General features: G+C 42.4%; 6 protein-coding genes across 14 annotated transcripts; 3 read left to right on the top strand and 3 right to left on the bottom strand.

Moving 5' to 3' along the window:
- Nucleotides 1–480: 480 nt before the first annotated feature.
- On the bottom strand, nt 481–34881 carry PNISR (PNN interacting serine and arginine rich protein). 6 transcript variants are annotated; one of them, XM_061623413.1, is made up of 13 exons: nt 34635–34881; nt 21232–21338; nt 19167–19349; nt 17578–17804; nt 14889–15075; nt 14344–14534; nt 13466–13603; nt 11688–11787; nt 10967–11020; nt 9640–9810; nt 9427–9501; nt 2326–3439; nt 481–2077 (listed from the first exon to the last, which is right to left on the bottom strand). In XM_061623413.1, exons 1-13 carry the CDS (start codon nt 34697–34699, stop codon nt 2047–2049), a joined length of 2643 nt encoding a protein of 880 aa, XP_061479397.1. In that variant the 5' UTR covers nt 34700–34881; the 3' UTR covers nt 481–2046. The 6 variants fall into 6 exon arrangements, with proteins under 6 accessions (XP_061479397.1, XP_061479401.1, XP_061479402.1 ...); XM_061623417.1 differs by lacking the exon at nt 34635–34881 and adding an exon at nt 34564–34630; XM_061623418.1 differs by lacking the exon at nt 34635–34881 and adding an exon at nt 34006–34059.
- Nucleotides 34882–49325: 14444 nt separating this feature from the next.
- Nucleotides 49326–50320, top strand: LOC133383199 (uncharacterized). The gene is made up of 2 exons (XM_061623426.1): nt 49326–49568; nt 49899–50320. The coding sequence occupies exons 1-2, from the start codon at nt 49330–49332 to the stop codon at nt 50302–50304; spliced, it is 645 nt and encodes a 214-aa protein (XP_061479410.1). The 5' UTR covers nt 49326–49329; the 3' UTR covers nt 50305–50320.
- Nucleotides 49359–126056, bottom strand: USP45 (ubiquitin specific peptidase 45). The gene is given in 19 exon segments (XM_061623420.1): nt 49359–54668; nt 56140–56293; nt 56687–56773; nt 57793–57887; nt 61634–61786; nt 61789–62320; nt 68705–68842; nt 70206–70262; nt 75945–76036; nt 77320–77401; nt 80558–80645; nt 88369–88499; nt 89612–89707; nt 94061–94212; nt 113242–113342; nt 116015–116118; nt 120862–121031; nt 122745–122854; nt 125976–126056. Coding segments are annotated over 18 exon segments (2463 nt in total). The 5' UTR covers nt 122845–122854; nt 125976–126056; the 3' UTR covers nt 49359–54537.
- Nucleotides 126057–131078: 5022 nt separating this feature from the next.
- TSTD3 (thiosulfate sulfurtransferase like domain containing 3) lies at nt 131079–140945 on the top strand. The gene is made up of 4 exons (XM_061623427.1): nt 131079–131285; nt 137089–137265; nt 137485–137644; nt 139144–140945. Exons 1-4 carry the CDS (start codon nt 131111–131113, stop codon nt 139205–139207), a joined length of 576 nt encoding a protein of 191 aa, XP_061479411.1. The 5' UTR covers nt 131079–131110; the 3' UTR covers nt 139208–140945.
- A 74-nt stretch (nt 140946–141019) lies between these two features.
- On the bottom strand, nt 141020–165431 carry CCNC (cyclin C). Of its 4 annotated transcripts, none has more exons than XM_061623422.1 (12): nt 165181–165431; nt 161148–161254; nt 156683–156767; nt 156173–156242; nt 155389–155440; nt 153502–153557; nt 152082–152117; nt 149801–149892; nt 144837–144904; nt 144384–144463; nt 143215–143333; nt 141020–141986 (listed from the first exon to the last, which is right to left on the bottom strand). In XM_061623422.1, exons 1-12 carry the CDS (start codon nt 165210–165212, stop codon nt 141899–141901), a joined length of 885 nt encoding a protein of 294 aa, XP_061479406.1. In that variant the 5' UTR covers nt 165213–165431; the 3' UTR covers nt 141020–141898. The 4 variants fall into 4 exon arrangements, with proteins under 4 accessions (XP_061479406.1, XP_061479405.1, XP_061479408.1 ...); XM_061623421.1 differs by lacking the exon at nt 165181–165431 and adding an exon at nt 164844–165080; XM_061623424.1 differs by having other exon boundaries at nt 141893–142145; nt 165181–165429.
- Nucleotides 165432–224210: 58779 nt separating this feature from the next.
- PRDM13 (PR/SET domain 13) lies at nt 224211–260456 on the top strand. The gene is made up of 6 exons (XM_061626076.1): nt 224211–224346; nt 241697–241896; nt 244593–244724; nt 244833–244953; nt 256910–258811; nt 259822–260456. The coding sequence occupies exons 1-5, from the start codon at nt 224211–224213 to the stop codon at nt 258565–258567; spliced, it is 2247 nt and encodes a 748-aa protein (XP_061482060.1). The 3' UTR covers nt 258568–258811; nt 259822–260456.
- Nucleotides 260457–288358: the final 27902 nt, after the last annotated feature.

The following is a 288358-nucleotide window of genomic DNA, read 5'->3' on the forward strand; positions in this document are numbered from 1 at the left end:
CAAGATGCCTCTTGATTTCTGTCAGTTCCTCCCTCATGCTGAAGTCCCTTCATACAATATCTCATGTAATTCAAATGTCTCCCACCTTAAGGGGCAGCTTTGTGGGGAGGAGCAGTACAGACAGCTGCAATGTAGAAGAGCAGGAAAAGCTCACTGCACAAGCAGAATTCTCACGCCTCTTTGGATCCAAGTCAATACCTTGCCATATTCTGGAGTAAAAATTAAGATTCCAAACGAGCCTTTTACAGCTCCAGTAAAGCAAACTGTGTGTTTATTTAAGGGCTCATTGTGTCAACACTTTAGTTCCAATGTTCTGTTTCTAATATGAGTGTTATAAAGACCATTAAGTAAAACCTATGAACCTGTTAAATACAGAAGAGTATGCTCTCTTTATTGGCATACAGTCATTACTGAAATTGGTGCACTTGTGTAAAAGTGAATGCAATTTCCATAGTTACAGGAAGTGACAAATCCAGCTGGTGGAATATATAAGCTTCATGCACAGTCTCATTTATTTAACAGATAATAGAAGTCTAGGTTTAAAAAACAAATGCAGAAGATCATGGAAAGCTGTATTCCTCAGTATTTTATGTTAAAACAAATGGGAGAAGCTGTAAATACCTTAGCCCCCACTGTGTTTTAATTTCTGAAGCCAATTTCTATGATTCTTACTTTAAAAACAACAACAGTTTTTCAAATAGTCAGGTTTATATTCCTCAGAACTGGCTTTTCTTCTCTTTTAAAACTAGATTGAATTTATGTAAAGGGGTGGGGGATCTGGACAACAGAATTCTTTTGTGCAGTTCTTTCTGTGCATGTTTACCTAGAAGGCAAATCCCATGGAATGTAATAGGACTTACTCCCAAGTGCATATATGACTGTAACCTTAGCTAGCATTCTTTAGCCAAACTTTTTAAAAAAACTTGTAAATTTAGTCAGCACAATTATATTTAAAAACAAATACCAAGAGGCCTCCATCATAATGGCTTATTTGATGTTTTGAAATTCACAAGAAGTCACAATGCTTGTTGACAGCTCTTTGGGAAGAATAGGTTATAATAATCAGTTTGCAAATACCTGTTTTTATGAGTTCAGTTCTATCAGCCAAAAGATCATCTCTCTAGGCAGGTTAGTATGTTGCAAAAAAAAGTTTAAGGGCAAGCTTATTTTTTAAAGTGCAAACATAATTCTAGTAATAAGTTATAAGACCAGACCTAGTTATTTTATTAACCTTATGTATCGCCAAGTTATTTAATGTTTTCTGATGCAGAAGTTATAAAGTAATTAATTCAAAATAGATTCTAGCTTCTCTAACCATATGAACCATCTATCTAGAGTGTGCTTTTGAACACAGAAGTAGGATATTGAGGAATAGAGTTCCAAAGCTACAAACTCACATCATACATGTTTGTTTACTTGCACTTCATTGTTATTTGTGCTTGGATAGTCTTGGTATGTTGTACAATAAAATTATCCACATTTTACTTACATACAGTAGGATAATTCAAGAGGTGTTTTTAAAAAACAAAAACAAAACCCTACAGTTATTTTCAACAATTCCTATACTCAGGGATTGACCTTGACTTATCCAAGGATGTAACTTAAAACACTGAGAAAAGCTAAAACTAACAAACTGTTCAGAATTTTACAAAAGTGCCTTGTAAAAAAAATTCTGTAATTTAAAATAAATTAAAATACAAGAATTTAAACAAAAAATGAACTAAAGAACTTTATTGACATCACAGTACATTCAATAGCAATTTTAAGAACATTACAGCTGAAAGAGAATGGCATATTTTATAGTCTTAGTAAGCACTACTATTTTGAAAAAAAATGTAAATACAAAGAAATCCTAGCAAGTACTTAACTCCGAGCACTGTTTCAAAAAAATACAGCTATTTACAGATTATTAATTTTTTAAAAAAGGGGGTTCAGCTTTCACCTACACAGCCACAATTGTAGCCTCTATAATGAGCCTCTATAATGAGACAAGCCGTTAAAAACTCATGGAATTTTTAAATCGTATGACTAGTGCCATATCATTCCTCAGCGTTTACGACGAGGAGGAGTCATTGATCTGAAAAATAAAGAGAAAGGGAGGGAAATTAAATAGGAAAAGAACCATCAAAACCACACACACTTTAGGCTTTAAAACGTGCACTTTCTTAATTGAAAATAAATGCTAACAAAGTTGCTCCCTCCACCCCACCAAGAGAATAATGTAAAGAAGTTAGCTTAATTTGTAAATAAGTATACGTTGCAGGCATGATGAACAGAAACAGAAATAAATATATAAATCAAACAAGATACTTAAAAGAATACTACCTTGATCGTGATTTAGACTTGTGTTTGCGGCTTGCCTTCTTACCAGACCTTTGAGATTTCTCCACAGATCGCGACCGACTATGCTTTGATTTCTTAGACTTCTTTTCTTTGCTGCTGCCTGGTGACTCAGAACTGCTTCTTGTGCTAGATTCCGAACCTGAATGCTTTTTGCTCTCTTTGGTAGAACTTCTCTTGCTTTCCTGCCTAGAATCATGCCTTAATGTTTTTGATGAAATTGAATCACTGCGAGAGAGAGTTCTTTCACTATCTCTTTTCCTCTTTAATCTCTCATCATGATTACCAGCTTTACTGTCTTTTTCTTCTTTTCTCTGTTTCTCTTTGCGCTTCTCCTGGTCTCTCTCCCTCTCTCTGTTCTTTTTCTTATCTTTTTCTAGGCTCTTGCTGCGTTCCTTTTTCCTTTCCTGAACTTTACTATCATGACTGTGTTTGTGCCTGTTTCCACTTACACTTCTACGCTGGTCCTCACTTTTACGTCTATCTCGACTCCCACTGCGTGTGGAATGGCTAGCAGGTCTATCCCTCGAGTGACTATCACTTCTACGCCTCTCCCAGTTTCGGTCATGGGAAGGACTACGATTTCGTCTCCTCTCCCCTCTATCTACACTCCTGTGTCTACTAGATCTCCGCCTTTCTCTTACCTTGCCCCTACTCCTGCTCCTCTCTCTCCTGTTCCTATGAGAATAGCTCCTGCTTCTGCTGCGCCTAACCTTATGTGAAGGTGACCTGCTGTGGCTACGTCTCTTTTTCCTTTTAGGGGAGGAAGAATGTGAAGAACTGCGACTGCTGCCAGAGCTACTGCTATAGGATGAACTAGAGGCTGTGCTGCTACTGCTGCTACTGCTGCTTCTGCTGTTGCCACTTGAGCTACCACTACTTGTACTTTTTGACCTACTCCTTCCTGTTCTCTCTTTTTCTTTAACCTCTTTTTTTGGTTCAATATCTGGCGTCATTTCCTTTGGAGATTTTTTCTTTTCACTGAACACCTCCTCCACCACCACTTCTTTTGGATCCTCTGGTGGTGAATTGCTGTTTTGCTCTTTACTGGCAAGTTCACTCATCTCTTTAGCAATTTTCTCATTCTGAAGCTTTTCTTCTGCAAAAATAAGTGCATAAATAGAAAAATCATACCAAGTGAGATGGCACAGATACAAGAAAACCCTCACTATCTTGTGGCTCTACTAGGGGGCATGTATCAGAAAGGTAACACAGTATAACATTACTTCTTTTGCAATTCTTTCCATGGCCAACTGAAAGTCAATGGGACTTATTTGCATGTGGAACATTCATTAAATTGGGCTGTTATTCATCAACAAGTTCTATTTTCAAAAGGGTTTTGAAGCAAGTGTACCAATGGAGCCTAAGTAATAATGATAAATATTTATGAAAGTTAAAATAAATCAACGTTTTCGAAATTATGGAACGTAACTAGAGTACCCAAAATCAGATCCAGCAACACTTAAAAGCAAACATCACACACACTGCTGCATACATTTGTATTCTAAGCCAGAGATCTTGAATTGGTGGGCCTTGCCCCCCCAAAAGCAGGTAGCCACACACTCTCAGTAAGGTCATTGAGATGCCACCTTTTCTTTTTTTAAAAAGGCTGCTGAACTGCAACTGTAAGTTTGTGTGTTTCATACAGAAAGAGACATTACAGCTCTCATTTCCTGTCCGTCTGAATGTCTCTATATGCAGCGCAGAGGCACATTGTCCTGTTTCTTTACAATGGAGTGGGAGCCCTATACATAGCCATATCCAGGTGAGAACCAAAAGCGTTAACTTGCCACTCCTTAGAAAAAATCCAAGATACAAACAAAGCTGGAAGCCTATCTGCCCATGTAGTTTGAATCTGCCTCCTAACACCTCTGCCACCTCCCCAGGGCAGGGTTCCTAGAAATGACAGCTGTTGATGTTATGTGCCTTCAAGTCGATTACGACTTATGGCGACCCTATAATAATAATAATAATAACAATAATAAAATTTTGTTAGTTGCCTATCTGGCCGAATTAACGGCCACTCTAGGCGACGTACATTTCCAATAAAATACAATATAAAGCCAATAAAAACATACTCAACCATTAAAAACACAACTCTTTCAAGTGGTCAGCAACATAAAAAACCTAACCCTCCCCAGAAGTGCCATAGGCCTGTCTGAACAGCCAGGTTTTTAAGGCTCGGCGAAAGCCTATCAAGGAGGGGGCATGGCGGAGATCGAAAGGAAGGGAGTTCCAGAGGATAGGGGCCACAATTGAAAATGCCCTCTCTCTGGTTCGCACCAGCCTAGCTTTTTCAGCTGGGGGAATCGAGAGAAGGTCTTGTGTGGCTGATCTAGTTAGGCGGCCTAATTGGTGATGCTGGAGGCGCTCCTTAAGATAAACTGGGACGAAACCGTATAGGGCTTTAAAGGTCAGTACCAGCACCTTGAATTGGGCCCGGTAAACAACTGGTAACCAGTGTAGATCTATTAACACTGGTGTGATGTGATCACGGCGATGACAGTTCCCAATTAAACGAGCCGCCGCATTCTGTATCAGCTGTAATTTCCGGATCGTCTTCAAGGGCAGCCCCACGTAGAGTGCATTACAATAGTCTAAGCGAGAGGAGACCAGGGCATGTACCACTCGTGGGAGCAGGTGGACAGGAAGGTAGGGGCGCAGCTTCCGTATCAGATGAAGTTGATACCAAGCTGCCTGGCTCACTGCCAAAACCTGGGCCTCCATGGACAGTTGGGAGTCGAGAATGACCCCGAGGCTGCGGACCTGGTCTTTCAGGGGTAATTTTACCAGGTCTATATCTCCCAACTTATTCTTATCTCTGACGAGCAATACATCGGTCTTATCAGGGTTTAGTTTCAGCCTATTCCTTCCCATCCATTCACTAATGGATTCCAGGCACTTGGACATGGTATCTACAGCCAACCTTGGTGAGGACTTAAACGAGAGATAGAGCTGAGTGTCATCCACATATTGGTGACACTGCAGCCCAAATCTCCTGATGATGGCCCCCAGCGGTTTTACATAGATGTTGAATAGCATGGGGGAGAGGATAGAACCCTGTGGCACTCCACAATTGAGAGGCCAAGGGTCTGAGACCTCATCCCCCAAAGCCACCCGTTGGTGCCTGTCAGAAAGATAGGAATGAAGCCACCGTAAAACGGTGCCCCCTATTCCTAATCCTTCCAGGCGATCTAAAAGGATACTGTGGTCAACAGTATCGAAGGCCGCTGAGAGGTCCAGGAGGACGAGGAGGGTATGTTCTCCCCTATCCAACGCCCTCCTCATATCATCCACCAGGGCGACCAAGGCTGTTTCAGTTCCATGTCCAGTCCTGAAACCCGACTGGAATGATCCAAATAATTTGTTTCATCCAAGTGTGCCTGCAACTGTTTGGCCACCACTCGCTCAATCACCTTGCCCAAGAATGGTAAGTTAGAGACTGGGCGGAAGTTGTTTAACTCTTGAGGATCCAAGGAGGACTTTTTCAAGATGGGATTGATTATTGCCTCCTTGAGGGCTGATGGGATTGCACCCTCTTCCAAGGATGCATTTCCCACTGCCTTGATCCTTTCGCTCAGCCTCTCTTTACAGCTCATAATGAGCCATGATGGGCAAGGATCTAGTAGACACGTGGTTGGCTTCACAGTCGAGAGCACCTTGTCCACTTCCTCGGAAGGAAGAGGCTGAAAACGATCCCATCGGACCGGAATGCAACTATGAATCAGTGACCTCCAATAGTATTAGTCATGAACCACCCTGTTCAGATCTTGTAAGTTCCTTTATGGAATCAATCCATCTCTTGTTTGGCCTTCCTCTTTTTTTACTCCCTTCTGTTTTTCCCAGCATTATTGTCCTTTCTAGTGAATCATGTCTTCTCATTATGTGTCCCAAGTATGATAACCTCAGTTTCATCATTTTAACTTCTAGTGAGAGTTCTGGTTTAATTTGTTCTAACACCCAATTATTTGTCTTTTTCGCAGTCCATGGTATGCACAAAGCTCTCCTCCAACACCACATTTCAAATGAGTTGATTTTTCTTTATCCACTTTTTTCACTGTCAAACTTTCACATCCATGCATAGAAATCGGGAATACCATGGTCTGAATGATCCTGAGTTTGGTGTTCAGTGATACATCTTTGCATTTGAGGACCTTTTTTCTAGTTCTCTCATAGCTGTCCTCCCCAGTCCTAGCCTGATTTCTTCACTATTGTCTCCCTTTTGGTTAATGACTGTGCCGAGGTATTGATAATCCTTGACAAGTTCAATGTTCTCATTGTCAACTTTAAAGTTACATAAATCTTCTGTTGTCATTACTTTAGTCTTTTTGACATTGAGCTGTAGTCTTGCTTTTCATTTATTTCATTTCATTTCATTTATTATACTTGTATACGGCCCCATAGCCGAAGCTCTCTGGGCGGTTTACAGTAACTAAAAACAAATACAATTTAAAATACTTCATTTAAAAAACAATTTAAAACACAATTTAAAAATTCAAAACAATATAAAACACATGCTAAAATGCCTGGGAGAAGAGGAAAGTCTTGACCTGGCGCCGAAAAGATAACAGTGTTGGCGCCAGGCACACTTCGTCAGGTGCTTTCCTCTTTAACTTTCATCAGCATTCGTTTCAAATCATTACTGGTTTCTGCTACTAGTATGGTATCGTCCACACATCTTAAATTATTGATATTTCTCCCTCCAATTTTCACACCTCCTTCATCTTGGTCCAATCCCACTTTCCGTATGATATGTTCTGCATACAGATTAAACAAATAGGGTGATAAAATACACCCCTGTCTCACACCCTTTTCTATTGGGAACCAATCGGTTTCTCCATATTTTGTCCTTAAAGTAGCCTCTTGTCCAGAGTATAGGTTGCGCATCAGGACAATTAGATGCTGTGGCACCACCATTTCTTTTAAAGCATTCCATAGTTTTTCATGATCTACACAGCCAAAGGCTTTGCTGTAATCTATAAAGCACAGGGTGATTTTCTTCTGAAATTCCTTGCTCTGTTCCATTATCCAACGTATGTTTGCAATGTGATCTCTGGTGCCTCTTCGCTTTCTAAATCCAGCTTGGACGTCTGGCATTTCTTGCTCCATATACGGTAAGCGCCTTTGTTGTAGAATCGTGAGCATTACTTTACTTGCATGGGCTATTAAGGCAATAGTTCAATAATTACTGCATTCCCCGGGATCCCCTTTCTTTGGAATTGGGATATATATTGAATGCTTCCAGTTTTGGGCCATTGTTTAGTTTTCCATATTTGACTAATTTTATCCTGACGGCATTGCTCTCAGCTTCTTCAACACTCTCAAACCCCCTCACCACGTTAAAGTGTGCATCGTAAAGGGGGAGAAATGACAGAGTTCTGCCTAAAAGCTGCCTCCAATTGCACAAATCCCTTCTGGGAGGCAAGCCAGGAGGTTTTGTTCCAGACTTGTTTTCCAGTGGCAAGTGAGAACAGCAGAGGCTGCTGCAACCAGTGGAAAGTGTGCACAGCCATGTGGCAGGCAGCAGAGGCATGTCTGGGGGAGCTTTACATCAATCATTACTACATGGAAGAAATCTTTTAGCAGATTTTTTTTTACACACTTGTAGCAATACAGTTCACCAACCAACCACATAATAAGTTGGTCTGTATTACCCTTTGTTGTATACCCTTGCATAGTTATTGTGAGGCACCAAAGTATTTCACAGACCAGAGCTGGAAATGTTTCAAAAGTCATCTACTCCAATCCTCTGCCAAGCAAGAAATCCACTAACTACAGCATGACAACATTAGTAGGGAAAGAAAATATGAATAGTATTTTTCTTTGCTGTGTTTTCATCTTGTCTTGTGATAAAATAGGGTGGTTGTACGTGTCCAGTTGTAATGGTGAGGGAAATTCAAGATGGACTGAAATCACAAATTGCTAGATCTCTATGAGAAAGGTTTTTCCCTTCACCATCTCAGTTCCCTCGCTGCTGATACAAGCTTGGTAATCTCACTGCCGCTATCAGAAGTCAAAACAGGGAAATCTGTATCAAAAACTTTATGATCATTAAACTCCCTATTAGGAGACCACGGTACACCGTAGTGTTTGTGGGCATGCCCCTTGGGATATTTTCCCAACCTGGGAGTCCCCCTGAGCTAAAAGGGTTACATCACAGGAAGACCTCTATTTATGCTCCAATCCCTTTTCTCTTCATAAGTACCATAATAATTAGGCATGGCAAAATATTAATAATTAATAATAGACACCCAACTTGTGTGATTTATTATACATTAAAGATAAAAATTTAACAAATACATGTTTTTACTAGAACTGGTTGCAAATGCAATTCAGCTGGCTTTGAGGAGACTGGAATTTAATGCAGAAAATGCAGTTATTTGTACCACGGATAAAGCCACCATTCAGAGCTATTATGTGTATTGTTATTTACTTTTGCAGATTGTATTTTGTATTGTTTTATTGATGCATTTTTATACTGTATTTTATATTTGTGTTTTTTGTAAGCCGCCTTGAGGGCCTTTGGCCAAAAGGCGGGGTATAAATAAACTAATAATAATAATAATAATAATAACAACAACAACAACTAGAAATTAAGTAAGCAAAATAGCTTCGCAAGCTCATAAGCACAGATAGAAAAACAAACTCATTAAATATTCTTCTCTCCTGGTATCTCACATATTCTTAGTTACTGAGAATACACTTCTTTAGGACCTGCACAAAGATCTGGAGTTTGGATGCCTTAGGCAGTACTAGTGTAACCTGGCAATCTCATTGCATTCAGAGGAATCTTTATAACGTGGGTGTTCCTGGAATCTGTACTGGAAAGACTGGGTTTCTCCACGGTATAGCTCCATTATATTAATTCTACTTTTCTTCTGCCTGAAGATTCTGTCAGATTCTTTTCTTGGTAGATTATGGATGGGAGCCAATCCTTGTTTATCAAACTCTTTATCAGGTACCTCTTGGGAATCACAATGTCCAAGGACTTTCTGTCTGTGCTCTTGGTAGAGGGCAAGGTCACCCGAAGCTAAACTATTTGGAATTGTGAACCAGTAACAGAGCATAGAGAAATTCCCCAATTACCTGAAGAATAAATGCATACATCCTGTAGCTCAGGCAAGTGTACAGCATATATTATTATAGGTAAGTTTACTTGTCCTAGATTTAAAAAATAAAACATGTTATTTCCATAAAGGTTGGCTCCCATGTTGCAAGTCAGGGTACAAGATGACTCATAAGTCTTTGGTTCAAAACCACCACTGTTCTAGTCAATTCTGAACCAAACACACATCCTACCTTCCAGCTGTTTCTCTAGCAATAGTTGCTGTTCTCTCTCCTTTCTCCAAAATGCTTCTTGTTTTTGCCTGATTCTGTATCGCAGTTCCTCCTCATCAGTATCGGATGACTCAGAGGCTCTGTCACTCCTCTCATCGTCACTGTCTCCTGATCCATAACCACCCAGTCCACCTGCGTGCATAAAGCCTAGTCTATCACGAGGGAAGATTAATCCTGGTTCTTAATATTTCTGCAGGGCAAAGAGGAGAGTATATTGCCCATCTTTCACTTCTTCACTGAAGAAGCCACTTATTCTGGAGGAAGTGCCAATGGTGGTTGACTGGATGTTCAAGGCCCACACTTTGACCTGTTGTTCAGTATCTGGTTTTACTTCTTCCGGAATAGCTTGCCATGTTTTCCAGCAAGCAATCGCTATGATTACATACTTTCCTGCTAAGTATATGGGTAAAAAAGCTCTTTACAGAGCCAGTACCAAATGCTTAGTGTACATCAGCAAGAGCATATACACAGGAGTGCAGTGCCTAAGACTTGTCCCTGAAGACATCTTTGCAATGATTTCAGCCAGCTTCAATATCCAGAGCTTTAAAAAGTCCCAAATGCCAATCAATTTTCTACTGTTCAGAAAAGACTGTACATTAAAGAGGTACAGATATGTAATAGGAATGGACTTCTCTTCCCCCAAAAGATAGATCTGGAAAAACTAACAAAACTAGCAGAATATAGAAGCATTTTTACTTCTCCAAGGTCTCTTAAATCTTAATATTAGTTTACAAATACATTTAAGCTAATGTGAAGGAATTCATCACTAGTGGTCAAAATATGTAATGTTACATATTAAAATTGTATTATTAATGTTCAACTGACATTGCAAACATTTTCTGAATTTCATATCCAGCATATCCCAATATTATGTAAACACTGGCTATGAGAACTCAAAATATACATTTGTTGTATGGATTTTTGGCAGGACAAAATAGTATATTTTTATCAGTTGTCTCATTTGTTTTATTTAAACACACACTAACACAACTGAACTAAAAACAGGAGGAAAAAAACCTTCAAATTCACTGTATATATCATATGAGCTATCTGATCCAAAAGTCTTTCATTTACAGGACTTATACTTACAATGGAAAGAATGCTACAGTAGTTTTACAGATTTCAATAGGTTTGTGAGATTTATTTGTGAAATAAACCCTTTCTAAGAAACACAAAAGTTATCAGATGCTTGCCTAATGCATGTTGGATAGTTTCAATACTTATTTAGAAAAGCAAGCCAAAGCAATCTCCCCATTAACTCCCTCTCAAAAATCAGGAACATACTTACCAAGTCCAGTAAGGGAAGCCAATGCACTGGACTGTGCCAGCTGTTTTGCAGGAGCTTTGTATCACATCAACAACAGGAACAACATGTTAACACAAATAGCCACGATTTCATAGTCATGAGAGTCTATGGTATTGTTAAATCTACTACTATTGCTGTTTTGTGGAGGAGAGAAAAAACATTAAAAACGTAATCCATTGAAAACCCAGTTATTTCCTGGTCATGAATGTTTAGAAATTTAAACTGTGAATTAATAGTGAATATATTAATTTCCTATAATTATACATTTCCAAGTTAATAAATTGCATCTGCAGGCAGAACAGTATTTTCTCACAACTATATGGAATAAAGTTACCTATTTTTGTAAAACGCGCACACACACATACTAATTCATTCATTATTCAAGTTTGCTTTAGGTTTTGCTCAACTAAATCTGGACTAGAATTATCTAAAAATATTTAAACACAAAAATGTTACAGTAATTTAAAATAAATAAATACGATTCTATAGGAAAGAAATGGAATAACAAGGAATAACAAGTTAACTCACAATACACTGCACAGAACAATAAACTGCACAGGACAACAGTATACGATATTACAACTGAATTTTTGCAGCTTTTCTCCCTTACATATAGATTGCTTTTAGGTAAATATATGGATTTAAACTGTTCTAGGACATGCAAAAGGATATTTAATGAAGCTACTACAACGCCTAAGCATACCTTTTATTGCTTTACGATGGACATCCTTAGCCACATAATAAATTTCTTCATTTGTGACATCTAGGAGAATTTCTGTCAGCAGCATTTTTGTCAGCAGCATCTAAACAATTAAAAATAAAAAGCTACTAGTTCAAACACTATTCTCAGCATACCCTTGAAATTCTGTTTGGTTCTTTAGGTTAAAGAGGCATTATTACTCCCTTTTATCCACCATTTTATTGAACTATTGATGAAAGAATTGACCCCATAATTTGCAACTGCTGACTTGGCCTTATGTTCAACCACAAGCAGCATACTTTATATATTGATTTAAAAATGTACCTATTTGTTGAGTATGCATAGCAGTGCACCTTTGCATTCATTCATGTGAAGTTAAGTAACAACAGGGGAAACAGGTTTTGGAAGGGGAGAGACAAACAAGCACTTTTTAAAAAAACTAAGTGCGCAATCCAACTTGTAGGAGGCTGGCAGCGGCGGCAGCGGAGCTGGCGAAAGGGGCCACCACATCCAACCTCCATTCAGGTGCTGCTGGGAGGCGAGCATGCTGGTTGCACTGGCAGGGCACGGCGGAAGGAAACAAAATGCATGTTTCCTTCTCCCACCCCTTTACTGGGTGTATTGGCTGCTGGGACGAAGGGCTGCAGGATCGAGCCAAATGGGCTCAGGATGCAGCAGAAGTCCTCCTCTCCCTGGTTCTGCCCCTGACCTCCCTGAACACCCCATATTTGGGCCTTCTGCCAGCTCCAGTTGCACCAATTTTGGCTGGGACCAAGTGGTGGCGGAGTCCCCTGGCTGCGCTATGGCTGCACCTAGGTGGAGGATGTCTGCCAGCAGAGTGTGGCAGTACCAATACCCTTCCTCGTCCTCTGCAGCTCCTCCGCATCCTGAAGTCCCTCAGACTGGCATATCTACCAGGTGGATTGTGCCCTTTGGAAATTAAGATCCTAAGATCCCATGCCAGGAATCAAAAGCTTGAACAGTCAGAAGTTTGATCACTCATACATTTTGGGGTATGCTCAGTGTGCCTGTCTTGACATTAGCCATTCCCTCCCTCCCTCTCCTCCCCAGTCATCTTATATCAGCACTGTACTGATGATATCTAGTGCTATTCCAGCCCACAACTTTACAAAATGCTATTATCTGTCTAATCTCATGCCTACATTTGGTTCCAGGTTCTTTCCCACATTGGTCAAATGTGTACTGCTTAAGAGCTGGGACTATCATCACATCAGGCTGTGCATACAGGCTTTTCCTTTTTGCCTTAATGGCTACCAGCAGAAGCACAGTTTATCCAGTCTAGCATGATCGCTAGCTATCTCCACCACTAACTCAAAGGGACCAGCTTTTACTAATAACTAAGGGTGCAAATTTTAATTGTTTAATTGATAGATTAATTAACAGAGTGATTAAAGATGTTTTTATTCAACTAAAAAGGCTTCATTGACTTTTAAAAATAATAATTTTTTTTAATATAAGTAAGTATAAACACAACAGATGGCAGGCAGGATTTTCAAATGCACTCTCTCTTCAGTTTCATACAGGAGGGAATGCCTCTTCTAAGATGGTACTTGCTGCAACATATAGGCACACTATGTAAAAACGGAGTATGCTTTCTTCTTCAAACTACAATTTTAGTCATATGCATTTTAATCAAATCAATTAAATCTGCATTATTCAATAACTGACTATGATTTCTTTAAACAAAATGAACAGAATTAGTCCTAATATGCAGACACATATAGGCAAGGCCAATAGAACAATCCCATATTTATCCATACCATCTGATACTCTTTTTCTTCCTCTGTCATTTCTGGTTCACTTTGCTCCTCTTGAGGAGCTGGAGAGGGACTCCTACTGACTTTTCCAATACTTGTAGCCTCTACATTATCAAGATCTTCCTCTTCATCATCACTATCCTATAAGGAAAGGTAAATTAAATAGATAAAATATATTTATATTTAATGATTAACAACACATTCATATTGAAAATTTCAGCAATTCATGTTGATAGCAAAACCAGGAATAGAAAACACATTTCTTTATATCAGGGATGGGGAACCATCCAGCCTACAGGCCAATCTTGGCCCTCCAAGATGTCTAATTTGGCCCATCAGGCTATTTCCCCAAAACCACGCCCATCTGCCCATCAGCTGACATCACTGGTGACATCAGCTGATGGGCAGGAAGACAGGGTTTAATCCTGCACTCACTGTGTACCCTTACACCCCTTTGCAAAAGCCACCACCCTTCACCTTTAAAAACTGGAGCATGCAGGTGAGTAGTGGTGGGTGAGGGACTACTCAACCCTCTGCTCACAAAAAGGAAAAGCGGAGTTGCTTCAAAGGGTGCTTTTGCAAGTAGCCACTCCTGCCTTCTCTTTTAAACATTGGAATGAGGCCAATCCTGATAAGGATCTGGCCCATGGAGCCAAAAAGGTTCCCCACCCCTGCTCATTATTTATTACTATGTTTGATATCCTTTAGATTTAGTGGACTGACAATACACTATGGAAGATTTGGTTAGCCTGCTACCTTTACTTCTGTCACTGGACCAAAATAGTTTTCAACTTTCTAAAGTATATAACTACTATTAAACTGAAATGCATATTTCATGTACATCACATCACCAGCAACAACACGGAACATTTTCCACTTACAAATTTACTTTTCTGAGGTAACCGAGGTCCATCTTCTTCTCCTGGTTGAACATTTTCCTTTTTTTCTTTCTTAGACAATTGAGAACGCTGCTGCTCCATCCTCTCTTTCTCTAGCTTCTTTTGCTTTTCTCGTTCCATCTTTTCTAGGCCCTCACGAATCCAAGCAGGTAGAGTCCGGCGTTTAACAGCATCTAAAGATTCATAAAGAATGGCAGTTTCTTAAACAGGAACCCATTCATTTTCTTTCTGAGCTCATCAGATAACTGATGTGTTTGAGGTGCATAGAAAGCTACAGGGGCTGTCCCCCTCCCTCCCTAAATCCTAATTCTCTAGGCCAATAGACATTGTGGTGGCAAACACATAGAGTTGGGATGCAGCTAAGCTGCTAAAGGGCATGTGTCATTGAAGTGCAGCACATGCATTCTTCCAACATTTTCTCTCCTTGGGCTCAGGGACCAGCTTGCCAAGCTGTGCTACAACTGATAATAGGAGCTGGTTCAGCCCAAGTCACTATATACATTAAAGTGAATAGGCTGAGGACATACCAATTTGAGGCGGCTCCTGTTTCACAGGCAATGTAATAGGTGAACGCTGACGATCTCTGAAAGCTGGCCTTTCCCTTCGATTCTGAGGTGTCGCAGGAGGTGCTGGAGGGCCTGGAGGACCTGGTGGTCCGGGCTGCCAGTAAGGTGGATGAAACCCACCTTGAGGTGGACCAAAAGAAGCCCCATGCTGAAAGAGTAATGAAGCTCATTTTCCTTCAAATCAATGCTATGCTTTTCCTAACTTTAACATTTGGTTTGTCTGCAGAATGCACCGTAGGAATAACAAGCACCCAAACACACATAAAAAGCCTCAACGTCTGCAGTGTTTTATGTTTTCTACTGTGGATTCCAAAACCTCTACATTTTGATTTGGAAGCATTGGCTGGGACCTAAAGAGCTACTCTAGTTCTGTCCAAAAGGATTTCTCCTTTTTAAATTTTTCTATTCCATGTTGTATTAAAGTGATATTTGAAAGTCTAGTTTTAGAAGCATTTCAGAAGCACAAGCGCAAAGAAACCTTGGAAGTGTGAACTAGTTACGCGTTTCTTTGGATTTGAGCCATCGGTTTTAATCATTTCATATCATCAAGATACTCCTAATGTTTTTAGCCTTTCCATTGCAATAGTCTGGAGACACAATAGGGAGTGTGAAAACTGGGTCTTTTAACAAACATGGTATATAGTCTTCTTTAATATACAAGAATTGTTACTCTTCTGTAATGATGCCAGTTTTGAGCACCTGAAAGAATGGATTAGTCTTCCCCAATGTAGTGCTCATCAGGTGTTTTGGACTACAACATCCATTAGCACTAGCCAGCAGAGCCAATGATCAGGATGAGAGAAGCTGTAGTTCCAAATAAGTAGAGGGTATCAGGTTGGCAGCAAAGGGAGGGGAGAAGGCTGTTGTATATGAATGAAGCACAAAGTATTATCTTTTTTATTTTTAATACTCTCAAAAAATTAGGAATGTCAACCAATTTATCATCTGGATTGTAATATATCTGCACCTTACTAAAAGTTCAATATAAGCCCTTTTCAATATTTTTAAGGGATAGCATGTATTCTCCAAAATGTGAAATTGACAATTTCAGAAAGAATGTTGATTAATAATAATGAGAAATAAAAGACCACCTAATTTTAATATTCTGTTCTCTATCCATTTCAGAATTTAGAATAGAGGGATTTCACATTACTATAACACACCAGAAACAAACTGGAAAAAGTCAACTCCATTCAGTATTTTTTTTTGAGGGGGGGGAAGAGTTTCAGGGGGGTTATAAACCACTTTTGAGGTTTTATGCATCAAGTGGTAAATAAATTTTGTTGAATAAATAAAGTAGATATATTGCTTTGAGCTGAATATTGTCAGCCTGCCTTATTGTTCAAAGGAAAGCCACTGCAGCTGCAGAAAGCCAGCTTAGCAGGACAAGGCATCTAAGTTTCTTTCTTCTTTAAAAATCATACTTTGCACATGGTCCTGTGAGCTGAAAATTGGTTTATGCTATCTATGTTTTAAGCAAAACATTTTTTGCCTCTTATTGTTTATTGTAATTTTTAATCATTATATATTGTATTTTTAATATTGTTTTGTTGTAAGCTGCCCAGGGAATATTTGTTGGTGGGCAGCTATGTAAATGTTATTATTTATAAATGAGTGCAGCCTGAATAGTAATGTCCCTTTCAGTCTTAGCTCCAACATTTCAAGATGAACATTTTTATCTGTCTTTTGAGCTTCAGTTGACATTAACATTCGCAGCATTAAAAAAATTAGATAAGGACAGGAAAAAGATAACGTGAAATGTCTATGTTTAACAAATGTGTGTGGATTTAAAATATAAGTTGAAATGGAAATATAAAGTTCAAAAGCCGGTATCACAACATATTTGACTGCCAAATATTACACTTTATAACTCTGTATAACACTATAACACTGACACGTTCATAATGGCAATTTGGAAAACTGTAGGCATGCTTAAGTGCCACTAAAATGAATGGAACCTGGCACACTTAACTTTCTCTGGATTGCACTGAAACGCCCCAACACTCAAAAATGTAAGTGTGCATAGCAGTCCTTGCAGGCTCCCTTCAGTCTGCACATCTAAAGAAATATGCACACCAATGTTGCTTTCTCCACTAAAATGAACAGAGATGATTTTTCTGGTAGAGGTGCTCCTTCCACATTTTGGAACCAGGAAAAACAGCTGAATCGGAGTTATTGGCTACAATTTTGCCTAGTTCTACACTTCTAAATTATAGTATTTAAGAGAGGCATAAGGAGGCTTAGTTGTGTGCAAGATGACAAACTTCATTTCCGAAAATGATATAGGTATGAAGTCAACTTTATGAATCAAGTCAAACTGGTGAGAGATGTAAAAGATTTGCTAGATCATCTGAACTATCTTTCTTAAAAAACAGTTCCTTCTTAAAATACATTCGCTCATGTATTTAAACATTTTGTTCTCTTTAATATTTTTGTCTTTTACACAAAACTTATTGCATTGGAAAACAAGAAGCTATTTTAACAACCAATTTATAAAGGGATGTTTACAATGCAGGTGGTTTGCAGAATGACAAACTGTATCTGAGTAAACAATAGGCTCTATTGTAGACTGTTGAAAATCAGTGCTAGAGGCACAACTCCATGGAATGGACTCTGCATGGTTACAACATTTAAGCAACAAATGTTTCACCTGATAGTCAAACTGGTTCACTGGGCCCATTGCAAAGTTATCTGGTGGTGGTCCCCCAAAATTGTGATTATTTTGATTAAATATATGCCTGTTGTCAGGGACAAATTCCCCACTGTCCTGACTGTTGCTGTCTTCAGATGGAGGAACAATATCCATTGGGCCTGGAGCTGGAGGAATCCATGGCTGCTCTGGAGGCGGATGAGGGGGTTGGTGGGGCATGCTCCATTCTGTTTGGATTTAAAACCATAATGTTAACAACTCACTTTGCTCAATTTCCTCTCTTGAGACTATCAAAATAGTCTTTGATGTGAAATAAACACAAGAATATATAATATAATATAATATAATATAATATAATATAATATAATATAATATAATATAATATAATATAATATAATATAATATAATATAATATAATATAATAGGCATTCATTTTTGGGTCCAGACTATCTATGGCAATCTTTCTTGATTTTTGTACATTAGATAAATGTGTCACAACATCTGTCATGATCAGGGAGGTTTTGTGTTGCTTCATCTAAGACATGTTAAGAGGACTTGGAAAAGGATCATGAAACAAACCAGTGGGGAAGAACAATGCTCTTGGTTAGAGCATCTGAGGCCCATTTCTTTCCTCAGGCACATACTAGGCACACAGGCAGAACGCAGTATGAAAAATCCTTCAACTAAACATCCCTATACTGTACCATTAAGAAGACATACAAGGGTGTAGGAACCTAAAAAATCCTTCAGGGTCTCCACATTGCCTGAAAGCATTTACTGTGATCTCGCCATGCACGCATGGGGTTAAATGCAAAAAAGCTTTCAAAGATTAGCTTTGGATTTCCTTACAAAAGGGATGAGACAACTGTAAAACCTGGCTAAAAGTTGACCCCTCTTGACAGAAAAGGCTATTGGCCTACCATCTAGGAAAGAACAATGATTTATGCAGATCCTGGACTGCAAAGGAGGTCTAAAAAGAGTTACAATTTATATTGCAATAAATTATAGAGGATTAATAGCTTAATGTTTTAGGAGAACTATTTTGGAAACACCTTCACAATATTTAATATCAATTTTTCTACTCCAAAGGAGTGCTTTGAAAAACCTGAACTGGGGAAAAGCCAGCTCGGAATAGCCCTGGCTAAGGCCACATGAAGATGCCAGCAGACCCGTATCAATCCCCGAAGCAGTTTTGAAGTTTATTCTTTTTCTTTAAAAAAAAAAGTACATATGCCACTTTAACAAATAAAGGTCACTGCCTGAAGCATAGGGAAAGAGCAAGAACAAAGATAGTGTGCACGTCTGCAATGCTAAAGGCTTCAAAATGCTCATAAGAGGGCAGGGGAAACACTTTACTATCAGACCGGGGCCTGAATCCAAGTACTGTTGGCTGATTAAGGCAGCATCCAGGAACACATCACAGAACACAAATGGCAGAGCTACATGCTCCAATTTACATTCTGGACATTAATAGAGGGAATCACTCAAAACCAATGAAATTTAAATCTTGCAGTCACCCCACCTTTCAAAGATGTGGGCATAAAAGTGATAGAATTCAAAAGCAGAGAGGAAAGTATCTACAAACAAACCTGGCTGCCACATTCTGTTGAAGTTTGGATCACCCTGAAAGTTACCATGGTTGTTTGGACCAGGCTCCATTCCCATCTCCTGACCATTTGGCATCATCCCTTGCTGTTCCACTGCACTCTGCTGCCCTGATGCTTCTCGCTGAGCAATCCATGCTTGAGCTAATGCAGCCCAGTCAATTTGACCTAGACATAAAAACAGATTTTCAACAGACAAGATACTGTTTTCCATGGCAGAATAAGGAAGACATATTTGTTAAGCCCATCAAAATAACACCTTATTCACATGTATCTTATTCACCATGTTACAAAAAAAGTTTTTTTTAAAAAAATGTGTTCACATCATTTAAAATGCATTCAAAGAAGGTATTATTTCACATATAATCATTAGATTTAGGCTACAATCCTATACATGCGTGGGGATGAGCTGCACTGAACATAGCGGACCTTACTTCTGAATATACATGTACAGGATTGCACCATAATACCGCTTAACAGTTCATTTTTCCATCACACTTTCTTCCAATCCTCCATTCATTTTTAGTAATTTAATAAACTGAATCTGTCAGCTGTTTTCTGGGAGAATGAAACATATGTTGGTACTAATACTCTAGGTTGTTACTACATGCATACTTAAGCCTCACTGAATTTAGTGAAACTTATTCCTGAATAAAGCTACGTAGTATTGACGTCTGCCACTGCAATCCTGAACAAATTTAAATGGGAGTTAAAGATTTTAGCAGCCTACACAAAAACATATAACCCAAAAGGTACAAATGTGCATCCCACTGAAGTCAATGGGAAAATTCTCCAGCGATTTAAATGCATGTGGATTGCATCCCAGTTTTTAATTGCAGCCTCTTATTTCTCTCCTATTCCCAAAATGCTATTTTTGAAAGAAATACTTTTCAGTAGGACAATCCAAATTTACTAGGGTTTTCCAGAATTGACTGTTATAATATTGTTTCTGTGTGTCTCTCTGTTTACTATGCAAGATTCCTTGCAACAAAGTATTTTATTAGAGTCCTGGTCTTTAGTTAGAGAGCATCCTGATCTGATTAAGGTGGTCCTGGTGTTGACTACCAACATTTTTTCTTTTCTCCCCCAGAAAGACAATGGAAAAGACATACAAGACAGAATACCATAAAAAAAACACAGGGCCTACGTAGCAGAGTAGAAATAGGTTTCAGATCTAAAAGTGTCAGCAGCCTCCCCATTTTAATCTATTGCATATTGTTGTGCAAACCTTATCCTGATTAAGCTTCAATGTATATGAGAACTTGTAAAGGACTATGAAAAGCCTTACAACAAGGGGGACTTTGGAACAGTCAGTTTCAAAACATTTCAAATTTTGTCATGTTATACACTATTCTGGTTTATTTGTTCTCCAGATCTACTAGATTTTCCATTAAGACTACATGTGGTATGTTCCCTAAAAGACCTCTGAATTCAAACAGCCCCTCTGCACTCCTGACCCTTCTTACATATGCAGGGAAAAGGCAACAGGCACCACTGCTTGGGCATGCTCTAAGTCACAGAGATATTTGCAATTAAAAATCTACTATCCAGGACACAAATTGTCAATAACATCGATACACATTTTAGTGGAATGGAGCACTCACCAATCTATCAATGACTACCTACTACCTAGGGATAACTTCCCTTTTCCATTCTTCCCCATGCATTCAGTATAGATGCATCATCATAATCCAGCACACATTACAGTTTGCTCTGAATTTTAGAATTTCTTCTATTTTTTTCACAGTCTAAGGGGCCACCTGAAAGCATACTACAACAATCAGTGCTCTTGAAATAACTGTTTTAAAAGACTTCAACAGATTGCTAACACACCTACTTGAAGGCAACATGCAAGAAAATCAAAAGATGGCAAATAAAATACTAAGAAACAGATTAGCTTGACTTTTTAATATGATGGTATTTATGTTTAATTCATGACTGACAGCCTTTTCCATAGTAAGTGAAAGATCAATGCCCTAGTCCAATTCCTAAAATTCAGATCGCTATGTTAGTTTTCATCTTGAAAGTACCTTTACAGCTATTTACTTACTTGGATCTTGCTGGTGCTGAAATGACTGCATCCACTGCTGCTGATTCAAAGGCCACTGTTGCCAAGGCTGCCCACTTTGATCCCACATCTTTAGTTCTTTATATATTCTATATTTAATCAAAAATAACATTTCATATTTCAATTGAGACTTCATTTGTTTTGAGTCATTCAGCTATAAAGAGTGATATTTAACCCTTTCAAAGTCACAAGATATATTTTAATGAAAATAAAATTAACTATCCTAACTATTTCAAACAGATTAAGTAGTGTTTCTATTTTGTCCCAATTCCTGGTAGAGTCCAGCACCATTTATATACCAGACAATTTCTAACTACAGAATTGCTAACATATGAGATACAAGTAAAAACCTTGCCTCCAGAACTGTACACTTTCAGTAACCCAATCAATTTAGAGACCAAAAGACCTTAATAGGGTTGCCAGGTTCTTGGCCTGAGACTGATCCTGTATCTTTAGGAGAAGAGAAACTCAGCCAAGTGCAGGTGTTCTTGCAACCCTGTAATGGGAAAAACCACAAGGTGGAATTCTCCCTCCCTCCTCCACAACTTTTAAAGGTACAGAAGACCTCTTGGAGGCCGGGCCTGGCAAGCAAGAGGTCTTCTGTATCTTTAAAAGTTGTGGAGGGGAGAGGGAGAATTCCACCTTGTGGTTTTTCCCATTACAGAGTTGCAAGAACACCTGCACTTGGCTGAGTTTCTCTTCTCCTAAAGATACAGGATCAGTCTCAGGCCAAGAACCTGGCAACCCTAGACCTTAACTGTATAAAATATCCATACCCTATCTGAATCCCTGACAAAATTGTGAAGGAGGGGAAAAACAAGGATAAATACTTGGGGGAATAAATATATTGTGGCAAGATGTCTGGAAGAGTTGCCAAACACAGACAGCAGCCCTAAAGCACCTTCAAGGCCAAAGACCTCCCCCCCCCCCAAAGAAAGACAGAGAGGGAATGCACACTATGACTTTGAAGGGGGGACAGAAGCTAACTCATTATTGAGATACAATAAATAAATAAATATCTGTTGAGGGAACAAGATTAACTTCTACCAGCCACGCTCACATTTATAAGCCACACAAATATAAATTATACAATTAAAATCCCCCTCCCCCAATTATCTTTGGATCATAAATTACACGGCCTTGAATTGCTTCCCAAAGATGCTCAAGCGTTAATAAACCTTGAGAGGAAAGCAGCTCTAGATCTGGGAATGCTATCACTTGTTATTGATGGACAGTAAGCACCATCAACAGGCCATTGCCCTATGACAGTAGAGGGGATAGCACATGAAAGCTGGTAGTCCAGAAACATGCAGGACCTTACTCATATGGGAAACAATGGTCTTCTACTGAAAGTTCATTAAAGATTAGCTTATTCAGCAAATGCTAATACTTTAAGAACACTAAAATACAACTATAAACCCCAAAATTAAGCCCTGTCTTGAAATGCCCAAGAGCAACAGCTGATCTCTCTCTCACACATATATCTAGTTCAGTGAACATAGTACATATTCACTAACAAGCAAAAAACTTTGCGGTTTAAGAATGTACCTATAGCCCACAGATATTTCTATCAAACTTTAAAAAGCAGGAAAATTGGGCAGCTATAGTGAATGCACCAGGGGAGCAGGAGACCTGACCTCGTCTCCGAAATATTGGACTGCCCTACAAATTTGTCAAAATGCAAACACAATTTGGGTTGGTCTTTCACAGTCCAACCCACTTGCTGTGTAGCTTGGAAGCATTTGGTAATATAATTTAGTAAATTAATTAAATCAGCCAGGCATTTTTTAAACTTTTAAACTGCAGTAGATGAAGGTCAGAGTATGGGGCAAGGTCAGTAATAGGATTACAGGTCCTCTGTGAACATGGCTGATTTTTAATGAATTTCAACAGATTATGAGAACTCCAAGGAGTCCAAAAGGGGTCTGGTTTTTTCTCTCTCTCTTTAAACTCTCGATTCTTTCTGACTGTTTTGTGTATCGTCATGAAAATTGAAAGGATTGTTAAGCAAGCGTTTCTGAGTTCAGGAGTATATGTTTTGTAAGGTTTTGTTTTGAAATGAGCTTATGGGAAGCATCAGAATGGCATGGGGAGGTATTTTCAATTTAACATTGCGGAATGTGAAAAATCCACACTGGCTATAGTATACAGCCACTCTTGTGGCTGTATAATTACAGAATTTGAGGCAGCCCAAGCAGCACATGAATACTCTGAAACAGCTCTGTCCTTCTACTGTGGCAAAATGGGCACAACTTGAAAAGCCCAATTCACCATAACAAGCTTTGAAGGGTTTTTAAAAATATATTTTATTTGTTATAAATAAATATGAAAGAGAAGAGAGAGAGAGAGAGAGAGAGAGAGAGAGAGAGAGAGAGAGACCACTGGGTTGATCAGGTATAACCCCCTTCCTTACCATTTTATAAATACTACCCTAAAGCAGTATAAACTATTGAAGGGAATACACATTTCCTTCTTTGGGAGATAAAACAAACCTTGCTGGACTGTTTTCTCCCATGCCAATCTGCTTGTTCATTGAGATAATCCTCCATTTATTTCCACTCCCTATGGTAAGGCATGTAAGCACCAAGTAGAATAGACTCCCCTGTTCAATGCTGGTGTGGCCACCTGCCTGTAGAACGCGCTCTCCAGGAAGGCTTACCTGGCATCCACTTTGATGTCAGTATTTCATACCCTCTCTCAATTTTTCAAAGTCTTTACATCCTATGAATCGCTGACAACTAACATGTTTATTATGCTCCACTGAGTTTTTATTTACTATTATTGTATTTCCTTATTCTATTACAGAGAAATATTAGTATTTTTTTTATTTTCTAAGCTGCTCTAGGAATGCTGGCTGGCATTGAAGATACTTGTTATACATCTTAGAAATGACTGACTGTATACTGGATACAAAGAACCATGAGCAGAAAATTTAAAAAATGTCTAGTGCTGTTCCACAAATGCTTGCACAAGAGTTCACATGCTATTATAATAGGCAAGGTCTATAGCAGTTCAGATGATTCTACAATAGCCTGCAGAAGCTCTTGCACAAGCAGAAGAACATCTCTGGGTTTCCTTTTTGCTTCTTTGCACAACACTCTAGCACAAGATGGAGGACAATCTTTCCATGAGCGGGAAGGCATCTTCAGATCCAACCCTATGTTTTTGCCATCAGTGTTTCACAGAAGTCTTACAGTATTAAGTATCAGTGTATTGTTTTACATACTGATTTAGTATAGTTGGATTGGTGCCAGTCACTTAGAAATACTTTACTATCCCAGATCTGTATGTACTGCCCCTCATGAACTATGACCTTTTCCTTCTGTCTTTTCTTTCATATCTTAATGCCCTACTCTTCTGATAAGCCAAGATATAATATTCCAGGCTTGTAATTTATGGAGAAAAGTCCCAGTTCTTTCTGATGCTGTTGGATTTAGAAGCCAGGAATGAGCTAATCTTCTAAACATTAATATAAATTTAGACATATGCTATCAGCCCTGGGTTTTTAAAACCTTTTGAAGAAACAGAAGACACAGCAAATAATCCTATAGGCACCTAGTACATAGGAAAAATTAACTCTATAGTGCATTTACATATAAAATGGTCCAAAAATTTATAAAATAGTGCCCATCTTCAGGCCTTTTCTTCACTAGTACTGCTGAATTCCAAATGTTTGGATTTTGAGATATTAGCAACTCCCCCAATCCCACTTACTTCTAAAAAAAGGTTGTAACTGATGCCATCATCTAATCATAATTAATTCTTTTTTATCTTTTAATCCTCTTATGTATATTGAGAACAGCTGGTATAGCACAGTTGGGAGGACAGCCTGGCTGGGAGTCCAGAGTCTGTGAGTTCAAATCCTCACTCATGTCTCCTGGGTGTCAAGGGCCAGCTAAAGATCACCCCCACAGTGAGTGGCTCAGGGGTTATGTGCCCTGCCACCTGTGCAGCCGTAGGCAAGCTGCATAGTCCCAAGGAGCCCAGTTGCCCCCCAGCTGGCATTTGCGGACAAGGAAGAGGCTGGCTTGTGCAGCTGTGGCAAGCTGAGCAGGCCCTGGCCAGCTGGAGAGGACTAGCCTCAGAGGAAGGCAAGGGTAAACCCCCTCTGAATACCGCTTACCATGAAAACCCTATTCATAGGGTAGCCATAAGTCGGGATCGACTTGAAGGCAGTCCATTTCCATGTATATTAAGAAGAAAATTTGCCTCTAATGGAACAAATTTCCTAATAATCTGGGGGAATATTTTACCACTTTTTTTGTATCAGGACATTCCAAACATAAATGAAAAAGGTTATCTTTTGAATTCTGGCATCTCCTCTATTTACTTTTTCTCATAGTTGTATATAATTGCCAGGGTGAAAAGCTTCAGTACAGAATCAGTGTTTAGCAATGCTCTTTCAGTTTTGCACGTGGACCCAATTCATACATTCAGCTGAGGTGGCATTGCAATAGCATGGTGATGAAAGAGAGGCACAAGACTCCTCTCTTCCATGTACAGCCTCCAGTGTGAACTGGTCCGTCTGCATGAGAAGCTTGCATGGAGGCCTGAGTTATATGGCTCTTCCCCTTCAAAAAGCATGGGAAGTATCACAAACATCAAGCTGGCATATGTGGAGAGCTCAGTTTACACTGGAGGCTGTGTATGTATAGGTGAGGAGCAGCTGACATTGGTCCTCCACTATTAAACTATTTTAGCATAAGCTAAAGTATGTTTTCATCTATAAATGCTCCCAAACTATCAAAGGGAATCTTCTTATTTTTCTTTGTTATTATTTCTTTTCAGTGTTTTCAAATCTCTCTCTCTTAGATAGACAGACAGACAGACAGACACACACACACACAGAGAGAGATATTTTTGGAAGCTGTCACATGACGGCATTATATGGGGATGTGGTGTAATGTGGCGGGTGTGAGACAAGTGAGGTGAGGGCTTGAGGGAAGCAAGGATGAGTGAGGCAGGCAGCTGTGGGGACAGCAAAGCAAGCAGGTGCGGGGCAGGCAAGGCGAGCAGGTGGGGGACAGGTGTGGGCAAGATGAATGGGTGTGGAGTGGGAGTGGAAGAGGCGGGTGTGGAGTGGGCAAGGCAAGAGCGAGCGAGCAAGCAAGCAAACAAGGTGGGTGGGCGCAGCGAATGGGAGGCTGGTATGCGGCCCAGGCATGCATGGCAGCAGTGTTTGTTGAAGATGATGCAGAGCAGCAGAAGAATGGATGAGGCAAGCGAGTTGGTGAGAGGAGTTACCTGAAAGGGTGGGGGTTGCAAAGGGGAGTGGAGTTGCCTGGGGTGGTGGGGGTGGTCGGGTTAGGGTGCGGCAGGGGATTGGGAGGTTGACAGGGGTTGGACAAGTAATTTGTATTTTTTTTATTTCACATACTTTACTTTTATTAGTAAATGTTTCAGAATTATCTTTTGTGCCTTAGAATTTGCATCCCTGAGCTAGTTGCCTACTCTTGGCAGTAGGGACTATGTGTGTAGTTGCAATACTGGACTGGAAATATTTGGCCAGTACATCACAGTTTTAAGGAAATCAGATCCTAAAAGTAAACTGCAATTGATAAATATGAAGCCAAAGAATACTGGCTTAAGTCAATGTAGGATGCTGGCCATGGATGCAACGTTTCATGTGTTAGGCGTGTGAAGTTACCATAGAAGTTGCCGTCCTGGGCTCCTGCTGGGAGGAAGGGCGGGATATAAATCAAATAATAAATAAATAAAGTTCAAGCTTTAATTATTTCATTTAAGTACAGCAAAACCTCCTATTGGGAGATTATTTTGACAGCCAAGGTCAAGCAACCATATGACAATTTTAGTTTCAAAATATTTTAACTGGATAGTCCATTTTTACTGCATTTTCTTAAACTGTTATTATTCATCCTGAACCTTTGAAAACATATTATTATTTTTATTACTTTATATATTATTACTATTATTAATTGATTAGCCACCCTTCACCCAAAGGTCCCAGGGTGGGTTAAAACAATTTTAAAATATGACATTAAAACAATTTAAAAACAACTTACAATCATAAAATAGGACGGGCAGAAGTTGAAATAAGTACTCAGACAATGGTTGGTACAAAGAGGTCTCTGTGTTATTAACATAGATAATTAAACTGAGGGTTTGGCTATCACTGGAATACTTTCAAGGTTTTCAGCATATCTTGAAAAGTTTTTGAAGTAGAAAAGAATGTTTTAGTATGGGGTTGCCACCATGGTGCCTATGAACACCTTCAATGTGCCCCCAGCAGCCCTCCTAGAAAGAGTTATAGGGCAAAATGTGCACACACCATTCTAAGCAATTCTGTGAAATGAGCAACCCTGGTTGCTCCTGCTTGTCAGTGTTATTAGCCAAATAGTGAAGTCAGAGCTATGAATGATAACTGAGGAGTTTGGACGCTAGGCCATATGAATACCTGCGGTTCTAAAGAGCTGCTGTTTTACCCTCCCTTTTAGTGCACTTTTCCTGCTTCTGTCTTTTCCCCCCAGTCCTTGAAATCTCCATTGTTCGTCCTTCCTTTTTCCCTAGCAACCAGGATTCATCTTTCCTGTGCTGGATTCACCTGACATCAGGTAGCACCTAGAAATTTTCTGCAAATACAATTACACAGTAAGTGTGGGTGAATGTTAAAAAATCCCCCTCTCCCAAAAGGCAAATGCAAAAACTTTGTAAAGAGGCTTAGCCTGTGGTTTACAGTTGGCATTGGGGAAAAACAGGGTTCTTGTGCCTTTAACAACTGTATAGCAGGCAGAAATTCAATAGCCCAAGCCTTTTTTTTAGTATGGAATTACAATTATGGAAAAAGCTTCACCATGACTACTTTCTAATTTCATGGTTTGCCATGCCCCCCAAGGCAGCAATTTTGCGACTGGTGTCCCCAGCACTCTCTCAAAATTTGAAATGTGCCTTCTGGTCCAAAAAGGTTAGTGACTCATTTTATTACCTCAGGTTGCAATTGCAACTCCACTTACCTGGTAATACGCCTATTGAAATTAATAAGACTTACTTCTGAGTAGACATGGTTAGCACTGAACAGCTAGTTATCAAAATAACCATGCACTGTTAATAGCATAATTTAGCATGAAATATGATATTAAGAATGGAACAACCTAATATTTTGGGATTCAAGTCCTTTTGTATATGCCCCCAAATGGTGTATTCTTCATGCATTCCCATTAAAAGCATATCTGATCTGGTACATTCTGAAGCTTCTTCCATGAGATATTTACACTCAGCACATCCAGAGTTGGCATAAGATTTGTCAACTGTGAATTCCCTGGTTCAAATATCACAGCCCTGAACTCAGTCAGTAGCATTAAACAAAATCACTACTCTTTTTTCCGTCCTCCCCCTCCCATCTACAATGTCAGAATATGATCCTACATTACAGGGATCTTGATAAGAATTACTGAGATAGCATATGTAAACTAACTGAATAACTGAAATAATCTAGATAAAAGTTTAGGTTCCCCCCCGGCACACTTTTTGCACATAATCATAGATTTTACTGCTTTGAAGCAAAATGAACTAGAGTGCTTCACTTGGCACACATGTTTTCATTGCAAAGGTGTGAAAGTTTGCAAATTCATCCTGGCCATAATGACCTTTTATTTATTTCATTTATAGCCCAGCTTTCTTCTATCATGGAACTATCAAGGCAGCATACATAAGCGACAGTCTCCCATCCAGGCACTGATCAGACGCAGACATGCTTACCTTCAGCTAAGCAGCTACATCATGTGCCTTCAATCCATGTCTGACATACAGTTGGAGGTGACTTGCTAAGCATCACTATGCTTGTTATTTTAGCAACAAATTCTTGTTATCCATCAGAACATAAAAAGAGTCTCCTGGATCAGGCCAATGGCCATCTAGTTCAGCATTCTATTCTCACAGTGGCTAACCAGCTGCCCATGGGAAACCCACAAGCAGGACCTGAGTGCAAAGAGCACTCTCCCCTCCTGTGGTTTCTAGCAACTGATATTTGGAAGCATACTGCCTCTGCCTATGGAGGTAGAACATAGACATCCTGGCTAGTAACCACTGATAAGTCTTTTCCTCCATGAATTTGTCTATTCCTCTTTTAAAGCCATCCAAGCTGGTGGCCATTACTGCCTTTTGTGGGAGCGAATTCCATAGTTTAACTATGTGCTGTGTGAAAAAGTACTTTCTTTTGTCCGTCCTGAATATTCCCCTCCTTCAGCTTCATTGGATGTCCATGAGTTCTAGTGTTATGAGGAAGAAAAACTTTATCCACTTTCTCCATCCCATGCAGTCTTATCATGTCACTTCTTACTTGTATTTTCTCAAAACTAAAAGCCCCAAACGCTGCAACCTTTCCTCACAGGGCAGTCACTCCATCCTCTTGAATGTTTTGGTTATCCTTTTCTGAATCTTTTCAAGCTCTGCAATATCCTTTTTGAGGTGAGGCAACCAGAACTGTACACAGTATTCCAAATACAACCAGACCATAGATTTATACAAAGCCTTTTTAATACCAGCAGTTTTACTTTCAGTACCTTTCCCAATGATCCCTAGCATGGAATTTGCCTTTTTCACAGCTGCTGCACACTGTGTCAACATCTTCAACATTCCTGTCAGCACCACCAATTCAGAACCCATGAGGATATATGTGAAATTGAGATATTTTGCTCCAATGTGCATAACTTTACATTTCTTTCCACTGAATTTGCCATTTTACCACCCATTCACTCAGTTTGGAGACATCCTTTTGGAGCTCTGTGCAATCCCTTTTTGTTTTAACAATCCTGAACAATTTAGTATAATCAGCAAATCTGGCCACCTCACTGCTTGCCCCTAACTCTAGCTTATTTATACACGTTAAAAAGCACAGGTCCCAATACCAATCATTGGGCACTCAACCTTCTACAGCCCTCCACTGGCAGAGCTGTTTGTTTATTCCTACTCTCTGCTTTCTGTTTCCTAGTCCGTTTCTGATCCACAGAAGGACCTCTCCTCTTATCCACTACGTTGGTTTAATGGTCTTCATCCACCCATGAAAAATGCCCCTTATCAAAAATTAGGAAATTACCACTAGTTCCAATAGCAATCTAGAACATTGACATTGTAACTATGTATCAAAATGCTTTGTGACTTTCTCCCTAATGGATGGTAAACATTCTTTCTGTGCATTTGGGCAGCAAATCTCAGGATTGGGTTAAAAGATACCAAACAACTTTTATTTAAATTTTTTAAGTGATACCATTTAAATTATTTAAATATCATACATAATTTTCATGGTCACTTACATCAAACATAATTGATATTGGTGTCAGTTTTAAATATAAAGCCTACTTCCAGATAGAATATTCATCTTCTGAACTTCCAAAGTTACTGCTTCTAGTTTCCACTTCTCATAGTAGACTAACCTTAAAATAATTCAATTGGTGTTAACTCTCTCTCACAAAAAAAGATGTGTTTGTTATTTCTTCATAAAAAACAAAACACCACTATCAGATGATGATGATCAAATTTCTAACTGCCAATCCTGAACAGGAAAAACCTTATGCCCAAATACTCAACTAAAGTTTTAAGAAGTGCAAAATGACATATTGCTGCACTGCAATACATATTGCATATAGAATATGACATATTGCCCTAGCCATGGGAACGACCAAGAGCTGGAGTGCTAGCTTTCATAATAGGAAACCCTTCCAATGCAGAGCTGACTTTCAAACATGCAAGCAGAAAGCAGCATAAACTCCTAGTAGAAGAGCTATGAAATACCACGGATCTTCTTTCCTAAGAATACATTATTTTCCTCCAAGGTGTTTTTATAGTGTTCCTTGGTTTGGCGAATGCTACCTACTTAGTTCAGATATTATAGAGGATTATGTCCTAGGACTGCATACTTAGACAACAGAACTCAACCAGAATAGTACCGATAAGCTATTATACAGTCACTGGGTTGGTCAACGAAATATTCTACAGATATAACTGGAGAGCCAGTGTTGTACTGTAGACAGAGTGAATGAGCAGGGGCACTTTGGTCCATCTTGTCACTAAGCCATAAACCTTGGGATACCTACTCTTTAGCCTAATCCACCAGAGTTGTTGTGAGGATGACACAAGAAAAATTCTATGCGTACTGCTTGGGCTCCTTGAAAGAGTTCAAGGCACGTTTACAAATGTGGCAAATAAAACTCAAAATATGTGATACCTTAAGCAATCTCTAATACTATACACTGACAAAGTACTCTTATGAATCAGGCCTGGTTTTGGCATGGAAACAGCCTTGGTCGCCCTGTATGATGACCTCTGTCGGGAGAGAGACAGGGGGAGTGTGACTCTGTTGATTCTCCTTGATCTCTCAGCAGCTTTCAATACCATCAACCATGGTATCCTTCTGGGAAGACTGACTGAGTTGGGAGTGGGAGGGACTGCATGGCGGTGGTTCCGCTCCTACTTGGCAGGTTGACTCCAGAAGGTGGTGCTTGGGGAACATTGCTTGGCACCCTGGACTCTCCAGTATGGGGTTCCGCAGGGGTCAGTTCTGTCCCCATGCTGTTCAACATCTACATAAAACCATTGGGTGCGGTCATCCGGAGCTTTGGAGTGCGTTGCCATCAGTATGCTGATGACACGCAGCTCTATTGCTTCTTTTCATCTTCTTCAGGTGAGGCTGTCAATGTGCTGAACCAGTGCCTGGCTGCGACCATGGACTGGATGAGGGCTAATAAACTGAGGCTCAATCCAGACAAGACTGAGATGCTACCAGTGGGTGGTTCTTCTGACCGGATGGTGGATGTCCAACCTGTCCTGGATGGGGTTGCACTCCCCCTGAAGGCGCAGGTTCGCAGCTTGGGGGTTCTCCTAGCACCATCTCTGTCACTTGAGGCTCAGATAGGCTCGGTGGCAAAGAGTGCCTTCTACCAACTTCAGTTGGTGGCCCAGCTACGCCCCTATCTGGACAGGGATAACCTGGTTTCAGTTGTCCATGCTCTGGTAACCTCCAAGCTAGATTACTGCAATGCTCTCTATGTGGGGCTGCCTTTGAAGATGGTTCAGAAACTGCAGCTTGTGCAAAATGCAGCGGCCAGATTGGTAACAGGGACCAGACGGTTCGAGCACATAAAACCAATTCTGGCCAACTTGCACTGGCTGCCTGTATGTTTCCGAGCTCAATTCAAGGTGCTGGTTTTAACCTATAAAGCCTTAGACGGCTTAGGACCACAATACCTGATGGACTGCCTCTCCCGACATGAACCCACCCATACACTAGGCTCCACATCCAAGGCCCTCCTCCAGGAGGTGCCTACTCGGAGGGAAGCTGAGAGTCTGGCAACAAGGGAGAGGGCCTTCTCAGTGGTGGCCCCAAAATTATGGAATGATCTCCCTGATGAGGTGCACCTGGCACCAATACTGTTATCTTTTGGGTGCCAGGTCAAGACTTTCCTCTTCTCCCAGGCATTTTAGCATGTGTTTTTAAATTGCTTTTTAAAAATGTGTTTTTAAATTTGTATATTTGTTTTTATTGTTTTTAATTGTTGTAAACCACCCAGAGAGCTTCAGCTATGGGGCAGTATACAAATGCAATAAATAAATCCAATCAAGGCATCTTTGAATCCATTTAGGAACAAGGAGTTACAGAAATGGTAGTCCTCACCAAGAGAACCAGAGGGTAAGTATTCCAATATAGGGCTATCTTTCATTTTTTTGTCAAGTATTTACCTGAGAAAAGAATGCTCCATGAAAATGACAATTACAGGACAAATAATCATGAACATGCCTTGAGTGCCTTTAGATTAAAAAAGGCCTAATTATATCACTTTTTAAAAAATGGAATAATATCCTTGCAAATAAATCCACAAATGTTGCCAGACCACAAACATCATTATCGGCATACCTGTCCACGGATACAATTGTGGCTTGTTAGGGGAAAAAAATCACCACAGCTGAGCAGTTACTTACAATGTTGAAAATATAAATTATAGTAAATCCAGTGTAACTGGTTCATTACAGTTATCATTTACTCAACAGAAAGAAAAGTTTTACTGAGATTGTGTATGTTGCACAGGGATAGGCCTCCAGCAGGTCACTACTGTGCACTACTAACAGGCAGAATACCAATTATTTTTAAAAATTAAGATCCTTTTACCCACAGAAGCCAGATACATCTGGGTCCACAACCAGAACATTAATACAAATGGTCCCTCATACTATTTGTCCCAGTGACTGCTAGTGGTGCTCGCTGTTTGGTTCAAGTTGCCTTCCTGTGCATGTATACTTGGGAATAGGCCCCATTAAATTGAACAGGGCTTATATCCAAGTAAACATTATTATTTATTTATTACATTTATATCCCACCTTTCTTCCAATGAGCTCAAGGTGCCGCATATGGTTCTCCTCCCTCTCCATTTTATCCTCACAACAGCCCTCTGAGGTAGGTTAGGCTGAGAGGCTGTGACTGGCCCAAGGTCACCCAGCAAGCTTCGTGATGGAGTGGGGATTTGAATCCTGTATCCCAGGTCTTAGTCCAGCACTCTGACCACTATAACATGCTGGCTCTCCCTGCATGCCTTGGATGAGGTTGAAAAGTAGTATCAGAGTTCATACAAGTTATTGCAATAACATGACAGAAACCTTTTTGGGCCAGACGAACATGTAGCAAAATAAGAATTGTTTTATTATGTGTGAACTACACAAGACAACAAAAAACACATTTGGGTGAAAGAGCTTTTTACATCCAACCACATTAAGGCAACTATCAGTAATCGTATAGAAAAGCACCCATACATCCTCAAAGCCAATAGGCGTGTCTGACTCCATCTCTTCTCCCCAGGCAACGCTAGCAATACAACCAACAGCAGTCCCAAATGACGACCCCGATATATCTGATTCTGCCCAACCTGAAGGGCACCAGCGCATGCGCACTACGGATTCGTAACGGGCTCAATCTCAACCCGTCCCTTCAGTACCACAGGTAGAACGGCGCATGCGCAAAACAGGATGGGGGGGGAGGAATCTAGGAAGAAAGGATTTGTCTCCCTCAGTTACGTGTAGTAAATACACGCCCGTTGCAAAAGCCCACAAATGGGAGAAGGGAAGGGAACGAGAGGCAAGAGTTGACCCTCCACGTTTCTTTCTCTGGACGCAGAGAACAGGCCTTTTCCCTCCCCCCACACCTTCCTAGCGCCGGCTACTTGGGACAACAGCGCCGAACCGTAACGGGCCCGTATCGCGAAGAGAAAGGCCAAGACTTAGCCGATGTCTAACTCTTCTCGACGGTAGCCGCCGCGTGAGCCTTTACTCACCCCCTCCCACTCCTTCCCCGCTGACTGGCGGCACTAGCACCTCTTCAGCTGCCTCCTTCTCTCCGGTAGACTTTTTCCGAACCACACAAAATGGCGCTTGCTAGGACTCACCCGGAACAGCAACTAACGTCACTGAAACCCGGTGGAAAAAGCAGCTGTGTGTGCCCGTCAGCCATCTTTGGTGAGGGCGGACGCTTTGACTAAGTGGTTCCTTTAGAGAGGGATTGGCTATTTGGGGACATAAAGGAACCCTTGTTTGTCGTTGTAGCGTAGCAAAATCCACTGTTGAGATAGCAAACAAGTCCTTATCCTAGATAGTGGAATGAGCCTTTCGTGGCTCTTGGTTTTATCTCAATCCGTTATTGTTGTTTTTTCCTCCACGCAGACAGGCGTGCAGAATTCAAATTTGCATTTATTCTGCGGACGCCATTTTTAGGAAGGGGAGCAACTCCTTCCTCTCTTGGCGTAGTCGCCTTAAAGCGACGCTTGCGGATCTTGGCGCGGGCGCGTGACTGCCCGGTGCTGGCAAGGAAGCTATACTACAGAATGAAATCTTAGTAAGATCGTTTCGCAGTTTGACTCTAGTGTGAATAGTAATAAGCCCAATTAGCGGCGGTCAGGCTTTGCTAAGAATGTCATGCAACACGCTGCAATAGATGTTTACTCAGACATAAATTCTGCACTGAAAGCTTATTCCCATATAAGTGTGCGTAGGACTGCAGGTACCTTATGTTCTTCTAACAAGTTTACTAGTTGGACCTATATTTAATGGCGTTTGCACCGTAAACAGCTATCCTAAACATTTATTTAGAAAGAAAATCCACAGCAATGAATGCAACGTGCCGCCCAATTCTATGCAAGTTTACTTAACATGCTGTCCCATTACATTTGAGGACAATTTAAGGCAGCATCTCACCCTTTTGTCCAAGTAAATATACTCCGAATTTAGGTGCAACCACATCCTGTTTATCTAGAGCATAACTGCCTACAGAACTCTAGAGGTGCAATCCTGTGTATCTTTATCTATGAGTAGATTTATAACTCAGTGGGCTGTACTTTTTATTTTTTACATTTGTATTGCACCTTTCCTCCAAGGATCTCGAGGAGGGGGCCATACATGGTTCTTCCCGTCCCCATTTTATCTTGCTACCATGGGGTCCTACTGGGAGAAAGGGCAGGATATAAATCAAATTAATAAGTAAAATCTTACAACAACCTGTAAGGTAGGTTAAGCTGAGAGATGGTGCCTCGCCCAAGGTTACCCAGAAAGCTTCACCACTGAGTGGAGATTTGAAGCCTGGTCTCCCAGTCCTTGTGCAGTATTCTAACCACACACACAGAAAGCACCACACATGCTGCTTTTCCATGAAGTGCAGGCAAACGCTGGATCAAATAGAAATATATAAAGACCCTCCAGAGTTTGCATCATTTTTACATGGGGTCTTCTCCTTATGGATCTTGATTTTTACATGGGATGCCAGTGAACCCACCAACAAATCGCAGAATACATCTTTCCGCTCAGAGGTCACTTGTGATTTTATGGTAGTTTGCAGAAATCATTAGGATCCATGCCTTGAATCCATGTTTTCAGCTTATGACAGGAAGTGCCAGATCTGTGATTTTTAGTGTGCAGTCTACAGCCAGACACCAATGCAAGCTAAATTTGGTAATGGGAGAACCATTGTTAAAGTCATGCAAATTCAAGAGAATGTTTCCATTCTAGTGGATCTGAATTTTACGCAGACTATGAAAAGCAAGCGTGTGAGAAAGTTATTTTCTCTCTGCACAAGAAGGTGCTGTTTCTCTTTGTGTGTTTTTCTCCCTGCTTTCTCCCCAGCCTACTATCCCTCTGATAGCTCTATCCTTTTCCTCCAGAGGGGTGTCTGTCTGTGAGCGCAATATTGGAAAAGGCAGCTGTAATCATTCATAGAGCAAAAACAGTTGATGAAACCCTCAGAAGATAATTAGGTAGAAAGGTACTTTCCTGCTTTTGAGAACTTCCATCATCTGTTTCTGAACATTCCAAAATGTTACTCTGTGTAGGTGTCAATCCATGTGTGTGTGTGACTGCACAGAGTCTGCTACAACCACATATATATTTGTGTTTGCAAATCTTAGCTATTCCAGAGGAAGGAATAATTATGCCACTTAAAAACACCATTACAAATTATAAGTATAGAACAGATTGTTAATTCCCCATATTTTAATTGCCTTGAGACTGAGCTTGAAATTGAAAAGTAGTATGACTTCACAAAAATCTTAAATTGGTTATACTGCCACAAGAGCAGCTGTACACTATAACCAGCATGGATTTTTCACATTGCGCCATGTTAAATCGAAAATGCCTCCCATTCCATTCTGCTGTTTCTCATAAGCTCATTTCAAAACAAAATTTTACAGAACTTATAGTTCTGAACTCAGAAAAGCTTGCTTAACAACCCTCTAAGTTTTCATGGCATTGAAGTCAGTAATCATGCAAATGATGAAATCTGCCCTGCTTCCCTGCCCCATTGTCTCCCCAGGCCAGTTTCACTTATCCTAAGCTTGATTGAACAGGAGTAAATCCCACCGAACTCAGTAAACATGCAAATGCTCAATCCATTCTCTGCAAACCTGCACAGAATCCAATTTCTTACCTCACAGATTAAAAAGCAGAGAAATGCACTAATAGGCAAAAAACCTTGCGGTTTAAGAACACATTGGTCTGTAGTCAAAAGATATTTTGATCAAACTTTAAGAAGCAAGGAAATTGGGCAGCTATAGTGAATGCACCAGGGGAGCAACTGCAAAGAAGAGGGCTGATGTGCAACCATGGATTCTAGTCCATCCTTAGTTCCCTATATGTAGAATGTATTGAGAAATGTAAGCAGATGTAGAAAAATTACCCTGTGGGCTTCATTCCTTTGGAGAAAACACTGGTTGTGGATGGGACCAAAACTGGCCAAGAACTCCTTTCTTTCTGCCACTTGATTACCCATTCTGTTTCTTTCTCTCACACGCTCCACGCACCTGAACACACCCTGTTCATTCATCATTGCTGTGTGGTTCAATATGCTATCTGCCCCTTCTTTCACTTCAACGGAAGAAAGCTCACTCAGCTCTCTCACAAGAGGCAGTGAGTAGGTTTTCCCCAACTCTGCCCCTCTACCCATTGTGTCAGGTGCTTTATGCTTGGTTCGTTTCCCAACACTCTTCTTCAGGCAAAGAAGCAGGAGACCCTTGACCTCAACTCAGTACATGCCACTGCAAAAGATACCAGAAAGCAGTTTACAAGAACACAGTTTAAGCCTGTCAGAAACCAGATTAAAAATAAGTAAAACTTGCTTTATTAGCAGTTAAGTTTCAAATCAACCCAAACTTTGGCATGGAAAAAAAAAAGGACAGGAAGGTGTGGAAAAGGACCTTGACACCATCTACCCCACCCACTTTATTTGTTTCCACCTGAGAGTTGGTTAAAAACTCTTCAAATCTTAGGACAGGCAGGCAATAACAAACAGAGTTCAAAAAGACTGATGCACAATTCTAGCCGTTGCATTCTGTAGTTGGGTCTCTCCACTTTTGCATGTGCCACACTGCCAGTGTCTCTTCTTCTATCCATTGCAGTGGCAGCACGTGATAAAAGCAAAGGTAAGGATTATGATGGAGCATTTGGGGCCACATCAATTAAGGCTGAGAGCCACATGTAACCCTCTGCTCTTTAGTAAAAGAATCATTGTAGCAAATTATGGAAGGCAGATTTTTTTTCCTTTAATAAAATCATACACACAGTATTCCATTTAAAGTCTGATAAATTCATTTTTGGAAATTTCCCAGTATTATTTTTCAGCATATTAAATATGCAGCACATTACAGAAAATAAATGTAGGGGAATTATAAATAGGTTCTGGGTAACCTGTGGGCTCAAAGTAAACCCTTTCCTATCCTAAACTTTAATACACCTGTGTACATAATTGTTGAGCCCGGGGTGATGGACCCAGCGTCCTTCCCAAGGAAGGAGGGGGAAGGCATGAGTTTCAGAAGCCTCGGCCGTTAGGGAGCATGGACGATCCAGCTGTTGTTGAGTCTAACCCTGACCTTGGGGAAGAGAGTGAGTCGCCCGCCCCACCAGTTCCCATGGCTGGTCCTGCCCCTCATTGAGACAGCGCTCAGATCCCCAGCACTCCCACGGGACTGTTGGGGGATGCTCCTGAGAGCAGACACTCCTCCTTCACCAAGCAGTATTTTAGAAACGGCCGACGCTTCCCCGCCCTCCGTTCTCCTGCCTGCCGATCAGGAACCTGTGCTTTCCGATGAGCCTTCGGAGGCTCGCCCCCCCTCTCACCACGCTCACGACATCAGGAGAAGCGGACCGGGCAGAAGGGGGTGTGTGTGCAACGGAGTGAGAGGTTACGCCCCAAGACCTCTCCTATTTGAGGCTACCCCGCCCGGAAGTGGGCTCTGAGTCAACTTTCTTCACAAGTTGCAGAGCATGTCTAGAGTGCAGTTAGGGATTGTAGTGAGTTAGCATAGGGGTTTCTATGAGGCACACAGCCTTTGATGTATCCATTACTTTAATAAAACAAGAACTGATTGCACCCTTGTCTCCAACTGGTGGTTCTCTCTCTGAACTGGACAGTTTGACTCAGCCTCAATCCCTCGTCACCTCCCTTCCCATGACGGATACCATGGATACGAATGGGGCAGCCGGGGGAATCCCAGTCACCGTGGAAACCTTGTATGCCGACCTCCAGAACCTCAGGATGGCCACTCAGGCTCTGCAAGTTGATAACCAGAATCTCGGAGCCACCACTCAAGCCCTGCAGACCGATAACCAGAACCTTCGAGCCCTGATTGCCCAGATCCAAGCTGCGCCGCCTGGGGTGGCAGTGGTGGTCCCGGTCAAGCCTCCAGTGGGGCTGCCTGCCCGCTACGGGGGCCAGAGCAACCAGTTTGCTACATTTCTGGCCCAGTGTGAACTGTATATTCATGTGCACCAAGCTGAGTTCCCAACAGATGATGCCAAGGTGGCATTCCTCATTAGCCTCCTGGAAGGAGAGGCCGTGAAGTGGGCCACCCCGTTCTTGATTCATAATGACCTGGTACTGGGACAGTTTGATGCCTTTAAGAATGTGATGTCCGAGATGTTCCGTCACCCGCAGAGAAAGGAGACAGTGGCCCGCCAACTGGGAACCGTGAAGCAGGGAAGGGGCACAGTGGGGGCGTACACCAACGCCTTTCGTGACTTGTCCCAGGAAGCGGATTACAATGACCCGGCCTTGATGTATTTCTACAGGAACAGCCTTAGTTCAGACATTTTGGACGAACTGGCACGCTCCACGCCCCCAGACACCCTGAAGGGACTGATCCAGCTGTGTATGCAAATTGATAGCCGTCTCGAAGGGAGGAAGTTAGAGCAGCGGATGGAGACTGTGATGTTCCTGCTTATAATGTAAATATGGTAAGTGCTGTTTATATAGAAGACATTAAGCTTTTATTAATTATTAAGCTTATATACTGCCCGACTGAAAGAGAAGGGGGTGTACATGAGCAGTAGAATACTGGATGATTGGCTGAGTGTTTTAATGGCTGGGAGTATAAATGGAAGAATGACAGTTGAATCTGGGTGGTGTTTAGATGGTAAAGTGAGGTGGTGTTGAGAGGTAAATTGGGTGGTGAATTGAGGAGGTGGATGGTGTTTGGTGTTGTTGAGAGTGAGTCGGAGTTCTGAGGCAATTAGTAAGAAGTCAAGTACAGAACAGAATATAGATGAAACCATACGCTTGTGAAACATTCCTTAAGTAATCTTGTTATTTCTAATTCTTAATAAATATATTTCTTGGTTAAACATAAGCCTGATTCCTTCAGCTGGGAAACACATACCAGGGGGGATAGCAAGTAACCAAGGCTGAACAGTTGTATCGAATGGTGGCAGCAGCGGATCGGAGGAAAGTATCCAGTCCCACAGAGAAACCCAGGGTGTATGCTTCAGTGCAAGAGGCTGCAGGGGGGTTTGGAAATTACCTATACCCATAGACACAAGGTATCGAGATAGCCAGGCAGAGACTAGGTACAGTCTAAAGGTTATAAGAGATACAGAGTGTGGGGTAGTAAGGCCTAGCAGGGAGATTTGTTGAAATCTGTGCTAGAGCTGTAAAGGGTAAGAAGAAAACCTGACGTTCCTGTCTGCTGGTAGCCACAAGTGAGAGCTTCACTGGTGGTGCTGGGGAAGGACGTCACAGAGACCCCTCGCGCTCAGGCACCTACTCCCCTTTCAAGTGTGTGCCCTCCGCCCAGTGTGGGAGCCCCGGTACCCTCGGGGGAAGAGCCCATGCAGATTGGGGGGGCTAGGCTGCGCTTAACCGGAGGGAGAAGCGCAGGAGAGAAGGAGCCTGTCTGTACTGCGGAAAATTAGGCCACTGGCCCGAGGGTGCCCAGCCAAGGCCGGGAAGACCCAGCCGCTGGGAAACTACACATCCCAGCTCTCGTAGAGGCCGTAGAGTTGGGGGACAGAGAAGACCATAGGCCTCAACAACAATGCCTCCCATCCCAGGGAACTGTACTGTTGCCTATCCAAGTCACCCTGCCCTCAGGGCAGAGTTTCCAGGCCAAGGCGATGATTGACAGTGGAGCATCCTCCTGTTTCATGGAGCTTGATTTGGTGCGAAAGCATGCCATCCCTACCCAAGGACTGGAGCAGCCACTGGCAGTGGAGACCATAGATGACCGGCCCCTGAAGGCCGGCAGGGTGACCAAGGCAACAGAGGGGTTGGAGGTGGAAGTCCCAGGGCATCGGGAAGGACTGTCGTTCTACGTGGCGTCCTTACCTTGTTTTCTGGTGGTCCTGGGAATGCCATGGCTGGTTCAACACAACCCCACAATTTTCTGGGATGAAGCAGTGGTGGTCTTTACCTCCAAATACTGCCATCAACATTGCCAGCCCTTGGAAGATCCAGAGTTGCTGGCGGAAGTGCCTACCCTGCCCTCAGAGGAACCAGAGTTGCTGGCAGGAGTGCCTGCCCAAGCGGGAATACCCTTACCCGCTAAGTATGAGGAGTTCCGGGATGTATTAGACAAGGAAGCAGAGCATCTACCCCCTCACTGGCCTTATGACTGTGCCATCAACCTGTTGCCGGGGGCGTGCATCCCCGCTGGTAGGATTTACTCCCTGTCAGAGCAGGAGTTGGTGAGGGAGTTCCTAGACACTAATCTGAGGAAAGACTTCATCCATCCCTCACAGTCCCCGGCTGGGGCGCCGCTGTTGTTCGTCAAGAAGAAAGGGGGTGAGTTACATCCGTGTAATGATTATAGAGCCCTCAATCAAATCATGATCCCTAATAGTTATCCCTTGCCTCTCATCAGGATGCTGCTGGAGCGGTTGCAATCTGCCAGTCTTTACAAAATTGGACTTGAGGGGGGCTTATAATTTGGTGCGGATAAAGGAAGGGGATGAGTGGAAGACCGCATTCAAGACCCGCTATGGTCAGTATGAGCACCTAGTGATGCCCTGCGGATTGTCGGGGGGGGCTGGAGTCTTCCAGAATTTTATGAATGACATTTTTAGGGACTTTGTGGACCAGTTCATGGTGGTTTATCTGGATGATATCCTGATACACTTGGACTCTCAGGAGGAACACGAAGTCCATGTGCGTGCAGTGCTGCAGAAGCTGCGATTGCACCACCTTTATGCAAAGTTGGAGAAACGTGGGTTCGATCTAACCAACATAGACTTCCTAGGGTATCGCATTTCCCCAGAGGGGGTGGAGATGGACCCCAAGAAGGTCCATTGTGTTCTCACTTGGCAACCCCCTAAGACAAAAAAGGACTTGCAACGCTTTTTGGGGTTTGCAAATTATTACCAGTTTCATAGCCAAATACTCGAAGGAGACGGCGCCTCTCACTGACTGCCTAAAAGGCGCAGGACCTTTCCAGTGGACGGAAGATGCTCAGGAATCCTTTGAAAGACTTAAGCAGAGGTTTGCGTCGGAGCCCATCCTGCAACATGTGGACCCCACGCTCCCTTTTGTGCTGGAGTTGGATGTGTCGGACGTAGCCATCAGGGGAGTCCTTTTACAACCAGCGCCAAGAGGCGGAGGGCTGAGACCCTGTGGTTATTTCTCACGGAAGTTAACCGATGCTGAGCAAAATTACACTGTGTGGGAAAAGGAGCTGTTGGCCATCAGAGATGCCTTTGAGGCCTGGTGACACCATCTGGACGGGGCGCAGCACGAGACTGAGGTGCACACAGACCATTGCAACCTGGAAAGCCTTCACACCGCACGGAAACTCAACCAGAGGCAAGTACGATGGGCCCAGTTCTTCGCATCGCTTCCATTTAAAAATCCACTATGTTCCTCAAGCTCAGAATAAGAGGGCCGACGCCCTCTCTCGCAAACCGGAGTACCTGGGAAACCCCACCCCGAGGCCACTGCAGTGCATTATCCCCCCCAAGAAGGTCATAATGGGGGCATGCCAAAACTCGTGGGAGAGGGACTTGCGCAAGGCTCAAAAGCAAGACCCGTTCGTCAAGGCGAGATTAACTGCCTTAGCTACACAGCCTGAAGTAGTACCAGATGAGTATACTTGGGAGACATGCTGTACCATAAAGAAGCCATCTACGTGCCTCCAGGGGACTTGAGAGCCCAAGTACTGCATCAGTGCTATGACTCCCCCGTGGCAGGACATTTTGGAGTATTTAAGACTATGCAATCTGCAACCAGGGAATTCTGGTGGCCTAAGGTGAAGAAAGACGTGGAGCACTATGTGAGATCCTGTCCCATTTGCATGAGAGCTAAACATGCCACTGGACGACCGCCGGGGCTGTTGGAACCCCTCCCTACTCCACAGGGACCCTGGCGAATGGTCACGATGGATTTTATTACAGATCTCCCTTCCTCTCAAGGGAAAACCACCATTCTTGTAGTGGTGGATACCTTCACGAAAATGGCACACTTCATTCCATGTTCCAGGCTCCCGAATGCTCAAGACACCGCCAAATTGTATGAACAACAGATATACTGGTTGCATGGCCTGCCAGACAGCTTGGTCTCGGACCAAGGAACCCAATTTACAGCCCGTTTCTGGCAAGCTTTGTGGCATTTGTTACAAAGTGAACTAAGACCGTCGTCCGCGCATCACCCCCAAAGAGATGGGCAGTCGGAAAGGGTGAACACTGTTTTGGAGCAGTATTTACGGTGCTACATGGGGTAACAGCAAGATAATTGGATGTCCTATTTGCCTCTAGCTGAATTTGCCTATAATAATGCAGTGCATTCGCACACGCAACAGACCCCTTTCTTTGCTAACCTAGGATATCATCCTAGAGCTTTTCCGAACCCCCAACACAGTCTCTCTGTCCCAGCAGCTGAGGAATTTATGCAGGAACTTCAAGCCATGCAGCAGTTGCTAAAAGAGCAGTTGGAGAGTGCCAAGGCAGCTTATAAGCAAGCTGCAGACCAGCATTGGCAAGAGGGTCCCACCATCGAGGTGGGAGACAAGGTGTGGTTGTCCACGCGCTACTTGCCCATGGCCTGCTGTTGTCGGAAGTTACAAGACCGGAGAGTGGGTCCGTTCGAGGTGGAAGCACCAATCAACCCAGTGGCTTATAGACTCAAGTTACCCCCACTTTCAAGATGCATCCAGTGTTCCATGGGTGCTGTTGACGCTGGACGTTTCCCCCGACCCTCACTGGCCAGTCGGAGCCGGCCCCTCCTCTCATAGTCAATGGAGAGGAGGAATACGAGGTAGAACAGATACTGGACTCACAGAAGCGCAGACGGAGCCTCCAATATCTGATTCATTGGAAAGGGTATGATCAGACTGAACGTTCATGGGAGTCAGTGGAGGACGTGCATGTACCAGAGTTGATGAGAGACTTCCATGAGGCTTATCCAGAGAAGCCCCGACCGAGGGGTTGGGGGGAGGGGATACCTGGAGGGGGGGATGATGTTGAGCCCAGGGTGCCGTTAAGGAGCATGGACGATCCAGCTGTTGTTGAGTCTAACCCCGACCATAGGGAAGAGAGTGAGTCGCCCGCCCCACCAGTTCCCATGGCTGGTCCTGCCCCTCAATGGCACAGCGCTCAGCTCCCCAGCACTCCCACGGGACTGTTGGGGGATGCTCCTGAAAGAGCAGACACTCCTTCACCGAGCAGTATCTTAGAAATGGCCGACGCTTCCCTGCCCTCTGTTCTCCCACCTGCCAATCAGGAACCTGCGCTTTCCGATGAGCCTTTGGAGGTTCGCTCCCCCTCACCATACTCACATCGGGAGAAGTGGACCGGGCAGAAGGGGGAGGGTGCGATGGAGTGAGAGGTTACGCCCCAAGACCTCCTATTTGAGGCTACCGCGCCCGGAAGTGGGCGCTGAGTCAACTTTCTTCACAAGTTGCAGAGAATGTCTAGAGTGCAGTTAGGGACTGCAGTGAGTTAGCATAGGGGTTTCTATGAGGCGCACAGCCTTTGATGTATCCATTACTTTAATAAAACAAGAATTGATTGCACCCTCGTCTCCGACTGGTGGTTTTCGCTCTGAACTGGACAATAATGAAGCTAGGCTGGAGAAGGAACAATTCAGAAATTAGATTTTAACACTGGATTTCAATTAAATGTTTATCACTCCCTCAAATAAATATAAACTAAACATTTTCCTGAACACTTGCCCTGACTTGACATTTTATTTTGAAAATCAAAATATCCCAATAGAATACATTTAGCAGACATTTTCACATTTTGTCTCAATTAAATACACATTCCTGTTGAACATTCTCTACATTTTATACATAGTACACAGTAATAGTTCATTTATTGCACATACAAATTCAGTTTGCGTTACTCTGCTTGTCATTACATAAAGAGCAATTATCTTCTGCAATCTTTTATAAATTATCTGCCTACATATTATTTTAATATAATCAAATTTATGAGTCCTGAAATGGAATAGGAAATCTGTTCTTAAGTGCGTTCTAAATATTTTAAGTATCATGTGCCTCACAAAGTTCCATAGTTTGTCTTTCATGTGTCAATAGAATATAAAATATGTACTTATTTTTACCTCCCTATCCTTCCCAATAGGAAAACCAAGTTTTCAGAGTACTTATACATAACACATTCTGGGCAACAATTGCTATGCTAATACTCCTATTTTATGAAGTACTGCCCGAATACTTTTGTAGTTTCAGTTCCAATAAAATGAGGTTTTAAGGTGTGCAGTTTCAAGATTAAGCCAGAAGATGGTGCTGCTTGTACTGTTCAGTTTCCATACCGGTTTCCCTCCCAAGGTTCCTGCTTAACTTAGAAGGTGTTTTACAGTCACAGAGGAAGGCCTTTAGTTTGAACCACACTAACCAGAGCTTGGAAGTAACTCGTTATTTTTAACGAGTTACTTGTAATTCGTTACAATTTTAAATAACGAGTGGGTAATTCCATTACATTTGGCAAGTAACGGAATGACTAGTAATTTCCCTACTTTTCAGCTGCAACTTTAACATTTCCACGTTAGGTTGCACGTTACTTGGGGGCGGAAACAAGGGGAAGACAGCTCCTGGCTGAGATTGGTTAACACAAGACATGTGCCTCACACTGATTGGACCTCTGCACACTCTCTCTCTTCCCTTCTGATCTGTGTTACGATGCACGAGGGAAGAGGTGAATAGGCAGGGCCTGCTAGCGTCTGAGAGGAAAAAATGGATGCCGGAGGAAAAAGCCAGGGCAAGGACAACGGAGAAGGCAGCAGCAGAATGGCGAAGAGCTGTGGAGGTGAGTGACGATGATTTGTGTGTGTGTGTGTGCCCCCCCGCGGCACCGTTCTGCCCCCCCGCAGCACCGCTCTGCCCCCCCACTGCCTCTCCTTGCCTCTGCCGCCCCCTCCATCAATCACAAGGCACTTCCGAAACTTCGGCCTACTTCTCTTCCTTCCCCCCCTTTTTGAACTCTCCCCCTTGTTCCCATGCATACTTGTGTGCTGTATTTATCCAGACAGAGCACTCCTGCCTTTTAAAATGCCGGCTAGCTTTTTATTGTATATTTATTTGAACTCCATCTTTCTTTTTATTTGTATTTTTGTCCTGTTTAATCAGAAGACTGAATTGTATGTGGGACAAAAACTGTCTCAGTAATAATAATAATAAAAATAAAAAATCATTAGGCGTATAATAAATGGCTTAAGGCTGATTTTTTTGTTCTTGGCAGAGATGAGGTGAGAAGTAGGGTCCTTGCAGCTCCTCCTCTCAGTCCCCCAGCTCTCAAACTCATGTTCTGTGAGAAAGAGAGAGATTCCCAGTCCCAGAGAGAGACTGTTGACAATCTCCGCTAATATCTATACAAATGTACATAACATGCATCACCTGAACTCACATGATCTAGAGTTACCTTAGATCTTGCAAGATTTGCAAATGAGAAGCAATAGGGTTTTATATTAGTTCTGATTGTCTATTGGGCTATCATAGGTTATATGTTTTTTTCATTTTCTATGGCAAAAACTCCAACTTCAGTGGAATTTATGTGATGTGTTCTAATCATTTGAATTTGGCTAATGAATGCTTTATTCTTTCATCAGAACTTTAGCAGTAGTACTAAAATATTAATAAAAAAGAAAAGGGAAAGAAAAAATACTTTACATACATCATTCAGCTGTATTGCTAATTATAGATATAGATATAGATATAGATATAAAAGATAAACGGCATTTTGTCAAAAGTATTTTTGTCTACATTTTATACCTCATCCTTGGTTTTCCAAGCTTGGCATGGAATGCTTCTCATACAGAATTAATTTGAAATGCTGCATATTTATTATCATAATCATCATATTCAAAATAAAAAATATATGTACCGCCTTCAAGTTGATTCCAACTTATGGTGACCCTATGAATAGGATTTTCATGAGGCTGAGAGGCAGTGACTGGCCCAAGGTCACCCAGTGAGCTTCATGGCTATGTGGGGATTTGAACCCTAGTCTCATTTTGTTCTCACAACAACCCTGTGAGATAGTAGGTTAGACTGGCCCAGGCAGGGTTATTCAGTGAGCAAAAATGATGCAAATAGGATCTCTTTTAATTGTGCTATCGACCTGCTTACTTCCACTCTGACTGGGGCATCTTGCAGCATGGGGAAGAGATGGGGGCACATCACAGCTGAAGTTCACCCATATAGGAGCATTATCTCTTGTTTATTACAGAGACGCCTGTTGCAGGTTTTGCTGCTGAGAGCAGCAGTCAGTTAGTGCGGCCACTTGAGTCACAGCTTGTTGATCCTGAGGAGGCAAAACTAGAAAGTGAGGTTCAGAAAGGAGGCCCTGTGCATGAGGAGGAGGAGGGCATGAATCAGTGTCAGTTGCCCACAGCCACATCTGCAGAACAGCAAGTACCATGGTTTGGCTTTGAGAAAGCTTGTACATTTGTGAGCCAGAGTGGGAAAAATGTTGTTGTACGATGCAATTACTGCCTTCCAAGGATCAAAAATCTGAGATCAGCTGTTTCCTCCTCATCCAATGTGAAGAAACATTTTGAGGTAAGCCTTTGTCATGCTGGTCCTCAAAGAGTGTCCATTGTCTATTTATGTTTAAATTGTGAAGTTCCTCTTCCATTTTTTATTGGATTCATGCTTTGTTCTTCTTCCTCAGAGGGCACACCCTGAGAAGCTGAGAGCAATTGAAGAAGCAATAAAGGCAAGGAGACGTGGCCTTCCTGAACCAATGCATGACACCCCTCCTCCCAAAATGCTGAAGCAGCAGCAGACAACCCTTGAGAGGTGGGGATCTGGCAGGGAGCCTGTCACCCAGAGCAATCTCGACAGGAGAATCATTGATTTCATTGTAGAGGAGACATTACCACTTCAGACTGTGGACAAACCATCATTCATTAATCTGGTTCGCATTGGACTCCCCAAAGATCTCACCATCATATGTGCCAAGACTCTGAGAGACAGAATTGAGAAGAGAGCATGCCACATGAGAGAAACTCTTGCAAACCGAATGGGTGCTGTGGCATATATAGCAACCACTGCAGATTGTTGGACCAATGGCAAGAAGAGTTACTTTGGGGTAACAGCCCACTGGATCAACCCAACTACCCTGAAACGTGAGGTCGGGGCCTTGGCTTGTAAGCGTCTGAAGGGGCGCCATACATACGATGTCCTTTCAAAAGCACTGCATGATGTACATGTGCAGTACAGGATCCACAACAAAGTTATGTGCACTACTACAGACAATGGCTCCAACTTTGTGAAAGCGTTCAGAGTTTTCATGGCCAAAGAACCAGTGGAAGCTGCAGGCACCAGTGACGATGATGGTGATAACCAGGAGGAGGAGGAGGAGGCTGAGGTGGAGTTTGTGCCTATCTGTGAGATCCTGGACACAGGACCTGAGGCAGAGGAAGAAGCTGCAGACTCAGGAGAGGATTTTGTTTTACCACCACACCAGAGATGTGCTAGCCACACCCTCAACCTTGTGGCAACACAAGACATAGAGGCCATGCTTTCTGACTCCTCCAAAAGTAGTCTTCTTGGTCCTTTCAAGAAACAGTTTCGTTCCTTGATGGGAAAGTGCAGCAAGTTGTGGTCCAAGCAGAACCAGTCAGCCCAGATTGCTGAGTATATCTGTGCGCAATGTGGTGTGTATCTGAAGGTACCGAATAAGACCAGGTGGAATTCCACCTTTGATGCGTTGAAGCAACTACATGAGCTCCTGTCAACTGTGCCACTAAAAATGCATGCCATAATGGACCGCTGCTCCTTGTCCAGGATCACAGCTGCTGAGATTGAAGTGGTACAGGAATACACAGAGATTATGGAGCCACTAGCCCAGTCCCTAGATATCCTGCAATGGGAGAACGGCATGTTCATGGGGTATTTGCTACCAACGCTCTGCAATCTGGACCGCAAGTTAGAAGGACTGGAAAACAAACCTGAGAGGTACACATACTGTTTTCAGCTGCTGAGAGGTGTGCGCGAAGCCCTAAGAAAGCGGTTTGCAGCAATCTGGGAGGACAAGAGGCTTCTTCTGGCAGCCTGCCTACACCCTCGCTTCAAACTAGATTGGCTGGAATCGTGTCAGGCCACCACCCATACCAACAAGTAAGAACATTAGGGAAGCCCTTTGGGTGGATTACTCCAAGGGAAATGCTGTCTCAAGGGAGGGATCAGAGGGCTTAAGGTGGTAAGCAGGGGCTGGGCCTTTTCTTCCTGGGGCTCCTCATCACAACCTTGGGTTGCTGCAGGTAATCCTTAAGGGTCTGCTGTGCTGCCCCATGAGTGTGGTGACTTGGTCACCTTCCTACCTTCCATGTCATCATCCACAGGCTCAGGCTGGACCCTGAACCAGGGGACATGACAAGCATCAGGAAATGAAGAGCAGATGATGGTTTCCTAACATATATGTGTTAACATATCCTCTCTCTTTCTTAGATACACAATGGAAGCCTTGTTGAAAGCTGAAATAAAGATGGCTGTACTTAATGAGGACAGTGATCAGTCTTCAGATAAAGACCAGGAAGGAGATGACTTAGAAGATGTCTTCTTTAACTTTCTGCCCCAGGGCAAGAAGTCAGCAGTGGACACTGCTGAGGAGGAACTGGTGAGGTATCTGAGGTCTCCCAGCAGGGAAGTGTCATCACTCCATGGCTTTCCACGTGTGCTGTGGTGTTTTTTGCAGCACAACACAGGCATGCCTTCAAGCGCCGCAGTAGAACGCCTGTTCAGTACTGGTGGCAACGTAATGACTGTACAAAGACATTCCTTGTCTGACATGCTCTTTGAGCATCTTGTTCTTTTGAGACATAACAAACATATTATAAAAGTATTTCAAGTGTAAAATTTGATTTCAAGAGTTGGGATATCTTCATTGCTTGGGGGGATGTGAGATTCTGTTACGCCATTATGTTAATCTTATGGATAAATTTTTGTATTCTACTACCCCGTGTGTGTGTGTTTATTTTTAATATTGTTTTAGGCTTCTTAGATGTGCAGCAGCCAAGGCCAGCACCTTGTAGGAGTTTTTTAAAAAACGCAACTGAAATGTAATTGTAGTGATTACTTTTGAGAAAAAGTAAAGTAATCAGTTACTTTCAGAGCAATTGTAATTGTAACGGTAATTACTACTTTTTTGGGCCAAGTAATTGTAACTGTAATTTATTACTTTTTAAAAGTAATCTTCCAAGCTCTGACACTAACGTGGGCACGTTACAAAGAAAAGAGGTCGGGAGTCATCTAAAAATACTGAAAAGGTAGAATCTGAAAAAAGTAAGGAGGATGAGACTGAAAAAAGATGACCCTTTCATGAAAAGAATGATGGTTATAGTATGTATGGTGTTGGTGGACTGAATTCTAATACCAGGGATGAACATAAAGGAGAGAGGTGGGAAACCTGTAGTACAAGGAGACTGGCAATAAAGATACTTTTTCAAAAATTACAGGAAAATGCACAACTATGATAGCTCAAGGAGTAATAGTAAGCTCACTAGGCTTTTGTAGTACAAGTAGAGAAACGAAATATATAGTGTCCTTTTGCTATCATGATGCAGCCAAAGTGAAGCATATTTAAAACCCACATAGGATTCAATGCAGGAATTTTAAATAGTTAACTCTCTCTTTAAAATTGACAGGATTTAATTTTGTTTGGATTGTGTGAATTTTTTACTCTATAATTTGGGGAAAATAATTTGTGTGTGTATTTGGAATGGATAAGAAATCTGGCTATGCACAGGAATCTTGGTGTCCTATCCCTAAAGTGCTGGCATGGGACATCCTAAATAAATTAGTACTATCACTGTACATGAAATGTACAATTGAGTAAGTTACATTGCTCTAATGTACATTTGTGACGAATGGACCTGCTGAAATACATATGTAATGTGCAAATGACCAGTTACTGAAACTGATTACTTTGATTTACTTCAGATTCTCAGATTAAATGTGGAACAGGATGGATTACTGCAGGTCATAACAGCTCTTGATAGTTCTCTCTCCAGTGCTGGGATTATGATGCATCATCAGTTATGGGGCTAGCAGGAAGAAGTTCCAAATGTGTTGTGCCAAAATCTACCCATGGATTCATTTGTGCATGGCATGCTCACCATACTCCTTTTATACAGATTATTGGATATAAACCATGGCACACTCCTTTGTTGCTGTTTACAAACAGTGTTGTTCTGCTAAAGGCAAGACTTCCATCATTAGAACAGGGAGGAAAGTCATTTTCAGTGATTGCTTCTCCCTTCTGTAGCCCATTACCCTCTTTGAATCTGCTCTGGAAGATCCCACAACCCAATAATGCTTCCCTCTCCATTCCACTGATGGAAGCCTTACTGTCAATATGAGTGACACCAATGGATGCAACCCAATGGCTATAATTTAAAGAGTATTTTTGAATATAAGGGCTTCAGTGCAAAGAGGAGCCTTTATTTATTTATTAAACTTGTATACCGCCCCATAGCCGAAGCTCTCTGGGCGGTTTACAATAACTAAAACCAAATGCAATTTAAAATACATCTTTTAAAAAACAATTTAAAACACAATTTAAAAATTTAAAACAATATAGAACACATGCTAAAATGCCTGGGAGAAGAGGAAAGTCTTGACCTGGCGCCGAAAAGATAACAGTGTTGACGCCAGGCGCACCTCATCAAAAAGATCATTCCATAATTTGGGGGCCACCACTGAGAAGGCCCTCTCGCTTGCTACCATTCTCCGAGCTTCCCTCGGAGTAGGCACCTGGAGGAGGGCCTTTGATCCTGAACCTCAATAACAGCATCTCATACAGAAAATAATGTTTCTCAGAAATCCTCCAAGTCTTAAAAGCAGTTTAATCACAGAGGTAAAAAAAGGAAGAAGTCAAAAGCCACATTGTACACAGGGAGCACAATGTTCTATGTACTGTTCTATGTACTATATTCACTGTTCTATGTACTACAGAAAGTATGCATAAATGCATATATTGAGAATAGCAATGAAAACAGACCTGATCCTTTGTAAGAGGCAGCAATTATAATTCACCAGCTCCTATTTTTAATATAAAAGCAGTCAGCTACAGTAGGTAACATATATTGTGTAAATCAGAGAAACTAGGAAATGTGTAACTATTAGAAGTATCTAGTCATTGCCCTAAAATATTGGATGCAAAGTAAACTAGCATACTTGCATATCTGATATTTGCATGGTGCATATCTCAATACATTCCGATGCCAAGCACTCCCTAAATGTGGGAAGAGTACATAAGATAGCAGGTTCTATTCTACTTTACTCCCTCGCTCAACTTTCCACATAGAAAACCCCATGTACGTTTGGACATGAATCAGTTTTGGAAGAACTGTGCCTTTTTGAACATACAAACTGGCTCATTTGTGAGCTTGCAACTTAATCTACAGCAATATTTTTCAAGAAAATTCAAGTGCCAATATTCAACTATGATTATGAGGCAGTGAACAGTACAGGTGAATCAAATGGTTGGATAAGCAGAAGGGAGGTGCAACAACTACAGACGAGGGAGCTCTATCATTGACGGCTTTTATGGGGTAATTTTCTACATTTTTTCCCCTTGCCAGAGGCTACAACATATTGGAAATACGGGGCAGCCTCCCCCCTCTTTATGCCGTCTCCCTCGTACCTGACTGGGACACCAGCTGTCGGTATGGCCCGGGACTCAGCTTGGTGCTTACATCTCTGCCAGGCCGCCACTGCCGCTCCTGCTGCCTTCGCGAATGGGGGCATTGAGCCAGGCAGCAGCTGGGCTGGGGCTGCAGCCTTTCATCGGGCCTGGCGCCGCGGCCTGTCCCTGGGAGATGCTGTGCTGTTGCGATGATTTTTCAGTGACTGCTGAGGGCGGGGGAGTGCACCTGCAGCCGCCACTATTTTATCATCCGACTTCTCTCTGCTTCGCCTTGATATCGGCCATGCTTACATCCTAGTGCCTTCATTTTTGGCTTCTCTGAAGAAAACCTCCCTGTTAGTTGTGACTTCAAGGGATCTGTTTGCCGCGTCCCACTCTCTGCTGAAAGTACTGGACGCTGGATGCTGAGATCAAGAGGGGGTGTCATTTTTCGGTCTTGCAAATGGACTATCACCCACACCGGTCTTGTGCTGGGGTGGGAAGACTTACATCAGGAGTTTCCATCTGAAGGCGCACTTTTTGGACTATACAGACGAGAAGCCTTATTGTAACTGAGTTGTTTCTGTTATTGTTTAATTTTATTGCTGAGTTTTTGATGTTCTTGATGTTTTATATGTTTTTGCTTTGTATGTCGCTCAGAGTGGCTGGGTACCAACCAGATGAGCGACTAATAAATCAAATAAATAAATAAGGCGGCTTGTGCAGCTTCTCTCTCTCCCACTTCCTCCTGTACCCCAAAAAACCTTGTCCAGAGGAGGGAGCTTTACTAGTGGTGGCTGTGTTAGGTCAGGCTGCAGTGGGAGGAGGAAAACCCAAAAGCAAGGTGATGGGATAACAAACCCCTGCTGTACATTCCATCCTCTGTAGAGGTTTTTCAGAGAGTTGCAGCCATTGAATGCAACCATACTTCTGTATCAAGGAAAATCCAGGTATTACTCAGTCGTACAAAAATCATTTCTGCAATTAATATTTTTGTAAAAAGAGTTGATTTTGCTGATCCACATTGAAATTTCAGTATTCAGTTTGAGTGCATTATTTCAAATGAATTTCTGGGACTTGTATAATGAAAATGTGGGCTTAGATTCAGAGAAACATGAAGTTGTTTCCACTTAAAAATGAAGGAATTTTCATTTCCTTCATTCTGGTGGCAACTCCACATGCCCCTCACAAAAGCACCCAAAGGTCAGGGCCCTTCTGAAGCAACATCCTCTGTGGTATGATGGGAGGCTGCCAAACAGCGAAGTTCGCCACCTTGCCTGTGTGTGCATCAAGGTGCTCTGTGCAGACTTCTCTGAATACAAGACGTGGTTTTTAGAGTAAAAAATCATGGTAAAATGTTATACTAGAGAACAGATAAAGGCACAACATTTACATGTTCAGTAATCTGCTGCATCCGAAAACATGAAAATAAGTTATTTAGGCTTTCAATATAGATTGTAACTACAGTATTCTTTCATAGAAAAGCAAGTAAGCTTGTGAATTTAATACTCTTGATTCTTGTACTGCTTGTACATGAGTATCACTTACATATACCCACTGTCCTACAGTTGTTCCTACAGATTCTTTTAAACCTGCAATGCAAAAAAAACCCCACAGTTATTAATTACAATCATAGCGCAATGGGTTGTAGTCCAACATAGCACTGAGCAGATAGTTCTATCAGAGCAAGGATTTCTCCTGCAAAAGAACAATCTGCCCTCTTCCCACGTCCGTTCTAGGAGTTCTCTCAAACTACCAGAGCAGATTTGAGGATAGTGTGGGGTCCATGCGGGAGAAGGAGGGGGGAACTCCCTTGCGCTAGTACAACTTTTTAGTTGACTACCACTCAGTATGTACAAGCCAACAACGATTAGGATTCAGAAGCAGATATACTATTGTATAAAAGTCATTTACACTTTCTTTTAAGGTTCTTTGTCCTGACAAACTAGGAAAATTGCACACTGCAAATCAGGAAAGCTGCATACGGCAGTGATTCCAACTTGCATATTAAAGGAAACTAGTGTGCTGTAAAAAGAACTGAAGGGTGCCTTGAAAAACAAACCCATTTTGTTGGATACATTTGCTGCTCTATGCTTGGGATGGAACACAATAGCCAGGAGGGAGAGAACAGATGGACAAAAGTATACCAAATACCCCACTACATGAGCTGTGAATTTCTCCCCCTCTCTAACCTCTGAGATTTCACCAAAAACTTGTCCAGGTTACAGGCACTTCTCTGCCACTATACAGGGTACACCTTTAGTTTTTTAAAAAACAAAACTTTGCCTCTTACGATGCTCGTATCTACAGTTTATGGGATTGATTTTGCAAATGCAGAATCTGATTTAGAGTCTACACCAGATTCTGCATTTACAAAACAATCTATTAGTCATGCATAATACACAGAGTCCTGAACAATGTTTAATGGCATATCACATGCAATGTGAAAGACATACGTTTTCAGCAGTGACTAACATAAGAACATAATATAAGAAGAGCCCTGCTGGATCAGGCCAAAGGCCCATGTAGTCCAGCACTCTTTTCTCACAGTGGCCAACCAGGTGACTGTGGGAAGCCTGCAAGCAAGACTTGAATGCAACAAGATTCTCCCCACCTATGATTCTTAGCAACTGGTATTCAGAGGCATAGCACCTTCAACAGTGGAGGTGGTACATAGTCTTATCCTCCATGAATTTGTCTAATCATCTTTTTAAAGCCATCAAAGTTGATGGCCATCACTACCTCTTGTGGGAATGAATTCATATTTTAATTACGTGCTATGTGAAGAAATACTTTATTTTCTCTTGAATCTTCAACATTCAGCTTCGTAGTTACCATTTGTAACTATGGTTTGGACATCTTGAATTTGGAAATTATTGCAAGCATAAGAAAGGTATTGTCTTAATAGTCCTTTGGTTGGAAAAAGGTGGGCTGGAAATATTAAAAAATAGTTCTTAATTGTAGGCTGCTCACGAACTAAACTGGTAAAACCAACTGTGGGATATAGCAAAGAAGACTAATATTTACGGTACTAGATGTCTTTGATTTTTCTTAGGTACATACTTTGAACATTTCTGTTGCTAGAAGTGTGGTCCAAAATCTTTTTGGATGGTGCTCTGACTTTCACATATGCGGCATAGTGACCTCCTCGCATTGACCCTCTATGTTCCACTATTCCATAAAGAGAATAAAGAACTTTCCCACCATCTGTGACATTCTTTTTTGCAAACCAAGAAAAACGGAGGGGGGGGAGGGAAGAGGGGAGAAATGTGATTTCTTCACAGTGATTTTTGTGAGTGTATTCAAAATGTAGCAATTAGCAAAACCAGTGATACGATTTCACTAACTAGATGCAGTTTGCATATTATAAAAGGAAGTAACATATAGTCCAGCAGATTATATTTTAGGTTAGCAGGAGAGATTTTTAGCTATTGCTAAATCAATACAAGGACCATCTTGACTTAGCAGAGTGATGAGGCTTTATGTGATGCGAAAGTTTGGCTCAAAAAGCCTGGATTTAAGGGCTTCACTTGAAAACAGTGACAGCTATACAAAAATTAAAGATAATTATCTGTAAAATATAAATTGAAATGTTTCTAATATGTCATACCTTGCAGGAAGCAGAACAAAATGGAGCCAAGTCCAAAACTAGAGGGAAATCTACATGACGGTTTACTTTCCTTAGACTCACACCTGCCTTAAAAGAAATGAAAGATTTAGTATTTCTAAATAGGTGCTATTTGAATCCAACTGTATTGCAAAACTACGGTACTCAGCACTTGAAATACAAACAATTTAACATTTACTATGGCAACAGTAACAGTATACATACACTAACAAATTAATATTATCTTTTGATACTCTGGTAAGAAAATTGCTAAAATCAGTTATACAAAAAGGTAACATTATAGAAGGATAAATTGCAGCACTTTGAACAGAAAAAGCTGCACCTGCTAAAATTATGGTCTTGCATAGAACTAAAGTGCAGGGAAAATTTTGGGGTACATTTTTAAAAACCCTATGACTGATGTTTAAAGATCCACTATAAAAAGGTTATTAATTTCTGTTATCTTTTAAAAATATTTATAAAGCAGTTTCATAGAAAACAAGCACCTCATAAAAATACAACTTGTTTCGTCTATGTGTATAAAAGGATCAAGTTTTATCCATGTCTTAGACTTAGAGAATTCTCCTTTCACAATTTAAATGTGACAGGGATTGGGATAACTGGCAGACTGTCAACTACACCCCCTCCCTCATTGTCCTCGAAAGCCTCATCTACCTCTGATTCCTCCCCCTGCTCTATCTGGGAAGCTGGGGCTCAACCAACTCCCCTCCCTGATCCTCCTGGGAGAGCTGGGGTTCAACACCAATGGGAGAAATTCATTTGTCCACAATGATGATGTCACATAGCCAAATCCTATTAGCTCTGTTGTAATGAATGTAACATCACAGCACATGATTCCTGACTGGCTTGAATCATGCAGTGGAGAAGCCTTTTCAAGTGTGTTTGGGGACAAAACAGCACACAAGCACACACAGACTTGGGGGAAAAAATAGCTGGGAACAGATGTGAAAAATATGCAGAATTATGTAAGGAATTTATTGAATGGGGGGCATTCTCACGGTGAGAATAGAATCTTACAGAAATTCAGCACAGTTCTAATTATAACGTTCAATAAACCTTTTTAAAACCACCTTATTTCAGGGCTTCACCTGGTGAAATCTTTTCAGATGGAGAACAAGAACAGCAGGAACTGAAGAAATCAACAGCTGCTTCCTAGCATTTGTATACACACCTATTTTCTTTTCTGTACAAAGAAAATTATACCAATTAAAAACACATTAATTATATCATTTCTGTAGTACTTTTAGTATGTGTAGAATCCCCAAAAATCCGGGAAGATTGATGATCAGTAATATTTTAATTTTGCAGATTGCAGCTGAGGTTAAATCAGCAATGATTTGCCTAAAGCCAACCACCTAGCTAAACATCTGAGCCAAAAGTCTACGAGAACCAGTTCCATTAGGTTTTCTATGGAGAACAGTGGAAGCTTTCCATTGGCTCAGTGAACATACTGAATGAGCATACAATAATGGTCAGACACAATTAAAAAGACAACTGGAAAAGCAGCCCTGTTCCCCACCAATCTGCTCCTGAGGGCTGGGCGAATCTCTGTAACAGATTTTTCAGGGTGCACAGGGAGGGACATAAAGTCCTGTTGCACAGGTGGAAACCCTTATACAAATAGGACAACTTTGTTAGATACAACCCAAGTTATCAGAAACTGCAGGTGGCTGATGGTTAACTGCCACGTTACTTTAACAGGGTTCTGTTTATTTATTTATTAAATTTATATCCCATGCTTCCTCCCAGAAGGAGCCCACGGCAGCAAACAAAAACACTAAAAGCACTCTAAAACATCTTAAAAACAAAATACTTTAAAGCATGTTAGAACAAAACATCTTTAAAAACATCTTTTTTCAAAACAATCTTTGAAAACATCTTTTTAAAAAAAATTAAGAACATCTTAAAAAGCAATTCCAACACAGATGCAGATCGTGATAAGATCTCTACTTAAAGAGTCCTCTTGTTGAAAGAGGAAGGTCTTGGGTAGGCACCAAAAAGATGACGGAGCCTATCTATTATTTAAGGGGAGGGAATTCCAAAGTGTCGGTGCCACAACACTAAAGGTTGTGCCACAACGCTGAAGGTTTGTTGTGCAGAACAAACCCCCGTTAAGATGTTATCTGCAAGAAGCCCTCACCTGCAGAGCACAGTGATCAACTGGGTATATAAGGGGTAAGACAATCTTTTTGTTTATATAGTTTGATTAGTCCAGGGAGTAGACATTCTGCCTCATCCCACTGGACCAGAGTAGTAGCTTGATGAGAATTTCACCCACATTTGAGAGGTTCACGGGAGAGACTCCCTAACTGGAATTTAAGGGCAGTCTCAAGCCAGAGTCTCGGTTAGTCTTCGTGGTAAGACATTGTGAATTAGAAGACAGGCAGTATGGGAAGGAGAGGAAAAAAGAAGCTGAAAGCTGAAGAAAGGCTGAGGAGGGAGGGAGAGTGACTATCCTAAGAGGCAGCCTTCAAAAGAACTTTGAAGGCAAGAGTCAGCAGGGTTGTTGAGTGCCTGAGGCAGCAAAAGTTGTTGCACCAAGATGGAAACTTTGGCTGAAGGCCTGAGACTCCAGAGGCAAATGGTCAAGGACCAGATTGGAGACAGTATAGTCCTCAGAGCCCAGTTGACAGTTGAGTGTGAACTGGATTAGAATGGAGAGAGGAAAAATGACAACAGGTTTAAATACGGGGAGGGGTTCAACCTCTCAAAGCTGTTTTCTTAGTTACAGTAATCTTACAGTATAACCATTTTGAATTAAAGAAACAGTATCCAACTTAAGTTCAACATATAGTAACCATACAAACTTGCATCACCATCTGTTTATATTATGTGTTCTTTCAAATAAAATATATTTATATTGTTTTTTACTATAGAGTCTGTGCTGTTTTCTACCACACTTATTCATAACTACTGCTGGGTAAACAGGGATAGATAATTGACTTGGTATCTAGATAACTGGTGGCAGCAGAATGAGAGATAGAGTGATAAGAGAATTAGTAGTAGCATAACCTTTACATTTGGTGGCAGTGGCTTGAGGTAACAGAGGTCGTTGACAGAAGCACTGGGAAATAAGTCCAATACTGTGAATAAACCAGCAAATAAAAAGGAGCTATGGACACACGGGTATTCAATGCAGTAGGTCCACTGAAGTTGATGTACATGACTAACTTAGATTCATTAATTCCAATGCATTTACTCTGAGTAGGCTTAGTTGAATACAACCCATTACGTTTATTATTATATACTGGTGTAAGAAGCTGTAGCTATGGGATATGTAAATAGTCAAGTAGCAGAGTATTTAATTAGAGAATATACTAGAGTCCCAGTAGACTTCACTCTTTGGCTAGTAACACTGACAGGAGGGAGCAGTCAAGATGGTTTATTTCACAGAAATTGCCTAGAAGGTTACCTATAAATTTTGCTTCATTATTTTGTTTTCCAGGATGGCTAGAGACTTGCTTTTTAAAGTCTGGAGTTCCTTCCTGAGGGAGCCAGTGAAGCCCTTCGTGGATGCCAGGTTGCCAGCCCCCATGGATGAACATGGTTGATAGTCAGTTTACTAGTCATATGGATTTATGATACTACTTTTGGATGTTATGACTTATATATCATATGGAAAAATTTGTATAAAAATTACAGTAAACCCATTTAAAAAACAGATTAGACCCAATCATGGAAGAAAGGTCTATCAATGATTTAGTTAGCCATGAGATACAAATTATGTCTCCATGTACTGAAGCAACATATCTCTGACTATCAGCTGTATTCCTATGTTCCTGTTATGTCCTGAATGGAGTATTTTTTTGCCATAGAAAATTCAGCTAGAGGCAAATATTACCACATAGTCACCACCTGACTGCACTATTTCCCATGTTTACAAATCACAAAACAGTCTCAATACCTTTCATTTTGGACTGATTTTGTTAAAAGGAAATAGAACACATCAATAGAAAAAGTTGAAATTTTAAATATATTTTGGCCACAAGAGGGCATTAATAAAATGAAAAATAATGATAGTGACACATGTATTTAACTCAGAGCCCCGGAAAGCTAAATCAAATTATGTAACTTGGGAATCTGCATAAATTTAATCAATCTACAAGCTTTGTACTATCTGCCTATGATTTAAGGAGATTTTCTTTTAGAATTTGAAGTGCTTTGAATGTATCACTCCAATACATAATCGAGTGCATGTATAGCCAAAGTGACATTATCGATGCAGAAGAGAGAGGTATCAGCATGCTCTGGCAAACCCCAAGCTCTTCAGAAACACAATTTGTTTTACAAAAAAAAATGAAGGGACAAAATGTGCCAATGAGGACTGAGCATTCTGAGTGGGGAAGGGGAACGCCAGAAAACCAAAGGGGAGAGGAAATAAAATGGAGTACCTTGAAAAAGGGATTGGATGAATAGAATCCTGAACAAGGAGCATTCCACACTGCGACCTTATGTTGCAGGCCCCATTTGCGCTTAAATAATATAAACGTAATGGCTAGAAAGATTTAGGATCATGGAAAAACTACATATAGTAAGGGCAAAAAGATCTGTAAAGACTTGGTGGGATCAAGAAGGACCTCTCAAAAATGGCCAATAGTTCAGCCTGTTGGATATCATGTTACATGTCTGAGTCAGTGATGTGTGACACAACCATGCAAATTTTCAGAATCTCTTCATTATATAAGCCAGGATATCCAAGGACTATTTTAGGCTGATCAAAGTCTCGGGCATGCCTAAAAGTTATGAACAGCTCACTCTCACACCAAGTCACAAAAGGTCTTTGAAATGTCTTCCAGTTTCAAAAGCAGTTTGGGAGGGAGCACCCTCCCATTGAGTATGCCAGAATCATAAACTTCTTTGGACTCTGGCCACTGTGTTGAAATTTTTTTTACATGAAACGAACAATATACTCAACTACCAATACATTACCTGTTGAATTTGCTTTTTTCTGGTGTTTCTGTTTCCATTCCATACAGTTCTCACACAAAAGCTTGTTGTTTCCCATTAAGAGTTCCACGTATGTAAACTGGTAGAGGCATGACTGAACTGAGCATTCTTTAGAACTAGTTATGTAACTCTGAGAGTCTGGAAAGCATTTTGAGGATTTTGTAGCAATGGGGGGTTCTCTGCTGAAACAGCTAAGTTGTTAGACAGACTTGATAGCTGATCTCTACTGAAGGTCCCTTCAGTTGCACTCACTGCACTGTTGAAATGGAGTTTTGATAAGGCAGTGGTAAGTGCCTCTGTATTGGTATTGCTTGATTTGTTATATTGTAATTTAATGCTTGCAGATACGTGTTTATGCCCATCAGTGCACAAGGCAGGTGCATTACAAGCTCTGCTGGAAGCAGTTTGCTTAGAAGGACTTTCGCTTTCAGAGGCCTCACTGTCTGCATCAATGCTACTTTCAGAATGACTAGCTTCTTTTTCACTGCCTTCAGTCTGACCTCCATTTGCTGCAGATTCCATTATTGTATTGCTGTCTCTTGAATAAGGAACACTAGACCTGCCTTCACCTTTAGTGTTCTTGATTTTTTCATGCATGATACAAGGACTTGTTTCTTCTTCAATGGAGGAGGATGTTTTGGCAAGTTTTCTTACATGATTTACTTTGTTCTGTCAATTGCCACATCAATTACCAAAGAGAGAGAAAAGAAATACAAATCTGATGAAAATCCATAAAAGCATTGCAATAACTTTCTTACATATACACAAAAAGAGACATAATTTTTAAAAGTGTTTACACATTTGCTTTAAATGGCTTTTATGATGTTCTCCAACCCAAAACGTCCTACCTTCTTGAGACAATCCCCTCACTCATCTTACCAAATCACCTCTGATTCTGCTTAGTTTTAATACATAAAGGATGTTCCCTTAGAATCAGAGATGTTGGATGATGGGGCTCTATTTAGTCATGTTGTGAAGGACACTTTTCAGGTTGTTTGTCCCGTCCAGAGTCGAACCCAAGAGGCTGGAACGTTGGTGCAAGTAAATCTTGTTTTATTAGAGTAATGGAAACATCAAAAGCAGTGCGCTTCATAGGATTCCTACAATAACTCACTGTAATTCCCTAACAACACTTTAGACCTGCTCTGCAACGTAAAGGAGAGTTGATGCAACACCCCCCTCCCAACTCAGCAAGCTTATATAGGGGAAGTTTTGGAGCGCAATCTCTCAGTCCTTCGTACCCCCGCCCTCTGACCAGTGCGCTTTTCCCGCCGTCGAGAGCGGGGTGAAGGGGAGCGAACTTCCAAGGCCTCGTCTGACAAAACAGGGTCCTTATCAACAGACAGGGAAGTAGAAGGCGGGGAAGCCTCAGACATCTCTAAGTTACGGGTGGACAAAGGGGGAGTTACGACTCTTTCACCGCTTGGCAAAGGAGGAGTTACTGCTCTTTCGGAATCCTCCCCTAATGGCTCCGAGAGGGCGTTTGGTGGCTGAGCACTATCCTGAAAGGGGGAGGGTTCACCCGTGGGAATTGACAGAACATCTAACACACTCCCTTCCCCCAAGGCTGGAAAAGACACAACAACAGCTGGACCTTCCGCGCCTTCTGGCCGTGGAGGCGCTTGCAATTCATGCCTTACCCCAACCTGCTCGTCGAGAGAGAGCGGAGGCTCGACATTGTTCATCCTAAAGATGTAGACTAGTCTTCCCTATCCAATCCCTCCAGATGTTGGACTACAACTCCATCATCCCTGACCATTGGCCATACTGGCTGGGGTTGATGTGAATTGTAGTCCAAAACATATGGAAGGCACCAGCTATGGCAAAGCTGATGTAGACAACTTGGAGAATTGATACCACTGATAGGCAAAGTTGACACTTGCCCATCCTACATCCTAGCTAGTTACAGCTGTCAGACCAGGAATTTCTGTTTGCGTTTCTGAGGCTGTTAAAGCCTCATTAGCCACTCACTAAGGGTGTAGTGCCAACAGTTCTGAAAGAGGTGGTGTACTGACCTCTCCTGAAAAAGGCAAATTGGGACCTTAACATGCTTAGTAATTATTGCTCAATATCCAGCCTGCCTTTTGGGGGCAAGTAGCTCAAATGAGTGATGACATTTCAGCTCCAGATATTCCTGGATGAAACTGATTAATCAGAATCTTTCAAGTCTAGATTTAGGCCCTATGATTTAGGCCCTATTAGGCCATATGTCCCTATTGATTCTCATGGAGATTCTCAGCGACTTTCAGTACCATTGACTATGGTTTCCTTCTGGGAAGCCTCACAGGAACTGGATTAGGCAGCACTGTTTTATAGTGGTTCTGCTTATTCCTAGAGGGTCAGTTCCGTAAGGTGATGCTCAGACGCTAATGTTATACTCCCTGGCCTTTGGAGTTTCACAAAAGTTCATCTTGTCTTCTACGCTTTTGATATCTACATGAAATTTCTGAGAGAGGTCTGAGTAGAGGTGCTATCAGTATGCTGATGATATGCAGCTCTCGTTCTCCTTTCCAACTTCTGATCCCCAGGAAAGGCAGCAGAAGTGACAAACTGGTGTTTGAACTCAGTTCAGGAAGAGATGGGGTAAACAAACTGAAGGTTAAGCCATATTAGGACAGGAGTACTGTTGGCAATGTGTTCTGTTGATCTGGGAGTGAACATTCAACCTGTTTTGCACAGGCTTGCAATTTCCCTGAAAAAACAGGTATACAGCTTAGGAAATGCATCTTTGGATGCCCAGTGGCAACTCTGGAAAGAGATGCATTTTACCAGCTTTGTTACTTTGCTAGCTGCGGTTCTTCATAGAGAAGACAGATCTGGCATCAATTATCCATACCACAGTTCAAGGGCTGCCAACATTTGGGGGTCTCTGGGCACATCTGGAATGTTTAGAGATCGCCATGAGCACCCTCTGGCTGCTTCTTTCCCCACTCTCCCAGATCGGTACCTGCCCAACCCCATTCCAACACAGACAGAGGGAAAGCACACTTTGCTTTTCTAAGGGATCTAGATTAAATCCAGATACAATACAATTAAAACAGATCATCTTGAATTTGCATGATTTTACATAGGGTCCCTTAAAAATCACCATCAAATTAAAGTTTCCAGTAATAGACTTCAGAGTTAAAACACCATATCCATAAAAACATTGATCCAAGGAACAGATCCTCATAGATTTTCTTGATTTTTATATAGGATGACAACAAAACTGTCAACAGAAGGCACTGAGGTGACCTATGATTTGATGGTGGTTTTGAGGGTATCCCTTGCAAAAATTACGATGATCCATCCATGCCGTGTATCCATGTTTTTTCATGGCAGTGCTGGAAAGCACCAGATCCATGATCTTTATGGTTAGTTTAGTCAATGGAGACAGAGGTGATCTGTAATTAGTAATAGTTGGGGGATATTCCATTTTCCTCCTCCCAGATTCCTCCCCTTTGCCTCTTATCCTCTCAGTTGCTCCACTTTCTGTTAAACTCTTCAGGTACAAATCTAAGGTTTGAAAAGTACTGAAAGAAGAAATGCCTAGGGCATCTTAATTAAATACACTAATTTAGGATTTGAAAATATTGAGTATAAATTTTAGATTACTAACAACACTAAAAGCTTAGATTTCAATTTAGATTCCATTCTGAAGTCTATATTTTCAAAATTCATTTATCACAAGGGCTTGTAAAACTTCCACAATTAAAGCAAACACCAAAAAACAGTGGCAGCTGCTTCTTCTTATCACTCCAATTCTACAATCTTTCACAGATGGATTATTCTTAAAGTAAAGCAATTGTAGCTGGTTTGGGCAGTAAGCAGAATTTGAAACCAGAATTAAAATTCACATGTATAACATATGTAAAACTAAAAGTGTAATACATTCCTGTTGAGAACTCTATAAACAGTACTATTCATTTATTACAACCATAAAGTTAAACTTTGATTAACAAATGTAACCATAGGCTTGGCAACAGCAATTTAAAGGCCTGTCTTCCAACTCAGTGTGGATTTTTTCCAAATGTCCTTGGATATTTAGATATAGCTAGGCTTTCTGGCATCCTTGGCTAGAAACACAGGACCCCAACAAATGCCGTTTGGAAATGGCAGTCCCCTCTTTCAAAAGAATTTTTCTATAAAATATAAAGATGGTAAACATCCCTTAGGTGACAATCCTAAATTACCTCAACTGAAACTAAAGTCCACTGAAATCAATAGGGCACACATACAAGTTTATGTATTTATGACCGGGGGACCAAGAAGCTTTCCACTTACAAGTGACTTTCTAAATGAAAAGTGAATCATGTAACTACAGGTTGGTAAAAACCTCTTTAGTTCACTTACATCTCTCTCCTCAGAAAAGAAAATTTCCTATTATTTTAATCTGTCACTGAATACTAATTTTAAATTAATCAGCCTCTAGACCTTACTAGAATATTTTCAATTTAGCTATCTATATTACATAAAAGCAAAACTCTTACCTCACTGAAACTGGGAAAAGCTTCCACTGATTTAAATGGCTCAGAGCTTGCACTCTTAAAGCCTTTCTAAACAATCAGTCCATATAGAAAAATAAATAAATAAATAAAAATAATCAATTGCTGCTCATTTGATGCATGGGATCCAACATTTCCTTCCTCAAGAAAGCACTTCTCTTTTGGCTGTATCACATTTTCCTAGTTTTGTCCTTTGTATTGTGCTCAAATCACAACATATTGCTCAGAAAATGTTCTTTCCCTAGCAAGCAAGGTTTTTGGATTTAAAATGCTGTCTGGAATGTGGCTGAACAAGTTTCAAGGGCCATGATCAGGAACTGGCATAGCAAAGGTGCATTCCCCAAGTAGGGAGACCACTATGAATTCCAGAAACCCCGATCTCTTCCTTTTTGCTGCTGTTTCTTGTTTACCTGCCCTCTCAGAGGGAGGAAACAAGAAGAGAAGCAAAAACCCAACATGCCTTGTTATGGTTGATTAGGCCCAGAGGGACAGGCAAACAAATGGGGAGCAGCAGTAACAGCAAGGAGGAAGGGGAACCACAGAGTATCTTGCCCCAAAGCACCAACGTCCACCGCTTGGTGCCATCACTGACTTACTGATAGAACTGATGACATTCCTGATCATTCCATCCCATGTTTGAGCTACACAAAAGAATTTACATGGAAGATGAAACTGACAGTACTCCAGTAAATTATGAAGAAACCCATCATTTTCATGCTTGTCTGAACATTTCCTGGACTCATTCCCCTCTTGAAGGATTTCCCAATTAGCCCCTGAAATTCTGCTGCCTAAACAGCTGCTTGCATTGTTTGTTGTGTTCAACTAGTTCTGGATTCTCCTCCATGCAGGCTTATCACTCTTGTATGTCTTGCCTTTTAAAATAGTGAAAGGCAGGAGGGAACACAGCACAACTACTACTCCGCATGATTGTACAAGGATTCTATTTCACACTGCTACCAAGTATCAGGATGGAGATTTTTCCAAAGATTAAAACATAGTAGTGACTATTAAAAGATAGTCTTTTAATAAACTTTTCCACCACACAGGGGGCAGAAAGTTTGAAGGAGGCCTTATGGTCTGGATACTGAGATTGGAATTAGGAGATCCTCTCTTATTTTTTCAGACTCCATTAAGCGTTCAGCAGACTTACATAAAAGCATATAAAGAGATGCCAAGTAAAAGATTTTGTGCTAAGAGCATGTGTGTCAAATTATGAACAGAAACACATAAAAATCATAATGTATGTTCCTGATGAGAGTTGGCATGGAACAGAAGGAACAATAGCGGAAGGGATAGAAAAATAAAACAACATACATAACAATGGAAATCTTAACAATTAATGCCATCCAAATATAAATAGATGCTTTTTAGATTTCAAGAAATTGTATTTTTGAAGTCAGTAGATTCATTAAAAAAAGAAGTTGAACAGGAGATAGGAAATTCTGCCAGACTGCCCTAGAGGCAATATGCTCACTACTAATAAAAGCTAGCAGGGATGGAACAGCCGGTTGGGCCAGGGAAGTGATTAATGCCCCTCTGCGAGAGGGGGTGGTGCCTGGCTGCCTGAAAGAGGCGGTAGTGAGACCACTCCTGAAGAGACCCTCCCTGGACCCAGAAAATCTTAATAACTATAGGCCTGTAGCAAATGTTCTATTCCTGGGCAAGGTCCTTGAATGAGTGGGGCAGGCCAGCTCCAGACACTCTTGGATGAGACCGATTATCTGGATCCATTTCAGTGGGGTTTCAGGCTTAACAAGACACAGTTTCATCTGTTAGATGCTGAAGGACATAGGTTATGGCTTTGAATAATTTAAAAATGGCTTAAAGTATTACATTTTCTCAATAAAGATCTAAACATAAAAAGGGTTTCTTATAAAATAATTTACAGCAGAATATTTGTAGCAGGAATATCAGCATCTCACATGGTATTAGCGTGGCATATCTGCAGCATGCTGTGCCACCATCAGGAAGGACCATGTTAGAAGGTTGAACTATATAGTTCACAGGCCCTTGGGCCACTGGAGGCTGAGCATGTCATGGAAGCCATGTTCCAAGTCTCCTGGGAGACCATGTTGGCTGTACTTCTCATGTAGCACACCCTGCCAAACGATCCACCAAATGGCACTAAGTCTGACTTGTCTGCTCTCTTGGCAAGCTCTGCATTGCCTGCAATTGCAGCCAGAAGCAAATCTGGACAACAGTGGAAGAAATGGGGGAAGGAGGGCAGAGCGTGTGGATAAGTGAAACCATTTGTAAACCTATTATTTTTAAAATTCTCCCCTCTATACACACACACATATATTGGGTGTGTGTACCTGTGCATATATCACACTCACTCACCCTTTTTGTTTCAATAAATACTTTAAAACCTTATAATTTATCAGCACCACATTATGAGTCCTGGAAGAGACAAGAACATATATCCAAAAATGTGTAACACACAGCTGTAGAATAAAAGGATCCTATTCAAACCAAGTCCCCCAGCTACTTCAAATTTCCCCAAACAATGTGATTTGTCTTAAAACTATCTGAATTAATGCACAAACCAGCCATATTGTTACATTCTTACCTTGTCCTTGTGCTTCCTAGACAGTTTGGATTGTTGATTATTCAGAGCAATAACAGGAGAACAGCTGTACTGATCAACATCTGCTTCTTGTATTTGTTTACCTTTACCTGACCTTCCAAAAGGAACAGGTTTTGAGATCTGGAAAATAAATTATTCAAGGTAAAACATTCGACTTCCTATACAGTACCTTGAAAAAGTAAGCAGACCCCTGACCAATGCTCTCATATTACTGAATTACAAATAGTACACTGTAATTTCGTTCTGTATGATATTTTATTTTGAAACACTGAAACTCAGAATCAATTATTGTAAGATGACATTGGTTTTATGTTGGGAAATGTTTGTAATTCAGTAATATGAGAGCACTGGTCAGGGGTCTGATTACTTTTGCAAGGCACTGTATAAAGGGATCCTTCCCTACTACCTATTCCAAACCAGACTTGTTATATTAATATGCACAAGGTAAATTAGACTTTTGACACTATCTGGATAGTTGACTGGTCATTATCCTGACAAATAATATTCACATATTTTAAAAATTAATTATAATTATTATAACTAAGGCACACTATCCTCTGGAAACCTTCAGAGAACAGTGCCTCCCAGAAACATCAGAGAACAGCATCTGAGATAATGTCAAGACTCTTCTTTCCAAAATCAAAAGCAATGGGCTAAATCAACTTTTCCCAACCTTGGGACCCTAGAAGTTGTTGGAATGCAGCCCCCATCATCCCCAACTATCAGCCACATTGGCAGGGGATCATAGGAGTTGCAACTCAAAATCTGAGGACTCAAGGTTACAAAAGATTGGGCTACGTGGTAATGCTGACTCTTGGGCCCTTGCAACCTACATGGAATTATTCTCTCAAACGTTCTGACACTTGGAGTTCAGTGCCTTTGAACATGAGCAGAGTTTCCAAACAAAAATCAGGTCTTTAAAACAGGACCTAAAGGCAAAGTGTCCTTGAGCATGTGCAATGTGCCTTCCTTTAATTGTTTATTCATTCAGGGATATTATACCCCAATTTTAAAATTAAAAATTCTCAAAGCCCTGTTAACTGCTTGCTTCACCAGAAACTAGTGTCTGTCTTGTTCTTAGCTTGAACATCTTGGATTGCTCCAGGTCCACTAAAGTGCATGAGATGTAGATCAAGGGTGAGTTAGGAGGCTGTCCAACACAGGGGAAGAAACTCAACATAGGTGTACTTGTACATTGTCTCTGTATTTTATGTACCCTGACTTCTCCCTCCCTTACTTCTTACGTTGCTGATTTTTAAAAAATCTAATACTCAAGGCTGGTCACCCTGTGGTCAGTGCAGATGGTCAAGTGCAGGCAGTTTGACAATGCCAGTATCTATTTAAGGTAGGGTATGAAAACACCCTAGGGCCCACTGGCAATCTCTTGTTTGGCTACTCCCAAAATTTGTTCAATGATCCTCAATACAGCAACATGATGTTAAAGTAGCAATTGCAGCTATCTATTAAATAAGTTGTTTCTTACCCTCTCTTCTATTATAGGAAGTGAAAGATCAATGAAAGGTTCCTTTACTATGGAAATCTTAGAAGAGAATAAAAAAAAGAAAATAACTAAGTGGAGTATGCAGCTTTTTTGGTTTCCATTGTACATCAGAATCTATAAATAGTATCTAGTTAATTCAAAACTATAACACATTCTAAGGTTTCTTTACGTAGTGAAGAACTTCATAATATGGTTTGAGAAACTGAGTGACTGATTTCATTTTGTTTTTTAAAAAATAACAAAAATATGAACACTATGCCAAAACCCAGAGGTAGGCATGAATTTTCCTAGCTAGAGAACAAACTGGCAGGCATTTGGAATTTTCCCAATAGTATTAGAATTACTATATACTTTAGAAATATAAATATATAGTATTTCTTTATTTATGTATTTGCTGTTTTGCATCAAGTTTAACACGCTCCCCCTTCTCCAACCACTACCATCCCTTTAGGCCTCACCAACACAAACATTCTGGCTACGGGCCTATGCTAACAAGCCCAGACAAGAGAATTAAATGCCACACTTAGAGACTCTGCTAGTAATATACAGATTAAAGTTTAAAGGTGGGTCATGCTTTTTTCAAAGTGAGTTGAGTTTGGAGACACTGATGAAGTATTTCCATATACTAGAAGGGAGGGGGAATAAAGGTTTAAAAAATCCACCTACAGCTGAGCAAATGTGGTGCCTGCCAGCACAAGTCTACCATTGTTTCTTACAGACAGGGACTCTGCATGTCCAAAATGCAAGCCAAATGTTGAGTTCAGGGCACTGATTTCCAGTAACTAGTCCCTGCCAATGCTGACAAAGGAATGTGAGCTGGAAACCTGATTACCAAGACTGTAGCTAGCAGATGCCTGACACCAGCATGAACAGGATTGCAAGAATGAGGCCATGACACAGAACAAACTGCTTATCTTTCTGGCACCCCAATCCTAGCCATACGTATGGATCTAACCACATGCAAGGCTTTGGCTCAAAGCCATGCTCTGTGACATTTTGCTAATGAAGTATGCATAACATATTCACAGCAATTTCCTAATACAGCAAGTCTTACATGTATTTATCACAATTGTTTTCCCCACAAGAAATCTTACGAACAAATGATACAGCAGTTTGCTCAGTTATTGCAGGAATGTAAATCCAAATTTAAGTGCAATTCACTTTTCAGTGATGACCCATACAATCTGCACTGTCAAGGAAACACATCTGGCTCCAGTACTGCAATTTATGTGGCAGACTAGCATCTTCCCTATGCCAATAGACATACTCATGAGTACACATCTCAGTATGTCACTCCAATGTTACAGACTGTAGTGCTTATTCATAAATAATTCTTATAGCGCTTTTTGATAGTGCAGCATAAGAATACTCTAGAACAGGGATGGCTAACATTTTTTGACTCAAGGACTACATTCACTCTGGACCAACCCTCCAGGGCCAAATGCCAGTGGTGGGTGTGGCCATCTGACACTCTCATTCACACAGAGAGACATACAGCTCCCCCTTCTTAGCTGATATATGTAGATCACCTGATTGGGGGGTATCGCCCCCTCGCCTCTCAAATGCTTAAACCAATGTCCAAGAAGATACCATTGGTACTCCAGAACACCACCATTATCCACCAATAGCTTGTAGAAGCAGAAAAAATGTCAGAGCTCCAGGTTGTTTTGGGGAAACTCCTCCCCCCAGAAGCTCAGTTCACCATGATTTAAATTTTAAAGCCACACCCATAACTTCCCCCATTTACACATTCACATTTCTATACAGGTTAGTATGTATTTACAGTATCCACATATGACCCTCTCCATAAATCCATAAATGAATAACAGTTTTTTAACATTTTGTAGACTCTTTCGTGATATTGATCAGCCAGCTAAGGGTGTGCCTTGGTGGTGTCCTAGTGCCCTTCAGAAACACCTTGGGTGAGTACCCATGGTGCCTTCTCGAGTGCGACTACTATACCTCCAAGTGGGATGTTCTAAAGCTGACCCTTGAGTTCCCAGGTTGGGCTGGCTGATTATTTGTCAGGCAGAACACGTTGAAGGACCTGTCAGCTGAAGCAAACACATCTATTTTGTAGTGTTTTAGGAATGAGCATGGATTAACCCTTGTTCCCACTCTGCATACCTCTGGCACTGGGGCATTTGTAGCCAGTGCAGCTGATGTCGCAACTGATCTGGTTGAGTTGGCCACTATCCCTGTAGGGGTGTTAACCCTTGATATGTGTATGGCAAGGCAATTCCAGTCCTGAAACACCTGGAATGGACAGATGAGGATATTTTCTGTCCCAAGGATAATGGGTAGAAAAAAACAGATACTCTGATTTCTGAATTGGTCGTGTCCTAGAGATCTGCACTTTTAGCGCTCTACAGATGTCTAGAGAGTGCCATGTGCATTCAGAAGGGTGCTTAGCATCTGGGCAAAAGGTGGGCAAGAATACTTCCTGTTGTCTATGAAAGGCAGAATTCACTTTTAGCACAAATGCTGGATGTGTGCGGAGTACTACTATGTCCTTGTGAAATATGCACAGGGTTTTAAAAATTATCTATAGAACTTGCAGTTCGGAGACTCTTGTTGCTAACATGATGGCCACTAAGAAAAGGACTTTGTACAACAACAAGCATATCTGTGCCTTCTGCTTGTGGTGATTGGAACCTGGTGTAAAACCTCTTCAGTTAATTATCTTGTCTGGTGCAGAAAGATCCACCTTCATCTTCCCAAAATGTACTTTTCTGAAAATATGTCTGTTAAGATGCCATTCCCCAGGCATCAATTTCCTGCGATTCAACAAATCTGCTTGCACATTTTCTGTGCCCTGTACGTGTTCTGCAACCAACAATTCCAAATTTCTCTCTGCCATGTCAGTAGGAGAGTTGCTGCTGAGTGGATAGAGTGCCTCCCTGCCAATTTCATGCCTTCCTGCCAATTTATAAGTGCTTTGTTTTAGTATTGTCCATTGGAATTAGCATTCTTTAACCTCAAGTGTGGAGCAAAGTGACATAATCCTAATCTTGCTGCTCTCACTTCCAGCCATTTTATGCTTTAGCTGGCCTCCATTTGGGTCCAGGAGCCCTGACTACCTGGCCTCTGCAGTTTGCTCCCCAGCCTGTAAGATTGGTATCTGTTGTTATAGTTTTCCACATGGGTTCCTTTAGAGAAACACCACTGCTTACATTGCTCGTCTTTAGCAATCACTTGATTGCTGAACAGAGTTGTTTTGACAGTCATATTTGCCTGTTTATTGCAATGGTCTGGTGTGGAAACTTGCCCATGGTGTTACTTGTAACATCAATAGTAACATTCCTAATAACTTGGCTAGATTTATTCGGTTCGAGGATTTCTTTGATATGGTGGACATGACTGCTATTTTCTTTTCTCTTCACTCCTGGGACAACAAATGAGTTTCTTTCTTGATGTCTTGATGCCTTAGCTGTTGCAGGTTCTGTGAAGGGTGCAAATGACTCTTCTTAGCCTTTATCAATAATCCATGGTCTTTCAAAATTACCAATGTGTTGTTAAGATGTTGGTATGCTTCCTGAAGGGATAGTGCTTGGTTTAGAATGCCATAGAGGTATGGATATGGATGAATTCCTCCATCATAAAGATGGGTCACCAGTGTCACCATTATTTTCATGAACACTCTCAGTGCTGAGGCCAATCCAAAAGGCATTGTCTTGTATTGGAAGTTTTGGTCTACATAGGCAAAGTGCAGAAACTGATAGTGCTCTGGAGGTATGGGACATGAAGTTATGCTTCTGTTTGGTGTATGGAAGCGAGGTAGTGTTGTGGTTGGAGCACTTCCCACATGGAGTTCAACATTTCCATTCTGAATTGTGATACATTACAAGCCTGTTTAGATATTTCAAGTCGAATACCAACCTCCAAGTGCCTTTTTTCTGGGGGGGGGCAATAATAAAGAGCAGAGAGTAGAATCCTGAGAATCTCTGTTCTGGTGGTGCATATTTTGACACCTGAGACATGTATTTTTAGGACCTACCCTATTTGGGTATTTTAAATTGTTTTTAAATTGTTTTAAAATTGTTTTTAAAATGTTAAAATTGTTGTAATAATTATTTTTCATGTTTTAAAATTGTTGGAACTTGCCCTGGGACCTTTGGGTGAAGGGCAGGTAATAAATTGACAATAACAACAATATTCTATTGCTACTGTCTTCAACCAGTGTTCTTTTGCTGTTGACATGAACTTCTGTTTCTCCTGATTCTTGTGGAACAGGTATGAGATGAATCTGCTTGGAGGCTGGAATTGAAACTCTTATGTTGTATCCATAAAATATTGCTTCTTTCATCCATTTTTCTGAAACTGTGGATTCCCATCTGTGGTAGAAGTTCATCAAACTTCCCCTCGCCTCATGGCTCAAGTCAGAAGTTCTTTTGACTCTTTCTGTCTCTTGTGGTGGAGCTACTGGGAAATCTATTGTTTGAATTCTGTGATCCACTGTTTTGCTGGAACCTTGGCTGTCCCCAGGTAGCTCTATAGGGGCAATAGTCTCAAGTTCTGGTCTCAAATCTTGGGGAATGAAAGGACTGGTATGGTTGAAAACAACCTGCTCAAGGAAAGTAGAAAAAACAAATTGAGGCTCCAGTGGTAGAAGTTTCCCAGAAGCAACCTGGAGCTCTGATGTTTTTTCTGCTTCTTCAAGCTATTGGTGAATGATAACCTACTTGGTGGTGCCCTAGTGCCACTCGAGAATATGGTGATTTACATCCTTATTAGGATGCTAGGCTCTGCTCACCCCAGAGCTGTCTCTACGTTCAAGTGTTTTTTTTCTTTTATTTTTGCCAGAGCTGCCCATTTGTGCAGTCTTGAAGGGGTAGAAACATTAGTTGGGGGGCTGGATCAGGTGCCCATACTAGGGGTTAGTTTGCTCTAGGAAAAGGAAGAATGTCAGAATTATAAAAATTGTTCCTCATGCTGGAAAGAAACTGGAAAGTGTGAACAAGTTTGTAGGAAAGGACCAAACGCTACAGAAAAATTTAAGTTCTTCACTGATGTACTTAAAATTGATACTATACATAAAACAAGACATCTATTCAAATTATATTATATAACAGAATATCTCACATTACTAAAATATGAAAACCACAGATACATTGTCAGCTGGCTGTCATAACCCAGAGCTGGCCTCAGGGGTCAGCACAGCTGGGCAACAGCTGAGGCCCATGGCCTACCAGGAGTCCCACTAACAATCCCTAGAGTCTCCAGACTCTGCTGCTACTTCTCTTTGATGTTTCTGTCTGTTTGACTGCCCTCTTCAAAGCAAGAGAAAACAGAAGGGAGCAAGAAGAAGGGCCAATAACCTCCACATACCTCCCACCTCCCCAACTCACTCTCTCTCTCTGAAGTTGTGGAAATAGTCTGGAAGGAGAAGTGAATGGGTAGCAGCATCAACAATAGAAAAGAGTTAGGCCCACTTAGGGAAAAGAGCCCACTGAAACCATTGCCGTTTTTAATCTTATTTTCATTACTGTTTTAGAATTCGTATCTCCAGCCTAAAATTATCCAGGTAGTCAAGATTGTTTATTCAATTCCCTTCTCGACATGAAAATGAAATATAAAGGGTTGGACTTTTGAAACAATCAGTTTTCTTATATACCACTGTAAGACATTAATGAAACAGTATAGATTTCAACTGAAAAACACAGAATATTCACAGCATTAAGTGATCTTTTACTTTAACAAATCAAATTCCATAATACCTACATTTTCACATTCCTCACACATGATAGTGCTAGTCAATTCACCAACAAAGATCCTATCTATGAAGTTCATCTTCACACCCTCTCTTCCATATGCTGCAAAAACATTACTCTTTTTTAAACGTGGAAACACATATATCCATTCTAAATACAATTCATTCTAGGATTTTCCCCCTAAAAACATTTAGTGCATTGCAGATAAATATCTTTTATTTTAAATAGAATATATATATAAATAGGTGAAATAATAATGGTCTGTTGACTGTAAAAAATTTTTTGATTTGCTAGTTAGATAAAGGCATTTCTTTCAAAATGAAGTATTAAAATGCATAGTATGAATATATCCATTTACTCTCACACAGTGGACTTTTTATTATGCTATACAAAGCATCAGCCGCACTTTAGAGTGCTTCCATTATTTTCCGCCCCTAGAGAATAATACTCTCTTGTATTATAAAACGTATATTTAAGAGAGACTGTACTCCAGGTAAAGAAAAGTTCTGGATTTTAATATCTGAAACAAGATTCCTTGGTCATTTGTAATAAGATATCCAACACAAATGCTTTAGCTTAAATTATAGTTAGTGTTTTAAATTCATAGATAAAAAGATATTCCAACTCATGTCTTAGTATGTACACTTAGAACAGTCCTTCTGGTTTTGTCTGAACTTGCTTCTTAAGCAAATGTGTTTAAGGTTACAGCTTTATAGCTCTATCTTACAGGGAAATTTACGTACAGCTTAATACTGCAATTAAGCAATGACTTGCCCAAAAAAGGCTTCATGGAAGATCCACCAAGGGCCTGAGAAAAAGGGGAGGTTGTTTACTATAGACTGCAGCTATAGTAAACTCCATTCTACTCCCATAACCCTTCCCCATTTTCCCTGAAAAAAAACACCTATTTTTTCAGCTCTTAAAAGTAGAAAGATGTTATTCATTGCTTACTCCCCTAGCCTTCCCCAGTTTTGGTCTGGAACTTCAATACCCAACTTAATTAGAATATGTATACACGAGTATACTGCAGTGAGCAAGCCCCCCTTGCTCCCTGCCCTATATAAAGGTCTAGCATCTCAATTTTTATAGAAGGCTAGAGTCAGGAGAAAATCTAGCTAGTCTAGATATGAGAATCAGGTTACTACATGTATAACGCAGTACCATCAAAGGAGTGTTTTGCATGTGAATTAGACAGCATCAGAATAACAGGCACAAGCTCTGTAAAAGCTACACAGAGTACTGTAGCACTTTAGAACTTCAATTGTGATTCAATTCAGTTAAAAATACATGAATACACAATTTCATAGTCAATTCATTTGCAACAGCAAATTTAAATCAAACTCTGGAAATTAACATAATGAAGCTTTTGCTAAATAACAGTATACCTTTGACTTTTCTTTTTATCTCCTCATCTGCAGTTTTAGTGGTTGGATTATTGAATGCTTTTAAGATTGCAGCTTGTATGCGCTGTAAAAAACATTTAGCATATATTTTATTTGACAGAAGTTCACAGCTATAAGTACTGTTAATATTAGAGTAATAGATGATGACAAATAAGGAAAATCTTGAGAGTACTGTCAAAAACATGTAGCTTCATACAATTTGCTGATAGTGTATAAAATGTAACTTAAATCATTAACGTTAACTGTCTCTTTCAGCTCTTCTCACTTCATTAAGACCTAAGTTTCTTTAGGCAAGTAGCAAACCCATCACAAGATTGTAGACTGATGATCTTTTTCCTTTCTTAAAAAAAGATGGGAGAAACCTTTAAATGTTAATAGAACCTGTGAGGAACCTATGGCCCAGCAGATGTTGCTGACCTATAACTTCCACCATTCTTAACCACTGGCCATACTGGATGGGGGCAATGGGAGCTGTAATCCAACAAAAGCTAGAGAGCCACTAATTACCTATTCCTAACTTAGAATTTATGAAGAGCTGGTATGGCATAGTGGCTAAGAGTGTGAACTGGAAAGTGCCCAGTCCAAAACTCACTTTAGCCAAAGGCCAAAGGAGACATGATATTAAATCAATGAATGTATTTAACATGTGTCAGCTCTCACTATACATAAACAGCAGTGGTAGAGTAACAAGGCATGGGACTAACTCTTCTCCCCACTGCGGTCCAGAATAAAATCACACACACAGTGAAGCACTTGGAAGCCCTGCCAGGGAAGATTCCACTGGAGTCAATGGAAGCTTCACGGCAATGCCAGGTCTAAAAACTACTTCAGTAGGAGACAATTTCCTTTGGAACAGCTAGAGTGTGTGTGTGTTAACTTCATCTCCTCATCCATCATAGTTTCAATCCACCCATGGCTACTTTGGGGGGGGGACATGTTAAACACATTCACACATTTATCATAATCTTTAGTTTGGTCCTTACTAGGTGGACTTAGGGAAGCCACTAGCCCTCGCCCTTTAGCACAACTAACAATTGTTTAAAGGAGAGAGAGGTCACACACTCAACTGAAGTCCTGAAAATATCAATTTTGAGTTTTAACTTTGCATCTGGAGCTAAAAATTAGGGCTCTAATATAAATGCATGTGTATGGGGGGATATGACTAGAACTAGGTCTGAATACAATCAGTCTCAACATATGTGAACATAGCTTTCAATGAAATAGTCCACATGTAGCCAAAAAGTACCTTAACATGGTGAGGGGGTTTGAGAGTGTTGAAGAAGCTAAGAGCAATGCTGTCAGGAGTCTAGACCAAGAGGCTAGACTCCTACCAGGGGCACCCAAGGCGGAATGGTCAAAGCTGAAACACCAGACTAAGATGCATCCAAACCCAGAGGAAGGCAATGGTAAACCACCTCTGAATATCTCTTACCATGAAAACCCTATGAACAGAGTATCCAAAATGCAACACGAGATAGTGCTGGAAGATGAGACCCCCAGGTCAGAAGGCACTCACCGAGCTAACAGATGCTCTTGGAGGTCACTGATTCATAGGGTCACCATAAGTCATAATTGACTTGGAGGCACATAACAACAACAACGTCTCTTCCAACCAAGTAATGTTTTACTATGCAACTACATTCTATAAATGGGCCTTTATAAACTCATTCTTCACATATGCTAGTAAGATTTCTCAATATCACCACCAGAAAAAGACAAGGAAAAACCCCAATAGTATTTATAATTTAGAAATGTTTATTATGTACTTATTTCATTTATACATCAGGAACATAGAGGCACTGATAAATGTTTATTGAAATATTAACATCACAACTAATGCACCAAGGAATAGTTTCTACATAGTGAGTTGCTGACCTGGCTAGTGTATTAACTCCTAGTGCCTCAAGCCCCTCTTTGTTCATCTTAAATCCAAAAATATACTAAAGAGGCCTAATCAATAAATAACTCAGCAAGTTGGATACCATAAAAGGGTTTAAGGCCACAAGCTACTGCCTTTTCATTGGGATGAGTGCGTTTAACCATTTATTTAGGTCAAAGAAAGACATAGTCTTTGAAGGGTTAGGGTGCGGCTAACAATGGCATCAGACATTAATCAATTAGCAGCAGGGTTCAAATACTTCAAACCCTGGTATGAAGCATCTCCAGTGCACAATGCTGGAAAAAGCAGACACTGCAATTTTAACTGTAGCACTGACTACTTCTGGTTGTTGTTGTTTTAAAAAAAGTTCACTTACATCCATTAGTGTATGGAAATACAAAGAACACCAAGTGTTTGGAAACAGGGAAACATTCTAATTTCACAAATGAGATCTCAGTACGTGTGAAAATTTGAAGGAAACAAAATGAATGAAGCAATAGATTGGATTAAAAATATATTTCATATATTTTAATTTAAAATATTCCTTATACTATTTCTATTTTAAAGAATCAATGAGGTTTTAAAAAGTTAAAAATCAGGATTTTAAATATATATATTTCAATTTACACAGAAGATCGGATGGTTTAGATAGAAAATTTCTTATGGGAGAAAGTGAAAAACATGGCTATTTGCCATTTTAGCAGATCTGATCTGAATGTTTACACTCAGATTTAAGAGCAGCGTGAATAGCAGGAAGTTTTAAAAGATTCTGGTGGCAGACAGATTGCTGTAGGCTTCCCTTCAAATAAAAAGCAAAACACATGGTAGTGACACTCTCTAGCAAAAACACGATTAACAGCTGTGGTGTTCCCATGACAGACAATGTTGCTCATGTTTGTTTCAGTGACTAACACAACTGTCACTGCTCACAAGATTGACCAGATCCACAAATCTGACATTTTCAGTTTGTCACACTTCTATAGAATCTAAAAAGTGGAGGGGGCGCAATCCCAACAGCTTTTACTAATAATGTCCCTTGCTGTAATGCCTGAGGTGATAAAGTCTTAGTTCATACTATTGCACCATTATGGCAAAACATGGGTTCAATTGTTGTCAAGAGTGGGATCAAGCTTTGTTTCTTCACAGATGGAAATGGGACTGGGGAATAATAGAAGTTTTTCTTTTTCTAGTTTAAGTAAGGGTAGAATGCAGAATTAATGGCTTGTAGTGAAGTAAGCAAATATTAAAATAAATCTTCAGCAAAGTGTGTGTTAATTTTGATTTATTCTTTCTAACACAGTATTTAAGTCTACTAGGTTCTTATCTATACAAACGAGTCACCTTTGTCTCTTCTATTCTCATTGCATCCAGCAAATAGTGGAGAACTTCCTGGCTGTCTTGCTGTTGAAATCCCCTAAACCGAGGAGCCCTGGAAAGGGCAAGAGGGGAAAGGAATAAGTATTTAGCAGAAGAATTTTCAGTTTTAATAATAAAATAATGATTTCTGAAAACAAGATAGCAAGCATATATTTGTATGTAAGTTAAGAAATCTTAACAAAACCACGGGTAAAAAGAAAAAAATAACACCAAGAAACTGGTATGTATGTATGGCATATGTATAACTAAGGCTGGCTTACTTTTCAAAGAGACTGCAATATGGAACACAGTTGAGAGGCAGCAAAACCACCAATAGCTTGAGACAGGAAGCAGGTTTAGTCCCATTTTGTCATGGGATTGAATGGCTGCCATTTACTCCTATGACAAAAAATAAAATGCTGCACTTGTGGCCAAAACCAACCTACACACCACCTCTTGAGTTTGCATCTTAAACTTACAAAAATCTCATGTGAATAGAATACCCACAGTCGATGTACACACACAAACAAATATATACCAGAGTCCCTCAGGTATACAGATCCACACTCTCTACCCACAATGACACCCTTCCCTTTAGTTCCAATAAAAAATCTTTTAAAAGTACTTGAATTTTGGTATCTTGAGGGGAACAAGTTCAAGTTATGTGTAACAACAGGTTGGTTGCTTCTTTATTCAAAAGAGTGACAGTCTTGTCATATTAGTGCAGCAAACAGATAACATTTCATTAGCAAAGAAAGAGCGTATTCTCCAACTCTCTTAAATGCATAGTATCAGATGCTTAATGAAAATTATAAATCAGTTTTAGGTCACTATTACTAGCTAAGTTCCTACTAAAATATTCCCCTTTCCATAGAAAGACAGTAGCCTTGTTTGCAAGTCTTGGTAAAATAGGAGCAGGTTTGTAGTTGAGGGTTCTCCTAGAACCATCCCTGTCACCTAAGGCTCAATCCAGACAAGACTGAGATGCTGCCAATGGGTGGTTCTTCTGACCGGATGGTGGACGTCCAACCTGTCCTGGATGGGGTTGCACTCCCCCTGAAGGAGCAGATTCATAGCTTAGGGGTTCTCCTAGAACCATCTCTGTCACTTGAAGCTCAGGTAAGCCTCAGTGGCACAGAGTGCCTTCTACCAACTTTGGTTGGTGGCCCAGCTATGCCCCTATCTGGACAGGGATAACCTGGTTTCAGTTGTCCATGCTCTGGTAACCTCCAAGCTAGATTACTACAATGCACTCTATGTGGGGCTGCCTTTGAAGATGGTTCAGAAGCTGCTGCTTGTGCAAAATGCAGCGGCCAGATTGGTAACAGGGACCACACGGTTTGAACACATAAAACCGATTCTGGCCCGCTTGCATTGGCTGCCTGTATGTTTCCGAGCTGGATCAAGGTGCTGATCTTAACCTATAAAGCCCTAGATGGCTTAGGACCACAATACCTGATGGACCGCCTCTCCCGACACGAACCCACCCGTACACTACGCTCAACATCTAAGGCACTCCTCTTGGTGCCTACTCGGAGGGAAGCTGGGAGTCTGGCAACAAGGGAGAGGTCCTTCTCAGTGGTGGCCCCCAAATTATGGAATGGTTTTTGTGACGAGGTTCGCCTGGCGCCAATATTGTTACCTCTTTGGTGCCAGGTCAAGACTTTCCTCTTCTCCCAGGCATTTTAGCATGTGTTTTTAAATTGCTTTTAATTTTTTTAAAATTGTGTTTTTAAATTGTTTTTTGTGTTTTAAAATTTGTATATTTGTTTTTATTGTTTTTAATTGCTGTAAACCACCCAGACAGCTTCAGCTATGGGGCGGTATATAAATGTAATAAATAAATAAAATAAATAATAAAATATAGTTAATCATGATCGCATGTAAGAGGGCTCTTTCACTCCTCCCTACTTGTGCAACAATGCAAAGTCAGAGATCATGGTATATTTTGTTCCAAGAAACCATGATATGTAGCCTAGCTTTGTTCTTGACTTACTGATCGTAGCTTGTTAAAACAAAACAAGCCACAATCCCTGATTTAAACATAACACAAAGCAAGGGACCAAGGTTCATTCCCCCGCCCCAGCACAAGAAAGAGTGAAGGGGCCCTCCTAGCCACATTCATGTTAAAGAATTAAATATGGTTTACCATGGTGTGCAAATAGTGCCAATGAGATGAATGATCATATGCTTCAGTGGAGCTTCTAAAGTACCAGTATATAGGAATTTTTTTAAAAAAACACCTGCCTGGTCATCGGGTCTAATATGCTTTAATACAAGCATGTCTGGTGCTGCTCTTGGCCTTCCACAGACCTTTGAGTTTATCCTCTCCCTTAGTGATGCCTGTTAGCAGCAGCAGTGTGAACTCAGCCTGCTTGCCAGTCATTATAAAGATATGGAGGAGACACTTGTTGATATTTTTCAACTATAATAAATTGGAGAGGCAAGGAAATTCTAAACCTAACTGTGAAACATTTTTTTCAAGGAAGGAAGTATGGAGAAAGGTATCTTCTTTGGGGCTAGAAAGGCAGATTCCAAGGTTAAATGAAGAGGAGAGAAAACGCTTCTTTGCCTTTGGTGCAAAAACAACCACCACCACCACATACTGGTGCAACTAAGTCCAAGCTATGAACAATGTTAATAGGAAACCAAAATCAGGAGTACAGATGGGAGAGAAATTAATTTGGCCTATCTAATCTGCACTTCCAGAACGAATAAGAGTGCAAAACACAGCTATCCTTTGAAATGTGCACTTCTCTGAATTTTGTGATACAGTTCTCCAGTCCAGAAGTACACACAAAAATACTTATTTGCATTAATGTATTAAATTACATGATTTTAGGAGAAATTGCAAAATGTTTATATTAGGCAAAATTGTATTCATTAAGAGAAATGTGTGTGGAAATGGATATGAATTTTCATGATGAATTCAAGACAAGTCCGCAAACAGATGCAGAAAAGGGGAAAATAAAGTTAAGTTGGAAAAATGAGAAACTGAGGGAAAATGAAATTGAGCATCTTTTCTTTTCTTGGAAGGTAAAAACTTGGAGAAGCAGAGAATCATAGAATCATAGAGTTGGAAGGGGCCTTGTAGGCCATCGAGTCCAACCCCCTGCTCACAGCAGGAAATCCACAGCTAGAGCATCTCCCGCAGATAGCTGTCCAGCCTCTGCTTGAAGACATCCAGCAAAGGGAATCCCACCACCTCCCTAGGCAGTCAGTTCCATTGCCAAACCGCCCTTACTGTCAAGAAGTTCCTTCTAATATCCAATCTGAATCTACGCTCCTGCAACTTAAAACCATTAGACCTAGTCCTACCCTCTGGGGCAGCAGAGAACAAATCTGTACCCTCCTCTATGTGACAGCCCTTCAGGTACTTAAAGAGTGCAATCATGTCACTCCTCAGCCTTCTCTTCACCAGACTGAATATGCCACGTTCCTTCAACCTTTCCTCATAAGACTTGTTCTCCATACCGGCTATCATCCTCGTCGCCCTCTTCTGAACCCGCTCTAACTTGTCTATATCTTTCTGAAAATGAGGCGCCCAGTATTCCAGATGAGGCCTGACTAATGCAGAATATAGTGGGACTATTACTTCCCTCGACCTGGAAACTATAGCTCTGTTTATGCAGCCCAAAACCGCATTTGCCTTTTTTGCCGCAGCATCACACTGCTGGGTCATGTTCAACTTGCGATCCACTACAATTCCAAGGTCCTTCTCTCACTCACTACTGCTAAGCCGCATATTTCCCATCCTGTACCCGTGCATTTTGTTTTTGTGGCCTAAATGCAGAATCTTGCATTTGTCTTTATTGAATTTCATTTTATTAATTTCAGCCCAATTTCCTAGTCTATCCAGGTCCCTTTGGATTTTATTCCTGTCTTCCATTGTGTTAGCTATCCCTCCCAGTTTCGTATCATCCGCAAACTTCATAAGGCTTCCCTCCACCCCGTCATCTAAGTCATTGATAAAAATGTTGAAGAGTATCGGCCCCAGGACAGAGCCCTGTGGCACTCCACTCGAAACCTCCTTCAAGTCCGAAGCAGAGCCACCGACGACCACTCTTTGAGTACGGTTTTCCAACCAGTTGTGAATCCACCTGACAGTATTTCCATGTAGTCCGCATTTGACCAGTTTGCTAATCAAAAGGTCATGGGGGACTTTGTCAAACGCTTTGCTGAAATCTAGATAGATGACATCTACAGCATTTCCACCATCTACTAAGCTAGTGACCCGATCAAAAAAAGAGATGAGATTAGTTTGACAGGGTTTTTTCTTGACAAACCCATGCTGGCTCCTACTAATCACAGCATTGTCATCTAGATAGTTGCCAATGGACTCTTTTATTATCTGTTCTAATATCTTTCCCGGTATTGAAGTCAGACTGACCGGCCTGTAATTCCCCAGATCTTCTTTTTTACCCGTTTTAAAGAACGGGACAATGTTTGCCCGTCTCCAATCCTCCGGCACCTGTCCCGTAGGCAGCCTCCTATGGAAACAGCTTTTCCTAGAAGTAGACATGTGGTAGGAGTGACCCCAGTTAGGACAGGGCTTGCTGCCTTACTCCCCTGAAAACAATATAATTTTCTCCCTCAAGGGGAAGAGAGTGAACATAGGATGTTATAAAACTGTCCACTCCTGGGAGGGCAACCTTCTATTGACAACACTACCATAGTTTCATGTAACCTACAACTGCAATACCTGTTGGAAAGGTCTTTATTTAGACACATTTATTTATTTATTTATTTATTTATTATTAAATACATAGGTACTGTACAGAGACTTAAAAGCACAGTTTTTGCCCATAGGCTTACAATCTAATACAAAGGGAAAGAGAAGGGAACAGGAAAACAAGCAAATTCAGGAACTATTCTTCCTAGTTACATAGTTACATATCTTGAGCAAATATACAGTAGGGCCCCGCTTTACAGCGATTCGCTTTACAGCAATTCGCTAATACAGCGGTCTCAATTAGGCGCAATTAGACTAAAGCCCCACTCATGTGGCACTTGTTCCGCTTTATGGCGGTTTTCAGGCATCGCACACCATTCTATTCAATGAGTTCCGCTTTACAGCGGTTTTCGCTTTACAGCGGGGGTCCAAAACAAAACCCACCGTATGAGTGGGGCCCTACTGTCTCGAGAAACAAGGTATACCTCACAAACCCAAGTGAGATTGAGTCTTAATTTTTTTTAAAAAAAATTAAAAAATTAACAGTAGGTATGACTCATATTATAATCACCTTTTTGCCTTTTATGCAAGTGGTTCATCTGCAAAATGTACCTTTTGTTTTAATACAGAATTTGCTTTAGTCAATTTTAGGCTAATGTTGAAGGGTATTCATTGTGCACAGTTGCAGGTTACTAACCACTCCAGTAAAACATGCCCAGGATGCAAATGTGATACCCACACACAACAGGCTTGTAAAAACATTTATTCACCAGGTCATCTGTGGTAAGTAAGAATTGCCTCAAGGTGATCAAGCATGAAAACTTTACAGAAGTTTGATTTTTATTTATTTTAGGCCTCAATATTGGTGGGCTAGTAACTTTGGTGGACTTATTTGGACTGAAGGGAGAAGAAATTCTCCATCACGCTCAGAGTTGTGGCTCACCATTAGCAGTGGCAGTAGCACAGCTTCTGAAGTTTTTTTTTTGCTGTTGATTCCAGTGAGCAGTATATCGTTAAGAGTGTTGTAATAGGACCTGAGAGATTGTTGTTGAAAACCTTACTCAGCCATGAAGCTAAGTGCATAGTCTTGGGCCTACCTCAAATACTCGTTGTGAGAATAAAATTGGGGAAGGGGGAGAACTATGTTGGGATATAAAAATGTAATTGGTACCAGTAGCAATGGTTTTGGAGCTTGGCCACCATTTTGCATTCTGCACAGTCTCCTGGACAAAGCATAGTTCCAGGGCATGGGGGGGGGAGGAGGGAGGAGAATACTGACTGCCACAAAAATGGTGGAGAATATTCAGAAGAAAAATTCTGCAAAGTGGCTTTTTTCAGGGGTGGGTATGAAAAGGTCATACTTTCCTTTTACTTACAATACACAACAGACCCAAAATAGCCTAAAGAGAAAGGGAAGCATGACCATAACTCATAGCCTTGGCTATTAAAACTTTCATCCCACCGGTTAAAAAAATGGGCACCTATCAATCAACCAAAGATTAAGGCGGTAATCCCAACCATATTTAGTTAGAAGTCTACTGAATTCAATGGAGCTTATTCCAGGTAAGCAGCGTTAGGAGCAACGTAAGCAAACAAAAACACTAAAAACACTTTAAAACATCATAAAAACAAACTTTAAAATACATTAAAACAAAACAACTATAAAAATATTTTTTAAAGAAGTTTTGAAGACATCTTAAAAAAAAGGTTTAAAAACATATTAAAAAGCAATTCCAACACAGAATCAGTCTGTTTGCAAAATTAGCCTTCTATGCCCCATAAGGGCACCTTAAATGCACAGTTCAGATATGATTTTCAATCATGATTAAAGTTTACTGCAGAGGTGGGGAACAGGATGTGGCCAGTGAGCCAAACTGTTATCTCTCTAACCCCTTACAGGCCACGTTTGAGATAAAGACACAATGATGTCAGGTGACATTTTTGCTCCACAAGATAGCACTTTGAAAGGGGTGTAACAAGACCCAACAATCAGCCCCTTTCAAAGCTCTTTGCATAGGGCAAGGGTTGGAAATCTCCAACCTTTAGACCTAATTAGGTCCACCAGGCCTTCCCATTTGGCCCGTGAGACCATTTCAGTCAAGTCACACACGCACACACAAACATGCACACCTTTGTTGCTCTGCCAACATATGTTGTCACATATGTTGTTCTACCCACTTGGCCTCTGGTGCCATCCACCTTAGGCATACACCCCCTGGAAGGTTCTCAATGAGGGAATGTGGCCTTTGGTATGAAAAGTATAGGATATATAGATGTATAGGATTGTGTAGTTAATGCCTTAAAAGGTGTCTAGAGCAAAAAGATGACGTATACTAAGTGGTGGTGTTTATCCATATGAACACTCTGTGATTATCTAGAAGAGGAGCCAAGACCATTGAACTTCCTCTTTTGCTCACTCCATAACCTATTATCCTCTTAGAAACTACTGTTTTTTCTAAGCTCGAAACTCCAAGAAATATGTCACAGTTATTACTGCATTACTGCCTATTAAAGAAAATGTTACAAGGTTTAAAAATAACACATCACTAACAGCATTTTGTAAGCACACTAAGCAGTAGATTAGCTACACTTTCCAAATCATCTGAAAATCTACTCAGTAACAAGGAGTACTGCCATAATACCTGGTTTCACAATTTCTTCCACTGATAAAATTACTCAGCCATAACAAATAAAAGAATTATTTATGTCCTCTTAGTACATAAATGTTGTATGAGCCACTAAGTCTCTAGATAAGTCAAACGTCTGCATCCCTAATATTCAGAATAGTGGAAAACAAACAGAAGGGCCCTGTAGCTATGCACACAATCTGTTTTAGCAAAAACTCTGACAGCTGCAACACTAACAAAATTAACAGTGGATGAATTAGTACCAGACACAGAACGGTTGCTATGGAAAGAATCAATTTCTTTCTTTTTCCTAAATAACCTAACCGGGGGGGGGTCACAAAAAAATTCTTAACTCTTGCTATTTTGTTTCAACACAATATGCCGCAATGCATTTCTATTGATCTAAATGAAATGGATTGTATTATAAAAAACATTTCAAATTTAATGTACAAATGTCATCCATGTAAAATATGCTACCGATATGAAGTTACTCTTACTTTTGACAGAGCTGGCCAAACAGAACTTTGGGAGAAAGAGGTCCTTTTCCAGTTTCTTTCATGCTGTGAAGGAACAGGAACATAGCTGAAGTCAGAGACCCAGGGCTTGAAAGGTTCACTACCAAAGGCTCCTTTGGGATGAAAATAAATATCAGACTTTAATGCACAATACTTGCTCTCAGTTTATACATGTAAACTAAACAGTTGATGGAACATCTAATCAAAATTAGGAAGGAAAAAACTCTAAACCTCTCAGGGTTTGAGCTTCACATGCAAAAAACCCCAAAAACAATGTGTAGAATGCTATCTCCAAAAGATAGCATTTTCCCTGAGGACAGCCAACTCAGTTTTGAAAGTTTTGAAAAAGTGCACAAAAGAACAAAGGAAAATTTATCATGCCTTGCAATGTATAAGGAAGAGTAATATACATAATAAAATACATTTTGGAAGAAGAAAAGAAATGTGGTTTTTAATTTGTTTTTCATATGAGCATTGAAAAGACATACATAGATTGAAACTTCATATACAGAAAGACAAATATGGACATCAATTTCTCTTTAAGAAATAGAACATAAGAAGATCCATGTTGAAATTAGGCTACAGGCCTGTTTAGTCTTACATCCTATTCTCACAGTGGCCAACTAAGGTGCCTGTGGGAAGCCTACAAGCAGGACTCAAGTCACACTTCTGTTTTAAATCATCAGAGCATTAAGCAGCAACCACACCCTTCATCACTGATTTTGTAGAACACCATGCTTACAAACTGAACTATACTTAGATTCAGTGAACACTGAACAAAATTAAATAGTGCAAGAATATTTATTATTTATTTATTAATTAAATTTATATCCCACCCTTCCTTCCAGAAGGAGCCCAAGGCAGCAAACAAAAACACTAAAAGCACTCTAAAATATCTTTTAAAAACTTTAAAAACATCTTAAGCAATTCCAACACAGACGCAGACTGAAACAAGGTCTCTACTTAAAAGGCTTGTTGAAAGAGGAAGGTCTTCAGTAGGCGCTGAAAAGATAACAAAGATGATGCCTGTCTAATATTTATGGGGAGGGAATTCCAAAGTGTCGGTGCCATAACACTAAAGTTCCACTTCCTATGTTGTGTGGAATGTACTTCCTGATGAGATGGTACGTTCATCATTACCATTTCTCAGCGTCCAGTCAATGCCAACCAAAGATGGGTTCTCTGAATATTTCACCCAAAGGTTACTCTCTCACTAAATGCTTACCAGTTGAGATGCTAGAGTTGGACCAATTTTAAGCTTTGTTCCCTTTTCTTTAATTTCACACGTAAGTTCATTCAACATGTGTGTCTGTGCCAAGTTCTAAAGAAAGAAAGGAAAAGGCTATTGATGACATGTTTATTGGTTAACTGGACTATGATAATAAATTATTATTGAAAGTGTATTTATCCTGTAGAATGACCACAATCAAAAGTGCTCCTTTGGGTGTCCAAAAGCCTTGTGTTTGTCCAGCAAGGGTTTTGACCTTTTTGTTAATATTCAGCTGCCTATGCCACATCGCAAACTGCTTTTGAAATTCCCTTAAGTTTCATAAATCCCAAGAGAATTCCCTTTTTTTAAAAAAAAGTTCACATTTCATCTGAGCTTATAAGAGTTAGCTGCCATACTCTCTGGACTGAAAGAAAGGCTGCTTCTACACTAGCTGTTTAGTCCAGAATTATCAAAGTTTCTTCACTCACTTAACATAGATCAGATAGACGACATCTTCAAATTGTTGGTGTGTCACTTCTTCCCCATTTTTCTCCCATTACATTTAGGAGTTCATTTATATTGACTTTTTTTTTTGAAAAAACAGAACAGCAGCACAACCCCAGCAATCGTAAGTCACCTTAGTGCTATAGTTGCATTACAACTAGTCCTTGATCCCTACACTTCTTTGCTCTTATATTTTCTTTGTTACTCTCCCTAGTGGGGGAGGGGGCTTCACAGAGCTAGAGAAGCATTTCACTGTGTTTTGAAAAACTCTGGAAGCCTCAATGCAAGTAAGGAGAATTTCACCCTCCCTTTTTTCAACCTTTCCCTAATTTGTGTGGAACTGCAGAACTTACAAAGCCCTGTAATACCTTGGCAACAGTAAGGAGTCTAGCATGGAAGTTTCAAAGAGTGATAGTTCTTGTTTCACTTTTAAATAGTAAAAAGGGGATTGAATGTTAACACTGACCTCTACTGTACCATCCATTTGTATGTGATGTACATTGCACATATTTATTTTCTTTTATCATTCACAACTCTATGTATATATATCTATAAATAAAAATGTAAGCCCTGAATATGTCACATTGCAGTTTGCAGCCCAAGAGACAGGTGGCATTGCAAATTATATTGCAGCAGTGGAGGATGGAGGGGGCAGCAGGGAGCAGTTCAGGCAAGCAGTGGAGGAACATTTCTGAAAGACCTGTCTAAAGAGCAGCGGGGGTCCTTAGCCAGCTCTAAGAGGGAAGGGGGGAAAGCCAGGGGGAGGCTTAGCCAGATCTAAAACCCACACACTAACTCATTAGACCAGCGGTGGAGAATCTTCTTTGCTCCACACTGGGAGCCAACTTTGACAGGTGTCAATCATGTGACATTACCATTATTTCATGTGAGTGACAATGGGATTGCCCCACCCACCTGTTAAAGTTGGCCCACAGGATTTATTTATTTATTTATTTATTTTATTTTATTTATATACCGCCCTAAGCCCGAAGGCTCTCTGGGCGGTGTACATAAAAGGTAAAAGCAGGCACAATATATAAATACAATAAATATAATAACTCAAAAAACCAAAAACACACAAACAATACGAGAACCAAACAACATCCAGAATACAACATAGTAATAAAATACTGTAAAAATACACTTTAAAATGCCTGGGAGTATAAAAAGGTTTTCACCTGGCACCGAAAAGATAGCAGCGTCGGCGCCAGGCGCACCTCATCAGGCAAACCATTCCACAGTTCGGGAGCCACAACTGAAAAGGCCCTATTTCTAGTCACCATCCTCCGAGCTTCTTGATGGGATGGTACTCGGAGGAGGGCCTTAGATGCTGAGCGCAGTGTACGGGTAGTTTCATATTGGGAGAGGCGCTCCACCAGGTATTGCGGTCCCATGCCATGTAAGGCTTTATAGGTCAAAACCAGCACTTTGAATTTAGCCCGGAAACAAACAGGAAGCCAGTGCAGACGGGCCAAAACAGGTGTTATATGAGCGGACCTTCTGGTCCGCGTCAACAATCTGGCCGCTGCATTCTGGACTAACTGTAGTTTCCGAACTATCTTCAAGGGCAGCCCAACGTAGAGCGCATTGCAGTAGTCCAATCTAGAAGTTACCAGAGCATGAACGACTGAGGCGAGGTCGTCACTGTCCAGATAGGGACGTAGCTGGGCTACCAATCAGAGATGGTAGAAAGCATTCCGTGCCACTGAGGCTACCTGAGCCTCAAGAGACAGGGAAGGGTGGAAAAGAACTCCCAAGCTACGAACCTGTTCTTTGAAGGGGAGTGTAACCCCATCCAGAACAGGGTGAACATCCACCATCTGGGCAGAGAAGGCACTCACTAACAGCGTCAGTTTTATATGTTTGGACCGTCTGGTCCCTGTTACCAATCTGGCTGCTGCATTTTGCACAAGCTGCAGTTTCCGCACCGTCTTCAAAGGCAGCCCCACGTAGAGTGCATTGCAGTAATCTAATTTAGATTCCATGGAAACCAAAAGGATTGTCTACATAAAAAACTGATCACTTTGCTTCTGGTTGCTGCCAGACAAGTTATTGTGCAGCACTTTGTTGGACAATACAAATATACATACCTGGAGACCAAGTACCTTAACATCTGTACCAGAAAACTGATAGCAAGTATTGTTAAAGATAAAAAAAGCAAGCATATAAAAGAACAAGTCTTGCTGAAGCAGAACCAATGTGCCTTCCGCAAGGGTAAGTCTTGTCTCACCAGCCTATCGGAATTCTATGTTCTTGCTGACACTCTCAAAGATACAGGTGATCTGGCTGAGACAGTGTACTTGGACTTTCAAAAAGCTTTCTACAAAGTACCTTACTGAAGACTCCTGAGTAAGCTTAGCAGTCCTGGAATAAGAGGAGAGGCTCTCTTAGAGATCATTAGTTTAGAAATAGGAAGCAGAGAGGAGGAATAAATGGGCAATTCTCCCAGTGAAGGAATGTAGACACTGGATGATCTGTATTGGGACCTGTGCTTTTAAACTTGTTCATAAATGATCTGGAGTTGAGCAGTGAGGAAGCCAAGCTTGCTAATTATACCAAATTGGTGGTTAAAACAAAAAGGTATTGCAAGGAGCTCCAAAAGGATTTCTCCTAACTGGGTGAATGGACAGCGAAATGGCAAATGCAATTCAATTCACTAATGGGCAAAAAACCTACCTGCCCCCTGGTCAGTTTTACCTATCCTAACCATGATTGCATGGGAGTAAATCCCACTGAACTCAATAAACATGCAAATGATCAAGACTGTCCTTCTCTCCTCCCCCTCCTTACTGCTCCCATCCCCCTCCTCCCCTCTGCTCTTCCTCTGCTCCCTCCTCCTCCTCCCCTCCCCATCCCCTGTGGTCAGTTTCACCTACCCTAAGCATGATTGCAGGGGAGTATATCCCACTGAACTCAATAAGCATGCAAATGATCAATCTATTCTCAGCAAACTTGCACAGGATCCCATTTCTTACCTCCCGGGTTAAAAAGCAGAGAAATTCACTAATAGGCAAAAAAAACCCTTGCGGGTTAAGAATGTACCTACAGCCCACAGATATTTCTATCAAAGTTTAAAAAGCAGGGAAATTGGGCAGCTATTGTGAATGCACCAGGGGAGCAGGAGACCTGACCTCCTCTCTGAGATATTGTACTGCCCTACAAATTTGTCAAAATGCAAAAAAGGTTCCCCACCCATCATGGTTTAATGAGCTCATGGGGGGAGGGATGCATGGCAAGATCTAAGGATATAGGGATTGGTGAGGGGTTGGGGTTGGCAAGCAACACGAGCACGGGCTGAGCCCCTAGTTGCCCAATAAAAGCAAACACATTCTAACAGAAAAATAAGACAAGTCAACATGTAACAAGTATCACAAGTAATCATTCCAAAGCCACTCATTTGTATTCATTTACAAACTGTATGATAACCCAAAAGCAACCTCCAGAGGTTGCTAGAGTAAAACTCCAGTTATCCCTAACCACTGCCCATGCTGGCTGGGTCAGATGGGAACTGGGAGTCTAATAACATCTAAAGAGCCACAAATTAGCCACCCCCATTTTACAGATATCCAATGATAACTTGAGGACTGCTGTACGGCACCCAGCCTGTAATACCCATTAACACACAAGGGTGCTTCACCTGTTTCAGGTGAAATTACTTTCTCATAAAAAATACTTTGAAGCAACTGCTGACTCAGTCTTCAAAGAGTTCTTGTGCAACAGAGAATAAATATCTTGACATACTGTTAATTAGCAAAAAATGCTTGAAAATGTAGCCCACCATTGGGTGAAATCTCAGAAAACAGGATGGAAGGTTAACCAGGAAGAAACTATACCTAGTCCTACCAAATTGTTATTCACTTGTTTTTGAACCTGATAAAGGAATGAGTGCAACCCGCAGCCTTAAATCTTTGTTTTGCCATAGTTATATATCAGGGCAGGGAAATACATCTTAATCCTTACCTGCATAACAGCATTAAAGAAGCATATGTTCCCTAAGTTATTAATGCCTTTAACTGGAACTGATGCCCAACTGAAGCCAATGCCTTTCCCCTTTAATATATCACTTGCTTCATTGTTTTCTTCATGTAGCCATAAAATTTTTGATGATGGACCTTTAATGACAAAAAAAGGTATCAACTATTTATTTATTTAATTTATATTCTGCCCTTCCTCCCAGAGTAAGTAAAAGAAAGGATAAAAGGTCACTGTATGCTTATGAACTCAGTATAAAAGGCAAAACAATGAAAACTATCTACAGATAATCAAGAAAACCTAGTTAGAATGACACCAAGTTCCTTAAGGTCTGTGGACATGCTCTTTTATGAGTTTGTGTATAGCCAATATGACAGGACAATAAGATTCTGACTAGCAAACCTTCCTATGTTGAGAATACAAACACTCTATTCATCACATGTGATGGGGCATACACAGTGTTCAACCCCTATCTTATGTGAAAAGTATGGCCAGGATTCAAAGAAGAAGTTTGAGCACCTCCTCCAATACTAGGCAACTCAATCCTTAAAATGGTGGAAGGGGCCTTTCTCATGCTCCCCACTAGGATTCATAATGAGTGGACACACAGAATAGACTTCTTGTGGTAGGGCCTCAGTTATGGAACAATCTCTCCCTGGAGTTGTGTCTGTCTCATTCACTGCTAGGAATGAGACATTAGTTAAAGACATTTCTGTTTACCCAGTCCTTTTCAGTTTCACATGATAATGTTGCCCTGAGTAGCAGTAGATTTAAGAACATAAGAAGAGCCTGCAGGATCAGGCCAGTGGCCCATCTAGTCCAGCATCCTGTTCTCAGAGTGGCCAACCAGGTGCTTGGGGGAAGCCCGCAAGCAGGACCTGAGTGCTTTGTGATTTGTGTTTGTATTGCCTGTTACATTATGATTATTTTACTTTTGCAGTTGCTTTAGTCATTGATGTAATTTTGCTGTTATTCTTTGTTCATCCCCCGGCAGCAATAATATGTGTGGAGTGGCTCTGAGTCTTTACCTCACATCAGCCACACATTTAAGTTCTCTCTCCTATGAGGGTTATAATATATCTAGATGTTGGCAGATCTTATACTGAAAATCTAAAGGCACATATATGCACCAATTTCTGGCTCTTGTGGTATTTAACATTCTTCTCAAGTACACAATATCATGCACTGTGGACACAGCTTCAGCTTTCAAGATGTGTATGGCAGGTGGCAGTTGTGGCCCAAAGAACTATAAAGAGCAGATTACCTTCCTCGTCCTCCTGGATCTCTCAGCGGCTTTCGATACCATCGACCACGGTATCCTTTTAAATCACCTAGAGGGATTAGGAATGGGGGGGCACTGTTTTACGGTGGTTCCGTTCCTATCTCTCAGATAGGCACCAACGGGTGGCATTGGGGGATGAGGTTTCAGGCCCTTGGCCTCTCAATTGTGGAGTGCCACAGGGTTCTATCCTCTCCCCCATGCTATTCAACATCTATGTGAAACCGCTGGGGGCCATCATCAGGAGTTTTGGGCTGCAGTGTCACCAATATGCGGATGACACTCAGCTCTACCTCTCATTTAAGTCCTCACCAGAGTTGGCTGTGAATACCATGTCCAAGTGCCTGGAGTCCGTAAGTGAATGGATGGGTGAGAATGGACGATTGGTCTCACCTGAAGGGTGATTTTCATAGGAGGAATCCCATCATGCTGGATTATAGCTCGTCCTATCGTCCGAAGGCAAGAATGTTTCTGAAGTCAAGACCAGGGCGTCAGGCCCCTCCCACTCTCCAGTTCATTCGCAGCGAGTCAAAAGAGATACATCTAAACATGCAGGAAAAAAGGCCAACAGGCCAACCAGCAAGAACATAACATAATAGTAACACTCATAATATCTGACTCTAACCTAGCGAGAACAGTAATAGAAGTCTTGACTTCACTAGAAAATTAAAATGTAATATAATATAATATAATGACGAAATTGAAATATATAAACCATCCCAAAAATTATGTAGTTATCTTCCAACTGGGAGGGTCATGATGGGATTCCTCCTATGAAAATCACCCTTCAGGTGAGACCAATGGTCCATTTTCCATAGGAGGAATGCCATCATGCTGGATGTACCAAAGCAGCCCATAACAGGGAGGGACCACCCACATACTAATCGTCATTAAGAACCTGTTGCAAAACTCGTCTGCCAAATGAGGCATCGGCAGAGGCATAACGATCTATTTTATAATGCCTTATGAACGAGTGTGGAGTAGACCAAACAGCAGCTCTACAAATATCGGCAACAGGAGCGTTAGTAGCAAAAGCAGCCGAAGTGGCTTCTGATCTAGTGGAATGAGCTGTTATACTAGGTAGAACAGGAAGCTTAAGGGACTCATAAGCTAAGGTAATACATGCTCTCAACCAACGGGATAAGGTAGAATTAGCAACTTTTTGCCCCATAGAACGTGGATTAAAGGATACAAACAAAGACTCGGTCTGTCGTATATCCTGGGTCCTGGAGAGGTAGGTCTTGAGAACCCTCCGAACATCCAACGAATGCCAAGCCTTCTTGAGAGAATGAGTAGGATTCGGACAAAATGAAGGTAGAACAATGTCCTGGTTGCAGTGGAAAACTGAATTGACCTTGGGACGGAAGGAAGGATCAGTTTTCAGCACAACAGAATCCTTGTGAAAGACACAGAAGTGGCGAGCAGAAGACAATGCGCCCAGTTTTGAGACTCTTCTCGCCGATGTAATTGCAATCAGGAACAGGACCTTGAAAGACAACAGACATAAAGGCACAGTCCTGATTGGCTCAAACGGAGGATGTAGTAAGGCCTGCAGAACCTTTGACAAACTCCATGATGGAAAACGGTGAGCCACAGCCGGCGAGCGTAGAGCAGTGCCTCTAAGGAAGCGTTTGATAAACGGATGTGAGGCAATAGGGGCATCAGTGGAAGATACTGAAAGAATGGACGACAGATTGCATGTCGACGCAATGTGTTGGGTCTAAGTCCCAGCATGAGGCCCCTATGAAGATATTGCAGCACTTGTTGTACTTTAGCCTTGGAAGGATCGATGTGTTGGGACTGACACCACCTGGAGAACGTTACCCAGGTATGTTGGTATATACGAGTGGTGGATGGTCTTCTTGAGGCCAAAATAATGTCAATAACAGCGTCTGACAGGCCAGCCGATCTCAAATGTCCCCGTTCAAATGCCACGCTGTTAGGTTGAGCCACTTGGGGTCCTGATGTCATACTGGACCTTGTGATAAGAGATCTGGCCTGACTGGAAGTGGCCAGGGATCCGTCACCGACAGTGCAAGGAGATCCGAGAACCACGATCGACGGAGCCAAAATGGTGCAAACAGAACCAGCTGCGCCTTCTCATGACGTGCCTTCCGCAAGGTTTTGGCTAATAGTGGTATTGGAGGGAAGGCGTATAATAGTCCCTCCGGCCACGGTAGTGACAGAGCATCCACCGCTTCCGCTGTCATGTCCAGGTATCGAGCGAAGTACCTGGGTAGCTGGCAATTGCGACTGGAAGCAAACATGTCGACTGAGAAGGGGCCGAATCGACGCTGGAGAAGATGGAACACAGTCGGATGAAGTTTCCATTCTCCCGGCAAGACTTGTTGTCTGCTGAGCCAATCTGCTGTGACATTCGAAATTCCTCTGAGATGTTCTGCTTTGAGGGATTGCAGATGTTGTTCTGCCCAGTCAAATATGAGGGAAGCTAGGTTCTGTAGAGGCCTGGACCTGGTGCCTCCCTGTCTGTTTAAATGAGATTTGGTACACGTGTTGTCCGAATGAGGACATGGTCCAAGTGGAAGAGAGACTGAAAATGAAGTACAGCTAAGTGGAAAGCCTTTAGTTCCAGCCAATTGATGCTTCGAGTTTGCTCTGCTGTGTTTCAAACTCCCTGAACTAACTGGGAGTTGCAGTGGGCTCCCCAGCCAAGGAGACTGGCATCTGTGGTAATGACAGTCCTGTGGGGTTCTCTGAATGGAGTGCCCTGGGTGAGATGTTGTACCCTTGTCCACCAGCGGAATGACAAGCACCATGTGGGAGTCAAGGGGATTGCTCGATGATTTGAGCTGGCAACGCCGTGTTGGAACGGTAGTAAGGCCCACTGTAGCTGGCGAGTATGAGCTCGAGAGCATGGCACAATATGGATGGTGGACACCAACATTCCGAGAGCCCTGGCGAGAAGTATGACGTCTGAAGTTTTGTGCAACAGAGATCTTGTGATGTCTGTGATAGCCATTATGCGATCTGGTGACAGGAGCACAGTCGCTTGCAGGGTGTCCAACATTGCACCTAGATGCTGTAGACGTTGGGTTGGTTTGAGATGGCTTTTGTCGAAGTTAACTAGCCAACCGTGGGCCTCTACCCTGGAAATGTCTATTCCAGCCTCCTCTGGAGGAGCAGAAATCATATGTTGGGAACTCGCGGTCTCGTCCCCTGGGCCGCGTTCCTCGAAGGGGCTGAGACGTGCGGTACGAAGCGAAACGTCTAAAAGGTCTGCGCTCGATGTTTCTGACGGTGGCCAAGACAGGCTTTCGAGTGTCCTTAGGGTCAACAAGCACTGCCTTTAGTGCCTCCTCGCCGAAAAGTAATGACCCGGCATAAGGTGCCCGTGATAGTTTAATTCTGGCGGTAGAGTCAGCGTGCCAGTGACGAAGCCAGGGGGTCCATCGGGCAACAACTTGAGCCGCCATGGCGCGTTCTCCTAGCTGATTCGCGTCCAAGGTGGTGTCGGCCACGAAAGCAGCTGTTTTGCACAATTTTATAAGCGATCTGCACAGAAAAACAGGATCTGGATTGGGATCCTCGATGAGGTCATCCAACCACATCATCGCTGCCCTGGCGAAAATAGAGGCTGATGTAGATGCACGTATAGGAAAGGCGGTGGCCTATGAGTCTTGCGTAAGGCAAAGTCCAGTCTCCGCTCAGTGGCATCCTTTAAATGAGATTCTCCTTCCCTTGGCAAGAGGGATCTGGAAACTAAGCTGGAAATTGGCTCGTCTATGCCAGGGACGGCCCGTTTGGTAGTAAAGTCCGGGGCCAAAGGATAAAGTCTGTCCGCAATGTTATTAAATCGGCGTGCTTGTAGAGGGTGAGACCATTCGTCCTTGGCCAGTTTAGCGATGGGATCTGGCACGGGAATGTAGTTTTCTGCTGGAGTGGATTTCAAGACCCTGGACCCCTTTAAAGTGGGAATGGCAGCTGCAGTTGGAGTGGATCAAAGGCAGAGGGTGTTCAGCACTCTGCGCGCAAGAGGTTGGTAATCTGAGGCATCAAAGAGGCGATAGGATGTATCCTGCTCATGTTCCAAATGGTCACTCCAGTTGTCTCCTTCGTCTTGCAGCGCAAATGCGGACTCCTCCGCACAAGAGACGTCATCAACAAACCTGCCCCTGGCAATGTCAAATGAATTTGGAGAACATGAAGGATTCGTCTCACTGTGTACAAATTGGTCCCCACTGTGTTGAGGGATAGCGGGAACTTGTGATGGAGACTGTCTCTGAGCGAGAAACGATAGCATGCCCTAGAAGGTGTGAAATGAACTCATGGGACAGCTGCAGTCCCGGAGATGTAGACAGTTGCTCTTGGACAGGCGGAAGTGCGGACGGCCCTACAGGTAGTGAAGAAGAGTAAGCCCCGGGTTGGGTGACTGTTGGCTGTTCAGGAAAACCCGGAAAGTCCTCCTCATCAAAGGAAGCGGCAGGAGAATGAAAGAGGGTAGTTAGCTGTGCACGGGTTGACCCCTCTGGAACTGGAACAGAGACATAGCGAGGCTGCTTGGTTGTGCTGTGGCTGGAAAGATGTTTAGTTTTGGCAACCGCTTTAGCATGCTTATGTTTGACCGCCTTAGGTGGTTTAGGCTTGGTCGTCTGGTTTGTCTCTGGCTGTTGTTTCAGCATGGTTGCCTGGGTTGTCTCTGGCTGTTCTGCCATCATATATATATTAAGGGTAGCAGTACACTGCCACGATGGGGCAGAATGCACTGTTCCGCCATCTTATATTTTCTATGGGTATCAGTACACTGCCACGATGGGGCAGAATGTACAGACCCAAACAGGCTCAGTACACGGCACACGACTGGGGCAGAATGCACTGGCTGATGGCTAAGTACACTGCCACGATGGGGCAGAATGTACACTATGAACAGTCTTAGTACACGACCAGAATGCACGTCCAGATATCTTGGCACAGTATCCGCAGGTGTGGTACGGTATGGAGCAGAATGTAATATTTGCACAGCTTTGCACAGTATCAACAGCTCTGGTACATGGCCACAGAAGGGGCAGAATGTACAGTTCAAACAGCTTTGCGTGGTATCAATAGCCTTGGTACACGGCCATGGGTGGGGCAGAACGTACAGTTCAAACAGCTTTATATAGTATCAACAGCCTGGTACACGGCCACGGATGGGGCAGAATGTACAGTTCAAATGGCTTTGTATATTATCAACAGCCTTGGTACACGGCCACGGATGGGGCAGAATGTACAGTTCAAACAGCCTGGTATAGTATCAACAGCCTTGGTACATGGCCACGGATGGGGCAGAATGTACAGTTCAAACAGCTTTGCATAATATCAACAGCCTTGGTACACGGCCATGGATGGGGCAGAATGTACAGATCAAACAGCCTGGTATAGTATCAACCTTACAGATATTAAGGGTAGCTGTACACGGCACACGACTGGGGCAGAATGTACTGGCAGATGGCAAAGTACACTACCACGATAGGGCAGAATGTACACTATGAACAGTCTTAGAACAGGCGCAGTACACGGCACACGACTGGGGCAGAATGCACTGGCTGATGGTAGGTACACTGTCACGATGGGGCAGAATGTACACTTGGCGTAAAAGGTAATATTGCACAGGATTGCACAGTATCAAAAGCTTTGGAGGATATATAGCCAAATAGCTTTGTATGGAGTCAACAGTCTGACACACTATCAGTTGACCTGGTGTACAGTCAGTGAAGTATCAGCAGCGTTGCAGCAAAAAGAGTCTTTATACTGGCGCAGATAAGCGCAGTAACTCAATAGTTGCCAGGGTCAGTCGCAGAGATTGGGTTAGTGAAGTACTTCCTATCTGCAGCACATACACAGGGAGCTGATTACACACAGGGAGCTTGACAAAAAACTGGATCCTGCTAATCCCAGCCCGTGAGAGAGAAAAACCCCTCTCTTTTGCAATGCTAATGGGCTCTCAGAGAGGACGGGAAGAAACGGCCATTAAAATGGCGCCCGTAGAAAAAGCGAGAAAATCAAACAAGTATGACGTTTATTTTGCCTAGCAACAACTGTGAGCAATGGCGGGCAGAAAAGAATGGCGTCTGAAATTTTAAGTGTAAAAATAGAGAGAGCCGCCACGGTAGAATACGGCCGCAGGACTGAACAACGTAATCGCGGCTGGTGGAAAAATGCTAGAAAAAACTCCGTAAAGGAGGCAGTACAGCCTGTGAACTCCCGTAACCGAAAAAAATCGACCAACAGGCAAAGCGCAACCGCGGGCTGAGAGGGCTGTCTAGGACAGAAACAAAGCGCCGCGGACGAGGAGCAAGGCAGCCCAAGCAAGAGGAGCCACCAAAAGGGGAAGGCAAAGAGCCGCAGACACAGGCTCCAGACGGGGAACTAAAGCGCCGCCCGTAAAAAACAAAGACGAAGGGAGCCGCAGCTGCAGGCTCCCGATCGTCAGGACACAAAGGGAAAAAACGGCAAAAAAGGGCTGGAGAAAATCAAAGACGAAAGGAGCCGCAACCGCAGGCTCCCAATTGTCGGGGCACAAAGGGAGGATTGGTAGAGAAAAAAGGGGGGTCGGAGGCTGCAGCCGCAGCTCCTGGCCAAGCCGCATCCGCCGCTGAGGCGAGAGACCGCAGCCGCGGTCTCTGTTGCTGGGGATAAAACACACACACCCAGCAAGGAGGAGAAATTAACAAGGAAATTGACACACAAACAGTGATAAGGACAGGACAGAGGGAAGGAACGAGATGGCAAACACACACAAAACTCCACCCTCTATCACACGAAACGAAAGACTTATCTAGCTATAGATCTTGCACGGACGAAGGCAAGAATGAACTGGAGAGTGGGAGGGGCCTGACGCCCTGGTCTTGACTTCAGAAACATTCTTGCCTTCGGACGATAGGACGAGCTATAATCCAGCATGATGGCATTCCTCCTATACAAAATAGGCTGAAACTAAACCCCGACAAGACCGAGGTGTTACTCGTGGGAGATAAAGGAAGGTTGGGAATTATAGATCTGATGCTGAATGGGGTGAGATTACCCCTGAAAGACCAAGTTCGCAGCCTCGGGGTCATTCTTGACTCCCAACTGTCCTTGGAGGCTCAGATTTTGGCAGTGAGCCGGGCAGCTTGGTATCAATTACATCTGATACAGAGACTGCGACTCTACCTTCCTGTTCATCTACTCCCTCGCGTGATACATGCCCTGGTCTCCTCTCACTTAGACTACTGTAATGCACTCTACGTGGGGTTACCCTTGAAAACGGTGCGGAAGTTACAGCTGGTACAGAATGCGGCAGCACGCTTGATTAAGCATAGCCGTCGCCATGATCATATCACTCCAGTGTTAATAGATCTTCACTGGCTACTGGTTGTATACCGGGCCCAATTCAAGGTGTTGGTGTTGACCTTTAAAACCCTATACGGTTTCAGCCCAGTTTATCTGAAGGAGCGCCTCCAGAATCACCAAGTATGCCGCCTGACAAGATCTGCCTCACAAGACCTTCTCTCGGTCCCACCGGTTAAAATAGCTAGGCTGGTGCGGACCAGAGAGAGGGCATTCTCGATTGTGGCCCCCACCCTCTGGAATTCCCTTCCTTTTGACCTTCGGCATGTCCCCTCCCTGATGGGGTTGCGCCGAGCCTTAAAGACCTGGCTATTCAGGCAGGCCTATGGGATTGGGGTGGATTAGTTTTATGATGTTAAACTGAAGGTTGGTTTTAGTTTGTTCTGATTGCTGTTTTGATATGTATATTGTGTTTTTATATTGTTTGTATGTCACCTAGAGTGTCCGTTAACTCGGACAGATAGGCGACACAGAAATAAAATATATTATATTATTATATTATCTAGCCACTGATCCAAAGGCAAAAAGAAGACTACACACTGTTCTATTACCAGGCAGAAAAACTTATTATCTAGCAAGATGCTCTCAACTTCAGGTAAGTTATCACCACGGGGGGGGGGGGAGAGAACAGGACTATTTTTTACGTGTCAGTTTTCCATCATGCAAATTGGAAGGACTAGAATATACTGAAACCACTGTCAAGTATAACCTTAATTTTTGACCCCTTTAAATATGTGAACCATTTTGTCATCTGTATGAAATGAATGCAGAGTTCAGGGAAGAGCATTACTTTCTGAAATAATCCTGAATATTCTGGGATGGATTCACACAGTTAAACGCAGTTAGTTATTAATGGGCCAAGTTAGTCATGACCTAAGTCCTGAAGGCCTTTTATGGAACTTGTGAATTGCGGAGTATATCCCAGGTTCTAGATTTATAAAAATAATATTCCAGTGGTGATAGAAGTGGGAATCATGCTGCACAAACCTATTCATGTCTGCTCAAAAGTCAGTCCTATTAAGTTCAATTTGACTTTCTTTCAAGTAAGTATGTATAGGATTGCAGCCTTAGCATTCTGCTGATCAAGAGCTCGAATTAGTTTGTAATATATCTTCGGCAAGTGGATGGGTATCATATTTTCCCTTATTACATATTTATACTTCTCTGCCTACTCCATCTAGTTTGACATTTGCAGTGGACTTGTTAATCAGGTGCAAGATAAAATTTGCCTTAAACCTTAACAATCCAATATAAGTAAACAAACCGTAACATAATGTAATATAATGTACTACCAATACAGTGTCCTTGTATTTTCCTATTTGTCTTAATGCTTAAATAGATACAGGACAGTGAAGTTAGACAGCCACTAACTTGTAATCTAGAAGCAATGAGAAGACTTGAGATACACTATTTAGCCTAGATTTCTACTAGCAACTTTCATATTGTCATGGCTACTGTACTAAATATGAACTTTACTGACATCCGCAGCATTTCCAGCATTGATTAACAATGCATGTCAATGTGAACAAATTCTGGACTTAATGGATGCCAAGAGCTGCAGTGCTGCAATCTACATTTTGACATACGAATTCATATATTTGTCCTAATGAGTTACCTACTGAAGATTCATTAAGTGTTCTTGAGAAATAAGTAAACAGACCTATTTACATTAACAGAACTCTCATACCAAAAACTTCCTGTATGCATTATCCTTAGATACTTACATACTCTGTTGAAAAATGGGAAGGTGATTGGAGGGGGGGGGAGCTATAATTAAATACTGAAAGAAATAAAATATGATTAAATATACCTATTATAGCTGACGTAACATGCCTCACATAATTTGCCTGAATTCCAGTCAAGACACATTTTTTGAAATTATGCCTGGGTTTATAAAAGATGCAATTTCATTTCTGACACATTTAGACACTCCCTAATACTCATGATGCAGTTCATAAAGAACATATCCAAGTCCACTACTGTGAACCAGTGAAAAACTAACAAGACACGCCAGGAGATTCAGGATCTGCATCATCTATCATGTTTTTCACATATTGAGCTCTCTCTCTCCCCCTCCCTCTCTCTCTCCCTCTCTCTCTCTGTATATCAACTGCACAATCCATATGCTTGTGGCAATACACTTATGCTGCACTTCATACATGTGTTGAGCCTTAGCACTCTCAGAAGGGACAGGAAGAGGGGAGGGTTGAGTTTCAGGCGCCTCCGCTGCCAGGAGACACAGACGACTTGGGAGTTGTTGAGTCTGAGCAAGACCTTGGGGAGGGAAGCGAGCCTGAATTCCAGCCAGTTCCCACGGATGGCGCCATCTCCGAGGAGGAGAGCGCGCCACCCCCAGTTGCTGCCGAGGACCTGTTGGGGGAAGCTCCAGCAATAGTGCCAACTCCTCCCTTACCAAGCAGTTCCCAGGATGCCACCAGCGTGATGCAGCCCCCTGACCTCGAATCCGTTACTCAGGAGCAGGTGTCTTCCGATGAGCCATTAGAGACACGCCCTCCGTCATCTCACTCCCACCGCCGCGAGAAACGGACAGGGCAGAGACAGGACTTGTGAACGATCAAAAATGTTCCCTACTTAAGCTTGCCGCTCACAGTGGGGAGCTGCTGAGTCAACTTCCTTCATACGCCGCAGAGCATGTCTAGAGTGTAGTTAGGGATTTTAGTGAGTTAGTGCAGGTTTTTCTATGAAGCGCAATGCCTTTGATGTATCCATTACTTTAATAAAACGAGATTTAATTGCACCCGCATCTCAGCCTCGTAGTTTCAGCTCTGGATGGAACAACATGAACAGTATGTGCTTTTTCCTAGCTGCTTTGTGCAGGAAATTTGTTTGTGCAGCCAATCCAACATCTGACATCACATATGACATCAGGTGTGGAACAGGTGATTGTGCTTTCGAGAAAATGGCGCTAAAAATTGGGACTTCCACTGGGCCAAATTTGGTCTGTGGGCTGGAGATTCACCAATGCTATTCTAAGAGAAATAACATTCACCACATGAAGCATCTCTAACAATAAAGTATACAATGTACTGCTGCTGCATTACCATTATTTTCAAGAGGGTTCACAAGGGAGCTGAAAGCAGCTTCTTTGAAATGAAGTTGAAACAGCAGCAGTGTGTGCCTAATGAACTGCACCCTATGTTTTCTTTCCAGCAGAGAAGAATTCAATAAATAGCAAGATCAGAAGCCCAAGGTATGCGTTCTCCAAATGGCATGCCCATAAAAAAAAACCCTTATTCAGAATGGAAGTCTACAAAATCTCCAGTGGTATACTGCCTTGGACAATACCCAGAACGTTAAGGAACGGAGAAAGGTACTTTCGTTGTATCTTGCCTAAATGAGAGCTCAGTGCGGCACACATGACTTGGGTCCCCACCCCTCTTTTCATTTTATCCTCCCCACAACTCTGTGGGATAACATTAAGCTGAAAGATAAACTCACTGAGCATTATGGTTAAGCAGAGACTTGAACCATGGCTGTGTCTGTCTAAATCCATCATCTATTCACCGCCTTCTACTGGCTCTTTTCTTTTAAAAGTGAATTAAAGTAGAGGGCATTTTCACTAAAAAATAAATGTGTATATTTGTTACTCTTTATTTTTAAAAAAGCAAAATTATGTCCATAATTTGCATATTGGACTACCACAGTTGTTAATTTATCCATCGGCATTCAACAACATCTGGGACATCTTAAGGTAAACAATGCTCACAAGGCCATCTGGACAAAACTGCAGGCAAAAATTAGATCAGAAGCATATGGAAAGGCAGATTTTTCTCTCCCCTTCAGCAGTGCAGGATGACAAATGTCAAGCCTAGATCTGTCCACGCTTCACTGTGCTATGCTTTGCAGCACCACCTGGCTCTCCTTGCACAGCCACCAAATATGGACAGCACTGCCACAGTGGACCATATCTACAGGACAAACTCAATAAAAGCACTTCATTTCATGGTTAAATGACAGCTTCACACAAGTAGCAAGGTTCTGTTTACTGAATCTCAAATGTGAATCATTCATGAGGGGGAATAAAACAAAGCCCACCACAGAAGAACAACAATGAACAGGAAGTAACAAAGGTTTTCATATGAATGCTCATATAATTATAAAATGCAAGAAGCCATAATTATACATCTGAATAACACATCAGCTTAGCAGTTATCAATAGATGGAAAATTAACGAAACCATGCATTGCCACTTCTTAAACTCCAATCCATAACCCAGGCTGCAATCCTAAACATACTTTTCTGGAATAAGGTCTCACTGAATACAGTGCAACTTACTTCAGAGTAAACATGCAGAGGATTCCACTATCATTTAAATTGAAGTGTGTGGAGATTAGCTCATTAAAACTATAATCTTATGCATACTTACTTAGAAATAAACCCCACTGAGTTCAGTGCGACTGACTTTGGAGTAAACACGAGTAAGATCAGATTGTTAGTTCAACAGGCTAAGAAATGAGATCTACATATTGTGTTCTTCACATAAAAAGTTTTGCTTTTAATAGACTATTTACGTGTTCATTAGTAATTTGACCTCTGGTGAATTCTTAAAAGCTGATTGGGCCAACCTTCTGACCAAAGTATTCTCTTCCTTCACTCATTTTATATTATCCATTTAAAGTTCACATTGGTTTATATCAACACATATCTACATTCATACAAAGATCCACATGTATAGAGAGTTGCCCATCCTCTCCTCCCCACTGCAGACCCTGACGTAACCCTTAATGAACCCTCAGGAAAGGCTTGGGAAGTGAGGTAGGGGACTGTGGGGAAACTGGGGAAAGTTGAGTGGAGGCAGCTTACTTTGCAGAATGTCCCACTGAGTTCTATGGGATGTACCCAGTCCCAAGAAAGCTTGCATAGGATTACATCCTTTATTTAAATTTCTCATGTCTCATTCTTCTACTTGCCTGATGAACAGTGATCTGCCATAACAATCTATGTTCACTTCACAGACATGCAAGACTGAAGGGACCTCTGCATCAATTCGCTTTAAACATGTTTCTAAGCTGTGTTTCTTGTATACATGTTTCCTGTATTTTTCCTGAAACAGAAATTTAACTGGAAGAAGAAAACAAATGTTCACTGTTTTTTTTTCCATCTAGGAGTATTTTGTTTTGTTTTCATCTTCTCCTTTTAAGTAAATAAAATAAAATAAAATAAAATGGGAGACCAGGGAATATGTTTCAAGGTCAATGCTTCTCTATTGAATATTCCTCAGTACTTCAGCTGCAGGCCTACATGATAAAAAAGCAAGGTTAAGAGCTTTCTTTCCTTTTAGCAAATTCACACAATGCTGTATTATAAACATACAGCTGATCCATTTCAGAAAATTAAGAAAAACTGAACTAGCATTTTAAATATTGTGGAAAAGTTGCAAATTTAAAAGAGAATCAAGTGAATATTCTATTCTTAAACGGCTGATAAGTCATCTTGCATGCCAAATTTTCCATTCACTTCTGTAATACCACTACATCAAAGAATTAGAACTGCCATTTACTTATAGGGCTCTTACAGAAAAAATGGGCATTGCTCAAATCCATGAAACATGCACAAGCTCCATCAGAATGCAGATACCACTACCAGCACTACCAGTCGTACTCTAAAAAAAATCAATGGGAGTTAGTCATGACATAATTCAACCCCGTGTTCTGTAGGCTGGACCTCAAAAAATATGACAGAACAATCTCCAGTCTTTTTTCTTTTGTTGTGAAATTTGTTACTCCACTATAGTGAAAAGCTCTCTGACTAGCTTAAAATAGAGTATACAAACTCCCACTGATTTTTTTTAGAGTACGACTAAATCTGGATTCAACCTAATGTTATCACCCACAGCTCATCACATTCGCATAACATAAAAAAATCAATTTTGTCCAGGATTCTATTTCCAACTCTGGCAAGTTCAGAAACAGGGCATGATGGAAAAGATAATTTATTTGTCCAGGCACCTGGTATTTGGAGATATTAGCATGTAAAACCAATCCTGAAAGAGCTGCACTGGTTGCCAATATGCTATCGGATCAAATTCAAGGTGCTAGCAATAATAGGTATACAACTTAGGACCTGATACCGGCAAGGCCAGCCCCCTTGCCAGTGAAGGCACAAGGTCAAGGGTTCTTGCTTTCTCTCTTCCTCCATATCTACAGAGTCCTTGTATGTTGAACGTTAGTTCACCTAAACTCATAGATTATCAACAGCAGTCATCCAGTGCAGGCAGACGACAAAGGTGTTACTAGCACTCAGGCTAAACTCCACTTTGGTTCTTTTGGAGTCGAAAGGGTGGCAAGACCTTGGAGTACTACATTTCCCACCCCATATCCCCTGTTTTCTGACTTCTTGTGTCTTCCTAAGTACTGTGAAATGAGGACAAGAAGCAAGGGCCATCTTTTGGCACTTCTGGAGGAAAGTGAAGATCCTGAATTAAACATTATTTCATGTTTTGGAAATTACCCTAATGCCCAGCAGAACAATCTCATTGTTCAAAGGCAACATTAGAAAGCAGAACTAGTTTTTCTGACTGTCAGCAAGAAATACACAAACATGAGATCACCTCACACCCAGACCCCTTCTTTTTCATGTTGATTTGTAAGAGGGAAAGTGTATTTAAGAGCAGTTTTTGAGACCTAAGATGGCGATTTTGAGCTCCAACATGAAACTACACTCTCAATGAATGCTATAAAACCTGGCCTTTTATACGCTTTCTTATCAAAGAGGAGGCATGTTCCCATGGCCCATTATCAGTTATGCTGCTTGCTAGAAGCAGCACTAGCTGCCTCTCTATGGCTTCTCCTAGAGACGGCAAATATGACTAGTGTCGATAAAGACCTTCCTCTTACTTTATGTTGGCATTTGCCAGACTACATTGGCTGTCTGCCCAGACGTCCTTATCTTATACTGTATGTACATCAACATTCGCATGCAACATACTACTTTGTTCAGAAGGGAGGGCAAAGCCCATTTTCAAAAGAGAACATTTTCCCTCTATGCCACTTATGCAGTACTAAGCTATAAACTAAGCCATTATAAGCAAATGTAAGTGATTTCAGCACATTTTATGCATATTTCAAGCCAATAACTGGGTTGGTCAATTACAGACCTATACACTTGAAGTGTTTCTCTCTTCATCAACCTGCCCATGGGTTAAGATAATCAGAAGAGGACCTTCCTGTTGCCCCATCACCAAGCAATATCTATTATGCAGCAACACAGGAGAGATCTTCTCTGCAGTGCTATACTGTTTGTAGAATGCTCTCACCTCTGAGATAGAGCTGACACTATCACCTTTTGAGGTAAAAACACATTTGCAGGGTATCAGTGCTTAGACCAGGTTTTTGAGATTTAGGGTAGAAACGTTCGCACAGTTCTGCTGGCTCCAGTGCATCTCTGCCTCTCTTTTCTGAAAACGGGAGCACACAATGCTAGTCAAAAGCCACTCTTTTTTATTGTGAAACCTGGTGAGATCAGCTTGAGTGCTTTTTTTTTTTAATTTGCTTCAAAGAGATTTTGCAAGTGATTGGCGGATCAATGCATTCTTCCTCCGGGTGTGGCCAATGGAAACACTTTGCTGTAGGCAACTAGTGTGTTCACAGCCATAGTACAGTATCTTTGAATTGACTGCTTTTTATTGATTTTCATCTGCTCGTTTTATATTATAAGCAAATATAAGGAAATGTAAATGGTATTTCTGTTGATTGGGGTTATTGTTTTTTTAAAATTGTTTTAGTGTACCCCACCGTGGGATTGCTTGCAATGTCTAACAATCCTTTTTTTTTTATTTGTTTTTATTGGATTTACTGCCTCAGCCTCAGGGGAAGGCAATGGAAAACCCCTTCTGAATACCGCTTACCATGAAAACCCTATTCATAGGGTCGCCATAAGTCGGAATTGACTTGAAGGCAGTCCATTTCCATTTCAAAAGGCTTAAATCACATCCTCAATAAAAAATAAAATAAAACGGAGCCTCCAGAGTGCATAGCATCATCAATAATATTATTGTTTTAACCAATATTGTGTTCTGATTTTGTTGAATATAATCAGGCCCAGTCTCAAAAGAGATTTTTAGAACAGTCATATGTTTCTGGATCACTTAAGGAAAAAAATGTATGTATTGCCCATCAATTTAATTAAGAGCCAGTTCAGATATTATACCAGCTTGAGAACTCTCCCTGGAGTGATTTATGTTCATTTTCTGTTAACCTCCTCCTTCTGCTTCTTACCACAAAGGCTAAAGTAACAAATAGTTAGATATACCATGTTTCTTTGAACACTGAACTACAAAAAAAAGTAGTCAGCCAGATTAATTAGCATAATCTACTTCAGCTGGGATATAACTGTCAAAAAAAAGTTCAAGAGCTTATATAAATCTGAATACAAAGATAGAGGTAAAATAATCCTACAAAGCTTAACTATACAGTTTGCAAAAAATGTTATTTATAAAAATGTTATACCACTTAATAAAAACTTTTAAGTGGTTTATATAAAAACAATAAAAATATAACAACCAATTACAGAACTATTCAATATATTAGTAAACAAGCCAGCCCTTCCTTCCAAGAAAAGACAGACAAACTGCAGAAGCTCAGCATGGTTCCTGTGTACTACATGTGCACTGGGTTCATCTTAAACTCACAAGTTTGCCATCATGACAATAATGCACCTGCTTTACTGGCAAATGCAACATAATCGCCTGCTAACCTTTTCTAACAGAACTAGTTTCTGCTGGGTGGTTATTCCTTACATAGCCTTTTCTTTATTATTCCATGTTGTGCCAAACATGGCCTCTTAACCAAATAGATTCCTTTTAAAAGAGGGGGGATGGGAGAAGAGAGCAAAGAGACAAAACAACACATTGCTGTGGACATGGTAAACCACAAGATCATATTTGAAATCCACACAGCTGCAAGTATTCCTTTGGGAAACCCACACTTAGGTTCATCTTAATCACTTACTGTAATTCCCTAGGTCAGTCCTGTAGAAGTAATGCAATTTGCACATTTTTGCAGCTGAAGTTTAATCTAAGTGAAATAGCAGGGATCCTGCTGCCATGCCAGTCTTTTACATTCATTCCAATATCCAGCATGTTGCCTCAAAATGTATTCATTAGGAAAGCTGTGCTCTTGACTATCCCCCACCCCCAAATATATCTGCCTTCTCTTCAAACGAATTAATGATTAAACTAATATTGGACAAAAATGCCATGCTCAAGTTTCCATATTCTTTTTGGGTACATAGTATTTTAGAAAGACTTCCATGTAACAAGGTGATGAAAGTGGGAAACTCATTTTTCAGCTAACATACACACTATTATAAAGCAAAACTTTAATATTTGTTTATAAAAAGTACCAATATCTTTGGTATAGCAAAGACTGCATTTTTCTTCTAAGTTCAAAAAATGTTACTTTTATGGGCCCAGAGTTAAGAGCTGCAGTGTTTAGCTGATTAATCAGTTATATCTATAAATCAGAAATGTTTTGATAGTCCAAAAAAGTATCCCCAATCAACCACCAACCTGTTTTGTTTTAAATGTCAAATATTTTCAATACAACTATTTCCAAAAACTTGTTGACAACAGGTATCATCTCACAAAAACACAATTATTTATTTGGTCATACAGAGGAAGAAATACCTTTTCTAAGTTGCAATATGCAATATCCCCCCCCAAAAAACAAAACCAGCATGCTTTTTTTGGTTAAAAGTTATAGTAAGGTACTTATGCATATAACTTACTTATGCACACCCTATGCCCACTTACCTCTTCTTGGTAAATGTACTTAAAATATACTGTAAGGCTTCTGTAAACAGGTAAGAGTCTAAGTCGAATATTCTTACCTATTAGTAGTCTTTTCAGCTAGGATGAAACATCTTGGTCACCCCTAAGAATTCTGGTGGTAAATTTTTTAGGGAAGGCTTAGGGAGTGTACTGTCCCTAACTCTCATTTTCTGCCCTTGAACCCAGCTTAAAAACAGGACACAGATGTCAAATTCAAATGGCCTGGAGGGCCAAAAACGAAAGCTTTGGCTAGTTCAGTTCTTAAACCTTTATAGCATGACTATGATAATACATACATACACACATAGATGCACACACACACACACTTCTGTATTGATAAAGTCAATTTCCTTCATTGCAGAGTAGCCTCTCAAACCTCAACACCTATTTTGTGATTTTACCTGCCCTGGGATCTCTGAGTGAAGGGCAGGTAATAAACGTGGTTATCAACAACAACAGCAACACAACTAGAGGTCAGGGTTTTCTGGCCAGATGATGAAATGCAAGGTCTTATACATCTTTTTTACAAGTTAACTAGTGAGGAGCTCTGTAGCCAGTTGTTAATGAGTCAACCTCCGTTCCCTACTAAGTGCATTGTTTATTAAGCCCTAAAGACTCTTCAGTCATTTGTTTGGAGCATTTTGCAATATGGGCAACACTGGGGACTCTTAAAGGTCCTGCTGGGTCCCCGAGTCTCATGTTTAATTCTCACGAGATAAACAGAGGCATGATACCAACTTCAGCCCCATGTAACATTTCTTGACATAAGCTTACTTGATTCATTTCTAGTAACATGTCTTTGGAGGAAATCAACTATCTGTGCCAAAACCTTCTTGTTGCAGTGTGTTGACAGCTCTTCATTACATTTATAACACCTAAAATAAAAGTTTTAAAATGCTTTAAGTACTAATCTCAAGACAAAGAGTGAATTCTTATTGTATACTGTCCAAAAATACAGTGATTCCTTATTTCAGGAGATTGCACAGGTGCTGCTGTTACACAGATTGCATGTTGCAACTGCTTTAAACACTTAAATTGGTTTGTGGGCTTGAACCAAGCAAATTTTAGTCCCCAAACCCCTACAAAGCCCCTACTGATTTTGGTGGTGGCAGCAAAAAGAAAAAACCCAAAACAAATTAGACACAATCACTGGGCAGAGCCCAGTGTCTAGACAAAGATACAAATGTCCTCTCCCCAATCACAAGTTTAATCATTTAATTTATTTAATTTATTTATTTGATTTATATCCCGCCCTTCCTCCCACTTGGAGCTCAGGGCAGCAAGCAAAGGAGGAGTGATAACCTCAGGTGATTTGCTGAGGGGGGGTGTGCTATATGTATTCCATTCAAGAATGTGGGTGGCCACAGGTGGCTTGCAGCCTGTAGAGGGATGGCCAAGGATGAATCTTAACCCTAAGGCCAAAAATGTTTAGCCATCACTGTTTTATGGGTTCTGACATACAATGGAACTTTGAACCAAAATATAGAAAATACAAATATCTCAGTTCCTATTTTGCCATATAAAACTAAAAAAGGTATTTAAATCACTTTTCTTACACTAATGTAATCTTAGATGTACTGCCCATATTATGTTTCAAAATTAGTGTCATATTTTACAAAGGGCATCTCAGAGTAGATTTGTAGCTTACACAAGAGATCTGTGATCAGATCTGCAGATGTCTTTGTCTTTGATTAAAAGCAACATAAGGAGGGTCAATTTCTATTGGGGCCCACAGCACTGCAGGGTTTTTTTTAACCATTTCCCCCCATTATAATTTGTCCACACTAAATCACCCTGTGAAGCTATTATCAAAACTGACAACAGCTGAGGTGGAATGATTGTAGTCAAAGAGAAAAGGCAAAGGCTGAAAATATTATTTATTTATTTATTTTTAATTTATTTTATTGCATTTATATCCCAAGGAGCTCAAGGTGATGTATACAGTTCTCCTCTTTCTCATTTAATCCCCACAACACCACCAAGAGGTACGTTGCACTTGAAGGCAGTGACTGGCCCAAGGTCAGCAGTTGAGCTTCATGGCTGAGTGGGGATTCAAACCCTAGTCTCCCAGGTCTTAATTCGACACTCTAAGTACTACACCACTTTGGCTCTGGTTAAAACACCCCTGCCCCCCCCCAATAAGTCAAATGGGTTGGCTGAAGCTGCATTAGTGCAGTGCAACCTTTGCAGGAGAACTGATCTATGCCGGGAAAGTAAAGAAGCCTCTCTTAAATAAGAACAGTGCAGATCACATTGCTCCTATGAATCTGACTAATTCACAAGAAACCATGTATGGGTGCAGGGAACTTCTCCATTTCCAACACTACAACCATAATTACACAAGTGGCCTGCATAACATAGATGCCTCTTGGCAGGAAGCAGGTGATGACATTAACGGTGGGGTGAGGGTAAGATCACAGAACTATGACATGTGGAGTAATAATCTCATGCAGCTACTGAAACTTCTATGGCCAATCCTATTAGCCTCTAACGACAACGCAATACTGTTGGGCTAATCTTTTCTAGGCTAAGGGACACACTGACTCTTTGGCCCAAATGTAGAAGTGAGTGTAGCCATTTTTAATTTAAAAAAGCGCTCACACATCTTGAGGATCTTCGGGATCACAAAAACCTTTTGGCATCAAGAATCACAACAATGGGCCTGCAGGACTGGTCAGTAAAAAAAAAAAAAATTAAAAATGGGTGAGTGACTTGGGGAGGTCCTGGGGGCAACAAAAAAAGTTTGGCACCATAACAGCTGATCCATAGGAGCAGAAAAAAATATTATTTTTTAAAATGACAAATTAGAGGGATTAAAAATAACTCTTGGATGGAGGGGAAGCTGCATTTTAGAGTTCACATTAACAAATTTTAAATTCCAACTAGTTATTAGTCTGACCTTCTTGCTGCCCTGGGCTCCTTCTGGGAGGAAGGGTGGGATGTAAATTTAATAAATACATAATAAATAAATTATCTTCCACGATACAACCAGCTTATATTTTCTTTTTGAATGAGTACATTAAGGATGTTAGTACAACTCCAATAAAAACTTCTTGTATCTGCCATAGCTAAACATGCATTGAAGCATGTAAAACCAAAGAACAAGTTCTTACATTCATACATACCTGTATACTACTAGATCCATGGTTCCCAAACCTTTTCCCCCACAGACCATTTGAAAATTGCTGATAGTCTAGGAGGACCACTTAATGATTTTTCTGCCTGTTGTAGCAACTGCAATGTGCTATGCTAGATGCTGTATCATTTTTAATTGAATTTGTATTGCTTCTTTTTATTTTTATATTGAATTTTGTTGTATTATTATTTGCATTTCATAGAATTATATAAGAATTTCTTGTATAAAATACAATATAAGAAATACAAGAAGCAATAAAAATACAATTAAAACTCAATATAAGTATTTAATGAGTATTTGTCATGACCATTGGGGGTCCACAGACCAGTTTCAGAACCCTTGTACTAGATGTATAAGTACATGTCTTCACTCACATACATACACCTTCCCCTCTCAGACAAATAAACTTACCATACAATCCATGTGCTGAGGTTGATTACAATACAATGAGGTTCTGCCAGTGCAGTTTGGAAATGCTTTAGCGAATGTTGTCCTTCTGAATTTTGACTGCAGCCCTAAGATTCATTAATAAAAAAGTTAAAATGTAGTTATCAATGTTACCACATTCTTTGGTAAAATCAGCACAAAACAAGACCAAGGAAAATTTTATCATAAAAAAGTGCTTCAAGAGACTTCAACAAGCAATTGTCAATTTATATTTTTCTCGTCTGAATGTGGAGATCCTGCTCACATGGACTCCACCCCTCTCACACAGACTACACCCCTAACAAAATATCAGTATGTGGAGCTTTCTCATAAACACACATACACGAACAAAAAACCACACCAAAGGAACAAGATCACAGTCAGGCCATTCAGACTATGAAAGGACTCTTGTACACCTTCCCATAGTATATGTAGCAGCCTCCCCTCCCCCAGGTTTTTACATTGCAATGGCACAGGCTGTAGCCTCACTGTAAGATGAGAGGAAACCAGCTATCTGAGCCTCACCTGTGGTCTTCACTGACTATACTAGATAGCGTGGTGAGGCAATGAGGCAATGGGTAAAAAAATCAAGGCATCAGACTAAGGCCAAATAACCAAAAATGGTCAAACAAAAGATTTTGACAAACAGTCATTCAAGACTTATTGCAGTATTTCTGGAGACAGGAAATGGAGGGAACAGATTTAACACAGTTTTTAGCAGTTAACCATAAGAACAAGCAATTAAGATATGAGACTAACATGGAAAAATGCATCCATAAACACTAGACTGTTTCCCTACTTAAGCCTATACCTAACAATAAAACAATTTATTTTAAGTTCATTGCAGTCCATTGGCAAATCAGCTTCCAGATACTTGTTCTAGGTTCAGCTTTGTTCATTCTTGGAGCCTGGGTTCTCTGCAACACTCTCCAACCTGGTTTATTCCTTCTGATGTTTAACTCTCGATGTTTGCTTGTTGCTTGCCAGCTTCACCAATATACATTATTCCTTCTTGCTTGCCAGCTTCACTAATATACTGTTGCGTGCCTCCCCAATCTCAGAGCGGTGAGATTTCCGGGGTCCCTGTGCTCATCCAGAGTTTGGTTTCCTTTGGGAAGAAGGTCAGAGGAGACTGCGGTGTCTTTATGAAATATGGTTTATTTATTTACACACATTCCAACCTTAACTTAGGATGGAGGGGGTTCAAGGCATCAGCAGTCCAATATCCAGTTTTTCCATCAGTGTTACAGGAGGCATCCTATAGCCATGATGCAGAGAGCCAGCCTCTCTGAGTGCCTCCAGTCTCCAAGCATCCTCCAGACACAACTAAAACTATAAGCCTCTCCTGGGCTCCAGGAAGGGGGGGGATCCTCTCCAGAAGAGTTTCAATGACAAAAGGGTCTTCCTGGCCCATTCACCAGTTGCTGGGCAACCGATAATCCCATTATCCTACCTGGCCACTCTATTTGTTTAACAAAGGAGAGACTCATCTGACCAGCAAAGCGAGTTTCTTTCCCCCCCAGGCACAAGTCTCCAAATCAGAGGCTGGAAGGGGACCCACAGGGATCATCCATTCCAACCTCCCCAAACTCATAACACTACCCTCTTCTCTGAAAAAGGTCTGTCCCAGACCTGCAAACAAACAACAGGATAACAGCTTTTCCTACAAAGAAATAACAGGTACAGGTTAGTAAGACATTGAAATATACATCATTGAAAGCATAGTCATAGAAATACAGATGCATCCCCACACAAGTACAAAAACAGTCCATCCCTTTCAGCAAGTTTTCAATTAATTACTCTCTCTTCAGGCTTCCTCCTCTTTCTTGGAGCCCCGAGTCACAGTTCTGCATCTGAACAGCTTACCCAGTCCTCATAACTTGGCAGTGGCCAAGATACCAAGTTCCCAACATGTTTAAGCAATATTACAGCCTCAGTACTGGAGCTCCTTTGTCCTGCCTTGTGCCACTGCAGCACAGCCCTCAAACAGTTGTACATACACCCACAGTCCAACAGTCACAGAATAGTAAATCATAACATTAAAACCCTATTGCAAAAAAACCTATCAACGTAATTCCTAAAAAATCATTAAACAGCTCATATCCCCACACGCATGCAAAAAGCACAAATCAACAGCATTTCAAAAGGCAATACTAAAACCATCAGAAAAATTCCTACAGCAAACCAGTACACAGTCCCATATGCATAACCCCACCCCCAAACCATGTGGTCAGCTACATGGCCCTTTGTCTTGGAGCTTCATGGAGTTCCCAATCCAAGCTGATCCCAGCTGCTGCCTGCAGGGTCTTGAGACTCATCTCCAGAAATAGATTTGTTTCCTTATCAGCACATGGCAGGCTGTAGCCATTTTCCTCCCACTCTCTGTCCTGGGAAAAGTAAGCCAGTCCACTTCATCTCCTGCCCAAACTCCAAATCAAAGTTCTGCCACAAGTCTTTATCTGGGGGCATCTTCTTCAGGGTTAGCTGGTTTAGCCCACCCAGGTTGGCAGAAATAAATCTTCTCTGTTCTCCCTCACAATCTCCAGTTTGAAACATGGGCCCAAACAGAGGCAGGTAACCCTCCCAGTGTCTCTTGCCCTCCAAACTCACAGGGTGCTGGGTGCCTCTCACTGCTGGAATTTGCTCAGGGTCTGCACTCATCAAAGGAGCTGCATCCCACTCTATAAGACCATAATGGGGCACCCAAGGGGCAAAGTCAATTGGGGTTTTTATCTCACCCATCTCTCCAGGCACTGGGGGTTCCTCTTGGGCTTGCACTCCCACCTCAGGCTTCTCCTCCCGCACTTTCTCTTCCATAGCTGGCACACACGGGGCGAAGAAATCTATCGACAGCTGCTCTTCTCCAGCCTCTAGTTCACTTTTCTCCAAGGCTTTTTCTTCCTCCTGCACTACGTCCTTAACAGGCACACAGGGAGCAGAGAAACCTATCAGCAGCACCTCTTCTCCAGCCTCTACTCCACTTTCTTATGAGGCCTCTTCCTCTTCATTTTCCAGCCTGTCCTCCTTCAACTCTTGGGGCTTTATTTCCAGCTTTCTGCTGTCTTCCCCCCTGGCAGGCTCCTGGACAATCACAGCTTCTTCCTTATCTGCTACTGACTGCAACTCCTCACAGTCCAAGCCCTCCAGCTGCTCATCCACTTTCTGGATCTCTTTAGCCACCCCAGTCTGGGTGCACTGCAGCTGGACTCCTGGGTCACTCTCTACCCCTTGTAGCGGCTGATCAGGCGGGGCTCTCAACTCCTCACATGGGGCCTCCTTTTCCTCTCCCAAGAAGCTTCCAATGATCTCCCCCATACATTGCCAGTGCTCCCGTTCCTCTTGGCGCTCTTGTTGCCTTTGCTCCCGTTCCCATTGCCTCTGCTGCTGGTCCTCCAGGCTATACTGCTGGAACATCAACTTCATCTGTTCCAGGAGGGTTGCTGTTGTCCCCTCCATCTTGACTCAGGCACACCTTGCTCCTCCCAGGAAACTCAATCCCACTTCTTATACCAGTGTTGCGTTCCTCCCCAATCTCCAAGCGGTGAGATTTCTGGGGTCCCTGCGCTCATCCAGGGTTTGGTTTCCTTTGGGAAGATGATCAGTGGAGACTGCAAGTCTTCAAATCAGAGGCTGGAAGGGGACCCACAGGGATCATCCATTCCAACACCCCCCCCAAACTCATAAAAATACATTATTCCAAGTCCCCTTTCCAACCTTTAGCCAATCATGAGAGCAGAAGAGCATTGTGTCATGAGCCATGCTGGTAGGGGGCGGACAGAAGAGGGCAAAACAGATGATGACAACTGGGAACCCAGGGAGAGAGCAAGCAGTGGGGTGGGCTCACAGGTCACCCCAACCCGTCTTTGACAGCTCAGCCCCCTCAGCTCCTGACCTGGCCTGTTAGATGCTCCACCTGGACATGTTACTACCGCCACCACCAGAGACTCAGCCTTGTATGTCAGACATTTCGCAGCCAAGCGCTGCCCAGCTTCCTATGCCTGAACTGACAGTTAGCGACCCCCCTCTGTCAGATGGGGAAGCTGAGATCAAACCACCTTTGCCCCGTGCTCAGAGGTGCTTGAGGCGGGAAGTTCAAGAGAATGAGCTGAGGCGGAGTCTTTGTTTGTGCACGCGATCCAACCCTACTTCAGCAGACTCGGGGGGGGGGGGGACCCAGTTGCTGAGTCAACATCTTAAGAGTCGCAAAGTCATGCTTAGTCAGAGTTAGAGCACAGCTGAGTTTCTAGAAAGAGTAGCTAGGTTAATGAGGCGAACTGCATTGGATACTTTAATAAAAAGAGAAGAAGCCACAGCTGAGTCTGAATCCCTCGACTTTGGGCAGGACACTTTGCTAAGTTTCTAGTTCCAGCAGAGTAATTAGGTTTCTTTTCCACTAAGGTTTTAGTTCCTGGGCTAACCTGTTGAAACTTATATAAGCTTTTAAATATCCCTGACAAGAACCTCTAAACAACTTAATGTCTAAATACAGAGTAATGATTTTAAAAATAACAAACACAAAATGGCCAGTTTCATTCTTTCAGAACACATGCACTGCTGTACTTGGCTTTTCTTCAGAATAGCCAGTCAAAAAGGCCTAAGGAATAACAAGCTGTTAGACTTTGCTACACAAGAACTTAAGTTACTAACCAGATCCCACAAAGGAATAACATTCCAAACCATTAGTCCTAGACTTATTCCTTCTGGTACATAAGTGGTACTCTACTAATTCGATAAGATGCTGTACGCAACTTGTAAGGGCCAGAGGGCAGGTTATATATATATATTTATCGATAAATATAATATTTTATCTATACAGTCACATATTTATTTACCTGTGCACCACATTTGAGGCAGAGCCATATGTCAGAAGGCATTACTGGCTCACCATCACATACTCTTCTTTCCTTTAAGCACTCTGAACATATTGACCAGACATTTTGAGCTACTGCTCTCTTCACATTATGCACATCCACTGCTTGGCTTACATGCTGGCATGTCAGACCTACAGAAGAAGTAAAAAAAGGACTAAAATGTTTAAGTCATACCTTTTTTTGTTGTAGCAGTCATTTGAGTAAAGAAATGTTTTGTAGATTTGGAATTAGGAGAAGTCACGTAACTATGAAATTGCCATTAACAGCTTCAAGATTTTAAAATATATACCCCGTGTCCTTTAAAATGTGTTCCCCAATCATTTTGCTGTCTATTAATGGTAGGTGTTTGCTGCTACTTCATTGGGTCTGTTTAATAGGTTATTGTGTGGCTTTTTTGTAATGTGCTGTCTTTTTCTGATTCTATGCCATGCTTCATGCTTTTAAATTTTGTAATGTGTCAAGCAACTAACTGCTGTAAACTGCCCAGAGAGCTTCGGCTATGGGGCAGTATATAAATGTAATAAATAAATAAATAAAATGAATTATTAGCAATAATAGCCATGTATGGAATTTTAGCTGTTGTATAAGCCAACAAGATTTCTGCATTTTCCCCTCTACCACGCAAAGCAGAGAAAGACTACCCTCCTAAAACTTATTCTGTCTTTCCTTTCCTCTCCCACACTTTCCTGGTAGTACTGCCATAGCTATTCTAACTTCCCATACCATTCCACCATAAAGAGATGCAGTTCTACAAATATATAAAATAACTCCCTGAAACAGGAGAACTCCAAAGATAAGATCATTTCATAAATCATCAGGGCACAGATGTTTTAACTGCAAGCATCTCTGCTGTGAAGTTCCAATGGGCAGAGCAATACAACTCAGGGGAAGCTGGCAGAAGAGGTGCCGGCAGAGGAGGAGCCAGCAGGAAGCTCCGTGGCATCCATTTGCCATTCAGGAGCCGCCAGGCCAATGGAATGTCGGTTTAGCCAGGAGCTGCACACATTAACAGAAAAGAAAAAGGCAGCTCTCATGAATACCCTTACTGGTAAGTAAGCACTCCCCATTGACTTCCATTATAATTATTTGCTTAGACCAACCTTTTTCTTGGCATAACTTTGGCCTGGATTTGGACCCACAGAACTTGAGCTGGATGTTGTGTAAGCCCCTCCTCCGACATGCCCCCGGAACGCCCCTTTTTGGGCCCCCAGCTGAGCTGGCAGGGTCCTGACTCCACCGCAACGGAACCGGGGTAAGGGGCTTCTGCCGGCAGAGCTGGGACCCTACCGACTCAGCTGGGGTTCTCCCACAACCAACTCCCCTCAGCCTGACATAAATATGAGTTGGATTGCACCCTAAACTAGCAACACTAAATTCCCACCGGTATCCACCTTATTAATTGAAACTATAAGGACAATGTTTTCCTTTCTTTGGTAACCACAGGCTGCATCACTCCAACCTCACACATTTTATTAACTTATTTAACAATATTTAACACTTGACTGTAGAAAACCTCTAAGCACTCTACATAAAACATTAAAATTACCAATAAAATCATGTTTGGTAACTGCTCGATGTCCACCTAAAAATCACAGCAAGTATTGCCTCCCTGCCTGTGGTGAGACAGCTGCATGCAGGCACCATCATGATCAGGCTTTTAGCAGCCCACATTAATATGGATTACTGGCGTGGAGGTGTGTTAAAAGCCCTTCTTGATACATGGTGGCATCTCCACATGATCTGCTCACCAGAGCCAGGAACCAGCAGATGCGGCAAATACAAATAGCTACCGCATAACCAGATCATTGTGTCAATCGACCCTGATCATTACAAACCTTTTTTACCTGCAATATCATCTGAAGAGTCTTCATCTTGACCCTGATGTGACTATGTGTGTGTCTTCGTTTTGACAGGGATAACCCTTAATGGATCTTTTACCCGCATCTGTTATTTGCTGAAAAAGGAATGAGGGAGACACACAATGCTAATATGCAAAGGTTTGGGTTCCTTAAGCACCTCTTAAAATTCTGCATTACATTGACATACTAATGACATAAGCAGCTCTATTCTTAGCTCCAGTAAATGGCCTGGAGAGATCCCTAGCAGCAATTATTCCCACTGTCTTATTGGCAATGATTCTCAACTACTTCTTTTAAACCAAATCTATGTTTAAACCATCTTGCTGTGCAATGAAACTGAAGCTTACAGAAATAGTAGGAAGGCGCTACATTAAAAAAATCAGTTTTAATATAGCCCTGCCTACTTTTAATGTAACCCTTCATAATAGACTCCAATTAGGCACCCCTGGGTTTTTTGTTGGAAAGTGATTGCCTTACAACTATCCTATTGGTATTTGCTATTAAGGCAAGTAGCAAGGCATTTCTTCCCCAGGATTTGTGTATTATTTATATCTTACATTTTATCCCATCCTGTTTTGAAAGACCTGAGGGACTCCCCATCCATTTTATTTTCACACCAAACCTGGAAAGCAGGGCTGAGTGACAGTGACTAGCCTAGTCATTAATTGAAGTTCATGGCCAAGTGGGGATTTGAACCAGGTATCCAAATCCAGTGCTCTCTTCTCCAGCACAGTCTGAAATTTGGCTTCTACTGTATTATTTGGTTGTCTTTAAGTCCAGATTCCTGGCTTCTCGACTTCAATTCCCTGATACAACTCCTGGTTCACCGTTGCCTACAGCTCAGCCCCGACACTATAAATTTTGAATCTAAGTCCAAGTAATTTTATTCCACAAAGCTATAAGCAACCGTTATAGCAACCCTTATAAGCAACCAGTATTTGTTGAGTTTATCAAAGATGGCAACTTAAACTTCCAATTTCTCAGCATGAGAAGGACAGATTGCAAGAGGCACTTAAGCTCAGCTAGACAAGTCTCTTTGGGCATAATGGTTGCAGAAGTGAAATCTGTGGAATAAGCTTTCAAATAGGTTCTAAAGCAGCATTCAGTCAGATTACAAATCTTATTTGCTTACACTTAAGCCACTGTTCAGTCTGCTTCATCACCTTTTGTTCCCTAGTACACTATGAAGATGTCTTGGCTCTGTCAGCGAGAATAGGTGCCTAGGAACTATTGAGACTGAAACTTGGTAGGATGGAGACTGTGGGCAAGTGGTTTCCATGTTCAGGAATTGGGGAGTTCTCCAGTTCTGAATGGATTTTCACTCTCTCTGAAGTAATAGGTGCATGCTTTGGGGGTACCCCTAGATCCATCTTTGTCACTGGAGACTCAGGTGACCTCTGTGGTGAGACGCACCTATTATCAGCTTAGGTTGATACACCAACTACACCCCTCCCTGAGTAGGTAGCTTAGCTACTGTGATTAATAACCTCGCAATTAGACTACTGTAATGCACTCTACAAGAGGCTTCCCTTGGGACTGATCTGGAAGCTACAGCTGATGCAGAATGCTTCAGCCAGGCTGCTGAGTGGAGCACCTGGACATTTACATATTACACCGTGCTGAGGAAACTGCACTGGCTGCCAATCAGCTACTGGACCATGTTCAAGGTCTTGTTGTTAACATATAAAGCCCTGAACAACTAGGGACTAGGTTACCCGAAAGATAATCCTGTATAATTCATATAGGGAAATTCTACTCATGACACTGAACCCTAGGGAATATCATAGGCCAATGACCCAAAAACAGGCATTTTCTGCTGTTACCCCTGTACTGTGGAATGCCCTTCCCTCGGCCATATGTGAGGCAGCAACCATCAGTTGCTTCAGAAGTTTTGTCTTCTAACATATATTTGCACTAAATGTCATCATGCTGCAGTTTGCTTGGCCACAGACAGGTGGTGCTGCAAAATACAGCATGATGAGAAGTGGTGGATTGGCGGCCCAGGTAAGTCATAGAAAGAGAGGTAGAACAGGCTGCAGCAGCCCCCTAGCTCCTCTGGCTTCTCTGCTTGCCAGCCTCAGAACCAAGATCCCCAGGCTAGCCAGCACTACTACTGGCCGCCTTCCACCTCCCCAGCCAGCCTGGAGTTCTGCTAGTGGTGGTGATGACACGTAGCATGAAAAGTTGGCCCAGGCAAGGAGAGGAGGAAGACACCCACAAGCAGTAGCCAGCCACCCTGATAATCTGCTGCCAACAATTATGATGAAGAGTCAGCCTAGCAAGAGGAGCAGCAAGGGGAAGAAGAAGGTGCCCAGAAACAGCAGCCAGCCAACTGGCTTATAGTCTTTGTAGTCTTTTTAGCCACACACTCAAAATCTTTTTAACATGGATTACCCATTAACACACTTTAGTTACCTTTTTAACTGTATTTCACTGAAGGCCCTTCCAGGCAGGACATATTTTGTTAAATAAATAATAAAGTTTGTGCACACAAACAGAAAAGCTAAAGTAATAAAAGGCCAGATTTCCCCCTACCTTCAGGGGGCATATTTATATATAGCGCTGTCAATTCTAAGCAGCGCAATATCAAAAGGTAGTTATTCTGAATCATTTAATCTAAAGCAAGAGGACCTTCCGAATATATACCATTAGAATGAAACAATATTGCAAATAAAATCATTGCTAAGAAGTGGAAAGACAAGAGTAATTTATTATATATTATAGGACTGATCCAAATCAGAAAGCTTTTGAAGAGTGGGAGACACAGCAAAGGAAGTAACAGGATGTCAGTTGCGAGACAACTCTCCAGAGTAGGGGTGGAGACGCTGTGACCCTCCAAATACTGTATTACTGGGCTACAATTCCCATTATTTCTAACCATTGGCCATGCTGGATGGGGCTGATGGGACTTAGAACAATATATGGATGGCCACACGTTCTCCAACCTGCTCTAGAGTTCTTATTGTATTTTGCTAAAAATCAGTGTGTTGAATCCAGAGGTGTGCAGACTAGAACTCACTGAACTGGGTGCTCCTGCAGGAGAAAAGGGGTAATCAAAAATTTGTAAAATATTGTTGTGTGCTATTTGCGCTGGCAGTTTCAAGTTTGTTTCTACATGCTTCCTCTCTTAGCATGTTATTAGAGTTCTGTGTAACGTTACAATTTGCATAACTCTGTACCAACAGAAGGCAACCCTAGTAAGCCAGCTCAGCTTACCTATTTTGTTTTTTCTTCTCCTCTGGGACAGATATAGCAACAACGTTCTTGACCACAACTGCCCTTAGCACTGAAGTTACAATTCCCTCCATAGACAAATACAGAACACGTCCCTCCCTCCCTTCCCAACTCTATGCTTTCCATACTTCAGCTGCATGATTCATCCAAACATATTTTCTTGGAAGTAAATACCGAGATGATCAATGAAGCTCACCCATAGAAGTGTGGTCCAAGTGGGCACACTGGTTTGGCCGTAAACATTATGGAGACTTCCATCCATGTACTCAGGCACAGGAATGGGCTTTTAGAAGGGCGAGGAAATGGTAATAGTTCCCAATCCTGGCCCTGCCCTACCAGTTCTGCCAACACCTTGAGGCCAGGATAAAAGCCACGCGGAGGCTCAAGGCGTCACAGATCCTCCCTTTGCTACTGAGCAACTGCCGGCCTAGGCCATAACTTTAAAAAGCCAGGCCAGGGGAGTAACAGTCAGCCTCCAACACTCCTCTAGTGCCCGACCCTTAACAGAAACACTAGGAAGCTATGTTCTCCTGCGGCCAGAAACAGCTGAAGCCGACTAAGAAGGGCCCGCAAGAATACTCCCCTGCCCCCTCACGAGCTGCTGCATCCACAGCTTCAGTTTCCACCGTCCACAGCAAAAAAAGCAGGGTCCCCTCGAGCATCCCTGGTTTGGTTCCCCCTTAGCCCGACCTCCCGCCTTCCCCCGCCTCCCACCCCTTTCGCCTCACTCACCGCGCTGGACGACAACTTCGCCCACAGAGGCAGCCGGCTGGCGCGGCGGCAGAAAAAGGAGGAGGGAAGCAGCGAAAGAAGTGGAGCTTTAGCAAGGGCCGCTTCACTCCTCGTCCTTGGGTCGCGGGAAAAAGAGAGCCACATATATTTGTAAGTCCCTGTTAAACTACCAATGCCCAATTATTTTAGAAGCCTCGCTCACTCCTAGCTCTCTTTAAAACGGGTGCAGAGGTGTAACTGAAGTTGAGATTTGAAACGCAGACTATTGGCCGGAATGTGCACACCATGTTTTATTCCCATGCCTCTGCAAGGGAGATATCATGACGTATTCATTGTGCTATATTTTGAATTTCCCCCGCCCCTGTCGTTTGAAGATAGGTGTGCAGGTCGAAGCGCTTGGTTTTCAAAAGTTGTTTCCTGTGGTGGTCACACACACACACCGACTAACTCTACAGCCGGGACTGGGCTGACTGCCCTATAAGCTAGGTCAGACTTTTTGTCCATCATTCTAACCCAATATTATCTGTTCTGACTAGCAGCAGCTGTCCAGAGTGTCAGACAGAGAGCGGTCTTCCTCATCATCTCCTATCTGACTCTTAACAGGAAACGTCAGGGACTGGACCTGGGGGCTTCAGCGTGCAAAACATGCACTCTACAACTTTCCCAAACAAAGCTGTAGTACTATAGCAGTGTATCCCAAAGGGGTATGCCGAAATTCATTCAACTGCACATTTTCAAACAGAATGCAAAATTGTCCAGATAAACTGTGCTGGTTTTAACCAATAAAGCCCTATACAGCTTGGGGAACCATGCACCTTAAAAGGACTGCCTGTTCTCGTAGGTACCCAGTTACACATCAAAGATGATCCTCTTTTGAAGGTTGATGGTGACCTGAGATTCAGCCTTTTCTGTAGGGCACCCCAACTTCGTAGTATTTCTCCATGACTGCTTGTCTGGTGCCTAGTTCACTTAGCTTTAGAGGCCAGGTTAACACTGTCTTATTTACCCAGGCTTTTAAAGAATGGTGATTCTTCTGTTTTAGTGCTGCAGGCATATTTTCTACTATTTTACTGTTGTTTTATAATAGTTCATTTATCTTGTGTTGACATTTTTTATTATAAGCCACGCTAAATATTTTTAATTGAATAATAACTAAACCAAATCCCTTGCTTTGCGTGGTAAATTAATGGGATTGACTTCTGAATTTAACAGGATTAGGAACAGACCACAAGGTTTAATTTAAACTAGGGGATACTCAGCACTGTTCAGACTTAGAACATGTGTAATAGTAATTGTACTTTTGAGCATATGCAGAGTGCCTTTCCTTGCAAGAATGCAAAACCACAGTCATACATGGGTGGTTGCCAAAAAAGTCTGCATGTTGCACTCTACAGAGGATTCCAGGAAGCGTCCCTAGAATCCACTAAATTCATACGTTGCAATGGCAAAGTCTCTTCTGTGAACTGAAAGTGCAGTTAAAGTACACCCAATGTTTTTAGATAGCTGCACAGGTACAAAGGTATCCATCAAAACCCTAAAGCAGTGGTGCACTTAGGTAAGTTTGGACTCTGGAATTAATGGTCTTATGGGAAGGGAAGATATTTAAATGGTGATGTTGTATTATTTCCCTTACTTATTTCACTTAAGTGGTCTTATGTGTGTGTGTGTGAGGGCTCTTTAGATTATAATATATATCACTTTACTTACTTCAAATGGTGGAAACCCAGCCCTGCTGCATTTGGGGACCCTCCTGTTAATACTGCAGAGTGGGACCCTAGACTTCTGCCCCAAAATCCTGCCATGAGGGCACCACTGTCCTAAAATTCCATCAGAACAGACACCACATCTCTATAATATCTTGTTATTTTTACTTTTTTTCTCTGACACAGTTATGTGCCACTGACTCCGCCTTTCTTTCCTACCATCTTTCTTGGTATGCCTTATGAATAAACAAGTTTACTGAATTACGCAGTTCAGTCAGTGGTTCCCAAACTTTCTTTCCCATGGACCACTTGAAAATTGCTCAGGGGCCTGATGGATCACTTAATTATTTTTCTTCCTGTTGTAGCAATTGTAATTCCATAGAATTCAAATTGTAATACAAGGGCAGAGCAATCCATGTAATCGCAGGCTGGCAGGAACAGAGCTGACAGAAGTGGCCACCACATCCAGCTGCGATTCAGAAGCCGTTGGAAGGGGAACATGCTGGCTACACCAGCAGGGCACAGCAGAAGGAAACAAAATGCATGTTTTCTTCTGCCACCCTTTTTCCCGACACAGCATCTGCCAGGACTTGGGGGCCACAGGATGGAGCCAAACAGGACCTGGATGTAGAGTAGGTCCTCCTCCCCTTGGCCCCTCCCTGGCATGTCCCCAGAATGCCCCTTTTTGGGGCCTTGCACTGGCTTTTGCCAACTTCCCTACACCAGCCTGGGTTTCTCCAGCAGATCCCTGGCTGCGCCACAGCTGCATTGGGAGGGGGAAACTTCTCCCAACATAGCTTGGCTAAGCCGGGAACCAGCCAGCTCAGCCAGGGATCCGCTATATCCAACTCCCCTCAGCCCGGCCTAAATACCAGTTGGACTGCACCCTAAGATACAATATAAGAAATAAAAGAAGCAACAAAAATAAAATTAAAAATCAATACGAATATTCAATGACATGGATGTGCCACCTTACATACCACAGTTTGGGAACCCCTGAGTGAAGTTCATCTTCAGGTATAGGAAAAGTGAACACTGTGGGAGTGAATCAATCACAGTGTTGCGTCTATGGAGTGTATATTGCATCACTAGGTTTTACATCTTAATTATGCTATCATAAAAATACTGTTTTATCCATAGGAAAAAAGGATACTGTATGGATAGGCTGGCAGCCAGCACTAGTGAATCAGTTTATATGCCAGCTTAAATTCATCACATTTTTCCATTTAGAGATATTTTATCTCTCAAAGAGGAAAGCCAGTAATATTTCTTCAAAATGCACCTTTGTGAATGAAAGATATGTTTGATCAAAATTCTTTAAAAGCTGTGTTAAATTATCTTAGAAAGAGGCAGTATTTTTCCAAATCTCAGACTACTGCCTCTGATCCAAAAGCGTAAATGCGTGGAGATGTTCCTCACCATTGTTTCACTTATGCGTGGGACTGCCTTCAAGTTGATCCCGACTTATGGCAACCCTATGAATAGGGATTTCATGGTAAGCGGTTTTCAGAGGGGGTTTACCATTGCCTCCCTATGAGGCTAGTCCTCCCCAGCTGGCTAGGGCCTGCTCAGCTTGCCACAGCTGCACAAGCCCACCCCTTCCTTGTCCGCAACTGCCAGCAGGGGGGCAACTGGGCTCCTTGGGACTATGAAGCTTGCAGGTGGCAGGGCACGTAACCCCTGAGCCACTCACTGTGGGGGTGATCTTTACTGGCCCTTGACACCCAGGAGACACGAGCGGGGACTTGAACTCACAGACTCTGGACTCCCAGCCAGGCTCTCCTCCCCACTGTGCTATACTTATATTAATGGGAAAATCTTGCACACATAGTATCTATATGTGTTTTATGTAAAAGCGTATTATAGCCGGAACGGGTATCGGAACGTGGTATGCGCGGAGGTTTTGTGTCTTATTGCATGCATCCCATGTAGTCATGTTGGACTGGTGAATTTGGTGGGTCTGGCTATTCTGGGCTGTTTTACGTAAAAGCGTATTATAGCCAGGAACGGGTATCGGAATGTGGTTTGCGTGGAGGTTTTGTGTCTTATTGCATGCATCCCATGTAGTCATGTGGGACTGGTGAATTTGGTGGGTCTGGCTCACTGGGAAGTCGCCTTTCCGGGCTGTTTCATTCTGTTCCGGAGGGCATTTTGGTTGTTAAAGGGTTAATAAAAAATCCTATCTGAATGGTTTTTGTTCCTAAATGTTGTTCTCAAGTGTCTCTAACACATCCCAGTGTTTTTGGCATCAATTTCTTTTATAAAGGGCCCGTTCCGTTCCCTTTTTTTAACCTTTTCCAGTTCAATATCCTTTTTGAGGCGAGGATGAGCTTAAGCAAGAAAACGCTAATGGTGCAGAAAGGAAAAAGAGGCACTCTGAAAAGGTGTTAATGGAGCACGAATTGAGAAGAAAATAGGATTACTACCTGATTACTTGGCTTCCAATTCTAGACGCACATAGTAAGGAGTAAACCCTGCTAAATATCGCAAGACTTTGATGCATAGCACTAGGCAGCTGAATGACTTTTGTTTAATCTGGCACTGATACTTAGCACAGTATTGGTACTTAGAAAGCACAGGCGAAGACAGGCAAATAACGCGGCCTACTATAGCTTGGGAAGCCCAGCAAGAATGGGAGGAGATCTGATAAAACCGTCAGATACCTGCGCTGCGGTGGGAAACATGTGGGGTTGGGGTTGCCGGCTGGGTAGGGCAGCCTTTGTTTTAATTACACAGCGGACAGCGGTAACTGCAAGCGGCGGGCGAAGAGGGAGCCAGCTAGCACAGAGCCACCATGGGGGCTTCCTACTGCGGTTGGAATCGGCAGCAGGCAATTGTCCTTTCCGCAACTCGAACTGTAAGCGCCCTGGAGTGGATGGGGGAATTCATTGCGCGTGTTTGGGGGGTTTCCTCCCCGTCACTATACCGAATCTGCAGTATCGTTTGAAATCGTAGGAAATGGATTTGCTTCGTTACCATCTGATGCTGAGACCATTATTTTTTTTTAAAAAATGTTTTATTTATATCCTGAGCTTAGCTCGTATCCACACTTGCTTGACTCAGAAGTTTTGTATCATCAGGTGCCCCTTGACCATAAGGTCCCCCCTTCCCCCCGTTACTTTCCATTAGTTTAAGTGGGACTTTTCTTAGTCATGTTAGGCTGTGCATGAAAAAGAGAGATCCAGTATAGACTGCAGAGGCCAGCGTAAGAACTAGCTTCAAATCCCAAAAGGGGAGAGGGAGTTGGGCAATGTCGCTATGCTATCTTTCAGCCTCAATTCTTCATTTATAAAAGAGGAATGATCTACCCCGTACCTCCATGAAGACGCTGGATCAAAGGTGTAAAGAATTTTGCATGTATAAACGATTAAAGAGGAAGTGACATCTCAGTATCAGACCAGCTATTATATATTTCACTTCTTCCCAGATTAGGAGTGAACGGTAAGAACTCACCCATGTGTCACAAGAACATTAACACTACAGACCTGGTGATGAGACTAGTGTGGCTAGTATCCCAGAGTTCAATAACAACTATTTCACACTCAATAAGAACATTTTTTTTTTCAATAATTTTTATTCAGATTTTCATAAAACATACAAGACGAAATCATAAAACATTCAAAGACAAAAAACAAAATCAAAAATAGTTAACAAAAAAAAAAGAAAAAGAAAAAAAGAAACAAAAATAAAAAATAAAGAGTAAAATATTGACTTCCCATTTGTCAAAGATCAAATCAGTTATAAGTCTATAATATATAACAATCCTGTCTCTTAAGTCATATTATAAAATCACTTTCCTCCAGTAGTTATCTTACTTAATCATCAAATCTCATAAACATTACTTTATTCTTTCCACAAAAAGTCAAAGAGAGGTTTCAATTCTTTAAGAAATATATCTATCAATTTTTTTTTCCAGATAAGCATATCGATTAATCCATCTCATTACTAATTATGATAATCTTATTGTCATAACCATAGTCAAAATAAACATTTCAATTAATCCATCACATCAGAATCTGTTAGGTTCAGTAATTTCAGTAGCCATTGTTCTATTATCCCTATTAGTTCCATTTTCCATCTTCCAACTTCAGTAGTCTTGTTAAGTCCAGTAATTTCAGTATCCAATCTTCCATTATCAGTATTCCATAATAATCTTGCTGTCAAAGCCATAGTCATATAGTAAGAGTCTGATGGGAATTACCTCTATCCCAAATATTTTCTTGCCATCCATTCTGAATAGGTTGCTGAAATACTGCTGTAAAATCATATCTCTGTTCTTTTTTTCAAAATACACTGGGTCATCTCTTGAAAGTTTTTCCATTGTCACATGGCTGCAGTTAATTCCATAGATTTTCTCTATATTGGGCTCCATCACATCATTCCAGTCCAGAAGATTATCCATGCCATTGATAACTTTATCTCTAGAATCTTCATTAATTTCTTCAGAGATAACATTGAGTTCCAAACAATAGATTTTATTTCTAAAGTCCATAGACTCCAAATCTTGTTCCTGTTCCACGTTTGTTCCAATCTCCGGGATCTCCTCTCTCACAGGGACCCCTGTTCCAGTCTCCAGGGTCTCCTCTCTCACAGGGACCCCTGTTCCAGTCTCCAGGGTCTCCTCTCTCACAAGGACCCCTATGTCTTTAATCTCCTGTGTCTCCAAACAATAGATTTTGTTTCTAAAGTCCATAGACTCCAAATCTTTTTCCTGTTCCACGTTTGTTCCAATCTCCGGGGTCTCCTCTCTCACAGGGACCCCTTCCAGGGTCACCTCTCTCACAGGGACCCCTATATCTTTAATCTCCTGCTTCATTTTACTCAATTCAATTTTCAGCTCCTTACAACCCTGTCGCAGGTTTTGTTTCGTTATCTCAATCTCATCCATTATTTTCTGAAACATAGTTATTTCCAGATTCTCAGCCACTTTCTTAATTGCCATTTTAAAAGAAAAATATAGGAAAACCACTTCTTATTTCAGCAACAATTGGGTTAATACTCCAAACTTGGTGACATCACAGTATAAACAGAGCAGACAGCCTTATCTCTCCATGCTTAAGTAAACAAAATGCAGTTCCCAGGATCGAAACAATTAATGGCGGTCGTCAGGAAACAGATTCGTCAAAATAAAATAGACCAAAAAGAGAGTAGTCTCAGACAATATAATATTCTTCAAAATAAAAATCTGGAATAGAAATCCCTCTTCTGTGTATATCTTTAGAATGCAAATCCAGGACAGCTTTTTGCAACAAAAACAGAGATAAGCTATTAATTAGTGAGTAGCAGAGAGAAGTTATGGCTCCCCAGTGAGATGTCAAAAACCGATCAATCTGGCAAATCTCTTTTAAACAGCAACAATTTAAGTCAAGTAAAAGAAAAATATAGAAAGAAGGGTGCTTGCCTGTTAGTGCGTTCTCTCTTAGAAGATAAGATGAACGTTCGCTTTATCAGATAGAGCTTGTTGTTGAAAATCCGTCCCACCTTCGTCGGCTGGACCTCGTCCCATAAATTAATGAGATCTGGTCGTCCCAACAAAAATAGGCTTTGAGGTTAATCTCTTCGTTTCTCCCTACCCGGGAGAAGTTTAATCAGTCAAAAAAAAAAAAAAATCTGACTGATATATCTGAATAAGCTTCTTTTGAGGCAGGAGCCCGTCTCAAAAGCAAGCACAGGCTAAGTCACCCTTCCCGGAAGTCCACTCAATAAGAACATTTTAAGCTGTTTTTAATTTTTTTATCATATTAGCTGTTTTTCCTTAAGTGATGGCAATTCCTCCTCTGACATGGGAGAGAGGTTTTAGTCGGTAATCCAAACGCCCATTGCACCAGGCTGGGGAAGGTTGGATTGGGCAGAGGTGTCCTTCCACTCGCAGAGTGACACCAGCATTGTAGCTCTGTGAGAGGTAAACTACATTTCCCAGGATACTCTGGGGAAGCCATGTGTTTTAAATGCACAGTGTGTACACAGGCCACTTGCCAAACATGCAAGTGGAAATACACCACAGAAAGCCCCCAAACAAGGTGTTCTGGGGTGGGGAGGAGGGAGGAACTGAGCCAGACCAGGACCACTGGCCTGATTGCTGTGCTAATTTCAAGCTGGTACAACTATTTTCCCGTCTCCACCACCATTCCTCCTTCCCCTTTGGCAACAGAACTGCAGATATATTGATGGCTCCATCATTCTGTCACACCCCGCCATTGCCCAGCTAGGGTTTAGATTGTCCTGTAGCTGCTTCAATTGCTGTATCTGTTTAATAGCTGTATTATGGTGGATTGCTTTTAACGTTTTATTGTATGTGGCCTAGAAGATTCAGCATTAGGCAACTAACAAATGTAAACGATAATAATAGCACCAGGTGCCAAGAAAGATGAGGCTCCCATGTATGTTACAAATTTCAACAGGCATAGCTTGTTTGGAGAAACAACCTTTGTTAAATACCACAGATGAGAGCAACTGGTCCTCTCATCTGGTGGTCCTAAAAATTGGATACATTAGGTCCAATAACTTTTTTTTTGCAGGGGGTAACCTGAGTGGCCTTGCTACAGTAACAGTGATTAGGAAAAGGAATCTTCCTAGTCCCTTGCCCTTCCTAGTTTCCTTGCCCCTTCTGTGCTGAGGTCTCCCTGCTTGCTAGCCAAGTAAGAGGACTGAGGAAGCAGCAGCAAGGATTAGTCATGTGACAGTAGACACTTAAAAGTGTATTGCCACTTGATCATAGGTCCAGTGGGTAAACCCCCAGAAACCTGTGTCTATCCCCATTTTAAAATATTTGAGATTGCTACTCACCCACAGTGAAATTCTATGCATGGCTAATCTGAAGAAAGTCCTACTGAGTTCAGTGACTCCCAGGCAAGTGTATATAGCCACCATTTTGAATTTTGAGAGTGCTGAGAGCCAGTGTGGTGTAGTGGTTAAGGTGTTGGACTACGACCTGGGAGATTAGGGTTTGAATCCCCACACAGCCATGAAGCTCATTGGGTGACTTTGGGCCAGTCACTCCCTCTCAGCCTCTGAATACCACTTACCATGAAAACCCTATTCATAGGGTCGCCATAAATCAGAATCAATTGGAAGTCAGTCCATTTCCATTTTTCCATGGGCATCAGTTACAAATTGGCTATCATGGGGGGGGATGGCCCAACAAAAAGTTAGAGAGTGTTGTTGCTTCTTTTTCTCTCTCTCTCTCTCCCCCCCCCATCAGCTATCTCTTGCTGGTCCTAATTGTGGAGATACAGCTCTTAAAGGCACAAGAACCCCATTTCCCCTAATGTCAACTCTAAACCAAAGGTTAGGCTGCCACCCTGTATCTACTTACCTGGGAGAAAGCCTAATTAAACAAAAACAGACTTACTTCTGAGGAGACATGTATACCATTTAGGGTTGCCAGGTTCAATCCCTGAGACTGATCCTGTATCTTTAGAAGAGAAAGTCAGCCAAGTGCAGGTGTTCCTGCAACCCTGTAATGGGAAAAACCACAAGGTGGAATTCTCCCTCCCCCCTGCACAACTTTTAAAGATACAGAAGACCTCTTGGAGGCCGGGCCTGGCAACCATCCTCGGAAGCAGGGGGCAGGAGAGGGCATTATTTGTGGCAGCCCCTAAGTTGTGGAGCTCCCTCCCTACAGAGGTGCATCTTGCAACTTCGTTGTACAACTTTTGGCAAATGCTGAAAACACACCTCTTTCCCTGGCCTTCAACACCTCAGATGTATATTTTTAGGACCCACCCTATTTTCTGTGATGCTGCTTAGGTTGTTTTTAACTGTTCCAGTTATGCATTTTAAAATTGTTGTAACCTGCCCTAGGACCTCTGGGTGAAGGGCGGGTAAATAATAATAATAATAATGGCTTTCATGGTGCCTGCAGATGCCAGGTTGGTGACCCCTGATAGAAATGCAATCTTATGCTATCTTGCCTTTCTGCTATAATGCCCCCTCAAAAATCCACTGGGTAGTGCCTAAAATGGGAGGCAAAATAGGACGGTTTTGAAGGAAGTAAAATGGTTTCAGTGTGAGAGAAAAATGGAAGTGGGGTGGTTAGGCCAGATTCAGTTATATCTGCCATACAAGAAATAGAATGGCATTCCAACCCACTGACTGAATGAATTCATACAACTGCTGCCCGCTACTGCACATTACTATGGACATTTCTATATGGCAAAGTCGATATGTAACATCCACCTGAAAGGATTACCAACACACTCAGTTTCCTGAACAATACAAAAAAGCACATTCTTGGACAATAAAAAAACCAACATGCTCTTTTGTAAAAAGGGCTGAGAACTAAATGAGAGTAGGACTCCAAAAAACACCAGGATGATTTCATCTGCCACTTGATAACTTCTATAAAGGGGTCATATGAATCCACTCCCATACCATATTCCTTCTATTAAGGAATAAAGATCACATGATTTGGAGAACTGTTATCAGTTTATAGTAGAAAAAGGAAGTAACTCAGTTTATAGCATTAGGGATGTAAGTCTGGATTTGAGCATTGATTCCTAAACTGGCTTTTAATTATGGCACACAGCAGCACTATGTCCTATACAAGTTACTAACACAAATTGTGTCTCAGTGGCCACATTAGAGGTTGCTAGTGGCTTTGAGAAGTCCTGGTCCAGAGATAATATTGCTTGCTGTGGGATAACTTTTTTTATTTACAGGTCTAAAACCTGAAAGACCCAAAGTGATTGTTTGCCACTTTTGCACTGCTAAGGATCAAGTCTCTTTCAAAGAACTCAAGGAGATGCTAGAATCCAATGCCATTTTACTTATTGATGTTAGAGAGAAATGGGAAACTGAGCAGTATGGAAAAATCCGTGGATCCATCAACATTCCATGTAAGTTGCAACACTTGCTGGTCCTGAGCACAGGGAAGAGGGAACAAACACAAGGCTAGCTAATTCAAGGCTTTTTTACCATGGCAAAGTCCTATGTAACGGGAGACATGTAGGATTCATCCACATAATATTGATTTTATTTCCTGTTGTAATTTTTTTCTTTATAATAATTCATCAGAGTAAATTGCTTAATTCAACAGTCAGTCTTTATTTTTGTAGTGGGCGAGGTTGTGGAAGCTTTACAGATGGATCCAGTTCATTTTAAGGAGATATACAATCAAGATATGCCTTCTAAATCAGACAATTTAGTCTTTTCATGTATGGCAGGAGTGAGAAGCATCCAAGCTCTAGCTGCTGCAAAATCTCTGGGTTTCAGCAGGTGAGTATATGTACCAGGGAAACACTGTATTGAATAATGTAATGCATTTTAGCACCATAGAAATCTTATTTTAGGATAGACTTAAATATTTATCATAGCCATTGGCTTCCACCTCTGCTTTAATGCTTGCATTGATGTTCTACTCTGAAGTATGGTGAATCAATAGCTTTTCATTCCATAGGCCTATTTCTAAATAATGTATTGCTCATTGAAGATCTAGGTCTGCCACAAAGGAAGCAAGTTAGAACTTTTGTGTCATCCACCATCCAAACTTTATCACCACCCCATGAAACTTTAATAATTACAGTGGAAGCAGCTGAACTAGTTATGCAATTCAGAGTAGTTGAAGTAGGACTGGTCATACAAGTACAAATTCTTTTTTCTTTTCTACTAGTTCAGCATGTTTTAACTTATTTGGTGTTTTGTTTAGTAGAAGCAATCAGAGCAAGAAGTCATATTCTTGTGCATGTAGACTGACAGCAAAGGGTAGGCAGAAGGTAGATCGGGATCTGCTAATAGTACTTTGGGTGACCTGCAGTAGATTGTCAAGGATTTCTGACCTCCAGTTGTTCAACAATAGCAATAATAAAATGGCAGATACACCTGAATTAGACTGCTAAAATTAAGAAAGATTGGGGTATCTAGGACTAGATTATTATCATTGTTATTGCTGTTATTGTTTATCTCTACCCCGCCTTTTGGCCAAAAGGCCTTCCAGGTGGCTTACAAAAAACACAAACATAAAAATACATCAATAAAAGCAATACAATTTACAAAAAAATTATGTGGAAAGACTGAGAGCTCTGCTGATTGCTGATATGCAAATCTCTGTGCTTAGCAGTCGCTCAGAGGCATTCTGTTCTTTAATACTAAATGAATATCTTTGCACAGGGCTTCATTTGGTTGACAGCAGTAAATACAGTAATAGATCTTCCATGAGGAGAGCCCATGGAAGTAATAAAAAATTGCCCCGACATTTTCTTTTTGAAGCGAACTCAGTTGTGACCCAAGAAACTTAAGGCGATACCGTATTTTTACTTTGTCACATTGAAAGTTCTGGACAATCTTAATACCTTTAGCTGCTATGAATGTTTATATGACAAAACCCAAAATTTAAAAAACTTCTTGTCTGGGCTGTAGCCAAAGGGAGTAATGTGATTTCATCTATTTATTCTTTTAATCAACAACATCTGCTTTGAAAAATGAACTGTTCATTTAAGAGACTGTTATGAGTTTACGCTATTCAAGGAGGGCATCATGCATGTTCTTTTATTTCCTCATCTTATTAAAAATAGCTATGACAGTGTAGTACAGCAAACAGTGTTTTGAAGTTGGATACAGAAGGTTAACATTCCTGCACAATTATAAGCCCCCCAAGTGTTTCTGAGCAAATCAGGGAATCTGTCTTAGATCTGACCAGTGTGTTTTAGAGAAGGGTAAGTAATTAAAGTACTTTGTACAATGTGAAATGTTGTGGTACCTGATTTATGTGCTTTCAGAGCTCAGCACTTTGCTGGTGGCTTCAAAGAATGGACAGAGTATGAATCATCAAGGAAAAAATGACTTCTGGCTTAATGACCTATTCAGTATCTGAAATTGCCCAGGGCTAAGGCTAATATCAGCTAACTTTTCTTAACGATCTACATACTGTACATTTAGGAACTGTTTATGTAGTAAGATATTGGTTGTGTTAGACAGCAGGAAAGAAATGAAACCTGTTTTTGAATATTCAGTCTGGCTTTTCACTATTATGGAAGTCTCTTCTCCAAAGGCTGTCAGATCATCTCCAAAGTCTGTCAGATCAACCCCAAAGTCTGACCATTTCCTCTTAAATAGTTTTGCTTTAATGTAAGAAATTTGCAATAGATCCTTATTGTAGGCTAAATCATTATTTGCTTTTCCCCATAACTGTATAATTTTGACTCTGAATACACTAATTGAATTGTATTTAATCACAATTTAAAAATTCAAGTTGGGCATTATAAAATAAGTAATTAGACCCAGAAAATGTATTGCCTCGAACAACTTCAGCTAAATTTCCCAGTAATTTTTGCTGTACATAGAGCTCAAATGTTTATCCAGCGTATAAGAAGTAACCTGTGCTTCCTTTCCTTACTTTTAAGTTTTGGACTTTTTATAGAGTCCTGCTTGTTGTCATTGATATTCAGTTTTTCTAGTCTAATACTACATGTTTGTGGAAATAATTGTATGGGGAAACATGCTTTTATCCAAATAGGGAGAAGCATTCATAGTATGAACACAACATACTACATCTACATAACCAATTACTATTCCATATAAACCAGTTAAATCAAAGACGCAATCTGTTTCCAACTGGACAGCTTCCATTGATTTTAGTGGATTGGGGTTCCTTTATGTATCTGTAATACCATCTTGATTTGTTTGGTTGGTTTACTTGTATTTCTGGAAAAAAAACTAGTCAAAATTGTCCGTTTGCATTTGTTTTTATTCCTACCCAGCTAGTTCATATTACAAATAAAGTTTAAACCCTCAAGGGAACAAAATTAATTTCCAAAAGGCTAAAGGACAAGGTGTCTTCAAACAATCATGTTAGCAAGGGTGTGGAACAAGACAACAAAATAAGCAGAACAAATAAGGAGAATATGAAAAGGCCAGAAACACATCACTTCTCACAGAAGTGTTTTTGTAAGTCAGTATCCAAACACACTTTATAAAAATAACTTACAGTTAAGTGCAAAGAGCCCAGTCATTTGCATACAAAAACACTTTGGTTACACTTAATTGAATGACAGAGCAAGTAGAGGCAGGCACTGCTGCTTTTTAAAAATCAAGTTTTAGAACAAGCACCAAGTGACAAAATTCTTCAAACCAACATTCCTTTGTTTTTGTACCAGTATAATGTTGTTCTCTGAGACGAAAAAAGACCTAAGACTGAAATCCAGTAGTTATTTTTATTCAACTTTGTTTTAGGATAACACACATTAATTTCATTACGAAATGTGCACACTGTTCATTAAAATCTAAGGGTTAGGGTGTCCCTCATAAGTCTCCCGAATCCATGATAATTTATCTTTTATCTGGCTCAAATAAAGAGATTACCACCCAAGTTGCAAAGTTTTTATATGTGGTCCAACAGAAACGCAGAGCTATTACTACTAGTTAGTAAGATATTGGGTATTACTCAATTTGCCATTATTTTTATTTCTGCTCTATTTGATTATATTGTGTTTTGTATTGCATTTTAGTTTAATTTTGTTTTTATTCTGTATATACTATGGGTCTGTGACCGCAATAAATTATTGATGATGGACAAGATTCTTCAAACCAACATTCCTTTGTTTTTGTACCAGTATAATGTTGTTCTCTGGGATGAAAAAAGCCCTAAGACTGAAATCCAGTAGTTATTTTTATTCAACTTTGTTTTAGGATAACACACATTAATTTCATTACGAAATGTGCACACTGTTCATTAAAATCTAAGGGCTTTGAACCAAGTCCCATTTACAGTGGGAGATCTGCCTGAGTAAAAAGCACAGGACATGGCTCTCTGGTTAAAAAAATTAAGCCTCTCTAGTTAAATTTTTACAGTAATAAATATTTTAGTATGGAGTCAGATTTATTCTCATCTGAGTACCTGCTGCTGTCTCAAAGGCCTGTTACTATGAATGATTTGTAACAATGAAGGCAGGCTAGCACAACACACATCCATTATTACAACCTCAAATAGATTAGATTCTTCAACCTGATCAAACTGAGAAATTTGACTTGCAGTTTGTACAAAGACTTAATAGTTCAGCATTTGTAAAGGGTGAAATACTCCTCCCTACAACAGCCACAATTTGCATTATACATATTGCACTTTTTGGGATATACTGGATTTCAATTTCTACTTACAACCTATAGGTACTGACTAAGAGCATCTCCTTAAATTTCAGATGAGGAATGCAAAACTATCACTCTTTGTTTAAGGAGTTTTTTTTTCTTTCAGGAATTTACTAAAGAAGTGCATTTTCCTTGTATGACATTTACTAGCATTTAGAATATATACCTGGTAAATCAGGATTTCAAATCCAACATTTCAAGCCACCTCTTGTGGTCAAACTAGAATTGGGACAAGATCCAGTTACTCACCCAGCTTCATGTTAACACAGTTTCTTTAACTCTTCACCATTTTTTAACAACAAAAGTGTTGAATATGTCCATACTGAAGGTAATCATGTTTTTTCTAGCTTTATCCAGGCTTCTGACTTGTTTGGAGAATGAGAAGTGGTGCTAAATGTGTTTGTGCCACAATTCAAATGGGTGTGTATTTATGGAAAAGTTTTCAATATGCTTGACAGAAACATTCTTCAAGTTCTTTCTGAAAAGACATTATTGAAACCTTCTGTTCATGTCGTCCATACAAGAAAAGATCTCATCATGTCTTAATCCAAAGTGGTCCACAATAAGTTTCTTTGGAATGACTTAAGACTGGCTGTAGCTAGAATTCTGACTTCCATTTGGACCCTGGTCACCTTCACTGTTTGAAATAAAACAAATATGGATATATTATACGTTTATTATTTTACTTCTATGAGTTCAGACCATGTAGGCATCTCTGACTGTAACATGTAAGATAGGAGGTTACAGTCTTTATTATGAAAGTTTCCACAACCTTGAAAGCACAGTTTGAAAGTTCCAATATCATAAAAGTTACCATGGACAAGGTCCATCATCCTGCAGGTCTTAAATTCATGCAGAAGCATAACATGAACACAAATAGGAGAGCCTGCCCAAGTGATAAAATGTATGGGGTAAATGGTCTCAGGGAAATTTGCCTCATATTCCTGCAGATTGTAAGCCTTGCTTAAATGATGACTGTGAGGAAAGAAAATGTTCTGGTTTCCAAGTCTTCGTTGCTTTTGTGTTCAGACTTTTACCTACTTATGACAACTGCTTCTTGGATACAGAGCTGTAAGGTTATTTGCATGTTAATGTGCTCCTGTAGTTACTTAAAGCTGAAAGGCACATTTTTTTAAAAAATCAGATATAGAACTTAGCCCACATTGTAAGCTCATACCCAATTCATAACCAGAGTTGCCAGGGGCCAAAGGCTATGTATATCCTAACCAAAATCATAGCAATCTATCCACCAACCCCTTACAGGAAAGCTTGTGCCCATCCAGACTTTGTTACAAGCATACAATGTGCATGGCAGAAAGACACCTGCAAAGCTCTAACAAGATAGCAAATGCACAACATGCCTACACAATGCCAGACCCAGTCATCAGTCATCCAAAATCAGTTTAATTACTATTTTCAAGCACAGCTAATATCACACCACCTGACATATTGACTGCAGTTGTTATAGTCCCTGAAGATTCAGATGGAGGTTAACTCATTTACATTAGGCAATTTCACAAAATAAGAGCAGGAAATTGTGTAATTGACAAACTGGGGGCTATCACAAAGTATTAGTATCAGTCAGGAATGCACTGTCTTCTCTGGAATATTGGTAAAATGATTGTTTACATTTGGGAGACATCATTCAGATTTTCTTTTAAAAAATTACTAGCACACACAACAAGTAAAACTGTTTGGACACCTACCTGTTTGGAGGTGGTTTGGGTTTAGGCATCTTACTTAGAATAGTAGCCATTTCTTTCCTTTCATCAAAGTTTTTCCATTGTTCATACAGTTTCAAGATAACCCTGATTATTTCTAAAATCTAAACAAAAATATGTATAGATGACAAAACTTCGTAGGCATATTTCTATGTGTGTCTGCAAGAGCATACATTTCATATAAGAGGAACAGGTCTGAGAATATGAGGTCTTCTATGCTTACTAGAATTTTATTTGTTTTATCATGTTTATTTAGCATAACCACATTTAATATTTTACCTTTTGGGGAAAAGGTCAAACTCTGAGTTTACCTTAAAACATTTAACAGCTTAATCAACTGGTACTTGGGTTTTTGATTTTTTTAAGAAAAAGAAGCTTCAGTTTTGGGATTTGTTACTGGAAATAAATATAAATGTTCACCTCAAGATCATAATAGAGCTAATACCCAAGGATCCTAGCACACTGGATAGAAAAAGACGGTGCATGGCACTACTCTCCACTAGGAAGTTCATACACTTTCTCTTCAGAAGCTCAGCATGCCTGCACCTCAATCAGCTAGGGCCCTCGACACAAACAGATGCAAGTTTCCATGCACCTATATGCCTAGCTGGATGGAGACAGAGTGCCAAGTACAGAATTCGCCAGCAAAATTTAACACTCAGGACTGCATATGCATAGGCCTTTCTGGAAAAGCTGAGATTCTGCTGACAGGGAAGAAGTGGAGTATTGCTGTCTAGTTCTCTTACCCACCAAGCTGCTGATGGGATATTTTTTTAGAGAAAAAAGGTTACATATACACTCTGAAGCCCTGGCCTACAGGAGATTTGAGCACTAGGAAATTAGTTCAATGCTCAGTAATCTCAAGATTGAATAAAACAGGATGTCTTACTTTCTGACACAGTCTTCCTTTGGTTTACATCAACCAGATTACAAGCCACACAGAGGTTTGGTGATAACCACCTGCACCTTGCATTGTGCCCCCGAAGTGACGGGAAGCTAACTGGGTATCAGGAAGCAATTCCAATGTCTGATCCCAGGTAGCAGCCTCACAGCTCTGAAGCTACCACTTTATCTGTGGCTAGCATACCTAACTCTGTATCTAGGAAATAATAAATCTGTAATAAATCTGTATCTAGGAAATAAAATATATCTACCTTCTCCATATCAACAGAGAGCTCAGCAAACCACTGTCTAGCATCCTTTTGCTGGACAACACAAGCTACATGTAGGCAAGCTGCAAAGTAAACAAATGTTGGATACATAGGATCAGATACAATATTTGCAGGAAAAGGGGTAACAAACTAGTAACGGTAAAGGACATTTCCACAACTTGTTCTCTGTGCTACTGTTTCCCTCTTAAGGGTGGATTTTTTCCATTATGTCACACCATTAGCCCTTCTAAGATGTACATATAACATTTGTGACCTTATTGCTCCATTAGACTCGTAATTGTAGGATTACACCATCAAAAGTATTTAAGTTACTAAAATAAAAAATGAAATTGAGGCTGTGAAATCAACATTTCCATGAAGATGGCTATGGATGGAACTCTACACCAAACCACTACATTCAAATAGCGATAAAGCACTTTTACACATGTTACCTACCTAGAGCTATCATGAAAGGAGGGTACAGCAGACAAAGATCAGTTCTATATGTGTCATTCACTATCCTCCTGCGCAAACAAAAGCAACCAATCAGCATGCTGTCATTCATGGCTCCACATAAGGGAGTTAAGGTAATATGACACAGATACACCAGCTTATTTCTACTTTAAACATTTACATTCTTTATGAAATCAGGGTGTTGAGTATCACTATATATACATTTCATTACTGTATATATTTTACACATCCTTTGCCATTTGAAACACTAATTTCCTTAAAAAATAATAGAGCTGTATTCAGAGACATGGTATGAAATATCTTCCCTGCAGCAAAACCAGGTTAGGGATGGTCTGAGGGCAGATAATGCAGCCACCTTGCCGAGGTTAGGTAGGTCTGATCAATACCTGGATGGGAGACTGCTTGGGAACCCCATATATGCCACCTTGAGTTCCATGATGAAAAGCAGGGCATAAGCATAGTAAATTAAATAAATAAATACAAAATAATAATCAGGATATTTATTTATTTATTTATTTTATTTAATTTATATACCGCCCTAAGCCCAAAGGCTCTCTGGGCGGTGTACAAAAAGATAAAAAACAAGCAATATATAAATACAATAAATACAATAAATCAAGAAAACAAAACAAACAAACAATAAAAGAACCAAACAACACCCAAAAATACAAATAATGATGAAAATACCATTAAAACACACATTAAAATGCCTGGGAGTATAAAAAGGTTTTCACCTGGCGCCGAAAAGATAGTAGCGTCGGCGCCAGGCGCACCTCATCGGAAAGGCTATTCCACAGTTCGGGGGCCACCACAGAAAAGGCCCTGGTTCTAGTCACCACCCTCCGAGCTTCTCGATGGGATGGCACTCGGAGAAGGGCCTTAGATGTTGAGCACAGTGTCCGGGTAGGTTCATATTGGGAGAGGCGGTCCACCAGGTATTGTGGTCCCATGCCATGTAGGGCTTTATAGGTCAAAACCAGCACTTTGAATCTAGCCCGGAAAGAAACAGGAAGCCAGTGCAGATGGGCCAGAACAGGTGTTATATGAGCGGACCTTCTGGTCTGCGTCAGCAATCTGGACGCTGCATTCTGGACTAGTTGTAGTTTCCAAACAGTCTTCAAGGGCAGCCCAACGTAGAGCGCATTGCAGTAGTCCAGTGTAGAAGTTACCAGAGCATGAACAACTGAGGCGAGGTCGTCACTGTCCAGATAGGGACGTAGCTGGGCTACCAGGCGAAGATGGTAGAAAGCATTCCGTGCCACCGAGGCCACCTGGGCCTCAAGTGACAAGGAAGGATCAAAAAGAACCCCCAAGCTACGCACCTGTTCCTTCAAGGGGAGTGTAACCCCATCAAGAACAGGATGAACATCCTCCATCTGGGCAGAGAAGGCACTCACCAACAGCGTCTCGGTCTTGTCTGGATTGAGCTTCAGTCTGTTAGCTCCCATCCAGTCCATTATCGCGGCCAGGCAGCGGTTTAGCACGTTAACAGCCTCACCTGAAGAGGATGAAAAGGAGAAATAGAGCTGCGTGTCATCAGCGTACTGATGGCAACACACACCAAAACTCCTGATGACCGCACCCAGCGGCTTCATGTAGATGTTGAAAAGCATGGGGGACAGTACCGATCCCTGCGGGACTCCACAATGGAGAGTACAGGGCATCGAGCAGTGTTCCCCAAGCACTACCTTCTGGTGGCGACCCACCAAGTAGGAGCGGAGCCACTGCCAAGCAGTACCCCCAACTCCCAACTCCGTGAGTCTTCCCAGAAGGATACCATGGTCGATGGTATCAAAAGCAGCTGAGAGATCAAGGAGAATCAACAGAGTCACACTCCCCCTGTCCCTCTCCCGACAAAGGTCATCATACAGGGCGACCAAGGCTGTTTCGGTGCCAAAACCGGGCCTGAAACCGGATTGAAATGGATCAAGATAATCAGTGTCATCCAAGAGCCCCTGGAGCTGGCCGGCAACCACCCGTTCTAGCACCTTGCCCAGGAACGGAACATTCGCCACAGGTCTATTATTGTTCAGGTTATCTGGGTCCAAAGAGGGTTTCTTCAGGAGCGGTCTCACAACCGCCTCTTTTAGGCAGTCAGGGACCACTCCCTCTCTCAGAGAGGCGTTTATTATCTCCTTGGCCCAGCCAGCAGTTCCGGTCCTGCCAGCTTTCACCAGCCAAGAGGGGCAAGGGTCCAGCACAGATGTGGTCGCCCGCACCAGTCCAAGGATCTTGTCAACATCCTCAAGCTGTACAGACTGAAACTCATCCAATAAACAAGGACAAGACCGTGTTCTGGATGCTTCATTAGATCCCACTGCCATAATATTGGAGTCTAAGTCCCGGCGAATGCATGCAATCTTATCCTGGAAGTGCCTCGCGAACTCATCACAGCGGGCTACAGATGAATCTATGATGTCCCGAGGGCCAGAATGTAAAAGCCCTCGTACAATTTTAAAGAGCTCCGCCGGGCGGGAGAGAGATGCCTTAATTGTGGCAGCAAAATATCTCTTTTTTGCTGCCCTCACTGCTACTACATACCGCTTAGAAGAGGCACTCACCAAGGCATAATTGCATTCGTCAGGAGTTCGCCTCCATCTGCACTCAAGCCTCCTCCTCTCTTGCTTCATCACTCTCAGCTCCACGGTATACCATGGGGCTGCATGAGCTCTACATAGGGGGGGCGCATGGGAGCGATCGTGTCAACCGCCCGGGTCATCTCCGTATTCCACAATCCGACCAGGACTTCGACAGGAGCGCCAGTCTTCTCAGTCGGGAAATCCCCAGAGCCCTTTGGAAACCCTCAGGATCCATTAGTCTCCGGGGGCGGACCAATTTAATAGGTCCCCCACCCTTGCAGAGGGAAAGGGTCGCTGTGAGCCTAAACTTCAGCAAGCGGTGATCTGTCCATGACAATGGGGTAAATGAAAAACCCCCAACCACCAGATCACCATCTCCATGTCCAGTGGCGAAGATCAAATCAAGAGTATGTCCCGACACATGCGTTGGGCCAGTAACAACCTGAGACAGCCCCATGGTTGTCATGGAGGCCATGAAGTCCTGAGCCGCCCCAGATAGAGCAGTCTCGGCATGGATGTTGAAGTCCCCCAGTACCAATAGTCTAGGGGACCGCAGCAATACCTCCGAGACTACCTCTGTCAGCTCAGTTAGGGAATTTGTTGGGCAGCAGGGTGGGCGGTACACCAACAAAATTCCCGGTCTGTCTCTCTGGCCCAGCACAAGGTGGAGACACTCCAAACCAGTCGACACCTGGACAGGGTGCTTGGTGAGTGAGAAAGAACTCCTATAGACCACAGCAACCCCACCTCCCCGTCCTTCGATTCTACCATGATGCTGAACCGTATACCCAGGTGGGCAGAGCTGGGAAAGAGCAACTCCTCCCTGATTGCCCACCCAGGTTTCAGTTATGCACGCCAGGTCGGCCGCCTCCTCCACAATTAAATCATGAACAAGGGAGATCTTATGGTGAACCGACCTGGCGTTTAACAACAGCACATGGAGATCCGAAGGCTGACTGATAGGACAACCAGCAGTCCTGGGGATGTGAGGAGAACCGGAACAGGTCACAGACACTACTTGTCTGGGACGAGATCCCCTTATCTGGCACGTTCTCCTCACAACGCCGTACCTCCCATTACCCGTCACTACGCTAATTGGGGCCCCCGAAAGTCTCCCCGGTCGATGTATAATACTCTCTTCCAGGCACATATTAAAACCAATAAAACACACAATACACACTCACCAAATCACAGTCACCCACACAATGCACATTCACACCAATACACACTAAAATTCACACACAGACACACACACACTGAATCAATCACGCACTACAATAAACATACATATAATACAATCAAACAGTATTAAAATAACTACAAAACTTCCAAATAAAAACTCACATACATCACAACTCAATCATTCACACATAATACACATGCAACCATATTAGTTGCCTCCAGGTGGCAGCAATGAGACAAGATGTTACAATCTCAGAGGCTAAGCTATAATAGCAACAGAGCCGCACTTAAAGGAGCCGCAGCAACAGCAGCAATGATGGCCAGACGACGATGAAACAAACGGATAGAGTCACACAGCATCCCAGAGCAGCAAATGTAGCATTCACGCCCCCAAAGACAGATGACGACCCGCTCCACCTCCGATGACAATGATGGCGAAAATGGCGGAGACAGCGATGGCAAAAGCAACGTCCACACAACCAGCGAGAACAGCGACGGCCGACGCAGCAAGGCGGGAGCAGAATGAGCAGAACGAGCAGGGCAGCGACAGGGCAAAAACCCAAGCGGCAACAGCACCCACGACGACAGCGGCCCAAGAACAGCCGTGCCACAGCGGCCAGAAGCCAGAGGACCAGAGAAGGAGCAGCGACGACGGCGGCAAAGACGCCCCGCAGCAGCCGCAAGCGGCAAAAAACGGCAAGCGGCAACAACGGCAGCACCCAGACCGCTCGAACGCAGCACAACAGCCCGGTCCACGACCCAATGGCAGCAAAGGCAAGGCAACCCAAAGCCGCGGCGCCAACGGTGAAGGCCAGAAAAACGGTAAGCCACGCCGCGCCGCTCTCGACCACACTCAGCCCCCCCGTAACCTTCTACTATGGGTTCAGCTTGGATACAGTATGTCCAAGAAGAGTCTACAAGCATTTGATATCTTGTATGTCAGGTCATATGTAAAACAATCCTATTATGGCAAATAAACTCAACTCTGGTTCCATGCATTTTCCAAGATGTATTAAACTAATGCTAATCCCCAGCCACAAATCTAGTTATCAGTTTGACAAATTAGGGAAAGTTTTATTGCTGTCTAAGATGTGTATGCTCAGTCAGCATGGAATTCAACTCAATTGTTCCGTTTAATCTTTTATTCAAAGGATAAGCACTGTTAAACATTTTCATCTTTATTACCAAGCAAGAGGCAGCAGCATATCTTCTTGGCCCATATCTTGCACATACTGGAGTAGAGGTCGATAAGGATGATATACGATCAAACAGCAATCCTAGAAAGATTAGTTTTAAAAAAGCCGTTTAAAATTAAATACAGTACAAAGCTCATTGTCACTAACAAGAACTCAAAATATCCAACTTCAAATTATTTAGGTGTTTCTTGCCTTCAAGTTCCCTTCAAAATGTCACTATTCCATGACTCTGGAATAGTGGATACAAAACACACTAAGAGACACCTCATAACTACAAGGTACCATTAGGAACGGGTAGGGACCTTTTGGTTGCATTTTGTCAGGGGTAATGTGACAGGGGCCACATGCCAATGGTGAGCAGGACCACTAGAGATGTGAATGCCCGGGATGTGGGAACACAAAAAATCCAGGAAAAATGTGTTTCCCTGTTTTTTCTTTAAAAAAACAGAGGAAACCATATTTTCTTCACTTTTCTCAAGTGGGGGGGGGTTTCTCAGGCCTTCACATCTCTAAGAACCACAGCCAAAAGTGAGTGGAGTTTGCAGAACTGTATAGCACTCGCTCTTTCTCCCTGTGTCACTCCATCTCTTACACAATATGGAAGAGAAAGCAGTTCCCAGATCATTTGACAGAAATCCCTTAGAAGGGTACCTGCACATTTTGCTTCATAACTTTCTTTTTAGGAAAGCTAGAGGCTTACTCTATTTGTTTACATGAAAACTCAGTCTGTGTTCCCTTCTTTGGGGTGACACTCACAGGTGCCCATGGGTGCCATGCATGCAACCCCCAGTGTATACTGTAGCTAACAGCATGCGCATATCCAGCAAAATATTTACGAAATATCAGAACATGGCCTGGGTCCCTTAACATAATTCTGCAGTAAGTATTTATAGTACATCTTACAAACTGAACAATAAAATGTATTCAAATATCTATACACAAAAAATGCTCCGTTTTTAGAAATAAAATCATAATTTTTAACTTTATCAAAGCAAAGCAAGAATTAATAAACTAAACCAAAAAAAGTAATACTTTCTTATGAACTTGTAGTACAATTGGGGAGCGGTGTGGGTAATAGTTGCTGGGCCGAACGGATCCAACCTGCCCCCAGGATTAGCCCCCTAAGTAGAACATGATATAGAGCCTTCCATTTCTGCTTCCATGTCACTACTGACAAAGTCCACAACCCATGAAACACAAGCAGCATATTTTGTATCACCCATGACTGCCACAGCATTTATATCTTGATAAGCAGAAATCCCGATATGGCTTCAGTTATAAACATGGTTAAGCAGGACTCCACAGCATTCCTAGGATTCTGCCTATTAAGTGCATCTCAAGGCTTTCCCATTAATATGGCAAGCTGGAGCACTTTCTCACAAATAAATTTATTTACAGGTAGGTGCCCCAGGTGTTATTTCAACCTACATGCAAGACCACTGATAGGAACAATGACATCCTACAATTTGACATGACATGCTGGAGAGCTCTTCTTCAATAGAGCCGCTTATATGTAAGCTCTAGAATAGGTGTGGGGGACCTTTGGCCCTCCAGATGTTGCTCAACTACAACTCCCATCATCCCTGGCCACTAGCATGCTTGCTGGGGTTGATGAGAGTTGTAGTTCTGCAACATCTGGAAGGCCAAAAGTTCCCCAAACCTGCTCTACAGCTTACTTCTCATTGCAGGAAGCTAGCATCAATTCTTTGGTGTTCATTGTATATGGGGGTTTCAACACGTACAAGAAGCAATTCAAGAACTTACTGGGCCAGTTATCCCTTTAATCTTAAAAAAACCCTCTCTGGTGTAGATACTATCTGAACCTTGAGTGCAGTTTTTCCATTGTTTCTTCAAAATTAAAAACACTCTAGGGCTTTTCAGAAAGACACAATCATCAAATGCATTCAGTCAGTGTGTGAGGAGGGAGGAGGATTCTTCCTGCTAGTCACTCTTCAAACACTGAACATGCATCTATCAGGGACATAGCGGGCATAATCTCACTACTCGCCACCAAATTTGTTTACTGAGAAAGAAAGAGTGCATATATAGTCCTACAGATTTGCACTTCACATGATTTCAGTGTCCCCACATTCTTCGGACTCACGGTACCAAAAAGTAGTATACAGTTGTGCAAAACATTTCCCCCTCAGTTAAATATTTAAAGATCAGTATTATGGATGGTAGCTCGTTTCATCCCATTTCACAAATCAGGTGTATATTTCTGTTATATAGAGTTAAACCAGTTTCCGAATGGAAATTGAGGAGCTTACCATTAATTCTAAGAGATAGAATTCACATTCTAGTATCTGCAAGGATATAAAATAAATTAATCAGATCAAATAAAAAACATCCTCTGGAGGCACGGTAAAATCTATTCCATTGAGCAGAGATATTATAATGGAATTTGGTATCTTGCACACTTTTACAAAAGGCATGGAAGTGCAAAATATTTCTAATGCAATATCTGCCTTGAACATCAGAATGGAAGTTGGTAAGTACATTCAGGATGACATCCTTTCAAGCCAGTGGGGGGGGGGCAATGCCAAATAAGTTGTAATGTAACATCTTAAGCTTCTTGAAAATTATGTTTTACTAGCATGGCTCTTAAGTCCTCTTAAAAACAGCATTAGGCCTACAGTACTGGACAAGCTTCTTCTTCAGCAGCTTACATGATCACAAAGAAACATGTCCAGGACAGAAGGCCACAAAATAAAAATACGATGAGCTGAGGAATTGTAGTTAATACTTTTGATGCATACAACTTTGCATGAAGCTATGGCTGATAGTCATACTTTACCCTACAGCCATCTGATTCCCAAACTGTTAAGATTCAAAATTTGAAAAGCTTAAAAATTCAGACTGACAGACCTTCATTTTGTCATCATTTATACTAAACTCAGTATGTACTAAACTCAAAGATTCACATATGTTCCACACAGAAGCTAAAGTCATTGTTTACACCACAGAAAATTGAACAATTAAAAGCTAGACAGTAAGTTATTCCTTACTGAATGGAAAGCTTGTTTTTCATGACAGCTTGGGTCTAAGAAAGGAAAGAAAGATCTTTCCCCTCAAAAATAATACTCACAGCAGCACTTTAACATACTAATTGATAAGAGCCACACTGACTAATGCTGCAATCCAATACATGCCTACTCAGAAGTAAGCTCCATTGGTTCAATGGGACTTACTTCCAGGTGTGTATTAGACTGCAGCATAACATACTGAGTTGATCCAGACTAGCATTGCAATCCTAACCATGGCTAACTTAGAAGTCCAATTAAATTCAGTGAGGCTTATTCCCAGGTACGTGGGAATAAAGATTGCAGCCAAAATCTGCTGCTCATGATTCACATTGAAGTCAGTGAGAAACGCAGTCATTACAAATTTTTTACACTGACTCCTATGAGATCTAAATGTCTAGATCCAACCCAGTGTCTGTAAGAAAGGAAAATAAATGAATTTTCATTTATAGTAATTTTGCACAACCAATCTAAGCTATGATAAATACACATTAGGAAATAAATTTCACTTTCAAAAAAATAGGTGGAGCTCTCTTGCAAATATATACATTCAAGGTGGTAGTGCCAATTTACTACTTTGAAGTTAATACACTAACATAGGCCATATCCTTGCAGGCACTAGCCTGCTTAAGGACAACAAAGACTTGTTTCCTTACAGCATACTTACATGGTTCATCCTATAAGGAAATTCCTTCGGAAAGGCATACGAAAACCTAGTTTTCACTGCAATTGAGAAAAGACATTTTAAAAACAAAAAAGACAAAACTAAACCAACACATTTATTCTTCTCTGAACTCCATAATCCCAACCATAAGACTGGATGTCAAATGCAGTGTTTTACATTTACAACAAAAAGTGAATTCACTAATAGGCAAAAAAAACCCTTCAGGTTTAACAACATACCTATAGCCCACAGATATTTCTATCAAACTTTAAAAAGCAGGGAAATTGGGCAGCTATAGTGAATCCACCATGGGAACAGGAGACCTGAACTCCTCTCTGAGATACTGGACTGCCCTACACATTTGTCAAATTGCAAACACAATTTCAGTTGGTCTTTCACAGTCCAATCCACTTGCTGTGTAGCTTGGAAGAATTTGGTAACATGTGCCACTGGGCAGAGGGAAAGCTACTTTCCTTCCCAAAAGAAAAACACTGTGAACAGTCTCATTGTTTCTCAAGGTTTCACCCACCTTTTTATTCTACAGTAGGCAGATGTAGTCTCCCACCCACATTTAAACCAAAGCTGTCACTGGCTGAGAGTTGCTAGGAGAGGTCCTATTTCTCTCACAGAGCTACAGTCCCCAGAAGAGGGGCTGACTGTTAAACCACTCTGGCCACTGGAGCTCTGTCAGGGGAATAGGAGTTTCCTCTCAGCACCCTTCACATTCTACATTTCCCAGGATTCTTTGGGGGAAGCCATGACTGTCTAAAGTGAAATCAAGGTCTGGTGTGGGTATGGCCATCTGATTAGCCAAGCCAAACAGCTGCGAGTCTGGCTTTTAGAACACTGACAGTTAGTTCTTACTGAGCATGCCCAACATTATAATAGACTTCTATGTTAAATTTCTTAAATTAATAAAAAATCAGCCAGGCAATTTTTAAGCTTTTAAACTGAAGAAGATGAAGGTCAGAGTATGGGGCAAGGTCAGTAATAGATTTACAGGTACTATGTGAACATGGCTGATTTTTAATTAATTTCAACAAATTATGAGACCACTGACAGAAAAAAGTACAACAGGGGTCTGGATTTTTTTCTCTTGTTTTACCCTTTGAACTCTCGATTCTCTCTGTTGTATGTATCATCATGAAAACCTAGAGGGTTGTTAAGCAAATGTTTCTGAGCTTAGGACTGTAAGTTTTGTAAGTTTTTGTTTTGAAATGTGCTTATGGGAAGCATCAGAATGGCATGGGAGGTATTTTCAATTTAACATTGTGGAATGCAAAAAATCCATGTTGGCTATAGTATACAGCCACTCTTGTGGCTGTATAATACCTGAAAACTACATGCGCTGGAGCATATGGAATTTTGAGATTAGATGACAAAATTTAGCCATAACGAGCAATCTGAAAGAATAAGTGAATGAGGCAGCAATGGGGAAAAATAACACTTTTTATTATTATGTATTTTGAAAATAATGTTGACATGTTTTTTTTATGAAAATGTTTACTAGCCTCTGAAAATGTACTGTTTGTCCAGATTATCTACTGGCATGGAAGCATTCACCTGTTTATGTAAATTAATTTTCCACTATCATGTGTGTACAAACATCTATTTGGGGGAGAGGGGAACCAAAACAAGACAGACCTTAAAGTATCAGGGATACTAAGACTAAAGAAGTTCAATTTTCATCTCTGCTGAGACTGACATCAGTATTCAATCTTATATTCCATTCTCCAGCAGCATTGGTATGGCAAGTAGTACTTAATTTTAGTTATTGCAGCTATTTATATATTGCTCGCTCACTGAAATTTCTTAGTGTACAGCTTCCTGTGGATAAAAGGACATCTTTTTATGAAACTTTAGCATAAAAAGAACATAATTTACACTTACATACAGAAGTAGCAGCAGATATCAACCTTGTATTTGAAACCACACCAAATTCCTAAAGCAAGAAAAAAAAGAAATTAAGTCATGCTGGAAGGGACACAACTCTAGAAGCACACAGTGACAAAAAGGCAAACTGCCTGTCATAATGATGGGTGAAGGAAAATTCTTCTGAGAGAGTTGTGGGCAAATTGAGGGCCCTTTTCATGCCTGGCTAGCAGCACCAGGAGAGTCCAAGGCAAGCCATGCCCAGCTTCACTGCAGCCTATGATGAGCTGGTGGAAATGGAGTCTCCCTGCCCTACTACAGTTACAGCAACACGGCCAATTATGAAAGAGCCCTGTCTGAGAAGGAGGCTACATAGTTTCTTTCCATTCAGTAGGATATCTTTCAGTTGCAATGCAGCTGCCAAAATAGCCTTCACAATCTCATGCGTCTGTAACTACATGGCAAGAAAAACAACCTGCAGGGCAACAACTGGAAGATAGTGTAATCAGGGGACTGAGGCCACTAATTAGCTTGCATGCATGACCAACAAAACAATCATAATTATGAAGGATGGGAGGGGGAACAAAACCCTTGGTGGGAGAAGTACCATGCATTCTGCTAAATCTCAGCATCCATTAGGACTGAGAAGACAAGCCAGCAACTCAGTCAATATGTCACTTAAGAATGGTAATGAATTACTATTCATCATCATGTTGGTGATGTTATTGAATCCTCCAATTTATTATTTTCTTTTTAGGGGTCAGATATCAAATTTATATCAAAACAAAAATTATTTACTTACCTCTACTTTGGATGCCAAAAACACACATGTGGGAGCCATTAGTACTGGATCAATACTTTTTAGGGAGTATCTGAAAAGTTACAGTACACAATTTCAAAGAGGTAGAAGGAACTGTTCACCCACAGCACTGCTTTTTCAGAAAAGTTACCACCATTTAGTCTAAAAGGTTTATATGTAAAAAGACAATAGGCTGTATCCAACAGTGTCACTCAGCTGACAGTAAGGCATTTACCAACAGAACATGGAATCAATTTTTTGCAATTCCCCTTCCTCCTGCAGCCCTGGCTCCTCTAAATCCACTCTGGAGGGTCCCCCTAACCCTCTGCAGTATTTTTGTCTGCGGGGGAAGTGGTAAAAATCACTGAAATTGCTGTCCTCCCTATTCTGCTGCTGGACGTCTTACTGTCAGCTCAACAATACCATTGGATGCAACTCAGTTTATTCATTAACTTACGAATTCCGTCAAACACTACAAGAAAAAGCATTATTTTTGTACTAATATGGTCCTACCTGGCATAGAACCTTTTGAAGTAGACAGTAGCAGTGGCAATAACTTGTTGTCTCAACTTCAGATGTTCTCCTAAAGCCTGGATAACTTAAAAACAAAAACAAAATTGTGTTAGATTTTCAAAGTGCAATTTGCATTTTATCAGAAGTGTTGAAAGTATCTCCCACAGGGCTGTGAAACAATTAATATACCAACATTTCTGTACCATTATTACAATCCATGTTTATTCAAAGCCCCACTGATTTCACTTCTGCATTTACAGATGCGTAGGATAGCAGTCTTAATATGTAAAATGTTGTCAGGTCTAACTGATTCATCCTCTCAGGAGCCCTGCAATACACATTTAATATTTTCCTTTACAGACATAAGAATTCAGACCATGACACAGTGGCTTGGTTCAAATATACATTTCCCAGATTGCTAAACAGTAGTACAAACCATAGGTTAAGATCCTAGTTAGTAAACCAACATCAAACCACAGTTCCCTATTTCAGACATAACTGGAAACTGTAGTTTCAGCTAACTAGGATTGCAGCACCAAGGAAAGGAGGAGTTTGTTGTCCTGGTTTTTTTTCCAGCTGCAAAACTATGATTTAGCAAGTCAGGAAATGTATGGTTGAACTGGATCTGCAATTTCCCCACAATTACCTGATGGATTCAAAGGTGAATAAAGATCAAAGTGGTGCATGCTATCCATTAGGTCAAACTAGTCCAAATTCAGTCAGTTGGCACTTAGCTAAGAAAATGTGCTAAGAACTAGAAGGTCCCTAGTGCAGGGGCCGCCAACCCTTTTGGACTATTTTATTTATTTATTTATTTATTTGATTATTTGATTTATATCCTGCCCTTCTTCCCAGCAGGAGCCCAGGACTAGAGGGCACATTTCAAATTTTGAGTGTGGTGGGGACACCAGTTACAAAATGGCTGCCATGGGGGTGGCATAACACAGAATTAGAGAGTAGTGGTGAAGCTTTTCCCATAACTGTATTTCCATACTAGAAAAGGCTTGACCTGTTGAATTTCTGCCTGCCATCTAGCTGTTAAAGGCAAAAACCCTGTTTTTCCCCTAATGCCAACCCTAAACCAAAGCCTAAGCTGCCATCCTGTACCCACCTACCTGCAAGTAAGCCCCATTAAATACAAACAGACTTACTTCTGAATAGACATGTATACCATTGTACTGTAAGTGAACTATGCAGTGAATTCTTAACGAGTCCCTGGTCTTTTAACTCCTGTAAAACAGGAGACAAGCCTAACCCTCTTTGCAAAGTTTTCACATTTGCCTTTTTTGAGGAGGATGATTCTTTAACATTTACCCACACTTATGTTGGGCTGGTGACCAGTAGGCATTACTGTCTCTAGTAGTTTTCCATGAAGCCTGCAAGTTTGAAGACGTAACTGCGGTTAAGGGGGAGTTATGTCTTTGCTCTGTCTGGGAACGGACTGCCAGGGCCGTTGCTATGGTAGCCATCTGATAGCGACTGGGAAAGTTCTAACAGAGTCTGTGTGTTGTCGTCTTCTGAATTATGCCTCTGAGCTGAGAGGCTGTCTTTTGTGTTTATCTATGGAGAGAGATGTACCAGAAGGGGGGTGACTGAATAATCTCTACATGTATTTACTCTTAAGCCTCTGGCCTTAATGTCTTTCAATAAAGACTCTTAACATGCTCTGAAGAAGTTTCTTGCTCAACTTAACTCCAACGTAATGTATGCTGTTTCACACAACAACGCACACACACCAACAGTGGTAGCAGAGGATGGTTGCGCTGTGGAGCAATGTGAAACTGTGTAATACTATTTGCAGAAAATAACTTCTAGACACTACCTGATCTCAGGTAAACCCAACACAGGAAAGATGCATCCCGACTGCTAGGGAAAAAAGGGCAAACTATGAAGATTACAAGGACTAGGAAAAATGACTGAAGAAGGAAAAGTGCACTAAAACAGAGGGTAAAACAGCAGTTCTTAAGATCCCAGAGATTCCAAGGCTTGTTGGTCAAACAACTCACTTGTCAATCACAGCTCTGACTTCACTCATTGGCTAATAACACTGAAAGGCAGGAGCAGCCTGGCTGGCTCATTTCACAGAAATTGCTTAGAATGGTACCTGCATGTTTTGCTCTAGAACTTACTTTCTAGGAGGGCTAGAAACTTACTTTTTTAAAAAAAAATAAAAGTTCAGATGCTGAGCTACCTGCTGTGGGCACCACTGGCACCCACAGGCAACAGGTTGATGTCACCAGTCTTAGTGGAAATCTTACTCCGGCCACAAGATCATTAGGCAGAATTAAGCAAGCCACTATTCTCTCAGTCTCATCTCCCATTTTGCCATCTGCAATATGGGGGTAATAATTCTGACCTAACTCAACAAGCTGATGTAAGAATTACTAAGAAGCATTTTGAATTCTCGCAAGGGGATATATACAAGCTAAGCATCGTTCATCATCACAGTTATACCACCAACAGTGTATTACATGTAGTATAAAACTTATACAGGGGGCTGGTTCACACATGCAAGTTCATCACTTGATGACTGCAACTTTGTTAAGTTGATGAAAGCAGCAATATTTTAGCTCAGTGATGAGACCAGCTTACAACAGATTTGAGTTAAGGAAGACCAATTTATGCAAATACTCGAAACCTTTACAAAATCATTTGTAAGCAATCTTCATAGAAATCCATTACTTCTTGGATTCATAGATAAGAAAGAATGGTCTAACAGAAGTGCCTAAATTGCAGAATTTGTTCATCCTAATTCTTGCACTTTTCTGATAACCTTAAAGTTTTCCACTGGAAGAAGGAATTTAAACAAAGCCTTCACAAACATAAATCCTGTACATATTTATTTGGAATTAAACTCCACTATTTGCAAATGTATTTCTATGCAAGGGGTTCAGTCACAAGTTCAAATCTGATTTGTTTATCAAAGCCTGCTCTTGCAGACTTTAAACTCTAGTTCTGACCAATACAACAAATTATTAAGACTGCAAATCTGTACCCACTTACCTGGGAGTAAGCTCCTCTGATCTCAATGGAAATTCCTTCTTGAGTAGATATGTGTAGTGTTGTGCTGTTAACCATATGCTTAACTTTCAGAATATAAAAGCCACCAAAATAAAGCATGGATACCTCTCTAGATGATGTGTGTAGAATAGAGTCCTAAGGATTTACCTAATGATCACTTCATTACACAACAACTGGTGCATGTGTTGGAAGTGGGGCAAGAGCAACTCCTGTTTTGTTTGTTTATGTTCCAGAAGGGAGAGAGAGTTAGGGTCCTCCAGATGGATAGGCTTGATTACCTTTACCTGTGATGCTCTGACTGACTTCCTTCCAGCTGTTAGACTGATACGTCTTAAGGGAAGCTTACCTGCCCCTCCTCCTTCTGCCCTTCCTGCTCTTCTCTTCTCGAACTGTCCGGCTTTGTCTCTGCTCTCTCTCTCCTAGCCATGAGGGCAACTCCCAAGCCTGGGTGTTGCGCCTCCAACTTAGTTAGTTAGAACTAGGTATGCCTTTCTATCTACTATGTATTTCTATAAATAAAGTAGCTTTTCTTATTTTACTAAGTCTTAAGTCTCAGTGATCTCAATGCAGGGTAAAAGCCTGCTTTCTCAGGTAAACACACACACACTGGCACACACGCATTTCAGACTGCTGTTACTCTCTGCTTAACTAATTTACACCACAACAGCATGGGTGCTAGGCCACAAGAAATTTTTGCCATTTCAAGGATATCTCATTTTATCAGTACTCACACCACAATGCTGTCCACCATATGACTGCATGAGCATCATGGGTACTTAAAAAATGCATCCATGACATTGATGATGAGCAACAGAATCATATGTTACCACAGGCACAAGTCCAAGCCATAGTTTGGCCTTACACTTCCTGTTTAACATCAGTGTGCTTTCTGTAGAGAGAGAGCTGAATCTGTTAAAGGCAGAGAAGCCTCTTACAAGTTGCAAGACTCCAGAACTGCAGTGGAACATGAGAAGGATTGACTACTGAAGTGAAACACCTATAGGAAAAACAGCCTCAAAGTAAAGGCTGGACAGCCAGTTTCAGATCCCGGCCATCTTTTCAGGATATGCACACATTACATACATAACTCTACAATGTAATTGCCTTTAAACCAGGACCTGTGGGAATGTCGTGTAAAATTAGCATGTAGTAGGGACCCAAAGCTCAATAGTAGAGCATATGCCTTCCATGTACAAAGTCCCAGAAAGAAATGTATGCTTAATGGCAAAAACAACTAACCATCAATAATCTTAAGGATTTAAGCTGAAAGGTAAGACCTTTCCAGAGGGCATGTTCATGGCACTAGGTACCTACTGGAAGTTTCTTCTAAAATTCATTTATAATGAATTTGTGTATATTTTAAGAAAATAACATGAAATCGCTCATAATCAGAACACACACTGTATGCATCGGTGGGCCAAGTTAGAACTGAAACCATTTTTACCATTTGTAAAAAATATCTGCAGCTTCCAATATTCTTCTTCTGTCAAAAATTTTAAGTCCTTTTGGCGTTCCTTCAACAGATCTTGTTTATCCAAAATCCATTGCAAGCTACAAAGAAAGGGGGGAGAAAACAATTTTTCAGAATCAAATAGATTATACCATCCCCTAAACAGATTGGCATCCTATCACAGACAAACAGGAGACAATGCCCTTTCAGTTGCTTGATGTCAAAAGCCACAAACTTTCCTGGTATTCATTCAGAAGTATACTAATTCCCTCAACACCTCCTACATCTGTCAAAAGAGCCAGCAGACGCAAAAGCAGCAGCCCAGCAAGGAAGCCCTGACCTGTATAATGTTTCAGCAGCCATTTCCTCTGAGACCTCCTATGGCCCAGAGATTCAGCTGCTGAGTGGCAACTAAAATATCTAAGAACAAGGGAGAAACTTGTATGCACCTTTGTTCTGCCCCAGTAACTTTTGTCTATTTTATGTTATTTTAAATATATTGCTAGCTGCCTCAACCTCTTTGGTTAGTAAGTGGGGTGCACTATAAATAAATAAATAAATAAAATGCAAAGAATGCATACACCCCTAAGTCCTAAACATTCAATCCAGCCTTCCACCTACAGCACCTGTACAAGAATTATCTCTACTACATTATAGTTTCCAATTATGTGTTTATGTAGTTTTAGGCACTACCCGTTCTGGGTATTTATCATCTTGGGAAACAAGTCTTGGCATTTAGCAGTTAATAAGCCAATAAAGGAATCATATATTTGAGCCACATTTAGCACATTAACACTCAGGCCTTTAGAGGTTCTCTCTGAAATCAGACCCTTACAAATAAACAAGTTTAGAATACAGGTGCTAGTAAATTACACACCCAAGAGGGCAGAAGGAGCTAAACTGACTGCTATAGTAATGAGAATTATCACCAGACAGGTGAATTTTCTTTCCTAGTTTTAGTTTCTAATTTGCATTATCCTGAAAGATACACCTTCATTTTCTATTGGAAATATATGAACTTTCGACTTCCGGGAAGGGTGACTTAGCCTGTGCCTGCTTTTGAGACGGGCTCCTGCCTCAAAAGAAGCTTATTCAGATATATCAGTCAGTTTTTTCTTTTTTTTTGACTGATTAAACTTCTCCCGGGTAGGGAGAAACGAAGAGATTAACCTCAAAGCCTATTTTTGTTGGGACGACCAGATCTCATTAATTTATGGGACGAGGTCCAGCCGACGAAGGTGGGACGGATTTTCAACAGCAAGCTCTATCTGTTAAAGCGAACGTTCATCTTATCTTCTAAGAGAGAACGCACTAACAGGCAAGCACCCTTCTTTCTATATTTTTCTTTTACTTGACTTAAATTGTTGCTGTTTAAAAGAGATTTGCCAGATTGATCGGTTTTTGACATCTCACTGGGGAGCCATAACTTCTCTCTGCTACGCATTAATTAATAGCTTATCTCTGTTTTTGTTGCAAAAAGCTGTCCTGGATTTGCATTCTAAAGATATACACAGAAGAGGGATTTCTATTCCAGATTTTTATTTTGAAAAATATTATACTGTTTTGAGACTACTCTCTTTTTGGTCTATTTTATTTTGACGAATCTGTTTCTTGACGATTGCCATTAATTGTTTCGATCCTGGGAACTGCATTTTGTTTACTTAACTATTGGAGAGATAAGGCTGTCTGCTCTGTTTATACTGTGATGTCACCAAGTTTGGAGTATTAACCCAATTGTTGCTGAAATAAGAAGTGGTTTTCCTATATTTTTCTTTTAAAATGGCAATTAAGAAAGTGGCTGAGAATCTGGAAATAACTATGTTTCAGAAAATAATGGATGAGATTGAGATAATGAAAATTGAACTGAGTAAAATGAAGCAGGAGATTAAAGATATAAGGGTCCCTGTGAGAGAGGTGACCCTGGAAGGGGTCCCTGTGAGAGAGGAGACCCCGGAGATTGGAACAGGGGTCCCTGTGAGAGAGGAGACCCTGGAGACTGGAATAGGGGTCCCTGTGAGAGAGGAGATCCCGGAGATTGGAATAAACGTGGAACAGGAACAAGATTTGGAGTCTATGGACTTTAGAAATAAAACCTATTGTTTGGATCTCAATGTTATCTTTGAAGAAATTAATGAAGATTCTAGAGATAAAGTTATCAATGGCATGGATAATCTTCTGGACTGGAATGATGTGATGGAGCCCAATATAGAGAAAATCTATGGAATTAACTGCAGCCATGTGACAATGGAAAAACTTTTAAGAGATGACCCAGTGTTTTTTGAAAAAAAGAACAGAGATATGATTTTACAGCAGTATTTCAGCAACCTATTCAGAATGGATGGCAAGAAAATATTTGGGATAGAGGCAATTCCCATCAGACTCTTACTATATGACTATGGCTTTGACAGCAAGATTATTATGGAATACTGATAATGGAAGATTGGATATTGAACTTACTGGACTTAACAAGACTACTGAAGATGGAAGATGGAAAATGGAACTAATAGAGATAATAGAACAATGGCTACTGAAATTACTGAACCTAACAGATTCTGATGTGATGGATTAATTGAAATGTTTATTTTGACTATGGTTATGACAATAAGATTATCATAATTAGTAATGAGATGGATTAATCGATATGCTTATCTGGAAAAAAAAAATTGATAGATATATTTCTTAAAGAATTGAAACCTCTCTTTGACTTTTTGTGGAAAGAATAAAGTAATGTTTATGAGATTTGATGATTAAGTAAGATAACTACTGGAGGAAAGTGATTTTATAATATGACTTAAGAGACAGGATTGTTATATATTATAGACTTATAACTGATTTGATCTTTGACAAATGGGAAGTCAATATTTTACTCTTTATTTTTTATTTTTGTTTTTTTTTTCTTTTTTTCTTTTTGTTTAACTATTTTTGATTTTGTTTTTTTGTCTTTGAATGTTTTATGATTTTGTCTTGTATGTTTTATGAAAATCTGAATAAAAAATTATTGAAAAAAAAAGGAAATATATGAACTTTCATTTCACGAGTATTTCTTACAATCTATCACTTATCCCAGGGGCAGCCAACATGGTGCTCATCATCTCTGACCACTGACCATGCTGTCCGGGGCTAAGAGGAGTTGGAACTCAGCAGCATCTTGAGCACACCACATTGGCTACATTCAAGTCACCTACTGAAGATTTTCTAGTCTCATAACAGCACAATGCTTTTTTCACCTTAGACCTCACGGGTGGGGATGGCATAGAATAAGCAAACCCAATACTTGGGGGATACAGCAATTTTCCATTTGTACAAAATATACAGTACAATATGTGGTGCTAAAACATTTTAGAAAGGTGGAGGAAATGATAAATTCAAACAGGCCACATTCCTCTCATAATAATAGCTATCAGAACATCCCATTTTTTATTTTCTAAGTTTAAATAGCTACTATTACCTTCATTGTTGCACAATAAGTTAAAACAGTGTTAAGGTGATACAAGTAGTTCAATTCAATAAAATATATCAATAATATATCAGTTTTTTAGCTACACAACTCTTTGGTGAGGGTTAGCGCCAAGTTCTATTGTACACAACAGGGAGAACACTTTTGATGTCAAAAGCAACTGCCCTACATGAGTTGTCACTTTATTGGTTTCACACTTCTTTTTATAATGTACAGTCTGGGGAATACATCACCTACACACGCAGTACACACTGCCAGGTTCTTTGTTACAGCCAGTAACAGGAAACATCAGTTTTTGTCATAAAGTCATCGAAATATTGTAAGAAGTGTTTCCAATTATATTTTTCTAACAGCCCCAGTCTCCAGGCACACCCGTTCCATCCAGGAAGCTATAGCCCACTACACATAATATTTTAATGCCCAATATCTATATAAGACCTAGCGACCCAATTTGCTACACCCGTCTTTTCACATCCCGCTAACTGCGCCTCCCCCTGCCCTCACGCCCGGTAATCCGCACCGCTTTCACCTCCCACCCCAGAGGCATCCAGACTCGCGAGGGTAACTCACTAATGCGAGCTTTGCCAGAAGTTCCCTGCCATGTAGTGGAGTCGGGGGAAGGGAAGTTTTTTCTTTTCTGCTTGCCCAGGCAAAGAGTACAAACCCCGGTGCCCGGTGCAGCCTTCTCTTACTTCTCCCCCCTTTACAGGAACAGGAACAGCACCAGGAAGGACTCTGTAAAAACGGCTGCTCTCATAGAAGCGCCAACCTCGGCTCCAGTCCTGTGCGCTCTCCCTCTATCGGCCGGTAACTTACGGATGTGTTACAAATCAGTTCCTCGACAGACAAGTTCCGCCTGTGGAAATAAACCTTCAAAATAGTGCCTAGGTTCATCCTTATGTCTTCAAGAGTGGATCTGTTAAGTTAGCAGGAGCACCATTGCCTTGTCATATAGGACCTTTATTCAAAAGGAAGTTATTTTGCCCAGTGAATATGCATTCGTTTATCATTTGTGTTTTTAAAAACACTTTATTTAGTTAAAAGTTATACCGTGCCTTTCTGCACTAGTCTCCATAGCGATTTGCAAACAAAATTAAAATAATTCGAATAGAATAAGGCTGGGATACTAACTCCACCTACCTAGGAGTAAACCCCATTAAATTCAATAGGACTTGCTTCAGAGTGGAGATGGTTAGGGTTGTACTGTTAAGGGAACTTGACGATGACACATTCAGACCAGAGAAAGGTACAACAAAGGATTTATTGCTGCAGCAAGGCGCTAGGGAGTCAAGCTCAGCCAACAGCGCGCCAAAAATACAGAAACAGAAAGTATTTATACATTTTGTGCAGGCCGTGTCTGGGCATCCCATAATTTCAGTTATAAACTGTTACAAAAGAACATTACCTTATAAGGTCATGGACACAGCAAGACAGCAAATGCATGCGTGCCAAGATGGCGGTGATATTTTCGTGACAAAACATTTGGAGGTTATAACATGTTAGGGGGTATTTACCTTATCAGTACCGTAAACCAGCTGTAATCCTAAACACACTAGAGAGTAAGCCCCACTGAACACAGTAGAACCTACTTCTGCATAAACATGTGTAAGAGTGTCAGACCCAGGCTCAAGTCTCCACTAGTCATGAAACTCGCTGGATGATCTTGGACCAGTCACTCTCTCAGCTGAACTTTGCCTAATAGGATTGTTGTGTAGATAAAATGTGGGAGAGAATGAACACTGCCTTGAGCTCCTTGGAAGAAAGGGATAGGATATAAATGCAATTGTAATTAATAAATTGAATAAATTAGAAGCACACCTTTTAATCACCTACAAAATCAACTAGGAAATGTATAGTTAAACTACAGCAGGAGTTGCCCACAGGGGCCAATGTGCCCACCCAGTACTTCTAATTAGGCCCATTAAAGTTCTCATTAAATATCACCTCAAACATCTACAGGGCATGAGACGCTGTTTGCTCAATTCCTCTTTGCACTGCCTCAGTTTCTCCTGCATTGAATACACGCCATTAAATATGTCCACATTTCATTGGATACCAGGATTTGACACACATCTTCCTTTCCATTCTGAACAGAGGAAAAGGACAAAGACATTCTCTCTGTGAGCAAGTTCAGCAATTGCTGATGTAGGTGTCTTTTTGCACCATTGATGGTGATGGTTGATACATGTCCCCAAGGTTTTGTGGTCCTGTCTTTCTGCTCTTTTACATGTGGCAGCCATTTTGTGTTATATCACAACTCTGTGGCAGCCATTTTGTGACTGGAACCCATGCCACTTTCTCAAAATTCTAAATGGACCCACTGGCCCAAAACATTTAGTAACCCTGACCCAGGGCTTTTTTTTGTGACAGTACTCATCAGTACAGAGTACCAGCTCCTCTTTTTTTGCTGCCCATGCCAGCCATTTTGTGCTGGCAGGCACCCATGGTACCTTTCTAAAGATATGAGTATTGGCCCCTCTTTTTTTACCAGAAAAAAAGCACTGCCCTGACCTATGGAATTTGCTCTCACAAGGTATAATGATGTCACCAGTTTGGATGGCTTGAAAAGAGTACTGGATCATTTCACTGAGGATAAGGCTGTAGTCAATTGCTATTAAGGGAGACAGGCTCCAGCACTTGCTGGAAAAAATGTTTATTTTGCTCAATGCATTTGGAGTACAAAGTCCAAAATGCATTGAGCAGAATAAACATCTTTTTCCAGCAAGCACTCGAGCTTGTCTCCTCTCTTTCTCACTGTGGTGCTTCTTTCCCTCTTCCTGCTCATATCAATAACTACTATCCATGAGGGATAGGTTCTACTGACACAGGAAATTAGCTATTTTACCAAAGACCTAGAGGACTGGTTGATCAGGGAGTAGGCCATTGCAGGGAAAAGTCTAGCAAACACACCAATTTATAAGTTTTAAGTATTTTCTGAAATATGCCCAATTAACAGAGCTATGGATGCTCTTGTGAGTCATCCAGAAATAGACAAGTAATACAGACCAGTTTGCCCAATTTCCCTAACCAAATACATTCACATCCACACAAAGTACTACTGGCCAGGTAGTACTTATGATTGTAAGGACTGGAGAATGGTGGCACGCTCGCTATCCTGAAGAAAGCTGTGATGATAAGTCTCTAGCTTGCTTCTAGGCTTGGGGAAGTTTTATACCTCTTCACTGGCCCCACTTTCTGCCACAGTCCAGTAATAGCAACAATAATGCAATTCCTCCATACCAATTTCGTGCCACTGACACTTAGGTCAGCACTATTGATCGTGAATTCTGTCTTTCTATCTTTGCCTTAGGGGCCCAGTCTTAATACTTTGTTACTTAAGCATCCTCCCCTTAGTTAACACGTCTGATCTTTGCACACACTGCCATCTTCTCTCCCACAATCCTAGAGGCTGGCTAGGAAGAAATTCCATACGTACACACACACACTCATTATTTCGTTATTATTCATTGGCATCCAGCTGCCATCGTAGCCTAATTTAGTCAGTTTTGCAAGAGCAATATGTTATGCCATCTTCACTACTCAGTACCTACTGGCAGAAAACGTGAACAATACTACCATCAGCAGATTATAGAGCATCCAGATTATAGAGCATCATGTAAGAATATAAATGTTATAAGGATCTACAAGTAAAATATCAAAACTTCTGGTATAATACCAATATGCAGGTTAGTGCTGCATGAAATAATACAAACAATACAGGTAATATGGCTTTGGTTGCCTCTGAGGCAATATGCCTTTGAACACCAGTAGCTGGGAATCACAAGTAGAAAGAGTGCTATTGCATTCCGGTCCTGCTTGTGAGCTTCCCATAGACATTTGGTTGACCATTATGAGAACAGGATGCTGGACTAGATGGGCCATTGTCCTGTTCCAGCAGGACTCTTCTTACACTCTCCATCGCACTAAACCAGCAGATTGAAATTAAGTACTGCTAAGGCTTGCAAGAAGGGGAAACAGTTTCTGCTTGACGACTAAACAGATGATAAAGTAAAATGTATCTGGGAAGGGCATTCCACCATGACAGAGTTGTAACACACAGTCCAGGAATCATCCCTCAAGCAAGGGTGTAAATTTGTTCAGGTATACCATGTTTCCCAGTCACTGAAATGGCTATCGTACCTGGGAAAGTGGAGAGCCTAGTCCAGTTTTTTTTTCCCAAGCCCCAAACATCAGTCCATGTGCCAGTATTTATTTATTTCATTTAAAATATTTCTATACTGTCCTTCAGTACATATTTTAGGGCAACTTTTAAAAAATCTCACTGCAAATCAGAATTCTAGCCCTTGTTCAATACACTTAGAAATCTTAGTCCTACAGAGGGAGCCGTTCTCTAGGTGTTTACAATTGGCACCATTTGCTCACCAAGTCATTCCTGAGAATCCAAATAACATTGCTCCCAAACTAATCTTTTCTCACATTTTCTCTGTTATCTTCCCATTCTCCTCATATACTCATTTGTGGTAATATTTCTGCTTCAAATAATGTGTTGTATTCAGGCACACTTCCCTTAACTACAATACAGTACAGTCTAACCTCAAGCCTTCCAGTCTTGCCTTGGACTAGGAGAAACCCTGCTACAAGCCTGAATTGTCAAACCTTGCCAGGGAGCCATATATGTCCCATTTGAGTTAGGTTACCAACCTGTATGAAACCTGAATAAAATTAAGGTTGAGGTTTAACAAACATAAGTGGGATTACAACATTGCCCTTGCATGTACAGAATGGGATTATGCTATTGCTTTCCCTTCCACAGAAACATGTTTATGTGGTGTAGATGTGGCTGATGATGGTGTCTTTCACCAAACTTTTCTGCTTCCATGTTGCATTACTTGCCTGCATGTCTGCATTATGTTTCCCACCACATGCCCCCCCGCTGCCATTCACATTCATCACTTTTTAAAATTGAGTTGTTATTACATTATCCATATTACAAATCATATATACTAAATGAAATATGCAAATTACCTTAAAAGGAATTAACCAACAAGAGATCTTGAGTTGGGCGGGGAGAGGGAAGGAGGACACAAATTCAGTAAGTTTCTCCTATGTGGTATTCTAACTTTGAAATGAATAGTTGTGATAGGCAATGTTTTGATTCAATTTTTGGTGCATAATAACATTGCTTTTTTAGAAAAAATACTATTGAAAAGATGTTGAAATGTCATTGCATCTGAACAACTTTTTTGCTATAGTGGTTGACTACTACACTTTTTAACTTTGAACCACATGACTGAAATCAATGTCCATGTCCATGATAAGGTTATAATATGGTTGGGCACTATTGATATTGAAATAAAGTTGTCAGGGTGCATTTCTGCCATGTGTGTTTCTATTTAAAAAAATAATCTGCAGGGCTACATTGCACAGTGGGACATTTGCATTCTTTTGGCATGTCAGGAAAAAGCTCCTCAGGGCGCAATCCAACTGCTATTTACACCGGGCTGAGAGGAGTTGGATTTGGCAGGCCCCTGGCTGAGCTGGCAGAAGCCCCTTATGCCGGCTCAGCCACTGAGGAGCCAGGACTCAGGCAGTTCAGCCGGGGGTCTGCTGGGGAAGCCCAGCCGAACAGAAGGGAAGCTGGCAGAAGCCCCCCAAAAAGGGGCATTCCAGGGGCATGTCAGAGGAGGGGCAGAGGAGGAGACATCCAACTCGTGTTTGGAGGCTCCTACAGATCCCGATCTGGGCAAAGGTTATGCTGGGAAAAAGGTCGGTTGAAGAAAATAATTGCAATGAAAGTCAATGGAGAGCGCTTACACACCGGTAGGGGTATTTGTGACAGCCGGCTTTTATCTTCTGGTCCCTGCATGCAGCTCCTGGCTGAGATGGTGCTCAGATGGCCCAGAGGCTTCCAAATGGCAATTGGATGCTGCACACCTTCCCGCCGGCTCTTCTTATGCCAGTGCCCCTTGCGCCAGCTTCCCCAGAGTTGGATTGCTCTGTCCGGTGGTAAGATTTCTGTCCATCTGTAATGTGCTGTTACAGGTGGTTTGGTTTGGTTGAAAGATGCCTGTGCATGAATTTTTTTTATGTGGGGAGACTGGCACACAACAATCAACACACAATCTTGACAGAAAAAGGCTTGGATCCAATGGCATGGATACCACGACGAATGGAAGTGTTTTATCTGCTGCAGGCTTCATCCGCCTTCACAGCCATTGTAACATACACATTGTTATCCTCCGCCTGTTCTGCCATTGAGGACATTCTTGGATCGTTCTTTGTCTGGTTCCTCTCCCTTGACTTTACCGCCATGGGTGACCCATGACTCCCAATTGTTGGAATGTATGAGGTTCAACTCCAACTTGTGGGTTGAGGCTGCATGGGGCTAAAGGTGTAGCTAGAGAGGAGACCTCTTGGCTGCTAGGCTATACCTATCTCTTTGATCTCCTGCTGTCTCATTCCTTCCTGCCAGACTGATATGCAGAAGAATGATGATCCCAGTTCCTTCCCGCCTTTCCAGTTTCTTCTTCTTTCTCGAGAGGGGAGCAGACATCTTTCCTTTGTCTCTCCTCTCATCCAGCATGAGGGCAGACCCTGGGATCAGAGTCTGCTGCTCCAACATAGCTAGTTAGCTAGGGCTTTATAGGTAAGAACCAACACTTTGAATCTGGCCCGGAAACATATTGGCCCAGCTGCACTGGCTACCAATATGTTTCCGGGCCAGATTCAAAGTGTTGGTTCTTACCTATAAAGCCCTTAACGGCATTGGACCGCAATACCTGGTGGAACGCCTCTCCCGCTATATACCTGCCCGTTCACTACGTTTGACATCGAAGGCCCTTCTCCGGGTTCCAACGCACATGGAGGCCCGGAGAGTAATAACCAGAGCTAGGGCCTTCTCAGTGGTGGCCCCCGAGTTATGGAACACCCTCCCTGATGAGATACGCCTCGCGCCTTCTTTATTATCTTTTCGGCGCCAGGTAAAGACCTACCTCTTTGCCCAGGCATTTTAATTTAATTTTATTTTAATTTGTCTTTGTCTTGATTTTGTTTCTATATTTTACAGTGTATTGTTATCATGTGTACTGTATTTTAATCTGTTTTTACCTTTTGTACACCACCCTGAGAGCTAGAAAGCTATAGGGCGGTTTAAAAAATCTAATAAAATAAAATAAAAAAATAAATATAGAACTCTTTCCTATTAAGTATGTACTTCCAGAATAAAGCAGTTATTTCTTATTTTAAAGCTTAAAGTCTCTGTCTGACTAATTTGCAGGGAAGGTAGAATCTTCGCAAAGATTCAAACACACACACATAAGCTCGCTCAAAAAAAAACCCCTCATCGTTCCGCTACGCAACTCTGCAGGGTCCTACAGTATATTGGGCCCAACAACCTATAGGTTATGGGCCCAGCCTCCTTTAGGTTACGGGCACCAGGCATGCAGAAGGAGATCTGAGCAATTAAGGAGCCTTTGTGTTGCAAATCAAGGAAGCTAACAGAGATCTTCGGAGTTTAGTCAATGAAAAGAGTTGAGGCTTTTACTTAAGAATGGCGACCTTAGCACAACAGCTAAGCATCGATACACTAACCCCGGAGAATGGAAGCTGAAAATCACCCGAGGCAACAGAAGCTGTTGGACGTGATTACAGGATCAGAACCAGGAGCTTCTTGGGAAGTGCAAAGAGTTTGGACAGAGAAGGACAAAAAGGTTCAAGATATTATCACAAAATGCGTACCTCACAGATCCCTTTAATCATGAACTGTAAGAATGCCAAAGAAATGTGGGCAGCTTTGGAATCTAGTCATCAGCCGAAAGGCGAGGGACATCTGATTGCAATGTTACGAAGTCTTATTAATTTGCAAATGAGGGATAATTCGTTTGCACAACACCTTACTAAATTTATGGTGTTAACCCAAGGAATAGAGGAAGCAGGCACAGTTTTGGATGGACCAGTACAAACTGCTTTGTTACTAGATTCCCTCCCAAAATATATGGAAACTTTCGTACTCATTTTGCAGCAACAGAAAAAGACTTTGAATGAAGTTGGGGAGCAATTCCGTCAGGGGAGCGAAAGGAAAGCTAATGCAAGAGAGGACAGCGTCTCCTCTTTCCTAAGCAAAGAAGCTGCTGGCCGACTGGCAGTCAAATGCAGATTTTGGGAACAAAGGGAATCCAAAGGTGTGAAAGCCAAGCGTTGCTATCTATGTGGTTCAGAAAAACACTTAAAGGGCCAGTGTGATAAGAGAGAGAGGTCTGAAGGACAGAACAAAGAATTTAAAGGAACAGGCAAGAAAAATGCCAAGAGTTTACAAGTAAATCATGTTGAAAAATGTCATAATAATACAAAATTCTATGTGGATTCAGGGGCAAGTGCTCATCTGATAAATGAAAAAGCTTTGTTTGAGAAATTAACCCCACGTGAAGGATCGGTCAGAGTGGCAGATTCGAGGAAGGTGCCCATTAAAGGGGCAGGGGATGATAAGCTGGTTTGCCAGACTCCAAGCGGCACTGAGGAAATTTATCTCAGGAATGCACTTTGGACCCCAGGAATTTCTAATAATTTGATATCTGTCAGTGAAGCAACAAACAAAGAATGTAAAGTATTATTTGAACAAGATTCCTGTGTAATTTCTAGAGATGGTGAAATTTTATGCACAGCTACCAAGCAAAAAGGCATGTATGAAGTAGATCAGGAAAGTCCACAAGCTAATGTTGTGCAGAACTGTTGTAATAAGTCATGTTTGCACCTATGGCATAGAAGGCTTGGGCATAAAGACATTGCAAAGATTAATACCCTTCAAAGGAATAATTTGGTAAGAGGCATGAAAATTGAACCCTGCCAAGAAAAGGGGAGATGCACATGCTGTGTGAAAGCTAAAGGAACGAGACCAAGTTTTCCTAAGCAGAGTGAAAGGAAGACTAAGCGTCCCCTAGAGTTGATTCACAGCAGCATTTGTGAAATGCCAATTCCTTCAAATGGTGGAAATAAATATATTCTTAGTTTTATTGATGACTATTCAAGATTCACCATAATTTATATATTGAAGGAGAAGGGGCAAATACTTCAAAAACTCAAGGAATATGTGGCAATGGTGACCAATAAATTTCAGAGAAAACCACAGATTCTATGTTCTGATAGGACGGGAGTACATATCTCATGCTACCCAGCAGTTTCTGCGTAAAAATGGGATTAAGCATCAAGCCACTGTACCCCACAACCCAGAACAGAACGGAGTCTCAGAGAGAAAATTCAGAACCCTAATTGAGATGGTGAGATCCATGCTAGAAGATGCTAATCTCCCACAGAAACACTGGGGAGAGGCAGTGTATACTGCCACCTATCTACAAAATCATTTGCCAACAAAGGTGAATGGCAACAAGACTCCATTCGAATTATGGTATGGGTGCATACCCAGTTTGGCTCATCTAAAGGTGTTTGGATCAAAAGTGTATGGTCACATTCCACACCAGAAAACAACCAAATTGGACAACACTACGAAAGAAGAAATCTTCGTTGATTATTCTTCAAAACAAAAGGGATACAGAATTCTAAATCCCAAAACAGAAAAGATGCAAGACCTACTTGAGAGTATAGGACTGAAGGATGCACATCCAGCACCTACACCAATGGAAGTAGGCTACTTGAAACGAGACCAGAACAATCAACCCTGGGAAGACAACGAAAGGTCCAGACAAGCTATAGGGAAACTCCTGTACATCAGCACAATAACCAGACCAGACGTGGCGGTAAGAGTGGGATACCTTTGCAGAAAAACCAGCTTGCCAAACAAGAAAGACTGGGAAGCAGTCAAGAGAGTGGCAAGATATCTGAAAGGCACTGCAAACCTATAACTAAAGCTATCAGCTACTCAAGATCTCAAGCTTCTGGGATACACTGATGCTGACTGGGCTGGAGAAACCAACGATCACAAGTCAACCAGTGGAAACTTGTTCTACTATGGGCAGTCACTTATCTGCTGGACAAGTCGAAAGCAAGAGACTGTTGCACACTTATCTATTGAGGCAGAGTACATATTAGCTGATGAGGCATGCAAGGAAATGCTGTGGCTATGCAAGCTTCTACGAGACTTGGGCATATCTGAACCAGAGCCTATCAGAATACTTGGGGACAATCAAGCCTGCATAAGACTCGCAGAATCAGAAGGGCAAAGTTCTCACATGAAGCACATTGATGTGAAGTTCCACTACCTAAAGGACATAAGGGAGAAAGGATTTCTAGAGATGACCTACTGTCCAACAGAAGAGATGACAGCTGATGCTTTGACCAAACCATTGGGCAAAGTCCAACACCAGAAGCTACGAGGCAAGATGCACCTTGTAGAATGAACCAAGTTCTCGTTCAGAAGGGGTGTTGGAATGTATGAGGTTCAACTCCAACTTGGTGGGTTGAGGCTGCATGGGGCTAAAGGTGTAGCTAGAGAGGAGACCTCTTGGTTGCTAGGCTATACCTATCTATTTGATCTCCTGCTGTCTCATCCCTTCCTGCTAGACTGATATGCAGAAGAATGTTGATCCCAGTTCCTTCCCACCTTTCCAGTTTCTTCTTCTTTCTCTGGAGGGGAGCAGACATCTTTCCTTTGTCTCTCCTCTCGTCCAGTGTGAGGGCAGACCCTGGGATCAGAGTCTGCTGCTCCAACATAGCTAGTTAGCTAGATATAGAACTCTTTCCTATCAAGTATGTACTTCCAGAATAAAGTAATTTCTTATTTTAAAGCTTAAAGTCTCTGTCTGACTAATTTGCAGGGAAGGTAGAATCTTCACAAAGATTCAAACACACACACATAAGCTCGCTCAAAAAAAACCCCTCTCCGTTCCACTACGCAACTCTGCAGGGTCCTACAGGACATTGGGCCCAATGACCTACAGGTTATGGGCCCAGCCTCCTATACCAACAGCATCGGTCATAGGGTTCACTGGAACACACAAGCCCACTCACCACTACAAGGTAAGGTAATATCAACCTCTGTTGTAGAACTTCAATATGCCGATGATAATGTAGTCTCTGCACATTCAGAGAAAGATCTTCAAACTATCCTAAATGTCTTTGCAGAAGCATATGGAAAGCTTGGGCTCTCATTTAATATTAAAAAAACAAAAGTGCTTCATCAACAGGTGCGAACTAGTCCCTCTGTAGCACCATCAGTCCAGCTTAATGGTGTGACGCTGGGGAACATTGATCACTTCCCCTATCTTGGCAGCCATCTTTCTGTAAAAGCTGACATTGATGCTGGAATTCAACATCGTCTGAGCTCTGTGAGTGCCTCATTCTCCTGAATGAAGCATAGAGTGTTTGAGGATTGGGATATTCGCAGGGAGACCAAAATGCTTATTTGCAAAGCCATTGTACTACCAACCTTACTGTACGCCTGTGAAACATGGACCATTTATAAACGCCACTCCCAACTTCTTGAAAGATTCTACCAACACTCCCTCCGGAAAATTCTGCAAATTACTTGGGAAGACAGGCGGACTAATGTTAGCATTTTGGAAGAAGCAAAGACTACGAAACAATGATCTTTCAGCATCAACTTCGCCGGACTGGCTATGTTGCTTGAATGCCTGATCACCGTCTTCCAAAGCAGCTACTTTACTCCCAACTTAAGGATGGAAAATGGAATATGGGTGGACAGCAAAAGAGGTTTAAAGATGTTCTGAAAGCAAATCTAAAAAAATGTAACATGAGCATCAAGAACTGGGAAGTCTTGGCGCATGAATGTCCCAAATGGAGGTTGGCTATTATCAAAGGTGCTGTGGACTTAGAAGAAGCACGAATACAGGACAAATGGGACAAACGAGCTAAGCGGAAGGCACGTCAAAGAAATCCTCATCACGACCCATCTGGAAACCTATGTCCTCACTGTGGGAGGCTGTGTGGATCCAGAATTGGCCTCCACAGTCATTTACGGACCCACTGCTGAAGACCTTATCTTGGAAGACAGTCTTACTCCGCCACGAGTAATCGCCAATGAATGAATGTTACAGGTGGACAGAACACCCACAACCTGGTAATTTGTAATGTGGACAGGGCTGAAAAATAGTTTTACACAAAGAAATGCTCTAGGTTCTTTACACCAAGGAGGCAAGACTGAGACATTTATCTTGTGTCCTGTTCATTTCAAAGACCACAAACAGCCACATTAAAAATGTCCTCAACTGCACAATACACTTAAAGCACTTCCCTCTGTCTGTCTGTCTATCTTTCTATCCATCCTTCAGTCTATCCATCCATCAACCTTCACAGGCACAAAGTATGTAAGGCAATTATACTGTGTTAATATTTTATTTTATTTATTAATTAAATAAAATCCCACCCTTCCTCCTGAAGGAGCCCAGATGAGATATACAGGTGCGAGCATGCCAGCTTCCAAACATCACACTTTCCCCCACTCCCACTTCCCCCAATAGAGATAATGTAGGTTGCCTTTATAGGACCAATTTTGTTTTTGAACAGAGCATGGCTGCCATCCCAGAACCACCAGCTGGTTCCTTTGCCCACCTTAACAAAGCCAGGACAAAATTCCCAGGCTTACTTGGATTGCCACCTGTTTAGACTGCCACAGGCCTAATTAGAGTTACTTTTAGCCTATTGGTCTCTTGACAAATTTAAGCTGGAAAGCCAGAAAATAAATCCAATGGATCAATTTTGGCTGTTACTGGAGGTGCATGAGCTTTCACAGTACATTCAAGGCATCACACAGTGATGGTGTAATATCCATGTGTACGCTGTTGATACAGCAACATATGGGCTAATATTGAAACAAGCAGATGTGACCTACATGTGCAATGGATTGGGTTGCAAAACTCCCAATAACTTCAGTAGGAAATATGTGCATGCCTATGTTTCTCCTTTTAACTGTGAGGTGTCCTGGAAATGTTTTGGAACTGAAGAGGAGGCTCTTAAGTCATTGTCAATAGAGGAACATAAAAGGGCTGGAATTTGGCTGGATCATACCCATTAAGACTATGCCACTTTGGACCCACCACTTTCTAGTTTAACAATTTGGGTTGCATGGTGATTCCATTCTAGCCAATGGAACTTTTGCAGCTTCCTGGAATCTTTCTCATGCACAGGCTGCTTAAATCTCACTGACTTCAACACACCAGCCTAGCATTAGATCACCCTCACTGTTTAACAGCACCATTGCTGTGGCTTTTCCCATTCTCTGGGGAGTTTGGGAGGCAGAAAGGATGGGTTTCCCTCAGCCGCTGAGACAGGCCAGGCAATTTCTTAGATCCCGATACTAATCCTACAGTACACTCCAGGAGCTGTCGGTTACGTCTTTGCTTATCCCAGCAACAAACTCCACCCTCTTCCATCTTTTCTCATTTATCCTTTTTCCAGCATTTCTTCCTCCCTTCCTGAATCATTCATCACCTACAACCCAGTCCTTCGTATTTTTACTCGGAAGGAGGCCCCACCGTGCTCAGTGGGTTTCAGTGTGCATATAGGATTGCAGCCTTAACCCTTCTCTGTGTCGATGCGGTTTTCTTTTATCCTTTTTTTCTCGTCTCCATTCGTTCATCCGCTCAGTTGTTGAACTAAACTCCTTTTCTTCGTTTTAGGCGACTGCTATGTCTCCAAACAAGCCGATAGGAGTCACAGCGAGGAGAGGAACGGAGGAGGAAACTGCAGCGCGTCACTGATGCTGCTGCGGGTGTCCAGCCCTCCTCCTGCCTGCCAGGGGCGTTGGACGAGCAAGCAGCTTCACTGTAGCAGCAGCAAATTCGCAACCGCTGAGTTCGGTAGACAGGAGGACCGGCTCAACCACCCGACGACTTTCCACTGACCGGTAAAGACAGTGACCGGGGCGGGGCTAAGAGGTAGAGAGGAGGAGCACAGAACAGTTGTCCAGACTCAAGAGGCTTGGTGAGCCTCAGCGCAGAAGCGCTCGGCTTCCACATTTAAAGGGCCAATGGCAACCTGCCTACCTTCCAGAGCAGGTACGTTGATTAGAAGCCTGGTTACTAGAAACAATCGCATAGAATTTAATACAAAGGAAACCTAGGCAGATTTGAAGATGTAGTTATAACTAGATACTCATCACGTCAAAGGCATCGCTTGGGAAAATGTACAGTGAATGTCACACACACACACAATTAGATTTTTAGGTAATTTTACTGAGAATCTTCGGAGCCTTCCTTGGAAATAACGTCTGTGATTTCAGTAGCATTTACCTTAAAGAAATACGAGTGTATCAAATGAAATATGGTTATGATGTTTCTCACACCAGTTTCAGTTCTGGACCGCTTTCCTTCCTCTGACATTTGGCCTGGCAAGGAATAGTACTTTGATGAAATGAACCACAAAATGAATTAAGCCTTGATCAAAATCGTGGGACCTAGAGAGAAGTGTTGTGCTATTGCATTTCCCTCCGTATTATCACTAGAGAAGAAGATTCCTTTATGTTATTTCCAACGATAGAAAGGAAACTAGGACTGCAATCTTAACTTCACTTACCTGGGAATAAGTCTCATTGAATTCAGTAGGACTTACTTCTGAGTAGACATGATTAGGATTGCGATGTTAAGATACAACTCAAACACACAGACAATGCAATGCTATACATGTTTACAGAGAAGTAAGTCCAACAGAGTTCAGTGTGTATAGGATCCCAGCATTAATAGTATATATGTTTAGGATCACATCCTTAGTAGGAAATAAGCCCTGTTAAACACATTTGGACTTCTGAATAGATATGCATAGGATTGCTCTGTAGATGAGTTAATATTTACAGTCTTTGTTTAGAGTCCTTAAAAACTCTAAACTTGTTCTGGAATAGTCAAATTTAAATCATTGGTCTGCATAAAAAATAGTATGGGAACTTTTTTGCAACATTCTGTTTTATGGTTTCTAGAAGGAGGAACCCAAATAAGTTCCTCTCACCTCCAAAATGCCATTAAAAAACAACCTGATGCCAAAAAAGGGGGGAATTGTCAAGAATAAATTGCATATTCATGTTGGATTTTTAAAATGATTCTAGGAGTTACATTCCATTATTTTTTTGGTACGCTTCCAGTTAGGGTGTTTCATATCAAAGTGTTTAAGGAATAAAGGCATCCAAAGAACGTGTGTCTCTGTGTATAACTGTAATATATCATTGCCTGTGTGGCAGAGCTTGGAAAAGTTACTTTTTTGAACTACAACTGCCATCAGCCTAATCCAGTGGCCATGCTGGCTGGGGCTGATGGGAGTTGTAGTTCAAAAAAGTAACTTTTCCAAGCTCTGCGTGTGTGGTATATACATGTATGTGTGTGTGTGTACATATAAATATCCTTCATATGAGTGAGCATTTATATGGCTACAAAACAATAAAAATAAACCCCCATCTACAGTTCAGGAGAAGCTGTGGGTTGTGGGGAGGTAGGCAAATGTCCTCAGACAGTCGACCCATTTATCTCCATCTATAAACCATATAGGACACCCATGGCCTCTATATTTTTCCCAGTAGCCTTCATTCCTTCTCCTTATAATAATCTGTTTGGCTTTCTATACAGTCACATTTTATGACAGGGTGTATTTCAATTCTCCTGACAAGGTCTGACAGTATTTATTTCTAAGGATGTCTGAAATATAGTACCACAACTGTTATTCTCAGCCCATTGGCAGATAATAGCAATATTTTCTGGCATAAATGCTAGATGTGGATTTTATACACAGAGCAATATTTAGATGGTATGTCATATCCCAGTTTGCTTAACACTGTTTCACACATATGCATACCTTGATTCAAAAGGTGAAGTATCAATAATTTATCATCATAAATACGTGAACTTCAGTCCATTACTTACTGCTGAATAATCTGAATGTGTTACTTTCCCTTAAAATACTGCGTTGGGAGACTTTCATTCTACTCTATTTATATAAACTTTGAGGGTACTTGATTTTGAAAAGAATGTAGTGATCTGTTAGGTATATGATGGAGATAGTATGTATAGATAACTTCTACTTGTAGGTCTTAAAGAAACAAAACCTAGGAATCTGGGGTAGAGGCTCTGCACGGACCTGCTCCAAGGATGCCTTGCCATAAATACCTTGATGAAGACAGCTGTTGGGGCCTTGGGCTCTCTGTCAGGTACCTCAGTACTTCCAAACCTTCCCCAGACTTTCTTTGGGAACAGTATACAGGATCATAGTTACGTTTGGACTAATAATTCTAAGTTAAGTTGATTCTAAGTTAAGACCAAAATCTTATGTGGCACATTGGGCAAAGCTTTCAACAGCCCAACTTTTCCAGAAGCCTGTAGTTTTGACAGAATGTCTCTTATACTAGAACATCACACTGATCATAGAACATAGTAAGCCATATATTCATTAATGACCAACCCTGCTCACCCCTATGTGCTGATTGCCTGCAGACTGGTAAGCTAATGACTGTAGAGAATCTTTGACCAAACCTGGCCAAAACAGCAGTTGTCAACTAAATATCTCCCTACCTTGCAACCTCCCCCAAATGCCCCCAAATGAGTACATGCACATTATCAGCAGGCTACTGATATTTTCCTAGAAGCTGAGCCTTAGGCTAGATCAGTGTTCTTCAACCTTGGATCCCCAAATGTTGCTGACTTACAACTCCTATCATCCCCAGTCATCTTAACCAATGGTCGAGGATGATGGGAATTGGAGTCCAGCAACTTCTGGGGTCCCAAAGTTGAAGAACACTGGGGTACATGGAGAGGAAAGGTTTGATGATGTTGGGCAGAAGCAAGTACTTTGATGACCATTCTCCCCAGCCTAAGAAGCTCTAGGAACCTCTGATGTGTAGGTGGATGTACTAAAGCCAGGAACATCTCGTTTAACCCCACACTTCATCTCCATGTAAGGACAGGAAACACTGCCATGTGACCATTGCATCCATTTGGGTGCTCTAATACTTCCCTTTTAAAAATGATTGCTGTGCAACACACACTGTCCTTGTTTCCAGATTCCGGTCAGTTTCTTCTACTTGTCACCTGTGCACTAACTTCCTCAAGGATAATGGGTGCCAGACAGAAGGAATCACATAACTCTATTGGGCCTTCAGCAGGTCTCATTACTCCTCTATGGATTCTGTTGTCTGCTGTTTGGAGATAAAATTGCTGCTTGGGGGAAGCTGAACAGGACCTGCAGCAAACCATCAAGACTGTTTCTATGCAGGAACAAATGTGAGTATCACTTTGCCCCTTGTTGGACTGGCAGGAGATGCAGTCCATTGGAATGAATGGGAGCATTGTTATTTCCATCACAGGGAGGGACCATGGTTCCTGAATCCCGAAGACCTTAACTATGGAAGCAACTCTGTCTCTCCATTCTGTCTAAATTAGGAGAGGCTGTGAAGGTGTTGGACCAGTATCTGGAAGCAGTGATAGGCTGGATGGGAGCCAATAAACTGAAGCTGAATCCTGATAACACAGAAGTTGCCAGGCATGGCCTCCAAGAGGTCTTCTGTATCTTTAAAAGTTGTGCAGGGTGAAGGGAGAATTCTACCTTGTGGTTTTTCCCATTACAGTGTTGCAAGTACTCCTGCACTTGGCTGACTTTCTCTTCTCCTAAAGATACAGGATCAGTCTCAGGCCCTGAGCCTGGCAACCCTACTTGGAATTAGGTAGAGGACTTGCTCTGGGAGGCATTCCACTCCCACTGAAGAAACATGTTTGTAGTCTGGGAGCACACTTAGACTATAGTGTGTCACTTGAGTCCCAAGTGGCCTCTGTGGCTAGGAATGCTTATGTCCAGCTTAGGCTAGTTGGCCAGCTATGGCTATTCCTGGACCAAAATAGTCTGGCCTCAGTACTTCATGTTCTAATGATCACACATCTGTACTATATTCTATGTGGGGCAGTCCTTGAAGATGGCCCAGAAGCTAAAGCCAATGTGGCTGCAAGGTTGGTGAGTGGGGCATCCCAATAGGGCCATGTTTCACCAGTCCTAAAAGGACTGCATTGACTGCCAGTGAGCAATCAAGCTTTACTTCAATCAGTGGGGAAGTTGCCTTCCACTGCTTCTACCATGCCCTAAGCTAAATTAGCTAGCAGCCTAACAACATATGTTAAGGCATTTCAGCAGGGAAGTTTTTGATTTCAGCCTGCTTACACTCTGTTCTTTATGTATTAACATGGAAGTATGATCGCATTCCAGTTAATTGCGTCTGTGTTAGAATTGCTTGTTAATATGTGTTTTTTAATAATATGTTTTTAACCCTTTTAAAAATATGGTTTTAAAGCTTTTAAAAATGTTTTTAATGTTGTTTTGTTTTAATGTATTTTAAGGTCTGTTTTTATGATGTTTTAAAGTGTTTTTAGCATGTCTGTTTGCTGCTCTGGGCTCCTGCTGGGAGGAAGGGTGGGATATAGATCAAAAAATAAATAGATAAATTGATCCATTGACTTCAATAAAGTCAAAACTGGCTTAAATCTACATCTTTTAGCTGAGCAGTTCTCAGGGTTCATCAGTGCTAGGTTTCAGTCCTGGAACACAGGGGTTGTGAATTATGAGCAGCTATCTTCTGAAGGTGGACAGAGTGCATTTCTCCAGACATTAAGAAATCATAGCCCATTCACACATATCTGGGACTCTGGGCTACACAGATCAGGAGGAGGGAGTGTCTGCTGCGTAGACTTCAATCCCGCCTCAGCCCCACTCTTAGGGTGGGGTGATAGTTAATTTGTTTCAATTTGGAAACCAACAATAACTGTAATTTGTTTTAAACTGTTTTGTATAATGTATTTTATATTGTTGTGACCCACCCTGGGACCTGTAAAGTGGTATGGATATTTTGGGTTTTTTATTCTTTAGTTCATATTTCTAGATCAAGGCATAGGAGCGCAGCTATGGTGAATGAGATATAGCCCTCACAATGACCTCAAACTGCAGGATAACCAGAACTGGTGTCTTGACCTCAGGAAGACACGTATTGACTAGTTAGTGAATAATAAGGAAGATTCCAAATTGAAGATTTACCTAAGGAATAATCCCCTTAACTGAACAGGGACCCCCATTCCAATCCAACATATGGTTCAGGTTAACATAACACACACAAGTTAAGCAAGGCCTTCCCAGAAACATGAATCTGCACACATACATGGAACCAGAAACAGCAGGTATAATCTTTCACTTCACCTAGATAAGGCAAGGCAAATATTCCAAAGAAAATCTATTCATGTCACTAGATAATGCTCCCATGCGCCCCCTCCTATGTAGAGCTCATACAGCTCCATGGTATACCGTGGAGCTGAGAGTGATGAAGCAAGAGAGGAGGAGGCTTGAGTGCAGATGGAGGTGAACTCCTGACGAATGCAATTATGCCTTGGTGAGTGCCTCTTCTAAGCGGTATATAGTAGCGGTGAGGGCAGCAAAAACGAGATAGTTTGCTGCCACAATTAAGGCATCTCTCTCCCGCCCGGCGGAGCTCTTTAAAATTGTATGAGGGCTTTTACATTCTGGCCCTCGGGACATCATAGATTCATCTGTAGCCCGCTGTGATGAGTTCGCGAGGCACTTCCAGGATAAGATTGCATGCATTCGCCGGGACTTAGACTCCAATATTATGGCAGTGGGATCTAATGAAGCATCCAGAACACGGTCTTGTCCTTGTTTATTGGATGAGTTTCAGTCTGTACAGCTTGAGGATGTTGACAAGATCCTTGGACTGGTGCGGGCGACCACATCTGTGCTGGACCCTTGCCCCTCTTGGCTGGTGAAAGCTGGCAGGACCGGAACCGCTGGCTGGGCCAAGGAGATAATAAACGCCTCTCTGAGAGAGGGAGTGGTCCCTGACTGCCTAAAAGAGGCGGTTGTGAGACCGCTCCTGAAGAAACCCTGTTTGGACCCAGATAACCTGAACAACTATAGACCTGTGGCGAATATTCCGTTCCTGGGCAGGGTGCTAGAATGGGTGGTTGCCGGCCAGCTCCAGGGGCTGTTGGATGACACTGATTACCTTGATCCATTTCAATCCGGTTTCAGGCCCGGTTTTGGCAGCGAAACAGCCTTGGTCGCCCTGTATGATGACCTTTGTCGGAAGAGGGACAGGGGGAGTGTGACTCTGTTGATTCTCCTTGATCTCTCAGCTGCTTTTGATACCATCGACCATGGTATCCTTCTGGGAAGACTCACGGAGTTGGGAGTTGGGGGTACTGCTTGGCAGTGGCTCCGCTCCTACTTGGTGGGTCGCCACCAGAAGGTAGTGCTTGGGGAACATTGCTCAATGCCCTGGACTCTCCATTGTGGAGTCCCGCAGGGATCGGTACTGTCCCCCATGCTTTTCAACATCTACATGAAGCCGCTGGGTGTGGTCATCAGGAGTTTTGGGGTGTGTTGCCATCAGTACGCTGATGACACGCAGCTCTATTTCTCCTTTTCATCCTCTTCAGGTGAGGCTGTTAACGTGCTAAACCGCTGCCTGGCCGCGATAATGGACTGGATGGGAGCTAACAGACTGAAGCTCAATCCAGACAAGACCGAGACGCCGTTGGTGAGTGCCTTCTCTGCCCAGATGGAGGATGTTCATCCTGTTCTTGATGGGGTTACACTCCCCTTGAAGGAACAGGTGCGTAGCTTGGGGGTTCTTTTTGATCCTTCCTTGTCACTTGAGGCCCAGGTGGCCTCAGTGGCACGGAATGCTTTCTACCATCTTCGCCTGGTAGCCCAGCTACGTCCCTATCTGGACAGTGACGACCTCGCCTCAGTTGTTCATGCTCTGGTAACTTCTAGACTGGACTACTGCAATGCGCTCTACTTTGGGCTGCCGTTGAAGACTGTTTGGAAACTACAACTAGTCCAGAATGCAGCGGCCAGATTGCTGACGCGGACAGAAGGTCCGCTCATATAACACCTGTTCTGGCCCGTCTGCACTGGCTTCCTGTTTCTTTCCGGGCTAGATTCAAAGTGCTGGTTTTGACCTATAAAGCCCTACAAGGCATGGGACCACAATACCTGGTGGACCGCCTCTCCCAACATGAACCTACCCGGACACTGCGCTCAACATCTAAGGCCCTCCTCCGAGTGCCATCCCATCGAGAAGCTCGGAGGGTGGTGACTAGAACCAGGGCCTTTTCCGTGGTGGCCCCCGAACTGTGGAACAGCCTCCCCGATGAGGTGCACCTGGCGCCGATGCTACTATCCTTTCGGCGCCAGGTGAAAACCTTTTTATACTCCCAGGCATTTTAAAGTGTGTTTTAATAGCATTTTCATCATTATTTGTATTTTGGATGTTGTTTGGTTCTTTTATTGTTTGTTTGTTTTGTTTTCTTGATTTATTGTATTTATACATTGCTTGTTTTTTATCTTTTTGTACACCGCCCAGAGAGCCTTCAGGCTTAGGGTGGTATATAAATTAAATAAAATAAATAAATAAATAATTCATCTGTACCCCCTTCCAGTTTACATGCAACCCTATGCAGTCCAAAAATACCTTTAAGGTAAAGGATTTGCCAGGGCTAAATCAGCACACTTGTGGCTCCAACAGGTTTCCTGGACACTTCACATAGCTCTCTAAGAACAAAATTCACTGTGTTGGACCTCAGACCAAAGAAGGATGAGATCTTTTGTGTCTGGTTACTGGTTATTTGAGAAGGAAGAGCTTAATTCTCGACAGACGTGGAAATCTTGTTTCCACGGACGTGGAATCTGTATACTGTCATACGTCTGGTGTGTGATTGTATGAGCTAGATCAGCCTTTCCCAACCAGTGTGCCTCCAGATGTTGTTGGACCACAAATCCCATCTTTCTGCTACGAAGGCCCTCCTCCGGGTCCCGACCCATAGGGAGTCCCGGAGGGCGGTGACAAGATCAAGGGCCTTCTCAGTAGTGGCCCCCAAACTATGGAATAGTCTTCCCGAGGAGGTGTGCTTGGCGCCGACACTATCATCCTTTCAGTGCCAAGTTAAAACCTTTCTCTTCTCCGAGGCATTTTAATTCTTTGTTAATGATTGTAATGTTTGTAATTTGATCTTAGCTTATCCAGTTCTTTAGATTGTGGAATTTGATTTTAGATTGTGATGTTTTTGTATTTTATTGTATTTATGTTCACCGCCCAGAGAGCTATTGCTAGTTGGGCGGTATATAAGTTTTAAAAATAAATAAATAAATAAATAAATTTCCTGACCATTGGCAATGCTGGCTGAGGCTGATGGGAGTTGTGGTCCAACAACATCTGGAGGCACACTGGTGGGGAAAGGCTGAGCTAGATGCTCGGATTTTAACTGTAAAATTAATGCTATATTTTTGTTTTTCCTCTTTCAATAAACCAACCTTTATTATATTTTGTGTGTATATTTTCTTGGGTTTCTAAGGATAGGATGACATACTTAAGAGCAGCAAAAGGTTCCGCTCTATTCTTGGGGTACATTTAAGTCTTGTGCAGGATAGACACGCATTTGGATTTCAGATGTACACATGTAACAAATCCCTTGGTGAAGGGTAGGTAATAATAATAATAATAATAATAACAACAATCCTATACATACACATAACCTGATCCTAAGCATATTTACTCAAAAGTTACTATCCTGTATTTCAGTTCCATGTTTGTTTGTTTTAGGCATTTATATGTTACTTTTCAGGTATCACAATATTCCAAAGCAATTTACAAAAACATTAAGACAGGAAAAACATTAATAAACATTCATACATAAGTGCAGTAAATTTCAGCCTTTACAAGGGAGTGGGTAGTACCATTGATCTCTGTGGAATAAACATGCATAGCATCAAGTTAAATGTATACTTTAAAGAAAACAATCTAAAGAAAAATATTCCAAATGGAATGCTGGAACCTAGAAAGCTGCCTTGAACCATTAATACTGTCTGCTCTGACTGGTAGCAGCTGTCCAGAGCTTCAAACAGGAGCCATTCCTATCCCTACTTGGACATGCTGGGGACTGAACTTGGGACCTTCTGTACACAAATGCTCTACCAGTGGCATTTCATGGTGGCAGCGCAGCCAATGGGGAATACTAGGTTGGATGCCTTCTGGGGTGCCTTACTCCAAAGGGCTCAGTCATGTCAAGATTATTGTCACAAAAACAAAGTCTGCCATGCACCTTCACAAGGAGCACTTCTACTGTGCCATAAGCTTTAGCAGGCTCCTACAGCGCAATGTCAGATGCATCTTTGGTATTGCACAGTACTTCAGTTGTTTTTAGAGGAGGTTGTAGCTGATGCTCCTAATGCACCTTGCCTGGTTATGAGTTGGGAGGTAGAAAATTGGCAACTGGCATAGGATGGTGATTGTGTGCGTCAGAATCCTGACACTGTGTGTCTCCTGAATCTGGTCCCAAAGGAGGTGCTAGCCACCATAACTTGTCACTGTAGCAACTAGAGGAGCAGCTACAGAAATAGTGTATTGGCCATTGTCTCTCTGTTTGTGTTTGTGTCAAAACAAGGCAGGCAACATGCAATGAGAAACAAAACTCTGTGACATTGCTGTGTATGCTGCTATCTCCCACTCCAACTGAGACCTGGTTGCTGCTCAGAGGGACACACTCAGAGTATGAAAGAATCATAGCCAAGAACCTGCAGGTAAAATTAGACTTCCTCAGATTTGTAATATGAAATTAGCTGTCACATTGTGCTTATTCAAAGAGGAGCCTTGTTTGTGACAAGCATGTTTAGTGCATTCACCAATGCATTTCCTGAAATATATATATACACACACACACTTTCATAGATATACAGAACAGACAGAGGGAAGAACAAGCCAGGTAATTAGAGATACATGTAGAAAGAAAGACGGTGATGGAGAGACAGATACATTAGAATTAAATAGGCAGATGTATTTAAAGTATCAGTGCATCATTTAGCACATGGATGCATGGGGATCAGAGAGTTTAAGCTGCTCCTCTTGGGTAAAATGAGCCTACTACACCCTCCTGTAATAATTGTTGGACCTATTTCCATTTCCTTTTGATATGCAGCAAACCTATGTGTAGTCAGTAATGTACTCTTAAGTGTGCACAATGTATGTCTTCTCCTGCCCCCCTGTCCCTTTGCAGATCAGACAAACATTCATGTTTGCAATATCCTATCTAATCCCAACCCCCACCCTCAGATAACCAACAGAAGAGTACACAAAACTAGATTCCTTTGATTTTCATTGAGTTTCCCCCCAAACATGCCAAGTACGTGAGACATTACAAGAAGGAAATCAGGGTTGGCAAAAGAAGCGTAACTGGATCTGAAAAGCCCTTCCTGCTTCTGTTCTGTCACTTCTCATTGAGGCCTTTGTTATGATTTCACTAAGTTAGGTAATGTGACAGACATCTTGGCTGTTTCCTGTAATGGTGGCCTTTTAGGCTATATTTTGAGTTTGGGGCTGGGTGGGGGGGAGAGGGCAGAGCTTAGAAAAGTTACTTTTTTAAAACTACAACTCCCATCAGCATGGCCACTGGAGTGGGCTGATGGGAGTTGTAGTCCAAAAAAAGTAACTTCTCCAAGCTCTGGGAGAGGGGACTGAAAAAGCAACTTTTGGTGACCCTGTGAGTCAATTTTCTTATGAATTTGATGGAATAGCAGTTTTGGTACATAAACGAGAAAAAAGAAAGGAAGAAAAGTTTTAGCTACTAATGAATATCTAAATTTAAAAGTGGCCCCATTTTCAAGCAAATACAGGTTGCATCTGATTAAGCCATTTTCAGAGCAGACCCATTGAAATCAGTGGATTTAAGTTTAAGTCCATTGATTTCAGTGGTCTGTGTGATGTTCCTATATTAATGTATATATGGTAAGTGTTGGTTGTTTAGAAGATACATGGTAAGTGGAGTGAAAGAGGAGGGGGAGTGAATGGGCAGTAGAATGCTAGATGATTGGCTGAGTGTTTAAAATGGCTGAACGTATAAAAAGAAGAGTGAGAGTGGAATCTGGGGGGAGAAGAGAAAGAGTGGGTTGCTTGGTGGGGTTTGAGAGAGTTGTTTGCCAGGAGAGAGTGGAGAAGGAGGGGGGTGGAGTTCGGATTAGTATTGAGTAAAACCATATGCTTATGTGCCTTAAGAAGAAATCTTGTTAATCTTGTTAGCTTTGTTATCTTTAATAAATACTTAATTTGGTTTACCAAAGGCCTGATCCTTGGCTGGGGTTTCACAGACCAGAAGGGAGGGTAAGGTAATGACCAAGGCTGAAGGGGAACTGTAACAAATGGTGGCAGCGGTGAAGAGAATAACAATACCAGTATTCATAGTCTCTGGGAATACTAGTATTAGGACGTGACTGGTGGTTGCCTAGCAGGGGGATCTGTTGAGATCTGTGCTAGAGCAGGGAGAGAAAAAATAAAATAAAGGACAGTCCGGACTGGTGGAGTCCCTGGTGGTGCCTAGAGACAGGCAGTAACCACGAGCAGGTAGGAACCTGACACGGAGAGCCAGGGAAGGGCGTCACACATGGTGTCAGTAGCGGTGGGATACGAACAACAGAGAATCCAGATACGAACCAAAGAGAGTCCCAAAGACACGTGGTGACAAAGGAGACTACGTCACAGGTGTTGGCTGTAGCAGTGAGATACGAATACTAGAGAATCCAGAACAGTGGTGTGGCAAACAGAAATAACAAAACAAGATTTCTTGTGAGAGTGACTGGCAAAGAGTGTGTGGCAAAGAGTGAGTGAACTCAAACACCATGGCTGAATACATAAAAATGAAAAGAGAGGAGCTGGTGGAGAAGTGCATAACATTCAATTTACCTCACGAGGGTAATGGGGTAGATGAATTGAGGGTAGCACTTATAGGATTTGCAACTGCCCAGCAAAAACAACCTGTCAGGGAAGAGACCCCAGAAGGATATTTAAGCAATCCCGCTTATATAGAGTACTTGAGAGAGAAGTTAAGATGGAGGCTGAGGAAAAAGACAAGCAGAGGGAGTTGGAAGCCGAGAGATTGAGGATGGAAGGTGCAGAGAAGGAAAAACAGAGGGAGTTGGAAATTGAGAGAATGAGATTGGGGTTTGAGGAGAGGGAGAAGCAACGAGCATTGGATGCTGAATTACAAGTAGAAAAGTTAAAATTTGATAGAGAGAAATTTCACTCTGAGGAGACAAGGAAAGACAGAGATGGAGCAAAAATAAAAATTACTCCAAAGGACTTTGCTGTCTATGAGCCTGGTCAAGATCCTCAAATTTACCTCAGCACCTTTGAAAAAGCAGCTCAGTTGTGGGGGCTACCTGAAGATAAATACATGCAGTATTTATCAAACCTGATTAAAGGGGAATTGGCTGAGGTATACCAATATTTCCCCTCAGACAGGCCCGTCACCTATGCTGAATTCAAAGAAGCAGTGTTTAAAAGATTCAGACTGGGGCTTGATTATTTTAGAAAGCTTTTCAGAAACTGCCAGATACAGACAGGGGGTCTTTCGTGGAGCTGGGGGCAAAACTGATGGACATATTTGGGAAATGGCTGACAAGTACAAAAGCTCAGTCTGTGGAGGAGGTGAAAAACCTCATGATATTGGATCAATTATACCATCAGTTACCACCAGAAATAAGGCTCCTGGTCAAAGACCGTTCCCCTACATCGGTGCAGGAGGCCGCAGAGATGGCGGATCACTTCGCCTCCAACAGAACTGGCTGGGTGGGGAAAACATCAAGAGATTTTAAACCCAGACCATATAATGCTGGCAGAAGGGATGTGGTACCACAGCGAGTGAGTCCTCCATTAAAATCTGAAGGGCACAGGACACCCCAGAGTGGATCTGTGTACCCTAAAAGTGAGGAGAAATTATGCTACAAATGTGGTAGACCGGGGCACCTACGTTTTCAATGTGAGGTTGCCAACCCCATTAGTAATCCTGCTCAGACAAGGGCAGTGAAAACAGAGCCCAAGGCTTTAGAAACAGCGAAAAAGGTTCAGTTCTGCCAGATAAACTGGACAGAAGTAACAGACCTTGATTCAACAAATGGTGGCAGCGGTGAAGAGAATAACGATACCAGTATTCATAGTCTCTGGGAATACTAGTATTAGGACGTGACTGGTGGTTGCCTAGCAGGGGGATCTGTTGAGATCTGTGCTAGAGCGGGGAGAGAAAAAATAAAATAAAGGACAGTCCGGACTGGTGGAGTCCCTGGTGGTGCCTAGAGACAGGCAGAAACCACGAGCAGGTAGGAACCTGACAGGGAGAGCCAGGGGAGGGCGTCACAGTCTGCTCTGATGATGACTTAGTCGGATACAAGCCCAAGCCTACAACAATAGGACTTCTATTGGCATAGCTTTGGAGAGATACAGCAAGGTTGCCCATATGTTATTAAATCCATACATATATCTTTATTAGGCCAATGAAAATACCACAAAATAGAGCTCAAGTTTTCCAAATCTCTAGGATCTTTCCAAATCTTTATCAGGCTAGATGGGGAAAAGAGCAATGGCAGATTAGGTGGGGAGAAAAATTGTTGGGCTGATGTTGAAGCCATGAAATTTGCATCTGGTCACAGTCTTAAGGTGGAATGGGGGAAGAGGTAGCAGGCATTCAAATAAGACTCTTTTTGGTGCTATGCAAGTACCTCCAGAGAAAGTCATTTGAATGTCTGTGACCTTTCCCCCCCTCTTTCCACCTTAAGACTGTGGGCTTGTCTACACTCGAGGTTACTGTGTGTTTCCAGGTGTTTGTGTTCCCATTTAATTTGCATAGTCCATATCACCTTACCCTCAAACAACACCTTTTCTCCTGTAAATTTGCCTGATACAAGGATAATCTGATAAATTGTGGAAAATCGAGCTTCAAACCGTTACACTCAGGGTCGCAGACTATTTGTTTCAGTGTGTTTTGGGTGGGTGGATCAATTGTCACTTTCTGCTACTCCTGCCCACTACGTCTTCTATGTTTTCATTTCTTTTCTGGCTGTGATCCTAACTATTTCTGGAGGGGTTCCTGAATGGAGGTGTTTTTTTTCTTTTGATCCCTCAGATTTGCACAAAACCAGAAAACTGCACAAGCAAACCACATTGAAAAATTTCTCACTAGATATATTAGGCAGCAATCTGAAATGTGGGTGCTGAGAATATACAATTGCTTTCATTTCCTTTTCAGCATGCTAGTAAGGGCCTATTAGGAATTTAGCCTTTTACACATACACACATCTCTTTTGATCCCTCAGATTTGCCCAAAATCAGAAAACTGCACAAGCAAATTTACAGTTGCTTGACTGTGTGCTTTTGCACGCTTATTGGGCAGGGATTTTAAAAAAATACACCAAACAAGGTGAGTGTGCAGCTCTCTGTAGGCATGCCCTATCAGTACTTCATCAGCATAATAGAATCAACTAAATTAGAAGCTGGGGTCAAACACAAAAGGGAAGGCCTACTTGTATGAACTGGAAAGACCAAAGTTGCTCCTCATATACAAATTTGAATATGAGCCGGTGTGGACTACTCCAGTCTAATTTGAATGGGGAAAACATGGATTAACAGCTAAATAATGCTCAAATGTGGACAAGCCCTGTGATCAGATGCAGGCTCCATGGCTTCAACATCAGCCAAACCCTTTTTTCCCCTTCCTCCTCCCTTGCTCTGTTTGCCATTCAGCCCGATGAAGATTTTTGAGAATTAAACATTTGCACACTATTTTGTGATATTTTGGTTGTCCTAAATAAAGGTATTGCTCAAATATGGATTTTGATTTCCCCCCCTTATGGACCAACATAGATGCCTTTACTTTTTACATGTTTCTAATTAGCATTGCAACAGATGAAAGTAAATCCAAGACTGTGAAGTGTAGTAAGAATCCAAAAGTGCAATTACATATCTGAAGTATGTACTTTGAACTATGAATATGAGTAAAATAGAAATGATAAGCATCCGGTTGGAAACAGTGGGGCTCAACCATATTTAATTTTGCCTGGATTGTGCCCCATATTGTCACCATGCAATCAGAGAGTTTTGGGGGTTTTTTTGTGACAAATCTGGTGGTGATGGTGATGGTGATATAAGCCACACTGAGAATATTTACACTGAAGGGTCTAGCTCTCAGTTTCAGTTCAGTACATAATAGTGGCCAGTCCAGAGCAAGTGAGAAAAATGTTTATCCCTCTGTCATAATATTGGAACCCAGGCCATCCAATGAAGCTAAAATTGAAAGATTCAGGCTAGACAAACGGAAGTACTTCTTCATACAGCACATAAACTATTGAATTTGCTACCATAAGATAAAGGTGTAAACTGCATAGATTTCTTTTGTATTTGTCTTAAAATAAATTTTATAATGTATTTACTTTATACATAAATTTATAAATTAATACATCATGATGGCCACCAATATGGATGGCTTTGAATAGGGGTTAGCCAAATTCATGGTAGATAAGGCCCTAAATCGCTGCTAGCGATCCTCTAGGATCCAAGGCCTTATGTCTCTGAATACTCATTGCTGGGAATCACAAGTGGCAAGAATGCTGACGCACTCAGCTTCTGCTACAGGGCACCTCACTGGCCACTGTGAGAACATGATGCTGGACCAGATAGGCCGTTGGTCTGATCCAGCAGGGCTGTTTTTACATTCTTATGTTCTTATGCACTTGCAGTCTGTTTTCATCGCTTGTGGGGACATTAGAAGAGCCCTGCTGGATCAGATCATAGCAGAGGTGCAGAAGGAAGAATGTCTCCTATACACCAAGGCTTTGGAGACTCCCTCAGTGTATGGTTTGCTGCAGGAATGAAAGCTGCATGGACAATAGTAGAATTACTATTATTATTAATTAATTAATTAATTAATTAATATCCTGCCCTTCCTCCTGGCAGGAGCCCAGGGCGGCATGGAATGAAAGAGGAGGCAGACAGAGAGAAAAGATAGCAATTGGGGGAAGATGTGGATTACTGTGAGATCGATGCAGAGAGTCCTATGACCAGATGGAATATAACAGAAAAGAGAGATAGTGAAATCTGTTAGCAAAGTGAGCTGGTGAGCAGCAGCAGCACAGCTGAACTGTGAGCAAGTGTGTGACTTTGCCTGTAGGAGCAGACTTTTATTCTGCATACGATCACTGACGCTTTAGGCTTTGGTAAAATAGTGTTATGGGTTTGGGGGTTGAGATAGATGATTTCTATGAGTCCCCTTCCAGCCTCTGATTTGGAACCCTGCACCTGGAGGTGGGGTCTGCAGCAGAGAAACCTGCTCCACTGGTCAGATGAGTCTCTTTTGTTGATCTAATAGAGTGGCCAGGTTGGCTAATGGGTCTATCAAGTGCCCATTAACTGGCAAATGGGCCAGGGATGTTGAAATAGAAAGAGAAGGGGCAGATGCTTCAGAAACTCAAAAACTATGTTGCAATGGTGACCTCAAAATTCCAGAGAAAGCCACAGATACTATATTCAGACAATGGAGGAGAACATATGTCTCCTACTACCCAGGAGTTTTTGTGTGAACATGGAATTGAGCATCAGACCACTGTACCACACAACCCTGAACAAAATGGCATCTCAGAGAGAAAATTTAGAACTCTTATTGAGATGGTGAGATCAATGCTAGAAGATGCCAATCTTCCACAGAAACATTGGGAAGAAGCGGTGTGTACTGCTACCTATCTGTAGAATCGCTTACCAACAAAAGCAAATGGTAACAAGACTCCATTTGAATTATGGCATGGACGCATACCCAGTTTGGCTCATCTGATCAAAAGTGTACAGTCACATACCACACCAGAAGAGAACCAAACTGGAAAACAGTACAAAAGAAGGAATCTTTGCTGCATATCCTACAAAACAAAAGGGATACAGAATCCTAAATCCCAGAACAGAAAGAAGTGAAATCCATAGGGCTGTCTACTTTGATGAAGGTGAAGGTATATTTCAACCAGAAGGGGCACCATCCCAAGACCATGACAGTGAAGAAGATAAAGTAGAAATACCATACAGTAATGCAGATTACAATGACATGCCAGTACTGGAGGACAATGTGGAATCTGAGCAAGAAGAGGAACCTGCACAGCCAGAAGAGGCAGCAGAGTATCCTGCACCTAGGTGCTCTAACTGCACCAAGAGAGGTGTACCTCCACTGAGACTCTCCTATCTTGCAAGGGCTGATGAACTTTCAGAGCCAGAGGCCTAGAAAGAGAGTGAAACAGCAGTTAAGCATACAACAATCAGGACACTTCTTGTCGCTGCCAACAGGAAGATGCAAGTAGAACATCTAGACATAAAGACTGCAAGAGCACGGAACGACAAGCTGAACCAAATGCTCTTGAAAGAAGGCTTTAAAAGAGGCAAAGCAGACAAATGCCTGTACAGCAGATTCAAGAACAACAGATAAACTTATATTTTGATATATGTAGATAATTTACTACTAGCTTACCAGAGTCTACAAGACAAGCAAGCGTTAGTAAATAGTCTAAACAAGGAAGTGGAAGTGAAATGTCTAGGTGACATCACATACTACCTTGGAATGCAAACTGAAAGAGAGGAAGATGGATCCTGTCTACTGAACCAAAACCAAAAAATTCAAGACCTACTTGAGAGTCTAGGACTGAAGGATGCACATCCAGCACCTACACCAATGGACGTAGGACACTTGAAACCAGACCAGAACAATCAACCCTGGGAAGACAACAAAAGGTACAGACAAGCTATAGGAAAACTCCTATACATCAGCACAATAACTATAGGAGGCTGGGCCGAATGTCCTGTAGGACCCTGCAGAGTTGCGTAGTGGAACTGAGAGTTTTGAGCGAGCTTATGTGTGTGTGTTTGAATCTTTGCTAAGATTCTTCCTTCCCTGCAAATTAGTCAGATAGAGACTTTAAGCTTTAAAATAAGAAATAACTACTTTATTCTGGAAGTACATACTTGATAGGAAAGAGTTCTATATCTAGTGAACTAGCTATGTTGGAGCAGCAGACTCTGATCCCAGGGTCTGCCCTCATGCTGGTTGAGAGGAGAGACAAAGGAAAGATGTCTGCTCCCCCCTTGGGAGAAAGAAAAACTGGTGGAAGGCAGGAAGAAACAGGGATCAACATTCCTTGCATATCAGTCTGCTGACTCTTTCTTCCTGTTAGACTGATATTCTCAGGATGTTGACCACATCTTCCGGCTTCTTCTTCATTCTCTTTAGAGGGAGAGCAGACATCTTCTCTTTGTCTGTCTCTCTCCTCCCAGCATGAGGGCAAGCACTTAGTTAGCTAGATGTAGAACTCTTTCTTATCAAGTATGTACTTCCAGAATAAAGTAGTTATTTCTTATTTTGAAGTTTAAAGTCTCAGTCTGACTAATTCCAGGGAAGGTGTAATCTTCAGCAAAGATTCAAACACACAAAGCTCACTCAGATGCTCAAGTGCCTAATTTCACTAGTCTGTAACAAGGATGATCCTATTGTTATTGAAACTCTTCAGGAGAGCCTCCCCTCCCTGGGGAGGCTAAATAGAAGCTTATGTTTTTAGTTGGGTTTGAGGAAAGACTAAGAACTGGAGACAGGCAGACAGGCTGGCTCCCTGCACCATGGTTTTAGGATGCCTCCTGCAAGCCTGATGGAAAAGCAATATCTACTAGACTGCTAATGCTTTGAACCCTCCATCTTAAGCTCAGGTTGGAATGTGTAAATAAGTCAACCATATTTCATAAAGACACCATAGACTCCACTAACCTTCTTTCCAAGGAAACCAAACCCTAGGCAAGCGCAAGGACACCTGGAGATCTCTCACCGCTCTGAGATTGGGGTGGTGTGCAACATTAGGAAAAAGCTTGTTTATTTAAGGAAATACATACTCGATAGGAAAGAATTTCTAGTTCTGACTAAGTAGCTATGTTGGAGGTGCAAAGGCTAGGCTTGGTCTTTGTCCTCCTGCTTCAAGTGAGAGAGACAAAGCAAGTATGACCTGTCTCTTCTAGAGACCAAGAAGGAGAAGGAAGGAGGAGCCAGAAAGTGTGGTCAGCATCCCTAAAAGGTATCAGTTTACAGAAAGGAAGATTTAGCGTTCAGGAAACATAGGCTGTAGCTTAGATGGAAAGATTATGAGTCCATTAGTCTTTGGTAATGACGGTCTCAGGAGAGAGCATCTTCCATGCTGGCTCTCCCAGAGATAAAAGTAGTAGCAATGGTGGATATGCAGGAATCTGCTAATATCCAGGACAAAGGAGAAGGAAGCCAGGTAACTAACCCCACCCATTAGGAAGTTACATCATGGTAAACAGGTACATAGGGATATCCCCCCAAATATCCCTTAAAGGGAACATCTCCCTTTTTACAAGGCAACACGCAAGTTGGCTTATTCTAACATTTTCAACAAAATCAATTGTATAGACACTTCTGTAAAGAGAAGAGATTCATGCGGTTCATAGAGAAAGAGGATTGGTAACTTAGTTTAAATGAAAGGAACAAAGGACACAGCTCAGTGGCAGAGCATCTGCACTGCAGGCAGGAGGTCCCTGGTTCAATCTCTGGTATCTCCAGGTACGGGTTGGGATGGGAATATCCACTGACTGAAACCCTGTAGAGCATGGTTAAGGTGTTGTACTATGACCTGGGAGACCAGGATTCATATCCCCACACAGCCATAAAGCTCACTGGGTGACCTTGGGCCAGTCACTGCTTCTCAGCCTCATAGGGTCGCCATAACTCGGAATTGACTTGAAGGCAGTACACTGCCGGAGAGTGTGGACATTGCTGAGCTAGATGGACCAATGGCCTTACTCAGGATAAGGCAGCTTTCTATGTTCCTATTGTTATGGAAATGTGCATATATGCAGAGATCCTCAGCATCTGAGCTGCGTGCGTGCGTACCAGTGTGTGTATTTACCTAAATAGCAGGCTTTTACCCTACATTCAAATCACTGAGACTTAAGACTGAGAAAAATAAGAAGCTACTTTACGTTTAGAAATATATAGTAGATAGGAAAGGCATACCTAGTTCTAGCTAACTGAGTTGGAGGTGCAATGACCAGATGTGGGTATTGCCCTCATGGCTCAGGAAAGAGACCAAAGACAGAGATGTCTCCTCTCTCGCAGACAGTCAAAGAAGAAAAGAGAAGGAAAGAGAGGAAGGAGGAGGGGCAGATAAGCTTCCCTAAGCATATCAGTCTGCCACAGAGGGAAGTTAGGTAGAGAAGAGCACAGGTAAAGGTAGGCAAGCCTAGCCACCTGGAGGATCTTAATTCTATCCTCCTCCTGGAATATAAACAAAAGAACCCAAAGGGGAGCTGCTCTTTCCCCACTTGCAGCACCTATGATTTGGAGTTGGGCATTAACAGTGAGGTACTCAAGATTATTCAGTATGGTGAAAAACCAAGCAAACTGGCACCAGACACACTTTTCCAAAATGGGTGAGCAGACTACAAAGCAGGGGATGAATGTCAATGTAAATAAGTGTAAAAGTGATAGAAAATGGAATAAAATTAATAAATAAATAAAACCTAACCACTTATAAAGAAGCAGAAATGACTGTGGCTCTCCAGAAAATAGATCTTGGGGTTTGGGGGCCTATTTTACTGGAAAAGCCCTCAGTATATGGGCTAGCAGTGGAAAGGGCAAGATATGCATTAGGAAAGGAATTGAAAATAGTTCTTTAAGGAAGGGACATCCTTCCTGTAGTGGTTTCTACATAGCTAAGGGACTTCCTGTTGTTGTGTAAATTTTGTATATTTGTTAAGCAGAGAACAGAGGTCTGAAATGCGTGTGTGCCAGTGTGTGCTTTTACCTAGGAAAGCAGGCTTGTACCCTGCATTGAGATCACTGAGACTTAAGACTTAGTAAAATAAGAAAAGCTACTTTATTTATAGAAATGCATAGTAGATAGAAAGGCATACCTAGTTCTAACTAACTAAGCTGGAGGTGCAACGCCCAGGCTTGGGAGTTGCCCTCATGGCTCAAGAGAGAGAGAGAGCAGAGACAAAGGTGTCTCCTCTCTAGAAGAGAAGAGAGGAAAGGGTGGAAGGAGGAGGGGCAGATCAGCTTCCCTAAGACATATCAGTATAAGTCAGAGCATCACAGGTAAAGATAATCAAGCCTATCCATCTGGAGGACCCTAACTGGAACATAAACAAAAGTGTTGGAAGTGGGGCAAGAGCAACTCCTGTTTTGCTCTTTTGTTTATGCTCCAGAAGGGAGGTAGAGCTAGGGTCCTCCAGATGGATAGGCATGTTTACCTTTACCTGTGATGCTCTGACTGACTTCCTTCTGTCGCCTACATCTTTGGGGAAGCTTACCTGCCCCTTCTCCTTCTGCCCTTTCCATTCCTTTGTTCTCCAACTGTCCCGGAGAGAGGAGACATCCCTTTATCTCTGCTCTCTCCAAGCATGGGGCTAACTCCCGCACCTGGGCGTTATGCCTCCAACTTAGTCAGTTAGTTAGAACTAGGTATGTCTTTTCTATCTACTATGTATTTCTACAAATAAACTAGCTTTTCTTATTTTACTAAGTCTCCAATCTCAGTGATCCTGAAGCAGGGTAAAAGCCTGCTTTCTTAGGTAAACGCATGCACACGCTGGCACACTCACATTTCAACATCTGCTGTTACTCTGCTGCTGCGGTGTTGCTTTAAACTAAATTAAGCACACAAATTACACACAGTGCAACAAAAAGAACAAAACAGGGGTTGCTCTTGCCCCACTTCCAACACTCCCTAGGTACACTGAGGTATATGAAAGTTTGCAAATTAAAAGAATGACGAAGTTTTGAAAATAAACCTCCCAAAATTGCAAGACAAGAACCTGTGGTTCCAGAAGGCATGAAAAGCTGAAGTATCAGTTGAGGTGGGAAAATGAACTTAAGGTTGTGTATTGTAAGAAGATTGTTGTACAGACAGAAGCTGTAGGTGACATTCGCAGATTACCTCTTAAATGCCATGTTCTTAGAAAAGAAGTAGCTACCCTGTGACAGAACAGGTGGGTTGATGGGGTGAAGAAGAGAGAATTAGTCCGCTCAGGCCCCTAACAGCTTATAGTAAGTACACATGGGACAAAATGTTGCTCTTTAGAGTGGACTTATTCAGGGTTACCATGTACTTTTCCAGGATACTCCATTCCATTTCCTCTCTCCTCTCCCCTTTTCTCATCCCCTCCTAACATTCTTACACCAGAGTGTAATCATACCCTTTTTATGCCTCTTACGGCTGTTTCCCTTCTCCAAACCTTTGGTTTCCCAGGGATGGTGCAATTTTGCCTAAATAAAGATTGACACTTGGAGAATGAGGTAGGCTCCTGGAAGAGGGGAGGATTAATGTATGTTGTTTAAAGTACCCTCTCTTTCCTCATTCTCCAGTTCTGCACCCCCTCCACACACAAAACGGACCCCCTAATGCTGTAGGAACTTAGGAAACTGCCTTATAAGCCGGGTCAGACTATTGGTCTGGCAGCAGCTCTCTCTCTAGCAGCAGAAAAAGATCTTTCTTTCCAATTCCCTGCCTTCTTTTAACACTGCAGGGCAAGGCTTCAGTGGAGTGGGAAAGAAAAAAGCTGCCCTTTCTCTCCTCCCAATTCTGAATCTTTCTCCCATCCCTCCACAAGAGCTCAAAGCTCCTGTTCTCAGCCGGCTGCAGCCCAGAGCCCTGGACAGGAGAGCTCCTCTTAGGGGCTGAAAGAAAAGCGCTGCTGGATCAGGTCAAAGGCCCATCTAGTCCAGCCTCTGGTTCTCCCAGTGGCCAACCAGCAGGTAGCAGAACCTGAGCACAACAGAACGCTCCCCCTCTGCAATTCCTAGCAACTGGTACTATATTCAGGGATGTTGTTAAGGGGTCTAAGCCCCCAGTCTTTCGTGTAGGGCTCTCGGATTCCTGTCTGTTTCCCTCTCTTATTTTATTTTTACTTTGCTTACAGGGCAACTGAGCACACTGCAAAATGCAGTGCTGGTGAGACCATAGCTGCCCACCATTTCAGTTTGCCATCTATACATATAAATTAGTGCATGTAAATTTTATGCAAATTTGAGTCATAGCCCTGGATTCCAAGTCCTTTAACCTTTGATTGTACCCTTTTGCTGTCCTATCCTATTCACCAGCAGGAGTGACTAAAGAGTGTCTCCCTAGCCTCCCTAGACTAAAGAGTGTCTCCCTCAATTGTGAGCAGGCTGGGCTGAGACACAGCAACTGGGCCACCAGGTACCCAGTGGGAGGTTTAACCTACTCCCCTTTTTTGATGTTCTAATTTAAAACACGCAGGGAGCTTCTTACGCCGGGGGAGCATTAACAAAAATGCAAGCCCACTGCTGCAATCTGTGTGATACAGGCTGGCATTCTTTAATCTATTTAACGCAGCCCAGCTCTAATTACTCTGGAATAAAAGGGGTGTGATCTTGGGTGTATGCCTCACTGGCAAGCAGTCGGCACTAATGCCCATGCACTAGACCCAGCTTTGCTCAAATGCTAAAGCATACCAAACAAGGAGATCAGACTCTTACTTGAGTTGGTTGCATGGTGGGGCTATTGTAAGTGCCAGTAATTTTGATATTTATGTGAAATGAGAGCCAAAACAGCCCACAACTTGATACCCTGGAAAAATAGAGCCAGTGATGACAGCTTCAAGTGTCCTGTCATGAAAATGCAGCAATTCTTCCCCTGGCAAGTCATCTCGGGAGACAGATTGTGCTCATTATTTCCAGAATATGCATAATCAGCCCATTCCGTATGTTCAATGGAAGGGAATTTGGTATCTAGCCCAGAATAAGGCTCTGCATCATGTTTCATGGAAGAAAATTCTCCTGAGGTCAAGTGTGCATGCCATTGCCATCATGAAGCCCAATTCTATGCATGTTTACTCAGAAGCACTGAGTTCAGTGAGGTTTACTCCCAAGTATGTTATGATTGCTACCGTATTTTATGAATGCTGTTAGAATGAGAACGTAAATGGCCTATACTGTATTTGTGTGTGTGAGTGCATATATATGCACATGTCAATATTTTTATATCTATATAAATCTGAATATGACTTATCGATCTTATATTCTCACTGCAAAGCGGTACCCAGCATTCATAAAATAAGGTCGCAATCGTAATATATTTGGGAATAAGCCCCACTGAACTCAATACCGACATTTGCTTGTATTTATTCACTTGGGAAGTGACAACGCTGTACTATATATATGTCTACTCAGAAGTCTACTCTCAAGTAAGCATGTATTGGATTTCAGCCGAAGTTTCCCTGATTTTGCTAGGATTTAATTTCACATTGCATGTGCAAAAGCAGAGTCCCAAGTCATTGTCCTATGGCTTGGCTTGGAGGTTTAGGGATCATTGGCAATGAAGTGCAGCTGGCTGACCTGAAACTAAACTTTGGAAATGGGAGGCCACAGCAAGGAGGGATGATCGTGAAAATGTAAGTCATTCAGAGCAAGGACGGTTTGGAGAAAATAACACCATCAAGCTCCGCCTTCTTTTTTGGCATTGGTTTTGAATGAATACAGGTGGTTAGTCAAAAGAAAGGTTTTTAAACTGATCTCATACTTCTTTTTTAAATTTGAGAAAGATGTGGCGGAGGGGTGAGTGCGAAGTAGCTTTTGTCCCTTAGAGCAGCTGCGGAGAGCAATTTTCATCAGAACAACGGTTGGAAAGGGTTAACCTCTTCTCCTGTCCTGCTCCCACTCTGCACGGTGGTAGTTCCAATTCGGATCAGTCCCCTTGGTGGCAGCTGTTTGACATAGGGCATCCAGACCAAGGGATTCAAGGAAAATGCACCATCAAATAACGTCTGGTGTGACCTCAAGGAAGCACACTAGTGAAGCCCATCTTTAGTGAAATACATGGCAGGAAGCTGAAGAACCTAGTTTTCCTCGATTTAAATCAGAGACTTTGACTGCACCCAGGTTGCAAACAAGCTTGCATTAGGCTAGTAGCACATATTGGAATATATGTGGTTCAACTCCAACTTGTGGGTTGAGGCTGCATGGGGTTAAAAAGAGTAGCTAGAGAGGAAATATTCTACAAAGCAAAAAGGATACAGAATCCTAAATCCCAAAACAAAGAATTGAAATCCAAAGAGCTATCTACTTTGATGAAGGTCAAGGTGCATTCCAACCAGAAGGGGCACCACTCCAAGACCATGACAGTGAAGAAGATAAAGTAGAAATACCATACAGTACTACAGATTACAGCAACATGCCAGCACTGGAGGACAGTGAGGAATCAGAGCAAGAAGGGGAACCTGCACAGCCAGAAGTGGCAGCAGAGAGTCCTGTACCAAGATGCTCTAACCGCACCAACAGAGGTGTACCTCCACTGAGACTGTCCTACCTGGCAAGAGCTTATGAACTTCCAGAGGCAGAGACCTGGACAGAGATTGAAACTGTAGTCAAACATACAACAATCAGGACACTCCTGAGTGTTGCTGCCAACAAGACGATGCAAGCAGAGCAACTAGAAATAAAAGCTGCTAGAGCATGGAATGACAAACTGAACCAAATGCTCTTGAAACAAGGCTATAAAAGAGGCGAAGCAGACAAATGCCTGTATAGCAGATTCAAGAACAACAAATGGACTTATATCTTGATTTATGTAGATGATTTACTACTGGCTTATGAGAATCCATAAGACAAGCAAGAGTTAGTAAATAATCTAAGCAAGGAAGTTGAAGTGAAATGTCTAGGTGACATTACATATTACCTTGGAATACAAATTGAAAGAGAGTATGATGGATCCTTTCTTCTAAACCAAAAACAAAAGATTCAAGACCTACTTGAGAGTCTAGGACTGAAGGATGCACATCCAGCACGTACACCAATGGACGTAGGATACTTGAAACCAGACCAGAACAATCAACCCTGGGAAGACAACAAAAGGTACAGACAAGCTATAGGGAAACTCCTATACATCAGCACCAAAACCAGACCAGACGTGGTCATAGTAGTGGGATACCTTTGCAGAATAACCAGCTTGCCAACCAAGAAAGACTGGGAAGCAGTCAAGAGAGTGGCAAGATATCTGAAAGGCACTGCAAACTTAAAACTAAAGCTATCAGCTACTCGAGATCCTAAACTTCTAGGATATGCTGATGCTGACTGGACTGGAGACACCAAAGATCGTAAGTCAACCAGTGGAAACTTGTTCTACTATGGGCAGTCACTTATCTGCTGGACAAGTCAAAAGCAAGAGACTGTAGCACACTCATCTACTGAGTCTGAGTACATATCAGCTGATGAGGCATGCAAGGAAATGCTGTGACTACGCAAGCTTCTACGAGACTTGGGCATATCTGAACCAGAGCCTATCAGAATACTTGAGGACAATCAAGCCTGCATAAGACTCGCAGAATCAGAAGGGCAAAGTTCTTGCATGAAGTACATTGATGTGAAGTTCCACTACCTAAAGGACATAAGGGAGAAAAGACTTCTAGAGATGACCTGCTGTCCAGCAGAAGAGATGACAGCTGATGCTTTGACCAAACCATTGGGCAAAGTCCAACACCAGAAGCTACGAGGCAAGATGCACCTTGTAGAATGAACCAAGTTCTTGTTGAGAAGGGGTGTTGGAATATATGTGGTTCAACTCCAACTTGTGGGTTGAGGCTGCATGGGGTTAATAAGGGTAGCTAGAGAGGAGACCTATTGGTTGCTAGGCTATACCTGTCCTTTGATCTCCTGCTGTCTCTTCCTTCCCGCTAGAGTAGACTGATATGCAAAGGATGTTGATCACAACTCCACCCCTCCTTCTTACTTCTTCTTTCTCTTGAGAGGGAGCAGACATATTCCTTTGTCTCTCCCTCTCCTCCAAAGCATGAGGGCAAGCACTGGGCTCAGTGTTTGCAGCTCCAACTTAGCTAGTTAGCCAGATACAGGACTCTTTCCTATCAAGCATGTACTTCCAGAATAAAGTAGTTATTTCTTATTTTAAAGCTTAAAGTCTCTGTCTGACTAATTTGCAGGGAAGGTAGAATCTTAGCAAAGATTCAAACACACACACATGTAAGCTCGCTCAATACTCTCCGTTCTGCAGCACTACGCAACTCTGCTACGCATCTCAGTAGAGAGAAATTCCGACACATATTATCATGACTGTCTATGCACTCACGACACAATAAATTTGATAGCCTTTTAAGGTGCAACAGGACTTTTTGCAGGCTCTGCTACTAATAGCAGCCCGCTTCCAAAGGGAACAGAGGCCGTGGTTTCTAGTCTCAGGAAGATCTCCTTTTACAAAGCAGAAAGACAATGTATTGTTGTCTGCTATTGCTATCTTAGTTAACTTGGAGGACGGATACTTAACCCAAGTGGCAGGTTTGAAGCCCCAGCCTAAAACCCCTTCAGCTGGAAGAAAGTCCCACAGAAAGGAAGCGATGTCTCAGGGTTAAGTGAGAAACGCCTGCTGACCGATCGCAGTCCGAACTTGCGCAGCTTGAGCAAAGGCCAGGAACTCTGAAAGAAGCTTTAGCTAAATTAAAACCCTAAGGACTCCTGACATTAGGCAGCGTGTAGTGAACAGCTCAGGGAGCTGGTTACGAGTGCCATTAGAGAGCAACCGATTGCTTGGTCGTCCTGTTATTAAACGCAGGCGAGGTAGCATTAAAATGGAGCCACAATAACCCACTCTAAGTTCAAAATCAGAACAATTTTTCTCATTGTCTTGCTGATCTTCGCGTCAGATGTTTCATGTGCGTGTGTGTGGAATAATATGAAGCTAAATCGAAAGAAGGCAAGGAGAGCCCAGCTGCACCAGACCAGAGGCCCATCTAGTCCTGCATTCCGTTTCCCACGGTGGCCAGCCAGATGCTACGAGAAGCCCGCAGCCACAAGCAGCACATGAAAGCAGTAGTTCGCTCTCGCTCTTATTCCCTAGTGACCGGTATTCAGGACTAGCAACCGTTAATAGCCTTATCCTCCATGACATGCCTAATCCCCTTTTAAAAACTATTTAGCCGCGCAATCCTGCACGTGTCTGCTCAGAAATAAGCCCCGCTGAGTTCAACGAGACGTACTCCCGAGGAAGTGTACAGGATTGCAGCCTGAGTTTGGCGGCCATCGGCACTGCTTCTTGTGGTGGCAAATCTTCAAAAGCAGCGCTAAAACTACCCCTTGATATGATCCTGGGAGGTCTGGAGCCCATCAGCCAGCAAGCTGCAGGGACTGGCTCTTGTCTTCCGCGACCTTGCTTTCATCTGCTCTTTGAAGCGTCTGTATATTCTCTCGTGCGCACGCGCGCACGCTCACACACACCGCTGTTGTAGTTATGTGCCTTCAAGTCGACTACGACTTATGGCGACCCTATGAATCGGTGACCTCCAATAGCATCCCTCGTGAACCACGCTGTTCAGATCTTGTAAGTTCAGGTCTGTGGCTTCCTTTGTGGAATCAATCCATCTCTTGTTTGGCCTTCCTCTTTTTCTACTCCCTTCGGTTTTTGCCTAGCCCAGCTATAACAAGCGCCTTTTAAAAGCATGAATCATAGGAGACAAGGCTTCCGTTTGTCAAAATCATTCAATACAGATCCCCAGAGGGAAAAGAGAGTTAAAAAAGACCCCACACTGTTCTTCTCTCCTCTCCGCCCCTAAACTATTTAACCCCGGGGAAATGTTTAGCTGAGTGTAAGGAACAGTTTCTGACTGACGGCCTCTCCGTGTGTGTATGAAACTTGGGTTTGTTTTAAGCAGATATCTGGCCAGACCGAAGAGGATGCAACCCAGTTGACAGCGTCATGTGCCCTCATTCAAAAATGCGGCTCTCTCGCAGCCCTTTCCTCCTCTTTCCTGGCAACGCCGATCTCCTCCATTTAGATGATTACCAGCCAGCCAAGCGGGCCTTCCCTCTCCCTGGGGCTTCTAAGTCTTCGTTCCAGCAGCGGACGTCTCTCTCCCTCCTCCTCTCCTTCTCTACGAAGGCGCTGCTCTCTTGGAAAGCGACCGAGGCGAATTTCGCAGCAAATGGGGAGGTCAGATCGTGATCCGTCTCACTTTCTCGCAGCCAGCACTTCTTCCTTGGTCTTTCATGGGAAAGAAAGGCAGAGGCTCCCTTTCACGTTTCTGGAGAGAAGGAGGGAGGCAAGTTTCCATAAGGTCCAAAGAACCGTATCCGCGATTAAAGTGCAAAAAAGAAAAGAAAAATAATTGCATTTTAGGAGCGCCTTGTTATTTTCTTCTCCCCATTGTCAGCGTAATCTTATGTCGGTTTATTCAGAAATGAACCGCTCTGCAGTCAGTGGGATTTAATCCATTTGATTATAGTAACAATAGTTACTCCTCTGTGTAAAACCAGAGACATGTAGAGAATCAGCTAGTTGGCCAGAAACATAAATGCTCCTAAGGTGTAATTGTATATGGGAGTACTAAGGAGTAATTGTATCTGTTATGTGTCAGCAGAGAATTTAGCTCAAGCGCTATGTGATTTACAATACAGGTGGGTGATAGCCAGGCCACCTTGGAGGACTATCTCTCTATCTTCTCTCAGGCCTGCAAAAATAACCAAATGGGAGTTGCTCTTGCAACATTTCCATCAGCAACCACCTCAGAAATGAAGACCCTGTATACAGACCCTCAGTCCGATCTACTGCCCACATAACTAGAAATGCTGGCTTGATTGTTGCGCTGTGCGTGTTTCTGTGTGCTTAATTTCGTTTAAAGCAACACCACAGCAGCAGAGTAACAGCAGATGTTGAAATGCAAGTGTGCCAGCGTGTGTGTGCATTTACCTAAGAAAGCAGGCTTTTACCCTGGATCAGCATCTCTGAGACTGGAGACTTAGTAAAATGAGAAAAGCTACTTTATTTATAGAAATACATTGTAGATAGAAAGACATACCTAGTTCTAATTAACTAAGTTGGAGGTGCAAAGCCCAGGCTTGGTAGTTAGCCCCATACTAGGAGAGAGAGCAGAGACAAAGGGATGTCTCCTCTCTCCCTGACAGTCGGAGAAGAAAAGGAAGTGGAAAGGGCGGAAGGAGGAGGGGCAGGTAAGCTTCCCTAAAGACGTAACAGTCTAGAGCAGCCTTTCCCAACCAGTGTGCCTCCAGATGTTGTTGGACCACAACTCCCATCTTTCCTGACCATTGACAATGCTGGCTGAGGCTGATGGGAGTTGTGGTCCAACAACATCTGGAGGCACACTGGTTAGGAAAGGCTGGTCTAGAGACAGAAGGAAGTCAGTCAGAGCATCACAGGTAAAGGTAAACAAGCCTATCTGTCTGAAGGATCCTAGCTCTATCTCCCTTCTGGAGCATAAACAAAAGAACAAAACAGGAGTTGCTCTTGCCCCACTTCCAACATCCCTTCTCAACGAGTGTTTGGTTCAGTCCTTGCAATGTCTGACTTTGCCCAACGCCTCTGTGAGAGTGTCTGCAGTCGTGTCTTCTGTTGGACAACACTCCATCTTGAGCAGTCCTCTGCAGTAGGTGGGTGCTTCACGCCTATGTGCTTGGTGCGTGAACTCACGTCTTCTGACTCCAAGAGTCTGTTGCATCCTTGCCTGCTTCCCAGTCTCTTTTGGTTAGCGAGCTGGTTTTTCAGCACAGGTATCCCACCTCTACCGCCACATCTGGCTTGGTAACAGTACTGATATACAGACTTTTCTTTAGCATTTGGCTTTTTCTTGAATGTTCTCTTGTAGCCTGCAGCTTTCCTTCCTTGAGGAAGCTTGGTTGGTGTCCAAGTTTCACTTTGGTGAAGAGATTCCAGCTCTTCCTTGGCTGGCTGCCTCCACCTCTCAGCTTCGGCTTTGGGTAAGGCATCAATCTCCAGGTCTCTGGTTCTGGAAGTTCATCTCTTGTGAGGTAAACAAGTCTCACTGGTGGTACACCTTTGTTGGTGCGTTCAGAGGTTCTGGGTGCTGGCGCTTCGGCTGCCCCTTCTGGCTCTGTTGCCTCTTCTGGCTCAGACTCCTCACCTTCCTCTGCAGGTATATTGTTATACCTTCTGTGGTGGAAGAATAACTCAGCTTCTTCCATTTTGCTGTCATCTGTTTGGTATATTAATAATAATAATATGTGGGAGCCTTGGGATGCAACTCAGCTAGATGGGTGTGCATAGGTTAAAGTACACACGAAGAGGAAAACTTCCAAACTTCCTAGATTGTCTTTCTGACCTAAGGTTCTTTTAGGATTGCTTATCTGTTACCTGACTCCTTCCTTCTTCATCATCCAGCCTCGGCAGAGGAGACATCTTTCCTCTGTCTCTCTTTCTCTGTCCTATAGAGGTGAAGGAGTAGGCATGGCTCCTTGCATCTCCAACTTTGCAAGTCAAAATGAGGAACTCTTTTCTGTTTAAGTAAGTACGTCCAATAATAAACCAAGCATTCTTATTTTCCCTAACAAAAGTCTCTGTGTGAATGAAATCAAAGGGAAAGACTACGCATACAGCATTCAATATACAGCCACTTTCCAGGCTATATGTGCTAACTCTGCTAAATTAATGCAACACTGTATCTCTCTAGTTTATATGTTCAGGACTAGATAATTCTTATTGCACTACCTGGAAGTTTGTTCCATTGCTAAAAGTTTGTTGGTTTAGCAAATACATGCTGTGTCTTGACCCTTCCTGTTCCATTGCTTTTTCAGAGCTTTCCCATTTTACACTGTGTGGGTGGGGGCTGGTTAAACCCTCCAGCATTGGGATATGTCTAGCAACCATAGTCCAGGGCAAATCTAGTTTAAATTAAACCCAAAACTTATTTCACTGAATTGCTGACAGGGTGACTTGTACCCAGATCTCCATGACCCATAGGCTCCAATTCCTAGACTCCCTGTGCAGATTTGACATTCACCTTGGTGCACGGAGAGTTTCCTTGAAAAAACTGTGCTATATAACTTAGTAACATGTTTTTCTTAGATGCAATGAAAGTCTTTTTCATTATTAAGGCCATGATGCAGCCAAAGTCTAGTACTTTTGACCAGACTGGGATTTCAGTGGGAGATATGTAAGCATGTCCCCATCTTTCCCATTTGAATCAACTGGGCCAAAAATGCTTAACTTTGGCTGGATAGTGAACATAGGAACTACCTTACCCAAAGTCAGACCATTGATTCATCTAGCTCAATATTGCCTACACTGACTGGCAGTGGCTCTGCAGGGTTTCAGACAGGAGGCATTCCCTGTCTTGCCTGGAGATGCCAGGGATTGAACGAGGGATCTGCTGGATGCCAGGCAGATGCTCTACCACTACCCTAATTTCCTTCCTTCCCTCCTTCCCTCCTTCCCTCCGTATATTCATGAGTATATCCATGTTTTACAGGCGTACCTTGTGTTTACATAGTGGTGGAAGCATTTCACCTAGTGGCATATTCAGTTCTCCATGTTGGAAAACCCAAAGATAAACTCCTCAGCAATCTGCATTTCTACCATTTTATGCCAGCCATTAAGGAGCAGGGCAGGGTGTTGTGGCCTGTGTGTTTCAGTGGTGACTAATAGGGCAAGTGCATGTCGAAGGATTCAAAGAAGAGAGCTTGAGGCATGGAAGGAGGTCAAGGAAGGGTTTCTAGATAATGGCGGCCTCATACAAGTCACAAAGCAGGCAATTAGACCAGCATCTTCAGTTGAGCTAATAGGGCAAGAGAGTGTGAAAGTAAATAGAAACTGACACAGGAATGTTCCATACCAGACAGGACTTCATGGGCAGAAAGAGAGAACTTGAATTTCACATAGGAGAGATAAAGAAGATGCTTACAAAGATTTTGAACTTTTACAATGGTTGTAGACAGATGATTTGCAGTTTCATGCAGTGAAGATGGAAATCTGCATTTTATCAGGTCCCATTGAAATGAATGGGGGAAAGTCAGTTTCAGTCTTGCTACAACAGCGGAATTAAACTGTAAAATTGACCATTTCTCAGCAGGGCTTTTGACAGCTTGGAGAACATCTGAGCCCTGATCCAGATGTTACCTGGACCCTCTGCATAGTGCAGGAGTAACATGTCCCCTCTGTTCCACCACACAGATGACATACCATATGATAAAATAAATAAGACAAGCCCTGCTGGATCAGACCAAAGGCCCATCTAGCCTAGCATTCTGCTCCCCTAGTAGCCACAATAATGCCTCTGCAAAGCCCACAAGCAGGAAATGAGTTGTAAATTAGCAGGGAATTTAGTTAAGGTCAGTGGAGTTAAGCAGCATGTGCTGTGTGATTTACCTTAAAGGAGCAGGATGTTACCCTTTGTTCAAATCACTGAGACTTTAGAATTTGTAAAAATAGAAAAGATATTTAATTTATAGAAATACATAGTTGATAGGAAAGGCATAACTACTTCCAATTAACTAAGATGGAGGTGCAATGGCCAGGCTTTCACATTGCCTCATGCTTCCAGAGAAAGGAACAAGCACAAAGATGTCTCCTTTCTCTCAGCTGAATGGTGTTAACACATGGGTCTATTGGGAACCTGAGTGAGCAAACCTGCCACCCAGGTGTCCCCTTAAACACACCTCCTTGGGAGGAGGGGGATCTTTTGCTAGGGACAAACCAAGCGCTTTGTCCTGAAATGTGCCTAAATAGTGTATGCATAACACAAGAAAAGCAGGTCCAAACCAGACTAAAGCAAAGCTTTCTTTCATTGAGAAAAAAGAGAATAGTGATACAAAATTACTGGGTGTGTAACAGAATTACTCATTATTACACTAATCTATTTGTAACTCTAAATTAAAGACATAAAAGGTCCCTACTGCTATAAGGAATGACAGGTAGCAGATATTACCTATCCTAGGCCCAGCTGAAGTGATGTGCTGAGACCAAAAAGCAGGAAGAAACCACTTTGCCTCACGATTTGCACTGAGACACAGACTCCGTTCCTGATCTGTGGCCTTCACTGTGTTCCTTGTTGGAATATGTGGTTCAGCTCGAACTGGTGGGTTGGGGCTGCATGGGGTTAAAAAGGGTAGCTAGAGAGGAGACCTCCTGAATGCTAGGCTAATACCTATCCTTTGATCTCCTGCTGACTCTTCCTTTCTGTTAGACTGATATTCTCAGGATGTTGACCACATCTTCCAGCTGCTGCTTCTTTCTCTTGAGAGGGAGAGCAGACATCTTCTCTTTATCTATCTATCTCCTCCCAGCATGAGAGCAAACACTAGGCTTAGTGTTTGCATCTCCAACTTAGCTAGTTACCTAGTTGTAGAACTATTTCCTATCAAGTATGTACTTCCAGAATAAAGTAGTTATTTCTTATTTTGAAGCTTAAAGTCTCTTACTAATTCCAGGGAAGGTGTAATATTTAGCAAGGATTCAAACACACAAAGGTCACTCAGATGCTCTCTAACTTTGCTACTCTGCAACATTCCATGAGCATACAGTTATACATATTGGAGCTCAGATTGCCATCATGGGTCTCAAACCCTGCTGTTAAATACACTTTCTATCTTACAAATCAACATAAAAATGACGGGTCTGGGTATGCAGTGATCTTATGTTGTGTATGTATTTCTTGCTGACACTTAAAAAAACTAGTTCTGCTTTCTAATGCTATCTTTGAACAGTGGGATTGTTTATTTATTTATTTATTTAATTTGTGTCCCGCCCCTCCTCCCAGCATGCCCTGTTCTGCTGGGCATGGAGGAAATCAACCAAGAAATGAGATAACATTTAATTCAGGGTCTTCATGTTCCTCTGACAGTGCCAAAAGATGGTCCCTGCTTTTTGTCAGGGCCGGCACCAGGCATGACTGGGCCCTTGGGTGCCAGCCTCCCTCAGGCCCCCTGCTCCCAGCCCCCCCTACAGACTGTGTGAGACTGCTCCACCTACCTCTTCTCTCTTTCTGTGAATGCCCTGCATGCTGAGCATGCAGGTCGCTGCCATCAACAAAGATGGCAGTGGAGGCTTCTCCAAAGGGCTGTCAGCTCTTCACTGAGACAGCAGTGTCGGTGGGGGTGCAGGCAGGGCTGGAGATTCCTTGGTAATTGCCAGGCCATAAGTCGTCAGCCGGCAGCTTGGCTATAAATCTGCCAGGCTAGCAAGGAGGAAGCAAGATGAGGGCAGAGACCGTTCAAAGCTTACGTGCCAAGCCAGAAATCCAGAAGAGACGTCAGTGAAGGTCCGGGTCAGTTTTCCAAGAGATCAGGCCAAGTCAAGGTTCAGGGGATAGGAAGACACACAGTGGTCACGCCTGACATTGTAGTCAGCAACAAGCTGAAGCCAAGGTTTGACTTTTAAGGAGCAGGTTTGTCAGCAGGTGTGAGCCTTCAGCGTTTTGGCCTTAAGTGGACAGGCCTGCCCCTCTTCTGCCTGACCTTCTGCTGTCTATGTTCTGCAGGTGAGGGGGGAGTCTCCTGTTCACTGCCTGCGTCTGGCTGAAGGGCTTCAGCTGTGTCTGGGGTGCTCTGCAGCTGAGGGGGAGAAGGAGCTGGGTTCTCAGGCGTTTCCTCCATTTCTCCTTCTGGGTCTGCTGCTGTTACTCCTGAGTCATCCTCATCTGATGAGTCCTCTGACGGGGCCATGACAGGGGCTGATACCCCAACCACCATCTTTGTTGATGGCATGCAAGCACACTACGCTGCATGCAAGCACACTACGCTGCATGCAAGCACACTACGCTGCATGCAAGCACACTACGCTGCATGTAAGCACATGCCTGCCATCAATCAAGATGGTGGTAGGGGGACCAGCACCTTAGAGAAGCCTCTGCTGCCATCTTGGTTGATGGCAGCTGCGGGCACAGCACACAGGGCATTCACACAATGGGAGGAGAGGTAGGTGGAGTGGGTGGGCACTGCGGGACTGCACAGTTTGTGTGTGGGGCCCTGGGAGCTCCATCTCTGCAATCTGTGGCAGGTTTGGGAGTTGACCCTGCCGAGGATCGCAGAAGAGGAGCGCTACCCCCATACTGTAAGGAGGGGCCCTTCAGGGGCCCCTGTGGGCCACAAGGGCCCTTGCCAGGGCCCGAGCTGGCCACCCTTTGGCGCCAGCCCTGCTTTTTGTCCTCATTTCACAGTACTTATTGTTCGGTATTATAAAAATACCAGAGAGAAATAGGAACTAATTTGGTTGGTCCTATTTCTTAGCAGAGATATAAAAATACAAGCAGCAGAATGAGAATAAACCAGCCCCACCTTTCTCTATATAAAAAACAACAGACACAATCTGCCTCGGATACTGGCATCTGCTTGATCTCCTCCCAAGTCGATGGTTCTCTGGGTAGCACCGACTTTATGAGGTAGGACAGGCGTAGAGGTGGTACACCTTTGTTGGTTCGCGATGAGGATCTGGGAGCTTGTTCTGGGATCTGGTCTAGCTCTGCAGCATCTTACAGTCCAGTCATCTCATCATTTTCATCTGTGTCTGTACCTCTCTCAGCCTCATCATCACTTTCTGCAATCTCTGCCTCTTCCTCTTGTTCAAGGCTTGGATCAGATTGTGCAGATATCTGTGATGTCACTGGTATTTCGTATGTGGGTACTGGCATATCTATAAGAGATTGGACGTGGTGTCCTTGCTCTTCTGAGAAATCTAGCACAGTCCCTCTTTTGTCAGCTCTGCTTCGTTCATTGAAGTAGACAACGTGTCTTGTGCTGACTTCACCTGTCTTTAGATTCATAACTCTGTAGCCTTTGCTACCAGGAGCATATCCTATCAAAATAGTCTGTTCTGTTCTAGCATCTAGCTTCTGCCTCTTTTGTTTTGCTATGTAGGCAAAAGCAATGCTTCCAAACACTCTGATATGTGCCAGGTTTGGAATCCTGCCATGCCACAATTGGAATGGGGTGTGTGTGGTGCCCTTGGTTGGCAATCTGCTCTGGATATACGTTGCAGCCACGGTCACATCACCCCACAGCCTTTTGGATAGATCAGCCTCAGCAAACATGCATTTTGTCATTTCCAGAAGAGATCTAAGTCTCCTTTCAGAAATCCCATTCTGCTCTGGAGTATGACTGACAGTCCTCCTGTGCAAAATGCCTTGTTCCTCCAGTAAACTTTGTGTTTGGTGCGATATAAACTCACCACCGTTGTCACTTTGTAGAGCTTTCAGCTTTCTTTCAAATTTTGTGCTCACCATGGAGATGTATTTCTTCAGCATCTCATGTGTTTGACTCTTGTCCTTCAATAAGTAAGTCACACAGTACCTTGAAAAATCATCCACAAAAATTAGAACATATCTATGCTGCCCAAGTGAGGGTACATTAAATGGTCCACAGAGGTCACTGTGTATGAGATCTAGTACCTTGGTGCTTCTCTTTTCAGTCCTTGGTGGAAATGAGGGCTTAACACCCTTTTCCTCAATGCAATTTACGCACCTGCTTGCTTTATCATGGTTCTGTTGGTTTACCTTGATACCTGTGGCAAGGTTCTGCTTTTGTAGCTGTAGGATCACTTTTGGATCGCAATGTCCCATTCACCTGTGCCAAAGTTCTCGGCTGGTTTCTTCCTTGTCCACCATGGCTGTGTTTGCTTGTTCAGCTGTAAGACTCAGTTCATAAACACTATCATTTTCATAAGTTAGTGCAAGCAATTCATCATCTTTAGTTACTGTACACTTTCCATCCTGGAAATGTATTGCATATCCTTTCTTGTCTAAAGCTGAGACACTCAGCATATTGCAATTTAAGTCTGGGACATATAAAACATGATCTGCCACATTTACTATGGTTTGATCGGATACCTTGCACTTAAGACCAATGGATCCAGATACATTAATGTTCATATATTGACTATTGGCAGTCTGGATTCTTCCTTCAGTATCACTGTTTATTTCATCAAATAAATCTTCATTATAACAACTGTGGTTTCTATATCCACTGTCTAAAATCCAATTGTTTGATTTTTGCTTATAATTATTAGCAACAAGACTCATATGAGTTAAAAGGAAATTTCTTCCTCTCTGAGATTCCTGCTTTTCCTTTGAGAAAGCATGCTGCCTTTGTTCTCTTGGTTTAAAACTTGGAGAGCTACCATTGGCTGTTGACCTTTTGGGTGAGTCACAGTCCCTAGCCAGGTGACCGCGCCTCCCACATGAAAAATAGCATTGTGATTGGCTCTTGGGAGGGGCTTTTCCCTTCCCTTTATCTCTGCTAGCCATGTAATTTGATCCATTATCATTTGAGTCTCTCTGAATCACACATTCCTCTCTTAGTTTCACAAGGGCTTGTTCAAACTGAATCTCAGGATTGTGGTTTAAAAGAGAAATAAAAGGATCAAATTTCTTTCCAAGAGATCCCATTAGGAAGACCAATTTCTGTTGATGATTAAAATCAAGTCCAGCCAATTTCAATTTGTTGAAAATAAGCAACAAGGAAGTGATATGTTTTTCACAATTTTCTTTTGTCTGCAATTTTAAATTCACTATCTCTCGAATCAACATTGTCTGACATCTAAAACTTTGAAGTCCAAAAGCTATCTGGAGTTTGTCTAGCATCTCCGAGGCAGATTTATACTCATTCACATAAACAAGCTGATCATCCTTCAGAGAATCAAATATTATAGCTTTTGCAAGAGAATCTTTGTCTTCCCAAATGCTAGCTTCTTGGTCATTCCCTTCTGGTTTAGGTTTTTCGATACAGCATAGAGTTTTCTCTGCAGCTAAGATAATCCTGATTCTACTCCTCCACTGGTCAAAGTTAGCAGCAGATAGTTCAGGCATTCTTCTTGAAAAACCTCTGTTGCCTTGCTGATACATGCTTCCTGGTCTGAGAAGAGCTTCTGTTATGCTAGAACAACTCAAGGAAGTAACAGCAGCAAAAATAGTCTCTTTTAAAGCTGGTGCCTGATACAGAGCAAAGGGGGGAAACAAAATATGACAAAAAATACTCAAAACCAGAAAAATCTGGTTTAATTCTCCACTATTTCTGGGCAACATAACCTGATTGGTATTATAAAAATACCAGAGAGAAATAGGAACTAATTTGGTTGGTCCTATTTACAAGCAGCAGAATGAGAATAAACCAGCCCCACCTTTCTCTATATAAACAACAACAGACACAATATTTTAGGTAAAAGAAAAGAATGTTTACTTATGACCTCATATGTTAGGAACATAGGCTCTAGCTTAGAAGAAAGAAAATAGGAGTCTCAGTTCATTTTAGTGGTTTAGTATTGATGCTCTCAGAGAGAGCATCTGTGCCATGCGGCCTCTCTCAATGCTAGGAAGATCAGCAATGGAGAATATTCAAACATCCCCCAGGACAAAGGAGGAGGAAGTCAGGTAAGTAACCCCCACCCATTAGGAAGTTACATCATGGTAAAACAGGTACATGGGATATTCCCTATATATTCCTTAAGGGGAACATGCAACATTTGCCTATTCCAACACTTATGAAGGCACAACGAGTCAGAAAACAGAGAGTGTGGGGTGGGAAATGTAGTCCAGGATACTCAAGGGCCTTGCCACCCCTTCAACTCCAAATGAATCAAAGTGAGGGTTAGCCTGAGCACTCGTAACAATGGAGATAAAGAAGGTAAACAAGAAGTGAGGTCAACTTCCCTGAGAATATCAGTTTACAATGGAAGGAAGTTAGATAGAGAAGAACCTAAAGGTAGGCAAGCCAAGCCAGCTGGAGGACCCTAACTCTATCTTTCTTCTGGAATACAAAAAGAACCCAAACAGGAGTTGTTCTTGCTACACTTCCAACAATATATTTGGACATGGAAAAGGAAAGGATAGGTTAGAGTGAGCAGATGCAATGCAGAAGAGCAACTTTAAGAGTTGTGTAAAAAGGGGGCTATAGGAAGCTGCCATTTTGGTCTGTCTAGCCCAATATTAACTGATATAGTTGGTCATGGAAAAGGAAAGGGTGGGCTAGAATGACCAGATGGAATGCAGAAGAGCAACTTTAAGAGTTGTGTAAAGGGGGGGATATAGGAAGCTGACATTTTGGTCTGTCTAGCCCAATATTATCTGATCGACTTGAAAGCCTGCTCACTATGTTGTGACATTTTGGTTGGTTGTGATAAAGGGAAAGGATGAAGAAGTCCTTGTGATAGACTCAAAGACAGGCAGCAAGCCTAGATTTAGAACTCTTGATGTTTACATGGATGAAATTCCTTTATTATGTTGGAAGCGGGGCAAGAGCAACTTCTGTTTTGTTCTTTTATTTATGTTCCAGAAGGGAGATACAGTTAGGGTCCTCCAGATGTCTAGGCTTGACTACCTTTACCTGTGATGCTCTGACTGACTTCCTTCCATTGCTAGACTGACACGTCTTAGGGAAGCTTATCTGTCCCTCCTTTTTCTGCCCTTTCCTCTCTTCTCTTCTTCGACTGTCCAAGAGAGAGGATACATCTCTGTCTTTGCTCTCTCTCCTGAGCCATGAGGGCAACTCTCATGTCTGAGTGTTGAGCCTCCAACTTAGTTAGTTAGAACGAGGTATGTCTTTCCTATCTGCTATGTATGTAATAAAGTTAGCTTCTTATTTTACTAAGTCTTAAGTCTCAATGATCCTAATGCTGGGTAAGAGCCTGCCACTTAGGTAAACGCACACACTGGCACACATGCATCTCAGACCATTGATGATCTCTGCTCATTTATACAAATTTACATAACATATTACAGTAACAAGTCTATCAGCTTCTGGCCCAAGAAGCATGTGTGCACAATCCTAGCCCCTTCTGGCAGCATATGTGGTTCAGTGGCCTTGCAGCTATTAACTCTCCACCCACAGCTGCACTAGCTCCCTCTCCAAGATGGATAAAACCCAGAGACTGGACGCAAATGCTTCAGCAAGTAGAGTTCACTGAAGAAGCATTTTGACACAGAATGTACTGGCATGCCACTGCAAACTGGCTTCCACCAAACTCTGACCTCTTTCCTGACAGCCATTCCACCTACAAGTGTACAGAAAATGAAATCTCAGGTCTTGGGGATTAGCCCTATAGGGAAACTGCAAGGTCTTTGTGGTTTGAACCAAAACATTCTGCGTTACCTTTGTGGTCAGTGACAAGGATGGCATCTGCCACAATGAATGACAAAGAGATCCACAATGGGAAGATATGAGAACCATCCTGTTCCTAGAAAATGTGATATCTAATGTAGAGGCTATTCTTATATTTTAATGTGAACAAAAAAACTTACTAGAAGATGCATTCCTCTCATTAAAATATTTATGTTACAATATATAATTGCAGGTATGTATTTACATATTTCTGTAAACAGTAATTTAAGCATCAAAAGTGTGTTGTAGTGGAGACAAGGTAACAGTGTTGGACTTGGGGAAGAGACATACTCACTGATCTGCTGGTTCCAGTGTGTCTCCACCTCTCTTTTCTGAAAATGGGGTTACACAATCCTAAGTCAAACCCCACCCCTTTTACCTGGTTGGATCAGCTTGAGTGCATTTTTTAAAATTGCGCTTCTGAGAGATTTCGCAGCTAATCAGCAGATCAATCCATTCCCCCTCCAGGTGTGGCCAATGGAAATTTTGTTGCAGGCAACTAGTGTGCTTATAGCCTTGAAATCACATGCAGGCTGAGCCATAAATAAATGATTTCCAAAGAAATATATCTACATGTTCAAAGTTATTTTGTTCTGTTTGTGCTGCTGTTTCTTCTACTTCTCTGCTTTTCTTCAGTGAAGTGCCCCAGATTTTTTGGACTCATATTCGGTGTGGAAATTCAGTGCATGGTATGCAATCTTAAACATTTATAAACACTTGGCCATTGCCACATTTTGTGGCTGCAAATCTGATACCATGTGAAGAACTTTATTTTGTTTGCCAAGGAGTTCCATTGGATGATACTATTCCGCAGTATTAGGAAAGAGGGAGAAATATTTCTTCTCTCCAACACTTTGCATATTCACTATCCACTCCATCCATGCCATTCATAATTTTACAAACACTGATCTGCTGCTGCTGCTGCTGCTGCTAACACTAACACTAGACATTGGTATAATGCTTTCAAGTGCTCATAGAATCACATAGTTGGAAGGGATCTCCATCTAGTCCATTCTAGTCCAACCTCTTGCAGATGCAGGAAACCCATTACTACAGCATGTCAAAGTGCTTCACATACCTTGTCTAGTTGTCACCTTTACAACTGTTGAATATTCATGAACAAATTAGCTGTGGTACAGCATCAGCAGTGAGTTGAGCAGCATGTGTGTGTGTGTGTGTGTGTGTGTGATTTCCCTGCTTTAAATCACTGAGACTTCAGACTTTGTAGAAAATAAGAAAAAGCTACTTTATTTATAGAAACACATAGTTGATAGGAAAGGCAATCTAGTTCTGACTAACTAACTAAATTGAAGGTGCAATGGCCAGGCTTGGACACTACTCCCATTCTACAGGAGAGAGAGAAAGACAAGATGTCTCCTCTCCTTTGGCTGGTCAGAGAAGAAAGAGGAAGGAGTGCTTGGAAAGAATGGTCAGTTTCCCTAAGGGTATCAGTTTACAGTGGAAGGAAGACAGATGGATGAGCACAGGTAAAGATAACCAGCCTAGGCAGCTGGAGGACTCTCTCTCTCTCTCTCTCCCCCCCCCTTCAGGCACGCATACATCAACCCCAAATCTGAGTTGTTTTCCCCACACCTTCAACAACAACAACCCTGTAAAGTAAATCTGTATCATAATCTGAGGCTGTGTGAGAGAGTAGCAGCTTGCCATGTGTTCACAGCAGAGGTAACATTTGAATTAGGGATTTCTGGATTTTCAGCCACTATTACAGCATACTAGCTCACATCATCATCATCAGAACATACTTTATCCTGAGTCAGACCATTGGTCCATCCAGCTCAGTATTATCTATCCCAGGGTTTCCAGACTGTAGTCCATGGACCACCAGTGGTCCCCGAGTTTCATATAGTGGTTTGCACCATGCCTAGGGAGTTGTGGCTGAAGACAGGAGATGGCACATCTATCACATTAAATGTTCATAGTTATTCTTAATTGTATTTTAATTGCTTCTTTTATTGCTTACATTGTATTTTACTGTATTACAATTTGAATGCTATAGATTATACATATAAAATAAAAGAAGCAATACAAATGCAATTAAAAGTCATATAGCATCTGTTGGAATATATGGGGTTCAACTCCAACTTGTGCATTGAGGCTACATGGGGCTAAAGGCGTAGCTAGAGAGGAGACCTCTTGGTTGCTAGGCTATACCTGTCCTTTGATCTCCTGCTGTCTCTTCCTTCCTGCTACACTGATATGCAGAGGATGTTGACCACATCTCCTTTCCTCCTTCCAGTCTTCTTTCTCGAGAGGGGAGCAGACATCTTTCCTTTGTCTCTCCTCTCAACCAGCATGAGGGCAAGTACTGGGCGCAGTGCTTGCTGCTCCAACTTAGCTAGTTAGCTAGATACAGGACTCTTTCCTATCAAACATGTACTTCCAAAATAAAGTAGCTATTTCTTATTTTAAAGCTTAAAGTCTCTGTCTGACTAATTTGCAGGGAAGGTAGAATCTTAGCAAAGATTCAAACACACACACATAAGCTCGCTCAAAACTCTCTGTTCTGCTGTGCGACTCTGCAGGGTCCTACAGGACATTGGGCCCAGCCTCCTATAGGTTTTGGGCCCAGCCTCCTATAGCATCTAGCACAGCACATTACAGTTGCTCATTAAGGCATCTGCCAAGACCCTCTGCAATTTTCAAGTGATCCATGAGGGAAAAAGCTTGGAAAACACTGGTCTATGTTGACTGGCAGTTGCTTTCCAGTGTTTCAAGAAGGGGTCCCTCCTAGCCCTACATGGAAATGTTGGAGACTGAACCTGGGACCTTCTGCCAGACACTCTAACCATGGAGCTACAGCCACTTTCCCCATGATCCTTATCAACCACACAGGGGTTTAGTTATCCAGGGTCTCTAGGTTACTTTTTTGGGAGCCATGTCCCAGAAGGGTCCCTATGTCTCCAGCATCCTATGAGCCAATCAGCACGAAAGGGGAGTGTGTTGACCACTGAGGAGTCTTCTAACATGCTTCCTTATCATTTCCTGCTTTGTCTTAACCCAGCAGCAAAAAAGCCCCCTGAGAAAGGGTGGAGCCTGTACAACAAGCAGTTTTAACAAAGATGTTTTTTTTCGTTATTGCTGTAAGGCTTTCTGAGTCAGTTATGCAGGCCCCAATGATTGTCAATTGCAAGCAAGCCTTTCCTACTTCAAAAAACCAAGACAAGTTCTGCAGTTCTGTAATTGCAGAAGAGACGGTGAATCCTGCATCCCACCTACATCATCAAGCAGGATGGTAGCAGCAGAGATAAAGATGCAGGCAATGAATTCAGTAATTCAAGCAACATCTCTGACAGTGAGAAAGGACAGTCAGATGGTGACAATGACAAAGAAGCAGAAAGCAGTATTCAAGCCTGGCCAGATTATTCTCTAATCTTAGAAGGGGGCATGGCAGTGACTATCATGAAGGGACCCTGCACTTCTGAATTTGCCATTACACTACTGTTCCTACATCCAAGTAACAATAATCATGGCTGTTTCCAAGTAGGGTTTAGGTGAGATTATATTGGTCACCACCTCTGGATTATTATTATTATTATTATTATTATTATTATTGATAATCATCTTTTTTCCCCATCTGCAAGCCTTCCCCGGCCTTTCTTCTCAGAAGCTGTCACGAACTTTTGCTGGTCCCACAGTGTGACGACAGCGAGAGAGATTAACCTTCTCATTTTGGCAGGTCCCCTCCCTTTCATGCGCTCTGCTTCTCCGGGCCCTCTTCGCCAACCTCCTCTCCAGGAGGAGCGTCCAGGCGGGTGGAAGGCTGAATACAATGAGACCTGAGAATTTCTGTCACTCTCCGCATATGGTCCGAAGTGCTTTAATCCCAATTAGGGGCGGCTGACACACGGTCCTATTCATCCCCCTCCGCTCTTGAATACATTTGCCTAGAAATGAACTTCGCCCATAGAGGCGCCGCTAAATGTGCCCAACAGCAAGGAAAATCGAATTGAGGCCGCGGCTCATTGGAAGGCGAGGGCGGGAGAAAAGGTATGAATTTATAAGGTACACCGAAACATTGCGATTCAGCCACAAGTCGGGTGACTTTTCTTTGCACCCTGTCAACCGAAAGAGCCGGGAGATAAGTGGGCCCGGGGTGGCGGGAGGGGGGATGAGAGGAGGAGGAGAGCCGACGGGGGGAAAGGCGACTTTTCGACAGACTTTGAATACGTGATGATGGGCCTGCCCTTTTGAAAGCGGCCGATTGTGCGCGCCTTGAAACGCGATCGCCTCCCTTCAGGCCTTCCCGCGGGGGCGGCCCGGCCCGGTCTTGAGCTCAGCCACGCCACAGAGCCAGGCGGGCGGTGGGACAGTGGCTGCGGAGGGGGGGGGAGGTAAGGGAGATGTTTGTGAAAGAAAGAAAGAAAGAAAGAAAGAAAGAAAGAAAGAAAGAAAGAAAGAAAGAAAGAAAGAAAGAAAGAAAGAGGGCATTTTCCAGAGGCCCCCAAAGCGCCTTGAGAAACCCCCTCTCTCCCGAAGGAACTTGCCGATGCAGCGATCGTGTCATCTGCCGGGGTTCCCATCGAAGCCTAATTACTATTCAAAAGCTGCTCCAATATCCCACCCGCATCTTGTATGCCCCGCGCAGCTGGTTGGGGGCCGCGGAGATTCCTCTCCGCTCGCCCAGCCACTAAAGGAGCCCCGATCGCCTTCGCTTTTCACGATCGGCAGCCTTTTCTTTTAAGCCAACGGAGCTAGAGCCTGCCCCCCCCCATTTTTTAAAAAATAAACCACCAATTCAAGGGGAAGGAGTGCTTCGTTGGAAACAGATTTTTTTTTCAGGCCCTGTTCTCCTGGGCCGCGGAGAGTAACAGTAGGAAAACTGAGGGGTGCGCCTGATCGAGTCAGAATAAGAGTGGCACTTGCAGGGATTAGGGACCCCTCCCAATCTCTGTGGAATGGCAGGTCTTGGCAATAGTGCAGGCAGGTCAATTAAGACTCCGCACGTAAAGGTTTTACGCGGGAGGAGGCTCGATGGCAGTGGGTATTGCGGCGCTGGCTGCAAAATTTGGTAAGCCAGCCTTGCTGCATTTGAGAGTCCGTCGGCTGAGTGAGGCCTGGACGTCTGCCGTGGAGCTCTCCCTTGACGGCACCGCTGGAGCTGCGGCCTGTAAAACCCTGAGACCAGAGGATACTCTGTTACTTAAGGCTGAAGTTGTGTGCGCGCGCCTGTGTGTGACATCGCTGAATCCCACCCTCCGTAGAAAAACAACTAACGCGTCTGAAAGGATAGATCTGTTGTGTGTATATGCAGAGTTTTCAGCGTTCTGAGCTGCGCGTGCCTGTGTGTTTACCTGAAGAAGCAGGCTTTTACGCTGAGTCTAAATCAGTGAGACTTAAGCTCTTGTAAAAATAAGAAAAGCTACTTTATTTATAGAAATACGTAGTAGATAGGAAAGTACTCTAGTTCTAGCTAACTAAGGTAGGCTGCAATCCAATACATATCTACTCAGAAATAAACTCCATTGGGTTCAATGGGATTTCCTCCCAGGTAAGTGTATATTGGATTGCAGTTAAATTGGAGGTGCACAGCCAAGGTGAGACATTGCCCTCATGCTTCAGGAGAGAGAACAAAGACAAACATGTCTTCTCTCTCCTGGGACAGAAGGAGAAACAGGAAGGGGGGTATCAGAAGTGAGGTCAGCTTCCCTGAGAATCAGTTTACACAGAAGGAAGTTAGGTAGAGAAGAGCACAGGTTAAGATAGGAAGCCTAGCCAGCTGGAGGACCCTGTCTCAATTTCCCCCTCTATGTAAAGCGAAGGAACGGGGATGCACTGGCCACAATGTCAGAGAGTGGCAAAATTGGGAATGGAGAGACTGGGAGCCTTTATGTGTGTTTGTATCTTTGCTAAAGATTATACCTTCCCTGCAAATTAGTCAGACAGAGACTTTAAGCTTTAAAATAAGAAATAACTACTTTATTCTGGAAGTACATACTTGATAGGAAAGAGTTCTACATCTAGCTAACTAGCTAAGTTGGAGATGCAAACACTACGCCTAGTGTTTGCCCTCATGCTTGGAGGAGTATTGTATTGTGTACTGCCTTCAAGTCGATTCTGACTTATGGCGACCCTATGAATAGGGTTTTTGTGAGGCTGAGCGGCAATGACTGGCCCAAGGTCACCCAGTGAGCTTCATGGCTATGTGGGTATTCAAACCCTGGTCTCCCAGGTCGTAGACCAACACCTTAACCACTACACCACAGAGGGAGAGACAAAGAGAAGATGTCTCCTCTCCCTCTGAATAGAAAGAAGAAGGAAGGATGGAAGGAGATGTGGTCAACATCCTCTGCATATCAGTCTAGCAGGAAGGGAGAGACAGCAGATCAAAGGATAGGTATTAGCCTAGCAATCAGGAGGTCTCCTCTCTAGCTACCCTTTTTAACCCCATGCAGCCTCAACCCACAAGTTGGAGTTGAACCACATATTCCAACACACACTCCCAACAAGTTCTAGCCCAGCTTACTTTTTGATGTGCTAATTTTCTACATAAAGAAGTTTTGTTTTGGTAGAGGAGACTTCAACATGGTGATTCCTTTACTTATACCCTAACTTGGTGTACAGTAGGGCCCTGCTTTACAGCAGTCTCAATTAGATGCAATTAGACTAAAGCCCCACTCATACTGCACCTTTTCTGCTTTTACGGTGGTTTTCAGGCATCGCACGCCATTCTATTCAATGGTATGACTATTCTGAAGGTATGACTGTGAAGCCTCCCTCTCCTTGTCGTTGTTGTTATGTGCCTTCAAGTCGATTACGACTTATGGCGACCCTATGAATCAGTGACCTCCAATATCATCTGTTATAAATCACCCTGTTCAGATCTTCTAAGTTCAGATCTATGGCTTCCTTTATGGAATCAATCCATCTCTTGTTTAGTCTTCCTCTTTTTCTACTCCTTTCTGTTTTTCCCCAGCATTATTGTCTTTTCTAGTCAATCATGTCTTCTCATGATGTGTCCAAAGTATGATAACCTCAGTTTCATCATTTTAGCTTCTAATGATAGTTCTGGTTTAATTTGTTCTAACACCCAATTCTTTGTCTTTTTCACTGTCCATGGTATGAGCAAAGCTCTCCTCCAACACCACATTTCAAATGAGTGGATTTTTCTCTTATCTGCTTTTTTCACTGTCCAACGTTCACATCCATACATAGAGATCAGAAATACCATGGTCTGAATGATCCTGACTTTGGTGTTCAGTGATACATCTTTGCATTTCAGGACCTTTTTTAGGTCTCTCATAGCTGCCCTCCCCAGTCCTAGCCTTCTTTTGATTTCTTGACTATTGTCTCCATTTTGGTTAATGACTGTGCCGAGGTATTGATAATCCTTGACAAGTTTAATGTCCTCATTGTCAACTTTAAAGTTACATAAATCTCCTGTTGTCATTACTTTAGTATTTTCGACGTTCAGTTGTAGTCCTGCTTTTGTGCTTTCCTCTTGAACTTTCATCAGCATTCGTTTCAAATCATTACTTGTACTGCTTTCTGCTAATAGTATGGTGTCGTCTGCATATCTTTAATTATTGATATTTCTCCCTCCAGTTTTCACACCTCCTTCCTCTTGGTCCAATCCTGTTTTCCGTATGATATGTTCTGCGTACAGATTAAATAAATAGGGTGATAAAATACACCCCTCTCCTTAAGGCTCCGAAATAAACCACTACCAGAGCCTTCCTGAAACTTGTTTTCAGTGCCCCTCTGGGGTAGGTGAAGTAGCAGAGACGACAGTGTTCCTGAGCACGTGTAGAGTGCCCTCCTCTTACAAGTGAGTAACTGTTATTTGAGATGAGAAGCAGGGTTTCCCGGTCAGAGAGCCTGGTCTTCATGCAGCCTTCAAACCCAGCACATCTCATTTTAAACATTCACAACTGTAAGAAGGGATTAGACAAAAAGAAAGAAAAAAGGCTACTGAAGACCATTCAGGTTTTAAACGATCCCCACGAAGTAGTTGTCCGAATGAGAACTTCCTTTCATCTCACCTCTGTTGACGAATATAATTCAAAGCAACAATCCTCAGACTGTTTACGAAGAGTCAAGTGTCGCTAGTCAATAGCAGATTACACGGTTGCTATCCTGGGCGATCTCTCTCTCTCTCGAAAGCTCTCTTTAAATCAAGGGTGGGTAGCTACACTCTCCCAAGGACATTCCCCACTAAAAGTGATATACATTTTCCCCCTTACAGCCACGAGGAACAGAAATTTGTTTTTGTTTCAAAAGGATTTTATCCTGAAAAAATCAGGCAAAGCTTAATTTGTGGAGAAAGATGCGAGCTGGAAGGGAGGACAGAGAAACTCTCTGGCGACTTCCTTGCAATGATGAAGCTGATTAAGGTTGATTGAAGTTACTCTGGTTTGAGATGCTAAACTTTTCTTTTCATTTAATCTAGGACTGACTTGTGACTTGGCTCCAGTCAGATGGCGTGTGGGATGCTCTAACCCTTATGCACTACTCACTGTCTGATTTGGATTCTGGAAAAGAGAACGAGCGGGTGGGGGTGGATGGACTGAGAACACGAAGATCCTCTAAGCGTCTTCTTTCCGAAACTGAACATTAGATTCTAGGAGGCTGTTTTTGGCTGAAATACACCTTTCTTTGAACAGGAATGAGGTTCTGCTTTGGAGAGAAAATTGCCTGCTCCGTTTGCAGTGGGAGAATCTGGGCATCTGAATGAACTTGCAACATTTCTTTCTTTCTTTCTTTCTTTCTTTCTTTCTTTCTTTCTTTCTTTCTTTCTTTCTTTCTTTCTTTCTTTCTTTCTTTCTTTCTTTCTTTCTTTCTTTCTTTCTTTCTTTCTTTCTTTCTTTTTTGTTCAAGCATCCACTGTGTACCAGCATAATGGAGCTGGCCCTGTATACAGGCATTCATGCTGGTTTGAATGTAATGTTGAACCTTCTCAGTGCCGGAGCAGTTTGATAGTTTGAATGGAGCTCCCTGGTGGGACATTGCTAGGCGCAACTGTGCTTCTTTGGACGCCTGTTGTTCCTTAACATTCATGCCTCATTATGGGGCAACCTGTTCAAGCCAAAAGAGAGCCAGCCCTGAGCCAAAGCCTCCCCTCGGGGGCGTTGGCAGTTCAGAGCCAGAGCCCGAGCGAGGGCTCTGCTGGGAGGGGGGACTCTTCTGGTCGCTGGGCAAAAGTGATTTCCCCCATTTAACTGGTCTTTCCAGCGGCCCAGTTGAAGTGTCTCAAAAGGGACTAGTGGAATGTTTTGAATCTCAACATTGTCTCGGAATAAAGCTAGAAGCATGTAATTAATGTGTCCTTTTAATAAGGGACAATAAAGCCGTTCAAGCTATTTAATTTCATTTAATTTTCCATCCCATTTGCTCCCAAGGCTCTTTTTACTTTTTTTTTTTTTTTTAAACCCAGCCTTTCATGGCGTGGCTTGCTCCAGTGGGCACGTTAGATCGATTTCAGCCTGCCTTTTTAGGAAGGGGGGCGAAAGACAAAAATCAAAGCAAACGCGTCTCCTTCCCTTTTTGGAGGCGAGGGGGGACCATTTATTTCAACTCAGAGAAGCTTCCAAGCAACTGAGCCACAGGAACGGAATAAAATAAAACACAATAAAATAAAATCTTTGCAATGGCTCCGCTGTCATTGTCATGTTTTCCAGGGGATGGGAACCAGGTACAATTGGCTAGCCATATGTATCTCAACCAGTGACTTCCCCTCTCAGTCGACCACTGGAGGGACGATCCGTTTGAGAAGATGATTCGCGTGGCGTCGGCGACTGGAGCCAGCACTGCCGAGGCTGCCCCAATGGAGCAGAAGGGCGCTTCCCCCCCCTTTTGTGCCTTCGACCAGTGCCATTGCGGCGGGTGGGTGGGTCAGTGAGGGTGTATTTCAACCGGTTGTCAACCCAGAACGGGCAGGCCAGAGGTTAGACGGACTTGTTCTTGGCTTGAATTTATTGCCCGCCGCTTTTTGTTTAGCCCTTTGCTTTCCATGCAGGATGCGGATCACAGGGGGTCACCATCAGTCCCCCCCTCCTTGCCCCAAGCCTCTGTTTCAAGGGGAGTAATTTGGGAATAAACTCAAAGGATCGCTTTCTGAGAAAGAGCCGATCCAGTTCCACTTGACTCAGGAAAGAAAGGAGAGAGGGAAAAAGAGAGAGGCTGTGTTCAGACGTGTTTTTCCACCATCACCCCGCCTTTCCCGCAGGGAATCTCAAACCCGCACTTGCTAGGAAAGTACAGATTCGATCTGAAAGTGGCTGAGGGCTCTCTTCGGCTTTCTAGTCTGCTCTGGTAACGTGCCTAAGTGACACATCCCAAGGCAGTTGCTGCGATCATAAGCACGCTTGCCTGGGAGTAAGCCCCATTGAACTCAAACCGGACATACTTCTAAGTGGGCGTGTAAGACATTGGCTAGACTTCAGGCCCCAAACACGCTTTCTAGGGAGTGAGGCTCATTGAACATAGTAGAATTTACTACCGAGGAAACAAGTATAGGGTTGCACTCTTGTTAATGGCATTTTTGAAAAACGCTGCAACATTCTTGAAAACTGGATTGGTCATGCCCGAGTGCCAGTGTGTAGTGCAAACCCGTAGCGAGTTGGGGGACAGGAGGGTTTGCCCCTTAAAAAGTCTTGCCCCATAATTTTTCCAGAAAATTAATACATTTATTTATTTATTACACATTTTTCTCCCCCCACTCACTTTTTTGCTGCCCCCCTGAACTTTTAGGCTGGCTATGGGGCTGGTGTGGTGTAGTGGTTAGAATGTCAGGCTGGGATCTGGGAGACTAGGGCTCATGCTTGGCTATGAAGCCCACTGGGTAACCTTGAGCCAGTCACTGCCTCTCATCCTAACCTACCTCATAGGGTTGTTGCACAGTAGCGAAATTAGGCACTTGAGCATCTGAGTGAGCCTTTGTGTGTTTGAATCTTTGCTAAAGATTACACCTTCCCTAGAATTAGTCAGACTTTAAGCTTCAAAATAAGAAATAACTACTTTATTCTGGAAGTACATACTTGGTAGGAAAGAAATTTAGCTAACTAGCTAAATTGGAGATGCACACTAAGCCTAGTGTTTGCCCTCATGCTGGGAGGAGAAAGGCAGACAAAGAGAAGATGTCTGCTCTCCCTCTCAGGAGAACGAACGACTGACGGAAGATGTGGTCAATAGTCTAACAGGAAGGAAGAGTTAGCAGGAGATCAAAGGATAGGTGTAGCCTAACAGTCAGGAGGTCTCCTCTCTAGCTACCCTTTTTAACCACATCAGTCCCAATCCACCAGTTTGAGTTGAACCAGATATTCCAGCAGGAACTGGGAGGGGGAGAACCATGTCTGTAGGCTACCTTGAGCTCCTTGGAGGAAAAGTGGGATATAATTTTTTTAAAAAATAAATAAATACGTAAAAGTAAGTCCTATTAAATCCAGTGTGGGCTACACGGACTCTGCGGTGTAAGCAGCTCAGTCCTTGCTTGGAAGCACCTAATTCCAGGAGGGCAGCCGTGTTATTCCCATGGCATCGGGGAGTCTTACAGCACCTTCCAAAACATAACAAATTAATTTTGACATAACCTTTAGTGTCAAGTTCTTGAGATACTTTTAGGCCCGAATTAGCCCTGTGGCCCTCCCGATGTTGTTGAACTACTATTTGCATCATTCCTGGCCATTGGCCACACTGGTTGGGGCTGATGAGAGATGGAGCCCAGCAACCTCTGAAAGGCCACAGGTTCCACATCTCTGCCGCAATGAAATCCTTAGTCTTCAAGATGCTCTTTAACCAACAGCATCAGACAGTGGACAGGGACCAGAAAAAATTATCTGCTCAGTCCACAAGCTGTATAAATGGATTTGAAAGCTTAACTACATTTATTTGTAGTTAAGGCTCTATCATCTTTGTTAAATGTACAGTGTGGCTGAGGCCTGTAATGCTGAGACCCTAATCACATACACTTGGAAGTAAGTAGGATTTACTTCAGTGTTGATGCTGTCGGAATTTCTCTCTACTGAGATGTGTAGCAGAGTTGCGTAGCGCTGCAGAACGGAGAGTATTGAGCGAGCTTAGTGTGTGTGTGTTTGAATCTTTGCTAAGATTCTACCTTCCCTGCAAATTAGTCAGACAGAGACTTTAAGCTTTAAAATAAGAAACAACTACTTTATTCTGGAAGTGCATGCTTGATAGGAAAGAGTTCTATATCTAGCTTAACTGGCTATGCTGGAGCAACGAGCACTGGTCCCAGTACTCGCCCTCATCCTGGTTGAGAGGAGAGACAAAGAGAAGATGTCTGTTCCCCTCTGGAGAGAAAGAGAACACAGAGAGAGGTGGGAAGGAACTGAGATCAACATTCCTTTGCTTATCAGCCTAGCAGGAAGGGAAGAGACGGCAGGATCAAAGGGATAGGTATAGCCTCAACCAGCAAGAGGTCTAGCTCTCTAGCTACCCTTAATAATAATAATAATAATAATAAATTTAATTTCTTCGTCGCCTATCTGGCCAATGGCCACTCTAGGCGACTTACAAAATTGTTAAAATACAATTGATAAAATACAATAATACAATATAAAAACAATACATCTGCAGCAACAATATTAAAACTGGGCAGGAGGCATTACAATTATAACAATTAACCCTCCCCGGATACCCGAAGGCCTGCTGAAAGAGCCAGGTCTTTAAGGCTTTCCGAAACACATTTAGGGAAGAGGCGTGCCGGAGATCTTGTGGGAGGGAGTTCCAAAGAGTGGGGGCCGCCACTGAAAATGCCCTCTCTCTAGTACCCGCCAATCTGGCTGTTTTTGTTGGCGGGATTGAGAGAAGGCCCTGTGTGGCCGATCTTGTCGGGTGGCATAATTGGTGGCGTTGAAGGCGCTCCGTGAGATAAACTGGGCCAAAACCATGTAGGGATTTAAAGGTCAATACCAACACCTTGAATTGGGCTCGGAAAACAACTGGTAGCCAGTGTAGGTCGAACAACACTGGTGTGATGTGATCTCGGTGGCGACTATTCATAAGTAGTCGAGCCGCCGCATTTTGTATCAGTTATTAACCTCATGCAGCCTCAACCCACCAAGTTGGAGTTGAACCTCATACATTCCAACAGATGCTAGACCAGTTTCTTCTACTGGTCATTTGCTAAGACTTCATTGAGATATCTAGGTAGCTGTTGGCGGGAAACCTATGAATGCACATATACTCAGAAGTAAATCCTGTTGAGTTCAATGGTGCTTACTCCTAAGTGAACATGGACAGGACTGAGGGCACAGTGTGTCGCTTTGATCCCACATGCCTTCTTTTTAGAGAAGGAGTGGGAAACGTAAGGTACTCCAAAAGTTGTTGGACTCCAAGTCTCATTAACCCCAGGCAGCATGGCAGACGGCCAGAGATTATGGGAGTTGCAGTCCAGCAACATCTGAAGGGCCACAAGTAAGATGCAATGTTTTAGAGCCAGGGTAGCCAATGTGGTGCCTCCAGATATTGTTGGACTACAACTCCCACAATCCCACATCACTGGCCATGCTGGTTGAGGGGATGGGGATTGGAGCCCAGCAACATCTAGAGGGCACCATGTTGGCTACCATTGTTTTAGAAGCACAGTCCTACACCAATTACCTAGGAGTCAGCTCCACTGAATGTAATGAGACTTACTTCTGGGTGGCCATGTATAGGATTGTACTACAAATTACTTACACTTCATGAAGCCTCTGTGAGTTTCTAAAAGGAAATCTATCTTGATTTTTACCTTGGGCAAATTCCAATGCATTTCTGCTATGTGGAAGTTTAGGAAATATTTTAAGTGTACATATATTTACAGGACAAAACCAACAGGTTTGCATGAAGGTCAACTTCAGCTATGGGCAGCTGAGATGAATGAAAGCTACTGAGCTGAATAGAACCTGCACAAATCAAGTGTTGTGTTAACATTTTCATTATCTGTAAAGAAAGCCAAACTTATGCTTCAATCTGAAACATGCTTCCTAGGGGGTAAGACCCACTGAATTCAGTGGGACATCTGACTAAACATGCACAGGAAGTTGCTGTTACACTTGCCCAACCCAGAAAGACTTTAAGAAAGAACAAGTGCTTGAGGTGATGTACTTTCTGAAATAAATTTTCCTCGATGTTTCACTGAATTCAAGAGATCCTGTAATTAGAGATTATTCACAATTACTTGGAAGTAGATCCTATTGAATTAATTGGGCTTACTCCTAAGTAAGCATGCATACTACAAGCTTGATAGGTTACGGGCCACAGCCTTAATTGTGTGCAAGCTAGTTTGGTCCATTTGAGAACCATCCAGGCATCTTTAGGTCTTAATGATTTAGATGGGGTGCTGATGGAGAAGAATGTAAAATACATTTAATGAAAACCACAGGGATGTAAAAGTGCTGGATCCTTTGAATCCAGGGGATTAGCACCCTAATCATATTATGTAAATTTGTATAAATGAGCAGAGTGTTGGAATATGTGGTTCAACTCCAAGTTGTGGGTTGAGGCTGCATGGGGTTAAAAAGGGTAGCTAGAGAGGAGACCTCCTGATTGCTAGGCTAATACCTATTCTTTGATCTCCTTCTGTCTCTCCCTTCCTGCTAGACTGATATGCATAAGATGTTGACAACATCTCCTTCCTCCCTTTTTTTCTTCTTTCTCTTGAGAGGGAGAGCAGATATATTCTCTTTGTCTCTCCCTCTCCTCCAAGCATGAGGGCAAACACTAGGCTTAGTGTTTGCATCTCCAACTTAGCTAGTTAGCTACATGTAGAACTCTTTCCTATCAAGTATGTACTTCCAGAATAAAGTAGTTATTTCTTATTTTAAAGCTTAAAGTCTCTGTCTGACTAATTCACAGGGAAGGTGTAATCTTTAGTAAAGATTCAAACATGCAAAGGCTCAATCAGAAGCTCAATTCCCAATTTTGCCACTCTGCAACAGGTCATGGGCACCAGACATGCAGGGGAGATCTGAGTAATTAAAGAAGCTTTTGTGTTGTGAATCAAGGAAGCTAGCAAAGACCTTCAGAGTTTAGTCAGTAAAGATGGCTACCATGGAAGAATGGCTAAGCATTGAGAAACTGTCACCTGGAAACTGGAAGCTCTGGTCCTTTCGGATGGGATGTCACTTAAAGCAACAGAAGCTAATGGAAGTGATTAAAAATCCAGAACTGGGACCAGAAGCCAATGAAATTGTATCAGAAGTTAGAGAACAATTCTTTCAGCAAAGTGAAAAAGGTGCTGCAGAAGACAATGTTGTTTCATTCCTTAGCAAACAGACTTGTAGCCGAATGCCAGTCATATGCAGATTTGAAGAACAAAAGAAGCAGTCAAAAGGTGTTAAACACAAGGGTTGTTTTCTATGTGGTTCACTGACTCATCGTAAAAATCAGTGCGACAAGAAAGGGAAGTCTGAAGGACAAGATAAAGGATTTAAAAAGACAGGCAAGAAATATTTAAACAGTTTACAAGTTACTCATGTTGAAAAATGTAATAATAATAATAATGAAATCTATGTGGACAGTGGAACAACTGCCCATATGCTAAATGCAAAAACCCTATTTGAAAGTCTAACCCCACGTGGAGGCTCAGTTAAAGTTGCTGACTCACGAGAAGTGCCAAAAAAGGGGGAAAGAAATGCAATGCTGGTTTGCCAAACACCAAGTGGTGCCAAAGAGATTTACCTTAGAAATGCGCTCTGGACTCCAGGGATTTCTAATAATATGATGTCTGTCAGTGAGGCAACCAAGAAAGGGTGTCCAGTGCTATTTGAAGTAAATTTCTGCATGATTTCTTGAGATGGTGTGATTATTTGCACAGCTAGGGAAGTCTGAAGGACAAAATAAAGGATTTAAAAAGACAGAAATGCGCTCTGGACTCCAGGGATTTCTAATAATTTGATATCTGTCAGTGAGGCAACCAATAAAGGATGTCCAGTGCTATTTGAAGGAAATTTCTGCATGATTTCTCGAGATGGTGTGATTATTTGCACAGCTACCAAGAGAAAAGGAATGTATGAAATTGATCAGCAAAGTCCAGAGGCTAATGTTGTGAAGGACTGCTGTAACAAGCCATGTCTGCATTTATGGCATAGAAGGCTAGCACATAGAGACATTGCAAAGATTAATACCCTTCAAAAGAATAATTTAGTAAAACACATGAAAATTGAACCCTGTCAAGGAAAGGGAAGATGTACATGTTGTGTTAAAGCTAAAGGGACAAGACCAAGTTTTTCCTAAGCAGAGTGAAAGGAAGACTAAGTGCCCCCTGGAATTGATTCACAATGACATTTGTGAAATGCCAGTACTTTCAAATGGTGGAAATTGACATATTATTTGTTTTATTGATGATTATTCAAGACTCACTGTAATCTATATACTGAAAGAGAAAGGGCAGATGCTTCAGAAACTCAAAGTATATTGAAGTGGTGACCACTAAATTCCAGAGAAAGCCACAAATACTATGTTCTGATAATGAAGGGGAATACACGTCTCATGCTACCCAGCAGTTTCTGTGTGAACATGGGATTGAGCATCAGACCACTGTACCCCACAACCCAGAACAAAATGGCATCTCGGAGAGAAAATTTAGAACCCTTATTGAGATGGTGAGATCAATGCTAGAAGATGCCAGTCTCCCACAGAAACATTGTGGAGAGGCAGTGTGTACTTCCACCTATCTACAGAATCGTTTGCCAACAAAAGCGAATTGCGACAAGACTCCATTCGAATTATGGCATGGACGCATACCCAGTTTGGCTCATCTAAAGGTGTTTGGATCAAAAGTGTACAGTAACATACCACACCAGAAAAGAACCAAATTGGACAACACTACAAAAGAAGGAATCTTTGTTGGATATTCTACAAAACAAAAGGGATACAGAATCCTAAATCCCAAAACAGAAGGGATTGAAATGCAACGAGCTATATACTTTGATGAAGGTCAAGGTGCATTTCAACCAGAAGGGGTACCATCCCAAGACCACGACAGTGAAGAAGATAAAGTAGAAATACCATACAGTAATGCAGATTACAGCAGCATGCCAGCACTGGAGGACAGTGAGGAATTAGAGCAAGAAAGGGAACCTGCACAGCCAGAAGGGGCAGCAGAGAATCCTGCACCAAGACACTCTAACTGTACCAACAGAAGTGTACCTCCACTGAGACTGTCCTATCTTGCAAGTGCTGATGAACTTCCAGAGCCAGAAACCTGGAAAGAGATTGAAACTGTAGTCAAACATACAACAACTGACGATGGAGGCTCAGATAGAGGCAGTTTGTCGGACCGCACTCTACCACCTGTCCCTCATTCGCAAAATCTGCCCCTATCTCCCAAAGCATCTTTTACCAACTGTAGTCAGTGCCTTGGTTCTTTCCCGTCTGGACTACTGTAATGCTCTATATGCTGGTCTCCCTTTGGGAACTTTGCGGAAGCTTCAACTTGTCCAGAATGTGGCGGCACGACTCATTAAGGGCTGCCATAGGAGAGAACACATCACCCCAATCCTTCGGGAACTTCATTGGCTCCCGATAGTGTTGCGGGTGAAGTTTAAAATACTAGCTTTAACTTATAAGTCCTTTTTTGATGCTGGTCCAATCTATTTGAAGAACAAACTCTCTCTTCTTGGAGCAGATGGGCGTACGAGGTCCTCAGCCGCTAGACTTTTTGTGGTTCCATCTATCAGAGCGGCCAGATTAAGTGGTACTAGATCTAAAGCCTTCTCCATTGCAGCTCCCACGCTATGGAACACTTTACCAGTTGATACTCACTTAGCCCCTTCACTTTTGTGTTTTCGAAGGCAGTTGAAGACATGGCTTTTTGTACAGTCAGATGAATGAACATGCCACAGTTAGCTGGCAAAGGGGGTGGTCTGATTTTTGGGGTCTTATGTGAACAGTATTTTTATTATGTACCTGTTGATTTATATTTTGATATGTTGTTTTTGTATTTTTATTCCTTTGTATGTCGCCTAGAGTGACAGGTTGTCCTGCCAGATAGGCGTCGAATAAATTTTAGATAATTTTTAGATAATAATAACAATCAGGACACTCCTGAGTGTTGCTGCCAACAGAAAGATGAGAGTAGAGCATCTAGAAATAAAGGCTGCAAGAGCATGGAACGACAAACTGAACCAAATGCTCTTGAAACAAGGCTTTAAAAGAGGCAAAGCAGACAAATGCCTGTACAGCAGATTCAAGAACAACAAATGGACTTTTTTAAAAATTTATGTAGATGATTTACTACTGGCTTATCAGAGTCCACAAGACAAGCAAGAGTTAGTAAATAATCTAAACAAGGAAGGTGAAGTGAAATGTCTCGGTGACATCAAACACTACCTTGGAATACAAATGGAAAGAGAGGGATCCTTTCTACTGAACCAAAAAAAAAAAAGATTCAAGACCTACTTGAGAATCTAGGACTGAAGGATACACATCCAGTACCTACCCCTATGGAAGTAGGATACTTGAATCCAGACCAGAACAATCAACCATGGGAAGACAACGAAAGGTCCAGACAAGCTATAGGGAAACTCCTATATATCAGCACAATAACCAGACCAGACGTGGTGGCAGTGGGATACCTTTGCAGAAAATCCAGCTTGCCAAACAAGAAAGACTGGGAAGCAGTCAAGAGAGTGGCAAGATATCTGAAAGGCACTGCAAACCTATAACTAAAGCTATCAGCTACTCAAGATCTCAAGCTTCTGGGATACACTGATGCTGACTGGGCTGGAGAAACCAACGATCACAAGTCAACTAGTGGAAACCTGTTCTACTATGGCCAGTCATTTATCTGCTGGGCGAGTTGAAAGCAAGAGACTGTAGCACATTCATCTACAGAGGCAAAGTATGTATCAGATGATGAAGCATGCAAGGAAATGATGTGGCTACGCAAGCTTCTATGAGACTTAGGCATATCTGAACCAGAGCCTATCAGAATATTTGAGGATAATCAAGCTTGCATAAGACTTGTGGAATCAGAAGGACAAAGTTCTTGCATAAAGCACATCGATGTGAAGTTCCACTACCTAAAGGACATAAAGGAGAAAGGACTTCTAGAGATGACCTACTGTCCAACAGGAGAGATGACAGCTGATGCATTGACCAAGCCATTGGGCAGGGTCTGACACCAGAAGCTATGAGGCAAGATGAACCTTGTAGAATGAACCAGGTTCTTGTTGAGAAAGGGTGTTGGAATATGTGGTTCAACTCCAACTTGTGGGTTGAGGCTGCATGGGGTTAAAAAAGGTAGGTAGAGAGGAGACCTCCTGACTGCTAGGCTAATACCTATCCTTTGATCTCCTACTGTTTCTCCCTTCCTGCTAGACTGATATGCATAGGATGTTGACCACATCTCCTTCCTCCTTCCTTTTTTTCTTATTTCTCTTGAGTGGGAGAGCAGACATCTTATCTTTGTCTCTCCTTCTCCTCCAAGCATGAGGGCAAACTCTAGGCTTAGTGTTTGCATCTCCAACTTAGCTAGTTAGCTAGATGTAGAACTCTTTCCTATTAAGTATGTACTTCCAGAAAAGTAGTTATTTTTTATTTTAAAGCTTAAAGTCTCTGTCTGAGAAATTCCAGGGAAGGTGTAATCTTTAGCAATGATTCAAATACACAAAAGCTCACTCAGATGCTCAATTCCCAATTTCACTACTCTGCAACACTTTCTAGCATAGTCCATTATTAAGCAGTTTCAGACCCCAAAATATGCTAAGATAGGGAATCAGAGAGAGAAATTGCTGGATTCTACAAATCTTCAGACAATGCTTACATTCACAGGGAAGGTGTCATCTTTAGCAAAGATTCAAACACGCAAAGAATAACTCATACGCTCCATTCCCAATTTCGCTACTCTGCAACACAGAGATCCTCAACGGTCTGAGATGTGTGCGTGCCAGTGTGTCCATTTACCTAAGTGGCAGGCTTTTACCATGCATTAGGATCACTGAGACTTAAGACTTAGTAAAATAAGAAAAGCTACATTTCTGTCTTTGCTCTCCCTCCTGAGCCATGAGGTCAATACCAACTTTTGGGCATTGCGCCTCCAACTTAGTTAGAACTAGGTATGCCTTTCTATCTACCATGTATTTCTATAAATAAAGTAGCTTTTCTTATTTTACTAAGTCTCAAGTCTCAGTCATCCTGATGCATGGTAAAAGCCTGCTTTCTTAGGTAAACGCATGCACGCACATGCTGGCACACTCGCATTTCAACATCTGCTGTTACTCTCCTGCTGTGGTGCTGCTTTAAACTAAATTAAGCACACAAATTACACACATCCAGCAAGAAACGGCCTACATACCTCCCAGTCCCATCATGACTGGACAGCTGCTGAAAGCTTTAGGTTTGACACTAAAGTCACTAAAGACACTTCAGCCTAAAAGCAGGAGGAAGTGCATTCGATTGATTTCAGTCTGCTAAGACTTTTCTTGCACTTTTTCAATCCTTTTCCCTCTCTGGATTTCAAGGTCTCCGTTTTTGTAATTTTCTTAAATAAAATCTTGTTATTGGAAACAACTTTGTCAGTTATGACATTGCACATTCCTGTGCCCTGATCCTTACTCACCCTTGGAAGAAAATGATGTTACCGTCCAGGGGTGTCCGCATAATCTAAAAAGGCTCTCTTTCCCCCACAGCTTTCAAAAGTCTGAAATATCGACTGCCGCTATTATGGGAGTTTGAATTCAGAATCACATGAAACTGTGCAGAAAATGACCAGTTGGTAACTAGGAGAAATAATACGATGGCCACGTGTGCTTTGCCACCATTTTTAATATAGTCCCATCCTTACTTGGAAGTAATCCCCATTGATTTCAATAGGACTTTACTTCAAGTAAGTAAAACTAGCAAGCCATCAGCACCTCCTGCTGTATGGCGGTCCTTCAGCTTAGTCCTATTCAGAGGTAATGCCTCTGTGGGACTTACTCACAGGGAAACGGGTATTCAGGATTGCAGCCTTAACCGTATTTATGTGGAACCAAGTCTCAGTGATTTAAAAAAAATTCACTTACAGATAAGAATGTTTAGAATTTTGGCTTTTTCCTTCTGTCCATCCTCCTTCCCCTTCCCTTCCTTTAGAATGTTTTAAAGTCATCCAGTGAATAAATATGGACATGAACAAATACATATTTGATATATTTTGTCCTGAATCCTCATTGTTCCTCACCATCCCAACTGGATATCTTAAATAAATTATTGTTAATCATTGGATTAATCATTAATCATAATAATGTCATATTTTAAAATTGTTGTAACCCGCACTGGGACCTTTGGGTGAAGGGCTGGTAATAAAGGATGATGATGATGATGAAAATCATAGAGAGCACAGGGTTGCCTTTTGTTTTAGGGCTATTTGATTTTGATTTTTACTTTCCCATTGACAATAAATAATAATCATATTAATAATAAAATCAGAGAACAGACATTTTTGTGGCTCAGCCTCTGAGCTCATGGAATGGATCGTTATCCAGGAACTGAGAATGAATCTGTCCCCAGGACGTGAGTATGAACTTTCCCTTCAGATTGTTTTGCCTTTTTCTCCCAATACAAGACAAATAAAACTGGTTTTGCAGCGTTTCCAAATCCTAACCTCGGTGCTTTCAACACATGGCAAGGATTCCTCGTTTTGCGCCATTAAAAGCAGGAGAAAATGAAAGTTGAAGAACAAAGCCATTGTAAACAGATTTCTGGGCTCAAACCAAACCCCCTGAATTGGTAATATGGCAGGGTTTCTTTTTCCTTTTTAAGTGTAGGTATTTTCTGGTGTTTTCCCATCAAGTACCTGCCCAATTTCTGTATGGCACACGCCAGGAATCAATAGAAGTTAACAAGTCGTCCAAACATTCCCCCTACCCCCCCCAATCTCTTTGTTTAATCGCCTTTACAATCCAGCCAAAGGAAAGAGAATTAAGAATCTTTGAAGTCTCCTGGCTTACAAAAGGCTCAGCCAAGTAGACTTAAAACACTCCCTTCTTTTCCAAAACTGGTTTGTCGAGGAACAATCGGAGGAAGTAAAATTTATGGAGAAATTATACAGTGGATTTGTCACTTAAAATATCGTAACTGTCTCGGGGACAATCCCCCATGCTGAGGATTAATGGTCCCTCCAGACCTTTGATTCACCAGCGCCTTTTCTTTGCCCTTGACAAATTGGATTTTTAGGAATGGGAAGGTCGCCTGGACCATTGTTGGCTGCCCCATTCAAAAAAGCCCTTGATTATGCGTTGGGGTGGCGAGGGACGGGGGCTAGGGAAAATCTCCATGTGACCCTCTTGGATGCGACTCAGCAGCTGCTCCAAGAGTAAAACTCTCTCACCGCCCCAACCGGGCGCCCTGGAGCACCAGAGTGCCAAGGCTAGAGCCCTCGTGTTGCAATTGAAAAGGCGGCGCGCATCCACCGCCGAGTCACTCTGCGGGCGGAGATAACGCCGGTGCAGCTCAGCCCTCCTCGCTGTTTGCCTGCCTCTGTCTCTCTTTCTTCCTGTCTCCTTTCCTCTCTACCTCCCCCCTCCCCGTCACTTCAGCCCTCGCAGAGTCCCGGGCGCCTTCGCGATCGCCGCGTTTTCACCCAGAAGCAGCGATGCAAACCAGCCGGCCTCCGCCGGCCCTCAGCGTCACTGCAGAGAGCTGCATCCCAGCTGGCCTGCGCCTGGGTCCTGTCTCCGGCACCTTCAAACTGGGCAAGTACCTGTCCGATCGGAGGGAGCCGGGACCCAAGAAAAAGGTATTGCTCCGCACCTTGGCGGAAAGCACGGGGGAAATAGAGGAAGTCCGATCGCCCAAAGGGGGAAAAGTGGACGAGGGTGGTCCGGATCCTTGCTAGGGAATGTCCCGGCAGCAAAGCTGTTCTCTCTCTCCTCCTCCTTTCACAGAGAAAAGGCAACGAGGGGTTTGGGTGTTCACACGAAGCGTCACCCCCTTTTGATCTTTATGAAGCCAAGAGCCTGCGGGGATGGGCGGCCATCTCGCTCTCAGGCTGTTCAGACCTCCAGATCTTTCTGGGGAGATCGCTGACTTCGGGTAGCTTATTTGGGCTAATGTTGTACGCTAACTGGATTGGAAGAGGATGGGTAGGGGAAAGCGGGGGGAGGTGAGAGAATGGCGGGCTTACAGACTTACTGGTTACTTTTTCCCCGCTGTCCACATCCCGAATTTCACGCATTATAATCTGGGCATCAGCATAAATAGTTTCCTCCGGCTGATCCCTCACCCCAAACTGACACCGGAATGGTGAATGCAGGATTGGATAATCATAAGATAAAATGAAATGAAGCCGATGAACTGGAGGCTCATCCGGCGTTGCCTCTGATTCCAGTTCCTTTTATTGAATGCACTATTTTTGCATTCTGTTTCACCGTTCCTCCTCCTTTTTTTAATAGGGGGGAAAGCAAAATAAGTGTGAGGTGAAACCGGAACGAAATCTCAAAGTTGCCAATGTCAGATGGCAAGCTTTGCTCTTACACAGGCTAAAACAGCAGCAGCAGAACCTCGTGTGAAACAAAAACAGCCTCCGGTTGAGATTTCTGGAAGGGTGGACGTGTTAGTATGTGGGAGCAAAATCAGCAGAGTCTTGTGGCACCTTAAAGAAGTGCGGATTTATTGCGGGGTGCGCTTTCTTGAAGTAGAATTCATCAGGGGCAGGAAAGTGACACACACACAGATTTATTTATTTGTTTTGCCATGAACGGCAAAAGGTAGCCGTGAGTTCTTCCCGTGTCTGGGCATAACCCAAATGTGATAAAGATTAGAACAGAGTGACTCGAAGGGATGATCAAAACAATCCTCTTACTTGAAGTCTGGAATGGTCCAATTTCTGAAACACCCTTTAACGCGGAAATTCTGCCGAGCTCACCATCATTTTTTAAAAAAAGGATTTCAATCCAGATGACTTATTTGCCAAGCAAAAGTAGATCGGGGCAACCTAGCTGATTTCCCAAGTGGCTCCGGTATTGATCACTACTTCTGGCGTGCTTCACACAGAAGTCCCTAAAAGAAACCCAAAATAGAAAGATGGTGTGGATTGGGCCCTTCCACCATCTCCCCAGATGAACTTAGCATAAGGCGACGTTGTTGCCTTTCTTCCCCAAAGCGCAGAGGTTTGTCATACGTTCCGCTCGGATTCTGAATGTCCTTTAATTGTTTTTAAATGCTCTGCCAGCCCTTTCAAATTTATTTCTCATCAGGCTACGTTGGTTGCTCCCTTTAGGCTGCCTTTGTTACAGTGACTTTTATTGCCTGGTCATTCACATAGATAGCCTCTCATTTGTTGCCTCTGTGTATGACCAAGCAGATTATGAAAGATGAGGCAGACTGAACAGAATTGCCTCTTCCTCTTCCTCCTCCTCTCTCTTGAAACGTGGCTGATTATCTTATTCGGTAATTAATTGCCTGGCAGGGGCTTGGAGCCATGAAATGTAGGTGTAGCCATTTGCAAGCTTGAATGGGAAAATGTAATCACCACGGGTTTTTTAAAAATGCTCCCGGCAGCATTTCAGGCTGCAGCGGTACAGGCCAGTGAAAAAGAAAGGGAAGAGATCTGAAGAAACTTCCTTTCCAACTCACTGGAATAAAGAGAATTTGGGGATTTTTTATTTCAGGGTTCATTCGTTTCAAGGTCATTGAGAAAACAGGAGCGTGCATCCCAGCCGGAGGGTGCGGTCCTTGGGAGTAAACCCCCTTGAACACAACAGGGCTTACTTCCGGGCTGCCCCTTATTTTTAGCCGCAGTTCACATTCCAATGAAGCCGACACACTTCCATTCAAACCAGATGAGCAACCTGGTCTGCAACTCTGGCTAAGCCAAACATCATCGACTGCTATTTAAGTGAAATGCCACGTTGATACCAAAGACCATATATATATCCGTGGGCCTAAGCACATTGATTTAGAAGGACTTTCAGCTGAAATAAAAGAAAGCAAGAGAATTGATGGGTTTAAGGCTGCAATTCTATGCACGGCTGCTTGGGAGTAAAACCCCTTGAATGCAATATAAGGGTTTACTACAGAGTAAACATGCACTTTCCGATTCCCCAGAATCAGTCGCTTATGAAACAAGGCGTCCACCCTCTAACACTTTGAGAGACCTTTGCCTTATTCCTGGTTAGGACAGCCATGATTGCTTTTGGTTAGCTCTCAAACTCGCCTTCTGCCTCCGACTAGGATGTAACCCGTGTATTCATTCACTCTTCCTCTTTTGATTGCGTCAACCGTTTCTCATGGAGATGATCTAAGGAACCGAGAGATTAATTCGACTTTTAAAGAAATAAATAAGTGATTTTAATAGGGGCTTTTTGGGTGAGGGGTAAAACTAACGGTCATTTTGCTAAGCTGCTCAGTAGCAACGAATGTTGTTGTGGCTAAAGCAATGCCACTGAACCGACTGGCAGTATGAATGACAACCTGTGCTGTCCTGTGTTCCAGGTGCGGATGGTAAGAGGGGAACTAGTGGACGAAGCCGGAGGCTCCGCTGTGGAGTGGATAGGGTTAATCCGGGCTGCCAGACACTCACAAGAACAGACCTTGGAAGCTATTGCAGAGCTACCGGGCGGCCAGGTACCTACATCCTACCTAACTGATCTCTATGGCTTTAGCTTTTCTGTCGGCGCTGGATTGCTTGGCCTTGCAGTCTGGTCAGCTGACGGGATCTCTCTGTTCTCCTAGATTTTCTACCGGGCGCTGCGAGATGTCCAGCCAGGAGAAGAGTTGACCGTATGGTATTCCAACTCTTTGGCTCAGTGGTTTGACATACCCACTACGGCGACTCCGACACACGACGAAAAAGGTACGTACAGCACCTTGGCCAGCGACTTGCAAGAGGCGGAAGAACGCCCAGAGAGCGACTCAGTTACTCTGGGACACAGCGGGAGTTTTGCTGTGAGGGTCTTAAGCATCATTACTCAGAAGTCAGCCCCACCGAGTTCAAGGGGACTTACTCGCTAGTAAGTTTGTTTAGAATTGCAACCCCAGTCTCTATTATCTGGATTTACAACAAGTCAAAGAACAACCGCAGGACCACAGAACACCGAATACTTATATATCAGGCGGAATAAACTGGTTCACGTGGCCGGTAAATATGTGTATGGGTGTCAGTCAGTGGGCCGGTCTTAACCTCATTTTAAACTTTTTAAAAATTACTCTGGAGCATTTAATAAGTTGGTCCCAAACACTTTAGTGGGAAGTAAATGCCAACGAAAACAGCTGGCTGTTTTTTTTAAAAAAAGCTCAAGTGAACCGTTTATGGAGTGGCAACTATTGAAACCAATGCGACATACTTGCAAATACTTGATGTTCAGCAGGATCTTACCTGTGATTTACTCGGAAAGAAGACTCATTGGAGTGAATGGGGTTAACTCATTAAAAGGCCGATGTGCAAGCAGAGTTTCAGTCAAGCAAAGTACTTGGTGGGTGAAAGAAGTGGGTGCAGGGGGGGGGCTGCCTAGGCTTAAATCCGGCTGATCAGCATTGTGGACCCGGCTGCCATAAAAAAGGAAGAAATGAACCACAGGTACTGGCCATGAGAAAATTAGCTTAAATACTGTAAAATTTGTCCATCATTTCAGATACCGCCTTCCCAATATGGTTAATCTCAACAAACAAAGTTAGACCACGTTCGACAGGGGAGGCTCGAACCTGCTACTGATCTGCTTCCTCTTCCCCAAATGTGAGCCGATTTCTCCCTGGACAGTGCCCACTGGATGCCCTTCCACACGCACATTTTTCTCCTTGCAAGAGGATAGGTTTGGATTTATTATTAATTTTCTCGAAAACACTTTCATCAGGCCTTTTAAAACTCTCTCTCAAACAAACGTTTGCAAAGCATCTGGGCTTGGAAAGAGAGTGACACTGCCCAGCTAGCCACTTTTAGTGTAACAAAAGTGTTTGACTGGTTCCATTTAGTCATAGATTGAGGCTCTTCGTAGCAGAATGTAAACTGAGAGGGGCGGAGGTGTGGGGGCAGAAGCCAGTCGTCGGGGTTTCTGGATCGTTACTATTTGCAAACAAAGATAATTGAAAAGAGCAGCTTTTGACAAGCTCGCCAGAGAGAGAAAGCTTCTTAACAGCGCCACCCGAGCCATGCATTGTTTACTCAGAAGTAAGACCTAGTGAATCCCATGGCTTTTGTTTATTTATTTAGTTAATCACGTTTCTATCCCACCCTTCCCCCAGGTAAATGGGGTTGGGATTGTGCCCTTAAATTCGTAAAGTTTTCTAGCGGCTGCCTATTCATTCCTTGGAACAGGGTTACCTGCGTGTCTGTCAACGTACGGTGACAAGATGCCCGAAGCTGCTTAGACTCGAGCCGCGAGTGAACAATAACTGAGCACTGAGACGCATGCTCTTTCTATTCCTTTCTTCCACCTTTTCGCACTCCTTCCCTCTGTCTTTCTGCTCTGCCCCCTTCAGATTACCTCCCCTGGCTTCAAGACAAACTGGTATAAGCCAATAAGGGCCATGCGTGAAGGAAGCCACATAACACTTAAGGGGGGTGGGGGTGGAGAGAGAGATGGAGAGAAACCATTTGGGGTCCGTGCTTCGGGAGAGTATTCCAAAGAAGGGGAGGGCTGAACGACTCGTTTTCTCTGGAATAAATGAACGAACGAATTCACACTGGCTGATTCTTGAACTCACTTGCCGATTTCAACAGGCCGTTTGGTTTGCTAATTCCAGCAGGAGAGTGTCAATTCCTTCTGCTCTTCTCAGGCATCCTTTCCCGCGCCCCAGTTTCGTGTTAAAAAGCGGCAGAATCTTCTTTCTGGAGCCGTTCAGTCAAGCACCAGCACCAGAAACCAGAGCCCACGACCGGGTGTTATTAAACGTCTTACGATATCTCCAGATAGTTCGCTGAGATAGTCAACTCATCTCTCGCTCACGCAGCTTGACATGCAACCTTCAGTCAGGGGTGGGGGGAAACCTGTGGCCCTCCAGATGTGGCTGGGCTCCAAATGTCATCAGCCCCAGCATGGCCCTCCGTCAGAGTTGATGGAAGATTCCTTGTTTTTCTTTTTTGAACCCATAAAGAGAAAGAACGAAAGCATTGTGCACAGAGAAATGTTGGACGTGGGCATTTGACCGGACCCTGTGAGAACAGGATGCAGGACTAGATGAGCCTTTGATATAATCCAGCAGAGCTCTTATGTTCCTGTGAGTAATATCTATGTCTAGAAGTGGAATGCGTTATACGTCTGAACCGCCTGAGGAGGCTCTGGAGAGATTAGTGAATATAGATTTCACAAGCTCTGCAGTATCTTTTATTCTCTGTCCCAGAGAGGCATCTTGCACCTTCCTCTAAGAGTTTTGCTCGTTCTCTTCTTCATATCTGATGTTTTAAAACTTATTCATCGAATCCGGATAGCGCTTCTCTCCTCCTGTGTTCGGAAATGCAACATCTTTTACGAGCCTTTCTATCGTTTTGAAACGCTGGTCGATTAGTTTAACCCTCTAGATGAATCCTCTAGTACGAAAGATTTGTGTCTTACTGCTGCGTCCCACAGGTTTGGGCAAAGAAAGAAGGGAACGTGAATATCCTAGTAGGCATTTCGGTTTGTTCCACCTTAGGGAATGCTGCTCGTTCGAGGATGGGGGGCACAAAGGGCATTGTCTTTTGAAAGGACCGATTACGTATGGCCCATACATATAGGATATTGTCTCGTTTGGTAATGGGAGGCTCATGATCATTAGATTGGCCTTTGTTTAGTTGCGTCAGCTCTCTGACATACGCCACCTATTTTGCAAACGTCAACAGATGGGCCGCCGGACACAGGCGTTAAGGCAACAGCTGCTTGCGTTTGCTTCCTCCAAAAGCAGCCCAGCTAGAGCAATTGTGGCCCTCTCCCGTTGAACGGCTTCTACTCATAAAAAGGAAAAGGCTTCCGCAGAGAAAGACACCAGTAGTTTAGGCTTCATGTACAACATCCACACGCCTTTTTTTTACTAATCCCAAACAAGGCCTGGCTTGCTTTGCATTTACCGTCACATGTTGAGTTTCATTTCAGCCAAACACATGTGTACAATGGAAGAATATAGTAACATAGGAACCTGCCTTATCAGACCATTGGTTCATCTTGGCCAGAGCTGTTGACACTGAGGGACAGCCGCTCTCCAGGTTTCAGACAGGAATCTTTCCCAGTCCTATATGGAGATGCAGGGGATTGAATTTGGAACCTTCTGTATCCACGGCAGATGCTCTGCCACTGAGCTACTCCCTTCCTTCCTACATTGGCATATGCTCTTCTTCTCTCATTGAACCAAAGGCAGCTTATATATTGTTCCCAGGCAGTCACTGTCCAGACCAAGACCAGCAAGCTGATGGCCTCAGGTACCTTTAGACCATACTAGACACTTCTTAACTGCTCTCTGATTGTACCAATGGTGATTATTTAAGGGATAATTAATTGTTTCTACTTTACCCTAAGTGTGGGCTGCAAAGGAGAGTATACAACGGTCACAGCCTTTTCAGGCTGCAATAGTAAGCATTTTGTTGGTGTTGTTATGTGCCTTCAAGTCAATTATGACTTATGGCGACCCTATGAATCAGTGACATCCACGAGCATCTGTTATGGACCACCCTGTTCAGATCTTATAAGTTCAGGTCTGTGGCTTCTTTTATGGAATCAATCCATCTCATTTGGCCTTCCTCTTTTTCTACTCCCTTCTGTTTTTCCCAGTGTTATGGTCTTTTCTAGTGAATCCTGTCGTCTCGTGATGTGTCCAAAGTATGCTAACCTCAGTTTCATCATTTTAGTTTCTAGTGATAATTCTGGTTTAATTTGTTCTAACACCCAATTCTTTGTCTTTTTTGCAGTCCATGGTATGCGCAAAGCTCTCCTCCAACACCACATTTCAAATGAGTTGATTTTTCTCTTATCCACTTTTTTCACTGTCCAACGTTCACATCCATACATAGAGATCGGGAATACCATGGTCTGAATGATCCTGACTTTAGTTCAGTGATACATCTTTCCATTTGAGGACCTTTTCTAGTTCTCTCATAGCTGCCCTCCCCAGTCCTAGCCTTTTTCTCATTTCTTGACTACTGTTTTGTCTCAATTTGGGTTAATGACTGTGCTGAGGTATTGATAATCCTTGGCAAGTGCAATGTCCTCATTGTCAACTTTAAAGTTACATAAATCTTGTTGTCATTACTTTAATCTTTTTGACATTCAGCTGTAGTCCTGCTTTTGTGCTTTCCTCTTTAACTTTCACCAGCATTCGTTTCAAATCATTACTGGTTTCTGCTAGTAGTATGGTATCGTCTGCATATCTTAAATTATTGATATTTCTCCCTCCAATGTTCACACTTCCTTCATCTTGGTCCAATCCCGCTTTCCATATGATATGTTCTGCATATAGATTAAACAAATAGGGTGATAAAATATGCCAGTCTCACAACCTTTCTGATTGGGAACCAGTTGGTTTCTCCATATTCTGTCCTTACAGTAGCCTCTTGTGCAGAGTATAGGCTGCTCATCAGGACAATCAGATGCTGTGGTACCCACATTTCAGCAAGTTCCAATACATAAACATGAATTTATGTTGGGCTGTTAATCCAATAAATTACTGACAGATGACTTTTATAATGATGCTCACACTCTCTTATTAAAACCACCTGTCTAGAGAAGCTTGCTCTGAGAGAACAGGGAGAAATCAGAGATGTGTGTCTGACAGTGCAAGCTTATACACATGCCCATTCTTTGTATGCCACCTTGAGCTCCTTGGAGGAAAAGTGGGATATAAATAGTAAAAATAAAATTCAGAACTAAGTTGTACCGAGTTTCGGTCACTTTCTATACTATAGGATTGCCACCTGAAACACACAGTTCCACATTTAAGTAATCATCAGTTTTCCAGACACAGAGATAAGAGGATGGCAACCCAAAAGCCCAGTCCAGTTAAACTGGAGCATCTCAATATGAATGAAATGGATTTCGACCCACTAACTTGTCTACTACTGAACTGGCTTAAAACCAAGTAGACTGACTTTGCCCGGCAGTGAATCAGAATGCAATCCTCAAATCATTCACTGTGGAAACGTCTCATTACAAGGCTAATAGAATTCTCTGCAGTGAGTGATTGCTGGGCTCCAACCTTAAGCTCTGTTCAAAGTCTGAAGATATAATGCTGAATTCCCAATTCTCACTCTACTGTAGGAGTAAGTCAAACCTCTGAGTAGGCATGCATACATTGCACTACATGAAAAGGCTCTCATTATTTATTAACACTTACAGAACTTTTTTAAAAATAATATTTGTATACCACTTAATATACAGAATCCCTAAGCGGTTTACATAAAATACCATAACATAAAAAAGAATATACATACAACATTATACACAGAAATATATCAGTAAAAACAGAGAATCCATCGACAAAACATTGTTAAATATCCATAAATAATAAATCAGCAGCGTGATTAATCTTAGGAGCCTATGTAACTGCATAGCAATAATGTGCAAGGCTGATGGGAACTTCATGCAGAGAGAGCTTTACACTGCAGAGGCCAGTCAAATGACACAGTTGTTTGATTTCGTAGTGAATGAGATATTCCCCGTGCCACTGTAACTTGAAAAGGTTGGCACATAGATGGTCTCCATGCTAGCGGCTTCACTGTAGCCAATGAAGGATAATCATCATTGGGACCTAGTTCCCAACTTTTAAAAATATTATTTTTATTATTTTAAAACAAAAACATAAAAAACCTTACAGGCAATTGCAAGTGTAAAAATGATGCTGGGAATGAACATGTGTTCTGCCACCCCCTTGTGTTTGCCAGGGGGATTCAAATAAGCAATTCAAATAAGCAATAAAGTTTGACACCAGTGCTAAGTAGGTGGGTTTATCAGTTTCTTAGCAGAATAATCAAAGCAACTTCACAAGCATGACTCTTCAGAAAAAACAGATATATACAATCTGAACTCAGCAACAGAGGAGACTATCTTCCTTAGATTTTAACTTTATCAGGTGTTGAGTACACACAGTTCCTCCTGCCCATTTCTTAAGCAATCCACTGATGGTATAGCATAGGAGTTTCTCTCTTCTGTCTCTGTGTTCCACTGCTCTTATATAGCTCAGTAACAAGGTGGGTCACATGTCTGTCACCTCCTAGGGGCTGACCCCTTGCCATCCTTGGGACAGGGAGCTGGCTGTGTGAGTCAGGTGACTCTTCCATCTGTTGCAGAGTAGCAAAATTAGGCACTTGAGCATCTGAGTGAGTTTTGTGCGTTTGAATCTGTCGGAATTTCTCTATTGAGATTCGTAGCAGAGTTGCGTAGCACTGCAGAACGGAGAGTATTGAGCGAGCTTACGTGTGTGTGTGTTTGAATCTTTGCGAAGATTCTACCTTCCCTGCAATTAGTCAGACAGAGACTTTAAGCTTTAAAATAAGAAACAACTACTTTATTCTGGAAGTACATGCTTGATAGGAAAGAGTTCTATATCTAGCTAACTGGCTATGCTGGAGCAGCCTGCACTGGTCCCAGTGCTGGCCCTCATCCTGGTTGAGAGGAGAGACAAAGAGAAGATGTCTGCTCCCCTCTCGAGATAAAAAGAACACTGAGAAAGGCGGGAAGGAACTGGGATCAACATTCCTTTGCTTATCAGCCTAGCAGGAAGGGGAGAGATGGCAGAGGATCAAAGTATAGCCTCAACCAGCAAGAGGTCTAGCTTTCTAGCTACCCCTATTAACCCCATGCAGCCACAACCCACCAAGTTGGAGTTGAACCTCATACATTCCAACAGAATCTTTGCTAAAGATTACACCTTCCCTGGAATTTGTCAGACTGAGACTATAAGCTTCAAAATAAGAAATAACTACTTTATTCTGGAAGGACATACTTGATAGTAAAGAGTTCTACATCTAGCTAACTAGCTAAGTGTTTGCCCTCATGCTGGGAGGAGAGAGACAGACAAAGAGAAGATGTCTGCTCTCCCACTCAAGAGAATGAAGAAGAAGTCGGAAGATGTGGTCAACATCCTGAGAATATCAGTCTAACAGGAAGGAAGAGTTAGTAAGAGATCAAAGGATAGGTGTAGCCTAGCAATCAGAATGTCTCCTCTCTATCTACCCTTTTTAACCCCATGCAGCCCCAACCCACCAGTTCGAGTTGAACCCCATATTCCAACACCCTTTCTCAACAAGAACCTGGTTCACTCTACACGGTTCATCTTGCCTCATAGCTTCTGGTGTCAGACTTTGCCCAACGGCTTGGTCAATGCATCAGCTGTCATCTCTCCTGTTGGACAGTAGGTCATCTCTAGAAGTCCTTTCTCCCTTATGTCCTTTAGGTAGTGGAACTTCACATCGATGTGCTTCATGCAAGAACTTTGTCCTTCTGATTCCACAAGTCTTATGCAAGCTTGATTATCCTCAAATATTCTGATAGGCTCTGGTTCAGATATGCCTAAGTATCATAGAAGCTTGCGTAGCCACATCATTTCCTTGCATGCTTCATCATCTGATACATACTCTGCCTCTGTAGATGAATGTGCTACAGTCTCTTGCTTTCAACTCACCCAGCAGATAAATGACTGGCCATAGTAGAACAGGTTTCCACTAGTTGACTTGTGATCGTTGGTTTCTCCAGCCCAGTCAGCATCAGTGTATCCCAGAAGCTTGAGATCTTGAGTAGCTGATAGCTTTAGTTATAGGTTTGCAGTGCCTTTCAGATATCTTGCCACTCTCTTGACTGCTTCCCAGTCTTTCTTGTTTGGCAAGCTGGTTTTTCTGCAAAGGTATCCCACTGCCACCACGTCCGGTTTGGTTATTGTGCTGATGTATAGGAGTTTTCCTATAGCTTGTCTGTAGCTTTTGTTGTCTTCCCATGGTTGATTGTTCTGGTCTGGATTCAAGTATCCTACTTCCACTGGAGTAGGTGCTGGAGTGCATCCTTCAGTCCTACTCTCAAGCAAGAAGGGGCGCCACACCAAACAGATGACAGTGAAAGGTAAGAAATTGAGTTATTCTTCCACCACAGAAGGTATAACAATAATATACCTGCAGAGGAAGGCGAGGACTCTGAGCCACAAGAGGCAACAGAGCCAGAAGGGGCAGCAGAAGCGCCAGCACCCAGAACCTCTGAACGCACCAACAAACGTGTACCACCAGAAAGAGTTGCTTACCTCTTGAGAGATGAACCTCCAGAACCAGAGACCTGGAAAGAGACTGAAGCCTTACCCAAAGCTGAAGCTGAGAGGTGGAGGCAGGCAGCCAAGGAAGAGCTGGAAGCTCTACACAAAAATAAAACTTGGACACTGACCAAGCTTCCTCAAGAAAGGAAAGCTGCAGGCTACAAGAGGAAATTCAAGAAAAAGACAAATGCTAAAGGAAGTGTTGAGAGATACAAGACAAACCATCAGAAAATGTCTGTATATCAGTACTGTTACCAGGCCAGATGTGGTGGTAGGCGTGGGATACCTGTGCCGAAAAACCAGCTCGCCAACCAAAAAGTAATGAGAAGCAACAAAGAAATTGGTGAGATATCTAAAGGGCACTACAACCATGAAACTGAAGCTAGCAGCTACCTCAGATCCCAAACTAGTGGGATATGCAAAGGCTACTTGTAGCTGTTCAAAGATTTAGGCATCTCTATACCAGGGGCTATTGTGATGCATGAGGACAGCCAAGGATGCATCAGACTCATGGAGTCAGAAGGGGTGAGTTCACAAACCAACCACATAGATGTGAAACACCATTTCATTAGAGATACCTACTGCAGAGGACTACTCAAGATGGAGTATTGTCTGACAGAAGAAATGACTGCAGACGCTCTCACGAAGGCATTGGGCAAAGTTAGACATTGTAAGCTGCAAGACAAGATGAACCTCGTGGGCTGAACACTTGTTGAGAAGGGATGTTGGAAGTGGGCAAGAGCAACTCCTGTTTTGTTCTTTTGTTTATGTTCCAGAAGGGAGATAGAGTTGGGGTCCTCCAGATGGATAGGCTTGATTACCTTTACCTATGATGCTCTGACTGACTTCCTTCCATTGTTAGACTGATACATCTTAAGGAAGCTTACCTGCCCCTCCTCCTTCTGCCCTTTCCCTCTCTTCTCTTCTTCGACTGTCAGAGAGAGAGGAGACACCTTTGTCTCTGCTCTCTCTCTCTCCTAGCCATGAGGGCAACTCCCAACCCTCCAACTTAGTTAGTTAGTTAGAACTAGGTATGCCTTTCTATCTACAATGTATTTCTATAAATAAAGTAGCTTTTCTTATTTTACTAAGTCTTAAGTCTCAGCGATCCTGATGCAGGGTAAAAGCCTGCTTTCTTAGGTAAACACACACACTGGCACACACACATTTCAGACAGCTGTTGTTCTCAGCTTAACAAATATACACATTTACACAATAACAAATTAGGCACTTGAGCATCTGAGTGAGCTTTGTGTGTTTGAATCTTTGGACCTCCTGATTGCTAGGCTAATACCTATCCTTTGCTCTGCCGCTAACTCTCCCTTCCTGCTAGACTGATATGCTTAGGATGTTGACCACATCTTCCAGTCTCCTTCCTTCTTCTTCTTTCTCTTGAGAGGGAGAGCAGACATCTTATCTTTGTCTCTCCCTCTCCTCCAAGCATGAGGGCAAACACTAGGCTTAGTGTTTGCATCTCCAACTTAGCTAGTTAGCTAGATGTAGAACTCTTTCCTATCAAGTATGTACTTCTAGAATAAAGTAGTTATTTTTTATTTTAAAGCTTAAAGTCTCAGTCTGAGAAATTCCAGGGAAGGTGTAATCTTTAGCAAAGATTCAAATACACAAAAGCTCACTCAGATGCTCAATTCCCAATTTCACTACTCTGCAACACTTTCTACCATAGTCGATTAAGCAGTTTCAGACCCCAAAATGCACTAAGATAGGGGATAAGAGACAGAAGTTTCTGGATTCTACAAATCTTTGGACAATGCTTGCATTGCAACATGCTACACTTTAAAATCATCTGGGTAAATCAGTGTCCAAGTAAGTCTCCCTGACTGTGCGTGGTTGGTAGTGGTCGCCTCTGTTCCGACGAATTGATGAATTTAATAAAAGAATACCATGGAAAATTTGTCTGTTTTTCTGTGTCCTTGTGCTTTGCAAAGTTATTTGCAGAACAGTTTAAAGCATTTTTTGTTCCTTCCTAACACTCTCTCATGAGTCCTGTCACAATGGTTCCCTGCTCCTGAGACAGTGCCAGAGTGTTTGGTAGATGGTAGCTGTGACTTGATTTTGGGACCCCTGAGAGTGGTTCCAATGACCTTCATCCATTCCAGAGAGCTGGCATGACCTTGTGTTGGGCTTTGATTAAAACCCCTGTTCAGTCATAGATTTAAGTGGAGACCTGGGGAAAGACACCTTTCTCAGCTATGTCGGGTTGTTGTGAGCATAAACAAGATAGAAAATGCAATGGATTAATAAATTAGTTAACAGTTATGTTAGGTTCCACCCCTATCACAGAGGTGCAGTACAGGATGTGTACCCTGGTTCATGGCATCCTCAACAAACTGTCTTATACTACATCATCTAGCTTAGTACTGTCTGTACTGACTTGTCACAGCTTTCCAGAGTTTCAAAGAGGAGTCTTTCCCAGACTGTCCTAGAGACTGAACTCAGGACTTTTTGCCTGTAAAGCATCTGCTCTTCCACTAAGCCATGGCTGTTCCCTAACTACCCATAAGAATGCTACAGAGTAAGATAGGCAGAAGATAGGCCAGGTGGTTAGTTTCAGGTGTCTAACCCTGCACGGTGGTCACTTATGGGGTCACCACAAAAATAGGCTGGAACTGGAATCTAGCCGTCATGAATGCTGTTCTGACAAAGTCTGACAGTTTTGACTTTGCCACTTCCACATTTGTGTGTGATAAGAAATGTTGGCAAACTACCCAGTCATTACATTATTATAGGGAGAGAAGACACCACTTGGAGAAATGATAAGGGGCATCTATGTGGGCATAGCTGGCTGAAGTGCACTGGAGGGAACCCCAGCAGATCTGTTATAGATGATTGCTAGGTGATTGTGGCATGCGACTCAGTCTGGTTTCATCTTTGATGTGTGGGAAGTGGGGTGGTGAGTATGAATGGACTTGATACCCTAATGTTGCTCCTTGCTAGCAGTATATGTATGCAATATTAAAAACAACAACATAGGTTAATCTATGAAAAACCATTAACTATAATGAATTTCCTTTGCTCTATACATACTTATGGATGAAGTGAGTATTCTTCACATTGGCATCACAGAACCAGGAAGGGTGAGATGGTCCACACTACTCCACATAAAGAATAAGGATGCCACAATGTACTGTATGAAAACCCCATACTGGAATGAACCACATTCTAACTTCACACTGCACAACATTCCCAGTTATGGATAATGTTGGACTCATTACATCTGTTCTATATCAGGAATGAAGTACTGAATTCTTGCTAGGTTAGCAAACACTTCTCAAGTTGCCTTCACATTTATCTAGATTTCAAACTAGGGGTGGCTAACGTGTGGCCCTCCAGATGTTGCTAGACTATAACTCCCATCATCTCCAACCATTGGCTATGCTACCCAACAGCTGGAAGGCTACAGTTAGCCACTGCTGTTTAAAGCATTTCTGGCTCTCAAATTTGAATATCAAATCTTTCAGTTTTTCAGATTCAGGTTTCAAAAACCCAGGCATCTCGTTTGAAAGCTGTACGAAACTGCAATGGCATGAGAGGATTAGTCATGTTTCCATGCATTTTTGCTTTTAATGGCTCACTGCTTTGTTTTTCTCTGCTAGGCGAGGAGCGCTACATCTGCTGGTACTGCTGGCGAACCTTTAAGTACCCCAACAGCCTAAAGGCCCACGTCCACTTCCACTGCGTGTTCAACAACGGCCGCAGTTTCCTGGGCTCGCCAGAGCACGCTCGGCCCTCGGAACTGTTCAGTCTGTCCCTAAAGTCAGCAGCCGTGCCGGCGCCTTTGAGGTCCAATTGCCCCGGCGCGGCCAGGGAGAGCATCAAGCGGGAATCATCCGGCTCGCCGCTATTGGCCAAAGCGGGGGGAGAAGGGCGCAAGACGGCCAAAGAGGAGCAAGAGAGAGCCTTGGACATGAGCGTTAGCTCGGGGCGGTGCCCGGGGCAGTTTCTGGGCCTGCTGGGTAGCGCCTCCGGGTGCAGCAACGGCTTGTCCTTCTACCCCGGGGTGAGATCCGCCTTCAAGCCGACCGGCCTGGCCAAAGCGAACCAGGCGGACGCTTCTTCTTTCCGAGAAGAGGGCAAAGGCAGCGGTTTCAGCAAACTCTTGGGCAGCCTCAAGCCCAGCCGCTCCCGCGGCGAAGGCCCGCTGGGAGTGGGCAGCAGCCCCCACAATAACCACTCCCACCACACCCCACACCCCCATCACCACCCCGCCAAATGCCACGCGGCTTCTGCCCCGCCCCCGCCTCCCTCAGCTGCGGCGGCTGGGGGATTGGTCTATTCGGGGGGCGTCCGAGGCTTCCCGCTCCTTTCGCACTTTGATGAAGCCTCCGCCTTCAAGCACGTGGAGCGGGGTCTCCACGCCAGCCTCTCGCCTCCGGTCACCAGCCGCTATCCTCCGCTCCCCAGTGGGCTACATTTGGAGCGCTTTGCCGCAGCCTTGCCGCCCTTTGAAGGGCTGAAGCCCTATGCCGCCTCAGGGGAATGTAACCTCCCGTCCTTCATGCCTTTCACCGTCTGCAACGGCGAGCTGCTCTACAACGCCCCCTACTATCCGCTCAAGCTCCACTTCGGCAATCTCCTCAAGTATCCGGACTCGGTGTCGTATTTTAATGGGGCCGCCACGGCGGCCGCTGCTGCCGCCGCTGCAGCAGCCGCGGGGCTCGACCCGGCCGAGCTTGGCTCCTTGGCCAGCATTGACCGCGAGATCGCCATACACACGCAGCAGCTGTCGGAGATCGCAGCGGCCGAGAAGAGTCGCAGCCGCTTGGAGAGCTTGCAGCCAGCGTCGGCAGGCCCGGCAAGCGGCAAACCCAAGACCGGCCACCTGTGCCTGTACTGTGGCAAGCTGTACTCGCGCAAGTATGGCCTGAAGATCCACATGCGGACTCATACCGGCTACAAGCCCCTCAAGTGCAAGGTCTGCCTGCGGCCCTTCGGCGACCCCAGCAACCTCAACAAACACATCCGCCTCCACGCCGAAGGCAACACCCCCTATCGCTGCGAGTTCTGCGGCAAAGTGCTGGTCAGGCGCAGGGACCTGGAGAGGCACGTCAAATCCCGGCACCCGGGCCAGAGCTTGCCCAAGGGCGGCAGCAGCGGCGCGGAGGACAGGAGTAGTGCCGACGCAGCCGGCTATGCGCGCCAGGAGCTAAAGAGCGACGAGAGCGACGTCGACGTTTGCTTCACGGACGATCAGAGCGACCAGGACACTGGCGGCGGCGGCGGCGGCGGCGACTGGGCCAAGGAGCAGCAATAAGGAGAGGCGGAAGGGTGGTATCGCGGCGGTGGGCGTGGGGAACAGCGCAGCAAAAGCTGCTGTTGCTCTCCACTGAAGTGGAAAGTCAAAGCAAAGAGCTTGAATACAACTTGACAATAAGACCACCGATTTAATTGAAACTTCAACCCGCATCATGTTTCAGGACAGGGTTTTTGGCCCAATTCTAAGCACATTTAAATCAACCCATTGGTGGTGGAAATTTCTTCTGATTTAAGATTATTTGGTAATAAGTTTCTTGGAAATTAATGGGCTTCTTAATAAACATGTTGAAGTTGGGGTGAAATGAGTGGACTTGCTCTCAAGTTCATAGGTTCAGGGCTGAAATACCTTCAGTCTAAGTGCGTTTTGGGTTTAACTAACCAATAAGGAGAGGCGGAAGGGTGGGATCGCGGCGGTGGGCGTAGGGAACAGCGCGGCAGGTGCTGCTGTTGCTTTCCACTCGACCAACTTTGTTGATTCATGCGCTCTTTGGCTAATAAAACGACCCTAGATTCCCTCTTCCATCCCAAAGCTGGAAAAGGGACACCTCTGCTTCATCACAACGCCGGCTGTGTCCAGACTCACATTAAGTCACCTCCTCACAAAATTTCAAGTAATTTCTCTCTTTCCTCCCGCCCTCGCAAGCCAGGATGGCTGCTAACCTATATACCAGGAGTAGCCAACGTGATGCCTTTCAGATGTTGCTGGACTACATCTCCTGCCATCTTTTACCATTGGCCACGGTGCTAGGGCTGATGGGAATTGGAGTCGAACAGCGTGTGGTTGGCTACCCCTGGTATACACAGAGTCTACAGTTGAGTCAAAGCAAAGAGCTTGAACACAACTTGACAACAAGACCACCGATTTTATTGAAACTTCAATCCGCATCATGTTTCAGGACAGGGTTTTTGGCCCAATTCTAAGCACATTTAAATTAACCCATTGGTGGTGGAAATTTCTTCTGGTTTAAAATTATTTGGTAATGAGTTTCACGGAAATTAATGGGCTTCTTAATAAACATGTTGAAGTTGGGGTGAAATGAGTGGACTTGCTCTCAAATTCATGGGTTCAGGGCTGAAATATCTTCAGTCTAAGTGCATTTTGGGTTTAACTAACCGGTTTAACTAGCTGCCCAGAAGGAAGGTGCAGTTCACTGTAGAGAAAGGTGTTCTTGATTCCCTTTCGTAGAAAACATCCATAAGGCAAGAGGGACTCTGTCGCAGCTGATCCGTTTTTTCTATTTAACCTTTGTAGGGAGGAAACAGTGCCTTTTTGCGTGAGGCGGGGGAGACGAGCAAGAAAGAAAGTAAGTCGGTGTCTCAATGTCTGGAAGTGGAGAGTTAGTTCCAGTTTTACACCCAAATGTACATCTCAGTGGAACAGAATATCCCCACTTGGACGCTGGAATACATAATCTGGTGTGAACACCAAAAGCACTACGAGGCACAACCCCATTAAATCAATGGGACAATTATGAGTAGACACACAGGCTTGTGCTATTAATTGTGTTTTCTTAAATGTAAGTCCTGCTGAGTCCAACCAGGTTCACTTCCTAGGAAATACGGTATGAATTTCAACCTTTTGTTGAAAGTATTTGTGGTAGATTTCAATCGAACTGGCTTTCACATTTCAAGTAAGGCTGTAAACCTTATCTGCCGATTTTGGATGAATTCCTTTGTAATCCATGGAACTTTCTTAGGAGTAAACATGTTTACTATTGCACAGCAGGAAGGGGGTGTAGGATCCCGATGGGGTAACAGACACCCTATTTGCAACTTATTTATAGCAGAACAATATTTGAGTAACCTTTGTAAAAATAAATATTGAAAGCATGAATGATAAAAGCATGTCGTATATCATTCTCAACAAGATAATTCTATTTGGTTTGTAGACTACATATTTGGTGTATGTTTGTTTTATAACGAATGATGTACAGTGGGCACAGTATTTTGGTCTTTGTTGCAGTTTGTCATGAGATTTTTTAAAATAAAGTTACTGACAAACTACTGTTCGTCTAATTCAGCTGAGGATTTTCATCCAGGTTTTCTTTGTGAATTCTCCACTACAATTAACCCTGAAATTAACCTGTTAGATGGAAGGATTTGTTTCACATTTATTTGCATGCTTATCCTCACTAGTTATTTTGGATTGTTTCACTGAACATCATGGGGTTTAGGTCTATTGTGAATATTTTTAGAATCGGAGTGTACAATCCTGTTACATATATCTCTGGATTTCAAGTTTATCTGGGGCGGAGATCTGGCCACAACGAGATTATACTGGTGTGATCTCATTGATTACAGCAGAATTTAAGAGACCCAACCAGTAGTGTAGTGGCAAATTCAGAAGTGCAAGATCCCTTCATGATAATCATAGCCATGTCCCTCTCTCTCTCTTTTTGCTACTGTGTTAAAAGTGAGATGCTTGTAAATGCCTTCTCCCACAACAACAGACATCTCTAAGAGCCAATAAGCACGAAAGAGGAGAGTGTTAGCTACTGAAAAGAATCTTCTCAGTGACTGGCTCACTTCCTTTCACTCTGATTGGCTCCAATCAGCAGGAAAGGACAAGGAAGCATGTTAGAAGACTGTTCTGGGTGGCTAACACACTCTCCTTTCATGCTGATTGGCTCATAGGATGCTGGAGATATAGGGACCCTGTTGGGACCCTGCTCTCAAAAAAGTAAGGGGTCTAAGACCCACTGGGACCCTGGATGACAACACCACTGCTCCCAACCCACAGGTAATGATCACACACACACACACACACACACACACACACACACACACACACACACACACACACACACACACACACACACACACACACACACACACACACACACACACACACACACACACACACACACACACACACACACACACACACACACACACACACACACACACACACACACACACACACACACACACACACACACACACACACACACACACACACACACACACACACACACACACACACACACACACACACCAACCTTTAACCCTGGCTTCCTATAACAAACAAGTCCCAGTGACTTCAAGGGGTCTTCCTTATCAACTGTATACTCCTGTATTCTGACACACAGTATCAGTATATCACTCCTGGCCCCTTCCCAGTCGGTACACACAGGCATACAAATAAACACTCTGAATTTGTTTCAGGCATATCCTCCTTCCCAATTTGGAAAACATATTGAGGACTCGGCAAATTTGTTGTATGTAGTACAGGGAAACTTATGCTACAATAAATCTGTTACACATTTGAAAATTAGCAATTTGAACAATTTGCTGCCCTTGGCTCCTACTGGGAGGAAGGGGGGATATAAATCCAGTAAACCTACCAACCATGACAGTCAGGAAAATTAAAGAAAAATAAACAAAAAAAGCTGGGGAGAAAGTCTTTGGGCTTCTCTAGACATAGTATTTGATTTGAGACTGCCATCATCAGGTAGTAAAATATACTGACTTTAAAAGAGGGGCTATATTTGTTATGTAAATTTGTATAAATGAGCAGAGATCGAGGGTCTGAGATGTATGTGTGCCATTGTGTGTACATTTGCTTAAGTGGCAGGCTTTTACCCTTCATTAGGATCACTGAGACTTAAGACTTAGTAAAATAAGAAAAGCCACTTTATTTATAGAAATACATAGTAGATAGGAAAGGCATACCTAGTTCTAACTAAGTTGGAGGTGCAACACCCAGGTGTGGGAGTTGCCCTCATGGCTCAGGAGAGAGAGAGAGCAAAGGCAAAGGTGTTTCCTCTCTCCTCGGACAATAGAAGAAGAGAAGAAGGAAAGGGTGGAAGGAGGAGGGGCAGATAAGCTTCTAACGACAGAAGGAAGTCAGAGCATCACAGGTAAAGGTAGTCAAGCCTAGCCATCTGGAGGACCCTAACTCCATCTCCCTTCTGGAACATAAACAAAGAACAAAACAGGAGTTGCTCTTGCCCCACTTCCAACAGTATTAACGCGTGAATGTTGCAGAACTGGAATATCAATGAAATACAGTGAAACAAATGAAATATTGAGAGCAGCCATTTGGGTAGAGCTGAAGGCACCAGAATTCCTTTTGATAAACGTTGAGACTGATCCCACCTGCAGAAAAAGTACCATCATTTGTATCTTCCTGGAAACTGCCCAGAGGACCTGGCGGATTGGCAGCTAGTGAACATCTAAATACACAAATCAATGCAAATGGCTAAGATTGCATCCTTAGGACCGCAGGTTTCAGAAGGTACCTTTGTTTTTCATCCTTGTTCTTTTGAATGAAATTCTTGTCCCGGCCAAAAAAAAAAAAAAGGTGGGAAATTCTGTTCCTGGAAAACCTCTATCCAAGGACATCTTCAGTGTGGAATTCCCACTCTTTGCCTTGGAAAAAGTGAGTGAAAGGTGACCTGATGGAAAGTCAAGCAGCCTGCTGTGGGAGAACCATGAACGGGCAGAGCTAAAAAGCCACCTCCTGGAAGCGCTCTAACGCCCAATTCCCAAACCCTGGGGAGTTACTGCTAGTAAAAAAAAAGGGGGTGGGTGGGATCAGTCTTGAGATCTCAAGGGTGTTGGAATTCTATTGAGTTGCGTAGCAGAGCGGAGAGTATTGAGCGAGCTTACGTGTGTGTGTTTGAATCTTTCCTAAGATTCTACCTTCCCTGCAGATTAGTCAGACAGAGACTTTAAGCTGTAAAATAAGAAACAACTACTTTATTCTGGAAGTACATGCTTGATTGGAAAGAGTCCTATATCTAGCTAACTAGCTATGTTGGAGCAGTCTGCACTGGTCCCAGTGCAGCTCTCATGCTGGTTGAGAGGGAGAGACAAAGAGAAGATGTCTGCTCCCCTCTCGAGAGAGAAGAAGGAACTGGGAAGGTGGGAAAGAACTGGGATCAACATCCTTTGCATATCAGTCTAGCAGGAGGGGGAGAGAAGGCAAGGATCAAAGGACAGGTATAGCCTGGCAACAAAGAGGTCTCCTCCCTAGCTACCCTCTTTAACCCCATGCAGCCTCAACCCACCAAGTTGGAGTTGAACCTCATACATTCCAACAAAGGGAACAAGCCATGACCAGCTGTATACATTACCCTGCTAACAGGGCTTTTCTTACGTTCCTCAAAGGAAGGTATCCTTTCGTAAATGTACAGTATATGGCTACTTTAGCAGCATCAATCCCCCAAGCGCTACTGTACGCTGTCGTCGTAAGCACCTTAATTTAGGTTGCGACCCTTTTTGCTTTTCTCTGGCGGAAAGCCCCCTTTCTCTCGAGAGCTCTGACTTCTGAGTAGATACTCATCGGACTGGACGGTCAGCTGGAGGGAGGCTTTTGGTTTTAGAATAGATTTGGGCCTCTTTGCACCTGACTGGCGATAGGGAGGTGAGCGAGCTCAAGGCTCACGCAACGATCATGCCGGGAATACAGATTTAAACTGATTTGAGACTTAAGGTTGCGATCATGACTTGCAACCTTTATTAGTCCGAAAAGAACTCCCCGTTGGGCTGATTTTCCAACATGGCTGCTTTCCTAAACAAACTTGCTTGGAAGCAAACTTTCCATTGGAATCAATGCGAGCAAATGACTTACATCCGAGTAGAAACCTAGTGGGCCTTAAGTGTGTTTTGGATCGGGCTGAGAAATCAGAATAATTGGGTCTGCATTCTGTGCTTTCGTGAGCTCTTTTGGTACCAGAGTCTACTGCCCTGCCCGATTTTTGCCCACACCTTCTGATCTAGCTTTTATTACCGTAGGAATCTCACAAATGCCTTAGGCTCGGGGAGACAGTGGCGCTCCACACGCTGCTGGACTACACCTCCCATTAGACCTGACCATTGGCCATGCTGGCTGAGGCTCATGGGACTTGGAGTCCAACAACATCCGGAGGGCGGCAAGTTTCCCATCCATTAGCACAGATGTGGGGAACCTTTGGCCCTTTAGATGTTGCTGAACACAACTCCCATCAGCCCCAACAAACATGACCAGTGGCCAGGGATGATGAGAGCTGTTGTCCGGCAACATCTAAAGGGCCAAAGGTTCCCCACACCTGCCTCTGAAAGGGCCTGTGCTTGCTCTTCTTACCCCCTGAAGGGACAACCCGCAAGAGGCCAATCCTGTTCCTTCTGATGCGGATTTGTTTGTTGTTTTGTTTTTTTAAAAAATTGGTTGCAGCCACAAAGCTGCTAAACCTCGGAAATACCCTTTACCTCCTTCCCATCTGAAGCAGCTTCACGTTTCTCCCATTGAAGTCTTGGGGTTTAGACACTTTTCTTGTATACTTAGCAGCCAGTCACCATACAGTTTCAATACACTCAGAACCTTCAGCACGTTGTTAGCCCTAAATAAAACCATACGTAGCAAAATGAATAAAATGGGGGCGGGAAGAAAGAGCGTCCCAATAAACACTAATGGATCGGTGTGGCTGTTCGGAGCGGTCATTGATGCCACAAGGACCTAAGGATTCTGCCGTCTGCAGGGTTTTGTCAAAGGTTAGCAGTGCTCAAGAAAACTTGAGATGTAACAACAACAATAATAATTCCTTTTCCTTGTCAGGTGATCATCTGTTTAAGCTGTTTGTCGTCAAGCCCACCTTTGAATTGTTGGAATATGTGGTTCAACCCCAACTTGTGGGTTGAGGCTGCATGGGGTTAAAAAGGGTAGCTAGAGAGGAGACCTCCTGATTGCTAGGCTAATACCTATCCTTTGATCTCCTGCTGTCTCTCCCTTCCTCCTAGACCAGCCTTTCCCAACTAGTGGGCCACCAGATGTTGTTGGACCACAACTCCCATCAGCCTCAGCCAGCATTGCCAATGGTCAGGAAAGATGGGAATTGTGGTCCAACAACATCTGGTGGCCCACTAGTTGGGAAAGGCTGTGCTAGACTGATATGCAGAGGATGTTGACCACATCTCCTTCCCTCTTCTTTCTCTTGAGGGAGAACAGACATCTTCTCTTTGTCTCTCCCTGTCCTCCAAGCATGAGGGCAAGCACTAGGCTTAGTGTTTGCATCTCCAACTTAGCTAGTTAGCTAGATGTAGAACTCTTTCCTGTCAAGTATGTACTTCCAGAATAAAGTAGTTATTTTTTATTTTAAAGCTTAAAATCTCTCTCTAATTCGCAGGTAAGGTGTAATCTTTAGCAAAGATTCAAACACACATAAAGGCTCACGCAGTCTCTCCATTCCCAGTTTTGCCACTCTCCAGCATGAATAATACCAAACAAAAGTCTCCACCCCCATTTCTCAAACTTGCTTTATAGTCCTGAGCAGTCTATTAGATTCATACACTCATCCAATTTAAAGAAATTCTATATTGCCTTTTAAAAAACACTCAAGAAGATTTCTGACGTGCAATTTTCAGTCGAGTTTACCGGTGGCGGGATATTTCTAATACAGCTCGTTAAACAATGAATATAACTCTGACCCATTCCCCTGCCACCTTGCGGCATGGGTTTCACAAGGGGTGGGAATCGGGTTTCGAACCTTTTGTGAGACTAACAGCTGGATCCTATGTATATTTACGGAAAGTAACTCCCATGGAATTCATTGGGACTTACCCGGAGAGAAGTAGTCACAGGACTGCAGCTTAAATAATTTTATTTATTTGTTATTTATTTATTTATTAGATTTGTAGTCGACTTGAAGGCACATAACAACAACAGATTTATATCCCGCCCTTCCTCCCAGTATGAGCCCAGGACTGCAAAGTGGGACTCCCCCTTATTTATTTCCACTCTATAATATGGATGTAAAATCTGAACTGGCTATAATGTACCTTTGATTTCTCTTAAGAAGCTCGTGACCCATTAACATCACTTCTATCTGGCACAAATAGCGCCAGAACGGTTGATTTGAAATGCACTTTTTAATGCGAATGAATAAGAATGCACATTCTCTCTTTTTTAAAAAAATGATTTCTTCCATTTTCTATACATCATTAAGAACTTTGTCAAGCAATTCACGGCCTTACTCTGTACATATATCCTCGGAGGTAAGTCTCCATGGGGCTTCCTCCTAGTCTAAGCCTACATAACATTGCAGCCCCAGTTCGTTCCTTTGTTGCTTGGCTTCGGAACACTACGATAAGCAGGTTGGGCAACAGAAGAGAAGACTTCAGTATTACACTCCTTCAAAAGATTTAGGCAGAATCTGGAATATCAAAAAATCCACCAGTTCTTTGGCTTTAGTATATTCTCGCGTGCTAAGTCTGCAATGCAAGCCCCCTTTGCGCCGGGTGATGGGGGGCAGGGGCTGGATCGTCCTGTAAATCAACAAAGAGTAATAACTTTTATGATGATAAAAGCTTTCTTGTTAATCTGATGCATGCTAATTACCAGTCCGCGCTGCTTTCCTTGCATTCAATGATCCAGGTTAGTTTGGAACGCGACACACATTTGCAGCGAGCTAATTTAGCTGAAATCAAAGAGAGTCATGTCCTGGCAAACGAGTTTATGTGGTGCTAGTATGAGTCATGAAAAACCCCGCTGATTTTAAATGATAGGCTTTTGTTGTCGATCGGGTTCCCTGTAACATTAGCTGTGTACGAACAAAGATCTCTTATTAGTGCGCATACAGAATTATAATGTATGGAATAAGGTCATTTGTACTGTGCGTCTGGCATTGCGAGTTAAGTATGTACGTCTACGGGAGGAATATTGTAACAATAGACGTCTAATCCTTTGGATGCTCGAGGTTTTTCTTTCATTTTGTTTCCAGCTGAATGATTTAGGTTGTATGCATACTTAAGCGAATCTGCTGGTCAATGACCGAAATAAATTATTATTATTATTATTATTATTATTATTATTATTATTATTATTATTATTATTATTAAATACTTACGCGAATGTAAGTCCCATTGCGCTCAGAAGGACTCCCCGCTCCCCTCAGTAAAGATGCATAGGATTAGTCTGTAAGCTTTCTTGTGAGTAAAACTCATTGAATTCATTGGGTCTTGCTTCCCAGTGACTATGCATAAGATTGCACTTAACAGGTGCAATTTTAAGCACGCTTACCAGGAAACAAATCCCATACGAGCCACATATTTAAGAGCGGGCTGTCAGTTACACAAACCAGCCAAACACCGAAGCAGCCCCACAGGCCCCTCTCTGCCTCCCACACAAGCAAGGGTTTCAGTGGCTCACATTTCCTTGCCTGCTCTGAAAACCTGGGATTCAGGGAGGGACCAATCGGGCCACTCCGATGCCGAGATCGTGGAGACGCAGGAAAACAGGTGGGGAGAGGCGAATTTCTGGGCAACAAGAGCAGTCACTGGAAAGAAGAATTGGAAAGGAAGAGAGCGAGAACGACAGTTGTGGAGATCCCTGGCCCTTTCAATCGCCTGAGCTGGGCGTGTCCTCCTAATTTGCCCCTAGAGATTCCGCAGCGTCCCTTCCGATGATGTCAGCTACGTGAATGAAACGGGGCTGATCCCCGTCTCTCTTTTTTGTATACCTGTCCTGCGGCTGTGCAGCTCCTGTACTGTACAACCCAATTTGGCCTGAAATGCCGGTTCTCATACGTCAGCTCTGAAAGGTGAGGCCCGCCCGTGCGCGCACACACGCTGATCAAGGCAGCCCGCTTGCAGCCGGCAGCGGGGACGACAAGGATGGCTTCCTGCAAGCAAGAAGCCGTTTGTCTGGGGGAACACCTCTGCGTCGAGACCGACTTCACTGAAGGCAAGCTGCAAGCTGAGGTTGTCCATTGCCGCAACAGGAGCCCAGGATAGAAAGGACATGTGGTCTCCTACCTCCAAGCCCAGTTTTCTCCCAATGCAAACACAGCATCAGAACTGGGACTTTCCTTAGGATAGAAAAAGGGAAAGATAGGGTTTTATTCTACTTCCACCTGTTCTATCTGGATAATTATCAGACTTCCCCCTTCAACTCTATTTGCATTTTTAAAAAATTCTGCACCTTAAAGGTAAAGACACATTCAGTGTCGCCTCTGTGCAGGAGTAGTCTAGGTGGAGTTCCACAGATGTTCTTGGACTACAGCTCCCATAAGCCTCAGACAGCATGGCTAATGGTCAGGGATGATGGAAGTTGTAACCCAGCAACATCTGGAGGGCACTATGTTTGCTACCCCTGCCTCAGTAGATCATACTGTTATGGAAATATATATATATAAACTCTCAACATCTTACTAGAGCCATCAGCAGGCCTTCTGTTATAGCATTTCGCCAACCTCCTAATTTGTGCAGACTGTTGGTGAGAGCTGTGCTTAAGCCACCTATCACCAATCCAGGGTCTCATCCTTGTCACTCCAAATGCTGTATCACCTGTGTGTACCTCAGGGAGACAGCCACTTTTACAAGCACTAGGACAGGCAGGACATATTACATCAAACAAAACATCACCTGCAGCTCCTGCAATATAGTTTACATCATCAAGTGCAAAAGACCGGAATGTCATATCCAATACGTAGGAAAGACCACAACTGACCTACGCACGTGCTTCAGGAACCACAAGTCGGCAATCTTGACAAAAAAAAGTGGAGCAACCAGTTGCAAAGCATTTTAACATCGAGGGTCACAGCCTGTTGGACTTTTCCATTACAGCGATAGAGATGCCAGCAGATCCAGCAGCACTGACTAAAAGGGAGAACTTTTGGATTTACTCTCTGGACACATTGGCACCACAGGGCCTGAACCTGGAGGACAGTACCACCACTACTTAGCTTCTGCAAATGAAGCCCCTCTGAGTAACAGCATTTGTATGTTAGCAGCTGATGAAGGCGGAAGCTGAAATGTTTTGTTAATACAATAAAAACCTCTGTTTGGTTAATCACAATTATGTTCATATATGTTTTTAGGTGATTAATGGAATCCTTATAGGGATCCAGAGCAAGCTTGAGTGAAGTTCTGTTTGTTGCTTTGAAAACTGTTATATCTATCTATCTATCTATCTATCTATCTATCTATCTATCTATCTATCTATCTATCTATCTATCTATCTATCTATCTATCTATCTATCTATCTATCTATCTATCTATCTATCTATCTATCTATCTATCTATCTATCTATGCAAAGACTCTCAGTCTAAGCTGTGTGTGTGCCAGTGTGTGTATTTACCCTAGAAGCAGGCTTTTGCCCTGCCTTTAGATTACTGAGACTTAAGACTTAGTAAAATAAGAAAAGCTACTTTATTTATAGAAATACATACTGTAGTAGACAGGAAAGGCATACCAAGTTCTAACTAAGTTAGAGGCTCAATGCCCAGACTTGGGTATTGCCCTCATGGCTCAGGAGAGAGAGCAAAGTCAAAAATGTCTCCTCTCTCCTCGGACAGTTGAAGAAGACAACAAAGGAAGGATGGACAGATAAGCTTCTCTGAGCATATCAGTTTACAGCAGAAGGAAGTTAGGAGGAGAAGATCACAGGTAAAGGCAGGCAAGCCTAGCCAGCTGGAGGATCCCAACTCTATCTTCCTTCTGGAATACAAACAAAAGAACCCAAACAGGAGTTGCTCTTGCCCCACTTCCAACACACACATGGCTTAACACTCCTTGTTTGTGAGGAGACCCAAGTTTCAAGCAGCGCTTCAGGAAGAGATGCCTTTGACCAAGATAAGGGGAAGGGCCATTGCTCAGTGGAAGGGCAGGTGTTCTGCATGTAGAGGGCCCTCTGTCCAGTCCCAGGCATCTCCAGGTAGGGCATCTCTAGGGAGGATTTCTGATCTGAAACCTGGGAGAATCACTTCCAGTTATGATGTAGATAATACTGAGCTAGATGGACCCATAGTCTGACTCAATATAAAGCAGCTTCCTGTGTTCCTAAATTGTGATCTGGATTCAACATTTGTGGTCCAAGCATAACAATGAGCTAAATTTGCTGTCTTATGCTCTCTATTCAGCTCCTTTTGGTTTAAGGTTGACAAAATGCCCTGGGAAGCTGGAAATATGATAGAGGGCTGTATCTGGACTAAGTAGGAGTATACCCGCTAATATCAGATGACAGGTCCATTGATTTAAATGGGTCTACTCTGAGTATGAAGTTGGAAGCATTTGGATTTTCTCCGGACCATTTTCTTTCTCATTATGAATTTAAAAAAATTTCTCTGACCTTTCCTCCAAGAAGGGCAGGGAAATGTTCTCTCTTTGTGCTCACAACAGTCCTGTGGGGAAATCATGTTCAGTATGTCTTATGTAAACAGCTGCTAAAATCTTCAACAAATTACTAATAGGTTTTGTTTCTTTGGAGAGCGACAGAGGAAAATGACACCTCTGCTCAGCTAGCTGCTTCAGTCCCTGATGACTCTGATGGATCCTGGCCAGCCCTTTCTAAATGTTAAGGGAAATTCTCTTAAGAATTCAGCATGCTTCTGGGCAAAACAAATATAATACTAAAGGCTTTGAAAATAATGGGTTGCTTCCTAATAACCTGCATAGGTTTGTACTGCGCAGAACTGCCCCATGTGCTTCTGAAGCTGTCTGGGAGGAGGAGGAGGAGGAGGAGGAAGGCATCAGTCACTTTAAGGCTGCAATCTTACAATCCTACACCCACTTACCTGGGTGAACTCAATGGGACTTACTTCTGAGTAGACATGAAAAGAGTTGCACTGTCAAAGTTTTAACAGGCCTCAGAAATCAAGTTATTGCCAAGGTGTACCAACATCATTTTAAGCTACTGGAGCCTGTGGTGTGGCCATGCCTTCCCAAGTCCTTGTGCTCTACACTTGGGCCAGCATTTGGTTGTCACCACTGCTGGCTTACTGGCTGGCCATTGAGTTTTACCTGTGCTCCTCTTCTTGCTCATCCCTCTGCTTTGTCTTGCAGAACTAGTAACTGACCTTGAAGGGCATGTTGCCCTCCAGATGTTGCTGGACTCCAGCTCACATCAGCCCCAGCCAACATTGCCAATGGCCAGGGATGATGGCAGCTGGAGTCCAGCAGCATCTGGATGGCCACAGGTTTCCCATCCTTGAAGGGTGTTTTATTGCTTAATAGTTGCCCTTTTGCCATAAGTTTATGAGTGCCCTGAGGGATTGGGAGACCCAACAATGAATTCCAGAATATGGGGTCAAGATCTACCTCAGAGCAGTAGAAGGCTTTTGGACAGTTTGCCAGGCTGCAGGCAATGTGGCAGGAAGTAGTGACTTTCCAAGGAGCTCCAAACACAACCATAATTCCATGGCTGGGTGGACCACTCCCTTAGGGTCATCTTAGATGTAGTATTTTCCTACATAGTTTCCATGTATGAAATTTGTTTTTGTTATATGCCTTCAAGTAGCAGTTATAATAAGTGAACAACATCTTGTGAGAAGAACATGCTTTCTGTTTTTCCATGTATATGCATACAGTGGTCTGAAAGCCACATGACACAATTCTGCTGAAGCTAAGCATCGCTGGACCCCTAAGTAGCCTGGATGGGAGATGGCCTAGAAGCCACATGTAAACCACTTTGGCTCATCAGAGGAAGAGTAGGGTACAACTGTAACAAATGCTAACACAGAAACTAGGAAACTGTGGCCAGTTAATATACTAATATGGCTAAAAAGACATCTATGTGTTCTTCACACACAACACAACTGTGTTGTATACACTGTTTCTTACACAGAAGTGATTATCTGTGCAGGGAAAAATTATGTGTGAAGCATATATATTTAATAACTACTGTCATGGATTTCAGTAGACACCCCCTTTCCTAATAAATATGTTTAATTTCAATTCTTTAAAGTTGGGGATCAAATAAATGGCTTGTTTCTTTCAGGTAACAGCTGTATTTTCTGATGAAATCCCAGAGCTGATTAGGTGTATCTTTGTGAACACCTTGATGCAGTAAGGAGTAAATATTATAATATTATAATATTATTCTTAAGTAAAACATGACTGCACTCTGTTCCATTAAATGCAAATTGAATATTGTGTTTGTGCAAGTTGCTTTCCGTGGTGCTTAGCTGGGCAAAGCAGACACCTCTGAGATAAGGAAGAGGCTTCATTTTTAAATATATCCTTGTATCTTGAATTTGTAAAATTCAAAACTTGGGAAATAAAAAGGAGATTGTCATGTTAGCCATCATATGGGAAATGAGGAAGATCTTAGTGTAAAGATGTAATGTCGTAACAGGGAAAACAAATCCATTTACTCTCTTTGTTAAGAGGAGTCCTCTGCAAATGCAACTCTGGTAAAATAAAATCCCAAGGCTGCTATCCTGAATATCTATGGACCAACAAATTACAGTACAAAACCGTGCAAACTTCTTGGTAGCAAACTTCTTAAGGATAAAGAGTCTATTGCACTGCACTGGAAAGAGCATTACCACAGCCTCCTTAATTTTAACTCTATCGTGGCTGATGAAGTCTTCTCACAAATTCCACAACAACAAACTAGAGATGAGCTTGTAGTATCTCCTAATTTGGATGAAGTCAGTAAAGCCATCAATCAAATGAAGAACAACAAAGCTAGTGGACCTGATGGGATTCCTGCTGAAGTCCTGAAAGAAGGTGGGCCTGAACTTACATAACTTCATACGCTCATCGAAAAAATCTGGATGAGGGAGGAGATCCCGGAAGACTTTAGGACCCTTTTAAAGAAGGGTAATAGAACAGATTGCAGGAACTGTCAAGGTATCTCTCTTCTGGTTACCGCAGGTAAAATCCTGGCAAGGATCCTCGCAAATTACCTCCTGTCGATCTCAGAAGATGTCCTCTCTGAATCTCAAAATTGTTTCCGCCCTTCCAGGGAGACCATGGACATGATCTTCACTGCACGACTGCTTCAAGAAAAATGCAGAGAGCAGAATCGACCTTTATATATGGTGTTTATTGATCTGACTAAGGCCTTTGACACTGTGAATCAAGCCGCTCTCTGGACCATCCTTCTGAAAACTGGATGCCTTGATAAATTTGTGAATATTTTGCGACTCCTTCATGACAACATGACAGCAACAATTTTGGACAACAATGGCTTTCACAGCGATCCATTCAAGTTGGATCAGGCATAAAACAGGGATGCGTCATTGCTCCTACCTTATTTGCTATCTTCATTGCTATGATTCTACACCTTATTGAGGGAAAACTTCCTACTGGTGTGGAAATCATATATCGAACAGATGGAAAGCATTTTAATCTCAGTAGGCTGAAAGCAAACAGTAAGGTAATGTCAACCGCTGTCGTAGAACTTCAATATGCCGATGATAATGTAGTCTCTGCACATTCAGAGAAAGATCTTCAAACTATCCTAAATGTCTTTGCAGAAGCATATGGAAAGCTTGGGCTCTCACTTAATATTAAAAAAAAAAAGAGCTTCATCAACAGGTACGAACTAGTCCCTCTGTAGCACCATCAATCCAGCTTAATGGTGTGATGTTGGAGAACTTCGATAACTTCCCCTATCTTGGCAGCCATCTCTCTGTAAAAGCTGACATCGATGCTGAAATTCAACATCGTCTAAGCTCTGCGACTGCCGCATTCTCCCGAATGAAGTGTAGAGTGTTCAAGGATTGGGATATTTGCAGGCAGACCAAAAGGATTGGGATATTTGCAGGCAGACCAAAATGCTTATTTACAAAGCCATTGTACTACCGACCTTCCTGTACACCTGTGAAACATGGACCATTTATAAACGCCACACCCAACTTCTTGAAAGATTCCCCCAACGCTACCTCCGGAAAATTCTGCAAATTACTTGGAAAGACAGACGGACTAATGTTAGTGTTTTGAAAGAAGCAAAGATTACCAGTGTTGAAACAATGATCCTTCAACATCAACTTCGCTGGACCGGCCATGTTGTTCGAATGCCCAATCACCGTCTTCCAAAGCAGCTACTTTACTCCCAACTTAAGGATGGAAAATGGAACATCGGTGGACAGCAAAAGATGTTTAAAGATGTTCTTAAAGCGGATCTAAAAAAATGTAACATCAACATTGACAACTGGGAAGTCTTGGCCCATGAACATCCCAAATGGAGGTGGGCTATTATCAAACGTGCTGTTTTGAAGAAGCACGATTACAGAAAAACAAGCTAAGTGGAAGGCAAATCAAACAAATCCTCATCGTTTCCATCTTCCATCTGGAAACCTATGTCCTCACTGTGGGAGGCTGTATTGATCCAGAATTGGCCTCCACAGTCACTTACGGATCCACTGTTAAAGACCTTACCTTGGAAGACAATCTTACTCGGCCATGAGTTATCGCCAATGAATAAATGAATTTGTTCTCACATCCAATTATTTGTCTTTTTCACAGCCCATGGTATGCACAAAGCTTGCCTCCAACACTGCATTTCAAATGAGTTGATTTTTCTCTAATCTGCTTTATTCACTGTCCAATTTTCACATCCATACATAGAGATTGGGAATACCATGGTCTGAATGCTCCTGACTTTAGCGTTCAGTGATACATCTTTGGATTGATGACCTTTTCTAGTTCTCTCATAGTTGTCCTCCCCAGTCCTAGCCGCCTTCTGATTTCTTGACTATTGTCTCCATTTTGGTTAATGACTGTGCAAAGGTATTGATAATCCTTGACAAGTTCAATGTTCTCAATGTCAACTTTAAAGTTATGTAAATCTTCTGTTGTCATTACTTTAGTCTTTTTGATGTCCAGCTGCAGTCCTGCTTTCCTCTTTAACTTTCATCAGCATTCGTTTCAAATCATTACTGGTTTCTGCTAGTACTATGGTATCGTCTGCATATCTTATTGATATTTCTCCCTCCAATTTTCACACCTCCTTCATCTTGGTCCAATCCCGCTTTCTGTATGATATGCTCTGCCTATAGATTAAATAAATAGGGTGATAAAATACACCTCTGTCTCACACCCTTTCCGATTGGGAACCAATGGGTTTCTCCATATTCTGTCCTTACAGTAGCCTCTTGTCCAGAGTATAGGTTGCGCATCAGGACAATCAGATGCTGTGGCACCCCCATTTCTTTTAAAGCATTCCATGGTTTTTCATGATCAGCACAGTCAAAGGCTTTGCTGTAATCTATAAAGCACAGGGTGATTTTCTTCTGAAATTCCTTGCTCCGTTCCATTATCCAATGTATGTTTGTGATATGATCTCTGGTGCCTCTTCCCTTTCTAAATCCAGCTTGGACATCTGGCATTTCTTGATCCATATATGGTAAGAGCCTTTGTTGTAGAATCTTGAGCATTACTTACATGGGATATTAAGGCAATACTTCAAAAATTACTGCATTCCCTGGGATCCCCTTTCTTTGGAATTGGAATGTATATTGAATGCTTCCAGTCTGTGGGCCATTGTTTTGTTTTCCATATTTCTTGAAAGTTTTGTCAAACTTTGGACAGATTCAGTCTCAGTAGCTTGTAGCAACTCTATTGGTATGCCATCTATTCCTGGTGATTTGTTTCTTCCAAGTATTTTAAGAGCAGCTTTCTCCTCATAGTCCTGAACTCAGAAACTCTTGCTTAACAACCCTCTCAATTTAAATGGTGATAAACAAAACAGTCAGAAAGATTCAAGAGATCAACGTCTAAAAAGAGAGAACAAAACACCAGACCCTTGTCGACTTTTTTCTCTCAGAGTTCTCATAATCTGTTGAAATTCATTAAAAACCAGCCATGTTCACAGAGTACCTGTAATCCTGTTACTGATTTTGCCCCATACTCTGACCTTCATCTTCTGCAATTTAAAAGTTAAAAAAAAGCCTGGCTGATTTTTAATTAATTTAATAAACTTTTTATTGAACTGAATGATAATGTCAGGCATGCTCAGTAAGAACCAACTGTCAGTGTTCTAAAAGCCAGACTCACAGCTGCTTGGCTTGCCTAATCAGGGGGCCACCCCCACACCAGACCTTTATTTCACTTGACAGTCATGGCTTCCCCAAAGAATCCTGGAAAGTGTAGTTTGTGTAGGGTGCTGAGAGGAGACTCCAATTCCCCTGACAGAGCTCCAGTGGCCAGATTGGTTTAACAGTCAGCTGCTCGGACTGAAGCTCTGTGAGGGGATTAGGGCATCTCCTAACAACTCTCAGCACCCTTCACTAACTACACTTCCCAGGATTCTTTGAGAGAAGCCATGACTGTCTAAAGTGAAATAAAGGCCTGGTGTGGATGTGGCCAGGGGCAGCTTTGGTTTAAATTTGGGTGGGAGGCTACATGTGCCTGCTGTAGAATAAAAAGGCAGAGGAAACGTTGAAAAGCAATGATACTGTTCACAAGGTTTTCCTTTTGGAAAGGAAAGGGGCTTCTCCTTTGCCCAGTGCCCACCCACCCAATCTCCTCCCCTCCCCTCCCTCTCCTCCTCCCTTCCCTGTCTCTCCCCCAGGTCAGTGTTGGACTATGACCCTATGGTCAGTTTTTCCTAAAGAATGATTGCATGGGAGTAAATACTATTGAACTCAATAAGTAGGCAAATGATCAAGGCTACTCTCCCCTGACCATCCTTTGCCCCTCCTCCTCCAATCCCCTCCCCCTTCTTCTGCTCCCCTCTCCCCTCCCTTTCTCCTTCCTTCTCCTCTCCCCTCCCCTCCCCCTGCTCCTACCCCCTGGTCAATTTTACCTATCCTAACCATGATTACATAGAAATAAATCCCATTGAACTCAATAAGTATGCAAATGATCAGACCTGGCTTTCCCCTACTTTCCCTTTCCTTTCCCTTCCTCCTCCCCCCTGTCTTCCTTCCTTCTTCCCTGCCCACTCCAGCACCCCTCCCTCCTCCAAGGGTCAGTTTCACCTATCCTAAGCATGATTGCAGGAGAGTAAATCCCACTAAACTCAATAAGCATGCAAATGATCAATCCATTCTCAGCAAGCTTGCACAGGATCCCATTTCTTACCTCCTGGATTAAAAAGCAGGGAAATTCACAAATAAGCAAAAAACCTTGCAGTTTAAGAACGTACTTATAGCCAACAGATATTTCTATCAACCTTTTAAAAGCAGGGAAATTGGGCAGCTATAGTGAATGCCCGAGGGAAGCAGGAGACCTGAACTCCTCTTTGAGATATTGTACTGCCCTACTAATTTGTCAAAATGCAAACACCATTTGGGTTGGTCTTTCACAGTCCAATCCACTTCCTGTGTAGCTTGGAAGAATTTGGTAACATGTGTCTTTGAGCATTTGGGGAGTGGTGGGAATATCTGCAATCAGCCCAAACAATAGAAAGAAGACGTGCAGTGGTGATCTTGTTTTAGCAGGGAGGAAGCAACATTATTAAGACAGTTGATATAGTTTCAGATAGTCACTTTAAATATGTCTGATTTACTTTGCAGTTTTAGTGAAGTTTCCTATAGGAAATCATTTTATTTTGTTTCTATTTCTGTGAATATGTGAAGTACAGCAACGCTTTGCAAAATTTACACTAAAAAACCTCCAAAAATAATTGTGGAATAATGGCACTGACTATTCTGCAGAATAGTCTCCAGTGGACCTCAGGAGTGTCTCAGTTTGCACAAGATAGAACAGAGGGAGGTAAAACATATTCTAGTAAAATTCTAGGTGTGCTCTATGTTTTTAATTGACCGTGCCCATCTTTTCTTAAGTGGAGTGGTTTAAACATAGCAGGCTGAAAACATGCATCTTGGGCAGGCTAAGTTTGTTTTTTTCAACAGCTAGAGTCATTGCTTAAGTAGCAACATATTGTATTCAGTCTGATTTTACATCAAACTGCAGTTTCAGATTCAACTGTTAATGCACCCAAAATAGAAATAGGACATAACCTCCAATTTGAAACACAAAAGGCTATCTTCACCATCATATGACATCGATCAATAAAAAGGCTTTGAAATTAATAAAATTAATTTTGATACAGGGTTCTAGGATGAGAGAAATAAAACACTTTTTTAGTGTTGCAGAGTGTTGCTCTGGTTCACATATTCACAGAAACAGAAGCAAAAGAGAATAATTTACTATAGGAAACTTCACTACAATTGCAAAGTAAATCAAACATGTGACCATCTGAACAATATCATCTGTTTTAATATTGTTGCTTCCTCCCTGCTAAAACAAGATCAGCATAGCACATGTCTTGTTTCTGTTATTTGGGCTGATTGCAGGTGTTGACACCACTCACCATATGCTCAGAGACACGTTACCAAATTCTTCCAAGCTACACAGGAAGTGGATTGAACTGTGAAAGACCAACCCAAATTGTGTTTGCATTTTGACCAATTTGTAGGGCAGTCCAATATCTCAGAGAGGAGTTCAGGTCTCCTGCTCCCCTGGTGCATTCACTATAGCTGCCCATCTCTCAGATATTGGACTGCCCTACAAATTTGTCAAAATACAAACACAATTTGGGTTGGTCTTTCACAGTCCAATCCACTTCCTGTGTAGCTTGGAAGAATTTGGTAACGTGTGCCTCAGAGCGTATGGTGAGTGATGGCAACACCTGCAATCAGCCCAAATAATAGAAAGAAGACATGTGCTGTGCTGATCTTGTTTGCATTTTGACCAATTTGTAGGGCAGTCCAATATCTCAGAGAGGAGGTCAGGTCTCATGCTCCCCTGGTGCATTCACTATAGCTGCCCTATTTCCCTGCTTTTTAAAGTTTGATAGAAATATCTGTGGGCTATAGGTACGTTATTAAACCGTAAAGTTGTTTGCCTATTAGTGAATTTCCCTGCTTTTTAGTCCGAGAGGTAAGAAATGGGATCCTGTGCAAGTTTGCTGAGAATGGATTGATCATTTGCATGCTTATTGAGTTTAGTGGGATTTACTCCCCTGCAATCATGCTTAGGATAGGTGAAATTGACAGTGGGATGGGGAGGGGAGCAGGTAGGAGGGGGAGGAGGAGGAGGAGAGGTTTGATCATCTGCATGTTTATTGAGTTCTGTGGGATTTACTCCCATGCAATCATGCTTAGGATGGATAAAACTGACCATGGGGAGGGAAACCTGGAGTGGGCAGGGGAGGAAGAAGGAAGGGGGAAGGAGAGGAAGAAAGGAGGAGGAAGAGAGAGGAGAGGAGAAGGGAAGGACGAGAAAGACAGGTCTGATCACTTGCATGCTTATTGAGTTCAATGGGATTTACTGCTGTGCAATCATGGCTAGGATAGGTAAAACTGACCATGGGAGAGGAGGAGTGTGAGGGGAGAGTAGAGGGAAGGAAGAATGAGTAGAGAAGAGCGAAAGGAATGGGGGAAGGAGGGGATTGGAAGGGGAGGGTCAAAAGAAGGGGAAGGGCAAAAGGGAGGTGATGGCAGGGAGGAGGAGGGGAGGGCAGGTTTGATCATTTGCATACTTATTGAGTTCAATTGAATTAAGGTCTGTGCAATCATGCTTGAAAACGAAGTGGACTGCCTTCAAGTCGTTCCCGAGTTATGACAACCCTATGAATAGGGTTTTCATGGTAAGGGGTATTCAGAGGTGGTTTACCATTGCCTTCCTCTAAGGCTGAGAGGTAGTGACTGGCCCAAGGTCACCCAGTGAGCTTCATGGCTGTGTGGAGATTCAAACCCTGGTCTCCCAGGCTGTAGTTCTAGGATGGGTAAAACTGACCATGGGGGAGGAGGATGCAGAGGGGAGGGGAAGGAGAGGATTGGAAAGGGATGGGGAATAGGAAGGGAGGGGTGAAGGGAGGGGGAAGGAGGGAGGAGGAGGGGAGGGCAGGTTTCATCATTTGCATGCTTTTTTTATTTCAGTGGGATTTACTCCTGTGCAATCTTGCTTAGGATAGATGAAACAGACCCGGGGGAAGGGCAGGGGGGAGGCAGAGGGCAGGGAGGGGAGGAGATTGGGTGGGTGGGCACTGGGCAGAGGGGAAGCCCCTTTCCTTTCCAAAAGGAAAACATTGTGAACAGTATTGTTCTTTTGCAGGGTTTCCCCCACCTTTTTATTCTACAGCAGGAACATGTAGCCTCCCACCCAAATGTAAACTAAAGCTGTTCCCGGCCACATCCACACCAGGCCTTTATTTCACTTTAGACAGTCATGGCTTCTCTCAAAGAATCCTGGGAAGTGTAGTTAGTGAAGGGTGCTGAGAGTTGCTAGGAGATGTCTTGTTCCCCTCACAGAGCTTCAATCAGAGTAGCTGACTGTTAAACCCCTCTAGCCACTGGAGTTCTGTCAGGGGAATTGGAGTCTCCTCTCAGTACCCTTCACAAATTACACTTCCCAGGATTCTCTGGGGGAAGCCATGACTGTCTCATGTGAAATAAAGGTCTGGTGTGGGGGTGGCCCCCTGATTAGGCAAGCCAAGCAGCTGTGAGTCTGGCTTTTAGAACACTGACAGTTGGTTCTTACTGAGCATGACTGACATTATCATTCAGTTCAATACAAAATGTCTTAAAATAATTAAAAATCAGCCAGGATTTTTTTTTTAACTTTTAAACTGCAAAAGATGAAGGTCAGAGTATGGGGCAAGGTCAGTAATAGGATTAGAGATACTCTGTGAACATGGGTGAATTTCAATTAATTTCAACAGATTATGAGACCACTGACAGAAAAAAGTTCAAAAGGGGTCTGTTTCTCTCTCTCTCTCTTTTTACACTTTGAACTCTCGATTCTGACTGTTTTGTGTATCACCATGGAAATTTAGAGGGTTGTTAAGGAAGCTTTTCTGAGTTCAGGACTATAAGGTTTGTAAGGTTTTTTTTTGAAATGAGGTTATGGGAAGGATCAGAATGGCATGGGGGTATTTCCAATTTAATGTTATGGAATGTGAAAAATTCATGCTAACTATAGTATACAGCCACTCTTGTGGCTGTATAATTTAGATGGCACATGCTTTGTTTGCCATCATACTTCCTTCTACACAGAAAAAAATTCAAACCAGCATATAGCCACAGTAGAGCACCATCTGTTGCAGGAAACTGGAAGGCTTTTTAAGAATAAAAGATAATTCACTGATAGGCAAAAAAACCTTGCGATTTAAGAACATACTTATAGCCAACAGATATTTCTATCAAACTTAACAAGCAGGGAAATTGGGCAGCTATAGTGAATGCCCCAGGGGAGCAGGAGACCTGAACTCCTCTCTGAGATATTGGACTGCCCTACAATTGGTCAAAATGCAAACACAATTTGGGTTGGTCTTCTACAGTTCAATACACTTCCTGTGTAGCTTGGAAGAATTTGGTAACGTGCCTCTGAGCATATGGTGAGTGGTGTCAACACCTGCAGTCAGCCCAAATAACAGAAACAAGACATGTGCTATGCTGATCTTGTTTTAGCAGGGAGGAAGCAACAATATTAAAACAGATGATATTGTTCAGATGGTCACATGTTTGATTTACTTTGCAATTGTAGTGAAGTTTCCTATAGTAAATTATTCTCTTTTGCTTCTGTTTCTGTGAATATGTGAACCAGAGCAATACTTTGCAACACTAAAAAATAGCTCCAAACCCCAATTGTGGAATAATGTCACTGACTGTTCTGTAGAATAGTTTCCAGCAGACATGTGGAGTATGTATCTCAGTTTGCACAAGATAAAACAGTGGAAGGTGAAATATATTCTAGTAAAATTCTAGGTGTGCTCTATGTTTTTAATTGACCATACCCACCTTTCCTTAAGTGGAGTAGTTTAAGCATATTAGTCTGAAAACATGCACCTTGAGCAGGCCAAGTTTGTTTTTTACAACAGCTAGAGTTATGGCTTAAGTATCAACATATTGTAATCCATCTGATTTTACAACTGTTAATGCACCCGAAATAGAAATAGAGCATAACCTCTAGTTTTCAACAAAAAAGGCTATCTTCACCATCATGTGACATCGACCAATAAAAAGGGTTTGAAGTTAATAAAAATAAATTTGACACAGATTTCTGTGATGAATAATGAGAGAAATATAATTTTCTAGGTTAGATTCTCTGTAGAAACAGTAGTAACATGGAAAAGAAGGAAAGTAAGAAGAACACCTACAAACATACAAAAATGTAATTCTCCATCTTTGGAGATGGCAGGTGTTGCCACCACTCGCTGTATGCCCAGAGGTACATGTTACCAAATTCTTCCAAACTACACAGGAAGTGAATTGTAGTGTTAAAGATGAATGGCTACGAAGGTGGTGCCAATGCGAGAGATTTGGATTCTGGGACCACAGGCTATGGGTCCTGGAAGATGGACTGCTGGCAAGTGATGGGTTGCATCTCACAAGGACTGGGAAGAATGTGTTTGGCCCAGCATAAAGTTCATCAGGAGGGCTTTAGACTGAATCCTAAGGGGGAGGGAGACGTAAACTTGGTGGTAACAACTGATGAAGGCTTGTGCACAGTAATGGGAACAGAGAGATCGGCTCTAATAGGGCCCAGTAACAGTCCTCAGAAAAATGTAGTAAGGAAGCCAAGATATAAATCACTTGGTCTTCATTGTCTGTATACTAATGTGCAGAGCATGGGAAAGAAGCAGGACGAACTTGAACTCTTACTACAGGAGGGTATTTACAACTTGATAGGTATAACTGAAACTTAGTAGGATGACTCCCATGACTGGAATATAGCAATTGAAGGATATAACTTGTTCAAAAAGAACAGAAGGAATAAAAAGGGAGGTGGAGTCATGCTACATGTTAAAATATATATATCCCTGCACAGAAATACAGGAAGATGAGCTTGGTAGCTCCACCGAGAGTATCTGGATTAAAATTAATGGGGCAAGTAATAAAAGGAATGTGGTACTTGGAGTCTACTACCGACCACCCAATCAAGGAGAAGACGAGAATGAAAAGCAAATTGCCAACGTTTCAAGGAGGCATGATGTAGTAGTAATGGGGGACTTCAATTATCCCGATATCTGTTGGGAGACAAATTCTGCCAAACATGGCCCCTCCAAGAAGTTTCTGACTTGTATTGGAGATAACTTCCTCCTACAGAAAGTGGAGGAAGCAACCAGAGGATCAGCTATCCTGGACTTGATTCTAACCAATAGAGATTATTTGGTGGATGAAGTGGCAGCTACGGGAACTCTGGGGGAAAGTGACCACACCATACTTGAATTCTTGATTTTAACAGAAGCAAAAGCTGAGAGTAGCCATAAGCGCTCAGGAAAGTTGATTTTAATAAACTCAGAACAATTGTAAATATGGTTCCATAGCAAGCGACCCTAATGAGGAAAGGAGTCCATGATGGGTGGGAGTTTCTAACAAAAGGAAATTCTAAAAGCCCAATGGCAAGCAATTCCAACAAGGAAAAAAGGGGGAAAACAGCAGAAGAAGCCAATGTGGCTTCACAAAAAGCTTAGAGCTGACCTGAAAACAAAAAAGGACACATACACATTATAAAGCAGTCAATCTGTAAGCACCTTGAAAACAATGCAGTGATTGCTAGGAGCCAACATGGATTTATGAAGAACATATCCTGCCAAACTAATCTTATCTCATTTTTTGATTGGGTAACCTCCCTTGTAGACTGTGGGAATGGTGTGGACATAATATATCTTGACTTCAGCAAAGCTTTTGACAAAGTGCCCCATGATCTTCTGATTAGCAAGCTAGCTAAATGTGGGCTGGATGGAACAACTATCAGGTGGATCCACAGTTGGCTCCAGAATCATACCCAAAGAGTGCTTATCAATGGTTCCTTCTCAAACTGGGCAGAAGTAACGAGTGGGGTACCATAGAGCTCAGTTCTGGGCCCAGTGCTCTTCAACATTTTTATTAATGACTTGGATGAGGAGGTACAAAGCATGCTTATCAAATTTGCAGATGATACAAAATTGGGGGGCACAGCTAATACCACGGAAGACAGAAAGAAAATTCAAAGGGACCTTGATAGTCTGGAGCATTGGACTGAAAACAACAGAATGAAATTCAACAGGGATAAATGCAAAGTTCTACACCTAGGAAAAAGAAACCAAATGCACAGTTATAAGATGGGGGATACTTGGATCAGCAATATGACATGTGAGAAGCATCTTGGAATTGTCGTTGATCACAAGCTGAATATGAGGCAACAGTGCGATGTGGCTGCAAAAAAGGCAAATGCTATTTTAGGCTGCATTAACAGAAGTATAGTTTCCAAATCACATGATGTATTGGTTCCCCTCTATTCAGCACTGGTTAGGCCTCATCTTGAGTACTGTCTCCAGTTCTTGTCTCCGCACTTCAAGAAGGATGCAACAAGTTCAGAAGAGGGCAACAAGGGTGACCAGGGGACTGGAAACAAAGCCCTGTGAGGAGAGACTGAAAGAACTGGGCATGTTTAGCCCGGAATAGAGAAGACTAAGGGGAGATATGATAGCACTCTTCAAGGACATGAAAGGTTGCCACACAGAGGAGGGCCGGGATCTCTTCTTGATCGTTCCAGAGTACAGGACATGGAATAATGGGCTCAAGTTGCAGGAAACCAGATTTCGACTGGACATCAGGAAAAACTTCCTAACTGTTAGAGCCATACGACAGTGGAACCAATTACCTAGAGAGGTAGTGGTCTATCCGACTTTGGAGGCATTCAAGAGGCGCCTGGACAGCCATCTGTCGGGAATGTTTTATTTGAGTTCCTGCATTGAGGTGGGGATTGGACTTGATGGCCTTTTAGACTCCTTCCAACTCTACTATTCTATGACTCTATGATTCTATGAACCTAAATTGTGTTTGCATTTTTACAAATTTGTAGGGAAGTACATTATCTCGGAGAGCAGGTCAGGTCTCCTCCTCCCCTGGTGCATTCACTATAGCTGTCCAATTTCCCTGCTGTTTAAAGTTTGATAGAAATATGTTGGCTATAGGTACATTCTTAAACCACAAGGTTTTTTGCCTATTAATGAATATTATATAGCTCATTGATCATTGGAAAGTCACCTATGTTGTTTTCATTTGCAATGTACAGCTATTTTTCCTTGCCCCTTCCTGGACATTTCTTTTGCACAAGAGTGTCTCCATTCTGGGATTTTGAGTTATTGACAACATTTAGAATCCCTTATCAAATGCCAAGGTTGGAAAGCAATCATAATGGTCCTTAACATCTATTAAAGTATAAATTAGGACCTTAACATCTATTAAACTATAAATAATATTGAAGGAAGCAGAAGGGTAGCCTTGCTAAGTGATGCTCTTTAAGAGATTTGTACAATACAGGCACTAGCATTATGAGCACCCTCAAATTCTTCTGCTAATGCATTGATTCAGTCTGAAGTGTCTGTTTGTAGAGATAAAGGAACCACAAACCTAGCCATGCATGCTTTTCTGGAATAGCTTGGGAAGCTGTAACATGACTTCTTTATGCATTGTCTTGCGGATTCAAGACTCAGTGCAATAATTAAAAAATCATGCTAGTATACAGACAGACACCTGTAGTCAAATTAGATAACAAGGTTGATTAAATTAAGAATACCAGGTAGCTCAAATGATCTAGTAGACAATTCAAAGCACAAACAGAAATAGAATTAAAATTAAATCCATAACATGGAAAGCCGAGCAAAATTCCATGCGTCACTGTTGGCAGGGTAGGTGTTTGAAAGATTTCCTGGAGCTCAAGAAGTGCTTAGTAGATTATTAAGCAATAGACACTTTGTGCGTCTTTTTTATTTCTCTCCTCCCAGCCATAAATGGGTGGGGGGACAATAGGGAACTAAGAAAGCTAAGACAGCTAGTGTGGTGTAGTAGTTGGAGCGCTTGACTTCATTCCCACTCAGCCATGATGCTTGCTGGGTGACCTTGGGCCAGTCACAATCACTCAGCCTAACCTATCTCATAGGGTTGTTGTGAGGGTAAAACCAAGAGGAAGGAGAACCATATGTCCCACCTTGAGCTCCTTGGAGGAAAAGCAGGATATAAAAGTCATAAATTTATAAAATAATAAATAAGCTGAGGAAGAGGAGGAGCTGAAGTTTGCAGCTACAGTCTGTGCCACAGATACACATGTAATGGCAGGTGTGGGGCAGGTGGGCATGGTTTGGGGAAAATGGCCTCGTAGACCAAGTTTAGCACATGGTGGGCCAAGTTTTGCCCATGGGCTAGAGGCTCCCTACGCCTGTCTGTGGGATTCAGGATTGTATTCTTGTCTAGACAGTAATTAGAAGTCATGTAGGCTGGGAAAAACCTCTGGGGAGAGCATGGAAGGAGAGGTGGCACCAGAGGACAGGAGTATCAGGAACTTTTCCTTTGTTGCTTAACCAGCAGCCATGGGCTGACTCTCCAGGAATGGTATTGACCACACACATTTACCTGAATGACAGTGTTTGGTAAGCAGCAGCTCTGAAGCTGTGGACCAATCTGATCAGGCATACAAACGCGACTAGGCAGTAAGGAGAACTTTACACCTCTGTAAGCAGCTGCTCCTGCCTCCATATTTTGGTTCACCTTTATTTCTCTTTGTGATGGCCTTGTTGCAGTGTAACTGGTATAATACTGCTATTTTTTTTACTATATGGTACAACAAATATTTGCAAAGGGGAATGAATACGTTGGTGACAGAGGGGATTTTCGACAGAGATCCACATACCATTTGAGCAAGGACACCTGCACTTATGCTAGGTTAGTCCCACTAACTTCAGTGCCTCTCAAAGACAGCCAGTATTCACTTTCCAGGCTGTTTCTTGTTGGGGATTACAAAGAAGGGCTTTGTTATGATAAAGCCATATAGTTATTCAATGAGTACAAGGTTAAGAAAACAATTTTCAAAGAGAGCTGAGGGGTTAACCATTTGGAGCATCCTCTTAGCAGGATGCTGAACGCTTAATCAACATTTGCATGAAGGCATCTGAGCATTGTTTTATTGTCACAAACCCTGAGAGACGCTGCTGGCACTTTAGCCCTTAAAGGCTATGCATGTTCCTTGTTGTCTTTGTCAAGGTCTGGTTATCAATTGGCTTTCAGCTCCTTTTCTGTCCTAATCTTTCTCCTGCTTTCCTTGCCTATTTTTTACTGCCAGTTGCTATCTATCTCAAGTTTCATTTTTGTCCCCAGAAATATATTGTTTGATGCCAAGTCCTTGATTTCAAAAAGAAAGGAAGGTCTTTACTCACCTGGTACATTGCAGAGGTGGTGCCACTGAAGATGATGGAATTGCTGCACAACAAAAAGAGAGGAATATGGCCCCTGATCTATACCATGTTTGAGATCCTTAATATAATTTGTTTGTTACATTCATTTGTTGTGGTGGTGGTTATGTGCCTTCAAGTCAATTACAACTTATGGTGACCCTATGAATTAGTTACCTCCAAGAGCATTGTTACATTCATATTCCATCTTTTCCTTCAAGGAGCTCAGGGCAGGGCATATGACTCTTGCTTTCCTTTTTTTATACTCAACCAATTTTGTGGGGCAAAAACTCCGGTACAATTTATACATAGGTAGACCTACAGGGTAGTCTTTCTAGGACATTGCTACAAATTGTCCCCTGTACAACATCCTCAAATTTCAGCTAGTTACCACTTACCATTAACCTTCTGAAAAAAACAACACCTGGGGCATAAAATGTCCCAGAAATGCATTGGGATGTATTTACTACCCCAGCCAATCTTAGTGGATTGAGTTACTTAAAAAATCCTATCATTTTTTCATAGAAAAATGGGCAGGAACAGGTCAACAAAGAGCACTGGAGTCAAATGCACAGACACAGTCTACCTCCTCTGAATAAGTGTTTTGTGGCTTTTGGTGTTCGGGTATTGTCAAGCACATTTCTTCTGACACCACAGACACATACATTATCTGTGGTCAGGATATCAGCCCACCATACATTGGAAATCTCATTGGGGTAGAAAATACACCCCAAAAACTATGTGTGATTCCCCCCCATAACATTAGATGAACCAACAAACATACACTAATAGCAAAGCTAAGCTATATATACAAAGCCTAGGAGGTACAGTGGTTAGAGTGTTGACTATACCTTATGAGCTTGTATATAAAGTTTTGTTTTATTATTGTAGGGTTGGGGGGGGGTTGGTCATGGTCTAATGTATATACCCATAGACATTTTCTCCAGAGTAAAGTGAGATGTTCTAGTGTGAGTAAGATTC

The sequence above is a fragment of the Rhineura floridana genome, chromosome 4, assembly GCF_030035675.1.
Source record: "Rhineura floridana isolate rRhiFlo1 chromosome 4, rRhiFlo1.hap2, whole genome shotgun sequence".
Taxonomy (NCBI): Eukaryota; Metazoa; Chordata; class Lepidosauria; order Squamata; family Rhineuridae; genus Rhineura; species Rhineura floridana.

Excerpts from the sequence above, each read along its gene's own strand:
- PRDM13 (XM_061626076.1), top strand. The coding sequence starts at position 224,211 with ATGGCAGTGGGTATTGCGGCGCTGGCTGCAAAATTTGGTAAGCCAGCC. Across the intron at positions 241,897-244,592 it reads AGCCGGGACCCAAGAAAAAG|GTGCGGATGGTAAGAGGGGA; the intron begins GTATTGCTCCGC and ends CCTGTGTTCCAG. Across the intron at positions 244,954-256,909 it reads TCCGACACACGACGAAAAAG|GCGAGGAGCGCTACATCTGC; the intron begins GTACGTACAGCA and ends TTTCTCTGCTAG.
- TSTD3 (XM_061623427.1), top strand. The coding sequence starts at position 131,111 with ATGTGGGGTTGGGGTTGCCGGCTGGGTAGGGCAGCCTTTGTTTTAATT. Across the intron at positions 131,286-137,088 it reads TCCTTTCCGCAACTCGAACT|GTCTAAAACCTGAAAGACCC; the intron begins GTAAGCGCCCTG and ends TTTTATTTACAG. Across the intron at positions 137,645-139,143 it reads AAATCTCTGGGTTTCAGCAG|AGCTCAGCACTTTGCTGGTG; the intron begins GTGAGTATATGT and ends ATGTGCTTTCAG.
- PNISR (XM_061623413.1), bottom strand. The coding sequence starts at position 34,699 with ATGGCTGACGGGCACACACAGCTGCTTTTTCCACCGGGTTTCAGTGAC. Across the intron at positions 3,440-9,426 it reads TGTATGCATTTATTCTTCAG|AAGAAAAGCTTCAGAATGAG; the intron begins GTAATTGGGGAA and ends TTATTTTTGCAG. Across the intron at positions 2,078-2,325 it reads AAGTCTAAATCACGATCAAG|ATCAATGACTCCTCCTCGTC; the intron begins GTAGTATTCTTT and ends TTTATTTTTCAG.
- LOC133383199 (XM_061623426.1), top strand. The coding sequence starts at position 49,330 with ATGTTCATGGGGTATTTGCTACCAACGCTCTGCAATCTGGACCGCAAG. Across the intron at positions 49,569-49,898 it reads GCCACCACCCATACCAACAA|ATACACAATGGAAGCCTTGT; the intron begins GTAAGAACATTA and ends TCTCTTTCTTAG.
- CCNC (XM_061623421.1), bottom strand. The coding sequence starts at position 164,899 with ATGTTTCCTGTTACTGGCTGTAACAAAGAACCTGGCAGTGTGTACTGC. Across the intron at positions 161,255-164,843 it reads AGTGTGTACTGCGTGTGTAG|CTTGCAATGGATTTTGGATA; the intron begins GTGATGTATTCC and ends CTTTCTTTGTAG. Across the intron at positions 156,768-161,147 it reads GCAGATATTTTTTACAAATG|TTATCCAGGCTTTAGGAGAA; the intron begins GTAAAAATGGTT and ends TTTGTTTTTAAG.